Below are 280678 nucleotides of genomic sequence, written 5' to 3' on the forward strand. Positions count from 1 at the left end.
AGAGAATTTGATGCAGCATTGAGACGTGTAGGGAAATTAATCCAAAAGGACATGTAGTTAAACAAATAAGTTTTTTGAGGAAAAAACTATATAGTATTTATCTTTTTCTGTTTTGTTTTTTTAGCTTCATTTATTTATATGAAGCCAGACATATTTCACCAGAGAAGCAGCTACAATACTACAGTGCCCTAGAACTTGGATAACTAAATGAAATGTAACCATAATAATTAGTGTTATTAATTGCACCTGTGCTCTCCCTACTATGACATTTTGAAATATCTTGTGTGGAAAAGGCCTTTTACTTAGTAACAGAGAATGCCTTCCTAAAAAAGATGCATTAAATCTTGTGTAACAATCACTCTTGACAATTCTCTTAGATTTTTGTCGTATTTCAACCGTAGTCTAAATATATTTTTAATAATACTCCACATGCAATATGTCCGAAACGGCTTTTATTTTGAAAGGCTGTACAGGAAGTCGTGTGATTATTTTTGTATTCACTGACACTGAATGGATGCACAGTATTTGGGTTCCCAGCCAACTGACTGCTGCCGTGTATTGGAGGAGGTTCGGTTGAACCGGTTTACTTTTTAAAGCTACTGGCGACTCTCTGTACAGTGTAGAGGTACGTTGTTGTTTTGGAGCTAAACACATTCACACAAACAGACTGTCATGCTAACTTAGCTAGCTGTTTAGCTCGACAGCCTCACTGAGCAGGCTTGACAGCATCTGCAAGGTTAGCTGTGTTCGGTCAGTCGGCTAGCCTCTGCCTCGTTTCACTGACCTGCATCTTCGACTCGGGGACTGTCATGCTAACTTGAATATTTAACACTTGAATGTATTCGGAAAACGTAAATAAGTAACACAAATGTGGATAATTGGAAGTAAGTTTCTATTAAGAGTGAGTAACGCTATGTACAACAATATGTCACCAGAAACAGCCGTCAGTTTACAAGACTTGAAACGTAGTTTACGTTGTTTGAGTTGTATTTGAAATGTACACACTTAAGTTGTGTGTTTTAGTGACAGTACAGCTCTTCTAAAGATGTAGTTATAGTGTAGTAATAGCTTTACCATTACCTTAACGTTACAAACACCTAGGGCATTCATTTTCAGGAAGTAATATCAAGCACAGTGTAACTATACACAGTAAAGTAATTTGTTCTCAGTAATATTCTGCTGTAATTTAACATGTCCACTACATCACATGCACACATACCAACACACACATCCTCCCATTCTTCCATCAATCCATCCATCCACACACACACAAGCACACACACACACAGCCATGTCTCCATCAGTACCCCTCCAGGAGATGATCCGGGCCATCAGGTCAGCAAGGACACAGTGTGAGGAACGAGGTGTCATCCAAAGGGAGTGTGCAGCCATCCGGGCACAGTTCAGACAAGCTGACAATGGGGGGCGATCGCACAACCTGGCCAAGCTGCTCTATGTGCACATGTTGGGCTACCCCGCTCACTTTGGTCAGGTGAGAGGATTTTGCTAATGCCTGTCATGAGTTTGCTTGGGGTAAGAGTGAGAGGGTGGGCAGGGTGAGAAACCATCGTGCCGTTGGAGGATTGGATTCAATTCATCACTGAAATGTCCCCATGCAGCATAGTGGCCCAGGCCCAGTGTCCAACTATTAGGTCCTAAGCATCGATCCCACACAAACATTATTTGAGTGCTAAGCAAAAATGTGTGAGTGCACGATGGAGGTCGACATACACCGAGAAAGCACAGCACACTGTAGAATCACGTGCTGAAAATTGGAAGCTATGATGAGTTAGTAATATTGCTTCTATATAAACTTGTACTTCTTGCTCTTTCAGACTTCCCGTGTCGTTAGAACTCTTTGAAATGTGGTTAATTCCCTCGAGCTAAGTCTGCAGGAACATCACACACTCGTGTCAATAAAACTGGGCCAACTGAATCCCTCTCTGCTCCAGGGCTGCTGCTCTGAAGCTGAACTCCACTTCGAGTGGGCAAAGAGCAGAAAATTTCCCCAGGGGCATCAGTAGTTTCAGTATCTCAAGTAACTTCACATTTAAGGGAGTTGTTGCTCTTCCTACTAGATGGAGTGTGTTCGGATGATAGCCAGCCCTCGGTACAGCGAAAAGCGTGTGGGATATCTGGGAGCCATGATGCTGCTGGATGAGAAGCAGGATGCCAGTTTGCTCATCACCAACTCCATCAAGAAGTAAGGACAGCCACTGGAATTTGAAATCCAGATATTTTTGGGCACCCTTTATTTAACCCCCGTATTTAGCATTCATATACAATTAAAGGGGAACTCTATTTTTTGACTGATTTTACACCTCAAAGTGTGTTAACAGGTCTTGGGGAGCACTACTGCATTAAAAAAAAAAGTTGTGTAAAGCTTTTAGTGGCCCCAGAGGGAGCTTCAAAGTTATGCCACTTAAGTCAGCATCAGATGGGCCTGAAGATTTCAAGTTTGAAAATGACAATATCTGGAGGTGTGGAGTTAGAAAGGAGTGAGCTTATCAGGGCTTTGTAACCTGCTTTTCAACTCTACTAGAGGTTAGAGGCTACTTTAACTGCTACTAGCAAACCACAGCCGAATCTCCAACCAAACAATTTGTGGTTGAGTTGCATTGTGGGTAATGCAGGTTTTGACAAGAGAGAAGAATGCATGGAATTAAAAAGACAATATCTCTTGTGCTGCTGCATCTATTTTAATCCTTTACTTTAATCATGAATCATGAGTTCAACATTGTCATTAAAGTGCAGTACTAAATAATTGGTGTTGTTCTTGTTTAATAACAGTTAATAAATGGCTTAAAATGCATTATGATACAGATATTATTTATTATAAGGAAGTTGTTAAGTATTCATTAGCATGTCAATGATTCTTACTCTTTATACAAAACATCAACTGCAAGTGTAAAATTGTTAAATAAAATAGTATAATATAGCTGTAATCATATACAGTACAGGCCAAAAGTTTGGACACACCTTCTCATTCAATGCGTTTTCTTTATTTTCATGACTATTTACATTGTAGATTCTCACTGAAGGCATCAAAACTATGAATGAACACATGTGGAGTTATGTACTTAACAAAAAAGGTGAAATAACTGAAAACATGTTTTATATTCTAGTTTCTTCAAAATAGCCACCCTTTGCTCTGATTACTGCTTTGCACACTCTTGGCATTCTCTCCATGAGCTTCAAGAGGTAGTCACCTGAAATGGTTTTCCAACAGTCTTGAAGGAGTTCCCAGAGGTGTTTAGCACTTGTTGGCCCCTTTGCCTTCACTCTGCGGTCCAGCTCACCCCAAACCATCTCCATTGGGTTCAGGTCCGGTGACTGTGGAGGCCAGGTCATCTGCCGCAGCACTCCATCACTCTCCTTCTTGGTCAAATAGCTGTTACACAGCCTGGAGGTGTGTTTGGGGTCATTGTCCTGTTGAAAAATAAATGATCGTCCAACTAAACGCAAACCGGATGGGATGGCATGTCGCTGCAGGATGCTGTGGTAGCCATGCTGGTTCAGTGTGCCTTCAATTTTGAATAAATCCCCAACAGTGTCACCAGCAAAACACCCCACACCATCACACCTCCTCCTCCATGCTTCACAGTGGGAACCAGGCATGTGGAATCCATCCGTTCACCTTTCTCGTCTCACAAAGACACGGCGGTTGGAACCAAAGATCTCAAATTTGGACTCATCAGACCAAAGCACAGATTTCCACTGGTCTAATGTCCATTCCTTGTGTTTCTTGGCCCAAACAAATCTCTTCTGCTTGTTGCCTCTCCTTAGCAGTGGTTTCCTAGCAGCTATTTGACCATGAAGGCCTGATTCGCGCAGTCTCCTCTTAACAGTTGTTCTAGAGATGGGTCTGCTGCTAGAACTGTGTGGCATTCATCTGGTCTCTGATCTGAGCTGCTGTTAACTTGCGATTTCTGAGGCTGGTGACTCGGATGAACTTATCCTCAGAAGCAGAGGTGACTCTTGGTCTTCCTTTCCTGGGTCGGTCCTCATGTGTGCCAGTTTCGTTGTAGCGCTTGATGGTTTTTGCGACTCCACTTGGGGACACATTTAAAGTTTTTGCAATTTTCCGGACTGACTGACCTTCATTTCTTAAAGTAATGATGGCCACTCATTTTTCTTTAGTTAGCTGATTGGTTCTTGCCATAATATGAATTTTAACAGTTGTCCAATAGGGCTGTCGGCTGTGTATTAACCTGACTTCTGCACAACACAACTGATGGTCCCAACCCCATTGATAAAGCAAGAAATTCCACTAATTAACCCTGATAAGGCACACCTGTGAAGTGGAAACCATTTCAGGTGACTACCTCTTGAAGCTCATGGAGAGAATGCCAAGAGTGTGCAAAGCAGTAATCAGAGCAAAGGGTGGCTGATTTGAAGAAACTAGAATATAAAACATGTTTTCAGTTATTTCACCTTTTTTTGTTAAGTACATAACTCCACATGTGTTCATTCATAGTTTTGATGCCTTCAGTGAGAATCTACAATGTAAATAGTCATGAAAATAAAGAAAACGCATTGAATGAGAAGGTGTGTCCAAACTTTTGGCCTGTACTGTATATATATATAATGTGAGCTATGTATATATATATATTCATATATATATATATATATATATATATATATATATATATATATATATATATATGATTTAACACGTGTACATGCACAGTGTGTTATATGATAATATATAACAAAATATATGATTACAGCTATGCTAAAATTTGTTACCAAGCACTCATCTCTGTTTATACCAGTTATGGATGCTGCATATGAGGAGTTATGGTTGTTCACAACCAATTACTTAAAATGTCCTTGTATCTGCTTACCACTATATTAGAGTGTGTAGTAGCATATGTCATTTCTGTACAGCATATAAATGCTTACTGAGAGGGTTGAAATAAAACGTCACCGAGTTTTTTGTGGTATATGTTTAATTCTGAGAGACTACTTGTAAAAGATGGCTGTGGTATTTTCCCTCAAAATACAATCCACAGCTTTGGTGAAAATCATGATCATATGTCAGGCAATCAATGTTCAACGGTTCATTGTCATAACTGACGGTAGTACAGTTTCATGCAAATAGAATAATCACTGTAGACGAAATGGAGGAAAACAGTAGTGCACAGAATGGAGGATATTTTCGTGTGATTTCAGTAGAATTATAGTAAAACACTTTTGCACACAGATCTACACTGTGATTTGTGTATTTTTCTCGGTGTGTGTGTTTTCCAGTGACCTTTCTCACAGTAACCAGTATGTTCAGTCTCTGGCTCTGTGCACGCTGGCCTGTATGGGTTCAGCTGAGATGTGCAGAGATCTGGCACCAGAGATCGACAGGCTGCTCCGAGCCTCCAACTCCTACATAAAGAAGAAGGTGGGGACCTCCAGAGGGTTGTTTTGTCTTGTTTTTTTCTTCCCAGCAGTACTTAACAATATTAATATATCTACCACTGTGATCACTCTCTACAGAAGTAGTTCTGTACTAATTACACTGTGTGTGTACTGAAGAGAAATATACACTTTATTATCCCCATGGGGAAATTCATTTTTTTTCACTCTGTTGTCATAAACACACAGTCCAAAAATACACACATGCACAAACAGGACCTATACATGCATTTAATGGAGAGATGTTAGAGTGAGGGCCTGCCCGTGGAAGGGCAAGTGGTTTATGCTCTAGATAGCCATTTATGTCTGCGCTAATTTTATTAATCCAAGTACCCCAGTGTGAAAGATAAATTGTTTTTTTCTATCTCAGTATGATGTAGTCTTACTCATTAGTCTGTTTGTGACCTGTTTGAAACAGTCCTTTATCAGCAGTAAAACTATCAGCCAACATCCATCTGCTCAATGTAGTAACGATGTGACAGTGCTGATGACTTGCCTTGCTGTTCTTCCAGGCTGCTCTGTGTGCGGTTCACATTGTGAGAAAAGTCCATGATCTTGGGGAGCTTTTTGCTCCTGCCGCTCGCTCCCTACTTTCTGAGAAGAACCATGGTTAGTGGCTCTTAACAACTCATACCTGTTACATTTTCTCATACATAATATTTCCAGCTATTCACTGTATTTACTCCCCTAATCTCCAGGTGTGTTGCATGGTGCTGTGGTGCTCATCATTGAGCTGTGTGAGCGGAATCCAGAAACACTTGAGCGGTTCAGAAAGGTATGATGGACCTACGTACAGACAAATAATGACCTGATGAGTTCTCTACATGCATGATTATGTTATGTATTTGTGTCATGTGTATTGCAGACAGTGCCAGATCTGGTTCAGATCATGAAAGGTCTGGTCCTTTCAGGTTATTCTCCAGAGCATGACGTGGCAGGAATCAGTGATCCCTTCCTACAGGTCAGTCTGGACTTGTGGTATTACATTACAGTATCATATCTCAGTGAGTTAAAGGGATACTTTATCAGCATGGCACTGGAATTCTGCATTTCATAGCTTTGACTATAGAGCAGTAACACTAAATAATTTTGTTGTTATAAATCAGTGGTTTTGTTTTAAATTTTCCTGAATCAGTCAACAGATTTTACCTGATTATATTTTATCACAGTGTGAACCAGGTATATTAGAGCACCACTCGGGTGAAGATTTAAAATTGAAACATATCTGACTTGTTTTTTCTGGGAAAAAAAACACTCTTTTCTTCTATTAATGCTGCTAATAATATGTTCATGTTTTTCTTACATTCAGCTTGTTTTTTCTCACTAACGCAAACAGATTTATCCTCTCATCCTTCTTCTTATTTTTTTGCTGATTCTGTGCACCAAAATAACTTGTAGTCCATCTGTTCACTCTCTCCTGCCTCCATCATCAGGTACGCATCTTGAGGCTGCTGAGAATCCTCGGTCGCAACAACGAAGGAGCCAGTGACGCGATGAACGACCTACTAGCTCAGGTCTCATGTTCACTTTGAAAAATAATGATTAACTATAATACAAAAATTTAGGGTTTTTTTTGTTATTTGTATGTTTTTTGGTCTTTCTTTCAATTCAAAATAAAGAAGTTATCCAGCACTGTAACATAACATACATTAAGTAGTTCTTCATTCAGCCACCATGGGTATCACAGCTCATGCTTACTCCCCAGTTAGTCACGCAGTTTGTCTCATTCTAAACAAACTTACACGAGTAGAATGCATTACTTCCTGTGTGCCAGAGTATGTTCCTTTGAAAAGACTTATTTGAAACTAGGTGTTGAAAACAGCAACTGCAAAAGCTTGAATCACTTCTGTGAATGAAAGATAGAGAAGCAGGAATGATTCTTTATTGTAAAGATATGTTCAGTACTTCAATATCTGTTACAAAAAAATGAATGTATGTTGTTGTATGAGTAATGCACTGATGTATTTTTGACTTACCATACAGGTGGCAACCAACACTGACAGCACCAAGACTGTTGGCAATGCTGTGCTGTATGAGACTGTTCTCACTGTGCTAGACATCAAGTCAGAGAGCGGCCTCAGGGTGAGAGACTGGTCTAGCAGCACTTCTCACTCTGTTTAACTACATCAATACTTAGGGAATCAGGTCACCTATTTAATTAATAAAAACACACATGCTTCATTTCACTTGTGCTACAGGTTCTGGCTGTGAACATCCTGGGACGATTCCTCCTGAACAATGACAGGAACATTCGGTTAGTGTTGCTTCCTCCGCACATTCCTGTTTTATTTCCCCTATGTGTCTCTTCCCCTATCCTTCCCTCCTTCCTCTCTTATCTCTCAGGGTCATTTTACCTTTTCCATTCCGCAAGGCCAAAGGCAAACTCATTGCAGCCAGAGAGAGAAACCTCCCAACAGGCTGTTATCAGTCTGAGCTCACTAATCACTTTCCCTGGAGCCATTCCTCCAGAGCCACACCAGAAGGTCACTGTCTGTCTGTTAATGTTGATCTCTGAAATTTTTGGCCATGTCATTTTTCATCAGGCAGTGTAGAGACCTATAACAGAATCCTTGGGGTTTTGTTATGCTACTATTTTTTGGGTTTGTCTCCATAGGGTTTGTTTGCCCAGGCAGGCCTGTCTGGTTTTTACCTGCAGGGCCCCTGAATCTCTCTGTGGCTGTTTGACAGTAATAGGACTGGTTCATTCCTGTGAGACCTGACTGGATAGATAACATCTCCCCTGTGCATACATAAATACTTGAACAGTCCATGAGACATTTCCAGAGGAAAGATGAATTATTTATCTTGCCAAGTTGAGAAAGTTAAGTTAATACAGCGCTGTCAATAAATCATTGTTAGCTGATTGTTTTCAATTATTTTTTAAAAGCTAATTATTTGTCAGATACATTCTGCTACATGCTAAACACTCAGAATCTCACTGAGTTAAGATCCCTCGCAGCACCTCATCATAATGCAGTGTAAGGCTTAAAACATGACATTCTTATTTTTGGCTACTCTGTATTCATGTCCAGGTACATCGCCATGACCTCTCTTCAGAAGATCGTTGGGACAGACCACAATGCAGTGCAGCGCCACCGGGGAACCATAGTGGACTGCCTGAAGGACCAGGATGCGTCTGTCAAGCGGTAACTTTCACCTCTTCTCCGCTTGTCAGGCACAGCTGTTACTCCACAGATGTTCAGTTAAAGTCATGCCCTGTCAGGTCAGGCTTCTCCAATGATGCCACCTCCTAATGTGTGTTCTGGGAGTCTTCTAACATGTTTTTTTTTTTTTTTTTAAATGGTGAAGGGTCAGTTCATTTTGAGGATTTTCTAATACTTTGATGCTTTATGGATTTAAAACAGCATCACTTGGCCCCTCCTCTAAATACAACAAAGCCAGATGATATAAAAGGGTTGTGTAGAGGTGCTTTTGCACAGTGGCAGGTCGCTGCTGTGTCTGCCACCAGCCAACATCAATGTTCTGTATTTTGATAGGGCAACAGGAGGGCGCAGCTGGCTACCTCTGATCCCACCAACAATACCATACACTACTCAGTGCTGCCTACTTTCTCAGAACTCGTCACACAACTACACAGAGCACATTGTAGCTTATTGTAGAAGAAAGTGTTCGCAGTATGACCGGATTTGTAAAGCAAGTTTTGATAACTAATATCATCAACATTTATAGATCCAGACCAGATAATCAAACTTTAAAACCGGTCAGTGTTGACAAGTGTAGTTATTGAAAGCAATTATTTCCTCAGTGCTGTATTGAGCGAGAGCTGACTTCTTCTGCTTGCGGAGCTCTGACAGCAGGTCCTACATGTACCAGGATGCATTGTACGAAAGCTTCTGAGACATGGCTTTTCTTGCATGGCTAACATGAGCAGTTCTCTCTCTCTCTCTCTCTCTCTCTCTCTCTCTCTCTCTCTCTCTCTCTCTCTCTCTCTCTCTCTCTCTCTCTCTCTCTCTCTCCCTCTCTCTCTCTCTCTCTCTCTCTCTCTCTCTCTCTCTCTCTGCTTATGTGTGTGTACATCTGCTTACTGGATGGACAGATTATCAGTATGTTTTCTTGCCAGATTTGCTTGCAGCCCGCAGAGGCAATAGACCAGACGCCAAAACTAGCTGCGGAGCTACAACACTCCCTAGAGACTAGAGATCCGAGCTGAAATAGCTTGTAGTTTTTCCCTTTCCTCCAACTGTCAGTGTCATGTCAAATGATAGAGTTGGAAGAACAACAGATTTTGCAGCTGTGAACTCAGCTTTCTCGATCCGTATAGCACACACTGAGGAATTTATTTCTCCAATCGACTATATTTACCATGAACACTGATTGAAAGGGAAAAATTTGCCACCTTTCAAAGACCAGTGTGTAGGATTTAAGGGCATCTATTGGTAGGATATAATGTTCACTACATGTTTTCATTTGTTTATAATCATTTGAAATTAAGAATTGTCGTGTTTTTTTACCTTAGAATGAGCCGCTTAGATCTACACAGGGAGTGAGTCCTCTTCCACGAAGTCAGCCAGGTTGCTCTACAGAAGCCAGAATGAACAAATTAAACACTTGCTCTAGATAGAGCCATTCGCGTTTTTGCATCAGCCACCATAGCTCTCCTACAAGCTTGGCACACTGGAGAAGTTTCAGTTCTGCAACCTTACCCTACATGCCACTAAATCCTACACACTGAACCTTTAACTAATGGATTACAAAATAATGTTATAATACCAATATCACACCATGTTTCACCTCAGCTGCCTAGAAAACTGCTCTTCATGATGCAGTGAATACAAACACAAGCACAGGTTAGTTTAAAAAAAAAAGCCATTTTTTAAAACTATAGTTTTCTTCTCAGCTGTGCAGTTATCATAATATGTTATGGATCACTTTCATACGATTGTTGACTAAAAGTCATGATAGCATTATACTGGTTGTGAGCTACCTAGTGATTTTATTTCCAGCCCTACTAATAAGGATGATAATAAAGCAATACATAATTGATCCCTGTGGGTAGATTGTCTGCCCATGGCCCAGGTCCACAGAAAGGTCAAATACCAAACAGTACCTGTGGGCACTAACAGCTCAGTGTGTAGCCAAAGGGCACTTCAGCAGGGTGGATTTTATCGACGTGGGATTGTCTTCCTGCTGCAAAAGCACTTTGCCGAAATTGTGGTTGTTGATGGATGCAGATGGATGATACCGACTGACCTGCACCATTGCAGCTAGGTCCAGTCAGCTGCATCAACACAAAATGTAATACAGTTTTAATTTTAATTTTAAATCTGGTGAATTGAGGAGGAATTGAACCAGACGGCAGGGTCTCATTTTAAAGGACTGGTATGTACGTATACATACAAAATTAGCAACGTTAATCCCCCGTTTGTCTATCCAGCCGTGCTTTGGAGCTCTCTTTGGCGCTGGTGTCAGCCTCCAACATCCGCTCCATGATGAAGGAGCTGCTCCTCTTCCTCTCCTCCTGCCCCCCTGAACTCAGGGCTCATGCTGCCAGCGGCATATTCAATGCTGCTGAGAGGTGCGTGACACACTGCAGACACATAAATGTTCACATACATGATTGAAATACATACACATACTGTATTTATGCATGCACGCACATGTGCATTCACCTGCATGTAAATACACTGAATGTGATACAGCTGTTTAAGTGTTTAGGCTGTGACAAAAAGTCTCTGTGCTTATATATTATACTATATGTGGCTCCATGTCTCACTCTGTGTCTGTCTCCACTCTCAATGATACCCCTGTCTCTGTTAGTGGCACTGTGACGATGAATAGCCTTCTCTGTTTGTACTGTTTATCACTCTACCCCTTGATGCACTTTGTTTTTGTGGACGGATTTGCAGATAGACTTGTGTGTGTGTGTGACTCACCCTTGAGCACCACTGAGAGTGTGTGTCTCTGTCTCTGTCAGGTATGCACCCTCCCAGCGCTGGCACATTGACACCATCCTGCATGTCCTCACCACGGTAAATACAGACCGAGGCAGTCACACTACTGCCTCTTACATGGGTTTCTCACTCACAACTGTTTTTAAGTTGTCTACTGCCATCATTGATGCACTCTGCCTTCATGTAGACAGGAGCCACATGTGTGAAGGCTGTGTAGGAACTGAGGCACTCAATTTGCATTTTAGAAATAAAATATTTGATAAGAGATGGTTTGTTCCTTCTCTGTACAAACCTTCATATGTGCAGCCCCAGTTCCTGAAAAGGGCCATTTATCCTGGACTAATGCTTTCTTTTTGTTATAGCCCTACTTTTCATTTTGAGCTTCATCTAGGAAAGGGAATAAATGAGGTCCACATGATTGGTGTAAAAGCTAATGCTTATCTAATCCTTTGCACTGCTCTCTCAAAAGGATGGAGTGTACAGCGAGGACAAAGTGTGTAAAAAAGGCGATGGTGGAAATGTGGCATAAATTAAAGCTTGATCCATAGTGGTAAATGTCGTTTATAATGTATATGAACTGTGATGGAAGCGTCCCCAAAGTGAGGTCGTTGTGTGTGGGAGCAAATGTAGGGCGACCCAAATACTTGGGCCAGCTGTCTGGCTAATGGAGTTTGGTGTGTGTACTTTTGTTTTTACACCGATTTTCACTCTGCCAGGCAGGGGGCGATGTGAGAGATGAAACAGTGCCCAACTTGATCCAGCTCATCACCAATGCATCAGAGCTGCACTGTTACACCGTCCACAAGCTCTACAGGGCTCTGCTCACTGACATCTCTCAGGTGTGTGTATGTGTGTGTCTGTCTGGGCATTTCCTGCTCTTAAAGGAGCATTTTAAAGTTTTAGAACAATTGGCTTGTTGGTCAGCTCACTCATTCACTCAAGCTAGACAATAAAGTCTACAACATCTGTCTCTGGGTTGCTCCATGCTGATCTTTTATCAAACAGTAAATACTGACTGGTGATTAGATTCATGTAAGTGTTTGGGAAGTACTGAGCATACGACTTGGTGACACTTACAACTAGGTGAAACTTGGATTATACTGCATGAGTTGAGAGAGAGTTTGTCAACAGATGTTTTGATTTAGTTTTGCTGTGGTTAAACACGGAACCTGTTTACTTAAATTCGTCAACAATGTTTGCCATTTTTGGATTCTTCATTCACCAGAGGCGAGTTAGAAACATAGTTTTCTTCATGAATTCAAGGTAAAACAGCATGAATAACTGCTGTTATTATGGTCATTTTGTGGGAGTAGTATTCATGGAAGTCCTCAGTTGAAGTTAGAGTTATTTTTCATTTTACATCCCATTACAAATCAACACTTCAGTTTGTAAGTAGCATGAACATGTTAAAAATGACAACATATAATTATGCAATTTGGTTTGCAGGCATAACCAAACAGAATGAATCACAGGAAATATAACTGTGTGTTGGAATTACATACCTGACTTCACCTAACTTTGCCTGCCAACTCATACCAGCCAAAAGCTTTCAACAAAAATTAAAGGTCTAGTGTGTAGGATTTGGTGGCATCTAGTGGTTAGGTTTCAGAACTAAAACTTCTCCTGTGTGCTAAGGATGTAGAACTACGGTGGCTGGCGTGAAAACAGGAATGGCCCTTTCTAGAGCCAGTGTTTGTTTTTTCCTATTCTGGGCCACTGTAGAAAAACATGACAGACTCTGTGGGAGAGGACTCGCTCCATATGTAGATATAAATGGCTCATTCTAAGGTAAAGAAATCACAACAACCCTCAATTTTTTTATAAGCTAATGTAAACATTGTCATTAATATTATATACCATTTCTGCCAATATACCCCCCTAAATCCTGAACACTAGACCTTTAAATGTTGACAAAAAATCAACAGGACCCTTGCAAAAGATGTTGGGACAAAATTATTTAATCACAGGCTTTCACAAACACTCACACTTACTTAGCAAAGCAGACATATGGATCCACTCGTACACATGACTCTTTAAAATGTACAGAACCTAAACTCTTATATTTCCTGGCTTTCAACCCATCTTAGATCTTTAAGATATCTACTGTCATCTTTGGTCTGAAAAAGCAATTACTGTTTGAAATAGTCATGCTTCAAATGTGATGCTACAAGCAGTCTGAGATCAGAGCAAGATTTGAAACTTAAGTATTTCACAGTCAAGCCAACCTAACACGGGGAATGCTCATAATTTTACATCCCATCTTTTCATTGATTTGAATTTATCAGCGTAATAAAATCGACTAGAGTTTTGGATAGAACTCCCATTGATTAATATTCATTGTTATATAAATATCAGAAAGAAAAAACATGTAATTTTAATCAGAGATAATTTTACAGCACAACGTAATGTGCAACACTCAAGAGGTGTTTATTAGAAGAAAAGTCTGTGTCAGTCCTGATCCAGATAGAGCTGGTTTGGTTCCATGGCAGTGAGAATAGCTACGCTTTCAGTGAAATTGGCTGATGCAACCAGGTTTATTTTTGGAACCAAGTCAGATGAGCAGCCATGTACTCATCTGCAGTGTGGTGCAGTTTCCCATCTTCCACCACATTAACTTGCAGTCAATTCAGGGAAAAGTGGCTCTGATGTGTCAGACTGCTATGCAGACCAGCAAGCCAATCCCCCTAAATCGTAAAGGATTACTCTATGATTGTATTTTACCGTGAGTGTGACGTGTGTACACAGTTGTGTGAGTGTAACATTTGTGTGTGCAGCAATCCCTGGTGCAGGTCGCATGCTGGTGTATAGGAGAGTATGGAGACCTGCTGCTGAGAGGAGAGTGTCAGGAGACTGAGCCTGTTCAGGTACACGCAACACACAGACATATAATATAATACAAATTAATAGTAGCAGTAATAGTGATTCAACCAATAGTTAGATCATAACAAGTTTTATGTTTGCTAGTTCCAGCAGGACACAAGGAAACATTTCACCTTTTCTGCCCTAATGGCAGCTGGTTTGGAAATAATATGGGATCTGAGTAGCAAGCATGAGAAGTAATTACCTGTAGCAACTCGCATATTTCCTTGACAGGAAATCCAAGGGAGAAGTTTGATTAAGAATGTAGCGCACAGTGAAGTGGCTCACTGCAGCAACAAGTGCTTCAAAAACAGAAAAACTGAAGTACATGAAGTTAATGATTATTTATTTAATGATGTAAAAGTAAACCAGCAGTCCAGCTCCCTGAGGTGGGTAGTCCAAACAGTACAATATGGTATCATGTCTGGGAATTTACCCAATGCTAAAGACCAAATACTGACAGACTAAATTAATTCTCTAGTCCTCCCAGTTCCCAGTCCTCAACTCTGCCTTTATCATTCAGTAAATGTTAGGGATTATCAGCTAAATCAATACGAGAACATGAATTGTGCCATTCTTATCTCTTGTTTTATTATTATAAAAATGCAATGTCAGCTTTCAGACCCTGTATTGACACGTCTTCCAATCAGGTAACTGAAGACGATGTCCTGGACGCCTTGGAAACTGTTCTGCAGTCCCACATGTCGTCCCCAGGGACCAGAGGCTTTGCTCTCACGGCCACCATGAAACTAAGCACACGCATCACTGAAAATGTGGAGTAAGAAACATTTCTGTCACTCACAACAAACACTGACCAGATACAGTTAAAGCACAGCCACAGGCCACATTGGCGAGTTCAGAGTCTGCTCTATTGAGTAAAAAAAAAACATTTATTGGGGAACAAAATTTCCCCCACAGCAGCATTCCCAAATACTATCAACCTGCATTTGAGCACGACAACATTAGAACATTCTCAGCACTTCTGTTTGCTAACACACTTTGATCGAGGTTATGAAGTTTTTGATACCCATTTAGTTATAGTAGTCCCCTAACTGCTTGTCTTTCTCTTCATCACTTCCCCCCTGCCAGTCGCATCAGGAGCATCGTCAGCATCTATGGCAGCTGTATAGATGTGGAGCTCCAGCAGAGGGCAGTTGAATACAATGCTCTGTTCAAAAAATATGACCACATGAGGTATGCAACAACATGATAAAGAAGTCAAATTTTCCTGGTTTTTGTAAAGTCTTTTACATACTATGTTTCTGGGTTGTTTTTTTTTACCTAGAAAATTAAAAGTAGAACTACTTTTGTCTATAGTATGATTACAGCTTTAAGGATTTTTACAGTAGCTAGTACAAGCAAATCTTTTATTCTGGCCATAAAGAGCTGAGAGCTGAGATGTTCTCTCTCCACAGGGCAGCAGTGCTGGAGAGGATGCCTGTGATCGAAAAGAACTCCCCGGGTCATACCAACGGAGAGTCAACAGGGGAGGCCATCAAGGACACCCAAGCAGTCAAAGTAAAGCAGGGAGAGCCACTGTTGCTACAGCAACCCACTAGCCAGGTACATTACGTCGACACAGATTGATGTTATATGACAGCAACTTATGCCGGCCTTACATCGATTTAACTGTCACAGACAAATTTCCAATGTTGTAATGAATCATCAGAGTTTTACCTCAGTTAGTGTGTGTTTCCGTGATCCCAACCGTTTGGTGTAAGGTAGTCATAAACTCAGTTCAAGCTATCTTAAGTTGGTCTTTTTCTTGTCTTCACATTCTGACGTATTACCGTTAGTTCTTAGTCTTGGCTCATGTAAACAGAGTACAGTGACATGAACATTTTTAACAACCAGTGCTGCGCTCTCTTCAACACCAAACAGGAAGCAGCAAACCAGGTAGACAGTAAACATGGAGGGGCACCGGGGAGGTGCAAGAACATGAGCAAGTCTCAGTTCTCTTGGACTCTGAAAAAGGAGGAGAAACTGGTGGAGGTGTGGAGTGAACAAGAGTCAGTGTTTAATTCGGCATGCATGCATTTCCAGTGAGAAAAAAGGTTCGGCTCTCATTCCCACGGTCTCCTTCCTCTAAAATAGTGTAGTTAACCAATGGAGGTGACCACAAACAAAATGTAAAGTTTATACTTAAATGTAATTTATCCTTAGTGAAAATCTGTTGCCACATTGACTAGAACATTGTTCTTGCCTTTTATCTTGTGTTTCTAGAGTTGTGTGTTTTTGCTGACATGTATGGAATTGGTAATATGTCATATTTCTAAAAGGGAGTTTGGCATAATATTTTCCACCAGGAACAGGATGTGAAATAAACTCAGAAAGAATCTAGTTTTAGTCGTGCAAATAGTGACCCTGCAAGATCCCCAGTCTTTGCAATATCACAGTTTGTGACTCACATTGTCTTTAGTTGTGAAAGACTGTCAGACTTTAGTCTTTAAAAGTCTTTTCAGAGTCTTCTAGTGTTTGGCAGACATTAGTCAAGACTGAACTGATCTGTCTGTATTTTCCATTTTAATTTATATGTATTTAACCATATTTCGTTGGTGAACTATTGATTTTCAAGATTTTACTGCTGACTTTTTGAGCATCATCAGGTCAGGCTCAAGCTGTCTTATGACTCTGGAACATTATGAGCCAGTGCGTCAGCACAGGTCCTCAGGCAAAGCTGTAGTTAGCTAAGTGTAGGCTAACAACTAAAAGTAAGGGGGCTCTTGACACTGTAAATACCTGCCTGAGGCTAATAAGCTATTATCTATTTGTATGTGATGGGCTTTATTGTAAGTATTTCAGTGTTGTATCATCACAGTCTCTGCAGTGGGCTGTCTATAATAAATAGAGGTCATAAACTCAGGCACACATCAGTGCATGTGTTATGTAAATTATTTTCCTTTCCTGTAGTTCATGGGTAAGTTTGCCATCCTGTGTGTGCTTTTATGCAAATCAAATTGGAAAGAAGCCCAGCTAACCAGTTTAGCAACAATGTTCTGCTGAAATACACAAATATTAAAATACAGGGGTGAGGATACAGTTGTAGACTTAACTTAATGGCACACAAGTTTCAGTGGTGTCTTTTTTTCAAGCTTTTCTAGCTTGTTTGTTTTGTAGTTACTGTTCCCTTTTTGGTTAATTCAAATAACGTTTACACAGCCTTGCTGTGTTTGCTTTAAATGTGCAGAGCACCGTGTTCCTTTCATATTAAAGTTGAATCAGGCTTTTGTCCTTCTGTCTGTGTTTTCCTCAGGTGTGTGATCTCTTGGACCTGCTGGGAGGCTCTGAGGAGGCTCTACAGCCCAGCCCAGCACTAGCTGGTACAGCACCTGGCGTGCCCATCAACACAGCCAGTACTGCTGGAGGAGACCTCCTGGATCTGCTGGGAGGGTTAGAGCCTACACCCATTGCACCAGGTGTGACGCTCAGATACACACACACACACACACACTCACACTACTTTAAACAGAAAGAAACAAGACAGAGGAAATGATTGAGAACTTGAAACTACAGAATGCAAATTTTAGGGGACTGAAGCTTGACTCAGGCCATCAAACAATCTCCCTAAATCTCCCCCAGTGCTGATATTTTTTATTTGGTTTGTTTTGCTCAGTACTGGTTTTAAACTAATGCAACATTTTACCATATCTGTTCTCCACAGCTCCCACAGTACCAGTGTATGAGAAAGACGGTGTGGCTTTGACATTAAGTTGCGAGAAACAGTCAGACACAAGCCTGACAGTCACACTAACAGCCTCTAACTCCACTGACTCAGACATCAGCAGCTTCACCCTGCAGGCTGCAGTGCCCAAGGTTTGTCTCACTACCTGTGATAAAACACACCATGTTCTTTTACTAGCAAGCTTTCGCTGCTGCTGCTGCTGCTGCTGCTGCTGCTGCTGATTTTTGCTGCCAAGGTTCATGAGAAAATTGAGCAGCTTGTGGCACAATATACTCGTTGTACTTAATGTCTCTCTACATTTCACCACTCAGTGTTGCTTGCAGCCTATAGGTTTTAAACCCTATCATGTTCTCAGTGGTTGGCATCAGTGCTGTAAATCAACCAGAACAGCATGTATGCGTTTTGGTGCTTTAAACTTCAAAGTTCCATTTGATCTCTCCCCAGAGTGTCCAGTTACACATGAAGGCTCCCAGTGGGGACTCTCTTCCCGCACGGGGCACAGCTAAAGTGACCCAGATGGTCGTCCTCAACAACCCAAACAAGGTGAGTATGACACATAGACGCAAAGCCACAATTTGGATTTGTCAGTAAGAGCAAAAGAAGGGTCGATCAGGAGTGTGATCCATCTTTTATTTCAAGCTTTATCAGCAAGGGAGAACATAACCACCCGCAAACCAAACTCTCTGTATTCAAAGTTAGATCAGTGTTGAAGATTACAACATTAGAATTTTCACACGTTAGAATTTTCACACTTTATCTCCAAATGTTCACACAACTCCCACAAACCTGTTGTTCTATTTTGCAAGAACAATACATCATTGCCAAGTGTGCGTGCCATGTGCCAGTCCCAAACCTTGTTTTCTCACTCCGATCCCAGCAGAACCGCTTCCAGCTGCATCACATTATTAAATCCTTCTCCCTCCTCCAGGTGAACCTGAAGATGAGAGTCCGCATATCTTACACCAGCCAGGGCTCAGCCTTTCAGGATACAGTCCAGATCGACTCCTTCCCTGGACTCAATGCTGCCAGCCACTGACAGCGGCCACTCAGTGCAACAGGACTATGACAGCAGTCTGTGGATGAGTCAGCAGGTCTTGCCCCTCACTGACAGAAGGGGATTTTTTTGTCTGCCGTCACACCCTGTACACTACCGTCCAAGCTGCTGTTTCTGAAATTCCTGATTTTGTTGGTGTTTTTACGGCTGAAGAACACTGTTGTTTCACAGGAAATCACAGCCTCATACATGAACTCACATAGTTTATCCTCTCCTCTGGAACCCAAGTGTAAATGTGACTGACTACATTATTTGATATCGCACAAGCTTTGAAATATTCCCATATCATGAGGAAATACTAAAATCTGAATAGTTTTTCTGGGATTTTTGCAATGACCAATGTCCGTAGAAACTTTGTACCATCCAGGTTCTTTTTTTAAAGCTGACTGTAGTTGTTTCACTCCATAAATATGTACTTTGACGAGGCTCCTCTCAGTCAGTATGTGCCACCAGATGAGTTGTCCTCACATTGCACTTGTTTCTTCTCTTTGAAGTGGTTTGCTTTATGAAATATTTGCCTTTATTTAATCTTCACATTGTTTAAAAGCAGCTAAACACTAATGACCCACCACTATTATTATAAAATGCTCAATTCCAGTACACTTGATTTTACTGGGAAACATAAGGACATGAATTTGAGGTTGAAGGGTGAAGGATTTTAAACACAACCTCGTGTATTGTATATTTTTAAAGCTTCATTCAGCTCAGAGAATTCTCCTCCTAATTAATTCTCCTGTGCCTTTCATCCCCTCAAGAACTCATGTACATAAAAAAAAAATGCAATTATATTTGGTTTTGGAGGCCAAGAAATTGTTTTGAATGTTAAGTGGCGTAGTCCTATTAACATGTTTTTATCATTCCTATTTAAGCATGCTTTTCCTGACCAGTATCCCCTTGTCCACTGTTTACAGAGGCTCCTGAGTTTTTTTAATTTCTGAAGAGTGTGTATAGTGATACCAAAATAATGGACGTGATAGTGTATACAAGATGTATATTTTAGAGTTTAAGTCTATAAGCACAATAACAAGAGTTTTAAGTCTATGGAAAATCTCTAATACAACCCTTTGTTGTAGAAGGACAAAGCAGTGGGCTGTAAAACACCTTTTAGATGAAGCCGGTGTATCACCTCAGTAATTTGATGACTCATCTCATAATCATGGACCTCTATTAAAAACACTCTGGATACTGGATGTCAGCAATGGTGCTCTAAATGGATTTCCGTGCAATCTTTACCAGACTGTTTGAGATCTCTACCTTCACTAAACTGTAAAGAAAAGACCAGGACAAGTATTCTGTCAACTGTGTCTTTAAATCTTGTGTTTCATGTCATTTTCTAATAAAAATCAGTTTTCAGAATCCTCAGCAGTGGCTTAGCTTTGTGTCTGTGCTCTGTGTGGGTGTGTATTAGAGGACAACACTTCAAATCAACTTCAGCATTTATTCACAAGCAAAGAGACCACAGTGTTTCCAAACTGTCTTTTGTACTGCATGGGTGTCTGCATCAGCTGGTCAAACTCAGAAAGCCAATGTGGGTTTACAAAAAACATCTACAAAGAAATTAGAACGTCCTTTTTCCCTCTCTTTTTTTTGACGTTGCTGTTGTTGGTTGATTTTTTTTTTTTTGTTTGCGTCAGCCTGGGAGCGTGGGATTTCAGATCTCTGTGCTGAAACATGGTTAGACGGTGACAGACACCTAAAGCGTTGGCACTCAGCTGGCCCCACAACAACAGCAACTCAGGACAAGGAGGAGAGGTGTATGCAGGAACTGTGGAGTGTTGAACCGCCTCTTAGCGCCAACACAAGGTGGAGCACTGAGCCTCCCTGGATCTTGTAGTCTGCAGCTGTCTTCTCATCATTCCTGAGAGTAAATGAACACAGGAGACAAGTGGTTTAGAGAAGACTTGTGGAAAAATAAAAGCATCTTGCAGCTGCTCCAGAGCAGACAGTTATGATGGAGAAACTCACATCTGTTTTCCACTGTAGATGAGTCTCTGTTGCTGCGGGGGGATCCCTTCCTTCTCTTCCACCCTTTCTTTAATTCGCTCCACCTTCATTTACACAAAAACAAGACATTTACAAATAATGAGGCCCTGACAGTCAGTGGTACAAAGGTTAGTGTTTTGTTTTTCTGACTTGAAGATTATATTTCACCTTGTCTGTGGGCTCAATGTCGATCTCTATTTCTTTTCCAGTGAGTGTCTGAAACGGAACATTGACATGATCACATCAATACCAGCTTTGGTTTCTACAATTACACATACAGTCTGCATCACCACTTTTCCATCAACACAAGGCAGAATTCACAGATAAAGAGCTGTTCCTTTTTTGTGGGGTTCACCTGTGTTACAATAAATTCTGTGACTCAATAGATTTTGTTACCTGATCAGATATCTCAGCTATATTGCCAGTGCAAATGTTTTTAACAAATTAATCAATTAACAAGCCTATAAAACAGCTTATAATCTTGACAAAAGAGGAGATGGATTTAGAGTATTGATGGCATTTGTCTTAAGACAACCACAAATTACCGATCCATTATTTTTGTTTTAATCGATCAATTATCAGATTAGATAAAAGATTCACTGTCCCAGCCCTAGTGATGGCATAAACTGGGGGCCAGTAGGGTACAAACCCATCTCCTTTAGCGTCACAGAATCTCAGGGGTCACACAATTTGCTGTAACACCGGCCAAGCAATTAAATTAGCTGACCTGCTTTGGGGATTGCATTTAGGTTAGCAAGCTATCAAATAACAGCTTCTGAATGGCGACAAGCTTTGGCCAACTAGCAGCATGTTGATAGCTAGTTGGTAGCTCCACTTAATATATAGCCAAAAACCAGGCAGACCTTTAGACTGTAATAGCGCAGAATGAGATAGGTGTAAGTTGAAGTATACTAAGTGACTGTTCCCCGGCCCAAAAATAAATTAGCGAACCGGTCAGTGATGTTAGCGCGCTGCCCAACAACAGCAGCGTCGAGCCGGCGGAGAAGTGTGAGCGAGGATAACACAATGGTCTTACCTTTACTTTGATCAGCATCTTGAATAAGCAATATATTACAATTCGAAGTGATATGAAACGTTTACTGACCAAAACACCAAATACACTGGCGAATTACAACCCACTTGGTGTCTGGATGACTTGAATTTACTTCCTGTGTACAAGGCTAAACGCTCCGGACGGACGCGTCTAACCACACAGAGAGTGGTTCCGCTCTGATCATAAAACAGTATTATTTACTGAAAAAATGTTTAAGATCTCGCTGTAAAAAATACCCAGTTGAATGTAAAAATAAGCGTAATATTTTACTCAAGTAAAATTAGGAAAATACCATGAAGTAAAAAGCTACACCTACAGAGGGCTATTACATGATTGGTTCATCATAAAGGACTGTTCATTACTTAGCTATGAGAGAGGAGGGGTGGTGCAAAACGGGGGAGGGACATTCAGCTTCAAATGGTGGTATTTTGTGTCTATTTTGAATAGTGGGTTTGAAAGGCATGTTTTCTTCTCCAAAATCACACCATTTATCATGGCCAGGAACTATGAAATATGGTTATTTATGGTGGAGGGGGGGGTCATGCATTTTCCTAAGTCACTCAGAGGCTCAAGGGAAAATATCTGTAGCTCCAGGGAGGATCATGGTATTCATAAAGAAAAACAAAACAAAGTCACACCCCAGCCACCCCCTACTCTGATAAATGGTACAGTCCCTTTCTGATGCAGCAACATGTGAGCATTTAAATGTTGTGGTTGGTTAGGAGCTCATTTTAATTATTATTTTATCAGATCATGATTTTGTGTAAAATATGAGTAAAAAGAGTTGAGAAAAATCAATATTTGCCTCTTAAATGTTGCAAAGTTGGTGTGTTAAGCAAAATGAAAGCACAAACACATCAAAATCAATACTTGGTCAAATGTACTTAGTTACATTCCACCTCTTCATTTAGAAATTATCAAAAATTAACATCCTACAATGCATATGAAATTGGAAGAATGCACAAAAACGGCCCAAAACAAGCAGACACTGACCAAATGCTGCCCTGCCCTCACACACATGTTAATCATTCAGCTAATTTGGCAGGAAGTCTACAAATTGTGTCACCTCCAATGAGCTCTGGATCATTCAGTCATGGTGACTCATCTCTACCTTGGTGTGACAATCTTGGCTGTTTTTGCAACAACTGTTGCTAATGCAGGTATTCTTTACATATGCATATAGAAATGTGTCCTCCTTATGTATGTTTTTTTTAAGTGTTTCATGTACTGAAACTGTAATCATGAGAATTACTTTGCAGATATCAAAGTAGTCTGTGGAAAAGACTCAATAAAAATCACATGGAGGATCAATGCAGAGTTGGTGCCTTACGCGTCTCGTCTCTTCCTCGGAAGCTGCATGCCGTCTAAGTTAAATGTTCTGCCTACTGGAGAGGGGGAAGCACTGTTCAGCTACAAGTTTGCTGACTGCAAATTTAAAAGACTGGTAATGTAAACACTATATTTAACTAAAATCCCCTTCTGCCTCTTTAGCGTCTATAATGAGCTGTTTTTTAACAGATGAAAGGAAAACGTCTCCTCTTCCAAAATGAACTGACTTTCAGGCCCCAGCAAAAATCAAAACCCGCTGCCTTTCTGTATCCAATTGAGTGTGTTTATAAAAGGTAGGAGTATCGTTTTGAACTAAACTCCAGTTCAAAGCTGATAGGAGATGAGAAAACACTCCCATTATATTTCAGACCTGAGGGATGGGTTCCCCCTTTCCTCAACCCTGGGTCAGGTGTATCTGAGGGCCGAGGCGGGCTGGTCTTCCACATGGCACTCCTCAATGGTGAGTTCTCACACTACCAAATACAACACGAGAATACTCAAAACTTTTTCTAAGCCTTTTTACTCACCCCCACAGATCAACTAACAGGAGTAGCAAAGACAAATGTCATCCCAATGGGCTCATTCATGCCTATATGGGCGGCAGTGGAGCAGAAGTCCCATCAACCCTTGCTGTTGCTCATGGAGGAATGTGTGGCATCCACAACACCAGAGCTGCAGTCTGGCAGCCAGGTTTACCCCATCATTAACAATAAGGGGTAGGGTTCAGACCATGATTTTTGTCTTTCCAATGATTGTTTTCTGGTATTAAAGTCTTATTCCTAAATTGACATACATTTCTTCAGGTGTCTTTCGGAAAGCATGAGGGGAAACTCTGTGTTCCTCCCTCGGTACCACTTGTCTGCAATCATCCTTTACCTGCAGTCCTTCAAGTTTGGTCTCGGAGAGGAGGTGAGAGGGTAAATGGTAATGGGTGTTTGGAGTATTTTGTTCTTAACAAACTTATTTATTTTTTTTTTTTGTTAATATGCTCCTCAGGTGTACATTCACTGTAAACTGGTTGCATGGGATCCGGAGGTTTTTGATGAAAGCAAGAAAGCCTGCCACTATGTAAAGGATAATGGGAGGTAATCAAAAGGGGAAAAATTAGACATTTTGGGAAATACCTTTTATTCACTCTCTTGCTGAAGGTTCAATGAGAAGATCGATGCAACTGATGTAATGTGTGCCCCGCATGAATCTTGAGCCAGGAGGTGGTGATTGCAAAAGCAAAGAAGTAAATGTGTATCTCCTAAAATATCAAACTAATCACATACTTCAGTCAAATCCTTAAACTTTAACTACTGTATAGCCTTCTTTGACTGCGCTACATCTGAGATGAAAATATCATTTTGCTCTACCATATTTATCTGACATGAATTGTGAATTACTTGCACATGGTTTCCACAAAAGAAATAAAAGTTAAACTCAATATTACATTTTCAAAGGGATGCTTCACCCCAAAATAGAAAAGTATATATTTTTTCTCTTACTTGTGGTGTTATTTATCAATCTAGATTGTTTCGGTGTGAGTTGCTGAGTGTTTGAGGTAAAAGCCGTAGAGATGTCTGCTTTCTCTCAAACATAATGGAACTGGATGGCACTCAGCTTGTGGTGCTCCAAAGCGCCAAAAAATACATGTGAACAACTCAATAGTAATGTCCCTTTCCAAAAAATCATGACCTGGTTACTCAAGATAATTCACAGACACTGTTGTGAGCAGTTTCATGTCGGAACTGAACTACATCCACTAATCGTATTTCTGCACAGAAGAGAGTGCATCTACTCGTGAATGATGGCACGAGATGTAGTAATTATTGGCGTGATCCTCAGTGGAACTGTTAGCGAGCTCAATGGTGCACAATGAGCTAGCAATAGATGCAGACGTCCTTCTGCACAGTGATACAGTTGGTAGGTGTAGTTTGTTAGAAAGAAAACAGTTTCTGCAGGAAGCTACTCACATCAAGGTATGTGAATTTTCTTGATGAACCAGGTCATGATTTTTTGGAAAGAGACATTGCTGTTGAGTTTTCTGAATGTATTTTTTTGGGCACTTTGGGCAGCACAAACCGGTGCCATTTTATTCCATTATGTTGGAGAGAAGGCAGACATCTGTACGGCTGATATCTTTAACACTCAGCAACTCGCACTAAAGCAATCTAGGTTGATGAACAGTACTACAGATAAGAGGAGAACTGCTTTTGAGAATAAAACACCCCACCAGAATGTAGAGCAGCAAATTGTAATGGCTTCAACTGTATTTTTACCTGAATGCGTTTTTCACAGAAAAAATGTCATTATTCCTTTTATTCTGTATATATGGAAGTTGTTTTTTCTAATCAGCACCACGCTGATATAATGACCCTGCGCAATTGCTCCTTTCTCAGATGGGAACTACTAGATGACCCCTTTCAGAGCTCTGTCTGTAGCTGCTGCGATTCAACCTGCAAGTCCCGCTCCAAAAGAGGAGTTGAATTGGGTATCACTTTTCTGCCAGCTTGGATGTTTTAAATTTATTTTCAGTCCATGAAATCATAATCCTTTTTTTTTTTCCTCTCTTCCCTTTCAGAATCCCACAGCTTTAGTCACAATTCAGTTTTGGGGCCCCTTATTATAATGGATCCGTCTGACTCAAAGGCACACAATGTATCTGGGGTGTCTGTAACTACAGCTGACTCTCAGGTGTAATGAGTACCAATACTGTTTAAGGTCTTTGTCCTAAAACTGGAATTTTTTTTTTTAAACACTTGATATAAGTTTTAACATTTTTCAACATTTTCTCAACAGGAGGCCCAGTCTAAGATAATGGACTCTATGAACATGCACAACAGGGGGGCTGATACTAGATGACTTCAGACTCATGACTTGAAAGACATTGGAACATAAGATTTACGTGATCTCAATTTAAACTGTTAGCAGATTAATCCATCTTAAACCCTCTGTACAAATAAAGCTGGTGCAAACTCCTGTGAGGTTCTGTTATTGGATTTGACTTCAGTCATAAAATACAAGTATCCAGACTCAATATAAAGTCGTAGTCACAGTCTTGATGTAAGCTGTAACATACTACACCATTTCTGATGTCCATATTGTAAATGTCACAGCTAGTGAACTCATAATCTCTCTTAGTTTATCACAGTATTTTACATTTGTTAGCCGTTTCAAGGCAACTGACTCCAGATAACCTTCAAATGTTCGCTCTATAATTAAGAGTACTTATTTTAGTTGTCTCTGTGAGGCTAGACTGTCTCATTTACTATCAGTTATGTGGTCTTCAGACCCATCTTTATGGGCCTTGTAATTTAGAGGATCTAGCCCCTGAATTTGGACATAGCCATTTTTCTTATACTAAATACTCCCATTTTTTTTCTTGAGCCCAAGCTGCAAATCCCACCAAAAATTTTGATTACTTATTACATGCTGAGGTAGCATTTCTACAAATCATGTATGGGTCATTTTTCAACTCTGGTCCATTTTGGTCTGCAAGCTTACAAAACCTTACACATTTAGAGAAATGTATTTATACACTATTTCCAGTAATACAACACTGACATTGTCAATTCCATATGTCTTTTCCATCACAATAAACAAAGTGATGAAAAGGACTGTTGTAGAAATGACATTTTCTATATCTCATATGTTAACTTTCTATGTCTAAGTGTTAGCATTAAATATATTTCAAAAATTTCATGTAAAATGTTTTTATTTCTGCGTTAAAGAAAAAAAATTAGCTGTTTAGAAACATTAGCCAATAAACATTTCTGATTTAACAAAAACTGACCTTGATTTCTTCTTATTTCTGTTCCCTACATGGAGCCAACTGTCCTCCAGCCATGTGCTCTAATGTCAAATGACTATTGCTGTGGTCACAAACCCCAACAGCAATCTCCCTGAATTAACATTTTGCAGTGTGTGGTGGAAATAATAACACCAAGGGACAGGTTTTTTTTGTTTGGAAAAAAAAAAAAAAAATCTCCCCCCAAAAATGACCACACCTAACAGGCTCATTTTTTTATACAATGAAAACAATGATCAATCTATTGTGTAATCTTTGTGAGTGGTGTCAAGTAAGTGTGACAAAAGTGTGTTTTTCTTATTTCTGCCACAGACACAAAAATCACAATAGTTGAAGAATCACAGGTATTTGGATATAATACATATGAAAGTGATCTAACTATAAAAGTAGATTTTCTTACTTTCTGTCCATAAATATAAAATCAAAAGAGAGAGATCTGAGTGCAAGGTGTTTACAGAGTAAAAAGATGACTGCATAAAAAAGCAACTTCACACTGATGTAACTCATACTGAAACTCTTTGTACTGATATAGTTCCCTGCCTGCTGCATGGTTGCAAGGGAGGTTACTAGTAAAAAAAAAAAAAAATAGTTTGACGTTGATGTTGTCTGGTTACCATGCTTCCTCACCTTGCATATCAGTGGGATTCTAACATACTAACAACAGTTATATCATAAGGCTCAAACACATTTCAATGTGTTCCACAAAATGCGACATCTGTTAACATGCAGCTGATAAAGCTATGTCAAAGTGAAATGGGTCTAATGTGTGATGTAATGAGCGGCTCTCCAGGCTGCAATTTGTCTGACGGCAGCTGCACCTGAGACAGCTGACACACACCAGGTGAAAGAGGTTTTCTTGATTAATGCCTCCACAGTCACAACTAATAAAAGCACCCACAGTGTCAGTAGCAAATATTCAGTCATGATGGCTTTCTTTTGGCAAGGTGCACTGCTTTTGAGCCTGGCAGCCTCCATGTCAATATATGCAGGTAATATTGCAGCAAAATGCAGGACATTTCATGTTGTTTTAGTATCCTTACCTCAAACTGTTTGGGTAGCAACTTGAGGCCATTGCATTGTATCCCCTACAGACATGAAACTGGATTGTAGGCCAGATTTTATGACGGTGGTGTGGACAGAGAGCAGATCCCAAGCTGATCTTTCACTGTTTCGTCTGGGTAACTGTTTCCCCACCAGCATCTCAGCCAGGGAGGCTGTTTTCAGTGTGGATTTCAATGATTGCAACTTCAGGCGAATGGTGAGTAGCATATATGTACCTGCAGTCAGAGCCCAGTTCATTTGCTACAGCTTTGTCTCTCTCGTAGGTTACTGGGGATCAGCTGATCTACACCAATGATCTGACCTATATTTCCTCTCCTGATTCTCACATTCTCGCTTTCACACACCCAGTTGTCTGTGCATATGAGAGGTGGGTGTACCTCAACAGCAAGTAAAAATGAGCAGACCATACCTAAGGAGTTCTGTAGTTGCATGTGTGAGTACAGCAACTGCTGCCATTAATCTACTGTTTTTAATACAGGCCTAAAGACTGGTATCCTCTGATTTATGACCCAGTGTTTCAGACATATGGTCAAGGAGATCTAGTGTTCCACATTGGACTCATGAATGGTGGGTGTAAAGCATGACCTCACTGGAAATGTCTCACAGTGACTCCTGTAACTGAATGACTCATCTGTTTACTGCTGCAGATGACTTCTCAGGCCCCGCTGAATCTACTAGCTTTCCTCTGGGCTCCTTCATCCCCATCATGGCTAGTGTGGCGCAGAAGACCCATCAGCCCTTGCTGCTGCTTCTTGAGGAATGCGTCGCGGCTTCCACACCTGAGCTGCAGCCTGATAGCAGCATATACCCGATAATCACCAATAAGGGGTACTTATGTGACACTGGCAATAAGCACTGACTTGCTGAAGTTTTGGTCCAGACACTGGAAATGACAGATGCTTTTACCCACACAGATGTCTTGTGGACAGTATGATTTCACGCTCAAAATTCGAACCAAGGCAAAAATCATCAGAGATCCACCTGTCCCTTCAAGCCTTCAGGTTTGCTCTCGGAGAACAGGTAAACTAACATTCTATAAATTTGCAAGTTTGCTATAGATGCAGGGCTTTATTGTGGAAACTGTCTTGCAACCTTGCTTCTAAACTCCCATCAACAGGTGTTTATCCACTGCACACTTGTGGCTTGGGATCCCAGTGGTCTTGACAACACCAAGAAGGCCTGCCATTATGTCAAAGAGCAGGGGTAAAAATGTCACTTGTTCATTTTTCTTTTACATAAGGTCTGAGCTGTTCAGCATTGGTTAGTCTTCTGATGCTGCAGACAGATCCCAGCATTAAACACTTGCAACATGTTTGTTTGTAGATTAAAATCAGAGCTCTCATGTGAAACTGAACAATTTACTGTCTCTTTTCTCATCCAATCTCTGTGAACTCAGTTGGGAACTGCTAGACAACCCTTCATATAGCAACCTTTGTGACTGCTGTGAATCCAGCTGCAAGTCCAGGAGGACAAGGAGTATAGCAACAGGTATTTGTACAACTTCTGCTGTATTAAACTTCTCATTGTACTGTGCTAATTAGACCTTTGTTTTTATATAACAGGAAAGCATGGAATAGTACAAAAAGCAGTCCTTGGGCCGCTTACCATCACTGATGTGAATTCCTGAAGTATCACCAAGGTGAGCAAGTTTTTTTTTTTGTTTTTTTTTTTTAAATTTTACATTGCAATTTATCAACAGCCACTTTATTTCTTTTGTTCACCCAACAGGAATGGATCCATCTTGCAGACTGGTTCCTTCAATCTGAATTGGGTTTTTATCCTTGGTTAGGCATCAAGCTTTAGGAAGCTTGTCTCTTTGCATTTCAGATTGTAATGTGGCCATTAAAGATGTATCAACTAAACTTGGACATTCAATTTCTTAATATCTGAGTTGATTGCCATGGTCTTGACAAAGATTCATTATGCTCTAGTCCTTTTTGATCTTTGATTTCTAGGTAAAACTGCAGTGCTGCACACAACTGGTCAGCAACTTCATACAAGGACATAACACTAACTTATTTCAAGTAACTTAAGTGTAGAGCTGCCTAAAACATGATAAAGGTTATTCCCAAGGTGACCTAATGTATACTTTAGTTTCTGTCAGACATTTGTGGGATGGGCTGCAATCGAAGGAAACTATAGGTGGCATAATATGCCTTACCTACTACACAAACCTGCATTGATTCTCCTGTGTTTGTGTTTTTTTTTTTTTTTTTTTTTTTTAAAATACAGTTAATGATTCCTAACATCTTGATACTCCAGCAGGTCTATTCAAGGTTCTTAACCATCCGATGGTTTATAATTTATGATATGGAAACAACTGCTGTGAGGTTTACTCATGCCAACAATTGCTAGAAAGCAATGCTCGTTGCGGTTCCATTTTTAATGTGGCCCATTCAAGATACAACCACCACAGCAGGTTCAATAAACACTTGTCAGACAACCAACAAATGGATAACTCATTACAAAGCCTCAATCATAATCCACATTCCAGTGGGACTGGTCCTCCATACCTTCGCAAAGGTCCAGACGATATAAATCTAGTGAAATATTTAGTCCAAACACTATCACATTCATAGATATCCCCTGACTGCCACTGCATCATTTCGAAGTTCATATTTCTCCATGTGTTGTCCATTCTCCAGTTTGCATTTAAATATGGCAACATCTATCAAAATGGCAGCTGAACTTTGTCCTTTAACTGACACCTCACTTGAGCCAACAGGAGCTTCCATGTTCTCTCCACAGCCTACAATACCCAGCGAGAGCCTGCGTTGAGAGGAAGGGACTGCCTCCTGGGGTTCAGAGCTAGCCGATAGCTGGTCTGATAACTCGCAGGTCTTGTGGCCAAGACAATCATGGCCTTGAGTTTTGAACCTGTAACTTTTACTAGACTAATAAATGTACATAAATAGAAAGTAAATGACTCCTGTTGTGGTTTTTTTTTTTTTTTTTTTTTTAATCTAACATTTTTCTAGAAGCGTTTTTATATACACCTGTCGATTAAGTTATTTACTCATATTTACACGTTCAGTACATTGTTTTACCATCTTTTCAGAAGAACCTGAGGAAAAGTGTTATTTTCAGTGCTGATCTACTTTAAATTTGGACTATGTGAGGCATAATCTGTTTTCCAGCTAATAAGTTCCAGCAGCAGCATGCATCTTCAAGAAAACCTTCAGACAGAAATTTAAAAAAAAAAAAAAAAGAGGAAAAAAAAAGTAGTGTTACCTTTCAAGAGAACATAAAATAAGAGCAATTTTCAATTTATCTTGAAGTGAATTTTGTACAGTAAGAGGCCATACAACATTACGGGTAAAATGGGCTTTATTCAGAACTACAAAAATGTATAATGACACATTAAATTGCTTATTTAAACGCTTGCCCCAGTGTTGCAGTAGGTCGACCCCTTTCATTTTAATTTCATTGTTCCATCATGTTCAGCATACTCATTCTAAATTGCCAGCTGTTTCTAAGTATGTAATCTAGTCTCTTAACCTTATCCACACCAGCACTAATATAGTTGACGACTAAAGAGCAAAACATTAATGATTAAGCTGCATGGTGAAATTATCTAGAAATTGGAAACAGAATGAGCAGGGCACGGAGTGGTGCAACAGGTGGCCTGGTGCTGTTTGTTTTGGATGACCAGCATAAAAAAGATAAGCATTCAAAGAGTAAATACATTTCATGTCATACTTACTTACAGGTACATTCAGTATTACATTTTAAAAAATCCAAATATGATAGGTTACATGGTTCAAAATGTTTTTACAGCCACAATACACAGTTTCTTAACAATTTTAATTCACATGATGACCTAATGTGATTTATTGTCTAAATTAAAAAGCCAGCATATTTATGACACTGATAAAAGTTACCCCTTAATGTGATTGCAAGCCTACCATAGCCTACTGTTCCTTGCATATTGATATTTTGATTTCAACCATGATTTTAACAGACTGAAGGTCTTCGTCTCTTGGCCAATCAGAACAGAGAACGAGAGCCGCTCTTTATGCGCAGGGGCGGGACAGCCGAGCCTGCTAACTGAAACTGTAACATCTGTATAAGGAGAAAACTTCAACTATTTCTGAGCAGCCTTACAGGAAATATTAGCAAGGTAACAACAGTGAAAGGGCATATATCTTCAATTCAACATGTAATGAAAGTTTTGAGTCAGTTTCTTACCTTCTGTTTGTCAACAAATTAAGCTAACTAGCTAACGTTAGCTAGCAAACACTTTGTAGCTAACACAATATAACGTTACTGTTAGCATTGTGGATGGGTAGCCAACTTTGTCTTTACTTTAGGCTGTTCTGTTGTTCAGTGTGTGTGTGTGTGTGTGTGTGTGTGTGTGATCTGCCATTGCAGAATAGAGGGCCAATGTGGAAGTTAGCATTAAACTGGTTCACTTCTCAACAATAAAATGATTTTTGAAGTCTAAACGTAATTACTAGAGGTAAAAAGCTAATGTTGGGCTACAAACAAACTGTACTTCATTCACATAACCTAACGTCACCACCATAACAAGACTGTAAAGCAGCTTGGCTTGCCGATGTTCTGTTGTCTCATTTGGCCACTTGTTAGCAACCACCCTTTTTAAGACACATAGAGACTTCAAATTTCACATGGGGTATTTACTGACATATTTTATGTTCAAATCAATTAACCCATTAAAAAAACCCACTGACTTTGAGACTAAGGAACCATGAGTGGTAAATAAATAAACTCATTTCCAGGTTTTAGGACTAGTAATTCCTGGGGTACTCTGTTAGGCCTACCTAATGCTAAAATGGTTGAATTATATTAGTTTGATGATTTTACATTGTATTTCTTGTGGGCAAAAAAAAAAATCCAGTATTGTTAAGCCCCAATGTCATAAAAAAGTTTAATATTAACATTTATTTACATACTGGTGCACTACACAGCCAAAAATATGTTGACACCTGACACCATGTCATTTCAAAACCATGAGCATTACTATGCTGCCAGAAGTCTCCATTCATCTGGGCAGACTTTCAACAAGATTTTGTAACCTGGCTGGAGGGATTTGCGCCCAGTCAGCCAAGAGAGCGTTTGTGACACGGGCGACTGATGTTGGGTAATAAGGCCTGGCTTGCAGTTGGCGTTGTGCTTTGTCCCACAGGTGTTGTACGGGGATGAGGTCAAGTTCTTTCACACCAGACTGGGAAAACCATTTCTTGATAGACCTGGTTTTGTGCTTGGGATGTCATGTGTCTGGTCATGTTGAAATGGAAAAAAGGTCCAAGACAGGAAGTCCAAACCAGTAAAACAAACCATACTAAAAGTACAAAAAAGTATGTGACCAGGGGTGTCCACTTACTTATGGACACATTAGCATAACATTTATTGTTACATAGTCACATTTTTGTATTGTACTCTTGTGTTTGCAGAGGAGTGAAACCCAAGGGCTAAAAATGGACTGGTTCCACTGTAATCAGTGCTTCACAAAGAGAGGGTCGAAGTTTGCAGTGTCCAGCTGTGGCCACATCTGTTGTGAAGCATGCATTAAATCTAGTAAGACAATTGTACACACTACTTGAATCTGCCTCCAATTTTTAACAATAATTATTTAAAAGAATGGCTCAGATTAGACTGTTTCAGGCTGGTTATGCCTCTTGTAATTATGTTTTTCCCACAGAGCAGTGCACTGTATGTGGGGCCAGCTGCAGTTATCTGCCCATCACAGATGAGGTTAGTGAGTTTGACATCTTCAGGTTACTGTCTTATGCTGCCAACAGAGAATTACCTTATTTTACACTCCCAACTTATTTTGTCTGCACAAATTTTCTATTTCAGATGAAGCCACAGGAAAAGGTGTTCTTTAAGGACCCCGTGAAGCTCATCCAGTCACGGCTGGAGCATATTTCACAGGTCTGTCTCCACTGTGCAGCGGTCACCCAAGCTCCCACTATCCCACTGTCCTTTTTAATTGCTATGCAGGGGTGTTAAATGTCAAAGCAGCCAGTCAGTAACCAGTCAGTGAGTCATTCAGCAAGAGACTGCTTAATTTGTGACTTTGACAAGATTAAAAACATCCCAAATGGTCATCATCATCTGGGAATCCCTGAGCTACAATCCAGAGGCCAAAGTTGATTTACATAATGTTTTATTGTCACTCATGCTCCCCAGATTGCGCTTTTTCAGCAGACACAGAGGGAGAAAGTCATAGAGCACTTCAAGCGCAAGTCTGTTGAACTGGAAAGGCATCTCAAAGAAGTCACTGAGCAGGGCTACAGGTGATTTCAGTATCTGCTATTGTTCCCCTGTGGCTGTTGAAATAAAACACCCGATTGCAACACTGTTCTTCCCGAATCTGTCATCATTAGGCAACTCTCTGAGCTGAAAAGAGAGAACGCTGACTTAAAAAAGCAACTTTCAGAGCTAAAAAGACAGACTGATGATTTGAAAAGGCCACTTTCTCAGCGTAGGGTAAGTGTTCTAGACATCTAATAAAGAAAAATTTCATTTCAAAAATGCCTATGTTTGTGTAATAAATTACATATCTAATGTAGCTTGTGCACTTTGTGTTTGCCACAGGTTTCTCCAGGACAGTTTCCTGCAGATGGGTAAAACAAATTTACATTTCAAGACTATCCTGTTTAATAACAAACGTTCCAGGATTAAAGTTTTTAAAATAATTGAGAAATAACTATTTCCTCTCATATATAGTACCCAAAGGATGTCACTCCCTGTAGCTGTCACCTCCCCAGGTAAACCCAGTGATTTATGTTGAATTGTTACAGGAAATGTTTTTTGCATTGTTGGTCCATTTCAGATTTTTTGATTCAAGTTGATGAGGAGTGTGTGCATGTTTTCTTTTGCCAGTTACCCGTCATTCAAGAACTATGGGGTATGTATTGCATTGTCATGCTCTGGTGCACTTAATTTGGTATTTGCAACATTATTACATTTCTACACTCAGTGAAATGATTGCAAAATATTTTATGCTCAAACATGTTGTCTGGGTCTCAGTTACGTAGGCTCAGCAGAATTGCAGGGGTGGGCCAGAGACACAGGTCCCAGTCTGTCCGCCCTCAGAGTAAGTCTTGCTGTTACTGGCTCCATTTAAGGTTTTATAAACCTACTACACATTAGTGTTGTGAAAAAACTTAACTAAATAGCTTTTACCAGCTTTACTAAAGGTTTCATTTAATCATCTTGCTCAGCGGGAAGAATTTGTCCTGTAATAGACCAAATCATGTGCTGTGCTTATTTTATATACTATATCGCTTTGCCAGTGTCTTTGATCAACCAAATCTACCGGCATGGAAACTACGCAGTGTACTGCTGTGGATGGTGGCCGCAGCAAAACACATTTTTGCCAACTGGAAAAATTAATATAAGTTGAAGTTTACACTATATTTGGAATATTTTCACCACTTTACCTTAAAAACCGAGCAGCAATAGACCAGCAACTTCTATGTTCTGCAAAGTAAAATGACTGGTTTTGTCAGTTGAGTCTGGTGGCTTTGAGATAATGGCATCAGTTCCCACTGGAAAGGGCTGTCTGATGGCAAGGTAAAGCGGTGAAAACATTCTTAGGATAACACACACATAAACTGATATTTATTTGGGCCATATCTTCACTGGTTAAAAAGTTACCAGTTGGGGCAGCATTTGCTTAGTGCTGTTTCATTTTATGTACCTGATGTTGAGGTTCTATCCAAAAGTTATTGTTAACACACTTTGTGATACGGTCTAATAAGAAGATGCCGTCTCCAAGACAGCGCATTCAAAGATGAAGACTTAGATGTGCTTGAAACTTCTTTAGGAAGCTAGACTAAAATTAAGAAGGTCAAGAATAAATCCTCACACTCCGTAACAATTACACATACACAGACCAGGTACTCACTGGTACTTTTAAATATTCAACTGTAAACTTTTTATACAGCAGAGTGGAAATGTCATGTAGTTTTACCTTTTTTTACATAAAATAAACACTTGAAACTCTTTCCCTTATTTTTGTCAGACTCCTGGATCAGCTACCTCTGTTTCAAGCCACAGTTCTCTTCATGAACATGTACACAGTAAGTGTTGCTGCAAAGACACTTTTGTAGCCCAACCATAGGTTCTGTGATTAAACTGGATACACTATACTTAATCAAGTTAGAAATTAAATGCATTTTACAGTATATTTAATAAAAATCCTCTTACTTCTGTTTCATAAAGGAACACCGACATCCTTTAACACCCCTACAAGGTAAGAGATTCCCTCCAAGAAACTTTTACATCTTCTTAATGTAAAGATTTTTTTTTCATACAATGGCTGAGTCAGTCCATTTCTGTCTTCCTCAGAGCTCAGCATCGGACTCCTAATGTTTTCCAGTTACAGTTTATGAGTGGATTGTCAATACAGTCACCCAGGCATTAATGGACATGGCCCCTAACAATTCTGGGGACATTTTCAGGAGTCTTTGGCCACATATCTGTTCGACAGGATTGTCATATATGACAATTAAGTGTTTGCCCAGTTAACAGTTGGCACCAGTGACGAATGTTACAGATGTTGTATTGATGTTATTATATGGTTCCTCTGTTCATGAATTAATCTATCAAATTATCATATTATCTTACTTGTCTTTGGGTAACTAATGGTTGTTTTCTGGCAATATAATTTTTAGCATCACTTTATATGAGAGGCATTTCTTCAGATTGCTTTATGCTCACAACAGAGAATTTACATTGCCAAAAAAATAAATTTGATCAGTTTGAATCAGTCGGAATCATTACAACACACACGCAGAAAAACTTGTGCTAGCACACATGATTAGAAAGGCAAATCCTTTACTGGTTTCCAGTGACACATTTGTGCAAATGAGAAATGTTTCAAGCAGGAAAAAATACATCGAAAACATCTGTAAAGGAAGACGCTAAGCATTACGGACATGACAGCATGACACTCGCATTAACTTTTCATTACTAAGAGACTGACAAAACACATGATGTACAGTGATGGACACTGCTTTATAGCCACTCTGGTTATCTACCCTTTATCCAGACATTTCTAATTAACTAAGCTCCATTTAAAGCCCACTTCACCCCCTGCAAGGTCTACAAGTACTTTAGAGTGTGGAGTTTTTACTGAAATGATAACTTGAATGTATGCTTGTGCTATAATTCATAATCTGAGTGAACAGAAAGGTAATTTTTCTTTGGATTTAAAACCCTTTGCTACTTGTACAGTACGTGGAGTCCCATCCATTATCTTGTCTAGTTTGTCTAGATTATAAACCATCAAGTCACACCCTACATCTATTAAGACAAAAGATATATAAAAATACTGACTGACTTAATGAGTGCAAATCAGAACTGAAGCTAGCAATTCTGACATCTGTGTGATGTTGATGTGATTGCTGCTTTCTTTGTACTATTATCCTTTACTGTTAAAAAGGTGCAGTGAAATGCAAATGACAAAGTATTCAAATAAGTAAATTAACTTTTACAGCAGAGCATCTAAAGGAAAATCAGGGAATGTGTCTCAGAAATATGCTGTAGACATTAGTAGAATTAGATGTACCATGCTGTATTCAAAAGGCATGATATTAAGTTTCAGTGTTAAGGGTTCAAGAATGACACGGTTTAGTTAGAAACTAATATTGTGTGAAAGAATTGGATTTAAAGAATATGGCAGCAGGCTGTAAAACCAAAGTGCAAGATGTCAATTCAAAGTGTACATGTCCAGTGTGCTTTTCATGACAAGGAATTATTGGCTGTAAAGGAATGATTACACACAGTGATCAGTCAACAAATTCATCAACACTGACGTTTTTCTGGAGCAGTTTCTTATCTGCTTTAGTCAGGTACCAGAAGTACAACCAGTTTAAATTATATTGCTACAATAGCATACTGAAAGTTCTGTAGTAGTGATATCTAAACAAAAATATTAAGCTTAAAAAAAATATAGCAAACCAGTGTAGAAGTTACTGTCCTATTTACAGCAACACGGGCAGCACAATTATAATTCAAGTCCAAAATATATTAGGATAAGCAGGAAATGCAGCATATATAAAAACACAAGCCTCACTTTGAGCTTGTACTGGGAAGACCGGGTGTTACAAACCTGCTGAATTAAAGCAATTTAAACCAAAGTAATAACTATGCTTGTTGGTGCAAAGGATTTGAAGAGCACTCCACCAACTTTCTGAAATGTTCTTAAGTCTGGTTCCAGTGTCTTAATCAGCAACAATGGGTTCTTGGTCAGTCCCCCCAACATCCTGAGCTGCGAACCAATCTCGCACTTGCTGGTAGCTCATTCTTGATTTCTTGCATAGAGAGTCAAGGTCTTTTTCATGTAGTGAGCCTGTTGAAAGGTAATATGTTACCAATGGCTGGACATCCGGGTAATCTGCAGTTGTTGCATTTGCTTGAGATTTTCGTTTCCTGCTACCCCCAGGCCGAGATGATGTCCCACTTCCGTTAGTTAAACCACTGCTACTTTGCTGAGCTGCAAGTTCTGCCAAAAACTGGTCGCGGACCCCCTTCACCCAGCGCAGCTGGCCGTTTTTCACAGCATACCGTGTGTCCCCAAACCACTGAATAACATCTGCCCGGGGTAAACCTGTAAGCTTAACAAGTTCAGTGTAATCTTCACTCTTGGGCCACTGGCAGCGTAAGAAGTGCTGCTTCAACATATCTAACTGCTCCTTGGTCTTTCTTGGTCGCCCAGCTGGAGTGAGGGCAGGGGATGTGGATGAGGGAGCCCCTGCGATGTGCAAGGGTGTTTGTGAGGGACTGGCTTTGGCTGAGTGGGCTGACTTCTTTGATGTGCTGATGCTGTTTGAAAGTGGTTTATTGGGCGAGGCAGTCAGTGGTGGGCTGCCAGAGGGGGAAGAGTGGGGAGAGGACCTTGTTATACCCGATGGTTCCTGTGGAACATCTGGCTCAATCTTGCAGGTCTTGGTCAGTTGTAAGGGTTGCTCTTCACTTAAATCCTCGTCTTTAAAACTGTCCCCATCACCAGAAAGCTCCTCCATAACCTCATACCCTTCTGCTTCGTGGACCCTTTCCCCAAATGCTTCAAGGCTGTTTGACAAAAAGGTCTGAAAGAAATGTGAATTTCTAATCCCATTGCTACGGGCTCCCTCCTGACCCTTCACCCCGTTTAGTTGACTTATCTTCTGTGTGGTAAGTGGGAGAGGTTGAATTTGTTGATCATGTTTACCTCCAGCGTGCTGAGAGTAGTTCTGGGCTGCAGCCAGGCTTCCTCGGCCCACCCTAAGCTGGTAGCGGCTGTCACTGAACCATTTACGAATGTCATTGCGGCTCAGCCCTGTTTCTTCCTGCAAACGTCTGAGCTCTGCCTCCGCAGGCCAGTTCTCTCTCAGAAAGCTCTTCCGAAGGGCAGCGAGTTGAGCTTTAGACTTTTTGTAGCGCCCATGACGGTTCTGTCGTGACGATGACTCTGAAAGGTCAAGGGAGACATCAGCTCCTGTACTTGGTGGTGTGTCCGCTGGTGGGCGGTAGAAGTATGAATCCTGAGGAGGTGGGAGGGTGGAGCTGAAGCACGGGACAGAGGGTTTGGCTGGTTTGTAGGAATCTGGCGACTCACACTTTGGTTTCTTGTTCGGGGGGGTGGAGAGAGTACGCTCAACTTCATCGCTATCCTTATCCTCAATTATCAATTCCTCGCAACTTCCGCTCTTCGTTTTGGCTTCTTCATTTGTTTCAGTAGAGTCATCACAAAGCTCAGGTACTGCCAGCTTTTGTCGTGTCTCCTCTATCTCCTCTGAGGACCAGCTGATACCATATTTAATTCTCTGAACCATAAACCACACCTTAACTTTGTCCAGTGGCAAGGCACATACCCGGGCTAGGGTGTTAACCTCACGGGATGATGGGTATGGAAATAAGTTAAAGGCTTGGACAAGCTCGGGGATTGTGTCAAGTTCACGGGTTTGATCGGACTGTGTCCATACCAATTTCAGTCCCTCTGACACTAGAGGCAGGCACACAACAGAGTTGTGGTTAGTGGTGAAACTAGCCACACCACTCGCGTTGCTTTCAGCTGAGTTGGCAGAGTGGCGCAAATCCACGGAGGAGCGTTTAACTCCAAGTTTTCCTTCACATTCTGTCTTTGTTACTTTTCCTTCAAAAGGCCCCTTCATGCTCAGAAGTTGTCCATTTCTGCCGTTATGTTCACTGTAGGCTGCCATCTGGGGTATCAAAATAGGCTCTTGCACCTAGAAAAGAAAAAAACCCCCACCAATTTAGTTGTTGTTTTTAAGGTGTCTCAACTGCTAAACTGTTTTCACATCACAGATAACATCACTGTAGGGAGGGGGAAAAATTCTTCTGAGGAGTATGGACAGCAATACAGACTATGATGTTTTAAGAACTTTCAGTTCTCATTCATTCTCAAAGTCAATTATATGACAGCTGTTTCCCCTTCCCCCTCTACTTCGCACTCCTTATTCTGAACTCCCAGCGAAACTAGTCGTATACTCTGTCCAGACTGGGTTCCCCTCCCCCAACGAGTGGTGACTGACTTTTGTTTTGTGCGAGTGGGGGGACTGGGTCGCAAAGGGTGGGTGCGTGGGGAATGGGGATCTATATGAGAAATCCATCACAGTCTACTTTCTCACCCTTTCCCAGTCAGGCTTTGTTCCACTCCCAAGTTCTCAGTCCCAAAAGATGAGTGTAGCCTCTTCACAAAGGCAAATACCACAAGAGAAACCTGTGGAAGGAGAAAATGAGTGGCATTAGTCACACTCAAGTCCAAGGCTAGGCACTCTATGCACCTAAACAGTATTAAACAGCAAATTCATTCAGTCTTATCACTTCTGAAAAATGGTTTGAAAATATAATGAATATAAATGTAATTAAGCAACAGGTGATAAGCCAGCACTTAAACACACCATGATGGAAATGTCAGTTTGGTAATCAGAAGAGTAAATACAAGGAATTGTGATTCAGACATTGTTTTAGTTTTTTGTTTTTGTTTTTTTCTTTTTATATTTTTTACTCATTGTAGTCATTTACTAATTATACTATTTGGGTGTTTAAGACTACTTATTCAACAGTGCATTAAAAGTAACTGTGTACTCTCCATTTAGGTGTTGCTCTTTATTTGGGACAGCAGAGGGAATGTTTAGTTAGGTTACGCCATGGCCGACGATTAAGGTCGGTAGAGCCACGCAAGATTCTTTTAAGTGTAGCAAAAACATTAGCAAACAAATTATGAAACCACTGTATTAGTCATAGGTGACACATTAAAATCCAAGGGAAAGAGATCATGAGGTGGCCACCCCTGTGTTTGATGTCATACTTTAATGCGCTGTAAGAGTTTATAGGTAGTATCTTTGTTTTAGTGTGACAAAAAGCTATAAAAGTTGCTCTCGGTGCCAATCACAATAGCAGCCCAGTGTCTCCCCCCTTTATGGCGTACTAACTAAAACGCTTCACACTGCACAGGCGCACTTCGCCGTCAGACACGCTTCAGTGAAACATAAAAATAAACTTACCGAAAATGCCAAAATAACCCGCTATCCCCGAGGTCCGTTAGAGCGCGGAGAAAACAAAAGAAACCAAGAGTTACCCCTCTGTCGCTCAGCTTTTTATGGCCGAAGTTTAGGGAAAGACCAAGGAAACAATACCGTGTGTCTGTCGGTTTGACCCTTGTCTTATTTATCAAGCACCTCGACGGATTACGGTCGGGATACAAAGATGCGAGGCGACCAAGTTTGTCGCCTTTCGTATGAGTTCACTCGTCGGCTGAATCCTGCCGTAAAGGGTACAAATCTCTCAATCCGTGAGATTCAGGACTGAATTCGAGTCGCCGTTACTTCGTCCTCGTCGGTCCATCCGTTGTTGCTTTTGTTCTTTAACTGAGAAGTGTTTTCGCTGTCCGGCCAGATCGAGGCGAGGCGGAGCTGAGGACCAGGAAGCCCAGAAGGCCCAACTCTCCCACAGTGACGGTGGGGTGGGTGTGCCAGTCTGGGAGAGCAGGCCATGGATTGGAGGGAGGAGGCGCCTGTATAATAAATCCGTGGCAGTAGGCTAAACATTTTCACGTCAACCACCCACCAGTCCCCCCTCCCCACCCCAAATCAGGCCCACAAACATTTGATACTATTTTCAAGTAGAATCATCATCTTAAGTTTAAACACTGAATCCATCCAATTTCTACTGTTCTTATGTGAACCCCAGGAAGACTAGCTCTGCTTTAGGGCATAGCTAATGAGGATCCTTATAAATAAAAAAATACCACTAAATAACAGGATTTTAATCATTTCTAATTTACTTACAGACCCCCCCTTGTAGCCTCTTCTAAGATCCATCTTTTGAGTTATCACTCAATTTAAACCTTTGTGTTATCAATTACAACTTACAGAAAATAAAACCGAGCAGTTAATTGAGCATATAAAATATGGAAAATCCATACAGTTAAAAGCATTTTAAATTGCGCTGGGGGCTTGAACCCAGTTTTATAACATGATGGCTATGCCCCTGTAAAAGATTCCAAAGTATCACCAACATAAAGACCCAGAGAGCTTCAGACATACTGATATACCCATGTTCTTACAGCTTGTGAGATTTTGTACTGTAAACAAGATGGAAGCATACAATCAATAGTGTTATAGTGATACTGTGGGTCCTTGAGCAACATGTTGAATTCTTATCATCTTCAGACATGATGTCCCATCATTGAAAACAGGGCAGCTGTATTTTAGTAATATACTGTATATCTCAGGGTCAGAGACAACAATTGTAAGTCACTGTTAATGCTAAATAACAAGATAGATATGATTCATCTGCAAGGGATTCAACGCTGGTTATTTAAGACATTTTCTTTTTATCAGTTTGAAGATGCCGTCACTTTGTTATTTTGGCAGTTGTTACTGCAGTAGAAGTAGTGTTGTGTATATATAACAAACAAATGCAAAAATATGTAAAAAGAAATATACAAGCATCTATTTGTTTACATATCTATACCTATCTATCTATGCACACACACACACACACACACACACATACATAGACACATACATGCACTCAGTGGTTAAGGTTACTGACTTTGGCATGGAAGATCGAGGGTTCGATTCTGGGTAAAGGCGGGGTAACACATGTCCAGACTGGACCCTTAGACGAGGTCCTGCTAGTCTACCTCAGGATGAATGAATATATATGTGTGTGTGTGTGTGTGTGTGTGTGTGTGTGTGTGTGTGTGTAAATATACATGCAACAGCACTTCTGCTACTGCATAAAGGGGTGTGTGGTTACTTTTTAGTGTATTCCACAACAGATCACTAAATACTTGCCCTGAAATGTAATCTGTAATGTATTACATTACTTACTGAGACTAAATAGCCTATTCTGAATAATTTGGATTACTTTTGGAATAATTCAAAATCATTTTGCTCAGCTCATTTGTCTGGGTCTTATATTTCTATGACAAAAAACACATTCCTGACAGTGCCCTGGCTGTGCATCTCTTCTGCCAGACATGTGGCAGGTGCATCGCACACACTTTATTTAATCTTTATGCCAAATCTGTATCTCATATGAATTTTACACCATGTCCTAACAGCAAGCAATTGGTGCTCTCTGACCGCAATCAATCTGTTAAATATGCACTTTTGTTATCAAACCACAAATCTATCAGCTGTGTGCTTGACTGGAAAGGTAACCACTTACAGATGGCAGGGACTTGCTATCTTTCTATATTTATACACTTTAAAACAGAAAATACGCAACATGCAAGTAACCTGTTATTAGAGATGGTCATTTACAAGAAACTTTCAGCTCCCTGGCAATATCCCTCCAGCCAGCTGCCACCTTATTTTTCAGTGTATATATAGTGAAATGAAGATGTGATGTGTAGATAATTCCTCATTTTTAACTTCACAAACCAGTTGTTTCTAATTCATTGCAGAGCTTTAAAAGCAAGTGACAGGAATAAGTAGCTATGGATTGTTCAACAAAGTACAACTCAAAAGAGCACTGCTGCGTCACTCTTGGCCAGTTAGAATTATCTTCTAAAAAACAATGCAATCAAACTGATGCTTGCCTGCGTCGCATTCACTCAGCGGTGTTGGAGCGAATAAAACAAAAACAAATAATCCCTTCAAATAATCTATTTTTGAAGACAGTAACTGTATTCAGAATACCACCAATTTAAACTGTAACAGAATACACTTAATCATATGTTGTGTTTCACATACTGTCTCTTCAGTACTGATAAAGGGAAATGTTTAGAAGCGGCTATTAGCCAGGGTGAGCACAAAGCGTGGCACACGTAAGAACGAAGGGACAAAAGCCGACAGCCAGGAGAGGTATGGGACCTGAGTCAGGAGGAATTTTATGGAAGTGTAATCAGCTACGCTCCGTCCTGGAAATAAACACACGAATGAAATATTTTAATTACATGACTTTACTCAATAGTAAGTTGAAATCTGAAAAAACAAACAAACAAAACTTGAGACAGCTGATACAAACCTACCATCAACATCTTGTATCCCATAGCGCCTTGCCAGGTCACAAGTCAGGAGTACTTTCCCAGTCAGAGACATCAGATTTTTATCTTTCAGGCAGATAGAGAAACAAATATATGCTTAGTTTGCAATTGAACATTAATTTAACAAAACCTGTTAAACCTTCTTAGCAATAAAATCAGTTTGAAAGCATGAACAGCACATGCAGATCAAATATGTGCTCAAATGCTCACTTCCATGAGCTTTTTCTGACAATGAGGTAAATACCATCTAATACAGTACAGTCCTACCTGTTGCCAGGTTGACAATGCACATCCCACTCACTTCTGCAGATTCTGCATTGGCAAACATATCTCTTATAAACTAAACAAAAGAAAATCAAGAGATTTAGCAAAAAAACAAAAACCTGAAGTACTGTGGATGTGGATTTGCTGTTAACACAAGAGTCTACCTTGGAATCTGCACCCAGTGGTGTTTCTTTCTCGAAAATGAACTGAGACACCAACTCTGTTCGCACCGCTCCTGGCCACAGACTGACAGAAACCACTCCCCTACTTTTCAGCTCAACAGCCATGTCTGCTGCCAGCCTGTCACACTGGAAACAAACCACAAAACAAAACAGGTTATTCTTACACTGAAGTCTTTCTATAGCTCATGTACTTGTGTTAGTCAAGATTTGGGTCTTGATAATATCAACACAACATAAATCTAGAACTAAATGAGAGGAGAACTTACTGCAGCTTTACCAACACCATATGGTACATTGAGGATGTACTTCAGCCCCCCCAAAGATGAAATGGTGACTATCAAACCCCGACCTTGAGCCACCATCATCCGGGATGCATAAACTGAGAAGAAATAGTGGCCCCTGCCAGATAAATAAAAATAGAAATCAGTCAAATCACTTTTATACACTTATTTGTAAAATAAAGTGCAATTGAATACTGCATTAATTTACAGCAAATGTATCACTCTCCTGGTATCTTGTTTTGATCAATTTTCAAAAGAGCTACTATGAGGTGTTTTCAGACTGAACAGATCTTGGGAGTTCCCTGAGAACTACATACCTATAACAGCTTTTTTGCTGTTTATGTTTGCACCACCAATAGGAACACTGAAGTGATGTAAGCTGGCTGAAGGTTTGTTTAGCAACGTCACTTTTGCTTTGACAAGTATTTCTCCCATTACATATATGCACAGCCTGGCCTTCAATGTCGGTTCAATTGTGCATGTTCCTCCATTTTTGTCTTTACAAGCTGTTGTCTGTGTTTCATGCTGTCTGTTGTTTACACGGCTAACAGGTTTTTAAAAATGGTAGTTGCCAGTGCTGCATTGGCTTGTGTTTAACTAATCGGCTCACACTAACATCTGGAGCAATCACTGCTCACTTGAGTCACTTAATGTCTTAAAAAATATGGTCGCTAACAAGTAGCTATATGAGACTGCAGGGGTTGTAGGTGGCATTGAACTTCATCACGCTGAACCTGAACACTTAGTGGTAGTTATGCAGAAGTCATGCGACTGCATTGTAGTTTGTTTATAGCCTAAGATTAGCTTTTTACTTCTAGTGATTGCATTTATGCTTCAAAAATCACAAAAGTTATGTAAATCTGTGAAGACTATCAATGTAAAGGTCAAGTCAAAGTTTATTTTAGCCCACTATCAAAGCATGCCTTAATGAACATGTATCATAAACATGTGCAACAGAACTTATTTTCTGGAGTAATCAAGAATCCAATGGAAAAATCCCAATGGCTTTCTGTTGAGGGAACCAGGGTGACCCTAACTCCCAGGTTGGCCTCCAAAAAACATCACTGCTGCACCACTATATTGGAGCTAAAAATAAGTCCCTCAGAAAGACATTCTGAGAACTACAATCATTACTAGTTCTTGCAGTGTGGACACAGTTAAAAAAGGGGGTTCTTAGCACTATGTTCTAAGAACTAGGAAAAAGTTTTATCTGGTCCTCAAACACCTGCTGACAGAGTAAAGTCATGCTGGGCCCAAAACAAACAAAAAAAAGACATTGTGGCTTATCAGACATGACTAAACACAAAAGCATACCTGAGGCCTGCATTGTTGATGGAATCCCAAATGGACGGATCAGTTTCCCAGAACTTCTTCTCCATATTTTCGAAGATATCCTGGAATAACACATCATGTTTAGAGTTTAAGTGAAAAGGTCACCAGTGGGCAGTTAATGGTTGGTGCTCTTTAATGTTGTTCTATTTCATTCACACAGCTTTACTCCGTGTTTCATGTCAATGCAGTATACGTACCTGTACTCCAGCATAGGCATTGTTAACGAGGATATCCAGCCTGCCATTCTGTTCACGTTTGAGCTGTTCAAAAAGGTCTTCAATGTCTTTGTCTTTTGTAGAATCACAGACAACTGGTACACAGTTGCCACCCCTCTCCTTAACCTGTGTTGGGAAACCCAATTCTAAAAAAGGCTGGGACACTGTTTAAAATGTAAATTAAACAAAATGATTTGCATATCCTTTTTTTCAGTACAAAAATATTTCAAAAGATTGAATGTTCAAACTAATTATGATTTTGCTTGCACTTTTTTATACACCCATTCTGAACGTGATGCCTGTAACATGTTCCAAAAAAAGTTAGGACAGGGGCAACAAAGGACTGGGACAGTCGTGAAATGCTCAAAAAAATCTGAAACATTCCACAAGTGAATAGGTTAACTGGTAACAGATGATAGTATCATGACTGGGTATGAAAGGGGCATCCTTGAAATGCTCAGCTAGTCACAAGCAAGGGTAGCATGAGGTTCACCACTTGGTAAAAAAAACTGCACGGACAAATAGTCAAACAGTTTAAGAACAACAAGAAAATCAACACTGAATGCCCATGACCTTTGAAACCCCTCAGGCAGCACTGCATTAAAAACCAAAATGATAGTATAAAGAATATTACCACATGGGCTCAGGAACACTTTGGAAAACCATTGTCAGTAAACACAGTTTGCCTCTGTATGTACAAATGCAAGTTAAGACTCTGTCATGCAAAGTGAAAGCCATATATCAACAACAGCCAGAAGTACTGCAGACTTCTTTGGGCCTGTGCTCATCTGAGATGGACTGACACAGAGTGAGAAAGTGTGCTATAATCTGAGGAGTCCACATTTCAAATTGTTTTTGGAAATTGTGGATGTCATGTGTACTGGGCTAAAGAAGAAAAGGACCATCCAGACTGTTACCAGCACAAAGTTCAAAACTAGCATCTATGATTGTATGGGGGCATATTAGTGCCCATGGCATCATGGGTAATTTGCACATCTGTGAAGGCACCATGATGCTAAAAGGTACATACAGGTTTTGGAGTAACATATGCTGCCATCCAGATTACATCTTTTTGGGTGGATGTCCCTGAATTATTCCAACAAGACAATGCCGAGCCACATTCTGTAACTGTTCCAACAGCATGGGTTCTTAGTTAAAGACTGGCCTGCCTGCAGTCCAGACCTGACTCCCATTTAAAGTTTGAAAAACACTGTAAAGTGCAAAATATAAACGGAGACCCCGGAGAATGGGAAAGTATTTCATTTTCAAAACTTCAACAGCAAGTGCCCTCTTCCTGAGTGTTGTTTAAAGAGAAGGTGATGTAACACAGTGGTAAACATGCCCCTGTTCCTTGTTTTTTGGAACATGTTGCAGGCATGAAAATCAGAAAGAGTGTATATTTACAAGAAAACAATAAGGTTTAACAGTTTAAACATGACATATTTTGTCTTTGTAGTGTATTCAAGTGAATATAGGTCCAAAAGGATTTGCAAATCATCACATTGTTTTTATTCACATTTTTACACTGAGCCAAACTTTTTTGAAATAAAAGTTGTACATCAGCTGTGAACCATAGTGACATATCCTGACTGAAACACCACTACTATAGTCCAGAGACTGGTTAATGGACATTACTTTTGCCCCTCTAAAGAGCTGTCTGATGAAGTGCTTAGAAGAAACCTAATCTCAAAATGTCACCTGTGCAGCAGTTTGTTTCAGAGTCTTCTCCTGGCGCCCTGTGATGTAGACAGTGGCTCCTGCCTCAGACAGCTGGAGAGCTATGCCCCTGCCAATACCTCTGGAGGCACCTGTTACTACACACACCCAGCCAGACAAGGACATTTTTCCTGGAGGAGGAAACAACACCCCACACAATAAGTAGTGAGCTCAAATACACCATGTTAACAAAAAGTTTCATAATAAAGTTAAATATTGATTTTACTTGAGGGTCCGTCAGTTTAGTATGATAAGAGGTCAACTGGGAAGTTACTATGACGTGATTTAGATAAATTTTACATTCATAGTCATTAAATTAACAGATGATAGATTTAATAATATTACAGGAGGTCTGTCAAGTTGATTATTAACATTAGTAGGTAGGCCTATATCTGTTAAGTATGGTCAGAGATCAACAATATTTTACTTTGTTGGGTCAAAATTCTCGTTAAAATAACTTTAATGATGATAGAAAGTTTAGTCAAAGTCTAGAGACTTTTAGGAAAAAGTGACGTCTCCTTTAGCTAGACTTTTTATGAAATCGTAAATAAGGCTCACCACTCAGAGACTCTTGTTCGACACGGACTGTTAAATAAACTTTAAAGTCTATGCAACTCCCTCAGATGAATAGAAAACATTCATTCATACCTTATACAGAAAGCGCTGGATCTGGTCAAGTCCCGATAATAGTTTTTCAAGAAAACGTATCGGTAGAAATGTCACTGCTGGGGCGTGCTACTGTTAGAGTATCCGACAATAACAAAATTGTCAGGGCAATTTTCATAGGACATTTCAGATTACCATATCTAGCGTAAATATCGCGAGACGACGCCAGACGAGAGTGGAGTAAGATTGTGACGGAGCATTCACATAGGCTTAGTTCACTTGAACTCTGTTTTGAACATCAAATATGTATTGAAATGACTGAAAACCAGCTGCAGGTGCCGTCATTGACCCATACACTCTTGTCCAAGTTGTCTGCTGTCGTAGTGTAGTCCATAACATTTTACATAACGACAAAAGGCAGTGAACTATCTTACTTGTGAGTGTTGGAGGTAGTCTTTGGTTTGACTTCCAACATTTCACACACGATGGCGCTATAGTCTTCCTAAAAATATCTGAATCAGTTATGTCGTGTGTAAATGAGGACCTTTTTTAGCGATTGTTGGGCCAACCAGTATGGGTTATTCACAGTTCTGTGGAAGTTCAACTTACCAACTTACTGTGGTCCATGGTTGTGGTCAGTGTTATATTGATACTGTGGGCCCTTGCATAATATGCTGAATTAATATCATCTTCAGACATGATGTTCTGTCACAAGAAAACAGGGCAGCTGTATTTCAGTAATTTATTGTATATCTCGGAGTCAGAGGAAATAATTATAAGTCACTGTCAATGCTAAATAATAGAATAATATGGACAAGATAGATATAATTCTTTCTGCAAGGAATTCAACCCTAAAAAACATTTTTCCATCAGTTTAAAGATGTTATTACTTTCTTATTTTGCAAAAATGAATGAAAAGTGTAAACAGCAAAGAGTTAACAATTCTTTATTTAACCAGCTGTTACATAGCCGGTCAAATACCATAGTAATAGCAATAGTAGTAGTAGCAGCAGTAGAAGTGGTGTTGTGTGTATATATTTACAGTACATTTAGTAGAGATATAACAAACAAATACAAAAATAAGGGAAGAAATACACAAACATTTCTAAGTTTCTAAAATGTGTTGTCTTAAAGTAGTTGTGATTTTATGTACTGCGTAAGAAAATACATAACATGTAGTCATAAAAATACATTCCTGTTTTCACAATTTGTGGCTTCACCCACAGCTGACATTGGTGTAAATGTAAAATTTTAAAAATATATCAGAGCATCCTTCATGTTCACTTTTTTCCCTTAAACTTCATAGAACTGCAACTGCAACTGTGTGTGTGTGTGTGTGTGTGTGTGTGTATTTACAGTTGAAACCTCTTACAGTGATCACGTCTGTCCAAGTCAAATTGATCAGGATGAGCAGATAATTATTATTATAACTCATTTTTTCCTTTATTTTGCATGCACATTACCATCTAACTGGTGTTTCTATATTTATTACATTGATATGAAGTAATAAAACTGACAGCTTTGCAACCAAGAGCCCACTTAAGGGGGCATTATCAATCCACTTGACAAGGGCCGCCTCAACCACAGGTGATTTCCCTGTGCGTATTAATTTTCTGTCTCCATCACTAGCAGCCATGATGGGGTTTTTTATCGTTGTTTGAGTAGACTACAAAATGTTTTACTGCTGCACCTTGGCTTGATTTTCAGGTAGCCAGCTGGAAGCAGACAGGTTTCCACGAGGGAGTAAAGTATATATTTAAAAAAAAAAAAATAGATCTACTGTTTTTAATTTTATTTGCTTATGATGTACGGTGTCATGTATGAAAAGACCCAAAATGAACACAGTAAGCGGACTGCTGGATTAATATTAGCAAATAACTAAAACAGCATTAGTGTAGGAATGATTCTGCCCCAAACTTTTTGTTCCATATAAAAGGTTGAAGACTGTAGCCGTGATCAATATAAGCAGTTTCCACTGTATAGGCTGTATATAATAACCTGAACAATTCTCCTTCAAAAAATATTGTTGTGTTTGGCTTCTTGTCACCATTAACCTTGAGTAGTGGAATTCATCCACCACCACATGGCAACTATAGGTTTGGCTAGAATGTGGACCTTGCAGTTGAAACACAGTGTGGTACTGACACTTCAGTGTTGACATACAACTGTGGGAAATGTTTAGAACCGGCTATTAGCCAGGGTAAGCACAAAGCGTGGCACATGTAAGAACGAAGGGACAAAAGCCGACAGCCAGGAGAGGTATGGGACCTGAGTCAGGAGGAATTTTATGGAAGTGTAATCAGCTACGCTCCGTCCTGGAAATAAACAGATGAATAAAATATTCATATTACATGACTGTACTTAATAGTAAGTTGAAATCTTAAAAAAAGCAAACAAACAAACAAAACTTGAGACAGCTGATACAAACCTACCATCAACATCTTGTATCCCATAGCGCCGTGCCAGGTCACAAGTCAGGAGTACTTTCCCAGTCAGAGACATCAGATTTTTATCTGTCAGGCAGATAGAGATTAAATCACTTTCTGAAAGCATGTTACAACATTTGAAGATCACATAAATGCTTAGATGCTCACTTCTATTAAGTATATTCTGGCTTGCATTTAAGCCTCCATGTAACAATCTGACCATCTAATGCAGTACAATCCTACCTGTTGCCAGGTTGACGATGCACATCCCACTCACTTCTGTGGATTCTCCGTTGGCAAATACATCTTTAAACTGAACAAAAGAAAATCCAGGGATTTAGCAAAAAACTGAAGTAGCTACTGTGGATATGGATTTGCTATTAAATGAAGTGACTACCTTGGAATTTACACCCTGTGGCGTTTCCTTCTCCAAAACAAACTGAGACACCAACTCTGTTCGCACCGCTCCTGGCCACAGACTGACAGAAACCACTCCCCTACTTTTCAGCTCAACAGCCATGTCTGCTGCCAGCCTGTCACACTGGAAACAAACCACAAAACAAAACAGGTTATTACAATGACCTATTTTTATAGCACATGTACGTGTTTATCAAGGTATGGGTCTTTGTAATATCAACATAAATCTAGGACTAAATGAGAGGAGAACTTACTGCAGCTTTACCAACACCATATGGTACATTGAAGAGATACCGCAGCCCCCCCATAGATGAAATGGTGACTATCAAACCCCGACCTTGAGCCACCATCATCCTGGATGCATGAACTGAGAAGAAATAGTGGCCCCTGCCAGATAAATAAAAATGGAAATCAGTCAAATCACTTTTATCTCACTATGTTTCACTTCACTCCCCTGGTTTCTGCTTGTGTTATGTATTCTGACACAGCTAATACTGACAAAAAATTCTTGCTGAACTCGAAACTAAAAACAGACAATGACAAATTGAGTAACAGCTGTTGTCTGGAAAACTGTCATTAGACACGAGGAGATGACTCGGTTGACGTATCAGACATGACTAAACACAAAAGCATACCTGAGGCCTGTGTTGTTGATGGAATCCCAGATGGCCGGATCAGTCTCCCAGAACTTCTTTCCCATATTTTCGAAGATATCCTGATATAACACATCATGTTTAGACTTCAAGTAAAAAGGTCACACAGCAACTTAATGTTGTTCGATGTCATTCACACAGCTTTACTCCGTGTTTCATGTCAGTGCAGTATACGTACCTGTACTCCAGCATAGGCATTGTTAATGAGGATATCCAGCCTGCCATTCTGTTCACGTTTGATCTGTTTAAAAAGGTCTTCAATATCTTTGTCTTTTGTAGAATCACAGATAACTGGCACACAGTTGCCACCCCTCTCCTTAACCTGTGTTGGGAACAAATACATCAGCTGTGAACCATAGTGACAAAACCTGATAAACATTACTACTGCTACAATACTGTGGGCTCCATTTCATGTGCAACAGTTTCTAAGTCATCCACCAGACATGGACTGTAGGGAGGAATCGTCATTTTTGTGAGCTGAGGCTACGGATCACAAATTGATGGCACCATTGTCAGCAAGAGACTGCTTAAAGGACATTACTTTTGTCCCTCTAAAGAGCTGTCTGATGAAGTGCTTAGAAGAAACCTAATCTCAAAATGTCACCTGTGCAGCAGTTTGTTTCAGAGTCTTCTCCTGGCGCCCTGTGATGTAGACAGTGGCTCCTGCCTCAGACAGCTGGAGAGCTATGCCCCTGCCAATGCCTCTGGAGGCACCTGTTACTACACACACCCAGCCAGACAAGGACATTTTTCCTGGAGGAGGAAACAACACCCCACACAATAAGTAGTGAGCTCAAATACACCATGTTAACAAAAAGTTTCATAATAAGTTAAATATTGATTTTACTTGAGGGTCTGTCAGTTTAGTATGATAAGAGGTCAACTGGGAAGTTACTAAGATGTGATTTAGACAAATTAAATTCATAGTCATTAAATTAAAAGATGAATCATGATCACTTGGATCATTACAGTATATCAGTAGCCTATCAGCTATCGACTACACATGCACAATGCTGAGTAACAGTGACTGGATCAAATGTGATTGTGTAAGGCAAATCATAGCTCTAGATTTCAAGTGAACTATGGACCTCATATAAGGTCGCACTTTCTTGTTTTTATAATATATCAGCTCATTTATTTTTCAGCAACAACTTGAGTTTTTTTGTGTGTGTAACGGTATTTTTTTTTTTGTTAAGACTTAAGTCTTCTCGTTAAAATAAGATAGTATTCATACTAAAAAAAACTTCAGTCGCGTTTAAAGATTCAGTCAAAGCTTGAAGACTTAAGGGGAAACGGACGTGTCGTTTATCTAGAAGATTTAATGATATTCTGTATTATAGCTATATACCAATAATCATCATCGGAGAGACTTGTTATTTAACCCAGATTGTATAATCAAGTCAAAGTCTATACCATTAGCTCAAAATCATAAAATCATTCTTACCTTATAATACAGAAAGCGGTGGATCTGGTCTGTCAAGTCCCGGTAATAGTTCGTCGGAGGAAACCGACAAGGAAACGTATCAGTAGAAATATTACAGCTGGTTTGTGCTACTGCTGTGATATCCGACAGTTAAAGGCCCAATGTGTGTCAGGTCACTACATCTAGCCTAAATATCGCGAGAAGACGCGAGACGAAGCAGAGTGCAGTATTCAGACGGCTGAGCGGTCACTGGCGCTAACTTCCGGCTTCGCTTTACTTTGGTGAACACGTTTTGAGCAGCAACTATTTCGTAAAATGACTGAAAACCAACGGCAAATGTCGTGTTTGACCCATACAAACGAAAAAAAACCCTTTGGTCCAAGTTGCCTTTTGGGTGATATTCCGGTTTAACACAGTTGTAGGCTGTTGTGGTGATGTTTATACCATTTTATATACGACAAAAATCTCTGAATTATCTTGGTGGTCGGGGGTGGTCTTTGGTTTTTCTTCCAGTATACCACACACGATGGCGCTGTAGTCTTCCTAAAAATACCAGAATCCGTCTTGTGTGTGGGAAGGTCCAGTTTTTCACAGTAGAAACAGTAGAAGTAGTGCTTATATACAGGGAGTATACGGGGTATACCCATTTCTTTTTCTGGCCAGTTACAGTACACTCACCTATTAGTCAAATGGCCATTGGAATATAGTATACCAAGAGAAGGAGAGTATACCAATTTCCTCCTCTGTAACCTACCCATCTACACCCTCCATATCAACTACCCCTACACCACTGCTTGTAGTGATGTTTGTCTTTGACTGTTTCACAGAGTCATATTACAATAATGGAAATTCCACATTATTTCTAGTTTATACTTCACTTTGCTGCTGCATATGCAGTCATTTCAGTATTAACTTTACAGAGCTGACATAAAATAGTAATTCAGGAACATTGGTGTGATCTACAGGTATGTGCATTCTTTACTTTACTGTAATTCACAGCATGCATGTTTTTTCTGCCCTATAATGCTAAGCTAATTGTTCCCATGTTATTATTGCCAGTGGATCTGTTGGCCCTTAAGTGTGTGGCTCTATCGTCTTGGTTTGGCATCAATATTTCACGTAAATAGTAGGGCTACTGTTTTCTTCCTACTAAATAATTTGAATTTAGTCTATCAAGTGTACCAGAACACATGAAATGTCCTGTAGGCATACTTTGTATGCTGTTTCTTTTTTTTTTTTTTTTTTTTGGTAGCGCCAGTTAAATACATTGTAAAGTGATTAGTTAAGATAGGCCCTGAAAAAAAAGCTCTGCCCCCTCCTGCCAGTCTCTTCCTTATATCAGATCATTGGACAGTATTGCCACAAAATTTTTTGTTTGCATCCCCAAATAAAGCATTTTTACTATACTAAAAAAGTAATAGCTGACACACAGTACACTGTAGAGTGACTGTAGGTGCATCTTATTGATGGACTTCCCATTTGGAAATTAGTTTGTTTCAGTTAACAAGAGCTCTGTTTAGATTTTGCTTTTAATAAGACCTAGAGAAAAAAAAGCTGGTATGGGCTCACAGTCACATAGAATAAGTTTGCAATAGAGACAACTTATTAAACATACAGAGATCACCTGTTAGTTGAGAACTAATAGAACACAAATAAATTGTCACTAAGCATTCCTAATTTGCTGTTTTGATTAATATCAAGCCAGACTCTAAGTACTGTAATGCTGAATCCTGATAGTACGTAATATTTTGCATTGTGGTCAACAAGTTGCAGAATACTATATTTTTGCTCTGGTGAAAATTTTTGAATCACCTGACTTTTTTGTGGGGCTGCACGGTGGTGTAGTGGTTAGCACTGTCGCCTCACAGAAAGAGGGTTCCTGGTTCAGCCCTTCTGCGTGGAGTTTGCATGTTCTCCCCGTGTCAGCATGGGTTTTCTGCGGGTGCTCCAGCTTCCTCCCACAGTCCAAAGACATGCGGGTTAGGTTAATTGATGACTCTAAATAGTCTGTAGGTGTGAATGTGAGTGTGAATGGTTGTCTGTCTCTATGTGTCAGCCCTGGCGACTGTCCAGGGTGTACCCTGCCTCTCACCCAGTGTCAGCTGGGACAGGCTCCAGCCCCCCCTGCAACATTAAAGAGGATAAGCGGTTACGAAAATGGATGGGTGACTTTCTTGTCTGTTTTTTTTTTTTCCCCTTATCTTCTTTGTAGACTCACTCTGGTGATCTCATAATTCCCAGCATAGCTTCATCCAGTGCCAGTCTAAACAGAGATCTGATCAATAACTGGACACACTTGTATGTGTGCAGGGGCGTTTTGTTTTTCCTTTCTTTTTTTTCTGGGATTTTAGGATTTGTGACATAAAAAGTTAAGTGGGACAGAAGTCTTAAGTCTCATTTAATCCAATTACACTAAGATATTCTTTTTGTCTTATTGTATGGATATAGTCACAGGTTGGATAATTGTCATGATGTTTGTGATAGAGTATTCCATGGTGTTTCATTCAACTGCAGGCAAGCTTAGAATAAGTGGCTTGATATAATTTATGTTGTAGCTGTTGCCTTCTGAAACTTGCATACATATATATGGAGTGTAGCTTTATGATTCAATGACATGCTTTGTCATGGATGCACCTTTGTTATTGGAAATCCACGAAATGTTTGTTTAAGGACTGAAGTTGCACTTACAGTTTTCTGCATTTAAAACATGTCTACGATTAGTGGAGTGAACTGTGATTTGCGCAGTGTGATGTGTGTAAAGCTCCACAGTGCAGAGTCTTACATGTCAAGTTAAATTAAGGTTGATCTTAGCTTTGAAAATGTTAGGACTACATTAATGTCAGGGTTATGTGGGCATTAATGACAAAACAAAGTCAGCAACAGGGACAACTTGTTGAACTTAAACTATTTATCACCTGATAGTAGAGTATTAACTGGTTACTGGCATCTTATTGGGAAAAAGACCAGAATCGAAAACAATTTGTCAATCATTATCAACGCCTCCACAGGACATACTGTAAACATGGGGAGAAGCTCAGACCACAAGTCAAACAAAGCAAGTTATTCTATACAAGTAGGTTGACACAGCTCTTTTTAGGTTGCAAATACAAGCTTTTGCAAAGAGTTTATTTTCATTTGTCACTGTCTTGCTTTAAAAAAAAACAACAAAAAAAAAACAAAACAATTGAGTGCTGTTTAGAAGTCACCAAAAAAAAAACTTCAAAGACTCACAGTCAAACAGCATGTATCTCCAGGATGACACATATTTCATTGTGTTTCAAGAGCATTCCTTTTTTTAAGTTATTTATTAGAAAGTTGACAAGAGACCCATGTCAGAGAAACTAAGATATTGTGGTTACGTGGTGTATACAGTAATCTACTGTGCACTACATATAGATTGCCAGGCCAACAGAGGAGCACAAGAAAATATTTTTAAGCTAAATTCTTAGCTTCTTCTTTATGCATGCCACTATACAACTCTTGGACCCTTTTAATCATTAATCCAGTGTAAATAGATGTGTTTGTCAGTTGTGACCTGACACTTGCAGAATTTATCACTTTAATTTCAACTTGACTTGTCACCTAAACATTGTTTGATGTTTCCATTTACTTCAGTTTCCCATCTATATATTGAGGGTGCCATGTGAAGCTATGATAATGCTTAGATCTTACCCTTAAATTTGTTAAGGTTATATGTTCTTCATTACAAACAGTTTAGAGTCAGGACGGACTGTTGACATGGAGACATATAGATATATATATAGATAGATATACTGATATACTATAGATAGATGGACTGAATGGTGGCACACAAACAAAGCATTCTTCTCCACACTTTGTAAAAATGAACTACAGAGTGCAGTATTCATCAGCCTCATGCCTGGTATGCTTTGTGACTGATTTTTAAATATTGGTCCACTAGGACAGTAACCTTGATTGAGTGTTACCACAGTGTTTGTTGAGCACAAATAAAAAGTTTTGCAATATCTAACGCAACCTCTTCTTCTTTGGATGGACATAGATTTTAGCTTTTTGTCAACGTAGGCATTTGTCTGTTCCTCCTTATTTGGGAGACCATCAACATCTGCACATATTGATCATTCAGTGGCATATAAAAAGCATTAGGTTGAAGAGGGACATTTTAGACAAGCAGTACAATGGCTGGGGGTTCCCGCATCATTTGGATTCCCGTCCTTCTCTCCTGTGTCTTTCAGGCTTCTGACAACAGACATGGTAAGTCAAATCAATTTTATTTATCTAGCCAATATCACAAATATTCCTCAAGGGGCTTTACAGTTTGTATAGCATACAACACCCTCAGGAAGAGCAACCGAGGAGAGATCCCTCTCCTAGGATGGACATATAATAGATTTCGTTTGTACAGAAAAGATCAAAATAATAAAATGAGAGTATGGATGACAGTATTATGAAAACACTGTAAACATGGAACAGTAATCCATGTGTAGTTCTGTTAGTAAGCAGTGAATAATATGTAAATATTTTAAACTCCTAACAGCTACATTAAGTGTTTATGTTTAATGGTCTGTATTTCCCCAGTCCATCAGGACTATGTAATTAGCCGTACAGGAAACCCAGATGTGGACCAAATAATTTCAAAAATCCCAGTGAGTCCTCAAAACTGTTACTTATCATATGAAATAAATACATTTATGCAGCAATTTGGCCAATCCTTACAATGCTCTTTCTCTTTCAGATAACCCTTCCAGAGGGAATTGATCCCAGGAATATCAATGTAACTGTAAGTAACAACAACAAAAAAAAAAAATTCAAGAATGTTTTTTTAATCTATTTTTCATATTTATGTCAACTAATCCAATGTATTTCGTTCTCTCACAGTCAGTTGTTATCAAAACTTGTACTGGTGAGTCATTTATATGTAAAGTCTCCCATTTCAAATACAAACGATGGTTTAGCTTGATGTAGAGACCATATTGTAACACTTAATAAACGTATTGCAACGTACTGTCTCTATTATCTTCCTGAATTACCACAATGCCTTGTCAGGTGTGGAGGAACAGGTGGCGCAGCTTAACAGTCAGCTTCAGCAGACAGCTCTCCGCAACAGGCAGCTAGGTGAGTCTTCATCCAGAATCTGGGGTACACCACTATTTCAAACTATTGCTCTGATATAACCTGCACTCTTTCTGACAGATAATGAAGCCTTTGGGTTGAGGAGGGAGGTCAGACTGCTGAACCTGCAGCTTGCCACATGCAGCTCGACAGCCTCAGCTATTACTGGCTGTAAGCTTTAGACTGTAAATCATACTCTGCTTCTATGGCACACGTTTAGACGATATACATGGATAAAATGCTAAACTGTGTCTTTAATTCCTGGACAGCTTATCAAACCCAGTTACTCAACAAAATGAACCAGCTCCTGGAGACATTTGATAGTGATGCATTTCTGAGTAAGTTTGCCTGATTTGAGTTGAACCACTCATGTTTTGTTTATCGTTTTGCAGTACATGTCACTTTTCATTTCTTATGGCAATGCAAAGTTTCAGTTTGGTCAAATGAAAATGTTTGTTTTCTTTCTAGCCCTGAAAATCATTGCACTCACAAGGGAGGTAAGTGCATTACAAAGGAAGGTCAATAATGCTGCTAATTCTACGGAACCTATTGATATCAGAGGTGAGTGTTGCTTTGCTCTTTATCCACTGGAAAAGTCTGTGCAATTTAGCACCGTATCCTCCCTTTACCTCTGACACAATAAACATCAATATCATTTTCAACTATAAATATTTTAGCTTGGCTCCAACTGCTCGATATTTTCATCTGCACTGCTAGTTCTGCTTGGTGTGTCTGTGGGAATGGCTTTGTTAGATAAATCAGCTAAATGTCTTTGATTCCAAACCCGTGTGCCAGCAGTGCTGCAGAGAGAGCTGCAAGACAAGATGGATGAACTGAACGTGAAGACGCAGCAAATTAAAGGAAGCCACACAAACTCAACACTGAGTAAGAATGTTTTATTTTTAAGACATTTGTAGAACAGTTGTGAGCAGTGGTTAAGTCTCAAGATGCTGATATGTACAAACATATAGTCTGTATGAGCTGCACGGTAGGAAATGGCTTTGATTTAACTTGGTTTTTGTGTGTGTGTTTAGTTCTTCAGATCATCTCATTGCAAAATCAGATCTGGGACTTGGAGCGTGCAGAATCTAGAGGAGGAGTAACAAGTCTTCAGGCCAACAAGAGAATTCAGGGTAAATTCCTGCCCACGTGAATGAGATATCTGCACGTTATGATTTGAAAATTGCCCGTCTTTAATTCAGGACCAAGCGGCAACATCTTGGATTGAGAAATGAAGCCAATGCAGAAGCGCTAGAAACAGTTCCTCAAACAGCCACTTGAGGCTGGCTCCAAAAGCGAATCAATCAAGCCCATGTGAAAATGCCCAGCTTTACAGGAGAAATACATGTTAACAGCCTGGTACAGAAACAGTTTCAGACTTTGTAGCTAATTTAAACATCCATGGCAACTGTACAGGGGATGAATTTTTATATAAGTTACCCATTTACATTTTATTAAGGCTTTAAGTTACGTATAATTAAGGGCGAGTCCACTTGAGTGACAGCCTGTCTGTCACAGCATTCTATGAGTCAGATTTACCCCTCCCTCCTTAAAAGCTCCAACCCTCATCTGCATTTGGTCATTTCTGGCTCTAAAATACCAAGATGGCACGGCTGAAATGCCAAACTTGAGGCCTCAAACTGGCTGTCCACAAACCTGTGGGTGACATCACAGCAGCACATCCATTATTTTGTACAGTCTACATTATTTTATACAGTCTATGTTCAGGACGTATATCAGAAGTCAGGCTTTTGAGACAAGAACACCCAGTTAACAAGAACAAATTTTCCTTTTTCAAATTGAAAGTTGAATTCATGAATAAATGCACGTCAACCTTACTTGATCCGGTGTTACCAGTAGCTTATGCGGCTAATGGTAGCAAACTTTAGGTAAATATTCATAGGCGCCGACAAGGGGTGGCCAATGGGGGGGCATGGCAGTTTTGAGATGAACTTTCCCTTGTAGACTCTTCCCCATCTGTGAAACTATGAAGATTTGTCACAGTTAGTATAATAATAATTACATAAGTGTCATTGTTGCCCCTTTTTGTGAAAGTTACATAGTCCCTTACACCATGTCACTTTATATGTTCTTTCTGTTTTTTCAGTTTTGTTTTGCAGGAATTCATCTTTTAGCATTAAATGTTTCATGATTTGTTGTCTTCTTAATTCCACTTCATCAGCTCTACAACAACAGCTTGACAGGGAGCTCAGTGAGCTGCGAGGCAAAGGAGATGCAGACTCAACTAGTGAGTATATTTTCTCTATATTAAACAATGTCAAAGGTTTAGGGTGCAACTTTTCCTGATACAAATTCTCTGCTGGTGCTCCAGTGCTGGAGCTGATTTCTGTGCACAGTAAGATTGCAGCGGTGCAGAGGCTCATCAGTGTCCACATTGAGGAATCCAGGAATAATGCTGCTGGTGAGTCCCTGTACTTTGTGTCCTGTCTTTGTCTCGTAGTGTTGTAGTTTCTGTGTAATCTTGTACATGACAAACTTAATGTTACCAAAGCTTTATTTTTGTTTCTTTTTCAGATTACCAGAGGCAGTGGAGGCAAAGAATTGAGCTCCTTAAAAAGAAGATTTTACAGTTGAATCGTGAGGAGCATAACACAGAACTTAGTGAGTTTGCAACCCAAAAAAATGCAGTTTTTTTTGTTGTTATAGTAATTTTTACTACAGCAGGTATTTGACATTCCTTGTCTTTTTTCTCCAGCCAAGGAAATTTTAATACTGCAGGCCGAGGTGGAGCATTACAGACAGTTAATGATGAATGCCAAAAAGACAACTTATTCCCGACTTCAAGGTGAATGAGCCTACATAAAGTCACACTTGTACGTGCCTAATGTGGGATTATGAATTGATAAGCTGGAAAAGTTGTTGTTCTTGTTTTTCACCCTAGAGCTACGAGTTATTTTGGAGGAGGAGAAGAGAAAACAAGAAGACTTACAGAAGCAGCTGGAGGAATCAGAGTATGCCCAGGCACAACTAAGTATGAAAAAGAGGCAGGCTGACCCTTAAAAAATACCAGATTCTACTTCATGATTCTTCTATTTTCCAAAAACCTTTCTATTTTAAAGCTGTACTGTCTCCACTAGCAGAAAACAACAAAGCACACTACATCATAGATATATCAGAACCAAAAGTCAGTGCCTAAACATTGAAGTCTTTTCTTTTACTTTGACCAGTCATGAAAATCATCAGTATAATGAAAGAAGTGAGAGAGCTGAATGACGATGAGCAACACCAGACAACATCACCAAATCCAGCCACCAGTGAGTCCTCCTCTTCTGTTTCTACTATTAAAGTCAGGCTGAAAAGCAGCTGATAGTTAGTGGTGGAAAGTAACTAAGTACGTTAAGTACTGTACCTAAAGGGGCAGTGTGTATGATTTAGTGACATCTAGTGGTGAGGATTGCAGATTGCAACCAGTTGTAACTTGTCCCATGTGCCAAGCGTGAACTCCTGGTTAGAATTCCTTCAGTATTTATTGTTCAGGAGGTTTTTTACCAGGAGCCGAATTATCTACGGAAAACCTGTATAAACATTTAATAAAGCAGTTTCACGTTAAAAAAGAACTGTTTTTCTGATGCTCTCATCATGGAAGGGCTGTAAACTACAGTGGCTGATACAAAAATGCGATTGGTTTGTCAGTTCTTGGCTACACACTGGATCTTTTAAAGAGCAGTGTGTAGGATTTAGGGGGATGTTTCCAGTGTCATTCTTTATTAATCACCTGAAATTCAGACTTGTGTTCTCCTTACATAGGGGAACACAGAGCCTGCCATGTTGCAACTGCATGTTTCTACTGTAGCCCAGATTGGGCAAACTAAACACTGGCTCTGGAGTAGGGTTGGGTACCGAAACTCGGTACTTTTTGTACTTGGCACCGATTCACATCGGTACTACCCAGTACCGATTCACTTAAAATGAAACGGTGCCAAATTTCGGTACCTGAGGTGGAGGCGGAGCGAGAGCGCATGACTGGCACCTCAGACTCGGCAACAATGGCGACAAAAACAATGTGCAGACAAAAGTTAACGTGCAGCACTGTTCCTAAATGTTCTCAATAAAATGTTTTAACTAAGAAGTTTAGACTATGGGCCCGAACAACGCATAGTGCGTCCAAAGAAAGAGAAGCCACGCATATCAGTGGAAACAGCAGAATTGTAGCTTTACGACAAGGCCAAGCACTTGTCGGTAGTCCAATGTTTTCACAGCGAAAAATTACAATAAAATGATGTATAACAGAGCTTTCATACAGCTTTGCACACACATTACTCTTGGATGGATTACTCGCGAACGCAGGCTCGCACAGAAATGCCACGCATATCACATGAAAGCGCAGGACCACACACATCATTGTGCTGTCATCCCATCACGCTCTAAATACAGATCAATTGTCTACAAAATAAAAACTTCACGAATTTCTTTACAATCCATTTTACGGATCTTGTTGTCAGTCATTTTATATAGTGAGGAATATCGTATCTTACCACGTCTCAGGCTTGCATGTGTTTCTCCCTGTCTATCCACATTTGTAGTCCGGCTTTCAAGATGCAAATATCTCCATATTGTCCAGTTGACATTCCATCAAACTTTGTATGACAGGACCAGCCACTTCACCTTTGAGCACCCAGACAACTGCAGCCTAATTATGCATGCTGACAGGGCCGTAGTCACCATATACATTGAGGGGGACATGCCCCCCCCCACCAATGCCCAAAATGTCTCCCCAATATATAACTGAAACTGAAAAACAAATATTATCTTGGAGGAGATCATTGCACTTGGTTGACTATTTTTCTATGATCTTAGATGTAAATATTGCATGTTTCTTTCAGATAAAACACATTTTTGACTTGGAATGGAATTTCTTGCAATAATGAAAAAATACTGGCAATCATGTCCGCCTGGCACAAACCACATGTTTTGGACAACTGTGAAGTGACAGAATGTCCCAGTATCACAGTTCTTATATTGCCAGATTCCAGAGAGTCTCCCCTCTTCATATATGGTAGAATATGTCAACTTCCAACTTGCTATGCTGAGATACATGTAAAAATGTAAGAATTTAGTCACACAGATTTGTTTTTTTCATTGATATAAAAATTAATATAAAATACAGGCACATAGAAGAACAGAGATAGCATGATATAGCATGTGTAAGTAGCCTTTATAATGACTGTGATATGAGCTTAAAAGTTAAGGCAGTAAAAATACCCCAAAAAGGCCTAGGGCCCATAGGGTTAAAAAGTACCGAAATAAGGTACCGTTTGGTACCGTACCGAATTCCAGATACCAGTACCGGTACCGTATCGGTTCAATTATGAACGGTACCCAACCCTACTCTGGAGAGGGCCTTACATAATTTTACACTGATTACCTGAAGGCTGCTGTAGGTTGACTACATGCTTTGAAAAAGGAGGGGTAAGCAGTACAGTTTGGTGCAATCTGTAACCTCACTGCTAGATGTCACTAAAACCTTTATACTGCTCCTTTAAGTAAATTTTTACAACTTTTACTTGTAACAGTATTTCTGCACTGTGGTACTAAGGTTAAAGATCTGAGTTCTTCATCCACTGCTTCTGATAATTGACAAAAACAGATCCCATTAATATTTGGTAGCTTTGACTCACTTAGATTAAATTCTCTTAACATCCCATTGTTTCATATCAGCTCTTCAGACTCTGCTTCAAGCCAAAGAAAGGGAATTTGAAAAAGCTCAGGCCGAAATAAATGGTAAGTTCATTAACTCTGCACTGACATCTTCAAAGCGCAATATCAGTTGAGCATTGAGTTGACGTGACTTCATCTTTTTGTACAATAGAGCTGCAGAGGAAACTGAAATTAAAGAGTAAAGAATACTCTGGTCTTGAAGAAAGACACAAGGGTAAGTTGTAAATATAACTTCAGCTGAAGGCTCTGATCAGTCATGTTTTAGTTTCTAAGTGCTGATTTGAATCATGTGTGTGTTTCTATTAGAGGTAGAGACTAAATATAAACAGAAGATTGCAGAACTTAGCAAAACCGGAGACACCAAAGCCACACTCAGTGAGTAACGTTACACTGCAGTACTGACATCATCACACCAGCACAGTGTATTATTTACATTACAGAGGAAATCTCTTCCATTTTACATGAAAGCTGTCTATGCTCAGTTACTGCTGAGATGTGTATTGATGTCTGCTCTTTTTTATCTGAGTCAGTTTTGAAAGTGATAAACCTGCATGATGCTCTGAAAACTCTGAGGGATCAGATCTCCACCACAGCAGACCCACACAAAATCTCAGGTGAGTCACAGTGAATGTTTCACACTGGGAACTTGTATATGTCTCAGTGCAATATTGAGTCGGGTATTGAGAATATTTTGTTGTGTTCTTAATTCTTTAAAACATTCTTATTGTTTTTTTTTCCTTCCTGAAATGATCACTGACTCGCTTTCTCCTCACAGAGCTACAGAGGCAACTGGAGGAGAAGCAGGCCGAAATGAACTCCTACACTGCAGAAATAGAGAGACTGATTCACAACCCCGAAATCAGTGAGCTCAATAAGTGTTCTCTAAACTTTCAGCTGCAGCCAAACATTTCTTTAGCCCTGAGTGTTAATGTCATGTCACTGCACTCCATTGATGTAGATTTCAGGGTTGATGCAAAGGACACGTCCCAATCAATATTTAGTGCATTTGTCCCCACAATAAAAACATGAAAGGAGTATCAGTAACAGAGATTTAAGACATATAGACCATTAATTGAGACAGAAAAAAAAATCACTAAATTTACTAAAATGCAGGAAATTATGTGTTTGATGCTGAAAATTTGAGTCTAAGACTTCATCATGTTTAAATGACATGGTATATATAGAAGAATCAAGAGAGCATATGGCATTTACAAGTCAGAAGGACTGTCAACATAAAGGTCTAATGTAATTGATATTTCTCCTCTTATTTGGGCACTAATTGCTAAATGAAACAGGATGATTTTTATAGAATGACGCATCATCAGTTTAGAGGATCTTTAAGGTATTTTGTTGGTGGTGAACAAAACAAGTCAGTAGTTGCTTTTAACAGATTTAGTCAAACTCACTGTGTGTGTGTGTGTTTGTTTGTTTGTTTGTTTCAGTTTTAACAGTCATTGAGCTGCAGAATAAGATATGGGACATTCAGAGACAGGCTGCCAATGGGACCACTGATGACCGTATAGTAGGTTCGTCTTATTTAAAATGCCAGTTTAACAGTTCTCTGTGACATTATTTGACAGTCAAAATTTAAAAAATACAGACTAAAAACAGTTTTCTTTTTCTAGATTTGCAAGACAGAGTGCAAGGCCTTCTCGGTGAATTAGACAACAAAGACGATGCCAACATAAAACTAAGTGAGTTTGAAATAATTATGAGAAATTCTGCCTTATTACAGTATCTCTTGAATTAAACTATATGTTTTCCTCTCTGTCGTGATGTGCTTCAGTGCTGCGCATCCTGACCCTGGAGAGTCAGGTGGAGCATCTGCAGAGGCAGTTGTCAGACCACGAGAAGTTACGAACCACTGAGGTGACCCGTAAGTATGTCTAATGATTCGTTACTAATCCCCTGATCACCACAACATAAGCAGCATTATTCAGATCATATACAGCTGGTTGCACTGAAGAGAAGACTGTTAAAGTTAAGTGAGGGAAGCAAGCTAAAGGCCTACTGCTTACATTGATTGTAATATTATTATTATTGTGTCCTTATTTTCTGTATATAAATAATACGTATGTTTTCACTTCTTGAAATTTGTCTCAGAGCTCACAAATGATCTCAAAACCAAGAAGAAAGAGCTGCAGAAATATGCCAACGAGCTGAATGAGAAGAATCAGACAAACACCAGGCTGAGTAGGTAGAGGGGGAATATGGTGTTTTCATTCATTATTAAGAAACACTCTAAAATATATTTCTTTACAATATTTTATTTCTGTACCTCAGTACTTGAAATTACTGATCTGCACAACCAACTAAGAAACCTAGAAAAAGAAATGCACGATGACAAAGTGGAGTCATCTTTAACAGTTACTCGTAAGTATTTCATTTTCTTCAGATCACTGAATTCTAGAGCTGCAACGATTAAATGATTGGTTATCAAATATTTAATTAATCGGCAATTAATTTGACAATGGAGTCACTGGTTTGAGTAATTTTTTTAAGAAAAAAAAATCAAACCTCTGTGATTCCAGCTTCTTAAAAGTAAATATGTTGTGGTATCCTTACCCCTCTACATCAGTAAACCGAATATCTGGGTTGTGGACAAACTGAGACATTTGAGGATGGCATCTTGGCCTTTGGAAAAAAACATTTTCTGACATTTTATTGACCAAACAATTAGTTGATTAATTTAGGAAATAAATGACAGATTAATTGAGAATAAACATAATAGTTTGTTGCAGCCTTCATTTATTTATTTAATAAAAAATTGCTGTTTGGTAACATGAAGCAAAACTGACGTTTTTTAGAGCTGAGGGAAAAACTGAAGGCCAAAATGGCAGAGCACTCTCATGATAAAGCTGAGATCAAGGGTAAGTTGTGGAGTCTTGGTTTGAGTTTTTTGTGGTTAGTGCAGAAAAGCGTTGCCTGTCTGAACATTGTTTTCAAACAGTCCTTCAGACTCTGCTTCAAGCCAAAGAGAAGGAACTTGCCTCTGCTCAGGCTGCGGTCAAAGGTGAGCTGATTTCTTCTTAATAGGATTGTAACAAGTAAGTCTGCTGTGTGGGGAGAGCTCTGATGACCTGGTGTCCTCTTTTTATACAACAGAGCTGCAGAGGAAATTGAAATTAAAGGTTGAAGAATGCTCTGGTCTTGAGGAAAGATATGTGGGTAAGTTGTAAATATAACTTTAGTGAAAGGCTCTGACGAGTCACATTTTAATTTCAGTACTGATATGATTCATATGTATGTTTCTATCAGAGGTAAAGACTGAATTTGAACAGAAGATTGCAGAACTGAACAGAACTGGAGACTCCAAAGCGGCACTAAGTGAGTAACGTCACACTACAGCACTGCCATTATAGAGTCAGCAGTGCATTATTCACATATAGCTGAAATCTCAGCATTTTACATGAAAACGGTCTCTGCTCAGTTTGCTTCAGAAGTTTAAGCTGTGTAGTGATGTTTACTCTGTTTATCTGAGTCAGTTTTGAACGTGATAAACCTGCATGATGGTCTGAAGACTCTGAGGGATCAGATCAGAACAGCAGACCCAGACAAAATCTCAGGTGAGCCACAGTGAATGTTAAACACAGCGAATGTGTATCTGTATTAACAATTTAGTTTTGCATTGAAAATGTGTGTTCCTTAAAATTATTTTAAAAGATATACAAGTGGAATGAGATAGCAGACAGTATCTTGAATTAACAAGGCCAGATCACTCCATTAGCAGCCAGATGTTGCTTTAATTAATCTGCTTGTTTGAGCAAAATGTTCTGCTTTGGTTAAAAAAAAAAGTGAATTTATCTCATTACATGATCAGATGTTCTTTGTTTAAACCAAAGTTAGTTAGCTTTTTCAACAGTCATTTAGAAGATTAAATGACATTTAGATGTGCTTGTGTCACATTAACTCTTCCTGCCTCTACCACTTTGTGTCCTCACAGAGCTGCAGAGGCAGCTGGAGGAGAAACAAGAAGAACTGAACTCCAAGACTGCAGACATAGAGAGACTGATCCCCAACCCCAAAATAAGTAAGCACATTGATTTGATACGCTGTTATCATCTAGGTCAGTGTTTAACTCCAAATAATCTTTATGGGTGTAACTAAACACCTGTTGCCACCTGTTGCTATAGTGACCTTTTAGATAAAAGTTTGATCATGTATAAGGACTATGGCTCCACAGCTATCACTGAGAAGAAGAAATAATTTATGAAAGTCTTTTAAACACAGTCATGTCATCAAAAATGTGAATTTAATCGCTCTTTTTTTTTATGTAAACAACTAAATTTGTACTGTTCGTGTGATCACAGTTTGAGACTATAATTTGCAAAACATCTGGTAGTTGTATACTTAACTACTACCTTACTGAAAGTTTATTTAACTTAAAATATATAAGATAATATGTGTCAAATGTGTGTGAGGTTTAAAACTTAAAACCAGATATTTGCTAGCCGTTGTATTTATTTATCTTGAAAACAGAAATTTGTTGTACCATGACACAATAGAAATGAACAGAAATATATCAAAAAGTATTTTTAAATGTTTACAAATTGTCTGAAAAATGAACCAAACTTTGCAGCATCCCCATCATGTTGCGGGAAGAACTTTATCGAAAAACTGTGGGAGAAAAATCCCACAAGGTGGTGCAATTGCATCAACTATTATATGATAACAAAACAACAAAAAGCTTGGCTGGCTGAAATGACCCAGACCCTTTATAAGAGCTAATATACATTGGCTATAATCCATCATCTTTGGCCTGTAAAACAGACAAAACTAAATTTGGAAGAAGGTTTTACTTTGATTGTAAGAAATTCTATGTAATTCTATTTGTGCACTTTCTTATCCACACATGTAAAGAGTCCTTAGGTCTGTTAAAAAGCACTGTAAAAAAGCATTATTATTATTATTATTATTATTATTATTATTATTATTATTATCATCATTATTATAGTCATTTGCTCTTTTGTTCTTTGTACACCCCTAATCCACTGATGTTCCAAGTATTAGTTGAGCACTGGCAACACATTAATAATAATAAGCCCAGAGAAACTCATGGCATGTTTGCTTGTTTCAGTTTTAACAGTCATTGAGCTGCAGAATGAGATATGGGACCTTCAGGCTGCAAACAAGACCATTGATGGCAGTGTAAAAGGTTTGTCTATTTCAAATAATTCAGAGTCAAATTATTAAAAAAATGAAATCACAAATGACAAAATGTAATTGACAATAAAGACTACTTACACTCTCCTAGAATTACAAGACAGAGTGGATGGCCTTATCAGTCAAATTGAAGACAAAGGCGACGACAACACAAAACTGGGTGAGTTTGAAACAACTGTGACTGGAAATCTTTCTTCCATCGTCTCGCCGATGAGGGAATGTCTGCTATTCCTCTCAGATCCCCTCCTATATGATTCTGCTACAGTGTCTGTTGAATTAAACTACATTTTCCCTCTCTGTTGTGATGGGCTTCAGTGCTGCGCATCCTGACCCTGCAGAGTCAGGTGGAGCAGCTGCGGAGACAGTTGTCAGATCTCCAGAAGTTACGAACCACTGAGGTAACCAGTAAGTATCTCTAATATTTCTTTACAAATCCCCAAACAAGCAAATCATGACCTGCTGCTACTGTTGTTGTTATTTTGTATTCTGATCTTCTTCATCTAACCAATAAATGTGTTTTTACCTCTTTAAATTTTTCTCAGAGCTCACAAATGATCTTAAAACCAAGACGGAAGAGCTGCAGAAATATGTCAACGAGCTGAATGAGAAGAATCAGACAAACGCCAGGCTGAGTAAGTATAGGGGGAACATGTTGTCTTCGTTCATAACAGTGCCCAAGCATGAATGCGTATAAGTATTTTTTGTTACATTGCTATGGTTAATTTGAGCTAATAGTGTTACTGTAGAAATCAGAGAATCACTTTTTGTTGTTATATATTCTCAGGGAGATGATACAAGCTCTAAATCTGAAATACACACCACACACAAATGTGTATTTTCATCTAATTGTACTGTGCAACAGTTAGAATAAAGTTTTTGTATTTGTATGATTGCATTTGTGTTTATTATATGCTTGTTTAAGTATAGCAAGTATAATGAATATAATGTAGGAATCGGTAAGAGGAATCGGTAAGGAATCATTAAAATCCTAACGAGTCCCAACCCTATTCATAACTGAGCAAATAGTCTAAAATTTTCCATGTATCTTATCTTATTTCTTTCTTTCTCAGTTCTGACAACCACTGATCTGCACAACCAACTCAGAAACCTTGCATCAGAAAAGCAGAATGAGGAAAAAACAGCTTCTGCTGTAGTTACTAGTGAGTATTTCATTTCTTTTTTACCTTCTTGAGTTCATGTATTAGCAGTATAGCTCCTTCTTAAGGTAAAGCATACCTTATTGTTTCTAGAGCTCAGAGAACAACTGAAGGCAAAAGTGGAGGAGCACTCCCGAGATCAAGCTGACATCAAGGGTAAGTTCAGTACTAGCATGTGTAGGTTTCTGCAACAAGGAAAAAAGAAGATTAAGTTGAATATGAATATGGGTTTTTTTTTATCTAGCTCTGCAGAATAAACTGATCGAGACAGAAGCACAGTGTTCGGGTTTTGAGGAAAAACTTAAAGGTGAGTGTAGTCTCTTTTGACTTGTTACTGACTGTCTCTGCTGGCCAATAACGTCACACCCTTTTGACTCCGTTGTTGGAAATATATGGGTTTGATGTCTTTTTAAAGTTACTCTCTGGACATTGATTAAATCCCTAAAAACTCATCTTGGTTAATTAAAATACATATACATAAGTTTTTGAATGAAAAAAACTGCAGCTCAAATGTACCCTAATCATCAAACACAAACCTCTGCTTGTTTTCTGTTTTGCTAGCTACTAAAGAATATACAATGGTGTAAAAAAACTGAAGTGAAACTATGTGAAACCAAGCTTGCAAAATACTGATGTGTAGCTACGCATCCCGTGAGATTCCTTGTTTCACCCTAGTATTATGCTAACTACATGGAAAGCCCCACCCCACAAGTTGTTTGGTTGCTTAGGTATGTGACGTTTGAAACCCTGCCTGTGTGATCCATGTTTTGAGACTGTCATTGATAAGCTGCAGTTTCAAGGCAGAAAAGCACAGGGAATATTATGCAACATCTTGCAAATCAATCCCTCCAGATGAATTAATTATTGGGAAATGTGTGTGAACCTTAATGGATAGCCTTTACTGTCCAAACAAATTGAAGAACCACCAATTACTAACAGGGAGAGCTATAGGAATCATTTAATGTGAATTGTCTGCAGTAAACTACATTAGATATTCAGGAAATACAGTACAGGCCAAAAGTTTGGACACACCTTCTCATTCAATGCATTTTCTTTATTTTCATGACTATTTACATTGTAGATTCTCACTGAAGGCATCAAAACTATGAATGAACACATGTGGAGTTATGTACTTAACAAAAAAAGGTGAAATAACTGAAAACATGTTTTATATTCTAGTTTCTTCAAAATAGCCACCCTTTGCTCTGATTACTGCTTTGCACACTCTTGGCATTCTCTCCATGAGCTTCAAGAGGTAGTCACCTGAAATGGTTTCCACTTCACAGGTGTGCCTTATCAGGGTTAATTAGTGGAATTTCTTGCTTTATCAATGGGGTTGGGACCATCAGTTGTGTTGTGCAGAAGTCAGGTTAATACACAGCCGACAGCCCTATTGGACAACTGTTAAAATTCATATTATGGCAAGAACCAATCAGCTAACTAAAGAAAAACGAGTGGCCATCATTACTTTAAGAAATGAAGGTCAGTCAGTCCAGGAAAATTGCAAAAACTTTAAATGTGTCCCCAAGTGGAGTCGCAAAAACCATCAAGTGCTACAACGAAACTGGCACACATGAGGACCGACCCAGGAAAGGAAGACCAAGAGTCACCTCTGCTTCTGAGGATAAGTTCATCCGAGTCACCAGCCTCAGAAATCGCAAGTTAACAGCAGCTCAAATCAGAGACCAGATGAATGCCACACAGAGTTCTAGCAGCAGACCCATCTCTAGAGCAACTGTTAAGAGGAGACTGCGCGAATCAGGCCTTCATGGTCAAATAGCTGCTAGGAAACCACTGCTAAGGAGAGGCAACAAGCAGAAGAGATTTGTTTGGGCCAAGAAACACAAGGAATGGACATTAGACCAATGGAAATCTGTGCTTTGGTCTGATGAGTCCAAATTTGAGATCTTTGGTTCCAACCGCCGTGTCTTTGTGAGACGCAGAAAAGGTGAACGGATGGATTCCACATGCCTGGTTCCCACTGTGAAGCATGGAGGAGGAGGTGTGATGGTGTGGGGGCGTTTTGCTGGTGACACTGTTGGGGATTTATTCAAAACTGAAGGCACACTGAACCAGCATGGCTACCACAGCATCCTGCAGCGACATGCCATCCCATCCGGTTTGCGTTTAGTTGGACGATCATTTATTTTTCAACAGGACAATGACCCCAAACACACCTCCAGGCTGTGTAAGGGCTATTTGACCAAGAAGGAGAGTGATGGAGTGCTGCGGCAGATGACCTGGCCTCCACAGTCACCGGACCTGAACCCAATGGAGATGGTTTGGGGTGAGCTGGACCGCAGAGTGAAGGCAAAGGGGCCAACAAGTGCTAAACACCTCTGGGAACTCCTTCAAGACTGTTGGAAAACCATTTCAGGTGACTACCTCTTGAAGCTCATGGAGAGAATGCCAAGAGTGTGCAAAGCAGTAATCAGAGCAAAGGGTGGCTATTTTGAAGAAACTAGAATATAAAACATGTTTTCAGTTATTTCACCTTTTTTTGTTAAGTACATAACTCCACATGTGTTCATTCATAGTTTTGATGCCTTCAGTGAGAATCTACAATGTAAATAGTCATGAAAATAAAGAAAATGCATTGAATGAGAAGGTGTGTCCAAACTTTTGGCCTGTACTGTATGTTCAGATTTTACACCTTATGCCCTTCTAGTTTCATAATGGGTTTTTTTGGTTCCAAAGTCTTATTTTAAAAATATTATGGAAATGTTGTACCCCATGAAAATTGGGAAGATTAACAGAGTTCACTTAGGGGCACTAATACTTAACCCGTCAAATAGTTTAACATCTGGGCATCAAGTTAGAGTTTTTTTTTCTATGATCGATAGTATCATCTGCAAAAGGGGATATACAATTTTGTGTGTTATGGACAGTGTTTGCGTATGATCTTGTGATAGCCAGACAACCTCTACAAGTGGCTGGGAAGGTGAGGTGAACAGTAAACAGGAGAGAGGGCAACCATGGCAGATGTTGATGTTAAATAAAAAAGATGTTCAAAACCACAACTATTAGATTAGCATTCAGAAACTAGTATCTTAGAAATATATTGTTCACAGTCCTCAGATAACCAAATTTAAGGCATACAAATGTTATATCTTGTTCTGTCTGTTGGATCAGCAGTTGTGACTAATGTGTCCAAATGTGTGTTCAGGTCTGCAGAATGACCTGGATACTAAAATGAAGGAGCTGCAGTCCAAATCTGAGTCTATTACTTCACTTGGTGAGTGGTGGAGCCATGTTCCCCAACAGTGACTTGACTGATTAAGAAAATGAATGATTGTGTTGTGATGTTTGTGAGTTCTAAAGGGGAACTATTATGCTCATGTGCAGGTACATACTTCTATTTCAGGTTTCTACTAGAACATGTTTGCATGCTTAAATGTTCAAAAAAGCACTGTATTATCCTCATACCCTCTGTTCTGGAACATCTGTATTTGTCCTCTGTATTAGATGCTCCATTTAAGCGCCTGCCTCCCAAAAAACCCCAGTCTGCTGTGATTGGTCAGCCTTTCTGGGTCGTCTGTATCTCAGGGTCTCTGCATTGTCATTGCAGCAGGGGGAATGACTGTAATAGAGAATAGCAGCACTTTCTACCGTGAAAAATCACCAATAAAACATTCTCAACCACAATCTTCACAACTGGACATGTTCCAGCAGGAATATGTTCCGAAATCAGGGAGAAAACAACAACACTGGCGACCAAGATTACATGATTCCCTGATGGTAGCATGTAGCTACATGTAGTAGTGTGCTTGCAGCCCGGCAATGACTGTAAAAGAGTATAGTCTGACTTTACTGTAAAAAAAATCACCAGTAATAGAAAAAAGTTAAGACAATCTGAACACCTTTCTTTAATTTAACTGATTTAAAATCTGGTTCTTTCAGCTCTTCAAATTTCTACATTAACCCTGCAAGTGGAGGAGCTAAAGAGACAACTACAAAACACTGAATCTGAAACCAAAATAAAAGGTCAGTGTGTGTGTGTGTGTGTGTGTGTGTGCTTCAAAACAGTATACAATATTGCCTGTGTGTCAATACATTACATCCTTGCATGACATTAAGTATATACTGTTTCTGAGATATTCAGTTTTCATGTTGTTTAAATGAAGCTCTCCAATGAGTCCACAAAAATGGCAACTGTGCAGCTTAGTGACATATTGAAACAATAATGTGAGGTGTTATTCTCAAAAAAGGCATGAAAAAGGAAGGATATACAAGCTGAAAAAAAAAAAGACTTTGTTTTCTTCCGCAGAGCTTCAAAAAATTATCGAAGAGAAAAATAGCGAGCTAGCCCAAAAAAAAAAAGAGCTGAAAGAAAGAAGCACTCAACCACAAAGACGTGAGTAGAACATCTTCCATGCAGGGCAGAGAGATACAGAAGATCCTATATACCAACAGCCATCAGGCTTTATAATTCTTTGACATATAATAGATGAGCTGACAGATAATTGAATTTCCCCTTGGTGATGAATAAAGTTATTCTTATTCTTATTCTTATTCTTAATAAACAACCCACTGAAAGAGTCAAAAGCACTGAAATATATGTATAATAAAGGTGGGAAGTTATACATGCTAGAATATGATTATCAATGTTTAACCTTTTTTTCAGTTCTACAGATTATTGCAATACAAACACAGATTGAGAGGTTGGCGAATGTGGCATCAAATGACACAGATTATGCTAAGATTAGTGGTGAGTGGTGAGTCCTTAGTGTATGTTTTGAAGACATACACTAAGGACTCTAAAGCAATTACATCTCCAAATTTTTGGAATAAACAGTCTAAATGAAACATGCCCTCACGTGAAATAATGCCATTCTGTCTTTTCCGCAGCACTCCAAGACCATTTGAATTACTTAGTTGAAGGAATTCAAGATGAAAACAATGAAAATACTAAACTGAGTGAGTCATCATCAAAATGACAGTAAAAGTGAATTGTTCTATCGCTTCACTGAGTGTATCTAATCTAGACTTTCTTCTGTCAGTGTTTAAAATCTTGTCTCAACAAGATGAAATAGCAAGATTGGAGAAGCAAGCGAAGCGTCAGTCACAAGCAGCATCGGAGAGAATAAAAGGTGGAAAGCCGTGTACACAAGTCAAATTTATTCTGAATACTTTTTCATGCATTTTGAGGAAGTATAAGATCCATTCTGTCTTTCTTAAAGATCTGGAGAATGAACTGGAGGACATCAGAAATCAGATATCAGAAAAGACGCTGGTACTGGATTCAAGTGATACAAGGATTGCTAATTTGTGTAAGTGTTCCATTCAGCCTTAAGCAGAGAAAAACAACTTTTATCAAGTTATCAAGTAGCATCAGAATATTAAAAAAAAAATCCCTTGCTTGATCTTTAGCGGCTCAGATTATAGAACTTCACAAGAAAATCAAACCACTGGAAGAGGAGATATCAGAAATTAAAGAAACAAATGCTGAGAATCTTGCAGGTAAAGACAGAAATGCAATCATACCTTCTGTTAAGCCACATACACAGATTCTATGGTTTTGTATTTCATTGATCTCTAAATCATTTTCAGAGCTTCAAAAGAAACTGGATTTGTCAAAGAGGCAACTGCAAGACAGCGAAGTTCGACTCAATGAAGCAGATGCAAAGAACTTTCAACTGAGTATGAAAATCTCTTATTTGCTGTTGTTACATCTGCTGCCGGTTGTTTCCTTTCAGCACCAAATAACACTGTGGCTGTGTCTGTGTCTGTGTCTCTGCTAGTTATGGAGATTGCTGATCTGAGGACACAGCTGAAAAAGGCTCAGAAAAAGGCATCCAAGGCTGCCGAAAAAAATAGCATTGGTTTGTCAATCTGAGAATTTTATACCATCATGTCTGTGCTGTCATCCAACATATTATTTCTTACTGTGCATGCTAGAATAGATATTGGAAATTTTCCTAAGACTAACGTGATGACTAAATCATCTGTCATCATATACGTTTTTCATGCAGTTGTGTTTTTTGTGTCTTCTCTCAGAATTGGAACAACAACTGCAAACACAACAAAAAGAGAACAGACGACTTGAAAACACAAATAAAGGTATGTATATTACATTGCAGTGGCTTAAGGGGATAATTTGACAATGGGAAATATGCTTATTTGCTTTTTTCAGAGAGTTAGATGAGAGGGTCGTTACCACTCCTACGTCTGCTTGCTATGAGGCTACAGCCCAGAGCTAGCATAGCATAGCATAGCACAAAGACTGCAAATGGGTGGGGAGGGGACCACTAGCATGGCTCTGTCCAAAGATTAAGTTCCTAACTGAGTAAAATGATGTGTAAATAGCAGTGATGATAAGAGGTGAATGAATTCTCTAAATGCTAAGGAAAGATGTTTAAATGCTTTCTTTCTTATCTCCTTTAGCATAGGGTACAATGGACCATTCTTTACGCAAAGACAGGAGGTAATGCTGTCCCACAGTTCCTCGTGGCAGCACCATTTAAAGTGCCGTACCATTCGGCTGTTTACAAAAACCCATTTTGCGCATCTTGCATAAATTCACACAGCAGACCCATGTCAATAACATCTGCCATTGGATAACTATGTGTCCTAGTGTAGGTGCAGTTGGATTCTCTTAGCACCGCGGTTGTCTTTTCCTAAGTCCTCATGAATTCTCCCTTATATCTTTTCTTGGCCTCATGACGTTTTCCATCAAAGTCAAGAAAAAGCATTAAGGAGAAGACAAAGGACGTTGTTTGTACTTTGACAGACACTACCTAAAGTCTCTTGGTGTTTGATACATAGCGTTTCCACCTCCTTCCTCTGTCAGACTTAAAGGAAGAGATCAAGGAACTGCAAATGTGCTGCACTGATGTCAACACCCAGTGTGATGGTGAGATCCTCAATATGACCTCATTCTCACTCCATGCATGTAGTTGTCCTTCACATCCACTACATCATTCATAGTTTTTTTTAAGTAAATGTTTCATCAAACAGATTTACAAAGACAACTGCAACAAAGCCAGGAGGATGCAGATCGCCTGCAGCAGCAGCTGCATGACAAGGATGCCAACCTCAAACAGCTGCAGCAGGAGCTGGAACAACAAAACATGGAGAATATCACGCTGCAGCACGAATACAATAGTGAGTTCCATAGAGAAAAACAGTACATTCAGTCAGTATATATTAGAGCAGGGGTGTCGAACATACCTCACACGCGCTGTATTCAGTCCAGCACACCAGATGACTTTGCACATTTAACAAGGATGCGGTTGTGAAGGCAAAGAGGTGCTATGTTTCAGGTACAAGTTAAACAGTGCATAGCCTATTTCATGTAAAATACCAGCCCGTTGTCATTCTCAGGTTGTTAAATACCAACACTTTATCACGGCAACAACAAAAGTGTCCTTTAGCGTGTTTTTGAGACGTACTGGGCCTTCAGCTAACTCCACTGTAAACCCATCCATGGCAATACTGCGGAGAGCAACTATAAGTCTGTGTAAGGGGAGAGGGTGGGGAGGTAGACAGGTCAAACAAAACAAGACTTTCACCCAGGAGACTGCAGTGAAACCAAAAGTCAATGTTGTGATATATTCCTGTCGAGTTACGTTATTATAATGCAAAAAACATTCTTGTTTAATGTTATTTAAAAATGATTTTCTTTCTTTATAACCAAATATATATAACCAAAGTTTTGTTGCCTCAATCTAACTGCCGCCATTACACAACATTTACTGTACCTTGCATTACAATGTGGTTCAGCTGTGTTTCACATAGAAATGCCCTATGCGTCGCTATGAGAAGCAGAGGGGTGTGACAAAGCATTGGTGCTTGATGGCTTGGGAATGGGAACGGTATAAAAAAAGGCTGTTTAAGAGTTTTTCCTACCAAGGAGAATACAGTTCTGTAAAAAAACAACTCATTGTGGACATATTCAAAGAAACTGGACACTGTACAGAATACTGTCAATCAGCAGCTTCGGTGAAATGGCATCTGTATTAGACTCCTATCATGAAACAATATTGATGAAAGCTTATTGTCAAGCCACTGCCAAAACATTTGATTTGTAAATGGTTTGTCAAGCAGGGGATAACTTAACCTGTTTACTTAATAGCCTCCACTTTAGTTTGGCTTTTTGATACCAGCATTATAATACAAGGAGGCATTTGATGTCATTTTTTAACTATACATTTCACCAAACAGACTTAGAGAGACAACTGGAGCAGGCCCGGGAAAACGCTGACTACCTACAGCAGCTGCTGTCTGAGAAGGACGCCACGCTTAAGCAGCTGCAGCAGGAGTTAGAAGAACAGACCAGGGAGAATAACAAGCTGCAGAGCGATTACGACAGTATGTTCAACTCTCTTGCAATAAGCAGATTCATTTAATGTAACAGGGACAAAAACGTAGCAGTTGCTCTCATGATTCCTGATAAAATGTACAAATCTCGATGTCTTTTCTGTCTCAATGCCAGACCTGCAAAATGAGAAGACACAACTTGAGGATACTGTACAAGGTAGCAATTAGTTCTGGTCTACAAATTGCAGAGAACGCACTGTGATATTACCCCCACCCAAAAAAAATGTGCTGTTCTCTCTCTCTCCTCAGAACTTCAAAGCAAACTGACTGATGAGGAAGATAAGACGATCCATACCAGTGAGTCACACACAAGCTTAAATTTAATTTCTTGGAAATATTCAGCCTGCAGTTTCTTTGATATTTCTGTTTAGTGTTAATATTTAAATCCTGCATGTAAAATGCTCATAAATGTCATGATAAAAATATATAACCCTTCAGATCCCAGGCAGATCCATCTAGCCCAAGTTCACCGACATAAACACACCTGACGTCATAGCAACAGGGCAGCACACACAGTGAACCAAGCAGAATGATCTTTTCATTAATTATGTCACTCTATGTGGTGTTTGTGTTGTTAAACATGCTGTAACAATATTGCAGCTGCCATTTCCTCTCCATTCAGTTGATTTTTGCTTGAGAGGAGTTTTTGCAACATGCCCATCTGCATCAACGAATAATGCACAACAACTTAATGCTATTAGCTGCGATGGTTCACACTAGTACTCTTGGCACCTGTTTTCACAATTTGGAGCTGTCTTACATTATTTTAATGAGCAAACACAAGCAAGTTAACTTATTTTATACGCTGTTTCTCTTTGCTAATGGTGCTGTGGTCGTCTGTAGATGTTTTCAAAGCTCAGAGACAGACATGACATAAACATCAGTTTGCTGTGGGTACCCATAATTTCCCGAGCAGATGCAGTAGGAGGCATTTAGATCCTAAGTTGGGAGTCAGAATTATTGTCTTCCAACATGCAATGCATTTCAGGGGAAGATCAAGCCCCCAGGAACAGCACCAGGCTTTGAAGCCAATCTTATAAAGAGTGCTCCAGGAATGAGTCCTAAAACCCAGAAATTAGTCAGCATTTTTGCACTCTCGGATCCTCATCTCAAATTCAGTGAGTTTTTTGAATGGGTTTTTGGTTAGATGCCTGATAAGGTCTGTGGTAAACATAAGCTGAAGAGACTTTCACATTTTCTTCTTTAACAGAAAATACATCAGTAAATACCCCACTTGTGAACTTTAAAGCTTTTTTGTATTAATAAAGGCAGTTGTTAACTGGTGGCTAAGTGAGACTATAGAACGTTATTCTGCCGAATATGGCTTTACAGCCTCACTGTGATGGGGATGTTAAATTAAGCGACGGTACTAGTACTAGTACTAGTACTAGTTTATAGCCTAACATTAGCTTTTTACTTGTGATTGCATTAGGCTTTAAATCATTAAAGTTGTTTTTATCTGTGAAGATCATCTTGCTGAACAAAGCCTGTAAGTATTGGAAATATCTGTTTGCCACAGTGCAATAATCCCATTGAAAAAATCCCATTGGCTTTTTGATGAGGAAACCAGGGTGAAGCTCTGTTTCGTGTTGGCTATAGAAAAACATCATCCCAGGAACACTCTATACTGGCAAAACACGGAATTTTAAAGTCTGAATCCTTCACATGATGCCATGGGGCCCAAAAAAACCCAACCTCTTCCCATAGATTTACATTGTGAAAATGACGTGTTTAATGATCAAGATTTGATCCAGGAGGGATAAACTGGAGGTTGGCCTCTCAGCCACCAAGAGTCTTTCGTTAGCTTGCTCTATCAACCTTACGATGTGGAAGATATGGCTAATTTCTTACTGCAGAAACCAAGGTTTTTGGCTTCATGCACCACTGCGCACTTTTCAGAGCAATGAATGGGCCCCACCTCCAATGCTGTATCCAGCTCTCTCTATACATCCACGGGTAAGACATGGGCGTTTACCACACAGGCAGGGTCTAATGAAAGATGCCAGTCAGTTGCATCATGGGAAATGTAGGGTCCAGTTATTTTGGAGCTTGACCCATGCCAAAGCACCAAAGTTAGGATATCTCAGCCTCTGCTGCTTTAATTTTGATAATTTTTTTACCTAAACTTTATGGAAGTGACACCCCTCACTGGAGTAGTGTTTTAAACTTCTGAATATCAGTTTTCTTTCAAAATGTGATGTAAAGATACACGAGTAACTACATTTCTCGGTTTACAGAGAAGATGACCTTGGACCCAAACACAGCCCATCCCAGAATAGCTCTGTCGGCAGATAACACCGAGATGTCCACAAGTGAGGAAATACAAAATGTCCCAGACCATCCAGGCCGGTATGATTCAGTTCTCGCTGTCCTGGGCACGACTGGGTTCTCAAGTGGCAAACAATACTGGGAGGTTTCTGTTGCTGGGAAGCATTGTTTCCACATCGGGATGGCCAGTGAATCTGCTCCAAGAAAGGGACACATATCATTCAGTCCGAGAAATGGTTTCTGGACTCTTGTCTTGAACAAACAAGGTCAATACAGAGCTATCGATAGGACATCTGTTACAATTCCACTTCAGACGCAACCTATTACACTGGGAATTCTACTGGACTACAAAAAGGGAGAGGTTGTTTTTTACGATGCTGGTGCCAGAACTCATATATACTCATTTGTAGGTCAAAGCTTTACAGACAAAATTCATCCATTTATCAATTTTTGTGTTGAGGATACTGAAAGTCAGGTACCAATAGTTTTACTTTCACCTGGATCAGTTGACTGGATATACAGCAATAGTAAATAGGGCAAGTTGTGTTTTGTCCTATGTGTCAGATCTCATTTATGGTCCTCTCAGTAGGTAATGAAACAGTCCCTGTGACAGCAGAATATTTCTCAGGCATAGTACTGTTATTACTGCTGCTGATTGTTTCAGAAAATAAAACACCAACAAATAAACAATAATGCTTTTTGTTTATTATTCTGTGTTTGAAAAAGAACATGTCTCCTTGTCCATGTCATTCCAGGTGTGTCACTCTCTAGGCCCTCTACAGAAATATTAAGCATGTAAGTTTAATTATGTTACAGCCAGATGTTAAACCTGTTTATTTTACATCCGCACCATTAGTCACTAAATGGCAGAGTATCACTCATGATGAAAGCATTAGGCAAAAAGTTCTGAACTTAAAAAGAGAAGTGAAGTGAAGCCCTGGAGAATCCAGTGTAGGAAACGGGATAAAAAGAGCTTATACTGAATGAACACCTCTGTTCTTAATGGAATGGTTTCACCTTCACAAATCCCATCAAAGTTACACAAGCAATTCTCTGAGGAGAAGGTCTAATACAAGTTTCCCAACACGTCACCTCTCTAACACATTTCACTTGCTTTTCTATCACAACGCAAACATTGCTCAGTCTCTTCCTGCTGTACCAGCAACACTCCTGTAAAAGTGGGCGACAAAAACTGGGTCCCGCTCTTCCAGTATGTGCAGGAAATGATTCCTCTCCTCTTCTCCCCATGACTCAAACCACTGGGTCCACAGGCGCAGCTGGCATTCAAAGATGTTTGGTAGTCTGTCTTTAACCTTTTAGGTGTGCAAAAAGATATATGTTAGAAATGACATAACATCACTATCTAGATCATCTGTTAATAGGTTACAGTGTGTATAGTACCTGAAGAGTACTGAGTGAATCTAGGAGGGTGCACACTTTCCCAGGTACAGCTTTCCCCAGAAGGTCCTGCAAGAAGCGCTCCCTCTGACTGGCGTTCCAGCCCTGGAACCAGCTCAGGACGCACCGCTGCTCCTGGAGGCTCACATAGGAGATGGGCTCCGGCTCTCTCACCCTACCTGCACCCGGAGAAGCGCAGGACAGGTTTTCAAGGCTCGGAGGGCTGACTACACCCTGTGGAGCTGATGGAAAGTCCTCCGGGGTGGGAGTGGAGCAGCCGGTCCAGTGTTGTGTTGCCATGGTCGGTGATCCCTCTGTCGGACCCCTGAGCCTGGAGTTGTGTGTGCTACACAGCATGTCTGCGAGTCTGTGGCTGTCAGCGGGCTGCTGCTGTTGCTGCTGATGTGAGCCCTGACTGACATGATTGAACCACGACATCTTTGGAAAGGCAGGTTTGTTTCAACCTGAGAAAAGCCAGCTATTCCCCTGCTGTGAGTTAATCAGCTATGCCAGCTGCACAGAGACTCCTCCGGTCTGGGTAGCGTTAACATGTAGCTTAGCTTCTGTCTAAGCAATACTACCGTCGGAGTCCGAATTAGGAACTAACCTCACAATGAACTGCTCTTATTGCGAGTACCCATCTTTTAAATAAACTTAAATCACCTTATTGTCGGCATATTTGAAGCGTATCGATGTTGAACGAGAGTCGCCTTCATCGTTCGTACTAACAGGAAGGGTGAGCTGTTAGCCTATTAGCCTTGTGATGTAGGAAATCAAGCTTGCGCATATTTTGCGCAGTTTGTCGTTGGCGAAATAAATGATAATGGGTAATTTGTGTATTCGATATAAAACATATTCGATAGTAGTGGAAATGAATTTCAGCGTGTTCTGGGTTTCAAACATTGAGAAACATTTCATATTTTTCGATATTTGATTAGGGGGAAGTCGTCGCCGATGACGCCCGGTGGAGGAAGGCGTTGCTCGTCGCTCTCGCTAGGAACCGACCAGAGGAACGGAAAATGGCGGACCTCGAAGACGTTACGCTGGACGGGAGACCGCTCCAGTCCCTTCGAGTAGCGGATTTGAAAGCTGCTCTTGAGGAGAGAGGACTCTCTAAAAGCGGGCAGAAGAATGCTCTCATCAAAAGACTCAAAGGGGTGAGTTCTGCTGCGGAATACGGGACCACGGGCAGCTTCGAGCTAACGTTAACGATGAGACGGGCTGATGTTCTCTCGAGGGCCGACAACTGAGTATCGTTACTGCCGAGCAGCGTAGTAGAGTTATTGAGGCTAACCAATATCAAGCAGCTGAGAGATGCATCTATAAGCACCATGCTGCAGTTGAGCAGTGTTTGTGCCGTGCAGAATTATACCAACCCCAGCAACACGGGGAGTTAAATCAACTTGGTGGCTAATTTCAAAGTGTGTGTCGGTGTAATGTTGTCCTGTTAGCTCCCCCGGCTAACGCTGTGACTTGAGCGGTGGCCTGGTTTGCTGCTATCAATGTTACCGTTCACGGTGTCTGCCCCAAGCAGTGTTGGTGTACACGAGTTTAGCCGGGAGGTTGACGTTAAACAAGTTATTTAGTAGCTCGACAACTATCTCTGAATGTCTATTTAACGCTAACGCTGAGTTTTTAAATGGAGAAACTTCTCTGTTTTCCGCCAAATTTAGCAGTAGTTGTGCTCTAAAATGTATGACCCGTGAGTTGCATGGGTCCTGTGTGAGCCAGTTTGTTTACATTGCGCGCAGATATTCAACGTTATCTAACTACCTCACCATTAAAGTTAGGGGACTGTTTTCGTTTTGAAACGGGTAATCCGTTTAACTACCATTTTCCGCTGAATTTCGCCATGAAAGCAGCAAGTGGTGTTTACATTTGCGTTTCCATGTTAACATTTATTATCCCAATGGAGTGTTATGTCACCCTTATTTCACATGTGGGATCTGGACACTGTTATTTAGTTATAACATGTAAGAAATGTTCTGTCATGACTGTTACCAGTGTAGGTACTTTGAAAACCCCTCATAAAATACGGAAGCTTTGGTAACATATTTGTCTATGATTTAGCCCTGTTAGAATCAAAAGCAAGCCACTGATCTCAAATGGTTAAATTGTATTTGTTGTAATATGTATCACGTGTTGTTTTCTATGCTGCATACCTTAAGATTATACCATTATATAACATTACACTTCACAAGTGTTTTTTGTTTACATCCTTGAGTGTTCTTGCAGGGGTAAATAACAAGCAAGCAACAGAGTGGGAGGGATTCTGCATGGCTCACTGTCAGGACGGAGATAGATGGGAACAACAAAGTGTTTAATTAAAGATGTGTTAAGTTTAGGTTGAGTAATTCAAGTTAGGTCCTACAGCTTTTGCGTGCAACTCAGGCCACACTATTCTCAGTCTGGTCTGTGTTCCTCCATCATCAACGAGTTGCCCTGCCTTGTCTGACTGATCCTTATCACTCTTACCATTTTACTTGTTTGCTTCTTACCAGGGATTTCTGTTGTATATCACCCTCCTGTGTTTCTCCACATATTTTCCATTGCCCTCTACTGTATGCTGTACAAAAGGCAAATTTTTCCCAACTAAAAATGGTTAAGAAAGAGAGGCATTGATCTAGCATGTGTCTCATCGTTGTTGATGGCATGCTGAAGCACACAGAGACTCATAACAGATTGTAAAGGACAGAAATTTTGACAGTCATAATGGAAATCATTACTCAATACAATACACAGTAACTAGGTTGTCATTAATTAAAGTATATAAATATTTATGTTCAAAAGCACCGGTGCCAACTCTAAGCACTCTGGAAGAATACCTGGCCGTTATTTATGTCAAGTGAATAAAGTCTCTTGTCTTGATAACAGGCTCTCATGCTGGAGAATCTGCAGAGGACCTCCACCGCTCACATCGGACTGCAGCCAAACTCACAGGTAAGTGTCTGCTTTAATTTTCATTTCAACAGCTGAAGCCTTTTCACATGTAATGACCTCTTAAGTATAAATGATAAAATGTGCATTAGTATAATTATCATAAATGTCTGCAAAAAGGTTTGTGCAAGTGGCCTTGAAGGCTTGCATCTATCTTTAATGGTTTCTGTCTTTAGATTGGGGAGGAAATGAGCCAGAACAGCTTTATCAAGCAGTATCTGGCTAAACAACAGGAGCTCTTGAGGCAGCGGTTGGAGAGAGAGGCTCGTGAAGCATATGACACAAATGGTAATTCTCCACTGCAACTAACTAACTTTCTGTATACATCTCAGGTCTTTATGGAAAACATGTTTGTGATTTCATTTGTTTCTCTTGTCAACAGAGGAAGAGGACCACACAGAAGTTAACAACAGTACCTCATGTCCTCCTCAAGCCCAGGTCAGACATCATTTTCTATGCTTTTTGTTTTAAAAATTTTCTGTGCTCCAAAATATTTTGCAGATATGAAAGGAACTCGCTGGTAAAAATTGTGCCAGATTATTTCCATGATAGAAAATTGACAAAGTACCATCACAAATTAAGCCCCACCTCTCTTTCTGTCATTATCAGGATGCCACAGCAGCACTGGCTGAGCAGCACAAGCCGCCTGGACCCTCAGGTGGAGAGGGATTCTTTGGTGCAGTGAATGAGGGAGAGGGTAACAGGAGCCAAGATGCTGACATGTCCGGCCCTCCTGCTTCTGGCTCTGTGGCCATGCGTGTTCCTGGTAGTGAGTACCGGCCAGAGAGGGGGTCTGCCTCCAATGAAGTTGCAGACAGCGACGACGATGATAGTGAGGATGGTGAGGAGGATGGTGACGATGATGACTGGGAAAACGGTGCCCGTAGGAGAAGCCACAGAGAGCCAGCCAGAGTGCCCACGACCAGAGAGAGGTCTGGAGCATCCTGTCAACCTCCCCAGCAACACATGCCTTCCCTTTTGTCCCCTCAACTCCGGCAGCCAACACCTCCCCCCTCCCCACCTCCAGAGTTATCATTTCCCTTGCCTGACACCCCTAAACAGAGTCCCCCTAGTCCAGATGTAGCCCCAGCAAGGCGCTCACCCAGTTCCTCGAGCTCTGGTTCCTCCAGCAGCGGCAGCCGCAGTAGCAGCCCAGAGCCACAGAGGAGTGGACATGCCGAACGCAAGCCAGGCCCACTGACCCTTCTGGCGCGTAAAATGGAGTCAGAAGGTGCTTTCTCGGGAGCAGGTTGGCACCGCAGCGGTGGGGAAGGTGATAGGCAGGACAACAGTTCTCCGGCTACATCATTTCCTGGCAGAGGGCCTCCAGAGGGTCTGGTATCTGCCATCACTCACACAGCCAATACTGCAGGCCATGTGTCATTTCCCATGATTCCAGGCGCCAACCAGGGTATCACGGGAGCACATTCAGCCCATATTCAAGTACCTGTGAGTGTGCTCAAAGCCACTGCAACAGAAGAGAGGGACAGAGAGAGGGACTCTGAGATAGAAAGAGAAAAGGCCCTTGAGCTGGAAAGGCAAGAGAAGCAGAGAAAACTTGAGCAAGAGAGAGCAATGGAGGAAGAGCGAAAAAGAGCTCTTGCACTAGAGAGAGAGGAAAGAGAGAGAGCTCTGGAGAAAGAGAGAATTGAACGACAGCAGGCTTTAGAAAGAGAAGAGCGAGAAAGGGCTTTGCAGCGGGAGAGAGAACTTGCTCTAGAACGCGAGAGGCAGGAGAGGGAACTAGCTTTGGCTAAAGAGAGGGAAGAGCGAGAGCAAGCCTTAGCACGAGAGAGGGCCCTGGAGTTGGAGAGGCAGAAGGAGCTTGAAAGACAGAGGGCCCTGGAGCAAGAACGTCTGCAGAGAGAAAAAGAGGAGAAGGAGAAGCGTGAGAGAGAAGAATTGGAGAGAGCAATGGAGCTAGAAAGAGCCAAGGCTTTGGAGCAGGAAAGGAAGGAGAGAGAAAGGGCTCTGGAGCAAGAGAGACTGGAGAGGGAAAGGGTTCTGGAGCAGGAGAAACTAGAGAGGGAACGGGCTCTGGAGCAAGAGAGACTAGAGAGGGAACAGGCTCTGGAGCAAGAGAGACTAGAGAGGGAAAGGGCTCTGGAGCAAGAGAGAAAAGAGAAGGAGAGGATTGAGAGAGAGAAGGCCTTGGAGCAGGAAAGGTTGGAAAGGGAAAGGTTAGAGAGAGAGAAAGCTTTAGAGCAAGAGAGACTAGAGAGGGAGAGACTAGAGAGAGAAAAAGCCTTAGAGCAAGAGAGACTCAAGAGAGAAAAGGCCTTAGAGCAAGAGAGAATAGAAAGAGAGAAAGCTTTAGAGCAAGAAAGATTAGAAAGGGAGAGAGCTCTGGAACAAGAGCGACTAGAGAGAGAGAAAGCCTTAGAGCGAGAGAGAATCGAGAGAGAGAAAGCCTTGGAGCAAGAGCGACTAGAACGAGAGAAGGTCTTGGAACAAGAGCGACTAGAGCGAGAGAGAATTGAGAAAGAGAAAGCTTTAGAGCGGGAGAGAATAGAAAGAGCTTTAGAGCAAGAAAGGCTGGAGCGGGAAAAAGCCCTAGAACAGCAGAGGTTAGAACTTGAGAGGAAGGAAAAGGAGAGAATTGAGAGGGAGAAGGCATTGGAGCAAGAGAGGATAGAGAGGGAAAAAGCCTTGGAACGAGAGAGGGAGGAAAAAGAGAGATTGGAGAGAGAGGCTGCTCTTGAACAGGAGAGGAAGGAGAAGGAAAGAGCAGAAAAGGAGAGGAAAGAAAGACTGGAGAGAGAGAAAGCTCAAGAGCAGGAGAAGCTGGAAAGAGAGAGAGCCTTGGAAAAGGAGCGAAAGGAGAAGGAGAGGGCTCTTGAACTTGAAAGGTTAGAGAAGGAGAAGGCTATGCAGAAAGAAAAGGAGGACCAGGAGAGGGCCCTGGAGCAGGAGAAAGAGAGAGCTAGGGTGGCTGAAAAGGAGAGGGAGAGTCACCTCCCTCCATCCAAACGTGGCCGTGAGATTGGTCTCACCCCCCTGCCCACTCCTCCTCCCCTCTCCACAGGACCAGGTAGAAAGTCATCGACAGAGGCAGGAGAGCAGGAAGATGTCCATGCTCCATTGCCCCGGAGTGAAGCAGCAGCAGAATCCGTTGCACCCATGTCATCAACACCTCTGTCGCCTCAGTCCTCCTTCAAGAAGTTCCGGTTCTTTAGAGACTCCCCAATTCAGCCCCAGTCTTCTGCCACTTCTATGGTCATCAAGCGGCCCCGAAACTTCTCTGATACCCCCCAGCCTCGGGCATCACCTGTCTCGTCCCTCACTGATGGTGGGGAACGACAGCAGGAAGTACTTAAATCCACCGCTGAACAGGAAGATCCACAGATGCAGCCTAAACAGGAGGTTGTTGCCAGGGCGTTGGGATCGGAAAAGGAGACCACTGTTAGTACCGCACTAGTCCCGAGTCCCAAAAAAGAAGGGGCCACACACCTCATATCGGATGACAAAGAAAAGGATTTGGTGAAGACAGAACAAGCCGCCGAGGAATCCACCGAAAAAGCGGAAGTGGATGAAAGCAAGGGCCCCACAAGCCAAGTGGATACTACACAGCAGAGGGGAAGAGATACAAACAAAGAGGAAAAACAAGCAAGACGAAGATCATCGTCTAATGATTCCTCTTCATCAGAATCGGACTCTGGGTCCTCATCATCTGGGTCCTCTGGCTCATCCACGTCCTCTCGAGAGAAAACCTGCTCCACATCAAGAGGTAGAAGGGTAAGTGGTCTAAGCAGAACCTCTCCCATAGAACAGGAATAGCCCCTGTCTCTGAAGGTTTAAGAGCCAGCAGTCAGCTATTCATAATATATTGCCTTATTTACCAATAGTCACTCTGTCACTCAGATGGCCATATCCCAGCAGGTATTCCACTGCAGTCTGCTACTTTTATTTGCGAGGATATGTTGTGTGTGCATAACTGTGCATTAAGGCATACGAATACAAAGAGGCAGTCTGTGGCTTTCAGGTGTTTTTAGCACTCAGCAGAGCATTCAGCTCTGATTGGGCAAATGTTTCTGACTACAGGTCTATCAGGAAATAGGGTAGGGGTGTAAATTAAGTTTCATCATGTTATGATATATTGATGCTTTTGACAGTGATACGACACAAAGTCTGCCACAATGTTTATCAATGTTTTCACTTTGCATTGATAATATTGACTTGTTGATGACTGAATCAATATATTGATCCAGATATATCATTACACCCCATTACAAGAAGAGACTTATCACTGTTTACTGGTGCTTGACAATTTGGTACATTTAAACTTTCATGTCTTATAGATTTACCTTGGAATATTTAAGGTTACTGAAATTGTTAAGTACAACAATATGGCTGAAATCGGCAAGATAAACTGGCCTATTTGTTTCTATTTGGCCCCTGAGTGTGTATAAGTGGTGTTGTGCTTCTTGTATCTGTATGTCTGAATGTACCATAAAACTACCTTTGATGCATACTAAACACTTCTTGGCTTTTAGTGTCAAGATGCCTCTGACTGTGTGTTGACAGTGAGAGTTTTAAAACGTAAGGATGAAATAAAGAGGCACTAAAGCAAAGAGTGGCTAAGAAAACAACAAAGACTAAAGTTACATATTATGAACAACAAGGAGGGTTTAGCAGTTAAGTGTTGGGTGTGTGACCAGAATATAGAATAACATAGAGCAATGTGCATGTGAAGTGGCCAGGTGAAGAGTTGCCCCAGTGTTTTATAGTTTATACAGCTGAGGTGTTTGTAATGCACAACACTAGTAAACCTACAAGAAGAGCGGTGCTTGGTACATGCAAAAGACAAGTCAGATGTGACTATGTCTATGCCCTCAGATCAGACTAAGGGAAAATATTTTACTAAAAAGCAGGTGTTTTCAGTAGGTCTTTTCTCTAAGCTCTGTTTATATGTTGTATGGTTATAGCAAGTTTTTAATTTTTTTAAGTGTATAAAATGTTGTCTCTGTGTTTTTAGGAAGAGAGACCTGAAAGAGATTCCTCACCAAAGCACAGGGGGACACTAGAGGCTCAGGCTGAGGGTTTAAAGGAAACTCCAAAAGCCTCCCCTTGCAAAAGGGAGATGTCTGAAGAGAAAAGTAACACTACTGTTGATGGAGACAGTCACACCAAGGTCAGATTCTTCTTCTTCTTCGTCTTCGTCTTCGTCTTCATCTTCTTCTTCTTCTTTTTTCTTAACATCTATTCCAACTATTTGCATTCACAGCTTACCTAATAGTCTCGATGTTCACATGTGGAACTTGAAGTACAATCTTCAAATTCTGATGGCAAAAACTGCAATGTTTGTCCACAGATGTATTGATGCTACACTATCACAGCTCACTTTATCTCTGCACTTTGTTGTCTGTTGTCCATCGCTCAGTGCTACTTCACGTGTCCCTGCTTCGATAACCTGTAGGTCTATACAATTGTATTCAAAAGAATTTTAATCTGTGGCCATTTATGATGCCCTCGGAAATCAAAAGTGAATTGAGAGGATTAAGACCTGACAAGTATTTGCAATTTGGTCCAGCGATGTCAGGCTAGGTGTAATCTTAAGTAATTAAAAAACTTTGACATTCATTATATTATTTCACATCTTATTCCATGTCCTACTGTTTTTTTAAATCCCAGAAACCCTTTACTGAAGCACCAACCAGAGTGGAGACGAAAAAGAAGAGAAAGGACAGCGACGGAGAGGAGGAAACAGACAAACAAAGGTCTGCTTTTGTGTCTTGGTCTTATTTTAAACACATTCGATATAGTGTGTGTGTGTGTGTGTGTGTGTGTGTGTGTGTGTGTGTGTGTTGGATTTACACACACAGGTGCAGTAATCCATATCCTTAAGTCTGTAGGCTGTGAACAGGGTGTCTAGTGATGGTTAGTCGGGCATCTGTATAGTCAACAATAAACCCCTCAATTCAGCTGTCCATCAGCTAGTCATGACACATCAGTACTACAAAAGATAAAAGCCGGCAGGGGTTTCTACTTTTTTAATGAATTTCATAATTACTTCATGTTTGTGAAACTGTTTGACAAAAGGTGGTTTGGTTTTGTCAAGAGTAATTTGGTTCACACCCATCCTGGGTAGTCTGCATCTGACTGCACAGCGTCGTTGGTCTGACCCCTTCCCTCAACAGACCATATTTAAAGTCCGTATCTAGCAATATACAACCTGGTTTAATCCCTGTTTGATAAAAAAAAGATATACTAGTTATGGTTATTTATTTCCAGTGTGATATCACACGCAAAGGCTATTCTGAATGGTTTCTAGCTAAGGGAATTAATCATTTCACTTCGCTCTGCTGTGATTGTTAAATGAATTTCAGTATTGTGTCTTGTTAGTAAAGGATTCCTGTATACTCCTCAAGCTTATTTGCACAATTTTCACCTAAAAGTCACCCTGTAAATGTCAACAAAAGGCAAAATAGGCTTTGCTGAAATGTTGCTGATAAACATTGACATTGCAGGACCTGCCTCTGCTTCTACTTTTCAAGATGCAGCATTGCTACATACTTGCACTCCGCCAGAAATACCACAAGCACAATGAGTCAAATAACAGTTATTGGTGCTCTAAATATGATTTTTTTTGTGGCACTCTCTTGACAATATTAAAGCACTAGTTGATTGAAAGACATGCTGAGTGACATGAAAACATAACCACGTGTATTTGAGGTTAATGCAGCTCTACATGAAGCCCACAGTGAAAAAGTATTTTGCATAAATACACAGTTGCAGGAATATCTTTTCCACATTGACCACTCTTTTCTGCATACGTTATTGCTTGTGACATTAAATAGTGACTCTATGCATGAACACTATGCCAGGCTGACTACTTTGGCTTCCCTTTAGTAGTAACCAGACCTTACCTCAATCTGAACATCTCCAGTGCTCCCAAAAGATGCAGGTGTGATATGGTAAAAATTGCTATTGAATATTGTTATGAAACAATATGAATATTGTTTTAAAATCTTCTGACTGAAGACATATTTTACATTATGTCACGAATAATGGACATCATGTGGCCTTTGTTTGTACATTGACAAATGATGCTCTATAAGATCACTTGATCATTGTCATCCGATCATATAATCCCACTCAATTAGAGAATCTATGGTTATGAATGAATTTTGTCGATGTCATAAGAGATGCCGGGTATTGACATTCCTATCAGGCGATTGATGAGACTGCCTTTAAGCCGGTGTGGCTGAGAAGATGCGGGTCCTTTTCATACACGATCTTTTTTTTTTTTTTTTTTTTTTTTTTTTCATTCGTTGCAACATGGCTGTGCTCCGACGAGGGCTTTAGCTGCCGATGCCGGCCTATGGTTTTTCATGCAGCGGCTCAGCTAAACAGCAGGCGAGGGTTTGTCCGCCGCAGGTTTCGGTTGCCAGCCGGTACGGACATGAATGCGTTCAGAGGCAGAGGAGGGTAGTCTCTGGTGAGAGGGAGGTAGGAGGGAGGGAGGGAGAGAGCTGGCTCGCTGCGACGCAGTCTTTTTAGCAACAGTCGCAGCCCGTGTGCTGCGTTTTAACCGAGCTCAGTTTGTGTGTCAAGGCTGTGAAGTTTTCCCAAGTTAATTGAAGTCGGAATGAGTGGACGTGTTCTCGTGTGCGCGCACGAGGACGAGACGAGAACGTGAGGTGCGCGCTCATTAGTCAGGTATTGTGTTGCTGTCGGTGACCGTTTAGTTCTGTCTGGACGGACTCGGCAGGTCTAAAGGAGGACTGCGGTGGCTCTGCATTCCTTGACTCCTCTCTCGGCTCAGTCCTCTGACCCCCATTGAAGAATTAAGAGCAACGTATTTGTGAAAGTGACTGTGTGTGAGAGGCGTTCAGGCGCCGTTATTCTAGCATCACCAGGTTGCTGTTTGTGTATGTCAGTGGAGATGGTTCAACTGCTGAGATTCTGTAATACGTTTTCTTAAAGCTGCTCTTCAAAGGGAAAGTAATATCTATGTTTATGGCTCAATGATTTATGTTAAATGTAGTTTTAAATACAGATTATGTGTACTTTATATACCAAGGCAGTCCATAATGACTAATGACTGAGGGCTTATGCAATGACATTCCTACATTTTTTAAATTGTATCGCATTCTCACTTTTTTTTTTTAAAGTAATATTGTTTTAGTAAACTTTTATATGCTGTGTTTTTTCTTAAATGTATGCTGGTGCATTTGTTTAGCCTTGATGGGAAAAAAAAAACATGTTTTATAATTGATTTGAAAAAGATTTTTCCTCATCTGTTCCCTCTTTTCCTGTTGATATGTATCTTTCACACTATGCAGGCAGGTGAAGGACACTGCCATGGCAGAGCCAGAGAAGCTTCCAGAGACCAGCGAGGAGGTAAGGCACCTGAAGATCCACAAATCATCCTGGTCCTCAAAGCTGCTGGTAGCTGAGGACTTAGATGGACGGACCCTATTGAGCCTTTACAGTTATATTTTTATAGTTTCATTAATCTGGATACATTGCCATCTAGGTCATTTGATAATATGTCTATATTCTTTGTTGAAAATCTTTCCTTTACATTTAAAATATATTTCCACTAGATTAGTTAATGAGCCCTTTTCACAAGTGATAGAATGTGTGTAGGAAATTACATTTTTTAATATGGCTGTTTGTAAAACCTTTGTTGGCACTGTCATAAGCAGAAACAGCAAGGGTATTTTCTCACTGTGGCTGATGTTTAAACCCCAAATGATTGCTTTGTTATAAAGGTGCTCATGCCTCTTCCATTGCCCCTATTGGTACCTGCATACTACCTCTGCCACTACTACTACTTCTACTACTACTACCACTACTACTGCTACTGCTGCACCTGTTCCACTGTCCCCAAGAATCCAGAGTTGACCACAGATAAGCCCCCAAGGCTGCACTGCAGAGGGACACCCCTGGCAACAAAGGCTGTCTCATTTTCATGGATATGGCTGGCAAGAGCTATTGATTGGACCTGAAGATTCAAAGAAGGGGTTGGCTAGTCAATGTGGCCCACCTCTCTTAGCCTTTAATCCACCAATCAGGCCTTGTACCCGTAAAATCAACATGGAGAAGAGACGAGCAAGGATGTGTGCTCACATCAAATCAAGGCTGCTCTGAAACCCTCTCAACAACTGGGTAGATTTCATATTGTTTCACTTTGAGACATTTTAAACCCACTGCAAAAAAATGTGGGGCTTTGAGGACATGCCGTATACTGTCGTTGATGAACTGTAACATGCTTGGCAAAGGACATTTTGGATTTTGCTATTCTCTGGAAATGAGATTCAAAATTCTCCAGCAAACACCCTTCCTGGATATATAAATCAGTTTCAGAGAGGCCAAAGCTTCTACCTGGACCCAGTGGGCTTGACAGTTTTTGTGTGAACTGGAAAAAGGACTTAATGTTTGGGTCCCTCTCTACGACAGCCGTCTCCAGATTTTTGCCACTTTGTGACTTTCAGTATGAACTTACTGCTCCTCAAACTCAACTGAACACTAACATCAGAATTTGGGATTTGTGTGCACGGTGACTGATGACAACATTGAACATCTGGTCTCCAAGTCAGTGGACTCATGGTTTTCTACTGTTATACCAGCCTGCCACATTTTTAAAGGACTAATGCCAAAACACCCGAGGATTACGGCTTTGGCCAAAAGCATTTCAAAGCCCCTACCCAAATGAACTATTGATCCCATCCTGCCAGCCTACACGCTTTCAGATATCCATCCAAACATCTCAGCCACCTTTGATTGGACCCTTGTTGCCTAGATACAGTACATGCAGTCGTGATTGGGCCATATCCAAACCAGTAAGGATCAGGTGTCAGTGGTACCAGGGAATAAGTAGACATTTACTCAATGTTATATTTTATACAGTTATCTTGAAAGTACTTAGTTTCCAGTCATACTCTGTGTAGTCTTTGCTGGGAGAAGCAGCATTTAAAAAAAGTTAATCTTATTTGTGGCCACTGCAGTTTAATCAAAATAGTTCTAAACTTCTCTTTTTTAAAAATTTAATCTTCATTGATTTTCACCTTTGTGAAACTAATTGGAGTTGACATGTCTATTTAAACACAGTTTTAAAATTAGAGGAATTAAACTGCAGTATTTCCACCAGATCGTTGTTTGTATGATAGAGACTGCAACTACAGCTTATTTCTCTAAAGCAAGTGATGTTAAAGAATCTCTAGGTGTAGATTGTCAAATAGTTTTGAACTTAATTAGATTTATGCCATCCATTAGACTTGAATTTTAAAAAGACTTTGCACGGCAGTTTCTATCATTCACTCTTAGCCCCTTCTTGTCCCCCTTCCTGTTATTGTTCCACCTTTCCTCCAAACTGTCATTGACCACTTGGTGTCTGCCTCTCACCTCTCCCATGTATCGGGTTGTTTTTATCTTCTTGTGTTTCAGACACCAAAGGCCTTCTCAGCTCGTAAGATCTCTATTAGCAGTAAGTACACCCTCCAACTTGCCCTTTTCTTTATTCGCATTTACAACTGATCATTATTTTTGATTTTGTGTGCCCCTCATTATAATGTATGTATTAATGGCATTATTAGTCTGTGGTTTTGGAATGCAATATAAATAAATCTTTAATGTGGATTGGATAATCATCCATATTTTAAAAATACATAGCCAGACGTCTGTGGTGTGTGCATAGATTGGTGATGTCATGTCATGCATGCTTATGTTGTATATGCCGTGTGCCAGAGGATTCACTGAGTTTATTTTTCTTGACTTGTCAGGCAGTAAATCGTCCCCAGGCACTGGTAGTGCAGAGGGCGAGCAGGATTCTGGGGCCACGGCCGGTCGCAAGAGGAGGTGGGGCTCCAGCACAGCTGTCACTGCCAAGAAACCTTCCATCAGCATCACCACAGATTCACTGAAGGTATTTGTAGCATAGTAACACTGATATTACGATTGTCGATGCTAGTATTGCTCTTGTGATTGTATAGATGCAGTGTGAGGCACCAGCCCTGCCTCTGTGTTGAATATAACAGGTCCATTAACCTTGTGTATCATCACTATTCTTTGCCCTCAGTCTCTGATCCCAGACATCCGTCCATGTCTCGGGCAGGAGGCAATAGTGGACCTCCACCCAGAGGAAGCTGTCCTCTCCGGGGCTGAGGATGAAGAGAGGGAACGCTCTGACCAGGACCTTCAGATCCGACGCACTGTCACACAGGTTAGTCTTAGGTGTTTTACATGACTGACAGGTTAGGACCTGTCTTAAATATAAAACATAAAATGCCCCTTACTAAAGTCCAACATACCATGAATCCCTTTTGATCAAGAATTGCCTTCCCTCTATTGCAGGTGGTGCACTCAGAGAGCCAGGAGAATGGACAGAAAGAGGCAAAGAGGAGCAGACATGAGGAGATGGTGGAGGATGACCCACAGGGAGACAGAGAGAGGACAAGGGCGCATGGAGAGCAGATGGACACCTCATTTCCTGGAGAGACGGAAACCCATTCTCCTTCACATACCAGCCATGATGTAGAAATCAACACTGGTAAATGGATTCATCACAAGAATTTTTCATCTAGCAATGAATTCATTGAAATAATTTCCAGTATTTGATTTAGAAATAAATTTAACTTGAAGCTAATTTAAACCATTTTTTCCATGTAACAACACAACAATATACAATTCATAGTCAACACAATGTAATCTACATGCTGCATTGACATCTAGATATGCAGGTGAAGGTAACAGATTGGACCTGTTTTCTGTTATGTTGTGATTTACTTATTTTTTATACTGAGCAATTTTTTTATAGGGACAGTGTCAGTGTAGTAATGGAGACAGTATGTTGATTGTTTTTCCTTCTTTATCCCAGTGACCCCCAGCGACACCCTCATTCGTCGCTCCATCAGCCAGCAGAAAACTGGTGTTTCCATCACAATTGATGACCCTGTTCGCACGGCCCGGCAACCCTCACCACCTCGCGGCAAAGTCTCCAACATTGTTCACATCTGTAACCTGGTGAGAGAACACTGTCCAAATTGCCGCCACATGCTCCGTTTTACTATTAGCATTTATTAATAATGGTTTGCACAGATGGAAAAAAACTAACAAATGTTGTCACCGATGGTACTGTTGTGCTTGCAGACATGTTAATATAAGGTAGTGCTATGACTAAGCCCAAAAAAACAGACCCGACCCAACATGAACCTGCGTAGTTTATGTCCAAGCCTGACCTGAGTCCGAAGATGGGTTGATGGCAGCATAGCCCATACATTTTTCCTGACAATACACAGACTATAAGGTCTGCAAAAAAGTTGAAGCCAACCCGACCTCAAGCCTGGGGGAAACCTGGGTGGTCGTGCCCAATTGAGTTTGGGCTGAGAATCAAAGCTCTACTATAAACGGACCCAGCCTCTTGTTTTGCCTCAATATACTGGTTTTATTTAGCCCAGAATGCTGCAGCCAGGTTCCTTTATACTGAAGCAGCTCATTGGCCTCCTTATAAGAAGAAACAAGGATATTTTATATAAAGGATTACATTGCTGTTATTTTATCTTTTTATTATTTACCACGGAAAGACCAAAACCAACCACAAAGTTTTAATTTTAGTCGCACTCATGCATGAAGAGCCATATAGGTTGATCAGTGGACGTACTCCGTCAACATGATTAACGTAACTACACAACCACTTCCCCAAGCATGTATAGTGATGTCTGCACTACAGAGCTGCTCTCAGAGATTAAGGATGTTGTTGCAGAATTGATTCAGAATAAACAACACTGCCCATGTTAATGGCATGTCAACAGTTTGGCTTGTATCTGAATCGTTCATAGTTTTTGGATAGCAGTGGAGTTCTGTGGCATAGAGGTGTGTGCTGACATAGACAATGCTGGTTGTGAGGTTTCTGGATATTAGTTGTTGATAAAAATCTGAAGTGATGCTAGGATTATCCTCAACACCAGTGCAGTTCAATATTGATTTAGATTTCTCTAGCTCACCTGTTAGACACTTATTATAACCTCATTATGTATGTTAATTTACACACTTCCATGAACCACAGTGCATCTGTCAGAGGCCTTTCCACTTTTGTCACTTTCTAAAGAAAAAATATGTCTAGAAATATTTTTGTAGTCATTACTTAATGCACAATTTTTCTTTTTGTTCATCTTTATGATGTATACAGTGTATTTTAACATATGTTGTTTTAATGTATGTATGCTTGGTATTTTCACTCACGCTGTCATTAATTGTGTAAAGCAGTCTTGATAAGTGCTGTGTGATATTTTGTTTAGGTGAGGCCATTCACTCTGGGGCAGCTTAAGGAACTGCTCAGCAGAACTGGCACCTTGGTGGAGGAGGGCTTCTGGATTGACAAAATCAAGTCTCACTGCTACGTCACTGTGAGTTATTACAAGCATGTGTTTCCTCTGATAGAGCACTGTAGCTCTGAGCCAGACTACTTTTAGCATATCGAAGGCTCCTCTGTGTCTTATGGCGCTATCCTCTTCATTCTGTGTTTAGTACTGTAGCTCAGAGGAGGCAGTTGCTACACGGGCAGCTCTTCATGGAGTGAAATGGCCGCAGAGCAACCCAAAAGTCCTTAGCGTAGACTTCTGCCAACAAGATGAGGTAAGACTTTATTGTTATCAGTCTGTTTTTCTCTTACGCCCACAATACTTAGCCATCTGTTGTCTGAGAATATCTCTGCTTTGTAGCTGGACTTTCACAAAGGCTTAGGTGCAGCCGAAAGACCCGGAGCAGAAGAGCAGGGGCCTGCCTCAGGCCGTGGTCGAACATCGGGGCTGCCCTCTCTGCTCCCAGAGCGAGACCAGTGGGCGGAGCGTGAGCGTGAGATGGAGCGTCGGGAGAGGGCTAGAGCAGAGCGAGAGTGGGACCGCGACAAAGTCAGAGAGTTTGGGAAACCTGGTGAGGAGAAGGAGGGAGGTCCCAGGAGGTCACGTTCCAGAGAGAGACGACGCAAGGAGAGGGGGAAGAGCAAGGAGAAGAAGACTGAGAAGAAAGGTAAGAGATGCAGGCTTGAGATTAGACTGTATTTATATTAGCAAAAATAGACTTTTGGTCTACAGTAGTACAGTAATCTTTGAACCGAGTTAAAACAATTCATGGACTAGTCAATCAACAGAAAATTAATCTGCAGTTATTTTGATAATTGATTGATAAGTTAATGATAGGTTCATTTCATTTGCTCAGCCCTAATATTGTATGTTTTTGACAGAGAAAACAGCAGAGGATCCTCCTGCAAAGCTGCTTGATGATCTGTTCCTCAAAACTAAAGCAGCTCCCTGCATATACTGGCTTCCACTTACAGAAGAGCAGGTGAGACACATAATAGTGCTATTTGCTTGCTGCCTGTAATGCATAACTTTGAAGTACATGGCCTAGATATCTAATTCAAGTCTTAACTGAAAGTATTGTGTAACTGTGCATTATCTTCACTGTAGTTTGTTCAACGGGAAGCTGCCAGAGCAGAACGGATGAAGGAGCGCGAGAAACGGAGGAAGGAGCAAGACGAGGAGGAGGAGAAAAAAAAGGAAGAGGAGCGCAAAGAGAGGATGAAAGCTGGAGGCGGCCCAACCGGAGAGCGGAGTGAGGGTGAGAAGGAAAGGGACAGGGACAGGGACAGGGAGAGGGACAGAGACAGAGACCGGGGTAGAGATAGAGACAGGGAGAGGGAGAGGGAGAACGACAAACGCAGGGATGGCTACCGTAGGCCAGAGGGCCGCGGGGCAGGCGGGGGCCGACGCTCACGCAGCCGCAGTGACCCGCGAGAAAGGCGACGTTAATGGCCAATCAACTGATGGAACTGTCCTAGAGACCACCCTCTTCCATTTGCCTTTCACTACATGTACTTTGTTACAACTAAGACCCAACAGAGGACCAACTGATGTCGTCACCATCTCTCAAATTGTCACCTTTTTTAAAGCACATCTACACCTACACGCAGTCATGCTTAAAGGGGACCATGATTTTTTGCAGTGTTGTTTCCCAGAGTGCTGTACGTCTCGCTTCTGTCAAGGTTTGATATATTTTCTTTAAATGTTTGCCTCTCTTTTTCTTAAGTTTTTGTCTTGACAGTTCAGCAGTATGGCACGCTGGGTAATTTTAATAATTTCCCCCAATGTTCCCCATTTGCCCCCCAAGTGTAGGTGCCAATTATGATTTGCAATCAATTGTCGTCGCCTCAGTGTTTTAACAGCTCTGAAATCTGGATGAGGAATCCTTTTGTTGCTGCATGTAGTCCAAGGCTCTCCTTGCCAGTCCTGCCTAAAGAGAAAACTGCCCTCTGTGCAGAGGCTTGCATAAATCTGAAAATATTGGAATAGGTGTGTTTGGCATTTTGTACAGACATATAAGATTACTCAAAAACAAGTCTTTAAATAAGGCAGCTCTGGGGTATTTTGGACAGATGTGGAATAACTACTAAGGCAATGCAGTGTTCCTCTCTCCCTCTATTTAGTTAAGAGATGAGACGATTCTCTGGTGGGGGAGAATCCATGTCTGTCACACCTGACACAAGCTATAATTATGTCCTTATCATTGATTCTCTTCTTCCTCCCTCCTTTCCTCCTCTTCCTCCAGTTCTCTTACCCTGTAGTGTCAATACAGGCCCAAGAGGGGAGGTTGCATTATGACTTTTCTCACCAATGGTTTTAATATTGTTTTTTAATCTTTATTTTATCATTTTAGTACAAAGGTTTGTTTTTGTTTTTTAATTTCTTCTTTGAGTACGCCTATCAGTGGTGAATGTACAAATAATAAAAACTGAAATTTCTGTGATGTTTCTTTTCCATTTTCCCTGCTGATGGGTTTTTAGGGTAATTTGTTTATTGGACCTGGGACACAAAAATGTAACTTCTTACTAGTTACTGGGATCACTTAATTTAAGCTAAGTGCACATTGTTCAAGTTAAATCTGTGGTTACACTAAGAATCCACAAGGTGTCAGTCATACCACATTGTGGCTTAGGTCGGTCGTGGCATTTGACACAAGGGGAATGACTTTGTGCAGTTGAGTTAAAACTAAGAATATAAAAGAAGAAAATGTTGTACAGAAACACCAATTTGCTTGCAGCTCATGCTATCTTTATATTGGAAAATTTCCCTTTCCGTCAGTGCCATGTCTAGGTAATGACCAAAGGCATTTTATTTCATTTAACATCTATCTTAATCTTGTGGTTTCCGCCATGGTGGGAGCGTTTACTCTCTGTATCATCTATCGCTGTGTAACCCACCCTTCTCTCAGTCTGCTCTAAATCATGTATTTGCCCTCTTCACTCTTCTGTTCCCCTGTTCCATCTCTCCGGTCTTGACGTTCATCCTGCAGAGCTCAGCAGTGCTCCTATGTAATTACAGCCCTATGGTCGCTGAGCAGAACATTTTTCTGCCCTGATGCAACACAGTGTGTCTGGACCCTGTGAGGACCAGTGAATCCTTCACCCTGGCATCTCTCTGGCAACCCAAGGACAAATTTCTAACTGAGGCAGCCTAGTTGGAATGAGAGCATTGGAGAGATATTTTGTCTTTGATCTCTAATGACTGTTTTATTGAGCAAACAGGAGGAGAAAAGCATGAATGTGTGTCAGAGTGTCGATTTGTGCCAGGCAGTTGGAGGTTTTGAAGATAAGTTGAAGTTTAGGGCAGAGTGATGATGTGTTTGCCAAACAAAAATTAGACATTGTTTCAGTTGAGTCTGAGAACTGGGTGTGTAAAAATAAACAATAGGACTGGTGCAGAAGAAGGAAGGCAAGTCAGTGGCACTTTAAGTAAGTCCTTTTGACCTTTTAAAGGTCCAAAAGCCTGTTACAGCCTTACTCATTACAGCCAACCACACCTTAAAGGACTTGTGTGTAGAATTTAGGGGGATATTTTGGCAGAAATGGGTTATAACAATTAGTATATTTTCTTCAATGTATAATCACCTGAAAGTAAGAATTGTTGCGTTTTTGTTACTTTATTATGAGCCGTTTATATCTACATAAGGAGTGGGTCCTTGTCAAGAGAGATCGCCATATTTCTATTGTAGCCCGGAATGGACAAATCAAACACTGGCTCTGGATAGGGCCGTTTGCATTTTCATGTTGGCCAGCGTAGCTCTCAGCCCCTCCACAACGAGAGCATCGGAAAAACAGATTTTTTAACATGAAACTGCTTTATTCAGTGTCTTTACCAGTTTAAATCACTGGGTGTGTATGTTTCAAACAAGAAGAGACCTGTGGATAATTTGGCTCCCTGTGAAAACCACTTGAATGTCTGTATCTTAAGTTATCAGAGAACAAACATGAGCACACATTTGCAGGTCCGAGACTAGCAGAACGTCTCCAACATGCTAAACAGCGTGGGAGAATTACTGATTCGTAACCTGAAAGTGTTCTGTTTAGTGTTTTACCAGTTTTATTCACCAGGGCCGTTTGTTTTGGAGAAGAGGAGACATCTGGGGATAATTCGGCTTTCAGTAAAAACCTTCTGAACGTTTGGATTGGAAGTAAAGGGAACACACATTAAGTTAGAGAAAATAGATGAGCACGCATTAACAGGTGCTGAGTGAGCTGTCCATCTGTGACATGCCAAACAGTATAGGGGAAATACTGATTTGTAAGAGACTTCTGCAGATAATTTGACTCCTGGTAAAAACTTCCTGAACAATGAACATTGAGGAAATTCTAACCTGGAGAAGTGTCAGCAGGTTGCAGTCCTCACTGATGGGTGCCACTAAATCCCCCTAAATCTTTCTCACTGTACCTTTAAAGGTATACTATGCGGGATTGTTAGTTACTTTTTGTAAAAACTTACGTCACTGAAAGTTAAAGTGAAAGCCATCCCCAGATTCGATCTTGTTTGGCGTTTCGCCTTGCTTTATTTGCGATGGTCTGCCAGCTGGTCGCAACCTTTTTATAAAGCCCCAACCTCACCTCACCTCCCAGTACTGTGGGAGTACATGCTCATAAACGCCCTAGACATGGAACATAAGAAAAAAAATACAGGATTTTAGGGAAAAATACACCACCACACATTGCTAGTGGGTCATAGATGATGACTGAAAGGGATTTCTCCTGTATGAGTCTATAAGCTGTTCATAGGAAAATATTGCATAGTAAATCTTTAAATGTTGGTAAGTTTTTTTGTTTTGTTTTGTTTTCTTTGTTCGCCACTTGGGAGCAGTTAAACAAGCTGAAAACATTTACATATATTAAGCTATTATGGCAAATATCAACAAATAGTTGCTTGTTTACACATCCAGCAGACACTGAACAACTTCAGCATTCTTTGGAATCAATCCTAGTACAGTATTCTCTCTTCTTTTGGGCCTGGTACACAGCTCTTGAGAACATCTGGCTCTTTAGCTGCTTATCATTCCAATCATTTCTCTAACTAGTTACTTTGCCATTGAGTGCTAAGCAGGTAGCGTAGAGTGGCTTTATCTGAGCCTTTTTGCCAAAAACAGCTGCCTGCTGCAACTGGAAATGATACTGTAAGAGTGCTGTTCATTAAACAGCAGAGGTTTATGATTGCTCTTGGTAAACACACTGTAGGAAGTATTGTCCACTAAAGCTTGGGACAAATCTGAAGACTAGCTGGCACAAAGACTAGACGACCCACACATAAAGATTGTGTCCACTAACTTGCACAGATTTTTTCTCGTCTTTGACAGTCAGGAAGAAGCTTTAATCTTGTGACTTCGTAAATACACGAGACAATACACTTAACGACTGGTCAGTAACAACTGGACGGAGGCGGGTGACGTCTTTGAAAATCTGGTGAGATCGCGTATTAAGATTGTCTCACCTTAAAGCCTGCGGCGGAAGTAGGCAACAGTGCCCAGTCCTGCGTGAAAGGAACAACTGGCAGGATGGGACCATAGACAGGATAGGTGTGACATTTTGACTCTGTGTTATGTGTTGGACTCACGCCTGGGAGATTTTAAAAGCAGTTGGTAGCAATTAGCAGTTAACTCAAATAAGAAGAAAAGCAACTGAAAATGCTTATGAAATGGGGAGACACTGAGGTCCGAGAGCTCCTCGCCCTCCAGGCAGAGGACAGCATTCATTGCCATATAAGAGGGACATTAAGTGATTGTTTTGCCATTGTTATTGTTCAGAAAACCCTGCCCGACACTTAAGTTATATGTCACACTAGGGACAGGGGCTGTTTTGTTACACACCTGCCTCTTTTGCTTCTGGAATGTCAGTATGCTATCTGAAATCACACACTGGAGTGGCATTATGCTAGCGTTCTTTGGTTCTATTGAAAAAGCAAAGCCGCTGTAATGAAGGATCTGCGTTGTGGCCATATTGCAGGATCTTTCTGTAGAAAGGACCATAGTCTCCTTCGAGCAGCAATACCTGAGCAGTCTATCCATGGAAAACTGACCCCTCTGAAGACAACCCCAACTTCAAGCACTACTAAGAAGAATTTTAGTTAACCAATTCCACATTGTGAACACCAAAGTCCTAACGTTTCGACATACAAAACTGCCTACTGCAGCTTTAACCAAGGGTTCTCTCAGTTCAGCTTGTACCCAGAAAAGCTAGTCCTGTACCTGCCCAGTCAGATTTGGTGAAACTCCTTCTAGCAAATCTAAAGTTGAACAGCTGGACAGCGCTGTGTCCACACATGAAGAGATGACTCAAAACAATGTTTCTACAGTTGTGGTACTTTTGTAGAACCACTAGTGACAGCCAGAGAACTACAGCAGACCACCTGTGTCTGATGTAGAGCACAAGTCAATGGTAAAAGCCTCCATGACCAACCAGTCAGCTGAGCAAGGCCACTCTCATGCTGATGAGTGGGCAGTAAAAACAATATGTTTTTCGCTCTGTAAGCAGTCCCCCCTGCCTCCTCCTCTCCTTCCCTCCTCTCAGCCCTCCCCTCCTCAGTGTAACCACATAGGTCTTTGTGTCCAGCACTGTTAGGAACTCAGCATAGAGGCCCATGGGCTCCTCTTTCAAAGGCAATCTCTGATGTGGCCTTTCTGATCTCTGCATGTCTCACTGACTTTCCTCTTACTCTCCTCTGACTTGGAGTTTTTCTTTCTCTGGTTTACCTCACTTTCTCTCACACATGCACACTTGCTTTTACAGATTTCTTTTTATATTTTGACTGAAGAGAAACTGGCCTGTGTCATGAAAACACGTGAGAAGGGTTTGGAGAGATGATGAAAGTGAGCGATATCTTGTCAGTCAGTCTTACCACTCCTTGAAGTTTAAACTTCCCTTGATACATACACACCCTTCCCCCTCCCCTTTCAGTCCTCCGCTCTTTTCTCCTCCCTCCTCCTCATTGTGATGACATATATATGTGCTTATGGAAACCAGATGTGCCTTGTTGCAAAGGAGGAGGCAAGAAAGAGAGAGACCAAGCATGAGGTTGTATGATACTTCATTAACAGACTGCAGGAAATGTGGGGTTGGTGGGGGTGAGGATGGGTCTTGCTGCTTCTCTCTTGTGGTCTTGAGAGTTCAGACAGTGACTGTATGTAGATGCCAAATGAAATGCGCCCTCTATCCTGACCAGGCCCTGAGCAAAGCAGGGGGGGTTTCCTTGCGGATATGGCTGGGTCACGACGAGGGTAGCTGGGCTTGGAGAACCTGAATCAGCATCTCCTATGATGGAAGTGTTTTCTGCAGGGCTTGGGAAACCATGCCATATGAGACTGGTTTGAAAAAAAGCAACCTAAAGAAGTTGAAATGTTGATTGTTCAACTTCCTTGCACCTGTATTTTTTTTGCCCACACAATACCTCCCTCTGACATTTAAAAGAGACTGCTCCCGCAGCACCACACCCAATTCAAAGTGCAGACATTGTGTTAAGTGTAACAAAAGGAGGCAAATAGCTTTAAACTGATAGCTTTAAGCAGATTCAGCACTGAGGGGGCAGATGCTGGTAAAACTACATGGTGAAGAAAACAAAGATCACAAACCTAACAGTTGGTAATATATTCAATGAAACACAGAAAACTTAGATTGGGACATCTGGGGCACACAAAAACAGTTATGTTTAACTAATGGGGGAAGTTATTTTCCATGCATAGCTCCGTGTGTAGCTAAATGGAATAATAAGATGCAGACCAAACGGAAAAAGTATTAGGTATTGATCCCTCTCTTTCACTGGCGGTGTACACCACAAATAAACCGTGTGTGTGTGCATGTGTGCGATTACAGCAGCTCTACTCTAAGAGCTACTCTTGCACCCTTCCAGAGTTTGTTGTACCTTGTTTAAAGGTCAACATTTTTTCTATTTTAAAACAATGAATGAACCAGAAAGCACTTACAGGGCAAACCTCCACTGAGACACGACGGACCTTTTCATAGCATTCTGACGTCTCACTGTCTCAGAACCTATCAGCTTTCAGTCTGATGACGATATCTGGATATCTGAGCCAAGACTTCCTCTTCTGAGCCCTGGTCATGTTGGCTAAACTGTATAAACACATGTTAGAATATGAATGCAGATACATTTCAAAAAGCTAATGTAAAGGCTAAAAACTAAACATCATAGCCAATAGATTCCTAGACGCATTTCATCTAATGCGTTCCGCCTCTCCACAAAGACTGTTTACTAGAGGTTCAAACATGATTGGTCAACACTGTTTGGACTACACACTAACTACAAATGGAAAACAGAACATTTCCAGTACCCATCTTCTATGCAAAATCTGTTCATAGAGTTTAGACGCCTCATAGTAGGGAATGCAGAGGTGTAACTAGTAACCTTGGCCATGGTCATTTATGTCAGCCAGATTCAAGGCCCTGGTATTGTGTGTCCTGGCTCACAGGCATGACTTCCTGGTGAACATAAATGGAATGGAGTGATTGTAGTTACACCTGTGCTTTTCCTGCTATGACACAAATATTTTCTGTAAAAGAGGTTAGTCATTGTGTATTCATTACTGTGTTGGGTCATCCTATAAAAAACACATGTTAAGAAACATAAGGTATGTGTACTTAAATATATATGGATCATTCCATTTATGCAGCAACATTTCTGTCCCCATGAATTGCCTCTAATGCTTTACTGGCCTTTTTTAGTACATGTGCTTGATTTTACAATGTCCCCAGTGTAAAGTAATTAACCTCTACAAGATCTACAAGTCATAGAATGATAAAATACTCAAAAATATTCTTTGATTGATTTTTAGGCCCTGTTAAACTCTCTCTCTGATAATTGTCATATTGTTTTTTTGCCAATTTCATCATTTACTGTGTGCCCCTGAAGTCAGTTCATTACAATTTTATTAAACCCAGTTTTGACCCAGTGACATACATTTTTTAGAGGAAACTGAAAGAAGTTAAGTAGGGTAAGCATTACTTTAACTTATGTCTTTCTTTCCTGTGTTTCGTGATGGTAATCAGTTCATCAAACTGTTAAAGTTCCACCCTGTTAGGCTACATAATGATGAAGTTGGTCTGATTGAAACAAAACAAAACAAAAAAAGCCCATCTGATTTAACTAAAAAAAAAGTTCTGTTCATGTGTAGAAGGTTAGCCAGCTAAATCTGGATCAAATTTTTCCACTGTGCTGTAAACCAATATGAACCAGTCCACCCACACGGATTATTATTTGAGTGCCTGAGTTTGGCCAATATGTTTTTCTCACTGTTAAACATATCACTGTTCTTATATAATGCAAAAAAACAACAACATGAAAAACCCATTTTTTCCCCAAAAGTTTTGAGGCCAAAATGTTGCTGCATAATAGGATTGACCCATGTATTATAATGTATAATAAGTCAAAGTTTCCAGTTAGTTAGTACATTTAGTTAAAGGCTTTATTGTACTCCAGTTCCTATTTCTGCTGAGATCAGGCAAAAAACAAGAGTCTATAGCCATGTTACAGCTCTGAGTGGCTGTACTTGGGCAAAAACATGCTTTTAGCTTAATGCTGTTGTCAGCATGCTAACATGCTCACAATGACAAAGCTAACATGCAGATATTTACCAGGTATAATGCTCATCGTTTAGCAGGTTAGTATGCTAACATTGTTATTAAGCATCAGACACAGGCTACAGCTGAGACTACTGACTGACACTAGTTTTGCAATTATGATGATGATAATTGGCACTAGATGAAAAGTTAAGATTATTACAGTTCATCCTGAGGACGGGGTTGCTTGAGTGGCAGGCTGTGTGCGAGGTGTCAGCGCAGTATATGAGGCAGCTCCACCCCTCGCTCCCCACAGCCCCACTCTGCCATCCAAATGTGATCACTTCGGTCGCCAAAAAAACAAGATGGTGATGGCTTTGATGACATCACCAAACATGCCATTTCTTTCTCTGCGTGAGCTTGCAAAGCAGTTTTCTTTTTGGTCGTTTCATTTGTTCCGGAAACATTGTGGTTACAAACAAAAGGCAATCACGTCACCTCCGCTCTTTGGTGGAGGAAATGAACACTGTTGGAAGCTTAAACTCTTTACATCCTATCGTGTGTGGTTGATTGTTTGTGTTAGAGTAAGAGACAGAGACTGGAGAGAGAAACCCCCTGTTCCTGTTTGTTGTATTAGTGCTTGGTGCAGGATGTGGCAGAGCTTTAACTGATGCAAATGAGAACCATGTGTAACCTATATAGCCACTCACCAGTTCCCTTAAGAAATGCCCCTTTCCACCATCCCAAATCCTTGTTGCCAGGCAGAGTGCAACACCAACCAGTCTCTGTTAATCATTCGGTCTCATTTAATGGGAAAGTTACTCAGTCCCCTCTCTGAGGTTGGTCCTGCAATTAGTGTGATGTTCGGGTTGGCTATTACGAGACACAATGGCCAAGAGCGGGACTTCCCCTATTTGTAAGTTTCCATTCATCAGCCCAGAGGCTATGCACATGCCAACTGAAACAGGCGCAGGAAGTGTCCAGCACAGAGACAGAATCATAAAAGGAGCTTGTTAATGACGTCTGCTGAGAAGGGTTCAATGTAGACAAAGAGATGAGCTTTTGAGATTAGAGAATGTGATGTGAGGCACTTGGCATGATGGAGTTTGTAAGTCAGCTTTTTGTGAAAGCTGGATGCACTCACTGGAATCGGGGCTAGAAATTACCTTTTCATTTATCTGGGTGAAATGTAAGAGCCGGCAGAGTGGAGGTGGCTGGAAGAGGCCAGAGCAGTGTGGTGTGGTCTTTTGTTGGGCTTTGTGAAAAAGGAGTGAGTCATTTTGCAGACAGTGAAGAAAAGCTCTCCAGTTACAAAGAGAGGAGAGAAAGGAGAGGACTGTGGGGAAGAATTATGCTGAGGCAAATGTTTTCTTCACTCTGCAGAATCAGCTGGGGAAGACAGAAAACATCAAATAGTGACCCACAGCTAAATGTCTGGCTTGTGTGCAGGCCACGGAGATGATTTGAGCAAGGAAAACATCATGCACAAATTTAAGACGCATACTGAATCCTGCTGAGGAGAAAGTAAATTCCCAAAACACACAATCTTTTCTTTACATACCCTTTATTGTGACCTTGATGTTGTCAAAAGTTAATTAAACAGGTCCAAACCAATACCCATCCCCCATCCCCTCATTGCTGTGTCCCGCTGCGTGTCTGGCCTACATGATGCAGTTGGAATTCCAGATGTTGCTCATGGAATTCTGCTCCATCTCTGGCATCCAAATGTGACTTAACCCTCCTCACTCCTCCTTCATCTCCTCCTCCTCCCTCCTCTCTCCCCCCACAAAAAGCCTCGTGACTTCTCTCCCCGGCCCCAGCTCTTCAAAACACTGCAGCAAAGTGGAGACAAATGGGCGCCCTAAATCTTTTCGGCACAATAGGAAAATACCTCATCATTTTCACTGCATAAAGCCCCATTGCTGTAATCATAACATATCATAGAGACACTGACCCCCACCCACTCTGTCTCCTGCAGTCAGTCATCTTTACAGTCAGTCTAATGGCTGTATGGCAGTTGTTCATTAGTGGGATCATTAACGAGTGGGGAGACGCCTAAGTTTGCTGTTTGAGCTTTTATTGGCTCATGGTGGATGGGAGTGTACATATACACATGGCATAATGCACAAATAAAGGCATTTATAGCTGTGCAAAACATGCATGAGAGCAGATTTGTTTTTAGCTGTACTTGTGAGGACCTGCATTGATATTGACATTCACTCACTGAGCTCATCATAAAGAATTAAACTTCTTCCACTGCTTATCAGACCCTAAATAAAAACTTTAAGCACTGAAGAAAAGAACATGTGCTCCACTTTTCTCATCCTCCTGCTCTTGTGAAGGCTTTTTGGTCCTCATAAGTGTAGAAACAAGAACACACACACACACACACCTTCTCTCTCTAACTGTATAGCTGAGATATGTTTTCCTGCTGTGCAGCAACAGCTTTACACAATCCTCTTCATCCCTGTTTCTACTTAAGCTTTGGATCCAGTCCGCGTTTTCCGACCCAGTTTCTGGCCTGCCAGTTTCCGAGCCCCAGTAACGCAGAGTGGTGCAGTCGGGGAGCAAGAAACCTGGAGGTCCAGGAAGATTGGGGAAGACCAGGCGGATGAGTAATGTGATCGACATGAGCGGTAAAAGTGAGGAGTCCAGGTAAGAGCTGGATTATATGAAAGCGGTTAGGCCTATGTGAAAATATGACTGCAATGAAGGAGGTGAGTGGCTTCAGTTCATCTCAAAGCAGTTGACAGATAGATGTCATAAAGAGACAAGATATTAAGTAAATGCTTTACTAAGTGAAAATCAAAGCACAGAAAGCCTTTTGAAATTACTTTATTTTGTAAGAAAAGCTTTGAAATATAAGTAAGAACACAAACACAGTCTCATTGAGAAAACTAGATCATTATCAGAATCAGTATCACTAGTATCATTATCATTGTCGTTTAACTATTTTTAACCCTTCACTAGTAATGTAGCACCATGATTTGAAAACTGTAAACAAGTACAATGACAAAAAGGAGTCATTTTCAGTTCTTCAATTTATTTTCATTTGAGATGGATTCAAGATTAAAAAAAAAACAATCAAGTTTCAAGAATACATAACCCCCATCCCCATTCACTGTCCCCACACATATAAAATTAAGGCCACTTTCAAAACTGTATGTCACTGTCCAGCAGGACTTTTTAATGACAATGTACAAAAACACATTCTTTACACAGAGGACAACAACAATAATAGTAATAGTCATAATAATAATGACAACATCATTTATAATAATAATCAGCACTAAAGACATTGATATAAAAAAAAGGAAAAGACACAGTCATATTTATTGCTTTACTCTGATATGAGAGTATCTCATGCTTCATAGGGACTTAAGCTAATGTTTTGTTTGCCTTTTATGGCCCATACTGGCTCTGACATGTTTCTCTTTGGAAGATTAAGAAACACAATGACTACGCCACTGTGGTTTCCAAATGTGTGTACTAATGTGAGTGTGTGCAAGTTAACAAGGGGGAGGAATGAACGATCAGACACGCTCTTTGCTTACTCGAAGGAACATGCTAGAATGGGCGTCGTGGAGATGCAGGTTCAAAGCGGAAATTCACAAGGACACAAACACTGACCACTGACAAAAACTAAAAATAAGACATTGAAAAAGGCTAAAACAAACAGCAAAGAGCTGGCGTCAGTAACCACGAGGAGAGAGGCAGAGACAGAAGGGAGAGAAAAAAAATGGAAGGATGGAGTGGTTGAGAGATAGAGCAAAAGGAATCTGGCAGTGGTACGAATATTTTAAAATGCAAGTTTGGTGCTTTTCCTTCTGCTCTTTCTCCAGTTTTATCTCTTCTGCCCTGTTCAACATTTCCTTCCACTTTTTTTTCTCTTTCTCTCCTTGTCTTTCCCTCCTCTCTCCCGCCCCTTCTCCTCCGTCTACACCTTGTCAAGTAAAGATCGTTGGCAGTAGAGGAGTCGGCGTGGGGTACCGTACCGACGGAAAAACACCAAGGCAGCCAGCGTTGCAATCACACACACTAACAAGAACAGTGGCACCACCACTGCCGCTGCTCCACTGCCACCCCCTACCCCTTCCTGCTCATCCACTTCAATAATGATCACCTCCGTATCCTCTTCCTTCTCTGTCTCTGTCTCCCTCTCCCTCTCTCTTTCCCTCTCTCTATCTCTAGTTCTGTCCTTATCCTCCCGTTCCTTTTCCTTCTCCCTCTCCTTGTCCTTGTCGTGTCCGCCTCCGCCTCTTCCTCCGTCCGTCTTGGGGTCTTCATTGGGACAGCCCATCCAGTCACGAAGGGCCGATTTGGGGTATCCTGGCTCCACACGCATCATCTGGTTGTTGAACTTCCAGTACTTGTTGGCTTTGTAGAAGTAGGTGTATGCTGAGGGATGGAGGAGAGAAATGTGAGAAACAAACCTGAAGTGAAACAAAAAGCAACTTCTACAAGTATCAGTTTACACTAAGATGTGAGAAAATAATCTAGGTAATATTATACATGCCATTCTTACCTTGATCTTTGCTCATAAAGGCTGCCTTGATGTTGTCAGGCACTCCTTGCCACACACTAATAGCTTTTGGATAGCCATTATCAACAGTACGTGAGTCTTCGTTGAAGCGGTAATATCTAAACAAAGAATGAGAGGGGAAAGATAAAGAGAGGAAGAGCTATGGTGAGTTAATGGTCTCACTCACAGCCCTACAAGACTTGAGACTTGAACTTGTTTTGAATTCCTCAATACTTGATTTGGACTTGCCCTAATGGACTTAAGACTTGTTCTAACAGACTCGAGACTTGACTTGGACTTGCCCTATCAGATCTGACTTGGACTTAGTGTGAATAATTGAACTTGTCCATTAGGATTTGACACTTGATTTGCCCAAAAGAATTTGACACTTTACTTGCAGCTTGTTTGACACAACTGAGAACTAACTTAGACTAGAAGTCTAAAGACTTGGCTTGGACCTGTCATGAATTACTGGAGAATTGACCTTTTTTTTAACCTAAAGAACTCTAAAACTGACTTTTCTTTAGCCTACAGGACTTGAGGCTTGACTTAGACTTGCTCTTAAGGACCTGTGACATGACTCAAAACTTGATATGGAGCTGGCTTGAATGACTTAAGACCTGGAGATGCCCTATGCCCTATAGAACTAGATTTGACTTGGCAAAACTGAGTTAGTAGTTGGGAGACTTGACTTACTCTTGACCCTCGAAACATGATGTTTGTGTGTTTCTGCTGAACTAAACCACCAGGCAGACTACAAAATGAGTGATGCAAGTTTTCTGCAGAATTATGGCAGATGGATTGGAGTTAATGCTTCTGACAGCCAGACTAGACCTGAAAAGACTAGACAGGGAATAAAGGTGTTGTCTGGCTTTTGGGCATATACAATCTCAATTATTTGAAAAAGAAAATAAATAAAAGCTTACCCTTGTCATGGGCTCTGTTTATGTAGGTGGCTGTTTGCACTGTAATCACTGATTGCCACATTTTACTCAGCTGTTTTATAACGATGACTATGTTGTAAATATGGGAAGGCTTAGCAAGCTTTAAAGTTCCACAAGGTTTGTGTAAATGAGAAGCAGGTTTGTAATTCAGGATAAGTGACTGACTTCAAGTGTTTTGACCTTATATGGTCATTACTGAAAGGTATTTTTCTGTGGTGGTGGTGATACAAATGGATTTTCCTTGGAATCAGTGGTTTCTAAACTTCAGTACAGTTTCGCTGTGGGATATGACACACACACACACACACACACACACACACACACACGGAAGATGACTGACTTGTTTGCTCTGAAGTAAAATGTCTGTCCAGTGGGAGTGTAGTAGAGAGCAGCATCTATGCGATCTTTGGGAAGCCCAGTGCCCATTTCCTTTAGAGTCCTGGGGAAACCAGGATCCAGAATTGATTCAGTGAACACCCAATACCTGTCCCCTGGAGAGAAAAAAAGGTGTTGCCTGTTTGGTTAAGACTGTTTTTAAGAGGGAAAATCTTGTACATGTTTGTTAACATAGTGAAGCCAAATTACCTTTAAAGAAAGCAAATTTCCCATCTTCCCTTTCAAAAGCGGCAGTGACATGAGTAGGCAATCCCCTCCAAAAGTGACCAATCGGCATGGGATATCCATCCAGAACATGGTTGTTACGTACCCTCCAGAACCATTTATCCTGAAAGAAAAGAGAGATTTATTTAACAGCATGCAAGAAAAGTGTCGTATCAAAAGCCCAACAAGGTTGTGTGAGTTTACCTTGAACACAAACATTTCTCCTCTGAGAATAGCGATGGTGTCAAAGTGTCCATCACAGATGTTAGGGCCAAAGCGAGGCTTGTCTGGTGAGTATGTGGGCTCAGGATTGTGGTTTGGAGTACGGGGTGTTACAGGCGGAGGCTGAGGGCCTGATCCAGATCCTATGTGAACAAGCACAAATAAGAATGATTTTTATAGACCCATTCTTAACCTTACGCATCATCTAATGCTGGTCCTGTCAGACCAAATGAAACTTAACAATCCCCCTGGGGAAAAAAGATTGCTGTGATAACAGATGACGGAGAGAAAACAAGTACCAAGGACTAGACAAACAAAAAGTTAGTAAAAACAGAAAGGGTCCCATACATCTTCAGAAAGATACAACATTTTACATCTATCTGTCCACAGATTTCTCACTTGCCACTTAAGTTGGTAAAATAAAGATAGAACTCTATCTGATATTGACTTGGATAGCGAACTGTCAATAACGCACCATAAAGTTGCTGTATGCCTCTGCGATCATCCTCAGGAAGTTGGAAGGTCTCGGTGTCCATCCACTGGTAGAAAGGAGCCATGATGGCTGAGGGGTCATTGGAGTGCTCCAGACCCAGAGCATGGCCCAGTTCATGGACCGCAACCAGGAATATATCATTACCTGAAACAGTAATGACACCAAAACACTGTTTTTCAAACAACTGAAAGTACTGTAAGAGACGTGAAATAGGGGAGGTTGACCTTATGCTGACAATGAGTACTGAAGGAGAGGGGGTAAGCTAAATGTTGCTGTTTCCTCATTTTTGAATGACTCAAACGCACACATACTTATCACATCAGTAAAGCAAAAATAAAATGATCTACAGATCACGAGAAGATGTGTCACACTCAACAGCTGGTGGTGCAAAGCTGTACTCCAGAAATAAACACTTCTCCATTCTGTGGTATCAACATAGCCCAGGGCATTACCTCCCTAAAATGTACTGACACAAGACTGGACCTGTTGCTGCTTGTATTTTGCCCACAACAGCAAAATTAAGAGTCCCGACTACCAACATTTGTGTCATCAGGTTTAGGGTGATTACTAAAGAAAAAAATACTCCTCATTAAAATGTTAGTTCTATCTCAACATAGATTCAACAAAGCCTCACCTAACAGATCCTTGTTTCCAATAGTCCATGGCTCAGCTGCATCAAAGTGGGTGTCCCCACCAATGCCATTGCCAGGGAAATAGGCATGTGCCAGGAAGCCTCCCTCGCCATCAAATGGGCTGCTGTCGCCGTGGAAACCCTCAGCGAAGAAGAGCATAATGTCTGCAAATTCTTCCACCTTATCCCGTATGTAGTTGTAGGGGATTTCCCGGAAACGAAGTGGGGTGACGCTCTCCCACACCTTAAAGGCCTTCCTGATGGCCTCATGGGTTTCATACTCACCGACCTTAGGGGTATAGTTCTGTATACTGAAAAGTGTGTATAGGTGTGTGTGGGGGGAGGGTGAGAAAGGTAAGACATGGAGTTATTTCCTCTTCATAGGAAAACCATTTCAGTTGCTCAATAGTCACCTCAACAGTTTGAGTTTTCTTACAAGTTAAAATCAGGCAATAGTGAAAAATAGCTTGAGGTAGTGTTCCATCTTGCTCCTGCAGATTCAGCACTTTGCTCACTTACGAGAAAGTGATGTCGTTCTTGTTCCACTTCAGGCCCTGGATGGCGTATCGCTTCCTCCTCAGGTTGCTCTTCAGCTCGGCACCAAACTTGTCTGGCACGCCACAGCGCGGTCGCTTCATTGCCCTGCCAAAGACAAGACATAGTCCACTCAGAGAGAAAGAAATATTCTTACTTTGAATACTGAACTACAGGTGACCCTGTTTGAAGCCTGTATTTTTAGTACATGTAGAATAAAGCTGAAGGTGCTCACTCGACGGTGTTGGTGTCAAAGGTACCGGTGACAGTGAGGCCATAGAACCTCTGCATGGCGCTGATGGCTGAGGAGATGGAGTGAGGGGAGCGGAGGGCGTGGGTCCTCAGGTCCCCTGGTGGCAGGTAACCGTACTGCTGCAGCCATGACTTAAAAGCAAAACAAAAAGGATGTAACAGTGTGAGTCATGAGAAACATATTGCAAAACCTAGGGAACTCCAGTCTCATAGAAACAGACTTATAAACAAGTCATATGTCACCTGATTTTTGTTGTTTAAAAAGCTGAACCAGGGTAAGGGAACTATTTTGTCTGATGTTGATTCTGAGTTACAGGGACTACAAGTTCAGGATGTTTTTAGGCGACTGCAGGAAAAACACATTCCTCACTGACAGCGAAAATAAGCTCTTGAGTAACATCTTTCTGTGTTTTCGTATCGGGATATTTGGACAGTAGGAGCAACGTAATTTCAAGCACCGGGCATGTCTCCATTTAATGACTAAATACAAAAGCTATTCAACCATCAACATTCAACTCTCCAATGAGGACCATATTTAACTGAAACTAAGGTCAACATGAGAGAAGCCAAGCTTAAGCCCCCACAAAAAGCTTCCAACAAAGACTGTTAAGGTTTAAACAAAATACCCTGCGAGACAGAAACTGAGCAGGGAAATCCCCCTCAGAGAGTTAAAGATTAACTTCAGTTTCTATACTAGTTACTCTGTAACTACTGAAGCTACTTGTTTGTGTTTCAGTGTAGATTTTGACAGTTATAAATGAAGCAAGTTTTGGTTTGAAGCCATTCAGGCACATATTCTGATGGTCACTGAGTTCTTCAGGCCACCAGATCCCTCAGTCTCAGCTTAGCTTGACCTTACTTTCCCCTAAAAAACCCATTTCACTGCGGTGCTGGTTTGACATCTGGACCAGTGCCAGCGGCTTCGCTCCGCACTTCTCCCACACAGCTTCTCCTAAACTCTTTCCCTCTCAAGCTAGAGCCGAAAAATAACACTGGCACTATTGTGAGTGCAGTGAAAAATGAGACCACTTTGATATCCTGCTGTAGTCACTTTGTGAGCTTGTAATGCACTTTTAGGATGTGTTTGATTGTTCCTTGCACGCTAAGGCTTAATGTGACGTAAGTTCATGTGATCTGTTTTGCGTGGATCTGATTAAAAACCATAGGCGTAGTGAGTGTTTGTGCAGTGTAGGGCGTTGAAAAGAGGGAAGAGAGAAAGATAGGGAGTGTCCCAGGGTGAGACTCAGGCCTTGGGCAACCTCAGCCGATGTCTCCAGTCGAGCAGCAGCGTCAGTCAGTAATTTAAGTGGGAATTTCTTCCTCTGCGCATCCAAACCTCAAAGTCAAACTCTTCCCCCACGTCCATGTCTCTGTCTTCGCCTTGTCACTCCACCCCTTTTCCTCTCTTCTCCCTCATCCCTCTCTTATGGAAAACCCAGAGAGTTGAGGGTAAATACTTATGAACAACCACACCCAAAGCCACCCAATTATTGCTGTATAGCTCATCTGCTGTTAATAGTTGCTTAATACAGTGAAGGCAAAACATGTTTAAATGGCTTGTTTCAGCAATTTTCCACTGATGATGTACAGTGCAAAGCAAACGTGTACAAGTAGCGCAGACATAGATTATATGAATATGCGCTCAGGTCTGTAGGTGTATATCCACGCATGACTATACTTGTGCAAGTTTGTGTAGGAGTAAATGACAAAATGGCATGTTGGAGGCCCTTGAAGGTCTAATCTCTCCCTCTCCGTCTGTCCTTGAGAGACATGGAGGTCTCAGTGTTTAGACTTCATCCCTGAATGAGCCCTTTCTGGTTCTGACTCACCCATGGAGCTCCAGTGGATACATAAAGACGCACTGTTTTCCACTGTTCCAGCACATCCACATGAGCGGGAAAGTCAAACACAAACTTTAGCGTCTCAGAATGTATTTCACTGTAAATATAAGAAAAGGTTTGATTTGAATGTGCTTGAACCCTTTTTCTTCTCCTTTACACATCCACTATGTTTTATTTTATACAAAATCCCAACTTTTCTCTCAGCTCAGTCAAAAGACTGCTGTTGAGTGACACTGAACACTTGTTTTAACTTTAAGGCTACCACACCTCTTTCATGGGTCCCTCAGGTGACTTGACAAAGTCTTATTCACTGTCGCACTCTGCTATTTTTGACCATGCTAATGGGCTGAGTAAGTAAAGCAGTAGCAGAAAGAGGAAATGGTCACTATTTACTGTGGCATAGGAGATGACAGCCCACGCTAATACAGTCTTTTGATGCAGAGCGGTGGTTCCCAACCTCGTTTGTCAGTTGTACTCTCACAGCCTTGTCTGATGAACTCAAATCCCCTTTCTTTGACAACCTATAATTTCAATTATTTATCCATTAGCCTACATTAAGCTAACTATTTAAACTGTTTATCCATTACTACAAGCTCGCTGCTTCTTTTTTCTTTCACATATTAAAGTGGACTCAATATGAGTGTATATTTTTTTATTCAAATCACAAGTCAGTTGAGCTACTCCACAATGTTTCCACATAGGCCACCCCTTGGCGACTGCTGAAGTACCCCTTCGGGTGCAGTACCCCATGGCTGAGATTCACTGATGTAGAACACAGGGCTGCCAACTTTTCAGATTAGTTTGGAGTGAGATAGTGCAATTACTTCAGATTTTACATGTTCATAGTAAGAGAGAGTTTAAACATGGGGACTTTTCCTAAGTCTTGCAATGTATTTTGAGTTGATTTTACCTTTAGGAAAGAGAATTAGATGAAAACTTTCAGCAAACCTCTGATGAAAAAAATATGACAATCAAATATGAGGGAACTGTCAAAGTGTTGAACTTATGCTTTTCCTTTAATCTGCTAAAACTGTACAGTAAAACAACTTCATGGTCATTTTGATTACTTTAAAAATGTCAGCCAACCTCCGAAGGAAAACATTTAAGTATTTAATTTATGTGGGTTCAAAATAAGTACAGTACAGTACAAAATAAGTACAGTACAGTAGTAAGTATTTTCAATGTGTTACAGTATCATTCAAGCCGTAACCCTGTCCAGAAATGTGCAGAGGAACTACTTCAGGTTATATATGGACATAGTCAGGGATATTTTGAGCAGAAATCCATTGCGCTTAGCAACAAACCTATTATGGAAACAGTTTTATCAAATTAGCTGACGGTTTTATTTGGTATATAAAATGTGAAAAATTATTCCTGTAATGCAAGTCTTTCTTTTTCCATTTTGGCTGCTCCAAGTAGCAGTACTGTAACAGCATAAATAGATATGCATCAAAATCCAAGTGGTGACCGGCTTGACTGAAGTGTTTTATGGTGCTAGTCTATCCATGTGCCATGGTCATTGTCCTCTTTTTGCACCAGGATGTTATCACTTATAATTTGTTTTCATTGTGTGAGGAAATGGATGTGTGAGTGTCATGGTCAACATGTGAGATTTGGCAGCCCTGTCTCTGAGCACTTGAAACTGCTGCATAAAAACACCTAAGTGTTATAATCACTCTTGATTTGTTGACTTCCAACAATCTACAGACATAAAGAAGCACAGAGCTAAGGTACTTTTAGGAGGCCAAATCCAGGATCTTGAGGTAAAGGGCGCAGCTTGCTCATATGCAGTGATGTGAGTTTATTGTTTAATGGAAGATCCACAAGAATCAAGCAACGGTTGCTATGTCAAAAGGCAAAGTGCTCATTTTGCATAGGATGACAGAGGGAGGAGGGATTGTGTTTCAGAAAAGAGAGAGAGAGAGTCAGTTGTTCCGTTTGGTGAAGGCCAATGGAAAGAAACTTTGGTCAACAGCGATGGGAGTCCAACTGAGGCATGCTGGGTATACAGCACACACACAGCTCCTCATTACACATGCACTCAGTCTGTCCTGAGAGCTGCAGTATTATGTCAGATGTCATAAACGTTTTTCCCACTACACTTGCAACAGCTCGTTATTGGCTTGTGATCGTGTGTGTGGGGGGGAGTTTGTTTGAAAGTATATTCAGCGCAACACTTTAAAGATCAAACATTTAAAATTCTTTTTAAACATTTGCCCAGAGCTAATGCTATTCCATTAGGAAGATATTTACAATGTTGCTGACCCATCTGGCCAGGAGCTCCTCAACACATGTAGAAAGGTCTTTAAGTGTGTGTGTGTGTGTGTGTGTGTGTGTGTGTGTGTGTGTGTGTGTGTGTAAATCCACCAGCTGCTGTCTATTAAAACAATCATTTTCCAGCCAACAACAATACAACCTGGTGTCACAAGAGCTGGAAAACACTCATCTCTGCCAATGTCATTTGAGCAATAAGTCAATCCCACTCAAATCTCAATGGCAGAAACAAGCTTCCCTGAAATTTGGCTCATTGCTTACTTCCTTTATGGACAGGAAATGAGGTAATGACTTTGGGTATTACCTTATTTCCTGTAACACCTCCTATCTTTCCTCAGGGACGATGCCCTCTGGCCACCCACTGGTGATCTTTAGGATGTGGCTTTGTCTGAAAACGACGCACCCTTCCTTCCCCCATCCCTTCCTTTCTTCCTCTAAATGACTACTAAGACATGAAGATGGGAATTGCGTCAAGTTACCAGTTTAACCCAGTGCTGCTAACTATTTTCGTTAGCAGCACAAAGAAAGAGACATATATTCATACAGGATATGTGCATGACATCTATGATTTACATCCTGACCCTATTAAACTGGATAATAGCTCCATCTTCCAGCTGTATTTTTCCCAGATTGCATCACTCCCATCACCACAATGCCCCCCTTTCTCGTCATCAACAGCCTCCCCACTGTCTTCCATGCTTTGCTTTCATCATCTCATTTCATGTCCATTTATCTTCCTCTGTAGTGAATGACCTCAGCTTGTAGCCATGTCTGCGTGTGTGCGCATAAGAATAAGATCTGTGCAAAAATGAAAGGAGATGTGTGTGTGTGTGTGTGTGTGTGTCACAGACAGGTGGTTGCTGACACACCAAGGTGTTTTTAGCGGTGAAACAAAAACCCGCTGCCCACTTCCTGTCTCTGCTACAAACCACAGGAAACAACCTCTGCATCCTTGCAACTTCTAACTATATATCTCACCAACACAGACTGACTGACCAACCACTCACTTAATGACTTAATGTTAATTAAAACACAAGCATCCTACTCAATAACGGAACTGTGCCCCGATACTGGTGACTTGTGGGTTTGCGGAGGCAACATGTAAGATGGCAAACATCCCCTGTTTGACTGAAGTATATATAGACACAGGAAGCGGTTTAAGAAAAACGTCTTAAAAACAGAGGAGGTGAATCACTAAATGAACATAAACTTATTGAACCAACACACTTTCCAGAGCTTTTAATGCCAAGCCCGCCACTGCAAATTTCCAACCATTTTTTGACCTTAAAAATCACTTGTATTCATATATTGAAACTTAAAGTTCTGCTTTCTCTTATGCAGGCATTAGACATGTTCATTGTGCTCTGATTGTTGGATTATTGGCTGTTGAATGTCGATGTTGCGTGTCTTTTTTGGTTTATTTTTGATCAGCTCAAAATGAAGGGACTCTTTGTGTTATATATCTGTATGACTAAACCTATTTCCAAAGTAACATCTTCTTAATTTAATTCATACATTTAATTAAAGGATGATTACTATGACACTCCTGTTGTCTTCCACCCACAACTACAGGCAAAAAAACATGTGTGAATACCTTTTTTACTCAGACTTTTCCAGCAGCTTTTTGCTGATACAAGAAAAATGGCATAGACATTGCTAAGAAAATAGCTCGATCTGCCTAGCATGTTCAGCCTCAACTTACTTACAGTATGTCCTTTATTGAAGCCTAGAGGTTGGTTAGCATTACTTGCTACAATAAATGATTAAAAAAACTTGTTTGATCAGTTGTTGACTAGCCTCAAAAAGTGATTTGAAGCACCTTAAATTTAAGTGAAAGCATTGTTTAGAAATGCTGTTGTTGTGGAAAAACATGCTCTCTGCATTGCGTCAACTTTTGACAATTTACCAACTATTGGTTGTTAACTCATCTAATAATTGATAAAGTAAATTCCTTGAAATTTGCCTCCCTATAGCTACCGAGTCAGCCACTAGCTACAAGCTAAATATATGCTGCTGTGAACATGACTCATACAAATATAATTTAATTTATAGAGAAAAAATATATATATTATTTTGTGTTTCTTAATTGGTCATGATTGGAGAATAAAGGCCTATTTTGCCTTCTTGTTATAAATATTACTGATGGAAACACCCCTGTAACAGCATCAGAAGACAATAATAACTTAGATTTAACTGTTGTTGATTTAAATAACAAAATTTAAAAGTGGTTCCAGTCCTGAGTTTTGAGTTGCAGTGGTGGGCCAGCTTGTCAGTTTACATCTGAATTATGGATTGTGCCTTTAGGTTGACAGTTTTATGTAGGTCAGTGGAGTTTTCTTCCACTAGTGCAGCTGGAATTATAATTCCATAGGCAGGGGACAATGATTAGAGAGACGTTTGGCGCCACTGTATGACCTACCAGAGTCATTTGGGCCTCTCTGGTCTTATGCATGTACACAAACTATCACACACACACACATAAACACAAAGTATTTACTCATGATACTAAAGGAAGCAGGTGTGTGGGGGTATCGTAACAATGTCACTTCCTGCAACACAGACAGGACAGAACAGAACAGATCTAATCTGAGTAAAAAAACCAGAACAGAAAAGAACAGGAAACTCTCAGTCCTCCCTGATCTACATCACTCCTTAGAGCTGATACCTCAGCTCAGTGGGTTATTGGAAGTCTTTAATGTGCAGAACCAGAGTTCAAAGTGTGGGTGTTTTTCCACAACTGACCATGGCTAAGATGCTGCAGAACCTCTCAGACTGTAAAACCCACCTCCCCCCAGTCCGCTGAGCCGTAACTCGGGACAGATGTCAACAATTACATCTCCCCATCCCTCTGAATATAACTGTACCCACAACTATCAATCCCCCCCTCCATTCCCACAAAAATTGCCTCTGTCTCTGCCCTGACCACAATACAAGCTCATGCATTTCTCCTCATTTGCTTTTTCTCTTGCTCTCCTGCTTTTGCCCTCTCAGCATTTCTCAGTGTTTTCACGAGCGCTATCATCATTATAGGCTGCTTCCTCTAACCCAGGGTCAAAGCCCTTCCCATATCCCTGCGCCAACTACAGGCAACTGTTGATATCACTATCCAGCAGGATGCAGAGTTTAAACAAAGACTTTATGGTAGTCATAAACAAAACCAGGATATGTGTGGGTCAGTGAAATATAGAAAATCTGTGATTAAAATTAGTAACAGAAAAGATCCTTTAATCCTACATATTGGGGTTAATTGTATTTCTCAGTAACCCATAATTTAAACCTTTCTTTAACCTTTCTGAGCCCTTAATGTATTTCCTTAACCTCAATCTCATAATAATTGGCTTTATTCTTCAACTCTAGATTCATTTATCAGGTTTTAATGATGTATTTTGGAAATATATATCTGATTTATTCCTCTATTCTGCATTTATTTATTTTGTTTTATCTAGTCTGCATTTATTTATGTATTAATCTCTGCTTTTATTTTTCTGACTTTACTACAAATCTGTAGATTTATTTATCTGGCTTTATTCTTTAATTCTAGATATATATAGCTGACTTTCTTGAGTTTGAATGTATTGATTTAGCTTTATTCCGTGATCCTGGGTTTATTTATCTAACTTTACTGTTTGATCATGGATTTGTTACGTTATCTTGCTTTATTCCTCCATTGTGGATTTTTTTCTCCACTCCTTCCTCTACTGCTCACCTCTGGATTGACTTGTCGCTCCGTCGCTCCCTGGGCGCTCAGCTCCCACACCACCGCCAGCAGCAGCAGTCGGACAAGCGATTTGAGCTCTGGTGCCATCACTTGACTCTCCCGAAAACAATACAAAAATGGACAGGTCTTCCCGTGACACTTTGCGCAATCTTAACTTTGCTATATGTCAGAACATTGTTTGCGAAATCCCATAAACGAAAACGGTGCAACCAAGGTCGACTTGGCGCAAAGCACAAAAAAAAGTTTCCAAAAGATATGCGTCTCTGCAACTTATTAGCCTACTTGAGTTACCTAAACCACGAGAGGTATTTGTCCAGCTTGTGCATTCTTCTCGCGTTTTGGTGAATTTTAACCAGATTATCAGACGTTACTGGAAGCAGGAAGTCTGGAGGGGGGCTTTGGAGCTGCAGGCTGTGCGTATTTTATGTCCAAAGTCAGCTTGCGCTTTGCTCCAGATGTTGCAGCCGAGTTTGTTTTCATGAAGCAGTCCTGACTCTTCGCTGTCCTCTCTTCTCTGTCCTCCAGTCGGCTTATTTTGATCCCCTCTCCTCTTCCCCTCTCTCCCCGCTGCAGACGTGGTAGTTTGATACTCCCTGGAGACCTTAGCTGGAAAGTAGAGGATTGTAAACCTCCCCCTCCGAAATCAGCCCGCCCCTCTGACATGGAGGGCTGGAATCAACTTGGTGACCTTCGCATTAGACTTGGCATAGTTTGATTTTACCCTTAGGTTGTGATTAAATGCCTTGATGCTCCATAAAATGCACGAAGCTGTTATTATTTATAGAGAAGAGTGCGCAAACACAATAGATAGAGTCGTTAACAAATTACGCGGCTAAAAACTATTTGGAAAACAATTAATTTATTTCGAAAATGTGTTAAATTTCAGGGTGTTTTATTAATAAGCCTACAGTAAGAAAATATATATATATATATATTATCATACAATTAATCAGTTTGTTAAGCCATCCTGCCAGCTTAAAATCTGTTTTCCCCTCAGCCTTTTATAAGACCAATGACCAAATTTTGTTAAACTAATTCTTTCACGCTGTTAGGTCTTAAACATGAGAAACTCATTATCAGTTTATTACAGTCTGTCATGTAATGAAATGTTTTTAACACTAACAGATGTTTACTATCTCACACTGATTGTTCATGAGTGCTGCTCAAAAGGCCTCAAACATACTATGTACATACATTATGCAGCATCAAACTGTATTAAAAAGGGAAATAGCGCCCCCTAACGCATACATTGCACATACATTTATACACTGACATGTCAACTGAGGTAGCCTGTATAACCTCCTGCTACATCCGTGTATCACACTGACCTCGGAATATTTTCTGTTGTGTGCCACTTTTTACTTAAAAGGGAAAATCGTTGTTCTCTACCTTTGTAAAGACAATGTTGCTTTGGTCCCAGACCATAAATGCCTTAGGTGGGATGCGTTATTATCTGCTATGTGTGCACATGCATACAGAGACAAAGTTATAAATATATACACACTTTGAGTTAAATTTCTAAGACTTGAGACATGTTTCCTGTCACCAGCCTTATGTGCACACATACTGGAGCTCAGCTGCTGCGCTGGCCATAGCTAAGGAAAGACAGCTGGCCTCCTCCACTCCCCTTAGTTGATGAGACACAAGAGAGGGGAGCTTTGATTGTCTTGGCAGAGCAGAGATCCATGATGTGTAACTGTGAGGGATCATGGACGTTATAATTGGACATGCAAATGCCTATGTGCATGTATACCTGCTGTGTTTATGGAAAATAATAAGTCAGTAGACCACTTAATACACATTTTGTGATGTCAAATTCTCTCAAGACAGAGCAAGATATTTTTTGTCCAAACTGGTTTTTAATATGGAGATACTGAAAGTACAGCTTACAACAAACAGACATAGACTTCTGATATATATATATTGCAACTTAAAGTTTTAGTAACTGAAAAAGTGTTACAGATATTACATTTGGACCAAACAACAATCATAATATACACAAAGCTAAAGGTCAAAGGTCACACACAAGACCATGTCCTCACTGGGTTCACAAACACTGCAGCTGTGCTTCTGGTTCGACAGGACAATATAGTGAAAAGTGAATCACAATGACATCAGTGAGTAGTTTATCTGAACCACAAGATGGGGGACAAAAGACTTAATATTCCCCACAGAAACACATTCAGTTTGTTGGCCTTGTGTGCTCTCGCAAAGCAAAACTTAGCTTACCTAATTTCCTCATTTTTGTCAGTTCCCTCTGTGACTAAAAGGAAATAATCTTTTAGATATGAAACAGACCTAGGTTGGGAGCATTGGCAAAGAAATTAATTTTGGTTAGCTTGAGCCTCCTTTGGTGTCAGTGGATCAAATTTGGTACATGGCACAACACAATGAGTACCGCATTGTTTACATACTGACATTCATGTTATTTGAAACAGATCTTTAAGTGTACTATCCTATGACTCACACATTAGCTAATAATATCAAATTAGTTCAAATGTGGTAAATCTTATCCATCTGTGCCTGTTGCTGAAAAGAGCAAAAACTCAAAATTATTTTACCCAGGTCTGATATGATACATTGATACAACGGGGATACTTTTTTTTTTATAGAAGGTGCATCAAACTATTAACAACTTCAGCCAAACAAAGGTAGTGTCACTTTATCATCAAATCCAGCAAAAACTGGACTATGTTACTTCTTGATTATTTTCATTTTATTTGTACATTAGCTGTCTCCTTTTTTTAACACAACAAGACCAAGCTGATTGACTCACAACTTTCACATACAAACATATTACTCTGACTATCAAACTGACAGGCTACTGGAAATGTATTAAGGAAGCAGTACTACGCAAATGTTCATACAGTTTCACCAAAAGGTAAACATTGATTGAAAACACCAGAATGTTAACCAGCTGATTCCTCTTAGTCGAGTTATGACCCCTCACTAGACTCTTCCCCAGCTTCCTCTGGGGCTCTTGGATCCATCTGAGATCTCTTGGGTGATTTTGTCGACTGTGCTGACTCATTCTCTCCTTGGCTGCCAGCTGTTGGGTCATCAGTTGGCTCGTTACTGGTGTTGAGGAAGGCTTGGTACTGGTTCCAGAAGCCTGCTGAGCTCCTGGTGGCAGGAATGTTCAAGGAAGTCATAGATGTAGAAGAAGGAAGTTGGTCAGCAGAGGAACGGCTACTCCTGGCAGGTGGGCGTGTTGTTTTGGTTAGCACACCATGGTGCTTCATGTGCCCCTGGAACATAAAGCATTCTTTAGCAATTCTTTATACATAAAGAATTTTATATTTTAGATCTTTAGTTCTGCACTAAAGCTTTAAAATATTGTTTCAGTCTTCTAAAAAAGCATTGTACTACAGTTACTGTGCCAATATATCCATACATCTCGTCAGTATAGTTATTTTTATACAATTTTCATACAATTTTTTTCTTCACCTTCAGTCCACTGCGACTGGCATACTCTTTTCCACACTCAGCACAGCAATAGGTCTTCTTCTCTGGACGAGACATTGGAGATGGAAGGGTTGGGGCAAGGTTGATGGGGACAGAACCATCCAGTGCTTCAACTGAAGCCAGTCCACTAATCTTAACACCTTCCACCCGGTCCTCCCTTCCAAACGAACCAAAGTGAAAGCTCTGACGTGTCTCCCTCACAAAAGTGGCAGCTCTCTGTGATGCACCCCTTACTTCAACAGTAATAGTGTCAGCAGTCTCCGAAGTGGACGTCATGTTGGAGTCATCATCAGGCACAGTTGCTTGGTCTTGCTTTGGTGTTGCTGGTGTGGAGGACTGATCTTTGTCTTCTTCCATGGGTTCTGGTGATTGGGGCCTTGGGGAGACTGACTCTGATTCCAAGGTTGGTGTTGCATTTACATTAGAAACATCTTGACTTGGGATGGGGTCAGAGGAGGTACTGGGACAGGTGTAAGCAAAGGGGTCACCAAGGGCAGGTGTGCTTTGTAAGTCCTCCAGGTTTGATCTGGAGCCAAGGAAGGCATCGGAGGAGGTAGGTGCTTCATCCTCTCTGCAGTCCAATACCATAGCATTAGATAACACCGTGGTTTTGGTGACAGAGGAGGACATTGGTGAGGGGGTGGATTTAGGAAGATGGACGTCAGCAGTGGCTTGTTCAGCTTGGTTGTCTTTGCCAACTGGGGAAGCTTGAGCTGTCTGCTGGGAGGCTGGCAAGGGGGCACTGACACAAAGAACAGGGGGTTCTACACTGCCTGGTGGTGGAGTTTGTGTGGTGGGATTCATGAAGGGGTCAGGGCTAAGGTCAGCAGGGGGGATGAGGTCTGGGCTGGAGGACCCAGATTTACTGGGGTTTTTGGTAAACTCAACCGATTTCGTACTGCCAGATACAGGGACTGAACCAACTGCTGGAGTTTGAAATGGTGAGCTTGGAGTTGGGCTCTTAGATTGGCCTGCTAGAGGAGGTGTTTTACTTGAGACAGTATTTGGGTCAGTGGGCTGGGATTGTGATTGTGACAAGGGTTTGGCATTAGATTCAGCTTGCATCTCATGTGCAGAATCATCTGTGCCATCTGTGGGCAACTGTCCACCAAGGTGCATACGGATGTGGTGCTGGAGCACTAGGGCATTAGTGAACTTTCGCTGGCACAGTGGGCAAGAGTTCTGGACACGTGCATTAGGTGGTCGAGCATGATGGGTGGCCAAATGTGATCGCAAGCTGCCTTTGGTTGAGAAGGATCTGCCACATATCTTACATGGAAAAGGGCGTTCTCCAAGGTGCGTAGCCTGGTGCAGACGCAGTGCTCTAGGACAGCTCAGAACTCGTAGACACACTCCACACTGATTGGTTGTCAGGTTACCAGCTGGACCTGTGATGCTTAGTGATGGTAGCAAGCTCCCCGCCATTGCACTTGCTCCATTGGCACTCATGCCCAGGGCAGCAACCATCTCATGGGTGAAGTTTGAAACAGAAGTGGAAGCGAGAGTTGAAGCTGGTGGGGACGCCATGACGTACGTGGTCGAAGTGCTGGCATTTGTGAAACGACTGTTGGCTGAACTTGAAGAGGTAGTGGCACTGCTAGATAACATCTCAAGCATGGAGGAGGAAGGAGAGGATGATGTCCAAGGAGAAGAGGAGCAGGGTGCCTTCTCCAGCTTCTCCACCAGCCTCTGCAGCTTGGAGGTTTCAGATGTAGGAGTGGAGGTAGCCATGGAGGAGGGCAGAGAGGATGGAGTGGTGGTGGTTGGACCTGGGACTTTAGGAAATGAAGAGAAGGGGAAAGAAAGCTGAGAATGGCTGGAAGAAGCAAGTTGGTGGGAGCCTGGAGTAGAGGGTAGTGGGGTGCGTAGCAAGCCCAAGGCTGGATGGTTGTAGAGGGATGGGTGTGCTGCAGGGGTAGATGAGGAAGTAGAGACAGATGGGAAAAGGAGCTTAGGTAGGTGGGCTAGCTGGGAGTATGCAGCAGGAGAAAGCATTGGGACGTGAGGGGGAGTGTTCTCATCAAAGTGCTGTTGTTTGGCACCCTTGAATAACCCTGTGATGGTGGAAGACGAAGACAAGGAAGGGTTGGAGAGGAGGGAGGTAGCCAGAGAAGACGTGGAAGTTGAGGAGGAGGATGAGTGGGATGAGCCAGAGGTGATAGAGGCTGCAGCAGCTACAGCTGCAGCCCTATTGAGCTGCAGGAGAGAGTGGGAAATCAAAGCCAGGTCAACACTAGGGGGCAGGGGTAGGGTGGAAGGGGTAGATCCTCCAGAGGCTCCCAGAGAAAAACCAGTGTTAGTACCACTGGCCTCAACATTATCTCCACATGTTTCATCCTCAGGCCTGCATTTTGGCTTCTTTTGTATCATATTCATGCCACTAGTACTGCTACCACTGCTCATGGTCTGTCCCATTTCTGATCCCCCAGTGGCCCCCAATGCTACCCCAAATAAAGAAGGTGGCAGGAGTGAAAGTGAGAGCTCCGGGTTTTGCTCACGGTGGCGTAGGAAGTGCACCTTGAGGTTGCCTCGTGTGGTGAAGCGGCTGAGACACACTGGACACTGGTAGGGTCGTTCCCCTGTGTGTGAGCGTAGATGTATCTGTAGGGAAGAGTCACTGCTGAACATTTTTCCACAGAAGCGGCAGGCATGTTGGAGGCGGCCAGAAGTGGTGGAGCTGGAGACAGAGGAAGAGTCTGTTCCTCCAGAGAAAGACTGCAGAGCATTTGGGGAGTTTGGCACCATAGATACTGTTGTGGGGAGGGATGAGTTTAGGAACCCACTCACTGAAGTGGTATTTGGAGATTTCTCATGAAGGTAGCGGTTGGGCAGTGCTAAGGACAAGGCTAGAGGATAGGCAGAGGAAGCCATAGAGATGGCAGTAGAAGAAGAGGTGGAGGGAGCTGAGGATCGAGAACTCACCCTCAGATAACCATGAGGCCCTGCAGTCCCTCCTGTCCCTTCCATCTGGGGCTTGTGGGGCTGCAGGATTTGAGACAAGGAACTGCTTGGCTTTGTGGGTTTGTTAGCTCCCTGAGATGGGAGCAGGGAGGAGAAACATGCCAGGAGAGGCGCAACAGAGGTGGATGGCTGGGGTGCAGTTGGCTGGGTAGTTGGGCTGGCTGCCCTTTTGCTACCTTCCAGGCAGAGCTGTGGCAGGGGAGGGAGAAGATGCTGGGAGGGTGTATCTATGGTATAGGAGGCTCCTCCAAGGCGTAGCACCTGTCTACAGATCTCCTCTGTTATTTGCATCTGATGGATTTGCCTTTGCTGTAGCACCCGGAGCTCCTCCAGGATTAGGGCAATGCTCAGTTGGGCCCTAGAGGGTGCAGCTGAGGCAGATGTCACTCCTGGGCTGGGAGTGGGGGTAACAGGACTTGGGGGGCCCTCAGGAACACGGCTGGGGCTTCCAGGGTGTGGTGGAGGACACAGGGAGGCCGAGGAGGATGAGGAGGAAGAAGAGGTGGTGGTGGTGGCTGACAGCCCCAACTTGGGAGAGGCCATGTGTGCACTTCGGGAAGGGTGGATGAGGGCACTTGCAGAAGATGTAGCAATGCAGCCAGACAGTTGGAGGGCAGGAAGATGCTGATTTTGAGAAGAGAGGGATGAGTCAGGAAAGTCAGGAGAGAGGGAGGGTTTTGGGTCTTTGAGCTGCTGGCTCGGTGAGCAGGATATCGGTGGATCTTCAGTGGGTAAAGGGGGGGTCTGAGAGCCCTTGAAAGATGAATGGAGAGTGATGGGCAGCTGGGAACTTTGAAGAGAGGACGATGGAGAGCACAAGGGAGAATCCAGCATCAACTGAAAGGAGTGTGACTTCACTGCCAAGTTGTCATCTACGAAAATTGAAAGAAGAAAATCTACATGTAATTTTTATCATTGTTAATGGTAAAAAAAATAATTAAGGTTTACATAATAGTCTACAGTCTTTTTTCTATAATATAGATTTTTAAAAAGACGATTTTGCTACTTTTACTATATTAATCCACATTTCAGGACACTTAGAAACAACTTAAAAAAAAGAGTAGTAAGATGTAAAGGATGCTATTATAGAGGGCTACTTGATGCCTAGGAAAGGAAATAATTCAGTTGTCTGAGAACAATTGGAACCTCTAGGCTTCATTTCCACCTCCTTATCATCCACCACTGCTTACCTTCCCTCTTTGTCCTGTCTATCCTCATCAACTGCAGCCTCCCGACCACTGTCACCACCACATACACACAAAGTCATGTAACACATGCACACACACACACACACACACACACACACACACAGATTCCACTGATCTGCAAGAATACACTGCTCACCCGTGGAGGAGCCTACCTTGTTTCCAGGGCAACACGCACAAGACAATGGACTTAACCCCCCACCCAATAAAAAGAAGCCACATCCACACTAAGACACTCTTCCATCCCTGCCCCTCTTTCTTCATTTCTTCCCCCATTCAATCTGTCTTTCTTTCATCTCCTTAAGAGCCCTTCCCCCAGTAGCCCTATGGGGTGCGAAGAGTTGGGTCCTGGTTGGGTACTGGACACTGTACTGGATGCCTGATTGGCTGGCAGACTTGACCTTAAACACTCTGAGGTCGCATTCCTGATACGGTTTAGGGCCAGGCAGAGGAAGAGAGGTGGCGTGCAAAGAAAACAAACAGCCCCGCAGACAGACATAATGACTCACAGACCATCAACAAGCTAACTTAGCCCCAAAAATCATAGAGAGACAGATGTGAAAGCACTACACTCAGTATACCTGTCAATGCACAACACACAGATACAAAAGAGCAAACACTTTGTATGCACAGGGCTGCTCGTGCACTTGCTAACACATACAGAACTTCTGTTTGCTGGAAAGCTACAGTTTTATGACACAATGTGGGCCCTACTCCTGTAACTGGAGTGAACAGACAGACACAAATACACACACTTACGTGCACACCCACACACACACTTCTTCATGGGTATGTTCATGCTTCAGTGCCCAGCAACAAAGCTGAAAGGGGACAATGGGGTCTAATGCTATTGCAGTTTGAACACCTTATACAGTGCCTCAAAAAGTTTCTTTTCCCCAACCTTCTCATGCTCATCTCTTTGCTTCTACCAAACCTGTACCTTGCTTCTCATAACACATTTTCAAATTCAATGTATTTTATTTTTCTCCAATTATTTCTCTGGGGATTAACTGTATATCCCACCATTCTGGGTGGTCTGTTTCTTTGAACCTGGCAGTGATGAAGAGTGAAGACATTTGAGTTTTACAGGGCAAAGAAAGCAGCAAATGGCTGCAACCACACAGAATGAATTAAAGACTGTCTGTGAGCCAATTATTCCAACAAGCCTTGCTTTTCTTAGCGTTCAAGTATTACATAATGCAAATTAAATAGATTCAACTGTTTAACAAGTAAGGTAAGAAACCATTTTAAAATAATAATGGAGATGAAATGATTACTTTCTAATCAACAACATTAAAAACAAGTTTTAAGCACCCATAATGACATTTCGGTATATGATTTTTACCATATGAGGTTGGACAAGTTATCCTAGGTCACAAGTGCAAAAAAGCATCAGTTAAAAGGCCCGCATTAGAATGATACACAAGACATATCATAACATAATAAACTGTCAGTATTAGCTGTTAACTGGCACAATCTCTGTAATGTTGAGAAAAAGTGAATTATTTGAACTCTAAACATCCCATTTAATGTAAATCCAATCCCACTGAATTCCCAGCATTCTTTTGATATGTAGACTATTTCTCACCATGCTCAAGTATCCGACAGGCACCGAGGGTCAGGTTCATAAGCTGCTGGGGTCGTTTCTGTTTCCGACGGGACATGCTTCAGCAGGATGGGACCGACGCAGGGGCGCATTGGCCAACACACAACTTTTATTCTGTCTCCCTGCACACTGAAAAAAGTAGGTATCTAAATTACTTAGAGGAAAAAAAGGAAGAAGAACTAAGGTATCATCTCCAAAACTGTGACAGTGGATCCTCTGGATTGTTTAGTCTCAATGAAGCGCGTCCACGTTGGTGGCATTGTGGTGCAAAGAAAAACAGAGGTGCCAAAGAGGCATGTGTGACAGTTTCTCTCAACATGTCTCCCTTTTCTCAAAACTCACCGTTGGCCCTCCTTCTCCACACACACACACACACACACACACACACACACAGCTCACTTGTTCATCCACTACTTTGCATTCAAATGGCGAGTGAACACCCCTTCTTTTGAGCCAAGAGTCCACTGCCTCTCTTTAGTAAACCCTCATACATTGACGCTCAAGTTCATCACATAAAGGCCTTTCCCTGAGCTTTCGATTACTCATATAAGCATATAAAATCTGAACCTCACTGTGTGTTTTCCTGTGCCGAACAGAAGGAAACTCTATGCACAGGTGGGCGCAAAAGCCAAAGCAGGCTCGGTTAAATGATATCTGTTTTTTTCTTGACATTAACCCAAACATATTGTGCCAGAGGCCACCTTGTCACACGCATATCTAAGTCTATTCAAGGTGAGTGAGGTTTCATGGTGCTTCCGCCACCTCTGAAACAGGCTCCTGTGTGAGCTCAGTAAACAGAGCGGCTGAAATGAGGTGGAATTTGCAACAATGGCGTAGAGGGAGCACAGCTGAGTGAACATCACCCTCTCAGAGCCTCTCCAACACATAAGGCCACTGACTGGAGGCACAATGCTCCCTTTTCACCCTCATCCCGACTGCTTACCACGTGGAGAGAGGTAGTGAAAGAAAGACACAGCCAGAGTGAGGAGGGAAATAATTTTTCACCCGGGCCCTGTGACACCCCACCCCCCAACACCCTCCCACGTCCTCTCTGTCTCTATGAGACTTGGACAGAATAATAAAATGCATCCGAGGTTTGATATAAAGTCGGAATGTTATAGGTCCTGAAAAGGTAGCCTACCAGTCAGATCTGGTAATGATTTGTGTCTGAAATATTTAAAATAGGTCTTCCTTTGTTGGACAGTGGAAGACCCATTCATTTAATATGATAGTTAAACTCCGGACTTTTATCATATCTGTAGTGGAACTGGATACTCTTCTATGCAAATCGAGCAGTGGTTTCCGTACAATAGGCTATAAAATGATTAAAAAGCGAACAATTAGGCTATAAACATGCGCGTCATCGCGTCATCGATAATATTTTGTCAAAGAGAAAGAAGTGATAACTCTCATAGTTATCAAACAGTCAAAAGAGATGGACTAATATCGTTGCTTTTATAAAGCAGAACTCCATTGTGCCAACAACGCACTCGTATTTTTCGTGCCATCTTGCCAATATGTTCGCGTATACGACGGTCGCACGTTTTTACACCAATGTTTTGAAACAAGCGCAAAATACGGCGGTGAGATGCGCGTCCCCGCTACTGTACGGCGACCTGTTGCACGCCACGCGCGCTCCCACATCATAACAAGTTATGATTCATAAAATATTATGACTTCTCGAAAAAATACAGTCCCGGATGTGCATTTCCCCCACAGGCCGCTCGTCGCCGACATAATCGCAATAAATATAACACAAAAACAACTTACCATGTTTGAAACGATGATTTTTGGCAGCGATATTGTGTAATGACACGGGGGAAAGAGCTCAGGAGCTTATGTTGGGTAAGATCGGCTCCGTCTCTCAGCCGGGACACTGGCGCAGCAATTCCCTATTCACTCCCAGGGATGCGCAGTCGGACAGCCGCATTTTTTTCAATTATTTATCTCCGTCGTAAAACGCGTTTCTTTCTCTTATGACAAAGGGTTATTATGCCTGAATGTATTTACTCATAGTCCACTGGCAGGAGGAGAAGCAGGGGCGGTGCAGATAGCTGTACTCGCTACACGGGGAGGATTATTTTTCTTGGCCGTGCGTGCTGCTCTTCCTCCTCTCTTTGTATTTGTCGGGGCCTGCTCTTGTCAGGCCTGTCTGCGCTCTCTGCGGTACTGTCTGTCTTTCTGTCTGTCTGGTTAGCTGGCTAGCTGTCTGTCTCCCTGTCTCTTATAATTAATGGCCCTCGCCGCCAGACGGTCCTCTGGGAAACAGTGACCACGGTTACCTCCACATTGGCTCTCAGTGTGCATCTCACATAGGAGTGCAGGCCCGGGCACACACACCTCTAATGCAGGGCTGAATCAATCTGACGGTGATTTAGGATTTAGACAGATGTGCATGATTGCCCCCCACCCCCACCCCGTTGTCATAAAATAACCAGAATTAATATTTTGATTTTTAAAATCACATTTAGTCTCAGTGATGACAAAAATTGTTTCAAATGTTAAGTTATTGGCATTGTACGTGGTATAAGGATGCAGTGGGTTCTCATGCCAGTCTTTAATTAGCTATTTTGTGTCTAATTTAACAGCCAGAATTACTCTGATTGTCATCTAGTGCAACCATCTTCACAGTCAAAAGCAGGTACTTGGACCTCTTCCCATCACATTTTGGTCAACTGGAGACAATATACAGCAACTTAATAGAAATGAATAAAGCCAAAAAATAGGTCTGAAGGGTGTATACATTCCAATGAATAGCTATAGCATCCCACCTGGGTTTGTTATGGATCACTGCAAAAATATATGCATTTTTAAATCAGTAAGATAATCACATTTAAAATCTAGTCTGACTTGTATGGAAGCTCATAGAGGACTTTATTAAAATGATCATTTAAACTTTTAAGTGAAAATGTGGTTTCATATGTGTTATTTCAGTAAAAATGAAAATGCAATAATCCATTTTGTATTTTTATTTTCACATACTTGCATGGGCGTTCTATGACCATAATGAAATAAACATGGAAAAACTGTTTGATATTTAATTTTCAAATTCATACCCCGTTTTAAAGTGGGCAATATTCAAATGTTAATTCAAATTTGAACATAAAAATGCAGTATAAACCTGACTTTCCATTTGTGCAAAGTAATATTTAACTTAAAACAAAAATGCCATTTTATAACAGTTTGAAAATGATAACGGGATTTCACATTTCCTTTTTAAGGACTTAAGCCTCAGTTGTGCTTTCCACGTGAAGAAACATTTGGATCTTTTATACTCCGTGCAAGTTTTTCTTCACTGCAAACTGATATTCTCCCAAATAGTAGGATGCATTGTATCAAAAACCTGCGTTAACATGCGTCCAGGTTGTTAGAAAATTTTGGATGTGCATGGACAGGCGAAAACACACTGTACAAGACCCCCACAAAGGATGTACTTGATTCTGTGACATCTCTTTGGCCATGAAAACACTTGTGAATGCACTAGGCATGAATCAAGCTTTAGTCTGCTGTACAGTTGACAATATTCAATGTGATAAGGTAAAAAGCGCCCCAGTCTATTGCATTTTCTTTAACATGTCAGCATGTCGTTTTGGTGTCAAAATGAAAATGCAGTTTGTCAGTATTCTCATCGAGTTAGGTCTTCAGGTAGGATATTAGTTCTTTGTTCACCTACCTCTCTGTAGGTGGACTATGGTGTCCCATCTACAGAGAATGATTGACATCTGTTAGGGAAAAAGTCACAGGATCGCTAAAGCCATCGGGATTCATCCTCTGGGGATCAGGAATATCTGCACCAAATTTCATGTCAATCCATTCTATAGGTGGCGGAACATTTCACCCAAAACCAAAAAAGTCCTAAATCTGTTAGGGCATTTTTACAGTGATCACTCATTCATTTACTCAGCCCACTGTATCTGTTGCTGAAAGGCGACCAACTGTGGTGATGGCATATCAGTGTCTACAACTTAATTATCTTGGTTAAGATAAGTCACCCACTTCCTCCTCTGCAGTTCAGCTGCACCACATGAGTCTGCTTGAGAGTGTTACAGTCTTTTGTGCAGGGTACATCAGTAGCCTGCAGTGTCACAGGAGCAGCCCACTATGGTATCTGTCAGCTAAAGATGGAGCTGTGGCAGGACCGGCAGCCTGGTTAAAGAACATCTTGTTGCTTGGACAATTTTCCAACTTGACAATCTTTTGTTTTTGTTGATTGGACGCATTGTCTTATCAATTCACCACCACGTCTCCTGGCACACCATGGCTGACGGGTGCTGTGGTTTTACATCAGTAAAGCCACTAGGTGTCTCCCAAAGACAGAAATTGTTGCAATTAGCTTGAGTACCTTATATTTAAATAGGGCAAATTTCCACTCGATCATTTTAATAATTACTTTAACCGCAGATGTAGATAAAGTACATGTTGTTTTTTAAACAATCAAGTAAAAGTAAAAATCAACTAACAGTAAAAACATGTAACAAGCAAAGACATTTATATTAATTCACAAGTCGGCTAATGTCTCCCTAGAAAACTTCAGCTTGTGCTCAAAGACATCTTCAATTGTTCAGACAATGTGATTGTGTGTGTTCACAAATATCTTGAAATAAGAAACTTGTGGAGCATGATTATAGTGGTTTGGGTTTTACAGCTGACTTAATTTTCCTACTTTGTGAGATAGGACTTTATGTATGTAGGACACCTCTGGTTCATGAGGCAGTTCAGAAATGCAATGCAGTTAGGCATAACTTGCGAGAAGGAGATGATTCAGTCTAAGTCACCATGCAAGGGGTGTGATGAAAAACTCCCCCAGAGATGCAGTTCCCTTTTTAAACCACTTATCAAATTAATTATAAAGCTGTCTCTGCCTGGGAAGTGTCTGTTAGCTTGTCCTGAAACTCTCTGAGCTTTGTCAGAGGCTTTTTGCAGCAGGGAAATGCTTCCACTGTGTCCCTTATGTCCCTCCTGATGAAAATATAGATTAAAGCATCTATCAGAGGACTAAGATAGACCAGAGCACTGGTCAAAACACTGGAAAAATCCCTGAAAGTGTCCTCCTTGTCTGAGGCATTATCACCTTTGAGAGCATAGTAGAGGTTTCTGAAACAGAAGGGGAAGAACAAAACTATATATGTCCCCAATACCAGGCTCAGAACCCCCAAAACTCTCCTCCTGTTCTTCTTCTCATGTCTCATGGCTGTGCTCTTGTTGAGGGCTTTCCACGTGGCTATGAAGAAACCCAGAAGAAATGGGGCAGGGAGGAGGCAGATGATGGAAAACAGCAACAAGGAGAATCTGGTGTGAATCAAGAAGATATAATCCAAAGAGGAGTAGGCCAGTGAAAAGATCCACGTGCAAACTGAGATCAGGATGGATAACTTTGCAGTGTTCATAGTGCGGTACCACACTGGACAGGACACCAATAAATACCTCTCTGCAGAAATCAGCAGCATGAAACCCAAACTGGAGGTCAGTCCCAGGCGGACAAACAGTCGTGCGATGCAGCGGGCCCTGACGAAGGGGTGGAAGGTGGCATCAAAAAAACGACTTATGATAAAGACGACTGTGATCCCAATCTGAATGAGATCTGACAGGAGCAGGTTTATGGCAAAGACTGGAGCGGCTTTGTCCTTCTTGAGTAGACACAGAAGAGCGTAGCAGGCTAGGCAGACTTCAGGTAGTCCCACGAAGAATATCACCCAGTCCACCACAATACCCATGGTATTTGTATAATACACAGGGTCATTTCCACAGAGAAGTGAAGTATTTCCATGTATCCCAGTCATCTGGCTGTTGTTGGACATCCTTAGCGTATCAACCTTGATGCTTGCAGCAGTTTTTCACAGTGAGTTATTTTTTTGCGGTTTCCCATTTATCGTGTCTACTCATATTGAAAGCGTGTGACTAGTTTCAGTGAACACCATGATAAATATCGTCTCATCAGATAGCATACTGTGTCACGTCCTGTGAACATCCTAGCACACAGACAGACACAAAAAATAATTACCCTTAACCACACGCCATGTACACAGAAGAGGCTTCCAAGTTAAATATTTGTATCTTTTATATTTGCAAGTACTTACCTTTGCATCTTCGCTTTTTGCATTATTTCCACCTCTGTGTCCTGCTAGATTCAGTCGAGCAGTCAGAGGTTTTTAGTAACCTTTGATCCACCCTTTTCATGGGAGAGAAATTATGCAAACCAGAATGGTACCTCTGTTGGAGAATATGACTTTATGAATGTTCTGGGGAAGTCAAGTCTGTATTTTGTTACATGTTAAACAACCACTGGAGTCATGACAACTATCCTAAGGTGATAATATACAAAACAGGTTAGCGGGTGATGCAGAAAGACAGACTGGACGTTTGAATGACCTCATCTATTTATACCTCAACTGGAAATACAGAAGAAAATTTTATTTTTATTTTGCCAGACCAGTCAAGGGTTGAACCCACACACATATGATATAGACAGTATACACACAAACAATGAATGTTACCATATACAGACATACAAATATACTAGCACAATGTACCTTATAGGTACCCAGTACTTACAAAAATACTTGCAGTGTAAGTTATTTCCCCCTTTGCCTAAAATACCCTTTAAGTACCCAGTAAAATATTTAGACTACAGTATGTCATTTCACCATTCCAAATACCATGTAAACTGTAAATCACAGGCTGTATTATAGTATCACTGCACAATACATTAAAGTGAGACTATGCAACTTTGACTGAACACCATTCTTTCAAACTTTACATAGTCTCACTTAAAATTGATTTAGACATCCTAACATCGCACTGTAGAGCATAATGCGATTCAACTCGACCTTATAAAAATCTCAACTGACAGACTAACAACTAGATGACATAATTTTATTGTTCAATATAACATGTCTAAACCTTAGGAGGGGGGTCAGGTCTTTTCCAGGTGCTTGACAAATAAATCTCATGTTACACACAAATGTGTTTCTTTGTTAGATTATCTAAAATATGCTTCTGGCTCATCGTATAATTTCATTAGTCAATTTTTTTAACATTTAAAATTCCAGAGGATGATTAGCCTGGCCTGATATGAAGACTGGAAGCAGTGGGAAACAGCTTGTCCAAGTCCGTCCAAGTACTGCCTATGTGAACCTTCTAAGCCCACTAATTAACAGGTTATCTTGTTTGTATTACCAGTACAAATACCAAACTGTAAAAATGACAAGTTGTGATTTTACTGGGAGTTATGTGCAGGACTGATTCTGGCTAGATGGATTTTTGGACATTTCTTCCTGCTTCCAGTCTTTATGCTTAGATGAGCAAAAAGGGAGCTTCATATTAAACAGGCAGACATGTGGCATCGAGCTGTTCACCTAATCCTGAGTAGTAAGTACATTTTTCAAAATGTCTCACTATTTGTTTCAGCAGTCTTCCTTAGTTACCCTAATTTGAGAAAAGTCAGATTGTCAATTATTAAAATTCATCCTGAGGGGGACATGAATGTCTGTACAAAATGTCTTGACAATCCATCCAACAGTTGCTCAGATATTTCACTGAAAGCTACAAAATTCAGCCTCACGGGGGCACTAGAGGAAAAGTTAAACAATCTCCAGAGTTAACAGGATACATTATCTCTACTTGTACAGTGTATTCTTTTTTTATTCAGTCCCTTCACATGCAGTGGATATCCTGTACTTCCTTTTTATCTTGTTGCCTTCAACCTGGAGCATTTGTTAATCTATGCTTACAGTATCAGCCTGAAATAGTTTTTAAGGCCTATGGAAAAAAAGACTGGTTTCTCAAGTATGTGAGACTCATCTTGCAAGTTTGATAGCTTGGAAATTCACAGTTAAATCCTCAAGGTAGTGAAAGTAAACCAGGGCTCCTGTGTGCGGCTGCAGTTAAAGATGTACATGCCCATGTCAGGAAAGACCTGCACCACAGACAGAGGGAAAATGATTTTTTCCACACTCACAGTGTCTTATAATATGTATTGAGTAGGACCACTGCCATACAGTTTAAAAAGATGAGGTAGAAAGAAAATGATTCATTTGATAACATAAAAACAACTGAGCTGATGTCATAGTGGTTTAATGTGAACAAACAGTATTCACTAAAAATAAATGAGACAAGTCTTCTGAGAAGAGTTTACTTCAAAGTTACCTAATAATTTTCCCCACACCCCCCTCCCATCCCAGGGTCATGTGACCTCCCTGAGTCCAGTGGAGACACCCCGGGAGGTGAATCTGTTGGGATTAGCCTCCGCAGTCAACAAACGGACGCACAACACACACGCTCTCCAATGGCCACAGCCTGCACACACCAGGGCTCCAACAGGTAAGAAATCCCACTTTTGTTCTAGACATTTATTTTAAATTCTCATTTAATTCAATTGCGATGAACGTATAGTATGTGAGTTGGTGGTTAAACATGTAAAAGCAGAGCACATGTAGAGAATAAATCAGGCCAACAAGCTGTCAAGGATGATCTCCTGATCCCCTGTGCTTGGGTCTGAGTCGAGTTAACGTTCATCTGGGGTCATCTGCCACCATTTACCCTCACTGTGATAGCAAGCAAGTCTTTTTTTGTTTTTACATATTGATTGCCTGCTTCCTTCCCTATAGTTATGAGGTGTTATTTTTGTCCAACCTCCACACATTTTCCCAGTAATAGTGGATGTTAAGTGTTCTATTCATAGAGCACGGTAGGCAGAAGCCCAGTAGACAGGATTACTGTCTGTGTGCACAGTTGGAGTGAAACAAGGACTTCCCCCTTGTCACCAGCTCAATACTAGCTGTCTTATTACTCATTATCGCATTCTTACATATAACAGCAGCATGTAACTTGTGGCAGCATCTTTCATTTGGTGTTTGTGAAGGCCAACAACATGATGTCTGGTTACATTTTCTCAGCAGGTACAATCACTGACAGCAAACCAAATCATCAGCATGTTTTTGATTTTATCTCGTGTGTATCCAGTGTTTAGTTTTTAGACTTGTGTGACACACACAAACACACCAGGGACCCCCCATCTGCTCACCATGGCATCCCTAGATGAAGAGCTGACCTGCTCTGTGTGCCGAGACTTCTTCAGCCAAGCTCACCCCCTGCCCTGTGGTCATAGCTTCTGCCCGGCCTGCATCCGCGAGGCCTGGAGCGTCCAGGATGAGGGCAAGAGTCGCTTTACCTGCCCCCAGTGTCAGGAGGAGCATGGAGAAGTGCTGTGTGACTGCTGCCCACCCGAGGCATCAGAGGGGCAGCCGGCGTTGGCTGTCAAGACCTGCCTGAGATGTGAAGTGTCGCTTTGTGCCGAACACCTTCAACCCCATCTGGAGAGACCTGCGTTCAGCACCCACCTGTTGGTGGATCCACTTGGGGACCTCTCCCAGCGAAGGTGCCCAACACACACAGAGATACTGCGCTACTACTGTGCTGACGAGAGGGTGTACGTGTGTGGTGACTGTCTGCTGGATGGAGGGCATGCTCAGCACAAAGTGAAAGCCCTGAAACAAGTAGAAGAGGATCTGAAGGTCAGCTGGACAACCATGTGTATGTTTATTTTTGTTTGTGTATGAGTGTGTGTCTGCTCATACATGTGTGATTCTACAGGTTATTCTCCAAACACTGCTCAGCAAAGCAGAGGAGAAGCTGAAAGATGGAGAGCGAATCCTCAAAGAGCATGAGAGTATTGATTCAACCATGGCTGTGAGTGAAAATACATAATGCAATGTAGTGACTCTCCCAGTAAATGATCTGTACACCCTGTACTGCTTAATTTATGACCCACAAGGGATCCCAAATTGAAATCCTTTCCATGCATAACCCTCTGACCGGCCTCAATCTACAGATCAATTTTTCAATTGGATCAGATGTTTTGATTATGTCTCAATCACTGAACTGGCACCAACCATCAATCTTTGTTTTCAGGACTCTCTGAAGCAGGATGAAACCCAGGTGGAGCGGCTGGGCTCAGACCTGCAGGTCCAGGTGAGGAAGCTGGTGACTGATCTAAAGGAGATCACCAAGAGGGAGAGACAGCAGGTCATACAGCGTGTGCATGAAGATTGCTCCAAGGTGAAAGGGGACATGAACCAGGTACTGAACATCCAGCGTTACCTGGCCTTGCTGCTGGCAGAGACTGACCCCTTCCTGCTCATCTGGGTAAGACTTGCTGCTGAACAGATACTCTGCTATACATAGCCACTGCAAATAATATGATACAGTGATGTTAGTTGTGGAAATAAATGTTTTAACCCAGCTGAATCAGTTCTCCTTCAACTAACCACACTAGTGGCAAGATTAGATGGACGATCCACCACTTTGGTCCAACCTTGAATATCTCAATAACTATTGGATGGGTTGGTATGACATTTTGTAGAGACATTTGAGCTTTGCAGAGCATGAGTTCTACTAACTTTGGCTGGTCTGACTTTTCCTCTAGCACCACCATGAGGTTGACATTTTTGGTTTTGAGTGAAATGTGTTGACAGGCATTCATAAACCCTTCAGGATTTCCCCCAAGCGCCATCATCTGGTCAAGTTTTAGATTTGCCCATAACTTTGAGTTATGATTAAATGCACCCAAAACCAACATTCCCATCAGCCTCAGCTGTACTCTGCACTTGGTGCTTATTAACAAATGTTAGCTTGATAAAATGCCAAACTGAACATGGTAACCATTACTTTTGCTAAAAAACATTGAAATTGTTATTGTGGGCATGTTGCCAAGTACAGAGCCACTTGTCTGGCTGTAGATTTTATAGTCTTGTTTGTTAAAGCTCTAGTTTCCCACCTGTGTCTTGGTAAGTACCAAATAAAAACAACTTGCTGGTATTTACTATATTGTCCTACGTGGCATATCTCACCTCATCTGACACTGAACAGGCGACCATTTTCATAAGTTCTTCACTTTGCTGTGAACAAAGGGGACAAATTCAAAGCCCCTGAAAACTTATTTTTCATTACTTCTCTGTAACATTAAATATGGATGAAAGTTTAAAGGAATACTTCACCCACGAAGGATCATTTGTGTGTCAGTTATTCACACAGTGTTAGCTTGAATTTGTGAAGAAAACTGTTTTTCACATGCCTCCACAGTGAATAAAGAAACCAAAAATAGAGAAAATTCTCCATGAGTCGGAGTAAAAGGGGAACTTACTATGTAAAACACTTCTGCATACAAGTGGCACACATCGGCAAACACATATGGTCAAACTCTGCTCATGCATTCCATTGAGCAGAGCTCAAATGAACACGGCTGCCCAGATTTGCAACTGGTCCGTGCATGAGACTGAGTGTTTTAAATATTCACGTTTTAGTAAATACGCATGTGTTTCGGAAGTACTGAGCATACGACTGGATAAATAACATCTGGATTATGCTGCATGAGTTGTGTGAGAGTGTGTTAACAGATGTTGTGATGCAGTTTGTCTGTTGTTAAATTCGGACCCCCTGTACTCCAGTTTCTCAATATTTTTCTCTGTTTATTGATTCTTCATTCACTGTGGAGGCATGCAACAAAACAAACAGACTTTTCTTCCTGAATTCAATGTGGCACAGGGATTATTTGATGTATATAGGTGTGGTTAGTGATGTCACCACTTTCAAACTGAGTCCAACCTAGTGAGAAGAAAACAAGCAAAACAGCACAGACAGTGTATCTTGTGGGAAATAACCAGAACTGTTTAACTTTGACAATTATAAGGTGTTGATATAGGACACTATCACTAATGGTAAAACGTTGATGGGCTCCATTAAAGGCTCATCAGAAGATGCTGTCGTCCAACAGTTTTAGCTTATTATAGTATATTTTTATATAATATGTAGCAAAACCACAAATATGTTTACTACAAATATTGTGATTATTGTTGTATAAGCTCATATATCGTGGAAAAAAGATGGTACGTATCTACCTAATAAAATGTACAGGGCTACAGAAGTGGTTAATTGTATGTTTGAGTGAGATTTTAAATTTGTGTTTATTTACATTCTAATGCAGCCGGACAGATACACAGTGACATTGTTATATTTTCAGTAAATTAATTGTCCTATGTCCTTACTCTTCTCTCCACAGGCCTTTCAATCAGATGACACAAAGTAAGTCCAGAACAAGTTAGTGGAGCTAGGTGTGTTGGTGTGTGTGTATATGTAGGCAGTCTTTGTATGTATGTTATGTTATGAGATAGAAAAGACAATGAGACATAAAACCAGGAAGAAAATAAGCCTTTAAACAAGATAGTTTTCAGTATATGTTGTGCTCTTGTATTCTAGGTTATTAGCTGACCTGAACACCCCACTTTTCATCCCTGATGCCATAAATTTGGACAGAAAACACATCTTGGAGGACATAGAGAGCAAATATCGAGGATTCATCACCGGCACCCTCCGCTGCCTCAGTGAACTCAAGAGGGAGCTCTGTAAGTTGCAGATGGGTGACACACACCCACCCCATTTATTGAACTTTCTTAAAGGAGCCGTGTGTAGGATTTAGTGGCATCTAGCTGTGGGGTTGTAGATTGTAACCAAGTGAAATCCCTTACCTTCACCCCTCATCATCCAAGCATGTTGACAGCCTACGGTAGCCCTCAGGCAACATATCTTCTCCATGGAAGAGGACTTGCTCCCTATATAGATATAAAGGGCTCATTCTAGGCAAATGAAAACACAACATTTCTTGGTTTCTGGTGACTGTACACCAATGAAAGGATAGTTATGATTACTGTATTCCATTTCTGTTGATAGATTCCCCTAAATCCTTTATTTAAGACTTTTAAATAAATGGTTTCATATTTTTGAAAGTGTGCTTTTTAGCTTTCTTAGTTCGATGCCAAGATTGATTCCACTTTCATACTCGTTCATTAAATATGAAGCTACAGCAAGCAGCGGGTTAGCTTAGCTTAGCATTAAGACTGCAAACAGGGAAACAGCTAGCCTGGCTCTGATGGTCTCCTGGCTTTGCTCCATATTTGTAGGCTCTGTTTTATCCACCAATGTCAGTTAGAAGACAACTATGTGTATTTGTTTTGGGTTTTTTTTGTTTTTTTTACTTCATTTTATATTTCTCACACAGTAACCAGTCCCTTGTCTCTGGACACTAACACGGCCCATCCTTTGTTGAGCATCTCTGACGACCTTCGCTCAGTGACACGGGTCAAAAACCGCCTGCCCTGCGCCGCTCACCCTGAACGTTTCGACCACTGGCCGCAGGTCCTCGCCGCCCAGACCTTCAGCTCTGGGACACACTACTGGGAGCTGAAGGCTGAGGGATTCTGGGATATTGGTGTCTGCTATAGAAGTATTGGACGGAAGGGGAAAGAGGGCAATGCCTTTGGGAACAACAAGGTATATATGCCACCTACAGTAGCTGTTAAGTTGACAACACCTAACCATTTAAATATGATGCATATGTCACAGTTAATTGTTTGGTCTATAGGATATCAGAAAATAGTTGAAAATGATTCCCAATACAATTTCCCAAAATGCAATTCTGATTGCTTTTTTTGTCTGACCAGCAGTCTCAAACCTAAACATAACCTGGTCTACTATCCAAGACAACAGAGAAAGACAGCAAATCTTTACATCTTGATTTTTTGTTATTTTGCTTTAGGAAACGACTGACCCATTGTTTTAGTTCTGGTTTGAACCCAAAGGAAAACATGTTCCATGATGAAAATGTCTTTGTTAAATTCCCAGTTATCATGGAGCTTGACACAGCAGCATGACAAGAAGCTGGCTGCCTGGCACAACCGCAGGAAGACCCGCCTCACGTACCAAATGACTGGCAACCGAGTTGCTGTTGCCGTGGACTACGGCGCAGGCACCATCACCTTTTCTGAATTGGGACCATCAAACAATCTGACCCACCTCCACACTTTCACCACCACGTTCACTGAGCCGGTTTGCCTGGGCTTTGGACTCTACAAAGCTGAGCTCAACAGTCATATTACTATCATCAAAGTCTGAGGTGGAGAAAATCCCACCGACGGGCACCATGCTGGTTTAACTTTGACAAAGTCATGCAAAGACAAAGGGGTGTTGGTTTACTTCCTCACCTCTGGAGCCACACAACATGGAACTTTGAGCAACTCTGATGTTTCTCTCCCCTCAGATATCAGCCTCAGGTCATCTGTCCTCATTAAAGAGACAAAACCATACTTTATAAAACTGTGATCAACTGATATCCACATGGAAGTATCACAGATAACTGAAAATGGAGCGTTCAGTGAGTGAACATGAAGGGATCCTATGGTGGGACAGCAAATGAAGAGGTTCCTTTTAAGAGGGGCAAAAAATAGTCCTTGGTGACAAAATTGCACTGTTAATATGTGTTTTTCATTCCCCTGAAATCATACTGTAGATGACTGATTTTAAGATATTACAATTATGTTAAAGAAGGTTGTAAATGTTGTTTTGATGTCAGAAATAATTTTGTCAGATGTTTTTGAAACTAGACATTAACTCATCCCATCCTTTGTTAAGCATCTCTGATGGTCTGCCCCTGTTTGACTGAAAGCTGAATTTTGTAAAAACATATTCATGTGTGTATTAGTTGTATCTTTATCAGGTTGGTTTATGTAGTCATACACTCAAAAAAACACTAAAATATTGTCCCCACAGAGAAACTGATGCTGTATCGTGTGAATCCAGTCTGATTAGTCTGATCTTTTTTGATAGGAGCTACCTTGCTTTATAAAGCATTGGTGGAGTTTCCCATGAAGGTGCATTTGATCCTTTTTAAACTCAGCTTGAAGACACAAAAAGGAATGACTGATTTGATTGGGTATTAAAGAAAAAAGGGAAAACAACTGCCACTCACTCGCTAACTTTGCTCTTTGAAGCAGCTCAGATACCCAATTATTTTCCCATTTTCTTTATTTCAGTATAAAGGTGAGTGGGTGGATGGTACATAGAGGGTGAGAAAGAAGCAGAAGGAAAGGGGGGTGGCACAGAGAGAGAGAGCGGGAGAGGGAAAAGCGAGAGAGAGAGAAAGATCAGAGCATACTCTGGCTTGGCTACGATCAGACTGACTACCTTGCTGTGAAATAATGTGATAGGGTAGCAAGAGAACGGGGATTTATTTTTGACCACACAACAGTACTCCAACCGTGAGGAAGCAATTGTTTTCACCTGATATGGAATACAAGATTGTTCAGAAGGAAACAGGTGATCATCAGTTTTTTTTATTGACTTAAAATGCTAGGATTGTACTGTACATTGAAAATAGGGTGATTTTAGAGCACTTGTTTTAAGAAGAATAGTTGGTTTGCAATAGTGTGAATCCTTCTCCAACCAGAAAGCAGCTGTATTTGTGTGCAATTAAATAAGTTTCATCAAAGCTAAGAAAAGGATGTTTTCACACACGCTGTTGCTCATCTCAGTCAGAGATATGTGAATGGTGTCTTAAGATGTACTGTTCCAAACCTACTGGCATCACATGAGGTCAAAAATGACTCTAATCCCCAATTAAACATTTAATTTTTATGAGTTAAACACAGAAAGGCTGTTAAACATGGAGAGAAAATAAAAGAAAAATGCAGAAAGCAAAGGTGACATTTTTTTATGTATAGCTACTAATATTTGTGTCCGTAAGTGTGAAACAAAAGCACAAGTGAGAGAGTGTATGTGTGTGTGTATGTGTTTGTGTGAGGGAATTCGTGTCGAGCAACGTTGGGAGGGAGGGGGGTAAGTGTAGGAGACAGATGGTCACTCAGTGGAGTTGTTCCCCCACACCCTCTCTCTTTCTCACTCCCTTCTGGGTCCTACATCCTTTCCCTGTCACCTCTCCAGAATCTTACCTCATCTGTTTTTTTGTTTCCTCACCTCTCATCAGCATCTTTTATCACCCCATCCTTCCCTCCATCTGCATCAGCTATAGTCTAAACTCGGATCTTCGCACACTTCACTGCACCTTGTCTTTGAAAACCTTTCTTCCCTTTTGCCAGCTAACTTCTCCTCTGCCTTCTTGTCAGGTTTTTTGCTGAAGAAATCAACTTGAAAATACCAAGGGATTTTTTTTTTTTTGTGATTGTCATTCTGGCCCCTGCTGACACAGCACGTAGGACACTGAAGAGATTTGGGATTTGTGGGGGCAAACAAGAAAAATACAAACAGAAAGGGAATGATTGACAGCTATGGCCAATGAAGAATTCTGAATATTTTCTGAATATTATCCCATCTGCTGGTTCTTTCGCTGCCTGGGTGCATATTAATATCCTTCAGCTGGTACCAACCAAAACTACATAGAGGTTAATAAAGTTTGAAACATTTTCACAAAGACCATTTGTTTCTCTGTAGCATGTTTGTTTACATTTCAAGTTGTCCAAAGTGACACTTCTCTACATCAAAATCAATCAGAGATAATCAACTAAACATCCCAGGTTCAGTCATGCACCCCAGGTTTGTCACCGTCGACCTCTCCATACTGTTGGGTGTGCTCCTGTTGTGGGGGCTTGTGGAGTCTCAGGGCCAGAATGACACAGAGCCTATCATCCTTGAGGGGAAATGTTTGGTCGTGTGTGACTCCACTCCTTCATCCGAGCCTGCTGGTAACGCCCTGGGCATGTCGGTCCGCTCTGGCTCTGGACGGGTGGCCTTTTCTGCCAGCCGCCAGACCAACCACGAGCCCACGGACATGAGCAACCGCACCATGATCATCTACTTTGATAATGTAAGTATGCTTATGTGTCTTTGAAGGAAATACGCCCTTTTCCAAAATTCATACACATTACTCCTATGGTTTAACAGTCCAAAAATATTGGTAAACATGAACAACTCTCTCCCACATCTAAATACTGGAATGCTAAAACTCAAATTTGTGAGGTCATCAAGAATAAAGTCCGAAGCTGCTCCATAGACAGAGAACGGTGAGAGGTGTTCTAGATGACACAGAGAGCACCCAGGGGAATGATCTGAGTATATGGGTACATTTTCTGCTTCACAACTGAGAACACTACAAAATAATAAAGCTAATTTGGGTATAAAAAAGAAAATAAACTTTCTGTAGGTCCACAAAATTACTTTTCGTTTATCGTCTATGGAGCAGCTCCAGACTTTATACTTGATGACATCACAAGTTTGAGGCATGCTTTTCCGGTTTATCTGGCTTTGAGAGAGAGTAGCTCATGTTCACAAAAATTGATTGAACTTCCCTAGGCAATGGAAATACCATACTGGAGATCCCTAATTTAGGTGGTGTTCTCCTTTAAGTTACAGTAAATAGTTTTGAAGTTCAAATAAAACCTGTAAGGATATTTTTACAGTGTTATTATAAAATAAAGTTGATAAGTTTTCCCCTCCTGAAAGCTGTATTCCAGTATTTTGTAGTCAGTCTTCTGCCAATGAGATGCATATAGAATTAGAATTCTGACAGCGAGGAAAAATGCTAATAAGGTAAACACTGAACTTTTAGACTCACAGTGTAGTCGTGCCGCATTTTCATGGAAGTTATGTGCTTTTTTTGGAAATGTCATAAAGATGACTCAGTACTTTGGATCTGAGCTCAGACTGCATGGACAAAAAGAATGACCCAAGTGCTGTACTCCTTTTTCTCCCTCCCTTGGTGTTGCATCAGATTTTGGTGAATGTTGGCACTCATTTTGACCAAGAAAGCAGTGTCTTCCTGGCGCCAAGAAGAGGCGTGTATAGCTTCAACTTCCATGTTGTAAAGGCCTACAATAGACAAACTATTCAGGTACCACACCTCAGTTATGACACTAATAGTTTTTTTTTTGCAGTCGAGTGACTTGCATTCTCTAATCCCTTTGTTTGCTCTCTCTTAGGTCAGCTTGATGTTGAACGGCTGGCCAATGATTTCAGCTTTTGCTGGGGACCAGGATGTGACCAGGGAAGCTGCAACAAACGCCGGCCTGGTGATAATGGAGAAGGGGGACAAGGCCTACCTCAGACTGGAGAGAGGCAACCTGATGGGAGGCTGGAAGTACTCCACCTTCTCTGGGTTCTTGGTCTTCCCCCTGTGACTAAGGTGGTTGAGGTGTTGGAAGCGTGATAGGAGAATTGGTTAGAGCAGTAGTGAGAATGAGGTGGAGAAAAATTAAAGTTGTTGGAAAGGAAAGGAACTGTAACTCTTTAAACAGTGCACTGAGGGATGTGATTTATGCAAAAATGAGATGAAGATTGTGCAGATCAAAAATCATTCTGACTCAAGACCAAAAAACAGGAGTGGAAAAACATACAGTAAAAATGATTTACCTGTGGATTTAATTTGCTCTGTTTCTGTGAATAAATATTTGTTTGGTTTGTATAAGAGATACTTTAAATGTGACAAAATTATGAAGTAGCCATGTGCAATGTGGGCTTCTGTGCAAAGATTTTTTTTTTTCATTCTAAGTGTTGGAAACATTGCTGTGCTCCACATGGCACCCTGTCTAGCTAACAGACTTGCCAAACTTGCCCTTTACTCTGCAGTGTCGTATGACTGATGCTCCTCTATATGCCTGTTAATCTCCTGCAACAAATGTTTATTTACACAGAAATTTCTATTGAGGAGAAAATATTGAAATTAAATAAAGTTGGCTCAGTATTTAAGGCTTTTATGTGTGCATTGTCAAATATTTCTCTCCACAAACATTCTCAGACACATTATTTTATGAGTCAATGCTAGACGAACATACAGAAATAATTGAGTTGATAGTGTAATATTCCAGGGACGTGACGCAAAACAATATTTCTCCCTCCTCTTGTGGTCTGCGTACCCAGTGCCACAGCAGCTGTTTGTAAATATAGCTCCCACCAGCAGAGTTAGCGTTGGCGTGGACCAAGCAGACCAGCATGGGGCAGAGTGTAAGTGTGGTGAATAGCGGATACTCCTCGCCGGGCCGCAGACAGATGGAGGCCTTGGCAAGCAAGCAGGCTCTTCTCTACAGGGCTGCCATGGATGAAGTGTGGTGTACTGTCACATGTTGTCACTTACGCTTCCCTGGTTTATAACCATCTCTCTCTTTCTCCATCTCTGTCTGTCGCCCTTGTATCAGACTCACACTTGACCTTTGTTCCTGTTCAGAAAATTAAGGCCTTTCCCAAAATTTTTGATTTTTCGACTAGGTAATTTCAAAGCTCATACATCTTTGTAACATTTAAGTTGAGGAGAACAGAAATAGTAAATATGATATAAAAATCAAAGCTAGATTACCAGCCATGCAAGACTGACAAATTGTTCTGGGACCCCAGACCCAGACCTGCAAAAGCTGCAGGACCCTGTGCAACAATTAGTTTGTAGTTATGTCATTAATATTCAATATATCAATATTATTACCTGATCTTGTGGCGCTGTTCCTAAGAGAGGTCCTGTATCAAATCTAGTTGTGACTTTATTATTTCATCTTATTTTTTGCCTACGTAGTGCATATTATTAAATGCATAAATTCATTTAATGTAGGAGCTAATTTCTGCCCAGGTACCCCCTAGCTTGATAACCTGGTCATCCTTTAAATAAAAAATGACAGGCTAGGTTAAGATAGCAAGTGCCACCTATATAAAAACAAAAATGGGAGAGAGAAACTAACTGCTGTATCCCAGAAGAAGTTTAGATGGAATATTGTGAATTTCAGTGGAAGATATCATGTTAGACTGTTTGGAGAGCGTTTGGCTGGAAGAGTCTTAGTAGATATTTTATTACACCTGCTCAGAGGTGTCACCACTCAGGTGTCACCACCCAACTGCAAGAGGAATTGTGGCTCCCAGAGGGCCACCTATTTTGACCCTGTCCAAAAGTAAATGCTTTTTGGAGTGAGATTTATAGAGAATTAGTGACTATATTTAGAATGACAATTATATTTAAGTGGGATGAACTACATTTTGGACTTTACTTTCAGCACCTACAAATATTAAAACAAAATATTTATTTGGATACTGGGTGTTGCTGCTAGAAAAACAATTACAGAGAAATTGCTTCAGCCAGATGCCCCATCCATAGACAACTGGTATGATATCATTTATGAAATCTTTGTAATGGAAAGACTCACCTTTTCAATGAGGCTTCAGGAGATTAAATTTAAAGACATCTGGAAGAAGTGGATAATTTATATTTCCCAAAAATACCCTTCTTTTATTTAAATTTTGTGAACCACTATTTGAAATAGTGGTTCACTGTGTAAAACTACCTCACTAAAGACGAATATGTGACTGTTATTAAGTGAAACCACATAAAGGGGAAAAAAGCCAAATAAAATAAAATAAAATAAAATAAAATAAAATAAAGGAGCCAAAACGGCTAATAATCATATTTCAGTGCGCGGTCAGTAGAGGGCGCCAAAACCCCAATCACACATAGCTGTATCACTAATGGAAGCACACAAATCATCACATCGGTGCCTAAAAGAAAGCTGTGGTTGATACCTCAGAATATAACAGTTATGAATAAAGATCCATCGATGTGCTCTCGGGGTCTGGATGTATATTTTATTAAGTAATAAAGAAATATCACAGGATGAGGATAATTCCAATGAGGAAGATAATGTAATAAAACCCTGAAAAAACCTGACTGTGTCATTTACAAACGGGCCTGTTTGGTAATGCAGCCCATGAACGCTTTGATATGATTAAAACACCGACTATTTTTCTCCAGTCAGCTCTAAAAGGCCTGCGCTTTCTAACGTGAGCATCCATGGCAGTTAAACAGCAATGTTGAAGATCACTCAGTCAAATGATCCCAGCTAGGCCGCATTTATTGTTTTCTCTATCAAACTATGGCTCTCATCCCGCCCAAAAGCGGCCGTATATATGACGGATAGCTCGTCCAGCCAATGAAATAGCCGGATGCTGCCGGCTCGGGAGAAAACGGACCAATCACGTTTTGATAGCATTCGAGGGGCACGCGCTCTACGCTTTCTCTGGCAAGAATGTTAGTTCCTGCTCTTCCCTGGCCGTTTCCTGTAATCGTACAGTGTTGTGAGACGGAGAAAGCCATGTGTGTCGATGCAAAGGTAAATTTAGCACCCCGAAATTATTACAGTGAGAGTTAGAGCAGTGGATATGATGGTTATTTTCATGTATTTTTGCCGAAAAATAGACGCAGACCAACCGAAACAGTATTGCGGCCTAACCTGTGTCTGAACGTTGACGGGCAATGGTTATTGTGGCACGTTGCTTTGGTTTGGTCCGGTTTGTTGATGAGATTGAAGGAGTCCGGTAGACTGAATGGTTGGTAGTAAATGACCGAGAAGCGAGGAAAAGGTTGGAAACATACAATACATCATGTTTAGTAAGCCTGAGTATGTTTTCGGTGCCACGCACGCTTTTGTAATAGGCACATCTTGGTCGCGGTACAAGCTAATGCTAGCCGACGGTTTTGTAAGAAGGACTGCAATACGACCGGAGAGGAAAGCATCCTACCTCTCCAGCATCAGTACCCTCCTCGTCTTACTTCACTACCAACTATTTTCATTCGTACAATGTTCCCTGGGTAGCGTAACTTTGTAAATTACGATTGAAACTGTCTATATTTGCTTGTTTTATCCTTTAATACCACATTGAAACCGGTTTCTGGACAAGGTGGCCACGAGTTGGATGTTATTTTAAAAAACAGTATTTTTTTTACAAGTCAATGAAAGTAATTTGTTTATTGGGTGTTATATATCATTATTTTATATTTTAACTAAATAATTATTAAATAAATTAGTGGTGTATTGCACTAAACTCACAGTATCATAAACTTGATTATTTTAGTCACAGCTCTGAGGAGATAAAGGTAAGCGTGTTCCTATGTAAGTTGTATTTGATTTAGTAAACACTGAGTTCTTTATGTGTGTTAGCAACCAAACCTTAATGTGTGTTGAATGATAGGCATCAAAAAACTGCAGCTGAAAAGCAACCAAGGACAAGAAGTTACAGGATTGTCATTTGCCATATAGGTCCACATTTGCCAAACTTTTTTTCTTTGTATGCTTAAACATACATGTGGCAACCATCATATGAGGCACATCAAATTTCAGCTGTTGTAAACAGATTTGAGCTTTATAATCATCAGTATAGCATTTGTTTAAATAACTTCAAAGTCATTCATTTGTGCTTCATTGACACCAGTGTCTCTCTTCCTTTCCCAGCTCTTTTCTTCAAAGTTGTGAAGAACTGGACTGTGATTATTTAGCTTCCAACTCGGAGTCTTCTTAACGTTGTGCCCGTCTCCCTGTGTGGAGTGGGCAAGATGGCAGACCCCATCATGGACCTCTTTGAGGACACACCCCTGTTTAACCTGGATGCCCTCCCGGATGATTCCTTCTCTCAGGGTTCCTCAGACCCTGTGGAGGAGGCCCTTAAGCTGGCGTTGGGCCAAGTGGACCCACCAACTGAGCCTGAACTCACAGTCAACGCAGGCCTTGGTGTATCTGTAGCAGCTCCCACCATCCCGGACCCTGCTCCCGTTCAAGTCCCCACACAGCAGTCAGTGCCGGTGGCGACTGCTCAGACTGTTTCCATAGCTGCAGCTCCTGCTGTAGCCCCAGTACCCGCTCCTGTCCCGGTTGACACTGTACCTCAGATCCAGGCCCAGACCACCATACCCATTGTCAGCAGCACCAGCGTGGCCACCAGTAGCACTGTCCTGCTGAGCTCACCTCTGACTGTTTCCAGCTCCCCAGTCACCACCACCGCCACCACACAGCAACAGCTCACACAGATAACTCACCAGATAACTCCACAGCAGTTAGCTGCCATCACACAGCAGGCTGGTGGCAAAATTGTCATTCTCAAAGGTCCCCAGGGTCAAGCCCAGGTGCTGCAGACTGTATCAGGAGCCACAGGCCAGACCAGTGGAAAGGTAATCCGTGTGTTGTCTGGCACTCCTCTTAAACCTGGCATGTCCATACTGCAGGGGGGGACAGTCTTGAATCAGGCAAGCCCAGGGCAAGCCCAAGTCAAGGTGGGTGCTGCAGGGGTGCAGAGGCTGCTGCAGTCTCCCAATGGGCCAGTGAAACAGATGCTGCTGACCTCCGTGCCCCAGCAGGTGCAGCAGACGCAAGGCCAGACAGTCCAGGTGCAGATTCCTGCCCAAGCACAGATGGCTCAAGGGCAGACTCAAGTCCAAGTCCAGCCCCAGGCTCAAGCTGCTCAGATCCAAGTCCAGACCCAAGGTCAGGTGCAGCTCCAGCCAGCAATGCAGGCCCAAACTCAGGTAAGAATTATCTCCTCTGCTACGGCAGGCAAACCACAAGGAGGGTTTGCCATCGGGATCATTGCTCAGGTTTACCAGCTATATTTTTAGGTCAGTCTTTTCATAATGAGTCTCATTCTTTGTATCTGACTCTAGGGTGGCGAAGCAAAGCGGATCACCCTGGTTCTCCAGCAGCCCTCCCAGGCTGGCTCTGCTGCGCCAGCGGGTCAAGCCCAGCAGCAGGTCACACAAGTCCAGCAGGTTCAGACAGCCCAAGGGGGGCAGCAGCAGCAGCAGCAGCAGCAGCAGCAGGCCCCAGCTAGACTAGTGCTGGGGCAGCTCCCTGGAGGCAAACTGGTGCTTCAGGGAAGCCAGCTAGCAGCCCTGACCCAGGCTCGGGCTGCAGGCCAGGCTGGAGGGCAGCCCAAAGTCCTCACGATTCAGCTGCAGGTGCAGCAGCAGCCGAACCAACAAGGAGGTATTAAGGTGAGAAAGAAGTGTTTTAGAGTTTGGCAGTATTTGTTTGTTTAATCATAGTAGTGTTTTTCTAAGGTGGATGTATGTTCTTTTGGCTCATGTTTTTATTCTTCTCTTGTTTGTGACAAACTACTTTGAGCTCTGATGTTATCTAATGTGACAGTGTGAAGTTCTGTCTTCATGCAAGCTGCTAGTTTTTTTTCTATTGATGCAGTTGAAAGTGGGTGTTGGAGGTCTTGAATTTCACTGAAAAAACAGACCCAAAAATTATTCCCAGTACACTCGATATCGACATTTGTCTGCTTACAGTCATTTTTTCAACCATTCCCCAGTAGTCAGTTATTTCAAGTGATGTATTCTAAAATCTGATCCCAGTTGACATGTGGCTGCCCAGCAAAATGCCCCCAGCTTCCACAATAAATGTTATTCTTTGTGACTGATATTTTATTTATCTTGCTAACATCTGTATTGGACTGAAATAGTTGGTTTTAGACAAGCAAACTTAATATTGCATGTGCTGTTACAGTACAGTATCACAATGCCACATCAATGGCTACTTTGGTGTAGCTGGGACGGATCAGTCCAAATGATGAACATTCCCTCATTGGCTCTGCTAACTAGTATCTAATGCAGTTCATGTTAATGCTAGTTGATTTTATTTGCCATATAAGGACGTTAATTGTATTGAATGTATTAACTGTAGCCAGTGACTATCTGATGTAGTGGGTTCTAGGAAAATTTGGAGATAAAGACAATGGTAGAAATTTTATAGATTTATTTGTTACATACAAGTGAATGGTTTCATGTTAAGAATCACCAATGTGGCTCTTTATATCTAGCATTACAGTCACATTGATTGTTGGCTGTTAAAACGTACATATCCTCCAGATAGAGTTCCACATAACCGTTAATCATAATGAAGTTTCTAAATGATCATAACATCATAAATGGTAGCGATATACATTTGAAGTATACTTCTGTTTAGTTTATTGTGGCTTTATGCTATTATGGCTGTATTTGCACCCACCTTAAAGCACCATGGCAACATTAGGTGAAGTGTTTTTTGATATGAAAGGATTAACACCAGTTTCATATTTGTGTATTTATAACATGCATTGGTCCTGAGGGCTGGACTGCAAAGCAAGTTCAACATAGCTAGGCTTTCTTTGTATGAGTTGGCTCATCAAAGCCTAAAGTCACTGTCAGAATAAGTGGTGGAAGGTGAAGGTGGATATCAACTGTCTTCGTTCATCTAGGCTTTCCTCTTTAGGCTCTGTGCACGTTCCCATAAAAGGGGGCGTTAGGTGTGTCTTTTGATTCTATTCTATAGCGTGCAATGTAATATGAATAAATGATTACAGCAAAAAGCCACACTGTTGCTGGCAAGAGATGAATGCTGGCAGAAATTACTAATTGTAAATTCGTAAGGTAATATATTTATTTTACCACTCAGTGCACTCTAAACGCTTACCATTTATTTATAACTTGACAGCAGCACATTCTACAGCTCTTAGACTCTAAACTTGATGCAGCAGATTCAAACCCTATACTCAAGAACTGCCTTCATGTTTGACACTGTCACATAATGGAGACATTGAAATCAATTTAGTTTTATTTATTGAATATTATCTGTGATAAATATCAATTGACTAATCAATTTTCTAATCAGTTTTCTAACAGCTGTAATATACCATGTTTAAAATGGACTTCAGCAAATCAGGACCAAGCATAAAAACATAATCCAAAGTGGTAATGCTATAACATTTCATGTAAGTAAGCATTATCCTAATTGATAATATAGTGGACTGTATAAAGCTACCTGCAAATTTTCAAACATATTCAGTAGTTCAGTGAAAGCAAGAACAACCTTACAATAAAATAAAACAATATTGTTGCTCAGATTTTCTTCATAACTAATATGCTATAGGTTCCCGCGGTGGGGGGAAAATGCACTGTGTTACTATAATTGCACGGCTTCATTCAGTGGCTTTACTAATGTAACATTACTGCTCAACAAGTTTGCATATCAAATGTATTCTCCAGCTGAGGATCTGTATCGTTCATAGATTGACTGTTGACTGTAGAGTGACGCTATTTCCAAAGGAGTTTATCCGTGAAGCGCACCTTTTAGCTAATTTTAATCCAAAACTCTGAACACATCCTGGTCCGGACCAGGTTAGGTCTACAGCATAAGTTACCATGGTGATTTAGCCAGGTTAAGACAGAGCCATTTTCATAATGCGGAAGACCTACCTTGCTAACCCACTAGTTTCTCTTCGTAGTACACCCCTCAGGATGTGTTTAGCCTAGCTTAGTGTTAAGAAGCTGAAGGAAACCATTAGCTTAGCTCTGTCATAGGTGTCTTTCACAACTGCTAAACTGTCTGGCCTGAAAACACCCCGGACCAATATCTCTAATTGAGTACAAAGTTGAAATTGATATTGCTCTTATCTGACTGTTGATAACAAACAGATTTCACAAAATTTCTGAGTGTTCTTTAAAATCCTGCCAATTCTCTCAGATCATATACAGTAACTGTTTTATGTGTCACATCTAACCTGACACAGGATTTTTTTTAGTTTTTGCATTCTACTTCTTGGTCATTTTTGAGGGTGACTGTGACTTGACATCTCTGTCCTTTCACTCTTGCAGTACCAGCTCGTCTCTGGAGCTGGCAATACTGGCAGTCCACAGGTGTTGCAAATCTCACAGGGCCAAGGAGGACAGAGAGTTGCAGTGCCACTCAAAATGCTTCTGCAGCCACAGGTAGACCCCAAGATGACATTTCCTTATTTTTTTTATGCATGAGTACTGTTATATAGAGTGGAGAAAGGTTTCTGTGTGGCAGGAAGTTTTCTTCACTCTCAAACGTTCTCCTTTACACAGACAAGCTCAGCATCCTCGGCTGGTGGCACAGTCTCTGTGGTGAAGGTCATCAACACGTCGACTGCAGGCCCCTCCACCACAACCACCACTCCGTCCCAGGCTATCCGCATCACCAAGGCCCCTGGCGAGCCTGCCTCTGTGCGACGCGTGGAGATCCTCTGCAAGCAGGAGAAAGCAAACCGTATTGTGGCTGAAGCTATAGCTCGGGCTAAGGCACGTGGTGAGAAGAACCTGCCTAGAGTCCTGAACCAGGATGAACTTCCAGCCACACAGACCTCCCCAGAATTGGGGGGCACTGTGACTGTGGTGTCTGCTGCTAAGAAAAAGACCAGTGGAGGAGGAAGCAAGAAGAAAAGCCCCATAGCTGGAGCAACGACACCCAAAACCACTGGAGGGGCCGACAAAAAGGGCAAAGTGAAGACACCAGGAGGAACAACTGGAGTAGCTGGAGGCACAATAATACCTGGGGCTGGGAACAAGAGCAAAAGCAAGACTAAGACAAAGTGAGTTACATGTATAAGAGGGATGGAATCATTTGAATGCAACTTATCTCTGTATGTTGGAAGTATAGTCTTGTAGACAACAACAATATTCAGTACCTTCTGTTGCTGCTACTTCATTCTGTCTTTGTCTTTCCTCTCTCCCTCCACCTTCCAACAGCACTATTACTCTAGTGGGAGCTAAGAAAAGAAAGAGAAACGCATCTTCAGACCACTCTGATGGGGAGTTGAGCCCTGCCTCACCTGCTGCACTGGACGATGACATGATTATGGTACAAACACATGCATGGTCACATAAATAAGATCAGTGCACTTTTTGACATTAGATTGGATTTATGGTCACGTAACGTAAAACTGACCCGAGGAACCTACATTTTGTGGTACCTGGCTTGCACAGGGTACTTCGGTGGCTTTTGAGGGAGACTGCCAAAATTCAAATGTGACTGTAATTGTAAACGTTGTGCATGCTCTAAAGAATAATATCATCTCAAATGACAAAACTGATTTGGAGTGAAACCTGTTTTAGCTGGGGCAGACTACTGACACAATATGCAAAGCATACTTCTGTATTATCATGTTTCTGTGTGGATTTCTGTTTTCATTTGCTTAAAAATTTTACTTGACCTTTTAAAAACACACGGAACTTATATTTATGTCTTCTGACCAGAAGAGACGCTCCAATCGTGTGGTGAAGAGGAAGAAGTACACAGAGGACCTGGACATCAAGATCACGGACGACGAGGATGAACAGGAAGATGTAGATGTTACTACAACCGCAGCAGCTGTGGCCTCCATCAGTGGCGGGACAGCAGCGCAGCTGAAACAGGAATTAGAGCTGGATGTTGATGGACAGCCCAGCATGCAGTTCTTTGTGGTGAGTGTTGAAATATTGTGAAAGTTTTTTTGTTGTTGGTGAAATTGAAAGGATTGTCTAAAGAGATGGATGCTGGTTGAATTGGGGAGGGTTTGTTGATTTATACATGATGCGTAATTGCATTTTGTAGTGTTGGATTCCAAGCAATGAGGATTGAAGGTGTGAAGGTCGACACTCTAAAGTGTATTACTTTATGTTTTCAGGAAAACCCAAGTGAGGAAGACGCTGCTATTGTAGACAAAGTTCTGTCTTTGAGGCTAACCAAGAAAGAAGTATGTTTGTTATTTAAAATTAATTCATTCTAACACAATTTTTAAATCAGTTCAGTTTAATCTAATTTTGAGACTCAAATGAAAAAAAATCTGTTCTTGTCTTCAAGGTGTCTCCGGGCCAGTATACCAATGTTGAGGAATTCTTTGTAAAATACAAGAACTAGTAAGTTTCAGTTTGTCAGTGAATAAGTTTGGCCTTGACACTGACAATTTGTGTTTCTTGAGGAGATATCTAAATAAGTAAGACTTGACTCTCTCTTGTTCTCAGTTCATATTTACACTGTGAGTGGGCCAGTTTGGAGCAGCTGGAGAAAGATAAAAGGATCCATCAAAAGATCAAGAGGTTCAAGACCAAGCACGCCCAGATGAGGCACATCTTTCAGGAGGTAAGAGGAGAGCAGATCCTGAAACCTCTTATTTTAGGATGTAGTTCAGCTGCCTAACTAAAACTGTTAGGGGTGTTGTGGTATGCAAAATTCATGGTTCAGTATGTAACCATTCAGCAGTGGCTCATTGGCCATAAATCTGTCATATTTTCAATAAACAAAAATAAATAACAAAAGTGTCAGTAATGTAATATAAATGTAATTTGTAATCATAAAACTCTTTTTGACCTTTTGATAATTCCTGAACTTAAGCTTATGTATGTTTATACAAAGCAGCCATAACGGACTGAATAAAATGCTCAAGTGAAGGCACATCATAGCAGGGCTCAAGCACTTTGACCATATGCTGTATGTCAGTATTCTCTACGAAGTTAGTTACAGTATGTGCGAGTGTGGTCACATATAAGTAGCAAAAAAACACACTATAGCACCACTTATTTCTTCGGCACAGTATGAATCTGCAGTGGGAGGCTGCCTTAATGTTGTTGGGAGAAGGACTTGCTTTCCAGGCTGTTTTTGTCCTATTCTGCTAAGTGACACATTCGGGTGATGCCATTATAAATGAAATGTTTGGAGTGTATCCACAGATATACCCAACCTCAGTTGAACAATGTTGGACTACATTTAGATACAAATCATTCCCTGTTGAGCTTGACTAACCTGGCTAACAAGGGTAAGCCAACTAGCATGCCACAGCTGATGGACAGAAACTAGTGTGCTAGTTTGTGTACTAGTGTGTCAAGTAGTACACATAAATAGGCTATTTTGACATTTGAGTCACATGGCGGACCAAATTTGTGTTTCATACTGAACCAAACATCCTGTACTGAATGGTTCAGGAAGAATATACATAACGTTACACCCCACATAGTTGTACATATTTCTACTGCCTCTGACTCTGTGGTTTTGTTCAGGATGAGGAGCCTTTTAATCCAGACTATGTAGAGGTGGACAGGATCCTGGATGTTTCCCACAGTGTGGACAAGGATAATGGCGAGGTGAGAGAAGAAGAAATCACTTTTGAAACCGGACAAAAGATCTGTGCTGTTTAGTTTTGTTTTTCTTTCAGAAATATGACTCATCTTTTGTGAAGTAGCATGTTTGCAATAGTTAAATACTTGCTTTTACTCTTTTCTCTCTAGCCTGTTATCTACTACTTGGTCAAGTGGTGCTCTCTGCCTTATGAAGACGCCACTTGGGAACTGAAAGAGGACGTAGACGAGGGCAAGGTCGAAGAATTTAGCAAAATCCAAAACCGACAACCTCGCCTAAAGAGAACGGTGAGCAGTCAAGTGGATGATGGCCAGGAGCAGTTTCATAACCTCCTCTCTTCTTTTCATGCATTTTTTCGTTGTCTTTTCTCAGCCACGGCCGTCTGCCAGTTCATGGAAGAAGTTGGAGGAGACCAGAGAGTACAAGAATGGCAACACACTCAGAGAGTACCAGCTGGAAGGAGTCAACTGGCTGCTCTTCAACTGGTACAACAGGTATTTATCACACACAAGCACACACACTACACTCCCTGGTCACCTGTAGCCAAGTGCATTTTAAGGCCACATTCAAACTGGATTAGTTTATTGGGTGAGGTGCTGTAATTAAATTAGTAGCACAATTAGTAGCAACTTTAGAATTAGGATTGTAGTAGAGCATAACATAAAAGGACAACATGAAGGAGGCATAGTGCTGTCTATAATCTGGAAATTGTTTGTTTGTTTGGAATATTGCCTATTGATTGCTTCTCCCAAGGCTTCACTAATAACTCTGCTTCCTGTCCTTCAGGCAGAACTGTATCCTGGCAGATGAGATGGGTCTGGGGAAGACCATCCAGTCTATCGCGCTGTTGTCTGAGGTGTACGCTGCTGGCATCCAAGGCCCTTTCCTTGTCATTGCTCCCCTCTCCACCATCACTAACTGGGAGAGGGAGTTCTCCACATGGACCAACATGAACGCAATCGTCTACCATGGCAGCCTGGCCAGCCGACAGATGATCCAGCAGTATGAGATGTACTGCAAGGATGACAAGGTGGAGTTATTGATTATAATTGTTGATTGATTGTCGATAATTCTACTGATATTAAACATATCTCATGAAAGTTGTCACTCTGTCTACAGGAGCACTTGATCCCAGGTGCGTACAAGTTTGACGCCCTCATCACAACCTTTGAGATGGTGTTATCTGACTGCCCAGAGCTGAGGGAGATTTCCTGGCGTTGTGTGATCATTGATGAGGCTCACCGTCTTAAGAATCGCAACTGCAAGCTGTTGGACAGCTTGAAGATGCTGGATCTGGTGAGTGGATCCAAGTGTGGATTTTGGAATAGGATGCTGGTCGTTTAGTTGTTGCATTTAAGAAATGCATACAGTTTGAATTTGATTAAGATTTTAGGTCGTAATTTGAACCTTTTCCTCGTCTGTTGTGTTCTTTTTCCTCTTCCATCTTATTTCCTGCTTCTTTCTCCTGTTTCTTGTGTATTGCCCACTGCTTTCATACATTTTTTCATTCTCTCTCTGTCTGATGAATATTTGGTCCTACCTCCCACTTCATCCTCCACTGCATCTCCTCCCTCTGTCCTTCTCAATCTTGTATTTGTGTTCCATGGTTTCTCCCAGGAACACAAGGTGTTGTTGACCGGCACTCCTCTCCAGAACACTGTGGAGGAACTTTTCAGTCTGCTTCATTTCCTGGAGCCTGCTCAGTTCCCTTCTGAGACTGAATTCCTCAGAGACTTTGGAGACCTCAAAACAGAGGAACAGGTGTGAAATAGACACTCATGTTCATTCACAAAGATCTTCATCTTGTGCATCTGCACATTTTACTTGTATTATATAGCTACCAATAAGCAAATCTTTTTTTTCCCTTGGGTCCACAGGTTCAGAAGCTGCAGGCCATCTTGAAACCTATGATGTTACGAAGGCTCAAGGAGGATGTTGAGAAGAACTTGGCACCCAAACAAGAGACCATCATTGAGGTTAGTCAAAATAGTGCGCATTCAATTTATGTACTTTGGGTTGTGTTTGAAGATCTGAATGACACAAATAAGGCAACAATTTGTTTCTTTGACTGTGTTTTCTCTCAGGTTGAGTTGACGGATGTCCAGAAGAAGTACTACCGGGCCATCCTGGAGAGGAACTTTAGTTTCCTTAGTTTAGGGGCAAACAGTAACAGCAATGTCCCCAACCTGCTCAACACTATGATGGAGCTACGCAAGTGCTGCAACCACCCCTACCTCATCAATGGTATTGCATCTCAGTATTAGGTTTTTGTACTGGACAGCTTTCTGTTATATTAAGGGACGGAATTGTCTATTTATAATAATGACTGACCTGAATTGTGTCATTATGTCCATAGAATAATTTGAAGGGCAATTCCTAATAGTATAAACATTGCTTGGGTGAAATACACTTGTCATTGTAGTACGCATTTATTTGGTGCCATTTTGGAGTGTGAGCTGATATTAAATCAGAGGTGGAACGATTGTCCATAGCTGCGTGCAGATGATACAGTCTGAGCTACATTTGCTTGTAAAAATTTTGCATAGCTTTGTAGCATAATACAGTTGTGCCTCTGCCTTCTCCTTTGTCCAGGCGCGGAAGAGAAGATTGTAGCGGAATTGCGGGAGGTGTATGACCCCATGGCTCCCGACTTCCATTTGCAGGCCCTGATTCGGTCAGCCGGCAAGCTGGTGCTACTGGACAAACTGCTGCCTCGCCTCAAGGCTGGTGGCCACAAAGTGCTCATCTTCTCCCAGATGGTGCGCTGCTTAGACATTCTGGAGGACTACCTCATCAACAAGAGGTAAGAGAGCCAAGGTTTATTTTAATGCAACCAATTTTTTTTTTTTTTTTTTAAATTAATAAATATTGCCACAACTGTTGAAAGTGTAATGATGACTTATATAATGTGTTAATGTAGAGGATATTCACTTATTTTTTACAGATACCTTTATGAGCGAATTGATGGCAGAGTGCGTGGGAACTTACGACAAGCTGCTATCGATCGCTTCAGCAAGCCCGACTCTGACCGCTTTGTCTTCCTGCTGTGTACCCGTGCTGGTGGCCTGGGTATTAACCTCACTGCTGCGGACACTTGTGTCATATTTGACTCTGACTGGAACCCTCAGAATGACCTGCAGGTACGAGATTGTGCTGCTAACAACAAGATTGCAAGAACAACAAACAATCTTTACATTTATTCTTTGTTTGCTCTTTTACTGTATGTTTTGACATTTTGTTGGAATCATTCTCATTTTTTATGTCTGCAGCTGCATATGATGCTCTTTTGACCCTTCTTTTTTTTCTTATATCAGGCCCAAGCACGGTGTCATCGTATTGGCCAGTCTAAGGCGGTAAAGGTCTACCGTCTGATTACTAGGAACTCGTATGAGAGGGAGATGCTGGATAAAGCAAGCCTTAAGCTTGGCCTGGACCGTGCTGTCCTGCAGAGCATGAGTGGCAACAAAGAAAGCAACGTCAATGGGGTGAGAACTTAGCGTTCATTAACTCAAACTGCCAGTCCATTTTTGGGATGGTCAGTTAATACATCTTCTTTATTTTGACTTTAATTAATCCAGTTTGGGCTGCTTCTGTAAATGTTTTTTTACATTGCCTTATGCAGATTCAGCAGTTCTCCAAGAAGGAGATTGAGGACCTGCTGAGGAAGGGTGCCTATGCTGCCATCATGGATGAGAACGATGAAGGAAGTCGCTTCTGCGAGGAGGACATTGACCAGATCCTTCAACGAAGAGCCACTACCATCACCATTGAGAGTGAGGGCAAGGGCTCCACATTCTCCAAGGCCAGCTTTGTTGCCTCTGAGAACCGCAATGACATTGCCCTTGATGACCCTGAATTCTGGCAGAAATGGGCCAAGAAAGCTGACATAGACATGGACTCCATGAACAGAAAGGTAAGTGCAAAATATTTTTTTAGTGTAGATCTTCTAGATCTTAAAATGTAGATTGCATCTTAAATACTGTGGATTGTGTGGGCTCATATATTGAATGTTTTTATATTGTTTGGAGTAATATGTAACTAAAGGTTACTTCTTCACCCCGCAGAACACCCTTGTGATCGACACTCCCAGAGTCCGCAAGCAGACCCGTCAGTTCTCCAGTTTACGAGGCGAAGGTGGAGATCTGTCTGATCTAGACAGCGATGATGAGTATCCACCTGCCAATTCCAGACAGTCGCGTGCCTCCCGGCGCTCTGACCGCCACAGTGGAGGGGGTTACGGCCGAACTGACTGTTTCCGGGTGGAGAAACACCTGCTTGTCTATGGGTACAAAGACTTTGCTGCTCAGTTTCTCAGTGTATACTCTTTACTCTTGTATCTTTTTCTTACTCTAGTGCCTGTTTTCTTCTTCTCTAGTTGGGGTCGCTGGCGGGACATCTTATCCCATGCAAGATGTAAACGTCGTCTTAGTGAACGTGACGTGGAGACCATCTGCCGTGTCATCCTGGTCTTTTGTCTGCTCCACTATCGTGGGGATGAGAACATCAAGAGTTTCATCTGGGAGCTCATCACACCGCCTGAGAATGGGCGTGAACCTCAAACACTACTTAACCACTCTGGTAGGAGCTGCACACAGAGTCTCTTAAGATATTTTTAAATGGGGATGTTAACTTTTCAAACTGAAAAAGAGGAAGGATTAGTGTATTCCAACTTAATCCATTACCTTTCACATATAGTCAGTGCTGGTGACCTTTCTTTGTTATCTGTCAAAATGTTTGAGATTAACACCATATTTTTTTTCTCTGCCTAGGCCTGTCTATCCCTGTTCCAAGAGGCAGAAAGGGTAAGAGAGTAAAGGCCCAAAGCACATTTGATGTTCAGAAGGTAGAGTGGATCCGCAAGTACAACCCTGACACCCTGCTTCTGGACGACAGCTACCGCAAACACCTCAAGCACCAGTGCAACAAGTCAGTGAAGCCCAGTCAGCTTTGTGTTTGTATGTGCGTGTACATGTGAAAGCATTGTCATCTATTTAACACTGAAACCTCTCCTCTCCTTCAGGGTGTTGCTGAGGGTGCGAATGCTCTACTACCTGAAACAGGAGGTGATTGGTGAACATGCCGAATCTGTTCTGAAAGGGGCGGACATCAGGTATCAAATACTGACGTTTGTACAGTAAACCAAATGCAGATAGAACACAGGCTCAGTTACTCAAGGTCACTGCGATCACTTCACTCAGTATGCCATGCATTTTTTCATTTTACTGTTTTGTTTTTTTTTAGGGATGTTGATATCTGGATGCCTGAGATGGAGCAGCAGGAAGTCCCCGCAGGATGGTGGGATACTGAGGCAGACCGCTCACTGCTTGCTGGCGTATTCAAACATGGTAGTTTTTTTCCCTCTCTCTGTCAGCTGAAAACAATCATGAAAATAGGGTGAGGATTTGTTACGGCTTAAAAACAAAGTTGTTTCTTGCTTTGTGGTGGACACGTTCTCTGCTATTGTTAAACGTGTCAAGCTGCTGCAGTTGCCTCAGATCCGAAACTTGTCATTGCACAATGTGCGGTGCATTTATTTTTGTCATTTAACAGCTTTGACTCTCTCTGTTACCAGGTTATGAGATGTACACCACTATGCGTGCTGATCCCTGCCTCTGCTTCCTGGAGAGAGCTGGTCGGCCCGATGACAAGGCCATTGATGCCGAGCAGCACACTGGTGATGCCGAGCTTGGAGATGAGTGAGTAATCCTGGCTGACTGGGCTAGTTACAACTTAATTTGCTTATAGATTTATAGCAGGCTTACAAGTCAACTGGACATTGTAATTTGTTGACATTTTTACATTTGTGTCAGTTTCAAAGTTTTATCATAAATTGAATTTAAATGGTCAGAGTCTTAAATTTTACTCCATAAAACATAATGGAAAGTGGTGCCCCTCTGTTGGACAGGTCTCGCCCTTTTCCTGTCTAATGATGCTTTATTGTTTGTGTTGTGAAGTGCTGACTATGATAAGTACTCAGAGGACCCAGAGTTCAAGCCTGCATCAAGACACGCCAAAGATCTTTTTGAGGAGGTACGAATCCTGGCCATCAGAGTGAAGTTGTTCCGTCTGCACTACTCAATTTGCTGAGACCCTGTTGAATATTTTGGAACAAAGCAATAGTTATAAACAGCTTAATGAGTCTTTATTTGACCTTGTCCTCCAGCCTGACTCCATGAACGTGGATGATGAGATTTCTGTAGAAGACAAAGTGGGGCCAGTGATAACAGAAAGCTTTTCCAGCCAGAGTGGTGCATGTGATTGGCCATCGAGCTCATCACTCACAGCGCGGTTGCGGCGGCTGATTACAGCTTACCAGCGCAGCTACAGGCAGGAGCAGTTGAAGATCGAAGCAGAGGCAAAGGGTGACCGCAGGCGCAGGCGGTGCGAACAGGCCAGCAAGCTGAAGGAGATTGCACGGCAGGAGCGCCAGCAGAGGTACACCAGTGTTACAGTATTATTTTCTCTCCTATTAACTCGAGTGGCTTAGGAAAATTATGATTTTATGTTAGCATATACTTCAGTTTTCCACAGACAAGTTTTAGCCTCAATTAAAGGCTTTTACCATTGAAAGAGTGTCATGCTGTGAATTCAGGCTCGTTCCTTTCTTTGTATGAGTGGACCTGTGGAGTTTTCTGGAAAACAAATGTTATAAGTTATGTTTACTTAGTGTTGCACAACAAAACCCATTACTTAAGGCTTTAAAAATGTGATTACTGCATTTCTTTCTTCATAAAACAGATTTTTTTTCCCACATTCATTAATTACCATTGCTGTGTACAAGGGGGTTGTCTCTGGGTCTGAAACATACACTCAATGCTCAAGTGGATTAAACCCACGTTCTTTCTATTGGCCAGTAGGGGGCAACTCCACTGGTTGCGAAAAGAAGTCTGAGAGAAAATGACACTACTTCTTATTTGATTTATTACCTCAGTTAACAGTTTCCTAATGAGTTTATGGTCTCAGTCGCTATTTTCAAGTCTTACTCAACACAGCATGATGTTCAGTTTGTAAATTATGATCAAATTTAGAGTGAAATAGACAATAAAGCAGGGGATGAGGACATGGGTACCTTGTGATTGACAAGTCAGTATCACAGCAGTGTCCTTGATTCTCAGTCAGTCACCCCTCACTCCTCCACGGCTACACTCTCTCATTCAGATGCGGTCACCACCAAAAACAGGGACCTTTGTGCACATGTAGAGGCATTAATTTCAAGACTTTAAAAGGAAGTTTGGACAATTAAGTCAAGTAATTAACATGCCAAGTGTCAGTGAAGACTAAGAACATAATCTTTAGGGAGGTTCTAGTATTTTATTTTAGGCGGATACAAGTATTCAATATTTTCCTTGTCATTCTTCGCCTCACTTGCCTCTCTGTCTTTCTCCCAGGTGGACACGTAGGGAAGAATGTGACTTCTACCGTGTGGTATCGACTTTTGGTGTGGAAAAGATAAAGAAGGAGCTTGGGGTTCCTGAGGGAGGAGATCCTGAATTTGACTGGAACCGCTTCCGTACCTTTGCTCGTCTGGACAAAAAAACTGATGAGAGCCTCAGCCGATACTTCCGCTCTTTTGTCGCAATGTGCCGGAGAGTTTGCCACCTGCGCCCGGGCCGTGGTGAAGGTAACTACTGAAACACGTGCTGTCAGAATAGGTTGACGTAGCTGTCTGAGCAGCAGTTAAAGCGTTGGATGCTTGCTTTTTTTGGCGGCTCACAATGTTAAACACCATGTGCTCTCAAGTCTTCCTTTGGCTTAAATTACATTTACGCAGGTCTTTTGATAAGTCCAATTTACTATACAGTAAATATCTCTTCTCTCAATCCTGCTTAGATCCATCAGAGCTTTCCCAAACTGTGGCCCCCATCACTGAGGAGCGTGCTTCCCGTACCCTTTACCGTATAAGCCTCCTGCGTCGCCTCCGTGAGAGAGTCCTGCCCCACCCATCCCTAGAGGAGCGTCTGCCTCTGGCTCCTACCAGCTCCGAGCTGCCAGCTTGGTGGAATATTCCAGAACATGATCGTCAGCTGATGCTGGGTGCTGCACTGCATGGTGTCAGCCGCACTGAGCTCTCCATCTACTCAGACCCACAGTTCACTTTCAGTCAGGCACGAGAAGAGTTCATCCAGAACCAGCAGGCTCCACCACCTCCACCTCCGCCTCAGGCACTGCCCATCATGCCCCTCAGCCAGCCGAAGATTGAGCAGGACATGCCAGGTGTGAGGGACGAGGTAGGGGAAGAGGACGCACGGTTGCTTGGAGGTGAAATCAGTGCTGACCTGCAGAATACACCCTTGAGTCACCATGACGGCAAGGCACGAGGGCAGGGCTGGAGCCTCAAGAGGAGCAGGGGCAGGGTCGGGAAAACGGGAAGGAAGGGAGAGGGAGGCTCAGATTCGGATTCGGATTCTGATTCAGGCTCATCGTCATCCGAGCGATCAGGCAGCAGTGACGACAGTGGAGAGAGTGAGGAAGAGGTGGAAAGAGGTAAGTTGATAGTAAAAGACAAAAATGTTGAATGCTGTATGAATAAACACCAAAAAATGTAAATATTTTCCTATTTTTGTTTTAGCGGGCATGAAGCTGTGTGACGTGGATGAGGACAACAGTTTACTCTCTATGACTACGTCTCAGGATGGCATTCCTCCTCCTGATCCTCTCAGAGTGGATTGGCCCAAGGTAATTAATGTACATTTACAAAATGTATGTCTAAATTTAATTACATTTTCAAAGCATTTCTGTTAAAGGAATAAACAACATGTCTATTGTTGTGAATAACTAATACATGGGGCTCCTTTGTCTCAGGATCGTGTGTTGATCAACCGTCTGGACAGTTTGTGTACGCTGGTGTTGACTGGTCAGTGGCCCTCAGGGCGGCGCTACCTGCCTGAGGCTCAACTGAATCCTAGCTCAGAGCTGGTGGGAGACGAGATGGCCTACACAAGGGTGATCCGTAAACCCAGCAGCACGCCTGGTGGCCCTGGGGAAGATGGAGAAGATGGAGAGTTCACTGTCAAGCTCCTTAAGGTGATAAAACAGTGGAGGATGAAATAATGTCATTAGAGTCGTATGCAAGCAATTGAAAATATACCCAAACTAAGATTATGTTGCTTTTTGGTAATAAAATCATTTCACCTTTTGGAATCTGAGAGGTTTAGGGTAAGGTAAATTTCAGTCAGTGTTTAAGTCACAAAACAGACTGCATGGTGTAACTGATCTGTAAGTCATGGCTAAATCAGAGGTCTCTTTGTCACCTTGTCAGGAGGAGGGACTGAAGCTGACCTTCTCTAAGCAGGCCCTGATGCCCAATGGGTCAGGGGGAGAGAGCAGTAGCCGCAAGCGGCGCAAGGACCAAGAGGTACGTGTATTAGATCTACGTGTACAGTACAGGTCAGACACAAAAATAAAACTATCAGGATTTAGTTTGGTAACTTTCCTCTTTTGTCTGTCTCTCTCTTTTAGTTATCAGACCCAGATGGACTCGGTGATCCACTGGAGCGTACTCCTCGGCGCAGGGACCCTCCCACCTGGTTGAAGGAGAACCCAGATTATGAGGTGGAGGGAGACATGCTAGAGGTAAGTTTAGAGCTGTCACAATCATGACGTTTAACTGACAACAAATCATTGTGATTAATTGTGTATTCCTGTTTATTTTAAGCCACACAGTAATGCTGTTGTGTTTGGATTTGCAACTAGACCTAAGTCAAGTTTATTTGAATGGCTGCTCATTAAAAGGATGCAGTCATTGGCAAAGGAGTGTCAATCATCAAACTGTTTCTGAATTAAATTTTCTCTCGGTCGGCTGAGCATAATTTATTTTAATAACTTGTTCTAAACCTGTTGTGTAGACAGACCTAATGTATCAAGAACAAGGCTCCAGTTAATTAATGCAGGAGGAAGGTTGTTTTTATTTCCAAAAGTTAATTTGCAACAGGGAAACACAAAATCAGTGTTAACCATTCCTGCTCCAGCTTCATGACTGTAGCCAGAAAGTAAGAACAGGTGGAGTGATACTACTGAATAGATACTTACTTGTTTCTCATTTGGTATCAATGCCCTTAAAAATATCTATACTAAAAATATGATTAAATACAAAACAGGGTTGCTGTATCACTTCCAACATTTCAGAACTTTTGCATAATGTTTGTACCAAAGCAGCCCTGGCATATTTAGGTGGCCTGTGTTACATGACTGTGGGAACCAATGTGACATCAAAAGCTAGTGTGCAGTCTTTCAAACATGTGAGAGAATGGCAGAAAGGAAACACAGCATGGAGTGGTGCTACAGTCGCTATGCTCACACTACACACAGAGCTATTTCTGAAAGGACTCACGCTGTTCTCACAACACCATGTTTTCATCCAGATGTTAGGTGAATGATCTCATTAGAAAAGCTAGACTGAAGCGTCAACTCCATAACCTTCTCTGGAGATGTCAAACACACTGATGCACCCGGAGGGAAACTTGTTATTTGCAGCTCTTTGTCTCTGTCTTGTTTCATGAGTAACAAATACAGTCTCATATGAGCTTAAACTGAAGAACCTGCTCAACAGCAGCAAGATCTACAGCATCCTTTTTCTTTTTTTTCCCCTGACATCGAAACCTTGTGCTCTGGTAGACACTTCATTTACCAAGCAGATGAATACGCACATATTACACTATATATTTCTTGCCACTCTGGTAATGTTGGTTCTAAATTCTCTTGATTACAGAATCCAGTGGTTTGAATGATTTGAGGTCAGCTCAAATAATCATGGTCAGGTGATTCTGCAATAAATGCGATAGGCATATCATAAAGTTCTCAGGCTCATAAGGAAACTAAATGTCTTACGTTTCTGTTTCATTATGTAACATGTCTTGTTCATTCAGCTTCTTGTGAACCGGAGCAAGAGGAAGAGGAGGAGGAGGGCAGACAAAGCCCTGACAGGCAGCGAGAAGGTCAAAGTCATTAACATGAGGACAGGAAGGAAGGTGAGACATACAATGATTGGTATCATACACTTGATTTGTTGGCTTTGTGTTATCTCTAACTAACAGACAAAAATCCAAATGCTTCTCCTCCGTAGGTTGGAGCTGCTTTATGTCCGATGCTGCAAGACCTGAGGGAATATCTGGAGGAGAATCCTGATAACGCTGTAGCACCCGACTGGTCTGAAACTGTTCGGAACTCTGTACGTACTCAAGATGTTATGTTATGATAAGGCTTTGCTGTGCACTAGAGGTCTTCACGGGTCTTAAATGAGGGACCCGAACCCTAATGGATCTGGGAAATTTGTTCTGGGATCTGATTGAACCAGATCATTTTTGAAAATACTTTTTCAGAATCTCAAGTCAGCTGAATCATCACACAAGTTACACACACACACAGAGCTTACACATTTCTCTCGTGATCAGCTTTCATCACGGTTCTTCTTGGATCTAATCAGGTATTACATATGATGATAAACAGGACCAGGACCTGTGGTAATGGTATGGGACCCAACCCAGTTCCGATTCACCATAATAAAACTAAACCTGAACTCATAGGGGTCTCAGATCATGTCTTGGTTCTAGGGTCTGGATTAACTCATGAAGACCTCTACTGTGTAATGTCTTTTAGAAATGTGGCTTTCTGAACCTCTCTTAAGTGGGAAAAACTGCTGCCTGTATTACATTATGCACTGAATGGATGTTGCTTTAAGACAGACACTATGTTTCCATGCAGACTGTTTCTCCCTGATTGGTAAATCTGGCTCATTAAGACTGGAACTGTAGTTACCACAGCATCAAAGATGGGAGATGCTGTGAAAACACATCCTGACCTCTCCTGTTTCTTTTTTGTTTTCATAAGACTGTCCAATGTTTCTAATGATATTTGTTCTCCTCACAGGGCTTTCTGCCCGAGACCTTCTTCCACCGACTGCTGACGGAGCATTCAGAGATCCCGAAGAAAAGCCGACGCCGCCATCACCATCACCACCATCATCACCACGCTCCAGAGCCCACCCCTGAAGACCCCAACTTGGACGGAGTTGAAGAGGAGACACTGGTGTCAGATGGAGCCTACATGATGGACGAGGAGGACCTGGAGACCTCCCATCACTTCCTCACCAGTCCAGACTTTGACGTTAAAATAGAGGGTGGCGACAGCCTTTCCCAAGGTGACTATGACAGCTCGGATCAGGAGGCGCTATTGGACGATGTCATCATAGCACAGAAGGACTCTGACTCCTCATCAAGCTCAGAGGATTGACTGAACCCCTCTCCCCAAACACATCTGACTTAGTCCCCTTCTCAACATTGAATCATGTTATTCCTCATTTATTTTTACCATATTGTGTATCAAATCATGGACGAATGTGTTTTTGTTGCTACTTTTATTCTTTTATTTTATATAGGGATTTTTTTTCCATGAAATGAGCAGGTTTGCACCCATCTGTTTTCTTTTTTATCATCACAATTATGTCCATCTTTCTCTCCTTGATCCTCCTCTCTGACCTCTGACAAAATGGCAAAAAGCTGAGCTTTCTTACTTCACAACTCGTCATTCACCTCCTCTTCTTCCAATCCTGTTCTTTCCCATCACATTCCTGGCCATGACCAAAAGGGGACCCCTGCTGTACAGATACCCTTTTCTTATCAAATAACCTCAATGCTGGTCCTCTAGCGCTACATGAAACTGGACATGTGTACTGAGCAGAGCCTGGATCCAGATCCCACAATCCCCCAATCTCGTTTGGTCATATCTCCTGTGTCCAGACGTGTCTGTGAACTAAAAGGGGGTCCAGTGCGTGGATGTACTGTTATTGTTTTCACTCTATGGGAGGGGTGGGGGTTGAGAGGGAGGGAGAGGGAAAGTGGCGTATTAGTTACTGAAGCAGTGCTAGGAGGATGGGTGTATTGTACAATGTAGAGCTGGTCAGTTGTGTACTATGGTGCAAAGATGACAGCAATGAGTTACTATTCTTGTTTTATGATCTGAGTGTATCTGTGAAATGAATAACAGCAATCTACAGTGAAAGCAGGTTCATGTGTATCATTGTGACTTTCATCCAGCAGAAGCAAAGAGGTTTACTGTTTGTGTACAAGAGTAGTTACGCCCATTTCTGCACAGTGTTTAATTATGGTGTCCTATTTACATCAGTTGATAATGCATAGGAGCTGAAATGATTTCCATTCATTATTAACTTAGTTATTAATGTCCTTATGCACATATATACACAATATTATTGAGACCTATAAATACTTAATAGTACCAGATAGGAACAGTACTACATAAAGATATTTAGAGGTAAGTTAGAGAGCAGATGCCTTACATAGCCACTGCTCAACTATGTATGTCATCCCTTTTTTTTTTTATTCTTTCTGAAACGTGGTAGCTCAGATATGTTAAAGGGTTATTTGGCTGTATTCAGCTTAATGCTACACTTGCTTTCTGACAGTATGACTGGTATATATTAAGGACTCAAGTGTTTTAAGTGGAAATGATGCACACATTTTTTTTCGTGCAATTGATACCCAATGAGCTCAGAGTATGTGAAAACTGCTTTATTACCAACATTGAAAATGTAGGCACATGGGATACAGGAGAAAAAAAAATTATCTTGAATGACAGAAATATACAAAGATCAATTCCTGTCCACCAAAGGATGAACCATGAATGGGAGTTGTATAATGAGGCTTTGTTTGAGCACTATACATCCTGAGAGGAGGTTCAGCTGCCTCTGAACTGTGCTGAATCCTGACAGTGGAGGTAAGATGGACTGATGTGCCTGTTACATTGTCCTCAATCTTGTCAGGCAGTCACACTGATACTCAATTTACTCACTTCATTTATGCAGTGTACAACAGTTGCAAATGGTAATATAGGTTTAAGAGTTTACCTTACTGTGGTCATAAGGACACACACACATAAGGTCAAAAGGAAAAACAAAACGGACCACTGAAGTTTCTAACAGTGAAAAAAGTGACAAACTTTTCTTCAGTGGCCATGCTGAAGCCTTCACAAAGTAAACTTCCAAGTTAAAAAAACAACAAAAAAACTTCAGTGTTTGGCAGATGTGTATAAATATACACAAAATATGATTATGAAAAAACATACTGTTTGAACCATCAGGGACTCCTTTCTTTACCCTTCTGCATGAGGAGTTGAAGAGGTTAAGAGGTCAAATCTGGTTAGGGGGGAGCTGGGAGAACCAGGTGGTATGCACCACAATAATGCAAATCTTGTTGGATTTGACTTCAAGGTCTTTTAAACCATTTTTCCTTCACCACATCTCAGAGGGGAATGATATACTTCTACTGCTACATTAGCGTCAGTTTCTTTAAATTGATCAATTATAGGCAAATTAAATGAAATAATAAACAACACAATTAAAGCCTCTATATAGTATTTACATAAATATATAAAATAAACAAATGTAATATTTTTCAAATTTAATGTTTATGTGAAAAATAAAAGTAAGGTATTATGTATTTAAAAACTATTAAAATAATCTATTAAAAAGATTAAAATGAAAGGATTTAGTTTTTAAAAATAAATGCATTAAATCTAATAAAGAAGAGCTGGGTCGGCGTATTAGATAGCTACTGTTTAATGAAAAAATAAAAAAAAATTAGAGGGGAAAAACTAAACGTTAATCTGTGTTGAGTCTGGAACTCTGCTTGTAGTTCCTACAGTTGTCCACGAGAGGGCGCCATTACACCAGAAACCAGCAGCTGACCGGTAAAACTCACTCAGTGAACTTTTAAATTTATTTTATGAATTATTGAACCATTCTCCATTTACCAAATCGCATAGAGGAATATTAGATTTTTAAATAAATGAATGAAATAAAAGCGAGGAGAAGAATTTAAAACAACACAATCATGGCCTATGTAAGTATTTACATAGGCTAGATATATCAAATAAACAAAATAATATAATGTTTTTATATTTACTAACCATTCAACGGCTTGTGTATGGTTTATCAGATGACTATGGTATGTAACAGCTGCTGCTATTACATTATTATCTTCAATATATTTCTGTACATACTTTTTTAGGCTATAATTGTATTGTTTATTAATTATTATCCGCACTTTTATTTCATTTACTGTGCCTATAATCGATACATTTAAAGATATTAACTAATACTAATGGTGAAAGTATAATATTCCTCTCTGAGATGTGGTGAGGGAAAAATTGTTTAGTAATCAATAAAATAAAACGTTAGTGAGTTTCATCTGTCAGCTGCTGGTTTCTGGTGTATAGGCGCCCTCGGGTGGACAACAGCGGAACTACAAGCAGAGCTGCAGACACAACACAAATTAAAGCATGTTTATATGTTTTTGCCATAATTTTATTATTCATCTTATATGTGTTTATCTGATATACCAGCCCAAACCTTTCTGATGTTATTCTAATACATTTTTGTCAACACTGACCTCTGCAACATCTTGAAGATGCTCAGAAACAGTGAGGAGGGTGGAGAAGATGGGGGAACTAACTTACAGCTACGGAGTTTTGGAGCAGTAGAGAAAAGGAAAACTACAGTGATAAACCCTACCAAGTCCAGGAGAAAAATCGATTACCAAGTCAGAGAGAGAAAGCAGCTGAAGAAGCAATGGAGGAAGGCCAGAGAGGAGGAGAATGAGGGCATATACCTGTTGCAATCAGCCATCTGTGATAGCTTTGTGACACTGAGGAGGGCTGAGAACCTAAAAAAAAAACACAGGGAGATAGAATGGACAAGAGCAAGCTTCTACAAAGATCCCTTTTTGAAGGGTTTCTTCACAAAGGAGAAGAGGGAGAGTCAAAGGCGAACTTGAAAAGCATCTGGAGATGTCCTGCACTGACAACCAATCCCAGGAAGACATCACCCTCCCACCTGGAATTCCACCAGTCCTGCCACCAGAACAACAACTGGACATCAGCCTGCTATGATGGAGGAAGAGTGGGCCTCATCAGCTCCAGAACCCAGCAGAATCTCATACAGGCTCTACAAAAATGCACCACATGTCCTGTGTTTCCTCTGGTGGCTCATGATGATGGGATGGCGTAAGCAGGAGATACCAACATCATGGCAGAGAGCAGGAACTATCCTTATCTCAAAGAAAAAGAACTCACCAGAAATTAGCCATTTCCACCAGATCATCCTCCTAAATGTGAAAGGGAAAAATCTTCTTAAGTGTGGTTGCTCAAAGGCTGTCAGGATACCTGGAAAGAAACCATCTGATCGACACATCAGTCCAAAAAGCAGGGAACCCCAGCTTCTCTGGCCGTCTGGAACATACTAGTACCATCTGGCATCAGATGCAGGAGGTCAAGAAGGAGGGCTCAGACCTTGGTGTGTTCTCCTCTGGATCTCGCCAACGCCTTTGGCACAATCCCTCACAACCTCCTCTCCATATTGCCCAGCCCTAGGTATGATACACAACTCTGCCAAGGCTGCACAATACTAACAGTTAATTTAATAAATGGGGTTTTTAGTCAAACCTTTTATTTATCCTGTGAAATATGTGCATTTCAATCTGTCCTGTATGTGTTGGGATAGTTCAGATATTTCACATACACTTGCATACAAGCATTAACAGAAAGGAGATACTGGAGCTCTGCAGTCCAGTTTGGAGACACGGCAGGCAGAAGGTCAAGAAGAAACACTGCTGAAAATGTGTCTGTTTTATAAACTTACTGTCGTCATTTCTTTGTGTCTTTGAATCTAATAAATAATATATTATATTACATTTGTATTTACATAATTTGGTAGCATTTTGACTCTTTCTCTTGTAATTAAATACCACTTAAAGTTTTGTTTTCAGCATTTTTCACAATGTCTTATGTAATATTTGACATTTTGTCACCTACCACTTACAGCTTTTTTGTCTCCTCCCTCTTCTTTATCCCATCAAATCATTATGTCCTTCAACTCCTCATCCTCTTCTAATGCTTTGCTTCTTCTTCCTTACATACATGTTTAGTCAATATTAAACAAATAAATAATTATTTATTTCAGGGAACTTCTATTTCATCATTTCATCATGCCATTTTATTTATTTTATGGGACTTTTATTTCATCATGCCACATGTATTTATTTCAGGGAAGTGTTAGCAGCACCAGAGCTATTTATTAGCTACAGTAAGCTAAGGTATATTCTCTGATCTGGTGGTGAGTTTAAATAAATTAGCTGCATAAATGATTAACTGACGTTATCCGCTAGGATGGCGAAGGCAACCCTGAGCAAACTCCCGCCTCTTGCCTAAATCTAACCAATCAAACCAACGAAGGTAAAGACACTAGCCAATCAGAGGGAGAGTAGGACGGGTCATGCGCTCGCCATCCTAGGAAAGACAAATTTGCGTACTATTCAGATGGTTCATGAAGCAATTTTCCCCCACAGCCCCTGAATGCAGCGTTAGCAGTTCGGTTCGGATGGTAGTAGCATCACATCAGGACATGAATGGGTGTGTTTTGGGCCTCCTCAAAGATTTACCCACCGGGGAACTAATGCGTAATACTTTGGTAACATTTTGATTATTTGGCTGCTATCAACCTCGAATAAAACCAATTAAACCAGTTTTCCTCAAGGCTTCAAAGCTAATGTAGCTTAGCATCATCCCCTCGACTGTAACGTTATGCTAACCTATGGAGTTTAGCTAGTTAGCCGCTAGCAGCTTGAGTTAATGCTGGGATAGTTGACCTACATGGGTAGGAAAGTCAGAAATTCCAGTTACCAAGAAACTACACTACGTATGAGATAGTTTGTTTCGATAAGTCATCTCAAAATGGACCTTAATTTTTACTCTGACCTGTCGGACGGCTGTGCTCAAAATGTTGACCCGGAGTTTTTGGACACTCAAGCCTATGGTGGATACTCTGAGGAAAATAAGGTAACTCATTATTCCCAGTATTTCAGTGGAGAGGTTGGCTTTGACTAATGGCAATGCCTAAGTTTCACATTAGTCAGTTAGATGCTAAACGTTCTGTTTCAGTTTCCAGAAGGCGGTGACAGTTATCTCACCATTAGTGGAGCGGGCCACCCTTTTTTGTCCGCGGAGGTGAGTTAACACATCATGGCAGTGCAGTGTACTATGTCTTCATTGTACTGATCTTTACACGTGTTCTAGTTCATGAGGACTGACCCATTACTCTGTCTCTTTCTCCACATACAGCAGACATTCCATACTCCCAGTCTCGGGGATGAGGTTTTTGAGATCCCCCCTATCTCCCTTGATCCAGACCCGACTCTGAGTATCAGTGATGAAGTGTCCCATTTTGAGTTGACAGATGGGTCAGAGGGCACCGGGGGACCTTCAGGTTCCCGCAGCCTTGTTAGCAACCTGGTGGTGGAGGCCAATGACCCTTCCTTTGCTTCAACGTTTGTAAACTCGGGGTCTCAGGGACTGGAGCAGCTGAACCTTGGGGCAATGAGCCAGGCTGGAGGGGGAGCCCTGCTGAGCTCTTCTGCTCTGGTGAGTGCTTTAACTGTGCACTTTCACACAGACAGGATGCTGTTAGAGGTGTTTAGATGTTGCTTGTTTGCTAATATTTGTGTTAAAATCCCTGCAGGAGCTGGGGAATTCCAGTGGTTCACATTTCAGCAGTTCGTCCCCCATGACCATCGATGTCCAACTAGGTGACATCAGTCATGGTCTTTTGGGAAGCAGCCAACTGAGCACTATTAACCCATCTGAGCTGGCACTGGGTCTTGGGGGGGATAACATTGGGCATCATTCAGAGACACCTGAGCAGCCACTGTCAGCAACACCATCACCAGCGGGCTCCTTGCAGGATGAGGACATGGATGACTTCAAGGTGAGGAGTTAAACCTGTAAAAGCTTACATTGTTGTTAGCTTGCATGCTTTCTGGAAGTTTTGTATAAATGTATTTTGGATTCCACGCCATGTTTTAGCTCCTGCAGCTAACATGTCCTTTCCTCTCTTTTACACTTTTCCTCTCCCTGCTCAGAGGAGTGTGCTGGTAGACTCCCCGATGTGTCTCTCCTCCTCCGCCCTCTCCCACATGTCCTCCCATCCAGCCCCTACATCTTTATCTCCAGCTACGGCCAAAAGGGGTGGAGGGAAGCCGGCCACATTGGCCTCAGTGACTGGGGCACTGGGTACTAAAAAAGGAAGGAAGAAGAAAGACCCAAATGAACCACAGAAGCCCGTTTCAGCGTACGCCCTGTTCTTCAGAGACACCCAGGCAGCCATTAAGGGTCAGAACCCCAATGCTTCTTTTGGGGAGGTGTCAAAGATTGTCGCCTCCATGTGGGACAGCCTGGCTGAGGAACAGAAACAGGTAGAAGAACACGCTATATTGATGCCCTTTGTCAGTTTTGCGGTTTGAAAAGTGATTGTTGGTGGTAACGTACAGTCAAATGATACGTATTTACAAAAGTGGTACTTGTCTTGTCTCCATTAGGTTTATAAGAGAAAAACAGAAGCAGCCAAAAAGGAGTATTTGAAAGCACTGGCAGCGTATAAAGCCAACCAGCTCACACAGGTAAGATCATGTTGTTGTCCAAAGGAAAACCAGTTGATTGTTGTATTTATGGTCTGTCTAATTTTTTTTAATCTTTCCTCATCATAGTCTGCCACTGAAGAGATGGAGACTGCCCCCTCACCACCTCCACCGGTAGTCAGTCTGACACCTGCTGCCCTTCCTTTGGCTGGTCACCAGGCCATCCGCTCGGTTAACAACAACCTGGAAGAGAACACCATCACCAACATTTGTGCCTCCAACATTATCCTGGACGTCCCAGAGATGACCACACGTTCCCGCACGGGAGCAAACAAAACCTTGGCTCCAGCAACCGCAGCACCCCCGGCCCAGACCATCACCAAGATCATAATTCCAAAACACATGTTGCAGGCGGGGGGCCAGGTGGTGACTGTGTTGCCCGGAGGGGTCCATGCTCTGCAGCCCACCCTGGTAGTGTCTGGTGCCTCTCGTCAGCCACCACCGCTGCAGCAGATGCAGAACGCACCACCTCCGCCACGGCTCCAGCAAATGGCGCCAGCACCTCCACCCTTGCAGGCCAAGCCCCGTGAGGGGAGCAACATGCCGGGTGTCCCTGTGTCCATCACGGCTACACCTCCGCCTCCACTCCAGATAAAAATAGTTCCTGCGTCTTTGCAGGGCAAAGAGTCCCTGCCAATTATCGTCCCTAATACAGTGGCTGTGTCATCTTCTGCGACTACATCTGCCCAGTCTGCACCTGTTGTGTCAGTGCAGGTGGTGAATTCTACAGACACATCCGGCAATACAGATGAGGATGTAGTTACAGAAGTGCTGCACTCAGAAGAGGTAAAGGCCCTTAATTCATTGCTATTGTTTGTATTGGGTTTATTTTGTGTGAGGCAGGGACCTTTGTTATTCTCAAAATTTGATTGATTGTTAAAAATTTCAAGATATTTCAGATCTCTGAAGCTTGTTTATAATTTATCCTCAGACAGCGCCAAGCTGTTGTCATAGAAACCCTTTCCTAATTTTCAGAAGTGCACAGTATTATTCAAATTTAACTTGATCACAGTTGTTACTGCCAAATCTTTGCCATTTTCTGCCTCACAAGTCAGAGGATGTGAAATACTATCCCTCCTACTCACTGATACAAGAGTGCAGATAAATCTTGTTTGTCTAGAGCATTGAATAAGAGAGCCTGTTTACACCCAGTATTAACATGTGTGTCTGTGATTGGAACACAAGTTAACAGCTGAGACACATCGCCGTTCACACCTGGGTCTATCATGTGGTTGACCACTTGTGTTCCCAAGTTGTGTTTCATTGCTGCCGTTGTGTCAGCAGCAGAATTTAACTTGTCTCCCCCCATAAGGCAACACGATGATCACCCAACACTTTATTCAACTCGTTGCAAAGTGGCCAAGTCATAGAATGTTAGCGCACTGTCGCCAAAACAACCCCACGTCCTGCACTGGTGACATATGTTCCTGTTATGTGCTTGTTGGGGACGCATCAGTGTTTACACTACAAAAGATATGTCGTCAAACGCGTCCCAAACCACCTTGCGGTTTGAGCGATCAGATCACAATACATCTTGGTGGTCATCTACACTTGTATTTAGCGCTGTCCACTTGTGATTGGATCACCCAAGGTGCATGTTAATACTAGGTATAAACAGGCTTAGAGTGGATGTAATTTAGACTTTTTGTCACTTATTTAGAGTAAAAACGAATCCACAAATGGATCTAAATGAGTTACAAATACAAATCAAAAAAGTTTAATAAGTTGGAAGAAATTCCAAGGCACTGCATATTATCAGAGTAGGGTCAGGTTATTAGAAATTCAATAGAATATGGCACAGGCTGTGTGAGAGGAGCTGGACCTCTAAGAGGCTTACAACTGCAGCCTTGAGGTAGCTACATGTTTCCATGGCTGAGAAGACAGAAGCTGTGCCTGAGTATTTTACGAGTTTTAGAGTGGCAGAGTGGCAAAGAGACGGCCACAGTTTAAAACATGACATCAGGAGGTAGTGAAGATCGCTGTTCACTCACCCAGCAACCCATGCAAATTGAGACAGCTGGAGGAGTTTCACAGACGATTGTGCAAAAATGCACTTTCCAGATGTACTTAGGCAATATAGGCCCAAAGCTGTAACTGCTGTCAAATGTGCCTCAACTGAACACTGACTTGAAGAGGATGGTCACTTATGCAATCAGTTATTTTGTATTTTCTATCTGTCTGTCAGATCTTATTATCTTGGTTAGTGCAAACAAAATCTCTTTTCTATTCACTATGATTTAAAGTTTAAACACAGTAGCACATTCAAAAAAAGTCCAAGAGGTTGAATATTAATAAAGTCGTCATATTTATTCTCACTTTTGCTTTCAGTGTCGTAGGGCTTTGTGGAAAAAATGACACTGGTGTAACAATATCGCCCACTATGACAAGCCCAGATCAGTGTACAGGAAATACTGGGTACCCATATTAATAACACTCTCCAAATATGCCCTACTTTTTCAGGAGGAGATGGAGGTGAATGGGTCCAGTGACGCCACAACTATGAGAAGTGTGTGTGTGAGGACAGGCTGTAACAACCCAGCCGTAGAGAGTGACGACTGGGACAAAGAATACTGCAGCAATGAATGTGTGGCCACTCACTGCAGGTGTGTAGAGGCTTGAAACACGCACTTGTTTAAATTTATGGTTCCAGCAGATGTAACTTTTCACTTTGCTGAACTTAATATTCTTTTGTTTTTCAGAGATGTTTTCAAGGCGTGGTGCTCGATCAGGAATCAGACCATGGGAGTGGTGAAATAAAGAGCAGCTGCTACAGATCACATGGGGATCACATCTCAGTGAGACAAATGCAGCACTGGTGCCGCACTGAAATGTCAAAAGTGCATTTCACCGCAGTTCTTAAACCGTTGTGTGCATGTACTGTAGGTGTGACAGTTGCTGTTGAGGACAATAAACGTGTAGTATTGCAAAATGAGGACAGCAGATCCATGTTAGTGTTTTTGCCACAGAGACTATTCTAATAAAGGTAGGATAATAGTGTAGTGTTATGTTTGACGTTGTATACAGCTTTTAGTCAGGCATCAAGGGAATTCAAGGCAGCTAGAGGAAAGATCAGTACGATGAAGTATAACAGTCGATCAAGATAATGGTATTCTTTTAGATTTTTTTCTACTAAAGCCCGCACAGGTCAGTTTATACTTGTTTACTGTAAACTGTTGGAAACGCTCCAACAAAGAACATTTCAGCCTTCTTACAGCAGTTTGAGACATGATTGCACACTGCTCACGGATTTGAACTTTGTGCCCTGAAGTGTTTTAGTGTTTCATGTCTCAAAGCTAATGAAACATTTCCAATTCTTTTACTACAAACTAAGGCTAAAATATACCTCAGTTTGAGTGGACCAGCAGTTTGTATCACTGTATACCTTGTTATTGTATGGAAAATAGTGGCCTTTCTAGGTTTGATATTGCCTTCATGTTTTTGTATCACATTCTGTTGAGTTCATTGTTGTTAAAAAAGGCTTGACTCATGTTTTCTTAATAAATGAGCAACTTTGCTACAGTTAGTGTTTTCTCTTTTGAATATGCAACTAAAAGATGCCTTTGCTCAGTTAAACACACTGCTACAGCCTGACTTGCTTATGGTGACTCATGATAGCAACCTTTAGATGGATATAATAATAATATTTTCATAGACATTATGGAAAAGTCACAAATATAGAAAGAAAACCTTAAAGTGAAACACAAGCACACAGTTTGCTGTGTAACTCGAGTTAATAAGTAAGTCAGTTTGCTGACTTTCAGACTCCCTCTCCACTGTTAATATAAAAATTAAATTTTGGCATTTTCTATTATTCTGTACTATCTGGCACTTGTGGCCAGAGTGGCTGGTAATTCAGCAAACTTTACATAAATTCAGATTTGTTTTTAGTTCCTCCTCTACCACTTAGACGAGGAGACAGAGGCTGGGATGCTATTAACTCTACACTAAGGTCAACCATTAAACACAGACTCAAGAAGCTGAGTGTCCTCTCCACAATAGAGAATGACTCCTGTGTGTAGAAGATACAATGGTAGTCAGTGTAGTCTTAACATTGCTTTCAGCTGATACAGCAGCAACAATAATATCTTTGTTGAATTTAATTATATTACAAGGATATAGATTTCTGTTTTTGAAATATGAGCTCAAGGTTGAAGAGCTCATTTCTTTTCAGTGCACAAGTTGTATGACTGATTTTTGTCTATTTAAAAGCCATCGATATTAATACAATGTAATAAAACCTTTTTGTCTTACAGTATATCATAGCTAGTCACATTTGTACTGAAATCAAGATCCACACTGAAAGGAAACATCTTTTAATCACATATGATTTAAGTACTTTTACAACTTGAAATACAAAAACATATTCCTGAGGCAAAGGTTTCATTTTTTGGCAGTGACATATTCAGGTCTTTCCTTTCAGACCCCTCCACTTTTTAGTGCAAGTCAAGTTAGTTCTCCTTGATTACCAGCTACATATAAGGCAGTCTGGATGCTGTGTTAGCTGATTATTGTGACAGTTTGTAGGATTTTCATGTAGCTTTGACAATAGAGGCTCTGCTAGGTGGATCCTCACGGTGAAGCCCCAATCCCAGGCACACCGGCTGAGCCAGTTCAGCCTTGAACTCATGTAGCTGTGTGATTGTAGGCTCCACAGCACTAAACGTGATGTTGCCCTTCTCAAAATTAACCATCACTGCTATTCGACTGCTTTGCAAGGGTCCAGGGAGAACAGTTTTTATTTTATTATGATGAGCAAACAGCTCGCCTTTGCCATTGTGTGTAAGGCTCCAGGACTCTGCATTATTTCCGAAGGTGCTGCTGTCCTTGCTTTTGCGTTGGATGTTCTTGTAGGACACAGCGATATCCCAGTGTCCCTCAGCCTCCACCTCCCAGACGTGGATACCAGTGGAGAAGCACCGCGTGGAGAGGACCTGCGGAGCTTCATCAAAGCGGCTGTCACTGTCGGAATAGACCACCTGAATTTTCATTCTCTCAACTGTTCGGAGGTCGGCTGAGACTCCAAGGAAAGGACTGACTGTGTCCAGATCCCACATGAGGATTCCTAAGAGACAGACAGACAGTCTGGGTTTAAATACACAATTTTGATGGTGACCTTATTTACAATACAGGCACATGGAAATTACAGTGGTCATTAGGGAAAAGGACTTGTCTCTGTACTTGTTTTATTAGATCTTAGTGCAGCGTTTGACACTATTGACCATCAAATTCTACTGCAGAGACTGGATCACTTAATTGGCCTAAAAGGTTCTGCACTAAGCTGGTTTAAATCTTATTTATCTGATCGTTTTCAGTTTGTTGACGTTCATAATGAATCATCCTCACGTACCAAAGTTTGTTTTGGAGTTCTGCAAGGTTCTGTGCTCGGACCAATCCTATTTACTCTATATATGCTTCCTTTAAGTAACATCATTAGAAATCACTCTATAAATTTCCATTGTTATGCGGATGATACTCAGTTGTATTTATCGAAGAAGCCAGAAGAAACTAATCAATTAACTAAACTCCATAACTGCCTTAAAGACATAAAAACTTGGATGAGCACCAATTTCCTGATGTTAAATTCAGACAAAACTGAAGTTATTGTTCTTGGCCCCAAACAACTCAGAGACTCTTTATCTGATGACATAGTTTCTCTAGATGGCATTGCTCTGGCCTCTAGCACTACCGCAAGAAACCTCGGAGTGATATTTGATCAAGATTTGTCTTTTAATTCTCATTTAAAACAAACCTCACGGACTGCATTTTTTCATCTGCGTAATATTGCGAAAATTAGGCCTATCCTGACCCGAAAAGATGCAGAAAAATTGGTCCACGCTTTTGTTACCTCTAGGCTGGATTACTGTAACTCTCTATTATCAGGTAGCTCTAGTAAGTCCTTAAAAACTCTCCAGCTAATTCAGAATGCAGCAGCACGTGTACTAACAGGAACTAAGAAACGTGATCATATTTCTCCTGTTTTAGCTTCTCTGCACTGGCTCCCTGTAAAATCCAGAATTGAATTTAAAATCCTACTGTTAACTTATAAAGCTCTAAATGGTCAAGCTCCATCATATCTTAGAGAGCTCATAGTGTCTTATTATTCCACAAGAACACTGCGCTCTGAGAACGCAGGGTTACTCGTGGTCCCTAAAGTCTCCAAAAGTAGATCAGGAGCCAGAGCCTTTAGCTATCAGGCTCCTCTCCTGTGGAATCATCTTCCTGTTACGGTCCGGGAGGCAGACACCGTCTCCACATTTAAGACTAGACTTAAGACTTTCCTCTTTGATAAAGCTTATAGTTACGGCTGGCTCAGGCTTGTCCTGTACCAGCCCCTAGTTAGGCTGACTTAGGCCTAGTCTGCCGGAGGACCCCCCTATAATACACCGGGCACCTTCTCTCCTTCTCTCTCTCTCGTATTCTATTACTGCATCTTCCTAACTCGGCCAATCTGGATGTCACTAACTCGGCTTCTTCTCCGGAGCCTTTGTGCTCCACTGTCTCTCAGATTAACTCATATCGCAGCGGTGCCTGGACAGCGTGACGTGTGTGGTTGTGCTGCTGCCGTGGTCCTGCCTGATGCCTCCTGCTGCTGCTGCCATCATTAGTCATTAGTCATACTTCTTCTGTTATTATACACATATGACTATTGTCACACATGTATACTGCCAGATATTAATACATACTTTCAACATATTGTACCACAGTAGCCAGAACTATAACTATAATATTATTACTTTCAACAATGTTGTTGTAAGCTACTGTCATTACCTGTATCTCTCTCTCTCTCTCTCTCTCTGTGTCTCATTGTGTCATGTGGATTACTGTTAATTTGTTACGCTGATATGTTCTGTACGACATCTATTGCACGTCTGTCCGTCCTGGAAGAGGGATCCCTCCTCAGTTGCTCTTCCTGAGGTTTCTACCGTTTTTTTTCCCCGTTAAAGGGTTTTTTTGGAGGGAGTTTTTCCTTATCCGCTGCGAGGGTCATAAGGACAGAGGGATGTCGTATGCTGTAAAGCCCTGTGAGGCAAATTGTGATTTGTGATATTGGGCTTTATAAATAAAATTGATTGACTGATTGATTGATTATCAAGACTATTACTTTTTTGGAATTAAAGGAATTCCGTAACTGCTGTGCTGTCTCTGCACTGCACTTCCCTGAAATCCCATGTGTTATTTTATGTCTTTGTGCTTAACTTTTGGGTTGATCTGAATTGTTTTGCTGGTCAGATTAAACTCACAATGCTCAGTATTTGTAAGGGCTGCAATGAACAGCTATTCTATCAATTAATCTGCCCATTATTTTCTTGATTAATCAATTAATGATTTTGTAATCGGAATGTCGGAAAATAGTGAAACATGCCCTGTGACATTTCCCAGAGCCCAAGGTGATGTCTTCAAATGGTATGTTTTATCAGACTTACAGTCCAAAAATCAAAAGCTATTAAGTTTATAATCTTGTATGACTAAGAAAACATTAAATTCTTACATTCAAGAAGCACGAAACCAGCACGTTTGGCCTTTTTGCTTAAAAATTATTAGCAAAACAGTTGAGTTGTTTCACTACAGTAAATTTTTGACACATTGCTTTTATTTTGAAGTGCTGTAGAGTGAGTTACTACTTGAAAACAGCAAACTAGCTCAACAACATGGCCACGCACAAGTGTGATGCTGAATATATTAAAATGTGTGAACCTTGAACAAATGACAAAGACGCAATCTGGACCCTGTGGCTGGACCAGTTGGGAACCACCGCTGTAACACAAACACACAGTGGTTTTCCCTTTTCCTTGCCTTTAACTAACATTTCCATTCTAATGTTTCAACAGATCAGCTCTTTGTACCTTGATCATCTGTCTCTGGAGGTTTGTGGCTCTTCATTGGATGACCGACTAAAAGTTCTATGGATAAAGAAAAAGACAAGAGAAAGAAAAGAAAGTATAATACGAGTTGGCTGAGTTCGTAAGGAGGTTCCAGTGTAAGTGGAGCATCAGATGAGACAACAATTGACTTCAGCTTATGTCCTTGAGAAAGTGTCGTTGGTGTATTTGTATATCTGTGATTTACACATTTTGGCTCAGCACTGAGATGGAGAATTTCCCCAGCATGTACTAACATCAGGCCACTTGGGGAATAGTCTGACATTTCTGTCATCTGTCTTCTCAAGAGTAAGATGAAAGTGATGATCCCACTCTTACACTGTGTACAATACTGTAAATATGAAGGTACAGCCATCTTGTTAGCTCAACCAGCAAAGACTGCAGGAAGGAACTCATTGTTTCTGACCAAGAGACAGTCCTACTTATAACCCCCTATGAAAATACAACTTTTTGTTTCAAAACTTAAGTTGTAATTCAGATTAAACAAAATGTGTATTGATCAGTGAGCTTTGAAGGGGCTGGTAGGTTGATGTTGTTACCTTCAGACAAAACTAGGTTAGCCATTTCCCGCTGCTCCCACTCTTCATGCTAACCTAAGCTAACCACCTGCCAGTAGATATGAAAGAGATATTACTCCTTTAAACTAACAAGCAAATAGGTTTACTTCCCCAAATCAACCTAACTCCATACACACCCACTACCAAACGTCAGACTGCATGTATTAATATGGAAGTTGAGATGTGCTGAGCAAAGCAGGCAGAGACTGTGAGACAAAATGTTATCATTAAATCTAGTTACTAAATTCCATATTTTTGCAGTTTTCATGTAAGCTTGCAGGAATGTGGATGTAAAGCCTGCCTTCTTACCTGCAATGGTGGAATAAATGTGATGCACGCGGTTCTGCTGCTTGTCCAGTGCTTCTGTCAGCATCTGGTTTTCCACAGAGTAGTTGTAGGCTGGTTGGAAACAAACACAGACATCAGTGAGCGCATGTTCACATTAAGAAGACAAACATGATACTAGGGCTTGCCATTCTCTTACCATAATACAGAACAATGAACCACAGACAGAGCAGCACCACTGTGACACTGTTGAGGGTTGAGTCGGCAGGGTTCACTTTCTGTTTCTGTCGGGAGGAAAATCCATATTAAATCAGAAAGTTTTGAAAACAAACTATAACCCCTTTAACATCACTTTTACAGAGGATTTAGTTAACAGAGCTTACTTCACGTTGGATGTTTTCTTGCAGTTTTTTTACTGATTGATTGGATTCTCCAATTTGCTTGCTGAGCATGTTGAAGCGTTGGTCCATGTACTCCTGTTGAAAGCCAATACACACAGTTCTGTTTTAAACCTCTTAACATCCATTTGTCCTTTTATTTTCCCTCAAGCTTTAAGTTGAAAAATAAAATCTTATCCACACTGCCTGACCGTATCATGTATACTCTGCATCAGCCCTTTCCATCTTTTCATGTACCATAAGCTATATGTTTTCAGTGAGTGAAATATGTGAACCCTACATATTTGATATCTTTTGAAACTCTGTGCTCCCCACTACAATTTAAAATACAGTTCTATAGGACTGCACAAAGTTTTCCTGTACAGCACAGTATGTAACGACTCATCCGTGGGGTTTAAGTGATCAAGGGTTGAATGAATGAGGTGGAGTGTGTAGGTGAAAGTTAGACTTTTAGAATCTAAAAGGACCAGTAAATCCTGTTTTTTTTCACCACATGCAGCAACATGAGTTCCCTCCTCAGTGTTGTTAATACCACCTTGTTTATAACAAACTGTTGCTACTACTAATTTCCTTTGTAAATCCAACCTGGTGTTTTATTATTAAAATACAGATGATACAATTTTCTCTGTTTTATAGCGTAAAAGTGTTATTTAAAACTCACAGTCAGCTGTCTCCGCAGGACAGTGGAGGCCTCAGTGGCCAGGGTGTGCTGCTTGCTCTCCAGGGAACACACGTTGCAGATGTAGCGCCTGGATGTGTTGCAGTAGTACCTCAGCACCTCGTCCTCATGCTGTGGGCATTTCCTCTCTTGGAGGTCACCCAGAGGTCTGACCAAAGGGTGTCCTGTGAACACCGGCAGCTCCAGGTGGTCGTTGACATGCTCTTGGCACATGGACACTTCACACTTTAGACACATTTTGATGGCCAGAGTTTTCTTCTCCAAGCAGTAGTCGCAGTACACACTTTTTGACTGCTCTGCCTGCTTACAAAAATCAGATACATGTGGGAAAAGGTGTGTTAGACATTTGTCCACTTTGAAGATTAGCTTTAACATTCCACAACTTTTAACTTATTCTCTACATGTTCGAAGTGTCATGATTAAAGACACTGTAGGTAAAAAAAAAAAAAAAAAAGATAAAAGCAGATAGCCTACCCTCCGCTTCCTGTTTGCCCTGAAGTCATCTACGATGTTGGCAAGCGCATAGTTCTTTTGTAACCCGACAACTGTGCCAAAATGTGCCCTACAGTCTGGACAGCGGAAGGGAACATCCAAGGAGTGATCCATTATGTTTTCCAGACAGCTCATACACATGCTGTGTCCACAGGGCAGCTGCCGGGGATCCTTAAAGACATCCTGACACACTGGGCACATCAGCATCTCCTCAAGCTTTGATTTCTCTGTATCTTCCATTCTTGGTTTCTCTTCTTTGATGACTGCCAGTGAGCACGAAAAGAGCAGTCAGGAAGGAGTTAACTGCAGAGAACCCATGAGCTGTAGCACAAGATCATGAGAGGTAATCTGTAAAATGATAAACACCCTCAGTACTGTGCGTCTTCTATCTTCCGTAAAGACATTGCTAAAAGTGAAACTGCTGAGTTTGTTTTTGCATTTCCTGGTGAGGCGGGGCCTAAGAGGAGGAGGCTCAGAGTAACTGGGCCTCTAAATATGAGATATCAATGGAAAACTTAAATACAGGACTACATAATCAGAGTACAATTATTGGATGAAACAGACATAAGACAATAATTGTGAGAAATATTTTTTTAATTCATTTAAAGAGTATAAACAGATGTGTTTTGTTGATTAGACTTTGGTTGTAGCTAGATGGGGATTTTGTTGACGTCACTGACCTCTGTACAGTCCTGGCTGTACAGAGGTCCTGGCTAAATTAAATGGCACAGAGCTATCATTAATGTTATTGGCTACACCTGCGGGTTCCTTCAGTCCAGTTAAAGAAACAGAGAACACCTGTCTGCGTGGTGATGTAATGCAACCAACAGACTTCTAGCAAACTGTTTATATATCTTAAATAAAACCAGCTATTAATATTTTTCTTTTAAGCCCAACTAAAGACCCTGGCGACATTTTAAACCTTTACTGAGTGATAACATTTACGTCAGAAGTCGCACCTCCATCTCGAGCCGTGACTTTGCCCAAATAACGTTTACTTACCTAAGTTATTCTTTCCGTCTCTCCCTTATCCAGCACATTACTCAGCTACACGTTTACCATCAGTTATATCTGTCAACGTTAGCTTTGTATGAAGTCACGGTTGTTAATGTGTCCACTCACTGTCTGTAATTTACAACCACGGTGCAAACAAAACAAAAGTGCTAGCTAACTTAGCATGACTTCGTGGTGTAAATTAACTAAAATGTAAATATTAAATAAAAAACGCGCTGGTATGGCCATGAATGTATTATACACTGTTATATACTGTATCAATCATAGTATTTAATCATTTTTCATATAACGCAAAGCTCTCGACTGACTTCATGCTCCCAACTCCATGGTAAAATTACACTTCCTGTTTATATCACCCAAGGCATGATGGGAAACCTGGTTTCAAAGACTTGAAATTTACCTTTGTATTTCTATTTTATGCTACTTTATACTTTTACTCTGCTACATTTTTTGACAGCTTGTTACTAGTTACTTTGCAGATTTAGAAATATTAATACAAAGGATAATTCAACTAAAATATTATATTACAGATTAAACTACCTGGCAGAATGTAGGCACTCAAAATTAGCCCTACCTTTACCAGCTACAAAATGGGCCATTCTGACTACAACTACTTTACTTTTAGTTCTTTAAGTTTATTTTGATCTTAATACTTTTGTAGTTTGACTTAAGAATTTAAATGCAGGATTTTTTTTTTTTTTTTTTTAACTTGTAACAGATTATTTTTACACTGTGGTATTGTAACAGATCTGAATACTTCACCTGCAGCTGTTTATTGGTCTTATTCTGAAGAGAAAAAAAAAGCTAATTTCCTGCTAAGACAAGCAGTGACTTTCCCATTAGTCTAGAAGTGCTTTATGACTTATCATATAGCATTAGTCATTTATTTATTAACTATCAACTAAGTCATAAGTTACCATGTATAAACCTCTTCTAACGGGGGATTTAGTTGACTGCCTTTCCTCCATACTGCATGTAGTGTGTTGAGCGCTCACACAATGAAATAAAATATCTATGTGCAAAAAAGTATTTTTATTAATACACATGAAAAAATGTTGTTTAGCATCAGAAGTTTAAAAAGATGAAAGCAAACATTTGTTAAGTATTTGTTTCGAGGAATATAAAAACTTTTTAAACAGTATTTAAAAAGAGAACATGACATCACATATGAACACTTAGTATAGTACTTTTGTCTTTGCAAAGGGTTTTAAAATTTAAACCAGATTTCTTATAAAGTCAGCACAGATGGTCTTCGATATATAGGCCATCAGAGGAAAGAAGTCTACATACATTCAGTAATCAAAACAATGAATACAAAACCAAGATACTGAGAGACAGTGGTGTTAATTAAAAAAGCACAACATTGAAAGAGCATCAACACAAAAACAAACATCAGTGGAAGTACTTTATACAGAACCACAACACAGAAAGGTTGGCACGTGAGGATCTGTATTTTTCCCAACCAAACAATCCCCAAATATCTTCTGTCTTTACCCAAAAGAGCGTAAAATGTCACTGATGCATTCCAACCCATTTACAAAACAATCTCCAAGGAGCAGTACATACATGTATGTAGTATAGCTGAATAACTGTGCAAAGTGGAGGGGAATGCTAAAAAATGCCAAGTAGTTGTATTCTGTTCCCACTCCTGGTATTGGTCCACAAGAGGAAAAAACATGGCGAGGAATAAGAAACAAAGGAAATCAAGACAAAACCATCAGTAGTATAGGTTTGTAAAAAATGCCCCAATCATGCTGCATCCTGTTCTTATTTGTTGTAAAAAAAAATAATAATAATAATATTAATTAAAAAAAAAAAAAAAATCTAACCTTTCTCGAATGTCTGAGTGTCAGGAATGATCTGGATCATGGTTTCTGTTTCTCTCATAGATTTAACTTTCTTATCTAGATGTTTCAAGACGGCTGTCTACAAAAGCCATACAGTGTTTTCAGTCTGAGGTAGAAAGTGGAACAACCAACACAACCATCCACTGACATCTGTTTGACCACTGCTACAAGCCAGCAATTGTCCTGAATGAAGGAACAAAGTATCCGCACTGGCTCAGTTTGTGTTTCTCCAGATTCCTCTCAATCCTGAACGTCTTGCCACAAGTGGTGCAGTTGAAAGGCTTCTCCCCAGTGTGAAACCTCAGGTGTGCTTTCAGATTGTCACGCAGACGGAAGCTTTTGCCGCACTGCATGCAGGTATGTGGCTTCTGCCCCGTGTGGAACCTCAAGTGGCGGCGGAGGCTCTTCCTCAGTGCGAACGTCTTCGAGCACGTGGAACACGAGTACGGTCTTTCTCCAGAATGAAAGCGCTCATGCCGCCGGAGAATCTTCCTCCGCTTGAACGTCTTGCCACAGATGCTGCAAGGGTATCCATCACGAGAATGGGTGACCACCTTCTGAAGCCGCCATATGCCATCTCCACAGGGGGTGAAGCAGCAGAGGCGGTGACCAGTGTGAAGACCTTGGTGGCGGCGGAGGTCTTTGGGCAGAGGCCTGCCTGTTTTGTGGGTAGCATCATGACTTTTGGCGATAGCATTCTGAAGCTTCATCTCTGACTCAGGCATCATGAGCACATCCACCAGTTGTACTACACAAGGACGCTTCAGCTTTTGGTCTGGAGAAGTCAGTTTCAGTTTCATGTGGAGGTTGTTCTTCTCCTTCGGTGTGTGGATCCGTTCCCAAACCCCAACTTGGGCAGGGGTCACTGCTCCATCAGACAGGGATGGACTGTAGGCAGTGCCCTTGGCGGTGCTACCACAGACTTGCTGTGGCTCAGTTTGAACAGGCTTCTCTGAACTGTCAGGTTTAGGGGTTGAAGACTCGGGCTTTAGGATCAACGGGCAAACAAACTTAATCTTCTCCCCAGAAATGACGTCACGTGTATCTGGTTGGATCACAAGAGGCTTCTGTTTAGTCGGAGACCCTTGCATAGATCCATGTCTTACTGTCTCCGTCCATGTCTCTGCAGAGACTGAAAAAGATTAAGATACATTTTTAAATTATATTGTACATTTCCATTCACCTTCAACATCCCTCCACCCTTTCTCCAGAAACTTCTTGTTTCTTGCTGGATTCATTTATCTGTTACAGTGACTACTTTTTGTCATTCAGACATGACAGCACATTAACATAAGGATACAATGCTTGTGCGGTATTTAGCACCTGGTTTGTGAGGGAGCAGAAAGGTTGTGTGAGAGAGAACAGCTGAGAGTTGATAGTTTTACAACAAGGTAGAAGAAAGTTTTTGGCTCTCTCACAGGCTGCATGGATTGGATGGATTTTAAAACTTATTTTAAAAGGACAAATAAAATGTACAGCATTGATCTTGGAAGTTGGTACGAGATACGCACTTCTCCCTCTTTGCACATTTCACCTTTTGCAGCATTTACATCAATCCAATGGTATTCAGACCTAGTGAGACTGCCACCATGGATTTTAAATAAAGTGACAGCATTTCTTATTCAGACACGAGACCAAGGTGTTTAACTGCCTTCTGATCAGTAACAAACAGGGCTAAGGTTCTGGATAAGTCGTGCAGCGCTGAGGTGAAAAGTCTAAGTAGCACCGAGGGGTATTGCTGCCACAGTGTTGATATTTTCTATCTGGAGCTTCAGGACATTTTAAAACCAGTGTAAAGTGAGCATAAGCCAAAATAAACCGTATAGACTTAAAGTGTTTGTTTGTGAGGTGTGGCAAATGTCCGATATTCTCACTGTGCCTTGTCTCACCATCTGCTAACCTGCTATCAGTTTATACAGAACGTAAAATCTATGTGGGCAAAACATTTAATGTGACTGCACATTTTATTGTAGGCTTGGGCAGTGAATTACTCTGTGGATACTTAATAATGAAATGTAATAGAATGAAATGAAATAGATGCATATTCTGTCACTTAATGCTACATTTGTTATTTCTGAGAAAGACCTGTGTAGATTTGCTTTTGATGAACATCAGGGTTTGTGGGGGCAGACACGCTTGTCCATGTTGTAGTTTCCCAGAGCTGCCACTAGGTGTTAGTATAAAGACATATTTCACTGAAGGCTCCTTTGAGAGGGACAATTTCTTACATGTGTCTGTGCAATCACTTGACTTCTGGGTTTTTGTTTTAATACTTTTTTTTATGTTATCTAACATAAGCCCCTCTATATTTCATACTTATCCTGTTCAGGGTCACTGGGGTGGAGCCTATGCCAGCATTCATTGTGTCACTTGCCAGCTAATGACAGGGAGAGGTTACCTATGCTTTTCTTCAACAGCACAATTAACATTTGAATAAAAAGCTTTACACAAAATAGAATTCAGATGATGTCTAGAAAAATATTAACAGGATTTAATCCACAGGTTACACTGAGGTAATACAATAAAAAAAATTGAATGTCTGAATGTCTCACATCCCCTTCTCATTTGCAACTCCCTCTTGTAATGTGTGCTTGGTGTAATGGAAACATATTACCTACAGCTGCAGTACTATATGTTTAATCCATACATGGAACATCAAATCCTCTGCAGACAAAAGCCATCTCAGTCTGATTAACATCCTAACATTTGTCTCTCTCTGTCAGTGTGTTTGAGCCTTGGATTTCAGCTCACGGTCACTGTGCTTTTCCTTACCATGCAAAACAACTTCAGTTTGTGAATTACTGTCAGTCGGAGACTCTGCTTGACACCCGCTCAACTCCACCATATCTACAGTCTCTGCCAGAACCTGTTTAAGAAGAAACATGAGAAATTTGCATGTCTGAAGTACAATGGGTGGAATGACAAGTTCAACTTTGGGGCAAAGCATGCCATTAAAAAGCAAACACAACAAGATGTCTTAATGTATCAAAGCTGCTCACAGTTTCACTCGCCTGTTCCTCCCCAATCCAGGGGTTAATTACACCCCAGTAACTTCTCACTGACCTGTTCCTTCAGAGGCGACCACTCGGGGTCAGCGTGGCCATTATCCTCAGCTAGGAGGATTTCTGATGGAATGAGACTCCCCTCCACTACCTCAAACTCCTCCTCTCTGCACTCCCTCAAACAATCACCATCTGAGAAGAAAGGGGGGGCTGTGGAGAAAAGGGGGGATGGGTTAAGTGAGAGACACACATAGCCTACATTCCTTTACATTGGGTTTGCAATGTGGCTGCACCATGCAGGAGTTAAGTGCAACAGCAACAAATGAGCAAAGTGTGTGCAAGAACTAAATGCACATATGCATAAAGCGAAATGCGACTGCACACAAAAATCTGCTGGTTTCTTATTTTATAATGCAATTAAAGCAGCGTGTATTAATTATTGCAGCCTAGCCGTGGACGTAAACAGGAAGTCAATGCATTTAACGCTCCAAAGATCCAAAACGTTACCAGAAAGCTCCAACAGCGGATACATGTCTTCGTCCACTTGCACTCCGATGCTGCGTGTTGTGTCCCCACTGTCCAGTGTATTTTTTTGCTCTTTGTCCTCAGTGCGGCCCACCTCCACATCAAGCACCGAGGCTCGGTATCTGCTCTCGAACAGTTTGGTTAACTCCACCGTGGCAGCTTTGACCAGCTCCCCCAGCACCGACTCCACCTGCGCCTGCAGGTTCACGACGCCCGCGGACATTTTGGCTGCTCGGACTGTGCAAAAGTCAGCGTTTGTATGCAAAAATTTAGAGTAAATGGAAGTTCAAGATTAGCTATAAGCTTTATTTACCAACGACAGCCACATGGCTTCGTGAATCGCAGAAAGAAGAAGAGGCGTGTCTCGTGTGTTGGCGCACGCGCGCTGAATACTGAAGGGGGTTTTACATCACGGGATTAGAGGGAGGAGAAAAAAGATGAGAAGCTCACAGTGTAAACTGTGTGTGTGTGTGTGTGTGTGTGTGTGTGTGTGTGTGTGTGTGTGTGTGTGTGTGTGTTTTAGAATAAAAATCCCGTGTTTCTGTCATTTTTTAGGCCCAAATTTCTTTCAAATCATGAAAATGTTCTTCAACCTAATACAAAATGAAAGTCTGGCATAATAGTGAATTTTTGTCCATTTTAGAGGACACAATGATAAGCTGCTGTTTGTACATTTATTTGAAATGTACAATTATACACCAATAATCAGTAGAAGTTACAGTGGAACATTAAAACCACGGTTTTCCGGTGCAATGTGTAGAAGATGATGTTTAAAAGTGGATCAGACTAAAGAAACATTCCACTAAAAAGATTAATTAATTCCATCTTTGCTTGGAAAGACACTTTGTGCACCAGTTTATTTTAAGGCTGTCAGAATATTGTAAGGATAATTTGACTGTGATGTTTACACATTGACGTAATGGCACTGATAATAAAATGCATCTTTTGTCCTCACCCTCCCTGACTTTAGGTCTTCCAGCTGGTGTGGACAGTGTCCACAAACAGACCTTGGGCTCAGTTTATGAGTAGGATAGACTGGGGTTGGCTGTCACACTTTTTACTCTTGTGTGAATTGCTCATCATCAAATCATCTTTCAATAGTCATTCCTACATTTAAAGAAAGCTTAAGGTCTTGGTTTGAAATGGGTATCCCTCTCAATTTTTACAACTTAATGTAACAAGAAGTTATTAACCACTCTGACATATGATGACACATTGTGACATCACTGGGTTGGTTGTCACAATGTATGGGGTTGGTTGTCCATAGTTATCAGGAGGAAAAATGAAAAATGTGTAACTTTTTCGTTTTTTAAGATAAAAACACCAAATAAGTCATTAAATGAATACCACCTCTACGATGGTAGCCTACTTATCAATGCCCCTTGTGTTACCATGAATTTGAACTAGGTGATTGTTTGTTTGTTTGAATTAGCTATTCTCTTGTATGTGTTCCACAAAATGACCAGTGAGAAATGAACAGGATGCCCGGCCAATTGTTTGTAATAAGCAGTGTGACAACCAGTGGTGTAGTGGTAGTTGATGAGGTGGGTGTACTACTAGGTAGATAGGTAGGTTACCAATGAGGAAGTGAGCATACTCTCCTATGTATTACAATTGCTTTTTAGCTGATAGGTGGGTATACTGTAACTGGATAGAAAAAGAAATGGGTATACCCCGTATACCTGAATATACCCTCCACTACACCACTGGTGACAACCAACCTATGTGACAACCAACCCCAGTCTCCCCTAATTCCATATCGACAGCCCTGTGTACACCATTTACAAGAAGTGATTGCTAGACATTATAGATGTATGCTGTTTGAGGAAGAGCTCCAAGCTTTAAATGTGTTGCTACCTGAGTTGCTGCCAGTCGAAGTGTCCATTTGTGCATGAATGAAGCAGATTGAAGAGTAACTCAACACCAGTGTCTCTCTGCCCTCTCTGGTTGAAGTCTGTCTCGAAAGTCTAATTTCCCATGGTTTCTGTTTGGATCATTGAAAGATATTGAAAGTACACTACTTTCCACATAAGCACTGGATTTCTATAGTGAATTTTGTGGGAAATTCTCCAGGATAAACTCAGACTCTTTTGGCAGTATGTATGATGCTACCATAATTAGCTTTATCAAGTCCAACATATGTTAAAATACTAATACTAGTACTAAACTAATACTAACACTAATATTTAGTTTGACAAGGTTTTCCCATGCAATTGTTAAAAAAGAAAACAGCTTATCTATTCTGTCTCCCTGATTGAGAAATTCCCCTAGGTAACTTTTGCTTTTCACTTCGTCTAGCACTGCTCACACCAGGTTGACTGGTGAAAAAGCAGTGCATAAAATAAGATGGCTGGCGATAAAGGAAACATCTGAACCATTGAGCCAAACAGGTTTGAGCCTCAGTCACACCCAGACTCAGTTGTTTGTTATTATCACCCATGGTGCTTGGTGTTTGTTTGAATCTTACATTGTCCGGAAATGCACAGATATGAATGTGAAAACACCTCTCTAGTGACAAACTTTGCACTGATACGTCAATAGAGTCAAGGTCATTTATTTCAAGGGGTTGCTCCTTATAATTCAGGGAGGAAAAAACATGATTGACATGTCTGTGTTTAAGCCTTTGTGTTTCTTCACATTGATTCATATCATTGTGGATAATCGTGTTTGTACAAGACTTTGTTTTCACCAACTAGTTGTTTTATTTACTACACATTATTGAAAAGCTATTGCTATAGTTGCCCCACACAGCAGTGAGCAGGCTGAGAGGTGACAGTTCCAGTATGAGCAGGTCAGGGAGTTTTAATACCACATCCACCAACTTATTAAACGCCCACTTAAAGGATTGCAGTGGCAGAATTGTCAGGACTTAGGACTGAGACAAGGACAGAGACAGAGGATTGAGCACTGGTGCTCTCCAAGTTGTGTGTAAATTATTAATAACTCATTTGGAATACTGATTTGTCATTTTTTGACTTGCCTGAACCTGTGATATTTTCTTTCAAACCCACAATGGACCCGCAGGTGAGTCAACTGCAGCGTGCATCACTTGTTTCCAGCTATCACTCAGGGAGACCAGGGAGAAGTGAGACAAAAAGCCTGGTGTGGCAACTTGATGTCTTTCAAACCCCTGCAAAATGAAGCTTAAAACCTGTACTTTTAAGCTATAGTCTGTTAATCTTAATTAATTAATCTTATTAAAAAACATTTAAAATAATAAACACAAATGCATCTGAATTTAGATTATTCTCTATAACTGATGGATACATGGTTTTATTCATGTTTACTGTAAATAGATTCTCTTAACAATGTAAAATAGAATCTTCCAATTCACAGAACTTTTTTTTCAGTCCGATGGATCGATGTTCCCCGGTTTAAGAGGTGGTGGGGTTTCAGACAGCACCTATGTTCAGGTTAAAATAAAACTAAAGAGAGAGAATGCCTGCAGTTTTGCAGCAAACAGTTACCTTTGGCCCAAAAAGCTTTTTCTCTGTGGACCACCATTATAGAAGAGACGTCTGTAAAACTGTTGACAGGACACCTCAAACTGCAAACAAGGTCAATTATGACTCTTTCTATTATGAATTTATGATCAATAGAGATTTTATATTTGTAAAACTTTCCTTGAGCCAAAAAAAAGAGAGAAATTGGTAACATCTTCACAATATAAAGTCTGTGAGCCGAACAGGAACTTGCAGGCGGAGCCAGTGGGAGAAACACTTCAGCTTACATACAGTGGGCCCATACACCACAAGCTTGAACCTTTTTTGGTGTATGCACCAGGCCAGCATTTCCATTGGACTGTATGTGTGCCAGCTTGGCGTCCAATATCTAGTTATTATTATACATCTACAATTCCAGAAGATACAACATTTGCCTGATATACTGTGACTTCCAGTATTAGGCACATCCACTTCCGGTCTTCCTTCTGAATACACGCACAGAGACAGACAGATACAGAAGATGATGACATCTCTGTACAACTCTAGTACATAAAGGTACTACGCTGTAATAAAATACAAATAATTATGTCATCAAAATCATTATGTATTTCTATTACTTAGAGTTCACACACATGCACACACCTGAAAAAACTATACAATAATGGTGTTTCTGTCCAAGCTGTCATTTATTTAAGACTTTACAGTAAGTTAAATTTCTCTTGTTACAAAAATAGAATATGGCTGTTGTCATATTTCATCATTGTAGAAAACATCCATATGGTGTACAGCACTTTCAGTGTACAGCGTTACATTGATTTCACAGAGTAGGCTGGTGATACTTAAGACCCATAAGAAAAGCCTGCTAGCACCCTTGGATCTTACCTCAGTTGTTTCGATACTGGGGCAAACAAGAAAATAAGTGAACAGATAAAACACATTCAGACTGCAACAGACTCCACAGATGGACTCAGACATAATGCATACAATATTGCAACCCCTCCAGTACTTTGGAAAAAAAAAAACTTTAATCATATAAAAATCAATAGCAGTAGATGACAAGGTTTTTAGAGAATTTCTTTTTTTATTGTACCAGACAGTGTTACATGTGTGAATAAAGGTACTGTGGGTTCTTATCTTTGTTACATGGAGGATTAGTGAATATGTAGGGGACAGGGATAAACGAGGAGTGGAATATTGTTCAGGTGAGATGCAGAGAGAGGATGATGAAAAGATGAGATATCAAAATGGACTGACGAGTTCAACATGAGAACTAGTTACAAAAGAAGATGTTACTGATGATTTAATGATGTTGACTCTTAAAACTGCATTGGTCAGACTTAGATAGTAAATCATGACTTAATGATTTAATAATCATCATCGTCATCATCGTCGTCGTCATCATCATCATCATCATCATCATCGTCATCATCATCGTCATCGTCATCGTCATCATCATCATCATCATCGTCGTCGTCGTCATCGTCATCATCGTCATCATCATCATCATCGTCGTCGTCATCATCATCATCATCGTCATCGTCATCGTCATCATCATCGTCATCATCATCATCATCATCGTCATCATCATCATCATCATCATCATCAGGATCGATTTCACCCGACAGAACATCCTCAATCCAGTCCTCCAGCTCATCTACAGTTGGCAAGTCCTCACCGTCATCCATGTCCATCCAAATGCTGTCAGCCTGCAGAGTGAAGAAAAACAAAAACAGCTCAGCTCCTAGTTCTGAGGATCTTTCACCCACTGGTGTTGTATTCATCCGCAAAAGCTCCGCTCTCTGCCTGTATTTTCATAATTGCTTCTTATTTTGCTGTGGTTGCCATGGCACATATGTGTTCAGGACTTTATAAGATGTAATAACCAGATAGTAGCCTGCACATTCAAAAGAAGGCTATGAAAACTGAGGCCACAGTATCAAAAAAAAAGCAAATGTAGCGAAATGTAACGCCAAGTGGACAAAGCTCATTACAAAAAGAGAGTAAATCTAGGGTTGGCTTTCATTTTCACTGGCGGGAGGAGAGGATGAGGAGCAATGCAAAGTCGGTCTGTTTTCTGTTGGACAGATAGGTCCCAGCAGTCAGCAAATTTAGTTTTCAACTCATTTTCCTAAAATAGTAGATTGCATTGTACATACAAGAAGGAGGTTTTAATGTTGTGTTTGAAAACAGCAACTGACAATTCCTACACAGTTTACCTTCAAGGATATGCGCCAAGTAAGCATAACATCAACTGAAATATTACATTTATTAAAAGTTTATTTTAACATGAGCTCCCCATTGAGGCAAAGGAAACAAATACTGTAGTGCATATGTGTTTTGATTGTGCACTAGTGCAATGCCCTTTCCAAACATGCCTGTTTGGAAAGGGCGGATGGCTTGGCTTCTGGTATTGCTGCTTGCAGCTTTCTCGAGAATCGCTCATCCAAACAACTTCACTTTGGACGCTGTAGTCCCTTGGGTACTGAGCAATACACCTGCCATGACATGGTTGTGTCCTGTAGCAATGCTGGAGTATATGTGTCATTTGCTAACATTTCAGACCGGGATATTTACAGAACTAAAGCATTCATTCCAAAAATAACATTGCTAAAGGTTGCCATGTTTGAGTTTGCTACAATGAAATATTTCCAGTCTGTCCAGTCTTTCTTTCCTTATCTGTTCTTGAATATACTGTAGCGAGCGACAAAGACTGAACTGTGCCCAGCATGCCCTTTGGTGGCGTAAGAGTTAATAGGGGTCCCCTCTCAGTACACTACACACTGTGTAGATAGCACATTACATAATAAATATACACCCAAAGTGCAAAGTACAAAGTCAATTGGGTGGACAGTTTTTGAAGGACAGACAGAGACTGACATTTTAGTTATATTTTGCCCACACACAAATAATCAAATGACCACAAATGAATCTAGCCTTGTTTATAACAGAGTCTGGCAAACACACAAATGCACAGGCATTCTATGACTCAAGTACCAAAATATTACTCACATCATCAGTATCGACAACACCAATCTGTGGGGAGGACAGGTCAATTCCAAAAATCTTCTCCCAGTGTGGCAGAAGCTGCAGGGAAAATTAGAAATAAAATTTAGACCAATTCAACTTTTATCAGCCAGTGTCAGTCAAATTAATGTGCCATTTATGAAGAATATGTTTCAGTGTGTTTAGTGTTCAGTTAACTGTGAGTGAAGGAGCACCCAAAGGAGCTTCTCTGATTTCCTGTATGCTTTATTGCACTGTTTTATATTCATACCAGCGGGAAGTCATCAGGGTCAATCCAGACAATGCTGAGGTGAGGGTGCTCTGTGTTATCCTCTGCAACTTCTTTTAGGATCTCAAGGAACTCATAACCATCTAAAGAGTGGAGAGGACAACAATGACACGAAGTCTCAATTATTATAAGGGTCAATTGACAGTGGGGCAAAATGGTGGTTTTGTTAATTACTCATCCTTCATTCACCTGTAGAAACACTTATAATTGCAAGGGACAGTCTATTTAAATTTGTCTTGACACCATGTCTCAACACCATGCAAAAACCTCCTCCGACTCCTTTGCTGACCCATATAATACTTTCTATACATTTGCTATTGGTTATGATTTTAACATAATCTGGCGGTGTTTCTGTCAGTAATATTTACAATTCAGGGTTCCTTTACCTGGGTCAGACTCCTCTGCAAAAGCAATGATATGTTCATCATCAATATCGTCATCCTGTGGAAAGAGTAAAGACAAACTGAGTCTACTGGGGTTAACGTGTTGAAGTTACAAGAAGGCCTCTTCAGTTGTACAAAAAAAGACCTTCAGGCAAGTTTGTTTTAAAGTTCTTACCCAGATCTCGTACATGTTGTGTGGCTGCAGCTTCCTCAAGGTTGGTCTTGAAAATCAAAGAGGAATAAGATGTTATGTTTTCCATTATGGAGGGCTAAGCTTTTACTTCATGATCATTGTAGCAAAGCATTAATGGGACTCACCTGTCATTATCTTCAATGAATTTCACCAGCTCATCCTCAGTGTAAGGTTTTCCTGGGATGACCACTGGATCATCATGGAAGGGTTCATAGAAGTCCACCTCATTGAGCTTCATATCCAGAGCCTTGGCAATCTGTAACACACGACCAAAGGATTATAACCAACAAACTGACCATAAAGGACCTGGGAACAATGATGAAGTGGTTTCATTTACACAACCACATTCATTTTACCAGTTTAGTTGGTATGAATAAATGCAAATTATTGGTCATATTGACTGTTTGATGACAAAACCTATGTTTAGTATAGTATAGTAGTTTTGAATGACAGCTGTTGTGAAGATACTGTATGCATTTTCAGTGTGTTAATTAAGAGAATGAGTAATAAATGATCATTGAGAACATCTGGGAAGCTGTCTGACAACCTTTTCCCATCTAAGTGTTTTAAAGGGCAACATTTCTAATCTCGAACATGATAGTTACCTATTCCCGATCAAAAGCCTCAGCAAACTATTATGTAATACTGACTTATTATTACTGATTCCCGCAGCCATAGCTGCTCTGAACAACAGGCGCCGTTGATTGTGTCTTGTTTATATGCTGTATATATGTCGTTGCTTTTTGTGTGCTGCTCGCCAGTGTGATGTGTTCTGATGGTGTCGGTGTTTGTGTTTGTGTGTCATTGTTTTTCATGCTGAGTCCAACAAGTACCGTGCTGTGGAATAGAATTTCTCCTTGGGGACAATAAAACCTAACCTAACCTAACCTGATATAGGACATATATTTTTTAGTAAAAGTTTTTCCTACATGGAATTAAGGATGTTGTTCTTAAATGTTGTGTTAGATGCATAATACACAAAGAGCAATATGTTTTTTTCAATGATCAAATATCAAAGAGAGCTGAGTCTCCCTTTGGAGTTCCTCAAGGCTCAATATTTGGCCCGTCGCTTTTCAAAAATGTGTATGTTGTACTTAATTATGCTAAATCAATATTTAATCATTTTTATATCAAGAATGGATCAAATTGCTATAGGCTATATGTAATGTGGACTACTCGGCAGAGTATAATGCCCCAATTCCGACACTTCTCATCTCTATGGAACTTTTAGCATCTTTTAGCTATTGATTTGGCTCTCTGACCCATACACTATTCTCTCATCAACCTCATTTCAGCAGCTGAAAAAAAAGCTTTGGTAAACCCATTATGCACTACCTGCCCAGTGCCAAATGAAAGACAGACAAAAGCCTATGACTGGCTAATTGTAGAAATTTTGTTTTAATACTCTCAGATTTTTAAGTTAGCATATTTCTGAGTTTTAATTAGTTTTAGATCAATTTTCAAACATCCATTCATACTCTACCTAGTCCTATTACAGTGTTTTAAATGTGTCTAATCAAACTTATGATAATAATTATTGTTACTCACCTTGGGACTGAATGTAGCATAGAACTTGATGTGAGGATGGAACTCTTCAGCAGCATCGACAAAAGCCTCGAAATCTGCAATTTTACAGGCATTTATCAAGTTGTTTCAGTTTCAAGTTTTTCAGCTCCTGTATGAAATATCTAAGAATAGACTTGTTGTTTTCATCATTAATGCAGCTCCTAGTGTGCTCACTTGAAAACCACTTTAAAAATCAAATCAATCTTAGCCTGGTCTCTGTTGCACTTGCTTGATATGCAATTTAGAGCAATTATGTTGGAAAGCAACTATAAAAAAGCAAATTGAGACAGGTTATCATGCCATCACAGTACAGATTCTTACGTTCTGACTTGTGACTCTTAAAGTAGCCCACCAGTTTGATGTCCTCCTCCTCGTTTTCAAAGCCTTTCAGTTCTCTACTATTGTCAATAATTTCCACTGGGTCCTCAAGAACCTATGGATGAAAAGGAGGGTCATGGAAGAGGAAGGAGGGGAGACAATGGAGTTGAAGGCAACAGAGAAAAGAAGCAAGTGTCAGATTTTCATCTTCGAAGAAAGCAAACTGTGATTTAGAGACTTTTTTTTGCTAAAATAAAGCAGGCTATTAACTGGGAGATTATATCCTCACGAACATCATAGATGAACTCCACAATAGTGTCTGCTGCAAACTCGCCATCATATTCTATGACTTCATCATCTGAGAAGATGAAGACACTGTCGGACTCCTCAAGGCCTGGGGAAAAGAGAAGAAGCCCCAGTCAGAGCAAAGGTCAGATATGCTTATTAGACGATTTGGCCTCATACTTCCCACATATTTACGGTTATGTTTAGTAAGAGAACAGAAAATATTAAAGTAGGCCACATCCCACTGAGAGATACACATTATCTCTATAGACAGGTTAGTTAAAATCATTAGCCATTATCGTAGGTGCAGGGGGCAAATCCCCCTCATTATTTAGAACATATGCATTTGTACCCTCCTAATAAAACATTCAAGTAACAGAAGACTTTTATTTTGACACAATAAAACACATTTACATCATAAATTGATGTGGAAAAGTCACAAATTGGTGCATGAAAAATCACCAGTATGCAGGAAATTAAGTGTTTGATGGTCAATATTTTCTGGTGGTGGACCGCCAAACCTCCTTTTTTATATGTGTCCCTCCCCACCAATCCCCCACTCTTGTAACAAAACCTATGCCTTTTGCCATTATAGATGAAGACTTTGACAAATGACTGAGATGCTGTACTGGCTGGTCTCATTTTGCATATTGGCGTATGTTACAGGTCTCTGCAGCTATATTAGTTTTGCTGAGTGTTTACCTAATTTCTTTGCAACAGCTTTGTCTAGCTTTGCATCAATGAGGCCGACTCCGATATCTTCATCATCAAACTCATCCAGGACCTGGGCTACAAGCTGTAAAACAAAGACATCATATAATTGAGGACATGATATGTCACTTTAGTGTAAGTCAATAAAACATGGGAATACAAGCCTGCCTGAGTGTGCAGTAAAATGTCTGTATCTTATGCACATTTATACCTTTTTGATAAAGCTGTTTCACTCAGTAGTTTCATTACCATAAAAGCCTGCTTTTCAGAGCGCTGCTTATGCACTTTCTAAATCTGTATGAAACTTGAACCTTGTGACTGACAGTTGGTTCCACCAATGGCAGCGCCACATTCACAGCCTGACTGCATTGAGGAAGTGGTTTGAGGGTTGTCTCAGTGTGTTTGGAGGGTAAAAAGTGTGCACGTACAACACACACACACACACACACACACACACACACACACACACACACACACACACACACATGGGTGCACACTGGTGTCAGAGATCTTGAGCAGCTGCTTTTACTGGCATAAATAGTTTGACTAAGTAGGCTGTCCTGCAGGTTGTTGTGCAGATAATTCCTAGCATTTCTTTTAATTTGATTGCAGTTGCACATGGGTGGGGTACAGTGAAACAGTTTAGAATTTGGTATGTCAGAATATATGCAAATTATATCTTTGAAGTTACAGTGCAAAAGTATATACACTTAAAAGTATTTCCATTTTATGAAAGCAGTTTGAATCTTTCAGTCCAGTATTTTGGTTGTACTGTGACTTCAGCTTTTTTGCATTGCATTATATTTTGTTGCAGACCCCAACCTTTTGGCATTTAAGTAGGCTAAAATAATCTTTTGAAGGGCAAGTGATTGAGGTGAAAAAGGTTTTATACTATCCAAGCAACTTCAATATACATTTGAGGATAAATTGTAATAAACAGATGTGGGGAAAAGCACTGGTTAATTATACTGGTAATTTCCTATTTCTTCTTCATTTTCTTATGAACACTTTGATAAAACCAATAAATTACAAATTTGCAAGTGAGAGGTACATTTGAGATAATTACATGTATTTGCATGGATATACTGGAGGTTGTTTATCTTGATTTACATATGTAAAATAAATAGATATAATTATCCAATCATCTGGACATCTTTTTTTCTGCTGTTTTTTTTATAGAAGCAACATGAAAATTGTTTACATGCAAAGTTGTCTTTAGACCTTGGTGTATCTGAATTAATCTGGCTGATATAATTTCTTCAGAGTAACCGATCCTCCCTGACTGCATGTAAAGTTAAACCAACAACTTCAGCATCTGGGATGGGATTTCATAGCTAGATCTACATGTTTTCCAGCTTGGCAATATGCAAATTACACTGCAGCTGTACCCAATTTTATCTTTAAATACCATTAATTTGTAGATGTACACTGAGACATACATACTGTATATATGTCAAAAAATGCTGGCAGCATCTGATAAAATGTAATTTCCTGTTCCTGTTGTGGATTGAAAATTATTTCTCCTCTTGTTAGTGCAGAGCCATCCCATTTTAATATCCTTAGCACCTAAAGAGGACAGATATACATCCATGTGTACTATATTATCTGTAATCTGTTTATATGGACAGTGAGCAATTTAATAGCGTGGTGCATTTAGTCCGGAGGATACAAGCCCTCTGATTTACATGGAAACAAAATTATTAAGCATGAACACATAGGCCTCAGTCACAGTGTCAGGCCACATTTACAATCTTGTTTTTGACCAAGAGAGAAAACACTTAATTATGACTTCCTCACTCTCATCATGTCATATATCATTTTACTTTCACCAACAGAGAGCCTTGACCTCTGAAAATTTGAGCCCTTTGCTGCTGTATGTTACTAATAATAAATCCTCATCAAATGTAAATCATAATACATTCATAAGGAGAAACACAAGCCTTCAAGGAGCTTGACGCACCACAAAAGCAGCTTGGGACAAATATAGCGCCAGAAGCCACACCAGCCCAGGGACTATTTTGGTGAGGTGGCAGTGATGCCCAGTGCTCTGGGATCCGCTGACAAGTACAGTACTGCAAGTGTCAATCACAGCGCAGAGCTGAGCCGGCACTACCCGAGCCAGAACCTCCAGTGCTGGCCTTCAGCCCTGAGGCCGAGCCCTAACGCTCCCATACAGAGACAGAGGCTGTCAAGAGGATGTGATATGCTAAGAGAAGCAGTGTGTATTAATGTTTTCCCTTCCATAATTATCTATTTCTATTTTTTCCTCCCCATTTCATGTATTTTTTTTCAGTGTTTTTTTTGTGTCTGTTTTGCATGTCAGTTTTAAAGGGAACCAGCTGCAATGCTTGCAGTTCTCCTAAAAAATAACAGTTCATCAAGAACATAAGGAAGCCACCTTTCATGTAGACTGTGTGGTTGGTCATGCCAGGTGCCAGAAAATATGGTTGCCACATGATCCAGTGTATATATTCCACAAAACTCCTATTATTTTTTTTATAGAAGTGCAGTGCAGTGTGTCTTGAAACAGTATCAAAAATGCTGTTTGAGAACCAGTCAGATCTGTATTGTGCGAGACTCTAATTTCGCTCTCTGTCTTTGGTCCAATTTAAAACGACTGCTATTTCTGGGTGGCTGTGAACATGGAATCAACTTGATATATTGAAATTGATGAGGACAAGAAATGCAACTACAACTTTTCCTGGAAATGCGGTGCATGAGTATGTCACATTTGATATTGTGTTTTTTGTTTTTTTTTTCCAGGTAACCAGAGAACCAACCCAGGTCAGCTGTGGTTTGATGCTGTTTGTGAGCTGATACTGAAAGCTTGCTATATGATGATGTAATGTTTCTGTGAGGAATGTGATAAAATTGCTGAGTACTCAGGCTGACAGGAGGCCTGAGGTATACTGATAGAGGTGTGTTAAGCACATCAACTACCACACACACACACACACACACACACACACACACACACACACACACAGAAGCACACAATGTACACAAGTTCAACCTTTGCCAGAATAAATGATATCTTGGGTCCTCACAGCTCAGCTCTTTGCCTTGGGTGGACAACACTGACGACACACAGCAGGCTTGTGACACATTTTTGGGACTTCACCAATCAGCATTTCTGAATCCAGCAAAGCTATTTTCCTCCTTGTAGCATCACTTTCCCATGATAACTATCCCTGTGTTCAAATTCACATTTCAAATCTACGTCAACAAATATGAAGAGAAATATGTATTTCCTCTCCTTGTAACCAAACAGTTACATCTTTACTATGAATCTCTTTTTATGTTTTTCATTTGTTTCTTAAACCAGCAGTATACTGCCACAAACTTCACACAGCGGGATTCAAATCCTGTGCAACTGGAATAAATTAAGCTAGATCAAAATACAGCATTGACTAGAACTTTCAACTTAACTTGTCAAAGCAACTTTAAGTTCAAGGCTGTGTAATGTTTCTGTGTGCTTTGCATTATTAAGCCTTGCATTATGAAGCTTTCTCATTAGCAAGCTATCCTCCCTATGCTACCCATAGTCCCCATCTCAACCCACCTCAAGGGCCAACTCCTCAATCTCAAATTGTTTCTGGGCGACGCGGCTGGATCCAGGATGGTCATGGTAGTACACCACCATAACATCGTACTTCTTCATCACAGACTTATAGTTCTTGAGGTTGAGGTCGTGGACACGGTCCTTGCCATCATACTCTGGAAAGTCCAAGCTATCCTTGCCCAGTGATAGCCCTCCAAAGGACAGCAAGACGGTCACAAAAACCCAGGTCCACTTCATGGCTCCTCTCTAAGATTTTGTAGGTGTCTTCACAGATTCAGAAAGTAAAAGAAGGGGCACCAAAAACCACAAAAAACAAAATAGTTTGTTAAAAGTATGGAGAACCCCTTCCAATCCGCGTCACCCAGAAGAGAGCAAGACCAACTCTTGCATCCACCTTATTAAAAAACCTCACATGGGCAACTAGCAGTGGGGCACAGGGTACAAGAGGGGTTGGGCTAGGCTTGACATAGGTGCGAGTGTATGTCTATGTGGGGTGTAATCAGGGAAGATGAGGTGGGGGCCACTGTGGTTGCTGGGGTGACAACTTTGTGTGTTTGCATGTGTGTGTGTGTGTGTGTGTGTGTGTGTGTGTGTGTGTGCTTGAGTGTGTTTTGCAGACCTGTAAAAGTGGGTGGAGTGAAGAGATGAAAACCATCCTGCTCTCTTTCTCTCTCTACCCAACAGGAGATGACACTGATAGAGGCAGAGAGAGATGGTGCAAAAGCAAGGAATAAAGAGAGAAAGACGGATGGGACATGTGTGCGTCTACGTGTGTGTGTGTGTTTGTATGTGTATGTGTCTTATGTCTGTGTGTCTTGAGCCCGTCTGCTTTGCGGCAACTGAAAAAAACTTGTTATGATGGATTTAGAGGTGGCTGCAAATATGAGGGACTCTTTTCCCTTATTAAGTGTAGATGGAGGCTTGGATCCCAGCTAAAAATAATGGATGCAGGACAGAGAAGTACATATCAGGAGGGGGTGCCGGTGTCTAGTTTGCTTCTGCTGGCACTGGCGCAGCGCTAGAATGTGGTGGTGGGTCACTCTGGGACATGGAGAGAGGAGAGGGCGGTGCACCTGCTGAAGATTCAGTGCATAGGTGTCACTTAGCCCTGACTCAAGAAGAAAGTGAAACATAGAGTTTTACGGGGGGGGGGGGCATGTGCCAGTTTTTTGGATCTTTTTGAGTCTGATCCATCTGTACATACAGTACACGTGTGTCCAGTGCAATGCGTGCATGTGCTTGAGATGATCGCATGTGATATTACTTTACAGATTGAAAGGGAAGAGGTAGGCTATAAATAAACACAGGCGACATGGTACCGTACTCCATCAGAGCCCCAAAACACACGTACACAACGCATCCCTCTTTTCTGTAGCAGGATGTGCAGCCTACAGTATTAAAATAGAAAGATTTTGTTTGAAGGGAGTCAGTCAAAGATGCTCCAACTGTATGTGTGTGGTAGTTATGGTCCAGGGCAGGGCAGGGGCACATCCCTCAAAATGGGATGATGATTTGCAAGTGCTAATCAATCAACCATCAGTAATGTTAGCTATTTTAGCTAAGTTACCTGCAGTTAATTTGCCACACACTCATCCAGTGACCAACAATCTGCAAAAGAATCCGTACAAAAATACCACATACGCAATAGTGCTCACAGATGAATTCAACTTATGTTAAATGTTAATGGCACAGTAGTAGCTTTCACTTACAGTATTGCATATAGTATATTGTATAGATATACTTGCTTATAATAAATCATATAATATAGTTAGGAAATGAGTTTTCAAATTTAAAATTCTTTCTCAGTCCCCCTAAATGCTGACTCCATAGCTAGCCTTAGTAGACGGGTGGTATGCAGTAATGTGGCTCACTGTGTTACTGTAAACATGTAATAAAAGGATATGAGATAGTGATAGTGAGTGTCATTTACATCCCATGCTGTCACATGACACCCTCCAGAACATCCCTTCGCCTACATAATCATTTTCTGTTCCTATGACTTGAGGGGAAATTTATAAATGACAAAATATTTCCCTCACTTTGTATGTGTGGTTTAACTATGAGGAGTGAGCCATACAATTTGTTTGTTCAGACACAACAACAACAACAACAACAACAACAACAACATACCTACATTAATGACTGCTGAATTTCATGTAGCTGCCTCAGTTTCAGAGTCCTTATGTGCACACTGGTTCACTGTCACATTGTCATGGGACATGGGACAATAAAATGGCTCCATTGTTACTGTTATTAGTGCTTTGCTATAAAAAGTCAGCATGGTTGCTGCGAAAAGGGGCCTCTGTAGAGTTTTCACCTTTTTGTGTGACGTTTTAGAAAATCCCCTTAACACCTTCATAGTATTTTTTAGTAGCTCTCAGGCTCTCCAAGTATGCTGATACGATGTGGAAAATTTGCTCCCCAAAAATCAAAATAGTCCTTTAATCTTTAAGGGTCATGTTTGTCCCACTAGGCCTATAAAGAATCATGAATGTGTTTGTTATCATGAGTCGACACAAGTGCATAGGTGGAGAGTCCTCTTTGTAATGGTTTGTCCACAGGAGGGAGCTTTCATTTCTGTTCACTCATGTCTACAGCAGTTGCCTCCGCTGGTCAGTAGATGACACTCTCTGCTTAAATTTTAACTGTGACTATAATCCTAATCCAGTTGGGTCTCTGAGTTGAGCTGAGCCCTGTGTGACTTTACTATCAGTTTAGATGCTGCAAATTTTAAGAATTTTTAATGTACAGTTAAAATTAAAATATAGCACGGTATGCTTTACAGACATTTTTCTTTACATATTTTATTTTATTGTCAGTAAGTCAGTGTTTGAGGTGTTTAATATGTGTATGAAATATTAATACAACTGTATTTAATTGAAGCCTATCTTTAATACATGTAAAGGACATGAATTAATTTCATTTTAACAGTAGTGAGTATTTGTGTTTTATATGACAGCTCTGACAATGTCTATAAAATCTATACTTCAGTGAATGTTGGTCAGTGTGTTCAAAGGATGACCAGAAGGGGGCGGGGTGATATTGTTACTGCCCTGTGGGCGGTGCTAAAGAACAATAATATTTCATAACATGTTGAAGGAACACTCCTAAAGATTGTCTTCATTTTATGGATGAGTGAAACCGAAACTGTTCCTTAAGGTAGGTGCCGCGGGTTAAAACTAACTACAGTACAGACTGGGTGTCAGTATTAGTTTGTATACTTTCAACGGAGTTAAAGGCAAGACCCTCTTATGTGGCTAAGAACATTAGCGGACGTTAGCTGGTAGTCTGCAGTGTTTGAGAGTACGTTACCGCTTTCTCCACAGCTGCTTCACAGTGTATTGCTGCAGTTAGGAATTATAGAGGGATAAACAATGATGCATTCACGGTCTTGAAGGTACTGCTGAGAGATGCTTCACACCGAGCTAATATCTGTTAAACAATTACCATTAGCTTTAGTAGTGAAGCTGTACACAGTCTGTTAGATAATTCAGGAAAAGAAGTAGAGTGCAGATAAGCCTTAAACAACTATGAGACAATGCCCCAGTCGATTATAGATCACTTCAGGTCAGGTTTATGGTCATTACACATGTATGTAATCTAACAGTTAACGGTCAGAGGGCTGGAATTTATCGATGAATCTATTGATTATTATTTTGGTTTATCGATGACTCCTTATTGTGTGAGTTGTAGAATAGTAAAGATGCCTTACTCAGTGTACAGCAAACTTAGATCTACAAATGTCTTGTTCAGTTCAAAACCCAAAGCTATTCAGTTTACTATGATATTAAAATAAGTGGCATATCCTAACACTGGAGAAGATAGAGTTTGGTGTTTCTGCTTGATAACTGACCTGAATGATTATGAAGATTGCTGCCAATTGATTTATGTTGACAACTTTAACTATTCATTTATGAACCATTCTCCTAAATTCCAATGATGCTGTGACTATTTTTACAGATGGCTGCAGCTCTGGCTGACAGAGCAATAGGAGCTATCATAGGTTCAGCTGTTGCAGATGCAGCAGGTAATAATAGTTTAAGTCTATTATACTGCAGTATTGTTTTGTATGTTATGTAGTCAGTAAAATGTATTACGGTAAATTAGTTTCTTGGTCCCACCCTCTGTTTTGATACTCACTTTTTTTCACTAAAATTTGACCATCCTGACAGCAGGAACTTTTCTGCAGATGTTCCCTTAAAGATAGTACCAGTGGTTTGGCATGTTGTAGCACCCTTTCTATACTCAGCTTGACCTGATGACTTGTCCCCTACAGCGCAGCCACTCCACTGGGTGTACGACCTCCAGAAGCTGAAAGGGATTCTGGCTAAGGATCCAAACCCTGAGTTCCACTCTGAGTCAGCCAATCCCTTTTACAGGAGGCAGACAGGCCAGCAGAGCTGCTATGGAGACCAGGCCTTTGTCCTCCTGGAGTCCTTGTCTGAATGTGGAGGTTGGCTTGCTGTTTCATCTTATCGACCCAATGGACTACCTGATGGTCACTTCAGACTTTTACATTAGTTGAAACTTTGTTATTTAAGAAAAAAATAAATCCTCAACTGCATGCTGACAGAAAAGTGATGTTGACAGTAGGTTTTGTCATTAAGTGTGCACCCCCACCATTGCTGATACTATAATTAGTCCTGTGACACTTCTAGATGGCTCATGAGCAGGATATTGAGCTCCACGTCTGTTCTGAACATGAAGTGTACTCATCCTCACCACACCTGAATCATCCCAACATTACACCCCGACTGTAGAGAATGGTTAAAAGATATGAGATGATAGTTTATATGTATTTGGCCCCTTGCCACGCCAATGTAAAGGTCCTGATAGGTTCTGCAATATGATGATTGTGTGACTTTACAGTATGCTTGCCTTGTTCAAGTTGTTTAACCTACATTGCCAGGTCTAAATGTTGACGATCTGAAGCAGCGCACACTGAAATTCTTTGGGCCAGGATCAGAGTATGCTACGCCTGTCAATGATCCTTACAGAGAGAAAGGAGGTAGGAAAACTGCCCAATAAAAGTGGAGAAGTATTTTATGTTGTTGCAGAGAATGAATACAACTATTTTCACCTAGTAGGGAATACTGATGATGTTGTGTGACCTTGTGTATACCAGGGCCAAGACCTCAGCTGCCAATCGAGGGACCATGGAGACACGCGAGTTTAAAGGGCTTCCTGAAGAATATGGATGCAGGCAAAGAGGAGACAGGTAATTCTGCAGTAATTGCAATACATTAAGTCAAACTAAGACATAACCAAGGTCCTGTAACATATACTTCTTGGGTGATGGCATCACAAGTGGACAGCTCTAAATACAAGGGTTAATGCACAAAATGCACCCTCAATGCATCTTGAGATCTAATTGTTCAGACCACATTTGGAAATGGTCTTGACTGCATGGCGGCATTCTCTCAGCAGTATCTATGCTAATGTGTCCCAAGGCCACATTGAAAGGCTGTCTACGCAGATGATATCTTTCCTCTGTCAACTCTCTGCCAGTAGACACAGAGCTGTGGTCAGTTTAATATCTGCTTGGTTCACACAAGCTAACACAGAAGCAACTATTTAACAGTCCCAGCAAACTCACCTTGATGCAGAAATGGCTTGACTTTGTCGTTACACCCATTAATAAACATTAGGTAACAGTTGTATGATGCTAACAGTTAGCCCTGTCACACCTGTCGGTTAAAACGATGCATTTGGCCTTTGCAAACGGAAATAATATATGTGTTCACTTGCAAAAAGAGTGGGGAAGTGATATCCAATCACAAGTGGGCCCTCAAGACCCATTTGGAGATGCTTTCAGAGACACCAGGTGTGAACCGACAGACATAGAGCCGCTTGTTTGTGATAGGATCACCTAAGATGCATGCTAACACCAGGTGTAATCAGGCTCTAAGAAAAACAGCTCAGACTAATGTGTTGTATTTTTGACAGGCTGTGAGAACGACTGTCAGATTGATGGAGTAGCCAAATTGGCTCCTATAGTGGCTTTTTATGCAGGAAAGCCTGACATGCTGGAAAAGGTTGAGCAGGCAGTCCGTGTCACTCAGAACAATGACGCATGTGTGGCAGAGACTCTAGCAGCAGCAAGGTTGGTATGTTTTCCATGTTTTCCATATGCATTAGTTTGCTCTAACTTTACTATCTTTTATTTCTGTTACTTATGAAAATATTTAATTTTTAAGTTGGAAAGCAGTGCTGTAGAAATCCTCAAACTCTACACATCTAAAGATCAGATTTGCAGAAGCAGATACAGTGATTGAATTAATTCACTCTGTTTATTAAAAAGAAAGAGGAAAAAACAAATAGGAGATGGTGGCCAAACTGAAATTGAAATACTGTTTATAATGGATTACACACCGATTTATTTTCCAGGTTCCTTGAGCATTTCATCCTGAATGGTCCTGACCCAAAAGCCTTGGACACGGTGGTCGATCAGCTCAGTGACCCGAACAGAAAGCAGCCCCAGGATCTGGATAAAGCAGTCACTGGTATGTGAGACCTGCATGTCATGGGACTGAGTCATGGGATTAAAGGGTTTACACTTCCTCATTTTGTGCTTGTTTAATATACTGAATAGTTACTATGCTTGTAATGTTGTGGGCAGACTTTAACATGACCTGTGACTACATTCCTCAATTAAAAAATAAAGTATCATCCAAAAATGTATGTTTTATGTGTTTTTAAATTTTTAAATATGAGATGTTTTTTAAATTTGAGTGACCACGAGTTGACTGTCTTTTCTGATTGATTCCAGGGCACCTTCGTCAGGTGAAGGAGAATTTATCAAAGACTCCTCAGGAGCTAATCCCTGCTGTGTTTCCAAATACCTGAGGTATTCATTTAAAGCTCATTTTATCCTCTGTCATCAGTTGGCCCGTATATTAACTAGCAGAGCTCAGTAATCGAGTACTACTTGTGACTCAGGCAGCTGTCATTTACTGTACTAGACAATATTGAGACAACCCTGTAAAATGCCTTCATGTCATTCACACCTGCTGCTGATGTTCTTTCAGGTTTGCCAGGTGCGTTCCAAGCAGCGCTGCATGGAGTCCTGACAGCCAAGCACTACGAGCAGGCTATCAGAGATACCATGAGCTGTGGGGGATGCACCTGTAGCAGAGGGTCCTTCATCGGAGCCTGTCTTGGGGCTCAGGTATGACTATGTGCTAATCTTACCTCTATTATATTAATATTTTGCCAGTGTTGGGTGTTTGATATAAACTTTTTTATTCTCACAGATTGGACTTGAGGGAATTCCAGCCTCCTGGACGTCCAAAACCCTGCGTTATGAGTCAGTGTTGGAGCATGCCAAGAAGATAACCAAACACCACCAATACTAACTCTTTTTTTAAGCAGTGTAATGTGTTTTTCAGTCTGAGGTGGCTGAGAACAAATGAAAAACTGTTCAGCTTTCACAGAACGGTGAATGAAGGTTCTTGTCTAAACTGTTGGATGGCAGGAGCCAGATGTTTTTGTCTCTGTTAAAGTTAAACATGTTTGTTCAGGTGTTCAGTGACTGAGTTTTTCTGCAATAAAGTACTTCTGAAAAAAACAAAACAAAACATATACAACATTTTGTGCAACTTGTGTCAACCAGTGATGGTAAAGCTCATTATTATGAAGATACTTAATTAAAAATAAAGCACTAACATATTCATTCAAATAATATTCATATCCCGAGTCCCTGAAAGACTGGAGAGAGATGTACTGTGCTGCCATAGCTATACTGATATTGGATATTAACTCCTGTGTGTTTAGTCATGGATTGATGGATTTAAGTTAAGGGGATTCTAATAATAGAGGACAACTTAAAAATTTTGTTGCCTTTTTTCAAATAGGGTTCTCAAATATGTTTTCATTAGATGTCACTATTATGTTGACTGACAGTAATTTACAATTTGTACTTATTACTTGTAGGGGCCAAAGACCAGTCAAGACCACCTCAAAAATGAGTCTTTGTGGTATTTGAAAGACATGATGAGACATGGATTGTAGTGGTGATTTGGGGGGGTTAGTCAAAAAAACTATGTTCCAATTATATTTCTCTGCAAGTAAACTTGTAGATATATATTTAATGGACATTAAGTACTGTTGTGGGTACTTTTTCCGTGTTTTATTGTGTACACAATACAATAGGTAAAATTATCTTATTTGTAATGATTGATTTTTTGCTTGGACAGTAGGTCAAATTCCAAGCCCATTTTTTTACTTGTATGTTTTTATACATTTATTCAAATTTTACAGCAATTTTTTTTACTCTACCATGCTCCAATCCAGTACTTGGTTTGACCCTTTTTAGGCCAACAACAAACAAAACACACATTTTTTCACAACAGTTTGATTCCAGGCAGTACAAGGGATGCTTTAAAACAAGATTTTGATACTGGAAAAAATGAATGTATAATAAATTTGAACAGGTAACATACACATGAAAAGTCATTTTAGAGACTTCATTTTTTTGGTATGAAAGCTTCCTGGAAATCATTAAATGCATCTCTGTCACTTAAAAGAAGTGATTAAAAATTCACTAATTAAATTCGCGACTCTATTATTTTCTAGGAAATAAAACAAGGTAAACGCTAACAGTCCTTTTACATTCTACTTGCTAACACCTGTTTCATTACAAGCACGAAGATTGTCCCACCGCAGCTACCGTAACTGTGTCTGACGACAGGGTTGGTTAGCACTTGGGAGTCAAACATGGCCGGTAGAGGAGGAAAACAGAGTCGTTCTGGCTCTGGCCTTCCAGGTAGAAAAGGTGGAAATGAGCAGGAGGAAGAGGAGCAGCCGCTGCAGGCCGTTTTAGTCGCTGACAGCTTCAACCGGAGGTTTTTCCCGGTGACCAAAGACCAGCCGAGGGTAGGTAGCGAGCTAAGCTAACGGTTCTGCTAATGGTAGCTAACTGCTGTCCATGCTGAAAACAGTGACAGAGCTGCTCTGACACTGATGAAACATTTTCAGCAGAGCTAAACACGTTCCTTCTAAGTCCCTATTTGACCGGTTGTGTATGTTTTACTTTATAGTGCTTTGGGACTTACTTCCATCATGACGCTTTATTTCACTCATGACATCTGTCACATTTTAATTGATGACAGGCTTTGCTGCCGCTGGGTAATGTTGCCATGATCGACTACACCCTGGAGTTCCTCACTTCCACTGGGGTGCAGGAAACATTTGTCTTTTGCTGCTGGATGGCCAGTAAAATCAAGGAGCACTTGTTGTAAGTTTCACTCAGGCTGTGTAGTTATCCACATCTGTGCAAACTGATCTCAGCTAAAGATTTTGACTTGTCACTGTGTCTGACAGGAAGTCAAAGTGGTGTCGACCCACCTCTCCAAACACAGTCCACATCATCACCTCAGAGCTGTACCGCTCCCTAGGGGATGTGCTCAGGGATGTTGATGCAAAGTCCCTCGTGCGCTCTGACTTTGTGTTGGTCTATGGAGATGTGGTATCGAATATTGACATCAGTCAGGCACTGCAAGAGCACAGGTAAGAGATTAGTTAAGTCTTTTTTTATAGTCTGAAGAAACTACAATAGTAGTGGTCCTTATGACTGTGGTGCTCTAATACTATGTGTCTTTTGCTTGTATACAGGCATCGTCGAAAGATGGAGAAGAACATCTCAGTGATGACAATGATCTTCAAGGAATCATCACCAGGTCACAGGTCCCGCTGTGATGAAGATGATGTCATAGTTGCAATGGACAGGAAGACCCAGCGGATTTTACACTACCAGAAGACACAAGGGCTGAAGAGGCTACAGTTCCCCATGGTAGGAGTTTCATGTTTTATCACATCTTTAACTTACTTGGGCTTTGGACAGATGATTGACAGTTGCTCTTGTTGGTTTTGCAGAACATTTTCCACAGTGGAAGTGATGAGTTTGAAATCAGACACGACCTCCTGGACTGTCATATCAGTATCTGCTCCCCACAGGTTAGTTTTCAAACAGAGACAGGAGCTATTGAACTCATCATTGGTGATTGAGGTAACAAGGGTTTTTCTAATTTTTCAGGTTGCTGAGCTCTTCACCGACAATTTTGACTACCAGACAAGGAATGACTTTGTCAGAGGGATACTGGTCAATGAAGAGGTGCTGTATTGTTTTTTTAATTTGGATCATGTAATGCCACAGATGCAATTCACTGCATAATTTATTTTATTTCTGTTTAGATTCTGGGCAACCAGATACACATGCATACCACCAAAGATGGTTACGGCGTCCGAGTGTCCAACCTTCTCATGTATGATTCGGTGTCATCGGACCTCGTGCGGCGATGGGTCTACCCACTCACCCCCGAGGCTAACTTTATTGACCAGAAGGGACAGAGCTGTACGTATTCTCGCCACAACGTTTACCGAGGGTCCGGTGTCAGCCTGGGCCACGGCAGCCAGATGGAGGAGAATGTGCTTATCGGCTGTGGCACTAGCATCGGTGCTAACTGTTACATTTCTAACAGTGTCATTGGTAACAATTGCACCATAGGTGAGCATCTAAAAACTATCAGCATACAAAGCCAAAAGTGCTAATTTGTGTGTCTTTGAAAGTAGAGATTTTATACAAGTACGCAATAAAAGTGGTATTAACTGTCTGTTTTTTTATCACACCAGATGACAATGTCACTCTGGACCATGCCTACATCTGGAATAATGTTCACATTGCCAGCAAGGTGAAGATCAGCCAGTCTGTGGTCTGCGACAAGGCTGAGGTTAAAGAAGGTGTGACACTGAATAAACAGTGTGTCCTGGCGTATAACGTAAGCAATGCATGTATTTTCATCATTTAATCTTTACTATAATTAGCTAAAAGCTGATCGATCACATTTATGAGTTTGCAGAACTACTCTCCATGTTAAAGATCAATGAAAATCTTTGCATGCACACACTAGACATGTCTCCAGTGCCTCCACTGAGATTACACCTAATGTGACCTCTTAACCATCAGCTGCTTTCACTTCTTACTTCTTACTTTCTTATTTTCACTTTTTCCATCCTGTATCTACAAATTAAAGCTCAACAGTTAACAGTTCAGTTGTTTTTTTCAGCACTTTCACTTCAACTGAAAGTCGGCTCATTGTAGTGATTAACCTTTAATTGACTGTGTACTGCTTTCAGTCCTTACATTTTAGCTGATACTTCAAATCCTTTCAGTGCCTCACTTAACTCCTTAAAGGTATACATTGCAGGAATTATTCTGTCACCGTTTGTAACCACAACATTCCAACTTGGCTTACATTTGTTGTATTGAAAAACCAGCACTTAAGCAAGCTAACAGAAAAAGGGCCAACTCTGCATTGCTCTTTATCCTCTCCTTCAGTGTTGGCCAGAAAAAGTGTCAGTGAAAGTCAATCCAGACTCACTATCGTTTTGGAGCTTTGCTGTGCTTGGCATTTGGTATGCTGTATATGCATTTTTCTGCACTGTGCTCACAGTTTTCATAGTTTCCTCTTTGTTGTGTGCTGCCCCCAACTGGTAGCTACCTTTTTAAAGTCCAGACCTTACCTCTGTGCTGTTATTGGCTGGGGGCTTCACACCCTAGGACGTCCTGAACACAGCAGAATTAGAAGAACTAAAAAGTACAGGTAGAGGGCAGAGTCTATGCAGATTAATACACTGCTACACACTTCTAATGACACATAAGTGATTATTGAAATTAATGCTGCACTAAAGAACTTTGCATGATAATTAAGTTCGTGCAAAGAGCTAATAGAAGACATTTTGAGGACTGTACATGTTAACAGTCATGTAACACTGTGCAGATTTGACCATCGCTGCTGAGTCCTGCAGTTTTTTGGTACAGCACATATACGTTTTACTCTGTCGGAGAAAGATTTTTTTTAATCCACTGCTTTCTATGTGCCATTTGGTGGAATCTATTACTGTCTCTATCTCATTGCCTAATTTTCTGGGAACTTTTTTTCAAGGTGGTGATTGGACCAAACATCTCTCTACCTGAGGGCACTGTGGTGTCCATGCACCATCCAGATGAGGAGGAAGAGGAGGACGATGATGAATTCCTGAGTGACGATGCTGAGGTTGGTCAAAGCAAAGACAAAACCAAATTGAAAGGTGTGTATTGCCTGTGTACTGACATATATATGATTGGACAAAATGCTTAAATGTTTGTGGTAATGAGCTGTTGTCTTCTGCCCTCCAGTGTTTAACCCAGAAGAGGTTGGAGCAGAAGGAAAAGGCTACATCTGGAAGGCCAACAGTCTGGATGACACAGAGGATGAAGAGCTGTCGCAGTGTCTCTGGGGTAGGACAGCAGTGTGGCTGGCTTGTTGAGTTCATCATCGTAAAACTACCATTTCCCATGATGCTGTGGTCTATGTCCCAACAGCCTGGCTTTGTGTCCTGTGAAACAGGTTTGGTGCTGAACCCTGACCCCGAGAGTGAAAGTGAGGACAGCGAGCCCGATGATCCTGATGATCCAGTGATCCCCTCCCCCGAGATGGACGATGTCAAAGGTGAGAGTTGTTAATGTCACCTGTCTTTTGAACAATTTGACTTCTGCCTACTGGCCAAAGCAAAATGCCAACAGCAAAACCAGTACTGATTGTCATCCTCCTGTCATCCTTAATCTGATTACACTCACAAAGTTGACATGTGTCTTTCAGACGGAACATCTGAAATTTGATAACGTCAAACGTCAGTGTTCTACAAATATATTACAAACCAGAGCGGAATGTATTAATCACTTAAAGGCTGCAAATAATTATAATTTGCATCACAGACTAGTCTGGTGACTATTTTGTATGTCCTAATTGTTTATAAAATGTCAAAATAAAGTGTACGGACTTTACCCTCCCTGTTGTGTCTTTGGGGTGAGACGTCCTCCTTCCTGACTCTTGTTCTTTGGTCTGTTCTTGTGTAGTCTTCCAGATGGAGGTGCTTGGGACTCTTCAGAGAGGTTTGGAGGAAAACATCAGCTTTGACAATCTTGTACTCGAAATCAACTCTCTCAAGTAAGGAGGAACTTAAGAACCGCAGTTCTGTTGCTCTTTGTCAGATTGTTTTTGCGCATTCAATTGGACACACTCTTTCTCTTCAGGTATGCCTACAACATCACTCTGAAGGAGGTGATGCAGATTTTAACAAGAGTGGTGCTGGAGTATCCTTTCCAGCAGCAGGGCCCACAGCTTACCACATCACAATATGTCGCTCTGCTCCTACCGGTAAATATGTTTTACACATTTACGTATGTGTAGACATGATAGAATTAAAGATCCTCACTTTTAGTTCACATTTTTGTCTTTGTCTTCTTCTTAGTTGCTGAAGAAATGGGCGCCTGTATTTAAGAATTATGTGAAGAGAGCTCAGGACCAACTAGACTGTCTGTCTGCCTTTGAGGAACACTTCCTGGACCAGGAGAGTCATTGGGCTGCTATGGTCAAGGTCAGGGTCAATCCACACTACTATGTATGCTCAATAATCTGCTGACTCATTCAAAGGTTGATTGGAAAGATGGTGGGAATCGAACATCAGGAACCATGTAATTCTGGTTGGTTCTGTGTTCATCAAGCCTTGACTGTACCTGATACTGACAATGCTGTGGTTTTTTTCCTTCATCCAGGTCCTGATGAATATGTACCAGCTGGAGATCCTGGAGGAGGAGATGATACTGCGCTGGTTCTCCCAGGGAGCCACCACCGACAAAAGCAGACAGCTCCGCAAGAATCAGGGGGTAGGTACAGGGATATTTGGGTCTCATAAGACACTATTTATGACATGATTTCACAATTACACGTTAAAGGGTCGAAGTTTGGATGATGGGTAATATGAGTGCTAGATGTGCTACCATGACAACAGAAGTAAAACATTTGAATATGGAGAGCAGTAAGTTATAAGAGTTCATTAAACACAATCTGGCTTATGGTTCATCCTTCTTTGAATGCTAAGAAATACATTATTTAGATATAGAATAAAATGCATTAAAAAAATGAACGGCCCCTCTGCAACAAGAGCTTTGGAAAAACACAGATCTTTTTTAACGTGAAATTGCTTTATTCAGTGTTTTTACTGGTTTCAATCATCTGGTTCCTTTGTTTTGGAGAGCAGCAGATTTCTGCAGCTAATTCAGCTTCAGGCAAATACCTCCTGAACAACAAACACTGAAGGAATTCTAACCTGGAAGTTTAAGCTGGTTGCAATCTTCAATCCTCAAACTAGATGCCACTAAATCCTGCGAAATCTTACATACTGGACCTTTAAAATAAAAGAAAAGAAAAATAAAGACATCATTAATGTGGGTGGGTTTCTCAAATGATAATTCCCTTTTTCTACAATATCTAAATACTATAGGGAATAACATTGTAACACTGATGTAATGATAGTTATTGTTTTGACTAGAGGAGTGTATTCAGTCATCTGGCCTCTCAGCAGTTGTGTATACTGCAGTAAATAAAATCCTTGACGCCCCCAAATTTTACATATTTTATGTAAATACATTACATCACAACTCAGTTTGCAATTAAGAAAGGTCTCAATTAACTTTTTTCCTTTCATTCATGTATTTGTGTTTTTTTCCCCTATACCTATGAGCACTTTTGTCACTTCTCCGAATAATGGATTTCTCACAGCCCTGTCCCTTATGTTTATCCTCAACAGCTTCAGAAGTTCATCCAGTGGTTGGAGGAGGCTGAGGAGTCTTCAGAAGAAGAAGGGGAATAATGACTAGCACTTCAAAAAGGACAAAGAAAAACTTGAAATCTGTTGTGTGAATAAACAAATTCAGGCAGTTGATTTTACCCTCTGCAGCAGCTTTCTGCCACTAATATCCACCTCCTCTGTACAGTTCAAGCTGACATATACATTATATCACACAGTGCCAGATTTTGTAAGGACTGTGTGCTATGAATGTCAAAATAAATAATGACCCTCAGACTGCCTGGAAATCATCATCTGTCTCACTCTTCTGACAACACAAAATATTTCAATCATAGTTAAACAGTTGCTTCAAGGTTTGAAAAGAGGTTTTATTAAATACAAACACCACATCCCTTTAAAAACATTAGGTGCCACAGTGTTAAGTGTCCTTTTTTGTCTACACATTGAACAGTAAACAAACAATACAGCAAGAACATAAAAATCTAAGAGGTAGATGATTATATCCGCTAAATAGATTCAGTCCAAATCACCTTATTGGATTTTAATTCCATCCTGTGTGGACATGGTGACTGGAAACTTGGACTGACACTGATGACATGTAAGTAGTTTCTTTGATCAGGCTCACAGTTAGAATCTTGCAATCAAAAGTAAAAGTAAAAGATTGTGAAAATAAAAGATGGCTAACACCACATACCTCCTTAAACTAATGATTTTATCGTAAATTATAAAAAATACACTTTCATTACAAAAATAAAACGTCCCCATGATAAAGTAGCTTTGAATTGTTTAAATTCTAAAGTTAATAAATCTAATAAAGTCAAATATCCTGCATTACATGCATGATCCTCTGAGGTGTTAATCACTTGTCACATACTTTTTAGAATAATTATGGCCTAATGACTGCAGAAGAAGTTGGAGATGGAGGCCACATGATCAGGTGTTAAGCAAATGTGTAGTTGTCATAGCTTGACGTGTGACTGTACACCGTTAGACCTACAAGGAATTTATCTTGTAGCAAGGCTTCATTCATCCCTCCAACACAGAAAGTTTTAGGCGCAAATACCTTCTAAAAAAATCCCCAGACTAAACTGCTACACTCCGCCTTTGCTCACATCATCAGGTGCAGGATTTGAGTACACAGAATTCTTGTACAATAGAGGAAAATTATTGACAAAACGGCTTAACATCCTTTGAGTGGTCCATTAAGTGCGGTAGCCCTGAGGGGCAAAACAGAACATTGAAAATAATACTTTAAATTTAAACTAAACATTTCAGAAAACAAAAACATTTTAGAACCCACAACAGTTTATAAAATACATAATTGACTTGAGTGCTGTCTATCTTAACAAAAATTGTTGTCACTGCCTTTTCTGTTTCATAAAATATCCTTTTTTTTATTTGTTCATGTATTTTCTGACATTTATGCATTTTCATTTGTGTTATCTAATTTGTCAATGTGTTCCTCTGAATTGCTGTGCTTTCTTTTTTCCCTAATCAGTTTTGTCCAATTATGCAATTTGCCCCTCATGGCCACCGTAGTCTTTGATGTATGTTGCAATGTGACAAGATAATACCTGTCATCAATGAATTGAGATATATTAGCATCAGGACGGTGCTATGGAATTTAGAATAAAACACCCGAGGCAGTACTGGGACTCCCAAACAGCATTTTAAGCTGTTAAACCTGCAGTATCTTCAATCCTACTTTGATTTGTCATCCTGTTTTCCCACCAAACCATAGATCACCTTGGCTAAAAGAGAAGCCCCTGTGATGCCAGTCACAGCAGTCAGCGCCTTCCACATGCTGGCTGTTTTCTCGTGCCTGTCCATGAAGCTCCTGTAGTCAGTGGGCACCAGGATGAACTTGCGGCCGTCCTGCGGGGCTTGCAGCCTCATCACTTGCCCCCCCTCCAGTACCACCTCACCAAAACCAGTCAGGGTGCTCCCCACCCGCAGCAGCTCCTCACTCTCCTCCATCGCCACTGGTTTCTCCCCACTGATGCCCTGCATCATCACATTCACCAAGCCCTCCTCAGCACGCCTTACTTTGAAATAAACCCTTTCCAAGTCGCACCCAGAGGCCTCCAGAGGGTTTTGAACCTTCACGTACAAGTCAGTGATGTAGGCTCCAGGGCTGACCAGACTGAAGGGCACTGTGTTGTTGGTTTCTTTCCTGTTCATTGTCCGTGAATTCCTGGGAAAATAATCAAACTGTTATGAACAGGCTAGGAGATTGATAAAGAGACACTTAATGTTTTAGTCTGTAGGCTAATGTACCATGTCTTGGTGAGGGAGTTCCAGTATTTCCAGTGCTCCTCCACTGCTATCTTCTGAATCACACCAAAGCATCGTGGGACAAACTGACTGGCCAGTGGCTCCCCATCCGCCTGGACCAGACCTCCAAACAGATACAAAAGAAACAGTAAAATATCTGTGACTGATCCCATTTAAAACTGCATTGACTAAAATGCACATTGGCATGTTTGTACCTTCGACAGCAACATACTGAAGTCGCTTGTGGGGAGATGCTCTCAGGATTTTGACCAGATGTTGGTCTGGCTTGAAAATGGGTATTTCCTGTAATATAAAGATGTAAATAAAACTTGCACGAGCATTTTTTTTAAGACTAGAGCTGTGTGAATACCGTAACAGCACTCAAGCAATACAGTACTTGCCTTTAGCTTTTTCAACTCTTCTTTCTTTTCTTTGTATAACTTATAGAAAAGGCCAGAGAAGGCAAAGCTGGACCCGATGCCAATCAAAACCAGCGGGTTTACAGGAAGGTCACTCATATCTGTGTCTATGAAAGGAAAGCATACACAACATATGGTCAACACAGATCAAAGTAAACTACTGTATACACAGGAATTATCATTGTACGTCGTATGCTTTTGACGAATAATTAGACAAGGGTCACATAAGTGGAGTAAGACTTACCAGTTAAACTAGCAGGTAAAAGACTGGCAAACCTGCAGTGTGGTCATAAACTGAAAATAAAAGCTTAAACTACGTTGGTTTCATTTCCTTGTTTGCTCACGTTGCGTCATGTTTCATCAGCCAATAGGAAATAAGCAGCATTTTTCTATTAAGATTTATCACCACCAGGTGACAGCAGTGTCCTGCTGAGACGTTTTACGTACCTGCACTCCAAAATGTGCATGGTTCATTTTAATATTTAGTACAACAGTAGTAATTTATTTGAAACTATTTGCATTTGCCATTAAGTCAGCACTCACATAAAACCAATAGTGGAAGATATTTTAAAATCATTTACTCCACAAAAGTAACAATACCACTCAATATAGTCTGTACAAGTAGAAGCTCATAATTCTGAATTTTACTTGAGTAAAATAACACAAGTATTGGCAACAAAAGTACAAGAGTGAAAGTTTATTACGCAGGTTGACTGCTTTCACTTTTGTGTTATCTTTGATGCGTTCACATGTCAGTGTTTAATGTTGTTGGTTGATGTGGCACTAATTTTACAATATTTTACAAACACATCATATGTTTTGTCTGTAAAATCTTAATCTGAAAAGTGACTGTCAAACAAATGTGGTGAAGTAAAATGTTCTCTAAAATGTAGCCGAGTAGACATAAAAAGTAGCATAGCATACCTCAAAAAATAATTAATGGAATACCTAGAGATCAAAAGATGATAACTAAGAAAAATAAAACAATCTGACCCTTTTAAAGGTTATTTCTTGTGAAATACTGTATAGTTTTACCTCTTCATATCAAACTTTTTGAGCAGGGAAAATCAATCTTTAATTTAACTAGTCACAGCTTCCCTGCTTTGTAGTAAGGGGTCAAACACCCAGCAGTGAAATCAAATTAAGTACATTTACTTAAGTATTCTACTGAAGTAGAGTTTTGATGTACTTGTAATTTACTGGAGTATTTCCATGTTTTGCTGCCATACACTTCTTCTCCACAACATTTCAGAGGGAAATATTGTACGACTAATTCTACTAAATTAATTTGACACTTACAGTTATTTCCCCCTGCAGGCCCACCACCCGCAGAGGGATCCAGAAGGGTTCGGTGCAATGTGGATTGGGCAGCAGACCAAGGCGGGGGCCTTGGCGGTCCGATCCTTGGTTACAGAAGTTGGCTCTTGGGACATGGAATGTCACCTCTCTGGCGGGGAAGGAGCCGTAGCTTGTGGAAGAGGTTGAGCGCTACCGGCTAGATATAGTCGGCCTCACCTCGACACATAGTTCCGGGTCTGGAACCCTAGTCCTTGAGAGGGGTTGGACTCTCTCCTTCACTGGAGCTGCTCCGGGTGAGAGGCGTAGGGCCGGGGTGGGCTTTCTGATAGCCCCCAGACTCTCTGCCTGTACGTTGGGGTTTACCCCGGTAGACGAAAGGGCTGCTTCCCTGCGCCTTCGGGTCGGGGAACGTGTTCTGACTGTTGTCTGTGCTTATGCACCGAACAACAGTTCAGAGTACCCACCCTTTTTGGAGTCCCTGGGACGGGTGCTGGACAGTGCCCCGACCGGGGACTCCATTGTTCTGCTGGGGGACTTCAACGCTCACGTGGGCAATGACAGCAGGACCTGGAGGGGCGTGATTGGGAGGAACGGCCTGCCCGATCTGAACCCGAGTGGTGTTCAGTTATTGGACTTCTGTGCGGGTCACAGTTTGGCCATAACTAACACCATGTTCAAACATAAGGATGTCCATCGGTGCATGTGGCACCAGGACAGCCTCGCAGGTCAATGATTGACTTTGTAGTTGTATCATTTGACCTGCGGTCATATGTTCTGTACACTCGGGTGAAGAGAGGAGCAGAGCTGTCAACTGATCACCACCTGGTGGTGAGTTGGATCAGATGGTGGGGGAAGACGCCACGCGCAGACCTGGCAGGCCCAAACGAACAGTGAGGGTCTGCTGGGAACGCCTGGCGGAAGAACCTGTCCAGATGATCTTCAACTCCCACCTCCGGGAGAGCTTCGACTGCGTCCCGAGGGCAGAGGGGGACATTGAATCCGAATGGGCCTTGTTCCGCTCTGCCATTGTCGAGGCGGCGGTTGCGAGCTGTGGCCGCAAGGCCGCTGGGGCCAGTCGCGGCTGAAGAAGGAGGCCTACAGGGCATGGTTGGTCTGTGGGTCTCTGGAAGCAGCTGACGGGTACCGGCAGGCCAAGCGGAACGCAGCGGCGGCAGTCATTGAGGCAAAAACTCGGCCATGGGAGGAGTTCGGTGAGGCCATGGAGGAAGACTATCGATCGGCTCCAAAGAGGTTCTGGCAAACCGTCCGGCGCCTCAGGGGGGGAAGGCGGCAACTTGCTCACACTGTTTACAGTGGGGGCGGGGAGCTGCTGACGTCAACTGGGGACATTGTCGGGCAGTGGAAGGAACACATTGAGGAGCTCCTCAATCCCACCAACACGTATTCCAGTAAGGAAACAGAGACGGGGGTCTCGGGGGCGGGTCGTCCAATTTCTGGGGCAGAAGTTGCTGAGGTAGTGAAACAACTCCGAGGCGGTGGAGCCCCGGGGGTGGATGAGATTCGTCCTGGATATCTCAAGGCTCTGGATGTTGTAGGGCTGTCCTGGCTGACACGCCTCTGCAACATTGCGTGGACATCGGGGGCAGTGTCTCTGGAGTGGCAGACCAGGGTGGTGGTCCCCATTTTCAAGAAAGGGGACCAGAGGGTGTGTTCCAACTACAGGGGGATCACACTCCTCAGCCTACCCGGTAAGGTCTACTCCAGGGTCCTGGAGAAGAGGGTCCAGTCGATAGCTGAACCTCGGATTGAGGAGGAGCAATGTGGTTTTCGTCCCGGACGCGGAACCGTGGACCAGCTCTTTACCCTCGCCAGGGTGCTGGAGGGGGCATGGGAGTTTGCCCAACCAGTCCACATGTGTTTTGTGGATTTGGAGAAGGCTTACGACCGTGTCCCCAGGGGCATCCTGTGGGGGGTGCTCCGGGAGTATGGGGTTGGTGGCCCCTTGCTAAGGGCCATCCAGTCCCTGTACCGAAGGAGCATGAGTCTGGTTCGCGTGGCTGGCAGTAAGTCGGACCTGTTCCCGGTGAGGGTTGGACTCCGCCAGGGCTGCCCTTTGTCACCGGTTCTGTTCATAACTTTTATGGACAGAATTTCTAGGCGCAGCCGAATGGTGGAGGGTGTCAGGTTCGGTGACGGGAGGATCTCGTCCCTGCTTTTTGCGGATGACGTGGTCCTTCTAGCTCCATCGGACAGTGACCTCCAGCTCTGGCTGGGGCGGTTCACAGCCGAGTGTGAAGTGGCTGGGATGAGAATCAGCACCTCCAAGTCTGAGGCCATGGTCCTCAGCCGGAAAAGGGTGGATTGCCCACTCCAGGTCAGGGGGGAGGTCCTTCCTCAGGTGGAGGAGTTTAAGTATCTCGGGATCTTGTTCACGAGTGAGGGTAGGATGGAGCGGGAGATTGACAGGCAGATTGGGGCGGTGTCAGCAGTGATGCAGGCGCTTAACCAGTCCGTTGTGGTGAAGAGGGAACTTAGCCAGAAAGCAAAGCTCTCAATTTACCGGTCGATCTACATTCCAACCCTCACCTATGGTCACGAGCTTTGGGTAGTGACCGAAAGAATGAGATCGCGAGTACAAGCGGCCGAAATGAGTTTCCTCCGCAGGGTGGCTGGGCTCAGCCTTAGGGATAGGATGAGGAGCTCAGACATCCAGGAGGGACTCGGAGTAGAGCTGCTGCTCCTCCACATCAAGAGGAGCCAGTTGAGGTGGTTCGGGCATCTGGTAAGGATGCCTTCCGGACGCCTCCCTGGGGAGGTGTTTCGGGCATGTCCAACCGGGAGGAGACCTCGGGGCCGCCCCAGAACACGCTGGAGGGATTACATCACCCGGCTGGCCTGGGAACGCCTTGGGATTCCCGCGGAAGAGCTTACGGAAGTGGCTGGGGAGAGGACTTTCTGGGCTTCTTTGCTGAGGCTGCTGCCCCCGCGACCCGGACCCGGATAAGCGGAGGACGACGAGTATGAGTACGAGTATGACTTACAGTTATTTTGCTAATAAAAGGCTCTGCAAACAGAGGTTTTCAGTATGGCAGATTGGACCTCTAGTTAGGTGTGACACATGGTGGAGCTATGCTGGAAGTCATGTGATGCCATAGACTCTTCACACTGATGGTGCTGTGAACAGTGTTACATGTCCCGCCCTCACAGCTACAACTAAATGGCATGCTGCATTCATGTGCTCCTCTGATGGTACCATCTTTGTGAAGCTGTTCTTCCAACTATGGTTTATTCATGAGCTTTAAGTGGTAGTGTGGAAAAAACATGGACCCTACAAAGAAGATGTTTGTATTTTATTGCTTAGAATGGACAAAACCACATGCTGATAACAGTTTGAAGTTTTATATCACAAAAGGATATTGTCCCAGACTTGCTGTTGCATCAGTATACATCCCCCAAAACTACTAAAATGTTGCTTCAATTGACTAATGCAAATAAATAACATTTATAACTAATCAAGGTCACCCTACATGGATAATACCTGATCACAAATTACATGTGAGCAAAAAATGGACATGCAATATGTGAATTAATAAATGTTTGTTGCCATCAACTGAGTATTTACTTTGATCGCCCATGTTTCTGAATTTATGACGCCAACTCGTCAACTCTCAAGTTATTGTTCCAACCTTAAGGGGCGTTCATGTGAATCTTCCTTGTCGGCACCTCATTTTTCCAATTACTCCGACACCCCATGAATGCATGGTCCTGTCTACACACAGACAGATATTTTTGTAAACAGATATTTTTCCCCTCCGGTTTAAAAAATGATTCTGTCCACACAACCTTCATTTTACAAAGTATTTCTGTCCACACAGAAACTAATAATACCTTTGTTAGAACACCAACTTAAGAGGTCATCATCATTTATTCCCCTTTGACATAAGAATCAAGGAGCTCACTCAAAACATACAAGTAACACTCTGGACATACTAAACTTCTCTTTCCATTCCTCAGTGACAACAATCAGACTCTGTCCCACCATCTGCTGGTTCGACCAGAAGCTACGGATGCTGAGGTGGGGCAAAAACATTGCGTGCAGCAGAGGTCTCCATTCATCCACGAAGTGGTGTAAAGTAGTCATTAGATCAACCAGTGCCAACAAAACGTTAGCAAACCAGTAGTCCGCTATTGTTGCTGTTGTTTCGAGCATTTGCTCTCTACACAAATCAAGAATGGGCATGCATGTATTGAGGAGATGACATCATTGTTCCCAAATGCTGCGTTTAACACATCCATACAGATGAACTGTAACCATAGTTTTGATAAATCTTCACCTCAGAAGGCATTTTTAGAAAAATCTCTGTTTCAGTGACCCAAAACTTGAGTGAGTTTGAGTGTGGACGAGGGGCCTGTTTAAAAAAAGATCTGTATACATATAGACAGGGCCTCGAGCATAGTATGTACAGTACAGACCCGCACAGTCCTGAAAAGAGGTCTGATTAGGCAACAAGTGAAAACACCTGTGTGGGTGGACTATGGGTGTGCAGGTGCTCCAAGATGTTACCTATGAGGTATATGATCACTTCATGAAATATAATGCATTGTTATTGATTAAACTACCAAACAGAATAAGTTACAATTTGCTCCACTTCGACCATCTGTTTTAAAATGCAGCTTATTTAATGCATCAATTGCAGAAAATCAATAATATCTGTTATTAAGACTGTCAGGGCCCATTCTGCATATTGAGTGGTTCTACTTTTGATACTTAAAAGACATTTAAAGTATCAGCAGTATCCAAACCAATATTCTTGCAGGACTTCTACTTGCAGCAGTGCATTTCTATGTTGTGGTGTTACCTTTTCTGTTTAGACCACTTCTCCCACCACTGCAAAGACACTAATGAATGGTTCCTGAGTTGGCCCTGTCTCTTCATCTCTTACTTTAATTTCTAAACAAAGTAGGTTTACTTCTTTGTTATCATGGTGTGATGCTGATTCCTCTTGCCAATCAGAATGATACAGTCATGAATGAGATATGGCTTCAGGCTGAGTTATGCTGCATTTATAGAGACTGTGACAAGATTTCCCATTCTCTTTTATTATAATGACTACTGGCCTGATGATGTCGGTCTATTCAGCTTTCACAAGATGGGCGAAAAGTCACAAAAAAAGTAAAACAGTTTTGTATGGCACTGCCTTTCTCCTCCTGATAATCATCTCATGACCTGTCAGATTCAGGTCCAGATCACCTGACGACACTCAACACTGAAGCAGTTAATCCTCTGATTACGTCTTTACAAAAAGTTGCCAGCGTTAACCAACGTAATACACCCATGCATCATAAAGTAAAGCGTCACAGACTTTGCCAGCTTCCTTTTTCTCTGCCTCTCCCTCTGTGTACTGAATAGATGACTATGCTCTCTTGGCAAACAGTGTTTGACTATGAATACACATCTGTTTTACATGTGTGGTCATATTTTCACCTGTCAGTTAGATACTGTCTTCCTCTCGTTTCCAGCTCCTTTCCCCAGACTGTGAAAAGAATTGCTGGAACTGAAAATGTGTCTGTATCTGGAGTAAATACTGGAAATTTGAGTAGAATTCTTTTGGTCTTTTTTTCCACGAATAGTAGTGAATCTTCAGGGGCATCTCTGACACCACGACATTAGAGTTCAATTCAACACCTGATGCCTAGAAAAGAAAAGAGAAGAGATGAGTCATGCCATTGAAGAATGCATTTATTTATAGCTGCTTCTGTGCCTTAGTTACTTAATGCTCATCCTGATTCAGACGTTGCTTTATTCCTCTTTAATATGTCTGTCCTTGACTGCTCACTAAAAGCAAGTCTGCATTCAGTTCACAATAATGACGTCAGTTTTTCTTATTGTTGGAACTCTTTTCACTCAAACATGTGCAACCTTGGTGCAGCGTCTCCAAACCTGCATGGAACAAACCCCACTGATGACACTGACAACACAGACAGTCTCATATTTCTGTGAAGATATACAGTGGCTTCACAACTGAATTAATGCAAAACAGAGTAATACATCAGGACAAAATGAAAAGTCTCGCAGGCATAAAACCTTTGTCTAAAAAACATTCTGGCTAATGAATGGTTGTTATTCTTATTTCATCAGCAGTAAAAATCCCGGAATCCTCCTTACTGACTTTCACCGCTCTAAATTGTATTTGTTTTAAGGATGCACACACCCTTTGGCCCTTTGTCTCACTGATGAGTGAGAGTGGACAAAAGACACCCTGCTTTAGAGCAGCTGGTCTGTATGTTCATGCCAAAGTACTCGTCTGTACTATTTCAGTGCAGAATTGGTGGCACAATAGCTATAGATGGTTATGCTAAAAAAAAGGATGGTTAACACAAATGTCTGTACATCAGAGGCCCTTGATGCAAGAAGATTTTGCAGCCTTGAAAATACATGGTCTACGTGTCAGTAACATAGGCGAAGTGGTTTAAATGTGACCACAGAGTCTGAACTGAGAGTTTACAACAATGCTAGCTGCTCTGTGAGGCTGCACTTTATACACAGTTGAGCTAAATACTATTGCATGCTATCATTCTTACACTGACGATGCTGATATGTTGACGTTTGACAGACATAATGTTTACCATGGTCACCATCTTTATTAAGCATGTTAGCATGCTAACAATGGCTAATTAGCACTAAAAACAAAGAAGGTACGGATGAGGCTGGTGGCAATGTCCTTTGTTTTGATGCTGCTTTCCCATCACATTGGAGGGATGATAGAAACTGGTTGTATATTTACAAAGATGGATGTATGAGCACTGAAACACTATCTTCTCTGGAAACTTAGTGGCCTCAGTGTTAGTCAGCAGATTTTAGAACTAGTGTCCAAAACCATGGTTGAGAGTGTTTTAACTTTTTACCCCCCTGCCTGTTACGGTCAAACTGTACATCTAGGAGTAAACTTTCTAGGATTGTGACAGTGTGCCAACATAGTTGGCAAGCCACAAAAGCGTTTGACCCAACTCTTTACGGAAATAACAAGGAAGAGACGAAGGGTATCTTGGCACATAGCTCCCATCCTCACATCCTCAGTCCCATCGGCAACTAAACATGTATTCAAGAAGCCCTTCATCCCAAGTGCCATCAGTATTCCTAACTCAACAAAGTGACTGATGAGTTTTAGACAGACAATGATATGAGCTGTTTTAATGTGTTAAGTGTTTGTAATGACCTGAGTTTGCTTGTTCTACTGACTGCTTGTCTGATTTTTATTATGTTGTCTCTTGGGTCTGGTGGAACAAAGATACATTTCCACACTGGACAATAAAAATATATTTTGTTCTATTATTTTCTGTACTGTGCATTGACAATACAACACCATATTCATAAAATATGGGTGTAATCACACTGAACGACGACTTCAGCTGATGTGAGGCATCCATATTTGTTTGTTTATCAGGCACTTCTGTACTATTAAGAGCCAGATACATTGTAATTATGACTTGGATGTAGATGAATGTACAAAACTTCATCCAATAATTGCTGAGATGTTTCATTCTGGATCAAAGTGTTGACCAGCCAACACACAGATGTTGCCGTCCCAAGAGCACCTTAAAATGAACTGAATGACAAAACCACTGAGTGCAGGTGGCAAATCCACAGGGGGCTGTTACTAAAACACATCATCACTGTCAGGTGTGAGATGCTTACATGCAGTTTTGGTGACTTTCATGTTTCCATTTTAAAAGATGGATGACGTGCTTGAGAAGACTTTAAAATGGTTTATAGTGCAACTTCAACACCCACAAGATTATAACAAAAAACATGTTTTTTAACAAAGCACAGAGCTGGGTTTTTTTTTTTGGCTCCTTAACAGATTATATTTTTGTGATTACAAGCTTGACAAAATTAAATAGTATTCCTTGTCTCATTGTTTTACCTGATTTATGAACACTCTCATCTGGCATCAAATCAAACATCCAAATAGAGATTAACATTTCTTTTGGTTTCCCTGCTGGGAAGATAATTTCACTCTCTGATCTTCAATTTAGTATGATGGGTTTGATACACCTTCATAACTACCATCATTGCCTCCATTAAAATATGTAATATGTTGACTGACAGCGAGCAGGTCGATTCTGACATTCATATCAGCACGTCAATGTACCCCACAGGTAGCTTGTGAGGGGGCAGACTTTTGTTTCAGCTTGTGTGTCAAGAATTGATGCAGCAATTACCATCAATAAACGATTCCCATATTGAGCAGTTTATGTGTTCATTATTGTAAATGAGATCCTTATGATTGGCACCGTATTTCATTTGTTATTATGATCAGCTTTTCCAGTAAGTGTTATGTGATTGCTTTATGGAACAAAACAGGAAGATGTCACTGATCTTGCAGTGCAAACAAAAGCTTCCACAGTTTTAACAGAAAGAGAAAGACGAAAAGCTGAAAAATGTAAATATGCTGATCCTCTTTGGAAGCAAAGATCACACCACTGCCAAAGTTATGTGAGAATGGCACTGGTGGTGTCAAATGTTTGCTGTAATGACACCTAACTGACACTTTTTGACTGAGATTTTACTTCTTTCTGACATTGCTAACGAATTAACTGACTCTGGAATTAAATGTGATTGTGCACCATAAACAATGTTAGAAATTAGAAGTAAAGAAGTGTGCATACAGATCTGGCTTTAGAAAGCAACATAAGAAGAAAGTTTATAGAGAGCTTTTTGTCATGAAATTCCACAAGACACATCCAACAGAGCACAAAAGCTCAAACATTTGACTTTCTTCCCAGACGAAGGTTATTCTGTCATCCATCAAAGCTTTCATAAGCCTCAGTGAGTCACCCACTCGCTAATAGTAAAAACCAGAGCAGTAAAACAAAAGGTAAAGCAAATGCTGCCACTGGAGTGTAGTGCATGGAAACAAGGACCGGTTCTGTGCATTGTTTTCAGTAACATGTATTCTGAAGTAAATGACATACTCCTCATCTCTTCACACTGTGCACACGGATGGTGACTGTGCAACCATCTGACCAGAGACAAACAGGCACACACTGCATGTTTTTCACATTGCAGAACCTCTAGAGGAAGCAGACATATTTTCCAGTCTTCCCACACTGTTTTTAAATGAATTATGAGCTTTATAGCTCTCTATATTCTGCATCAGATAGCTGTAGCCACTTCACATTCAGTACATATGTGCACCATGCATCATTCTCAGAGCAATATAGCATTATCTTATCTGGGAGCAGTGTGTCAGCTATGACCGGCTCCATATCTGGAAGCCAAGTGAGAGAGTCTGATTTTTATTGCATGTAACTACACAGTTCATGTGAATATGGATGGTCTTCTGAACCGATGATAAAAGAAGACGTCGTAATGCTGCTTGTGTGTATTTTTGTTGGACTGTGGATGTTAAGTCACAGTGAAGAGAAACTGATGACCCAATCTATACATGCAGTAAGGTTTGTGTTGCCTACCTTTTTTAGCTGTTGCACTATATGCACAGATGGATGACAAATTACAGAAAGAAACAACATAAATTATCTTCGAAAGGTGCCAATTCTTATCATTTTCATCCTTAGCAAGCCATTTAGTGACCCTTATGCTTCTCTACACATTTATTTAAGGCATTTCCTTTCAATTTGTCACCTGTTTGTAAGCTAGTAGACTCATATTTTGGTGTCATAATCCTTTTACTCAATAATTTTATGTATCTTCACTTATAGCTGCAAAGGAGGACATACTTAGAGCTGTTACTTAAGCAATAGTAACAATACAACAACTCCTTTCCAAATAGAGGTCCCACAGTTGAAATTTTTCAAATGTTTTATCAGGAAAATATAGTTAAAGTATTAAAGTAAAAGTGCTGGTTCTGCAAAAACTGCCCCCTGAGGCTGATATTATTGTATATGACACTGCTGATGGTTGATACTGATGCATCATGCATAAGTTGAGTTTTACTGTTGTAGCTGATTGAGGTGTGTCTAGTTTGAAGACTGGTCATTCCAGTGGTTCCCACTCCCACACACGATTCATCTTTTAGACTTTAAAGTGAGATTTGGGTGTTTTGAAGTGGGGTTCTATAAGGGACTTATCCATGGACTGTGTATCACCTACAGTGGATTATGATCATCACAACCTCAGGTTTGGAGAAGTAGGCAGGAGTAGCCCTTTTTTTTTTTTTTTTAAAGATTTTTTTTTTGGGGGCCATTTTGCCTTTAATCGATAGGACAGTTAAGCGTGAAAGGGCGAGAGAGAGAGAGGGAGTGACATGCAGCAAAGAGCCACAGGCTGGAGTTGAGCCCGGGCCGCTGCAGCAACAGCCTTGTATATGTGGCGCCTGCTCTACCACTAAGCCACCGACGCCCCAGGAGTAGCCCTTTCTGATGGGGAACTGAAGCCGTTATATCCAACACATTCTCATCTCAGTTTGTCAGATACTGCCGCTTTGTCAGTGGACCTAAACGTCAAGTATGACACGCTAGGTACTGCTTCAGCTTTGGGGGTTATTACATGTATTGTGACTTTTCAAAATACACTTCTGTTTTCACAGGAAATGTACACTTTCTGCTCATTACATGCATACAATCTTTTCAAAATAAACCTACAACATATGTAAAATACCTCATTTTTATGTTCATTTCCTTAAGTATAGGCAGGAAAAGTCAGTGGTTGGGTTTAGGAAAAACATCATGGCTTGGCTTAAAATAAGTATGTTTTTTTACAAGCATTATGTGACATCACGTGACATGTCATGTCGCATACCTCACCTCTGCAGCATGCTACACATATTAGCACAATGTGTTGTTCTTAAAATAACTTCACTGACTTTTGGTTTCACATGGGAAACAAACAGCTGCATCCCAGGTATAAGTCTAGAGTCTGTATGACCCATCCACCGCCCCTCCAGCCCACCCTATACAGGCTCTTTATACTACGGTAGTTGCCGGCAGTGTTACAACCTGCTGCCACCTGGTGTGGATCATACCGCTGCAAAAGGTGCCTCTGTGCATCAGTATCTGATGCCAAGATCACTGACAAAGCTGCAGTATTTGATGAGTTGGGAATGAGAATGGGCTGTTATATTGCCCTGTTCAAAACTACCAGACTCTATTGACAAAAACAGTAATTTTACCTCACTGAACACAGGAATTGCAGGTCTACCGCTGCCTCAATCTGTTAGTTAGTTTGTGTTATTGTGTGACTTTGGTGTTTTAAAGGGCTAGTTTGGTTTCACCACAGTCCGACAATAACACAAACTACTAATTGAGTCAATGGTAGACCATCAACTCCTGTGTTCAGTGAGGTAAAATCACTGTTTTTGTCAATTAAGAGGGCGGCATAACGGCTTCAGTTTTCCATCAGAAAGGGATGTGCGACAGGTAAAGCAGTGAAAATATTCTAAATATAGCAAACATTTCAACTGATATTTATTTTTGAAGGTGGGCCTTTTTGTTTTCACACCAGCCTGCTAAAGTACATTTTGCTGCTGACCCACATCCACTGCAGTACATTGCTTAGCTTCTGTGGCAGTACTCCTGCCTGCTTCTCCAAACTGGTAAGGTAGTACACTGTCTATGGATGAGTAACACATACAATCCCACTTCAAAAAAAATCTGGACTCTCCCTTTAACCTTGTCTTTTTTTTTTAAATGTATAAAGCATTGGATACTTTTTCTTCTGCTTGGGCCAAACTTATTCTTTATAGAAATCTTTTGAAAGAGGAAATATCTCTCAGTGGAACTGCTAACAACTCGTGGACATCTGAAACACAACAAAGGGCCCCATTAATCACTTTGGTTTTTTTTCTAAGTGATGTACTAAAAAAAATGGAAACCGCTGGTTTAATCTTAAAACTGTGTTTTATGAGTTTAACTTGTATTTTTTAAACTATATTTCCTAATCTGTATCTAAATATTCTAGTCAAATAAATGTAATCAAGTCAAAATGTACAACATTTGCCTCTGAACTGTAGTGTAAAATAGGGTAAAATGAAAATGCTCAGATAAAGAACACGTTCCTCAAAATCTTAAGTAGACTACTATATAGAACTTGAGTAAATGTACTTAGTTACTTTCCACCTCTGCCCTTGTCAGACTCAGAGAACAGGAATCCCCTTTTTACAGGGTTATAGAATGCAACGAGGTATGATAAAACATATTATTTCAGCCAGAGTTATGAAATAAATACGTATATGGCATTACAAAAGAGTTTTGTGACATAGCCTGCACGATAACATTTCTGCTTATCACAAAAAGGCTATAGAAAACCAAACAATTGAGTCAGACATGTTCTTATTTGAATTTACGTATACAGTAGTCCCCCTCTTTCTTTGTAACAGTGTGTTTACGTGCTTATGTATTGACGTTCACAGATGATCTTTCATTGGTTACTTGTTGGTTGTTCAAGGTAAAGCTCGAGTGGGAGGAGGAGGAAGAGGAGGAGGATTTCAGGAGCGGAACAATTCTCTTCACTCAGAGCGCAATAACGCACAGAGTCAGCAAGGAGACCCAAACCAACCTGCGGCGGATTATCACGACACTCTCAATTCTTTCACTTATTTAACCTATTATTATTATTATTATTATTATTATTATTATTATTATTATTATTATTTTACCATTTAGCCCACAATCTGTCATTTTTAAAGGATCAGCTGCTGTAAACGATATGTTGGAAGTTTCAAAGAGCATATTCATCCTTCTCTCCTGCGTGTTGCTGGAACCTGTAAGTATATTTAAACACTTTTGACTTCTCTCATGACTTGAACTTGCACTCGTTTTCACCTTTGCGTTAGTTCCTTGCCTAATTTGGCAACGTGAGGTTGACTACGTAGATCTTTCAAGTAGAGCGTTGCCTTCAAGTAGCTATAGGCCAAAGTTGCTGCGCTCATCGGCGCGCTTGTAAAGTAGTTTTGGGTCAGTGCGCACCGATTTGCCTCATTGAAAAGCATAGATTTGGCTATAAAGGGTGCGGTATGTAGCCTACCGGTTTGGTTCTCATCATCATCATGGCTTTTGTTATTAAAGACAATTTAAAATACATATTTCAACTTTTTTTTGTTTAGGTTTTTAAAATCAAGAATGAGTTCCCCTCCCATCATCACATCACCAGTCTTCTCACTTCAGTTTCACAGTCCGCTTTGTGTCTTAGTGCCTTTTAAAATGACATTTGGCACCAAACAGTTGGGCCAGACTGTGATTGTTTTTCAGTGACATTCATGTGTTTTTATGTCTTACCTGATCTTTTTTCATGACTAAGGTCAAGGTGAATTACCAGGAGAAGTTAAAAGGTGCGTGTTGGTCTACCAACAAAGCACCGTGGCAATGACCTCTTTTGTTAGTCTCTATAATCTCTGCTCTCCAGCATCCTTATCCATCACTGTCTCCCACAGAGAAGAATGTATGATTCATGTTGGTCAAAGCTTATTGAATTGCATGCTAGTTTTTGTATCTGCATTGAACTCATTCACAGACTGTCTCAGTGCCTCAGTGTTGAAAATGAACTAAAGGAAAAGATAGGTTGTTATTGCTGCTGGGGAAGGTAAGAAAATAATGATCACGATGATGGAGAGCAGGAAGTTTTCTCCTGATACTTTAATGCACACTGCTTAAGGCAGCACTGATCCATCACTGACAACATATTCCCCAATCAAAGTCCAGGGGTGCACTCTGGGTGAAGTAGCACAGGAGGTGCTGCGTACCCTGAGGCCTGAGATAAATCAAAACTTAAATGAAGGAGTCACCTTGTGTGGCAGGGAGAGGCTGGAGTCATGTGGCTAACAATAGCCACATAGTACCAGTCTGATTAATGCCCACAGAGAGGAGACTCATTCACCTAAGTGACGGCAATAAATCTTGTAGTCCTGCAGAGGGTGTGCATATTCTGTGGTGGTGAACCCTCATGGATTTAGCTTCATGATGAAGATTTACTCCACGTCTTCCAAACACGCACATGCAAATCTGAGGAATACGATGGTTGAATCACAGCCAAAAGATTGATTTTGTGTCAGCCATGTGTGTCGGGGTGGAGAGATGAATGGTAGCCCAGGTCAGCTCATCTCAGGAAGATCCCAGTGGAGACAATAGATGTGTTTTCCTTGACATGTGAAGCACTGTTGAGAGAGCGCATGCTGCATAACTCATGCAGTCTTCTACGCTTAAAAGACAAATAATCTGCAGTTGACACTTTCAAATGTCACTGTAGCCTGAGAGATATACAGAAAATGTGCAAAATGTTCTCTTTGCAGGTGTTTTCAGTGCAGAGTCAGATGTGTGACATGGTGAAGGAGATAGACAAGGAAAGGGACCTGTGTGAGGCTCAGCTCAAGAACAGAACAACAGGTATGTAGTTTTTATTTGTGTTTGACATGCCTTTATTCTGCTTTATCATTTGCTTAATCCACTGTTCTGATCGAAGTGACACAACAAGCTCCAAAGACAACAAAAGCTGTTCAACCCTCCTCTCTGGCTTTTCATTTCACTTTGCATGGCTGAACACTGTTTTTCACCTTATGCCAGCCTCTTGTCACGTGTGCCTGTGTTCAATTTCAGAGTAAGCTGTCTAATTGATCACTTTTTGCCTCACACGTTCATCAAATGCCACTAAGAAAAATGCAACAGTGAGTGTGCAACAATGAAACTCACTTAGATGATTTGTTGTTTCAATTTATTGTTGATGAAGCTGGAATTACGTGTTGCTAAGTGGGGTGTTGCATCCACACAGCATGCAGCACGTAATTATTTTCTACAGAGAGATAATCGTGCTTCATTGAGCCATTACCTCTGTGTGTAACCAAAACCTCATTCATCCTAACTACATGTATCAGGAGTCTCTGTTTACTTTCACACGATGAAAAAGTCATTAAACACTCATTATGTTTTTTTTGTTTTTTTTTTTTAAATTTAGATATCCTTTTGCTCCCTATAGATTCCAGCAAATCTAAATGCTGCCTAATCCTCAGGGTGATGATGCAAATATCACCTGGTTAACTGATTTTTCATAGCGATGAAATGAGAAACAGGTGTGGATGTAAAAGTGCCGTGGCCTCATTCCGCATCCTGAGACCAAGTGAACAGTCACAGTGGTCTGCTGAATTCAAATAACAGTGTGTAAGGAAAAGGACGGGGACCTGTTTTATTAGTCATGGTGGCAGGGTGTTAACTCAGGTCATCTGCTGTTATGAACCCAGGGCTGTAACGACAGCCAACTGGAGCCAACACATTTTGGCTGCCATGGGAACGCCAGTGTGCCACCTTCACCTGTAGCAGGTTGCTGTTTGTCACTGTGTTGGAGTCATCTCGCAACAGCTGAACACATACACTGTTCAGAAGAACAGTTATATTGTCACCTTGGTGCATGCGATGTATCCATGTTTGACAAATTACGAACACACCATTGTTGGCCTCTCTCTCTCTCTCGCTCAGGTTGCAATGGGACATGGGACAAGATCACCTGCTGGCCCAGTGCCGATGTTGGAGAGATGGTCACCATTCCTTGTCCCAAATATCTCTTCTACTTCTCCAGGGATGTTCCCATACGTAAGAATCTGGTTTTTAAAGAAGGTTGTGTGTGTGTGTCTGTGTAAGAGAGAGAGGATGTAGATGGGAGGGCAAGCAAGTGACTATAAAGATTTCTTTGTGTGATAGCCAACAATCACATATGCTTTTGGGGTCTTTGTCAGAAAGTAGTCATGCATCAGTCAGTGGTCTCATGGCCCTTCAAGATGGTATACAAATGCAAGAACGAAAAACAAATTTAAGTAAATCTACAGCAACACCTGTCACACAGTGGTTGAAATAAAAAACAGAAAGATAAATGTTTCGTCAATAAATATACCAATGAGCAGACTGTGGCAAATGCTCAATAGCTACTTAAACATATCTCTTATTCTTTTAAATACCTTAGTTAAAGATGTTTTAATCAATATTTTTTTTTGACAAAGAATCAAATAACTATATGTAATGTGAAAAAGGGGTCACTCAGAGAGACAGACCCACAGAGAATTTTCACTCAGTTTTGCAGATCCTTCTCAGTTCTGTGGAACGCTTTAGCGTCTTTTAGCTCTTTGTTTTGGTTAATGGCCCACAGCTTTACTATTTTGGTTTACTTTAATGCTCTCATTAGGTTGTTTCCAGCTGCAGGCATATGTTTTCAGTAAAAATAGATATCTGTGCACTACATGCTCAAACAGACACAGACAAACAAAGTTAGCACCTACTCACTGAAGATCAAAACTGAGATTAAAAGAGAGTTGATCTTTACGTTGTTCCATGTCTATTTGATGTTTAAGTAAGCAACGGTTCGCTACATGAACATTATAAGTTGATATCTCCATGATCACATCTAGTACGAAGTCCTGAAACATAATCGTGTATATATGTTCTTTGAAAATGTCAGATTATAATTACCTCACAGATTAGTTCTTAAACAGCCTATACATATTACACCAAATATTATACTCATTATGCCATTCCTGTTGATCTAAATACTTCTTTTATCTAAAGGGTGCATATTCACAGAGGAAGGAGTAACCTATAGGATATTTAAAAGAATGACAAAGAGTTTCCAAACATACCGTGTCGTTGAGTCTTTGGAGTATAATCATGCTCAATATTTGAGACCAGAAATAGGAACTACAAAGTACACTGAGCATTTTAGTTGCCATGATGTCACTCTGCCCAATGATCACCTGTTGTTTCTATCTTTCCTGACACCCCATCTCATATATCACAAAGAACACAGCAAAACTGAAAACACATGGCACAGCTGAGTCATAAAAAGACAAACAACTTCTCATTCCGGCACTGTCCACACATCAAAGACGCATTCTGTTTATTTGTCCTACTTTTGATCTATGAGAAGCCTCGCAGGGAAGCTGTAGTGCTAGTAGTAATTATGCATAAGGGGAACCACTCCCTTGAGGATTTATTGGATGAATTGCAGTGTGTTTGTACAGAGCTTTCCCGTATATCTCCATTTGTTACTAATTAGTACACCGAGGCTCCTCATTGTGATTATGCTGGAAGAATTGATTAAGTTGTTTGTTTGTATTCGGCTGGCAGACAGGCCTCAATTTCACCTTGATGTCTTGAGAAATGTTCCTTTATTGGAGTTGAAGCAATCTGAAATTAGCCTGTAAAAACCCAGGTCCCTAAAGCTGTTCTTGTCAAAATTGTATTTTATAATAACAATGGATCCGATGGCTGTATGACCCATATGTCAGTTAGTGACATACCCACAAGAAGTATGCAACCTTGCAGATATTCTGCTCTATGGCACTTTTTAGCCTTTTCAGCATATTATTTCGGTTTTCCTACTGACAAACTTTCACCTTGTTTCAAGATGCAGCTGATAGCTTTTTCCAGCAGAAAAGTTATGATAAACTAAGTGTATGCTACCTGCCCAGCACCAAAAGACAAACAGACAACTATAGAAACTAGCTACAGCAGCACAATAGCATTTACCACGGTGTAGCGTTCAGCAAGTTATTTTTTGTCAATGATTGACGGAGGCCTAAACAGAGCTTGAAGGTTCTGTATGCGATATTCAAAGCATTAATACAGCAGCAAACCACTATTTGCTATGTAAAGATCTAGTGGAGTAATGACTTCCCGAGCAGACAATGAAGTCACGCTACCTCTATGTGTTGTAATCTGAGTTTTTCTGTGGTTTGTTGTGGTAAGCTGGTCCGTTGGCTAGTTCATTGCTGCTGCTCTGCACTGCGCTCATACAGCTGTTAACGCTGATATCAAGACGGTGTCATAGTGGAAGCGTAGCGCCAATCCTGATTGGTTAATAACATTAGTTCTGTCAGCACTGTTGCTGTTGTTTGCCGCTGTTTAGGGGGTTAGCACTGTCAGTGGTTGGCCATCAGCTCAGCCACCCACATGTTGAGAACAGTGTCAAGACAACTCATATGCACAGCCTAAAGTTCCTTCAAAGAGGAATTAATTTTGGACTCACATTCACCAGATGGCCAGAAACATGACTGCAAATTTTGCTTTGTGTTAGCTGAATGCATAAGTATACAACTGTTTGCCTATATGTTTATTTATGTTATATGTTGGATTGCATGTAATGTGGTCTGTCATATTGTACCTGTCCTTGGTTGTGTGTATGACACCTGACAACTGGTAAAAACTAAACCCAGAGACGTGCTGTGCTTTGAACAAGTATAAAGTTGCTGGTTTCAGTTGTAAGTGATTGCAGTGCGTTTATACACCTGAGTGCCTCTGCACACACGATGAGGGGGTCCCTGCCCCTGTAATCTGGCCTATATTTTCCCCCATAATACTCAGGACATGAGAGGAACTCAAACCGAGGATTTATCATCAACATGTGAAGGCTCAGTGTGGAGAAGGGTTTTCTGGGAAGCTGTGATGTGACCCAGATGGGAGGTAGTCTGACCTGAGAGAGGAGAGCACTCCAGGGAAAAGAGCGAGGGGACACATGAAGAATCGCCAGATTTGTGGGGTTGAAGGCAGGAGAGGTATATTTCACTGGCATGTCACAGTGAGTTCACAGAATCAAGGGACCAGGATGAATCAAAGGGGCCTTTAAAGAAAGAGATGGGATAAGAAGAGGCCTGTGCTGCACCGATGTGCTTGATATCAATTATGCAGTAAATCAACAAATCAGTGCAGGTCTCTGCTGGTTTAACCTGCTCTGCTCTTAGGTCAAGTAAGGAGGACATAATTAAGGGATGATGATGAACGGTCTGAGAATCAGTGCATTGTAAATTACTGCTGTAGTTGGGTAAGAACCTTTTGCTTACAAATTTGAGCATTACAGAAACTAAGAAAAACAACCTTGTTTGTGTGGCTTGACCCGCTGGGCATTTGAAAGATTATTCATTTTATTTTAAAAAGGTTTCAGAACTCTGAGAGGTTGGAGACGGAGATGTATGATATATACTTTTGTAGAAGTTGCCCTTTTTGTGCATGGAGTCAAGGTGTAGGTTTCATTTCAACATTGGGGGTACGTGTATGAAGCAAGGGGTTTGGGGCTCTTCCACTAGGAAATTCTTAGGAAGTCTTAATTTCCTACATTCCTGTTTTTTTTGTTTGTTTGTTTTTTTCACCACAAAGTGCCTTCTCTATTCATTTTTGGTGGAAACTTATTTCTTTTTCTCCATCAAAATAAAAGTCATCTGGTACTTTCATGTTCTAAATACTGAAGGAAACGTGTCCCCTGCATCCCTTCCCAAAATCTACACTATATTTTGCTTATTATCAACTTATTCACTGTCAGTCACTTGTGAAAGACTCAAGTTATTGGCACATCCCGAGCCATTCATTTTACAAGCCTCACACACAAAAAAACAAGCATTACGAAACATGGCGCCACACAGATTCAGGGCCAAGTCATAAATTTAGTTGAGATAGAGTTTGCCATTCTCATGAACTCTTTACCTAGTAGGTCTAACACAAACACAAAGTCATTCATCTCTTTCAATAACACAGGCGACTCAACCGCTCTGCAAGCTCAGAGTGCCTGGCTGTCAGTGCCATAATATTCAGCTCAGCTGATGCTAATCATTGTATGCTAATATGAATCTTCCTCCAAGATATCATTACTGTAGGAAGGATAAAGTATTTCACTATACAATGCTGAAAGAAAAGCCAGGTTAAAAAAAGCCTCGGAATTAATACAGTGATGGGGTGATTAACTCGTTTGAGCTCTCCTCGTTGTCATGCATGACACTGAAAATCCTTGCAGTCATGTTTTGGGGGGATGATGAAAGCATTCTTCTGGCAATCCCTCAAACAAGCCAAATCCAGTGGTGGCATGGGCTGAAACAGCAGGGGCTTATCATCGCCTTTGTGTCTTGTCATGTTGTTTGAGGAAGCTAAGCCTCCGTCTTCTCTGCAATACGCCACTCAGGTATTTGTGAGCTGACCATATTTTGATGCCAAATACATTCTAAGATTTTGGATTGTTGGTCATTTCCCAACTCGGTCTTGATTTGATAGTGGCTGTGCAGCGATACGGTTGGGAAATGTGAGGAATGTCCTACATTTAGATTTCTACAGCAGCATTCAGTACAAGGATACATTTGACGTCAACACACGCAGCTTCCTTTCTTCATTGACAGGAAAGGAGGTGAGGAAATGCTACGAATAAATATTACTCAATAAGAGACTGAGATGTCAATCTGTGCTTCTTACTGCTGGTTACAGTTTCAGATATGCCTCATGAACATTATAAGAAGGGGGTTCAGTCTAATTAATGAATAGTGTCTCATCTGAACTTGATACATTTTCTTTTATTTGGAAAACATTCTATCTGAAAAAGCCAAACTACTAATTATTGCTCTATGTTCTGCCCAACATCTGCACATGTAGCACTTTTTAAAAAAGGCATATGATCCAATGGTAAAAATGCTTTTACAAAGGATTCCTATATGCATCCTAATTTCTTAGATTTGTTATTTGGCATTTTAGCCTCTTTTCACAAATGTTAGCGACAGACAGGGAACATGGAGATGAAATGTAACAAAAGCCCCTGATCTTAACCTTCAGGCCATCACAAAGTAGCTTTTAACTGCTTAAGTGATGCACACTTACTGAAATAGCTCATTGAGCCTTTACCTTGGTCAATTTCTTTAAAAAGTCTGCCACAGAGTACAAAAAGAGCATTAATCTGATTTTGCTGTTCCTTTGCTAACATAAATAATACATCATTTTTCTTTTTGGTAAATGTACTTATTGTGCAGCTGTCATTTACTGAGAGGTAGCTGTGCATATAATGCAAGGAAGGGAGAAGGACAAGACCTGAACACACAATCCGATTCACTTTTTAATTTGTTTTTTGTATCCATTCATTCAATCTGTACTATTTGTTCTTCTCTACTCTACAGAGCTCAAGCCAGCTATACAGAACATTAGCAACCTTTAGCCTCAAAGCTCTACTCTACTAAAAAAATTAAATTAAATTACTTTAGAGTTCCACTAGTCTACTGAGGTCCAATAGTACTGTACTAATAGAAAAATAGAATTCTATTTCTGTGGCTGCATTCTGCAGAACTATACTCTAACCTCTAGTGTACGGCTTAACTCTTTGAAGCTCTATTCCACTGAGCTCTAATCTACTGAGGCTTAGTCTACCCTACTGAGCTGCACCTTACTGAATTCTATAGAGCTCTACCCTGCTCTACTGAGCTGTACCCTACTGAGCTCTGCTGTAGTGTAACCTACTGAGTTTGAGTACACTGTACTATACTGAGCTGTAATCCACTGAGTAGACTAAAGTAGCTCTACTATACTGTAGAGTTGGTCTCTGTAGAGCTCTACACGGCCTGCTGAGCTATGCTCAACTAACCTCTTGTCCAGTGGTTCCCAGGTGGTGGTTCACCGGCCCATTCTGAATAGACTGCAATTCACTTGTAAATGTGTCAAGTTTGTAAAAAAACACACTTTGTTTTGAAGTACAGTGAATTTCCGGCACAAAGCTTTTGTTTTGAAGTGCCGTTTCCTGCTATAGAGTGCGTGACAGATACTTGACGAGGACAGCAAACTTGCTCGATGACATGGCTAAACACAAGTATGAATATATTTATCTGTATGGAGCTCTAACCTACCTAAGCCCTGAACTCTTCTCTACCAATCTACTGAGCTCTAATTTACTAAGCCCTTGTCTACTGAGCTCCAATTTACAGAGCCCTCCTCTACTTAGGTCAAACCCACTGAGCCCTAGTCTACTGAGCTCTGATCTACTAAACCCTTGTCTACTGAGCTCTACTCTTCTGAGCCCTAGTCTACTCAGCTCGAATACACTGAGCCCTGAGCTCTGCTCTACTGAGTGATAATCTACTGATCTCTAGTGAACTCTAGTCTACTATTCACCTTATTCCTTAGGGCACTACTGTAGAAATGATTATGTGCACAACTTCCAGTGAGATAGCGGAAGTAGCAGTAAGCTAGTTAGTCCCATAGACTGTCTGTGGTTAGTCCCAGTGGCTACTCTTGGTGGCTAACCTTGGTGGTATCATGGGGGCTAGGAATAAGGTGGATGCTGTACTGTATTTTACTGTTCTCTAGTACGCTGTAGTCTACTGTACTATACTGTATGCTAGTAAGCTTTTGTGTACTGAACTCTACAAAGCTATACAGAGCTCTATTCTTTTGCTCAAGTATACTGTACTGTACTCTAGTGAGCTTTACTCTAGTGTACTGCACTGTATACTCCAGTAAGCTCTAATCTACTGTACTCTACAAAGTTATACAGAGACCTACTCTTTTCTACTGAGCTCAAGTGCAGTGTGCTATACTGTACAGAGCTCTACTCTAATCTCCTCTCAGTTTAAAAATGCCCTCATCTCTCTTAATGGTCACTCTAATGCACTTGGACCTTTCACTTCTGCCCCCGTTGGGCAGGCCAGAGCAAAAATATCTCTCTGTTCAACTGCTGGCCTCCCGCTGTGTGTATATTTGCAGTCTGAGGGTAATTAAGAAACAGATGCAAATACACAAGGGAACGGTCCTGGCATGTCTGAGCTGGTGGGACTACTGATCTCCTTTAGACATTCTCTCCATTTTCTTTTAGTATTTGGAAGTATTCCAGTGAGACACATACACCTCGGTGTGACATAATTAAGTGTGAGTAAATGTAGGAGAAGTTTTGCCTTGTGGCTCATACAGCCCCCCCCCCCAACACACACATATACACAATATTATAATTGTGATTATAGAAATAATGAATTCTAATTGATACTTGAGTTGTATTCTTGCAAGAGTAATTGTACTTTTTAATTAATTCTGATGGGCGGCACGGTGGTGTGGTGGTTAGCACTCTCGCCTCACAGCAAGAGGCTTGCCGGTTCGATCCCGGGCGTGGGAGCCCTTCTGTGCAGAGTTTGCATGTTCTCCCCGTGTCAGCGTGGGTTCTCTCCGGGCACTCCGGCTTCCTCCCACAGTCCAAAGACATGCAGATTGGGGACTAGATTAATTGGTGACTCTAAATTGTCCATAGGTGTGAATGTGAGTGTGAATGGTTGTTTGTCTCTATGTGTCAGCCCTGCGATAGTCTGGCGACCTGTCCAGGGTGTACCCTGCCTCTCGCCCAATGTCAGCTGGGATAGGCTCCAGCCCCCTCGCAACCCTCAAGAGGATGAAGCGGTTAGAAGATGAATGAATGAATGAATTAATTAATTCTGATTATTCCCTCTGCCTCACTGCTCATTAGGTAACCTGTCGAAGATCTGCACTGAGGACGGCTGGACCCCAATTAGCATAGACTCATACATAATGGACTGTGGATACAACCCCAACAACACCATGGATGATAATTCCTCGGTATGGCAACCAGAGATCAAAACTTCTCCAGCCCCATGTTGTAACTGCTTCATTTCAGTGTCAATCTCAGTCCAGATGAACTGTTTTCAGTAAGCATAACTGAATGTGTTTTTGCAGGGAGAATTCTTCGATGCCATAAAAGTGGGTTACACCATTGGTCACAGCGTGTCCCTCATTTCTCTGACAATCGCCATCATCATACTGTGTCTCTTTCGGTAAGCAGATCCATCAAAATGCCACCTAATGTCCCTCTGTAAAGACAATCAAACACCTTTTCCCATCATTTAGAGTGATAAAACCCTGTTGATCTCTCATTTCACGTCATGCTTCCTGCATTTTATAGAGGCTTTACAGTGTTTTTCACACAGTAATGTGACTTCACCAGATTTTGTGGGACAAGTCGTCCAAATTTTACATTATCTGCTGTTGCAACATTTCTCAAACAAAGCGGTCAAGTGCAAGCAGCCATAAAGTCAAACCACTTAGACAGGCTGCTATTATTCACAGCATGCTTCCTTTTGACCTTCAGTCCTGGGGTTGCAGAGAAAAAGCGTGTGTGTGCATGTTGGCATGACACAGCACTTATCATTAGAACACACTTAGGTGGCTGGTGTGTGTGTAGCTTCTAATAAACAGCCCTCTCTGTTCAGTTGGGTGTGTTTGCAGGAGTGTTTATGTGTTGCGGGCCAAACAACAAGGGATGTGTTTACTTCTCGAGGTTATAGAATGCCAATGGTTTGGACTCTAGAGCAGTGACACAGGATGTAAACAGCATTTGCTGCTAATGTTCAGCTGCAGACGCTGTGTTCAGGCAGCTGGTTGATGCTGTGTGTCATCGCACCCGTCCTGCTGGGATCACTCGCCTGATGGGTTTACACAATTCACCCCCAATCATAAGCTCACTGGGAAGGCATTTGTTTAAGAACACCCAGGAGAGAGAGAGATAATTTATGTTAGTGACATTTTCTCTGCAAAAACTCCTGATTTGTTCTTGTTTACCTCTGTGCTGAATATCAGCGGTGTTTCTGCCTGATAAATGTATCTTTTACTGGGAAACTACATCCAAGTATGAAACACACACATAGCCTTCCTTGAAAATTATATGTAGCTTGACATTTAAAAAACAGCACAGTACAGTAGGAGAACATTACAAGTCAATATCTGTGTTCAGTAAGTGCTTATAATGACTACCCTTCTCAGCTAAAATACACATGCTTTCTGTGAATGTTTGCCCCTTAAGTCTGTGGAGTTTCTGGTGGATATTTTGCATGCTTTGGTGCCATGAGCACAGATGGTTTTCAGGATAGGTCATGTAAACAGCTCATATTACATCTTTAATCAGATGGAATTCATTAAGACAATAATGCTTTTCCTTTTTTTAATTTAGATCATCTGTTGATCTATCCTTCTTTGCAGGAAGCTGCACTGCACAAGAAACTACATCCACATGCATCTGTTTGTGTCTTTCATACTGAAAGCTGTGGCTGTTTTCATCAAGGATGTGGTTCTGTATGATGTCGGGGAGACGGACAATTGCCAGTCGCCTGTGAGTAGGCTGTACACTCTCCTTATATCATCTCACTCGCCAACATGTCCATTTTATTAGCAAAGCCATACATTTTATTGATCTTCTCCCCTGCAGAAACAAAATTCCTGCATCATAGATGAAGTTAACTCGTCCACCTGATGTTCTGTCCTTAGCTGAGGCAAACTGTCTGTTTAATTACTCACTCAGACTTTACTGACTTTAATGCTTTGTCTCGGAGTTTACCCAACGTGTAAGCGCTCAAGTGCTTGTGGGTGTAGCAGTGTTTGCCAAGTCCCTTCCACTCCTGAGAAGACGTTTCCTCATTAATCTGTCCAGCAGGATGTTGTGAGAGGTCCTGTTTGCTGAACATTAAACCTGAACCACAGAGAGCTTTGTCAATAAGTCACATTCAGAGTTTTGATATCTAGTTTAAATCACTTTGTCTTGACAGCATGACCATAGTAATATTATCAAAACACCATAAGTGCAGAGTTAAGATAAGGAGTTAGATAAAGCTACTGGGTTACAGTTTCATATAATAAGGCTATTTTATTTTAGATTTGATTGATCATGTCGCCAACGTCAGTGGTGTTTTGTTGGGTCTTGCTCCAGCTGAATCAACGGCTTTATTACCTGAGAGGATTAGATCTGCTGTAAATCACCTGCTTTACAATCTCCGAGTGCTGATTGTTAATGCCTGAGTTTATAGATTCCTCTTCAGGGTGCATTGACTGTTCTGGTAACGAACACAGCTGTGAACCCTCTCAACTGTTTTTAAACATAGCATTTGAAAAAAAAAGAAAAGAAAAAGTTTTGTTGAAAGTACCGTATTAAAGGGGGACTCCACCTATTTTACACATCATGATAATTACATCATCATAAAAAGCACTACTCAGCCCTGGAAAGATACTTGTATGAACCCTGTTTCCCATAAGTCCTAGACACCATTGGTTTAATGTCTTCAGCTCAACAGAACAGAGAGTGCAGAACATTCAAGACATTTTTATATGGCAGAAATACCACAAAGAAGTTCATGGATATGGAAGAAACCAAGTTACGATGAAACAAGCTAGAGTGCAGCAATAGTGGTAAGTTTCCAGGGGGATTGAGGCTGTTTATATTAATAAATTAGTCATGGCTTATTAGTCAAGATCACAGAGGTTTTCAGGCCGGGGCTGTGGAGTTTAAAAGTCATCAATCAAAGATGCTTTCCATTTGCATCATAGGAAGCATAAGACCCCCAGTGTCTTTTGGGCTTGATGCTTGTTATTGACTAAAAGTCTAGATATCTTAGTGAGTTTCTTCAATTTTAATCACTCTTCTTTTTTTTGTCTCTTAAATGAGTCCCCTTACTTTAACACACGATTCACTGAAGTGCCCCTTTAAAGTGAGCCTATATGTAACATCTGAAAGACGATACAACACAAGTTTCTTCTTACAAATAAAGAGGTGAATGTATCAACACTAAAAGCAATGCAAGCATGCAATCGTGTTTTACCTCTGCAGCTTTACTTGGTCTGATAGGAACATGCAATGGTAGCTAATGGTAGCAAAATGAAGCTAGATATTTCTTCATGAGCTAATTTGCTTACTTTAGAATCTTCTCTTCATGTGTTACTGTTATACTACGTTTTATAGATTACCCTTACCATATGATTGTCTCAGGGGCCGTTATTCAGGAATAGTTATACGTCTTTAAGCTGTTCAGTAACTGTTTTTTATCTGTAATGTTACATTCAGCCACCAAAAACAGTTATCTTCCTAATGCACCCTGAGAGGCTTTAGATATAAACATTAACATGAACCTTAAATATACTTTGATTGCAGATTTAATCAGTCTAGGAGTCATAATTATTATAATCAACACCAGCACCAGGTAACCCCTGTAGAATTGTGTCAAATTATATTATGCTCATATTAATTGTGATAATGACTGTCTCCTCACTGCTGCTTTTGATAAGTGACTTGCCAAGTCAACAGAATTGTTTTCATATAAGTGAGTTATTAATTCTAATTTTAGAGTAATTTGCTAAAAACATTCTCAGTGTAGCTGCGTCCACTGGAGACCAAATTTGTCTTCATCATCTGAATTGTAATAGAATTGCATTTATTTACATTCACTTGTAATGCAATAAGCCACTGATGCCCTGGTTCTCCTGTAGGTGAGCTGCAAAGCAGTGGTGGTCTTCTTCCAGTATGGGGTCATGGCGAGTTACTTCTGGCTGCTGGTGGAAGGCTTCTATCTCCACACTCTGTTGGCAGTTTCCTTCTTCTCTGAAAGGAAGTACTTCTGGTGGTATATCCTGATTGGTTGGGGTAAGTGCCAGCCTGTGTGCCATATGTTGATGAATACAGATAGCTCATTTCTGAAGAGATTTGATGCATCCATTTATCTGAAGTGGTAGCCAGAAGTCGTCAAAAGCCCATCAAGTGACAATCGTCAGGCAACCTGAATGTCTGTTTTGTCTTTACTACAACAGCCACAACATACATGATAATATGTAAATTAATTTATAAGTGAGGTTTTATACATGCATGGGAAAGTGCTATGCCTTTCCATCTGCATATGAATAAGTCTTGCTGCCAGTTTTAGATTAGCAGCGGCAGGCAGCTGCCACTCTGCTCCACTGTTATAATTCAACCTAAGCGACCTGCCATGCTTTCGATGCTCTTGATAGAAGAATTCCACCCCAAACTAAGACATCACAAAATGTAGACTTGAACTTAATATTTTTAATGGATAGCTAGATTTGGCAACAAGGATTTTCTTTTGACAGGAAAGAGTATATCAAAATACTTATAAAAGTTTCATCTTAAAAACATGTTGATCCTATATTTTCATCTTCCAAGCACTTACTTTGGCCTTTTGGTCCTTAATTTCCAGTTTCACTTGGCTTTGAAATGTATATTCAACAACCATTCCCCAAATTTCTGATGGTCTTTTTCCCATCACAGCAATAAAGTAGCTCTATAAATAGGCCTGAAATGTTGTGTCTGCCAGCAGGAAAATGGAAACAAGCCTGTGACTTTCCTGCAGATACCCAGGATGAGCCAATATTGGCACAGAGCACATATGAGTCCAGTTAGAAATGATAAGCATTCCCAAAAGGCATTATTACTTAAGCTATAAAACCATCCAAAAGATTAACAGTGTACACATGCTCAAGGCTCACCGTCATATTTGGTGGTGTTGAGTCAGTGTGGCGTTTGTTTGAACACAGTGGACATAATTAATAGTTTCTCTCTGTGTCATAGAGATCATTTTAATGTTGAAATGACTTACAACAAATTCTGTTTATGTTTCTTGTTTGCAGGGGCTCCAACTATCTTTATCTCAGCATGGGTGATTACAAAGGCTTATTTAAATGATCCTGGGTGAGTTATCATTCGTGTTTGCTTTAATCTTGTTGATTAGTGTTACTTATCAGTACAACTGGTTTGAATGATATACATTTACACACTCAAAATATAATGATAATAGCTGGTCTCAGTGGAGTGCTGAGGTGAACAATTAATCTGCAGCAGGCAAAGTAGGCTAAACACTAAGACAAGAGCTGAACATTTCATGGCTACACTACCTTACAAAGTCAAAATGCAGTAAATACATATTTGTTCAAAACTGGGTCACCCCTATGTTCCCAGCATCCTATGTCCCAAGGGCATGTGCCTCTTGGTATAAACCAGCATAGTGAGAGATTGGTAAGGGCCACCTTCACAGTTCAAATGGCAAAAAATTAAGGGAGATGTGTCAAATGTGGCTTGAATATTAGAATTCTATACAGCCACTGTGAAGATATCAGTGTCTAAAGTCAAGAAAACTGTCTTGCCTTCAAATCTGAGGGTGTAGGTTTCCAAGGGTATAACATCAGTATGGCCATAAGCTGTAAAAAATTGACCAAGGAAACATACATTGAGTATTTGACCTTCGGCAAAACATTGCTGAGACCAAAATAGTATATTAAGCTAGAGCCCTGGGAACTGAAATGTGCTCAACCATACAGTTTGGCTAGTGGGCTAATGTATAATTTCTTAAAAAGAAAAAATAACAAATTCATTGTCATAGCAAGAGAGCTATGTTAAGTTTAAGCTAGTTAGTGAGGCACAGCTAGCCTTAGCCAAATCTACCAAGCCCCCTGGAACAGCACTGGGTTTTGAAGCCAACATAGTGGTCAAATGTGGAACAACAGCCAGGTCCATCACATGATGCCATGGGACCTAAAAAGACTTTTTTTCAGTAGACTTACCTGGTGAAAGACACAAATCATAATAAATAGGTGGATACATTTTTTAAGTGTCACAATTTGTATTTTTTCGTCAATGGTCAGCACCTCTCCAACCCTGGTGTGCGCTCCTCCTCTCTCTTCAACCTTAAGTGTCACAACCCCCACAAAATGACAGTTGAGATTTAATCTATTCAGTACGATAACATTTTGAAAGTCTAAAAGAGCCGCACGACTAAAGGCCCAGACACACCAAACTGACACATCGCCTGCATCACCGCAAAGACTACAGCCAACAGCCAACCGGCACATACGTTTTGCACCTGCATATGAGGAAATAACTCTTCACAGCAGCAGCAGCAGATGGCAGTAGTCTGTAATCATCATTTAAAAGAGAATCCAGAACGGGAACTGCCCACTGGTTCGACATCCCATTGTTCTGACCATATTAAACTCATTGTTCCAAAGTCCGTTCTGAAATCATCATGATGCCCTGTGGTTAAGGTCTGGTTAGGTTTAGGCATAAAAACCACTTGGTTAGGGTCAGGAAAAGATCATGGTGTGGGTTAAAATGAAAAAGAAAGTGACAAACACATAAGCCGTGAGCCTGCTCCGCCTCAAGCCGGTCGCGGCGCACCATACGCCCGCTGTGAGCCGTTCAGCACCGTGGACAGTCGGACTAATGGGATGTCGAACCGATGGGCTGTCGAACCAATGACATGGACCCATCTAGAACACCGTCTTGACGCTAGTTAGCCTGTTAGCACATTAACAATGCAAACCAATGTTGAACAAAGAAAGCATATTCTGTGCACCAGTTAACAATACCACAAGCCATCACGAAATGTTTCTGCTAAAGAGCTCAGTGGTTTTGAGAAAAATAATCTTGACTTATGTAACAAGTTTGTTTTTTGGTCTCACTCCCTCTTGACTTTAGCTGTTTGTTTATGTTCCTCAGTTCCATAAAAAAAAGCCAGAGAGCCAGAAAAAAAGCTGACAAGGGCCACCTCCCTCCAAAGTCCTATCCTCCTCCTCCTGCAACTCCACCTCCCTCCATTACGTCCTCATTATAGACGTAGTTGTTGGCAAGGTAACGTTAGATACACGGAAAAGGAGAGCGAGTGTAATGTTACAACAAAGACAGTCAAACGCAACCCCAGAGTTTTAAAACTCAACAGAGTCAGTGATGACTGATGAGTTTTAGAATAAGGTTACAGTGCTAACGTTAGATAGTAGCGTTAACGTTACTAGTAAGTGGAAACGCACAAGGAAGATAACGTTTATGTTTGAGAGGCTACGCTACAGTAGGCTAACGTTAGTCATTAGCAACTGGATGCTGTGTTGTCATAATGTTATGAACTGAACTGAACCAGCACAAAAACAAAATGACATTTTGCATACCCCAAGCAAACAGAAACAAAACATATAAAAACAATTTGTGCAACATATAAGAAATAACATATAGAGCAATAGTAAGATGAAAAGGATCGACATTTCACAGTCAAAAACTCCACATCCTGAGAACAGTACTGGGAGCTCCTCTTCACATCACAGCACCATGAACTGTTTGTGTATACACCATGGAGCTTACCAGATGATGCTGCTGTCCTGTCTGCTCTGTGTAGTGTTAGCCCCGTTAGCTCAACACTGGAGTCTGATATGTTACCATTCATCCATGTCTCAGTGAACACAAGGACACAGCAGTCCCTCACTCCTTGGTGAGTGGATCTCCATAGTCGGATGTAATCCATTTTCGTGTCCAGTTAGCGGACATTTGCCAGAAGGACACTGGGAACAGCTGGTTTGATGGGGTTAGCTCTTAGCCCAGCTAACCTCTCTGCGCTTCCCCCACTCCCGCGTCCTGTCACAGTGCTGCCGGCATCTCCCCATCGGGACAGCTCCCGGCGAAACCACGGTCATCTCAGGGCTAGCTCGACATAGCAGGCCAAGCTTGCTACACATCCTGAGCTCTCTTGGTTGTAGCATTAGATCTCTGCAGCAGTTTCTAATGTCTGTTAGAAACTTGCGACTGTATTGCACTGATGAATTTACTTCTTGTTGCATCGTTTCTTTCTTTTGCCAACTGATTTCCCTGTTGGAGCGACTGGAGGTGGAAGCGGTGGTCCGCATTTGTTTGCTTTTGTTACAGAGAAAAGTTTATATCCACAAGGGTCCCTGTCACTAGTTTATATCCACAAGCCTCCCTGTTACTACCTGTTTGTTGTCTCAGACTCAGGGGTGGAGGGTGTGGGGGGTGGTTACGCGAGCGGTTACGTCAGTCAGAGGCCTCCACGTGGGGAAGACAGACAGGACAGGAGAAAACTCCGACCAATCATTGCATTCGGTCCGAATGCAATGATTGGTCGGAATTTTCTTAGAGCCATATGAGAATGGTATAATGATGAGTTTTCATCTCTGGTGGAATTCACTTACATTTTAGTGTGCCATCAGCGTATTAATAGCATTTTAAACAAAGAAAAGTGTAAAATTTCCAGAAAGGTAAGGGTTGCTTTAAAATCTAGATTAATTCATTATACTACTTAATTAGTTAGAATGGACAACAACAGTTGAAAGAGCACATTTTGTTTGTTAATACTGTGATTTTCCTGTGTCATTTAGATTGGCCTAAAGTAGCCTCCAGTTTGGCTGACTAGCCTCAAAACTTCATATCTTTTCTCTCATCTTCAGTGTGTCTGTAGTTACTGTTTTCTGCCTTTGTAACAAAGTTCAAGAGGTTGTTCTATCTTAATTTATTCTTTGATTGCTTTGAGAATTTGTTTGTATTTACTTTGTTCTGACAGATGTTGGGAGATAATAGATGACCGTCCTTGGTGGATCATTAAAACACCCATTTTAGTTACCATACTTGTGAGTCACGGCAAGTTACATTTCATTAACAGCTGAGCTCTTCATGATGCAATCACAATAATCAGTCTTTTACTATTTCTGCAGGTGAACTTTTTCCTCTTCATCTGTATTATCCGGATTTTGCGGCAGAAGATGAATTGCCCTGACATCGGGAGAAAGGAATCCAATCAGTACTCGTAGGTTTTCAGTGCAGAATGGCAACATCTCTATCACAGCATGGGTTACAGTCATTTCTTATCAGGTGACACTGAATAAATTATTTTTCTGCCGATATGTTGTTGGCGGTGAGCAGTCGTAGCTCTTGCATAGTGACAAGTACAGCCTTGACTCTAGCTTTTGTGGGTTTTAACAAGGCTGAACACAAACCTTATTTTTGCTTTTTCTACTTTTACAGGAGACTGGCCAAATCCACTCTGCTGCTAATACCGCTCTTTGGCATAAACTACATCATTTTTGCCTTCATCCCTGACGACATCCACCCCCAAGTCAGGATGGTGTTTGATCTTATTCTTGGGTCATTTCAGGTAATGTCACGTAACAGCATGCAAGGTGTTAGCTAACAGTCTGTATGCAACCTTGTAACTTTCCAAATGTCAGACAGAAGCAACACTACTGATGAATTGAGGGATTTAATGTACCCAATCTGTATCTTGGCTTCTACAGGATTGCCACAAATATGGCACCAGATAGAAAATCGACATGATCTTTTGATTCCGTAAAGTTAGATGAAAACAGCTTGGTCACATGAAAACAGTTTGTCTGATTAAGCAAGTGAATGGTTTGTTTAGTAGACATGTTTAATTTTTTATGCCTGAATAATGAGGTTGTTGATTTACTGAGTATTAAATTGAATGTGAATGCTGAGAGCCAAGTGCAATGATGGAAACCTAGTGACGGAAAGTATTCTTAATTTATAACCATTTTAGCTGAGAATGATATCTCCTGGGAACATTTCCCAGAGATCTAAATGATGAACCTCCTGTCTAAGGCTGAAGTTGGTCATAATCTTACTGTCATTATTCATACACAAGCATTTTGAGTGTTTCCCCAGCTGTACTATCAGACTTGTATTTCTTTTCAACAACAGCTCTAACTGGGCAGTACATTTTATCTACTTTTCTCTTCTTTAGGGTTTTGTTGTTGCAGTTTTGTACTGCTTTCTGAACGGAGAGGTAAGTAAATTCAAACAGAACAGCTCTCTAAGATGTTTACTTTCCTTTTACGTCATTATTTCTCATTTTTCAGTACCCCTTTCGGCGTTTCATGCCCTCTTAACGCCCCCTCTTCACCCTGTTTGTCTACCTCCTCATCTCTCCTGCAGGTACAGGCTGAGATTAAGCGCAAGTGGCGTAGATGGATGCTACAGCGGTTCCTGGGTGCTGACACTAAGTACCAGCAGCCCTCCATAGGCAGCAACGGCAACAACTTCAGCACCCAGATCACCATGTTGGCAAAATGCAGCCCCACAACACGCAGGGTGTCTGAGTGTCAGGAGAACCTCTCTGCCATCTGAGACCCATGTACAGTTAACTCACCTCTCTATTCCTATCATTGGGTACTGAATTGTACACTCATGCACTGTTGCAATGCAGTTTAGTTGGTTACTGAAGGGTCAATATGACATTTTAGTACTGAAGCTAATATTTGTTCATTGTAACTTTATCCATCACCTATCAAATAATGATCAGCTGTGAACAGATGTGATCCGTGTTTTTCTTGCCAGGGTGCAGAGACATCTGAAACTACTTACAAAAACGTAGCACCCGTTAAGTAAAATGGGTATATTATTATCTTTACATGAAGAATTAATTTAAAAACAAAATTTTGACAGACTTTTGTAATGTAGCTTTGATCAGGAAGGAACTGTTGGTTGAAAACTCTGACTGGCACATATCTGACATATGAGCTAGTCTCACACTGATAGATAGGCGAACAGATTAGTAAAGCTTTGGTGAGATCACATGATCTGTCAGTTGTTAAAAAATCAACTCTCAGAATGACATAAACAAAGTCTCCTATAATGAATGCACTCCATAATACTGCAGGAAGAGGGATCTTCATGGCCACTCTGAAATAAAGGGAAATGGAGCTCTTGGCTAGAGTTTTCCATCTGATGTTAAGCAATAGATGGACAGAGCCAGAGATGAGCTGTGTCCTATAAGAAGCAAGATGTTTATTAAAAGGGTGTGTTACACAAGAGGACTCCAAGCACTTAACCTAATAGCCCATGTTGCTTAGGGGACCGATGGTATCAACATTAATGACAGTGTCAGGCTGTCATGAACAGTAGTCACAGAGGAGGAATCTATAGCATAACCAACATACTGGATGTTCCTATCCTGTCTATGACAGTTTTATACGGGGCATACTCTCTGCTGAATTACTGCCGGATAACATTCCAGAGAAGACGATAAAGCTCCCGCTTGTGAAATTTATCTCAGATTACAAAGGCTTTTAGTTTTGTCTGAGTGCACAGACACTTTGCAGACCGTCGGTTTTACTGTTTCTGCAACTAATGGACCAGATGTATTCCATTATTAGTCCACAACACACAACATTGTGAATAAATATGTGGCAACACTGATTAACTTCCATTAACTGGACTGCATGGACAATTCATTTCATTGCATTGATTGTTAGCTTTCTATTCTCTTTTGGTCTATTCTGCTCTATATTTACAGATTAAATAGATATTATTATTGTTATTGTACCATATTGTTTTTTAGTCATGCCAGCACCATGACCATTGGCCGCTCGGCCCACCACTTTGGTCAAGATGGAAATATCTTGAAAGTGATAGGATGGTTTGCCATGATATTTTGTACAGACATTCAATGTCCCCAGAGGATGAATTTTAATAACTCTGATGATTATCTGACTTTTTATCTTGCACCATCAGCAGGTCAAAGTTTCCACTTATCAGTGAAATATGACACTATCTACTGCATGGGTTTGGACAACCTACATTCATTATTCCCTTTATTCATTCAAATTACTTTGGTGATCCCTAACTTTTCCTCCACTGCCATCATTAGGTCAACATTTGTGGTTTGGAATGACATGTCTCAACAATTATTGGGTGGACTGGTGTGAAATTTAGTTCAAACATTCATGTTTTAAACCTGGATGAATTGTAAAAAAAAAAAAACCTATGCTTTAACTTTTAATTTAGCATCCTCATTAATAGTGACAATATCATTTATGATCAATGACTGCTGAACTAATGACATTCTCAACAGCTTCAACTATACTTTGAGTATAGCACTAATTAACAAATGCTGGCATGCCAACAAACTGAACTAGGATGGCAAACATGATGAACATAGACCCTTTAGACATCAGCGTGTTAACATGTTGTCATTGTGAACATGTTAGCATGCTGGCATTAAACTCAAAGCACTGCCTCACACAGATGTTAGCTTGGCTGTAGATTGTTAGTCTCATTTGGTGTAATAGGATTTATTGAGTTCAATGACACCCTGCATAGTATATGTTATCCTCTCTGTTTAATAATGCTGTCAAACATTAATTTGAGGCCACCTCCTGCACAAAAAAATGACATTTTCAGACATTAATTTGTACAGTGACAGTGTCACATTTCATGTGGGAGTCATGTTTGAGTTTGATGTTTACTTTAGTCCCCTTTCTTCTTGTACCAGTGCGTGCAAAACTGAAACTAACTGAAAGTACCTCAGACACAGCTGTTATGTACCATGTGAAACTGTAAATACGGCTAAAGAATTGGTTTATGATGTATTTTGTGGTGATGACTTAATAGTACTCAGGTGTCAACTGGAAATCGATGTTTACATTTAAACGTTCCTCACTCATGCCATGTGGTAACGTCACTAAACTGTCTCTTATTTGTTGCCATGTATATTTTGTGTACATATGGTGTACTGTATAGTATGTGGAATCAGCTGTAAAGATGTTATTGAACAATATGTCAGATGAAGATTAATTAAACCATTTGCACTGTGGAGAGGCCCTCTGTGTCGTTCCAACTAAAAGTGAGACACGTCACGATAAGCAGTACAATCAGCCATTCATATCTTTATTTCTGCTTTAAACAAATAAAACAGGTACATTAAAGAAACATTATGAAATAATATAAAGAAAACACAGACATACAAATCAATATTTTAGCTTTTTATAAAATAAATTTGGTGTGATACTCTAACTCATGTCCTTCACTGCTACCCCCACGTCGATTTAACATGTATCTGTCTCCCCCTGCTGTAAAACATGAGATAAAACAATTTGATGCTGACCTTGTACCTCTTCTCCATCTTCAGAGACCAAATTAATTTGCTACCACCAAACGTTATTTACCCCAAGCCAATTTTGGGCCAATGTTCATAATGAATACACTCATTTAGTTCAGTGCTAATGTGCAGCATTAACCTTAATGGCACCACCAACAGTTCAGTGAAGTTATAACTTGGTGAGGCGCAGAGTGTTAAGTCGCACTGGAAGAATAGTGGATCCCTCTGCATAGGTAATCTCTCGCAAAATCCCATTCCAGCACTTGTCCAACTCATCATATCTGTGGAAAACATAAATATATCAATATTTAGTGCCCTCATACCATCATAAGACAGCATATAGTAATAACATGCTATTTCAGTGCTTTTCATCATCTACAGAGAATGATTTGACATTTGTCAGTCCATTATTAATAGTGTATGGAAAGAAATTAAAAGTATAGGGAGTTCGTTTTTGGAGATTTCTCTCTCTATTTTAGACCCTAATGAACTATATTTCTATGTAAAGAAAATAGACTATGGCATAAATTTTGAATTGAGTTAGCAGGAAAAGCACATTAATATTGATGGTTCAGTACCATTTGGGTATGGCAGTATGGTGTAAGAGTAAGCCAGCATGCACAACACCAGGACCCTCAAACTGGGTCGCTTAACTGGAGTGCAGCCATTGTTATAAAATATTATAAATTATTGGTGTTATTCTATATTTATCTCTGTGTCAACAGATGTCATTAGAAGACCCAAATCAACAATGCATTTGTCAGTCTCCCAGTACTTTAACTCTTCTGTGGCGCTCAGCCTCGAGCCCATTTGTTCCCACTAAAGATGTAAATCTTTAAACACTTTCTAAAACGACTCAGTAATGTCCTAAAACAGATGGGCACTGTTGTTTTTTTAAAGATTCAACAGGAGATAATAATGCATTTGAGGTGTCTATTTTCAGCTGCGGATTAATACATATTTGGTGCTCAAGCAAGTATGAAAGGAGCTTCTTCTTTGAAGCTCTATGGCACAGAGGCTTTGGTTGACAAGTAGTACTTGTTAGTATCAATTAATTGTTGGTTTTGGTTTTTGATATGATTTCTTAACAATTAGAAAAACGTAGCACATAACCTGAGTTATCCTCGAGTTATCCTTGTCCTGTTTTGGAGTCTGCAAGATGACTATAATCATGTTCATTTCAAAAATATGTAATCAGCCAAATCAGATGTGATCATGTAGGTTAATTTACAGGATGTAATCTCTGAGTAAAGCTTTTTTTTTTTACTTCAGCCACTGTGATCACATTCTAGTCACTCATGTGTACTGAGCAAGTAAAGGGGGCTCTCACCTCCAGATGTCTGTCATCTCTGTTGGGACAGGCTCCTCACTGGTCTCACTGGGCATCATGGCAAAGCCCCCCACAGCGTACAGGAAACCTCCCATCGAGATCAGATTGAGAGAGCTGCGCTCCTGAGGGAACTCAGTGAACTCAGACCACCTGGAGCACAACATGACAATAATGATGGTGTTAAATCTGCTGCTATATTACTGTATGACACCCGTAGCAGTGCAATGAGTGCTATTTTATGACCTAATGATCTGCTATTCACATTTGATGAGTCATTTCACTACTGTGGACAGATGCCTCATCATAACGATGAGATAAAGTGGGTCTGAAACTGTTGTCTCACATGTTGGTTGCAATGTCGTAGACTTCCACAGAGCTGGTGAGGCCTGTGTCTGTGACGCCCGTCACCACGTAGATCTTGTCTTTGTGGACAGTGATACCAAACAGGGAGCGGGCAGTCTTCAGCGGAGCCAAGTCCTTCCACTCAAATTTAGTGGGGTTGTAGACACACACTCTCCTCATGCATTTCCTGCATGAAGCATAAATACGGTGTGTTACTGACTTATACATGACGTTCAGTTTACTTGTCACAAGTAGTATTACTCAGCCTGTAAACACAGTTCTGTAATGTTTTCTTATCTTCTGTGAGAGTCCAAGGACAGAGGGTGATGAATGTTGCACAGATTGTAAAGTCCCCTGAGGCAAACTATGATTTGTGATATTGAGCTATATAAATAAAACTGAAAAACTGATTTGTGGAAAAAAATTACCTTGATGATGTCATCATCATCATCATCATCATCATTTTTTAAACAGAAAGCCTGCATTCTAAACTATTCTGAAGTAAAAAGGAAGAGGGTACTTAGATGGCAGGGAGAATCTAATACAAGATGCTGTTCAGTTGCATCATGACAAATGTAAGATCCAGCATTTTCCAACACTTTACTTATATTAGACATTAAAAATCAGGATAATTTGGCCTCTACTGCCTCGATTTTCACCATTGCTTATTATAATCTGTCTCTTGTGAGTCCATCAATATTACAAAAGTGTCATACTAAATAACTAGAGCACCAATCTAAATACACATTAGTATAGTTCTTAAATGTCAAACTCTCTGTAATATCCAAAGTTCACCTAATGTTACAAAATGAGTGATAGAGCAACACAGAAGAAAGTACCTTAAGGTTTTTGTTGGCACTATGGTGGCACTGTCACAACAGACCCACAGTGTACAAATACAATCCTGAGGTATCATCAGAATAAGAATCAGCTTTATAGGCCAAGTATGTGTACACATAAATGAAATTTGACTCCGGTCTTGCTCTCAAAGTACATGCACAGATTAGACATACAGCGGAAAAGGAAAGCTGAACAGGGTAAACACAAATCAAATGATAACATATCAAACAGGTTACAGAGTGCCACGTACTTGCTTTCAGACTTTCCTCCGATGACATACACAAGACCTTTGTGTGATACGGTTCCATGGCCATACACTTCATAAGGCAGAGGGTCAGACTCTCCCCATTTGAATGACCTTTGGACAGAAAAGAAAAGAAGATCATGAATTGAACCTTTATATAACATTACATCCAAAGATGCATACAGCAATAATTTTGATACAAATTTTGATGATGGAGATGCGCAGGAATTCAAGAAGTGACGTTGTGGTCCAGAATTGGTGATTTTGAAACTCTCAGATGAACTGAATGTTTAAGTGAAAAAAATAAGAAAATTCTCTTTTTAGACAAAATAAACTTGTGAATAAGATGTAAACTGTGGTTTTCAGCTTGGTTTTCACAGGATGGTGATAAATACTCATTTCATATGTCATTTTATATCATTTGCTATATTTATGGAAATTCATGCTATGTCCTCCATATGACTATGAGAGTGTTGATTTTACTCTTTATTGAAGTGGATGTGAATTTCTGACAATTTGAAGTATTAAAGTAATGCTTTATTAGTGATCAATAGGATTTATTTCTAGAAAAGACTTCCAAAAAGTTCCATATTAAATTTGATATCCACACTTACTGTCTGTCATAGATGATGACTGAGTCCAGTGCGTGCTCGCCATCCTTCAGTTCCTTTCCTCCAACAACAAAGATGGAATTTTCAGCTTCAGCCAGGCCGAACAGACAGCGAGGACTGGGTTGTGAGGGCATCCCTAACCATTCTGAACTTACTGGGTCAAACTGGGGATGAAAACAATGGTATGTGAGGAATGAGAGACACAAGGAAGAAAAACCAAGAGTAAAGCAATTTATTTCTCAGGTTATAAAGAGCTATAGATTGACTTCATGATTAACACACTACCTGCAGGAAGTAAGAGCTGAGTGGATCGTCTTTGTCCTCCTCGTTGTAAAGAAGTCCCCCGACAACGAACACCTGGTTCTGCTCGGTCACCAAGCTGCAGTGGTTCTTGGGAATTTCTGAAGACTCCGCAACCACAAAGCATTCATTTCCTACTGGATCATATGCCACAGTCCCTGTGTCACTGATCATAAGTATCAGGTCCAGCTCAAACATCCCAAAGCGAGGGTTATTATTGAGTATACCGGGCAAGTACCCTTCCTCGTCATCGTCCTCATCCTCCTCCTCCTCACTTCCCTCTCCCCCCTTTGCCCCATCCCTGCTGGGCTTCATGGGCTTTGGGAGACGCCCTTTGTAAGCATCCTTGACAAGATCCAGCTCCTTCTTGATCTCCTGGCTGAACCGGAGGTACTGGTGACGCTCTACTTTCTCTCTGAAGTAATCCTGAGGTATAAGCCTGAAACGGACGCAGTGCAACAGCTCTGGCAGGTCTTTTGTGCGGTTTGTCTCATCATATCTGACCCAGTCCATCAGTGATTCAAACACCAGCTCCTCCCGCTCAACATTGAGAGCGTCTGAGGTGATGATGATGCCCAGCTCACTTGGGCCCAGCTGCAGGAAGTCCTGGTCCCTGACAACAACCTGGTAGCGTTCACAGATGAAGTCTCTCGCAGCCAGAGCAAGCCTGGGACAATCCAGCAGTAGTCCAAGTCTGAAGATAGCCAAGCAGTTTCCTAGCACCAGCTTCTCTTGGAGGTAGGACATACATACAGAAAAGATGGAGGGGATCTGGTACATGTTAGCAACCATGAAGATATCCTGGACATTCTGTTCTGTCAGATTAATGTCAGAGGTGTATAAGTAGCGCAGGATCATCCCCATAACACCTGGCTCTACATCTTTGAGGACAATCTCACGCTTCTTGCTCTCCTCGAGGTCGGATAGGAACATGGCCTTGAAGAAGGGGCTGCTGGCTGCCAAAACCAAGCGGTGGCAGGGGAACTTCTTGTCCTGGATTTTGAGGATACAGTCCACGAACTTATCATTCTCCAAGAGGTCACACAATCCGTCCTGAAGCAGAGTCTGTTGGTACATTCGAGGCTGCTCCACCGGGTCTATAGTCATGGCAGCCATTTTGTTCTGTCTCCTTCTCCCGGTTTAGTTTCGTGGGCACCCTACTCACTCCCCACGACACAGCAGGACTGTCAGCGTGCACAGGGCTGCTCAGATTGCTGTAGATAGTCTCCACGGGTTGGTTGGCTGGTGGCTGCAGCTGTCTGTAGCTTTCAGTCATTCTGTCAGGGGTATTTATAGAGAGTACCCTCACAAAGCTGAGGAATCCATTTTGGTGGACAGGGAGGGGGACCTACCCACTCCTGCACCACACAGCCCCCCACAAACAGCTGAATGACTAAGCACAGGGTGACCGCATGTTAAATCCAGCAGAACATCTCAGCAGACAGTGTGACGGGCTATTATTACTTTGATATTGTCACACACAACATTTGTGAGTTGTTTTTCTCTGTAATCAAATGTTGACTTGAATAGAAACAGTGAAACTCTAGACAGGTATGAAGAACGGCAGCTTCAAGACATCTAAAGAAAAACAGCATCAGCCAATCAGCAAATAATATATCATTAAGATCAGTACTGGCTTTGACACTGTTTACACATCAGTGATTCATGCACTGAGCTGTACAGTACTTAACTGTGCTTTACTAAACTGAAAATAACTCTTAATCATGCGTTTGCCTCGTCATTCAAATATTCACTGAGTCGATGAGCCACTAAATCAGTTAGGTTAGTTAAAGAAATAAACATTCTTCAATATACTAAGGGGTGGAAGAGGTTTTAAGACCTTGGTAACTAAAAGGACCAAAACCATATTTAAGAATACTCTTAATTAATCTTAACTAAGAAAAATTACATGATTATAATTAGAAAAATGCACCTGAAGAATAAAAGTGAAAGTATTTACTATGCAGGCAAATGGGCTCTGTCACTGTTACTTATTATATGTTATATCATTATTATTATTATTGATGCAATATCATGTCAATTGCATTTTAGCGATGTAAGCTGGTGCTGTGGCTGTGGCAGAGCTACTTTATATACTGGTTTACAATACTGCTGGGTGGTGTTATTTACCAAATCACAATAGGTCTTTATATTATTCTAATTATATCTTTTTAAGATACAGTTCTGCCAACAGCCAAATACAGCTGCCAAATAGATGAGTAAAAAGTACAATACATCCCTTTTGAATGTGGAGTAGCAGTATAAGGTACCTTAAAATCAAAATACTTGAGTAAAGTACAGTAACTCAGAACTTTATATAAGTAAATGTAACTCCTTAGTTACTTTCCACTATATACTTAATTTAATGTAAGTTAAGATTATTATGTGTTAAAGAGTAACTTCTGCATTTGTCAACCTGGAGAGCCGTAGCGGTGGCCAGAGGCATTATGTTTTCGGGTTGTCAGTCTGTCCGCCCGTCCCATTCTAGTGAGCATGATTTCTCAATAATTTCTCAAGAACACCAAAGATTTATCTCCAATTTGGCCAGCTGTCCACTTGGATTCAAGGATGAACTTTTAAGATTTTGATGGCCAAAGGTTAAAGCCACTGTGACCTTGCATCCATCTCATTCTCATGAACTTGATATCTCAACAACACCTGAAAGGAATTTCGTCAAATTTAGCACAAACGTCCACATAGATTCAGCGATGAGCTGATTAGAATTTGGTGGTTGAAGGTCAATGGTCAAGGTCACTGTGACCTCACAAAGCATGATGAATTCATCAAGAATTCATAGACTAATTAACTTAACTTAACTTAACTTAATTAACAGAAATATGTAATAATCATGATAAAATCATTTACAAACTGTGACATTATAATGTTCTGCAAGAACGCTTTTTTGGCCATTATTCAACATCATAACTCAAGAACAGAAGAGGTTACACTTAGCCAGATACTGAGTTTGTGACACTAATGTTGGGTGCCCACCTTGAAGCTGTGTTGATCGTATACATCTTCTGTGCTGTAGCTGCAGTTGCAACTTAACTGGTGCGCCGAGAAAAGCTAGTTTTCTGTGTTTTTGTGTCTAAGTGACTGATGTGAACAGCTATTTGTGAAATTAGTCCAGTACTGAGAGAGAGGGCTGCAACTGGCAGCTCTGCAACACCTGCAGTTTAACTATAAAGGGCAATTGTGCATCATCAGTGTACATCAATTTAACAGTGGTTATTTTTGCCACAGACAGGCTCGGATTGATATTATAAGTGTCTGAAGTGTCTTTTTACCTTTCACTCTGATTCAGTCTGTTTGTCATTGTGTCTAAGTCTCTTCCAAGGAGAAGTCTCATTCTGAAAACAAGATGTGATGTCATCTGCTGAAAAGAGTGAATCAGTCTGTATAGATTTTTCTATACAATATATAAATGAACAGACCTTGAGCTGTTAGAGGCCCCCAGCCTCTGTTAGTATAATTTCCCCCAAACAGCACCAGTATGTTCACACATAAAGTCTACCATCAACCTATAATTCAACGACAATCTGATCACTCCAGGTTTCCGTTATCAGTAACGCAGATATACCTCATAGGGTGGAATTTTTTTTGTTTAAAGCAGAGTGACTTTCAGCTTTCTGCTGTAATTAAGATCCTTTCGATCAACCTCGTTCTATACACTAGCTGCTCATTGGAAGATATCTTATCAAAATGTCTGCCAGGAGGTGATAGGGAAAAATATTAATTTTAGTGCCAGCTGTACTGTTGAGCATATAATGAAGTCACTAAGCTTCAACAAAGCTAAAGCTCAAAATGTAGATAGAGTCTAACACACAAAAGGTTTCATTCTAATGATTTAAGTTCTTAAAATGTTCATAACATAGCTGCAAACCAAATAGTTCTTCAGAGGACATTAAAGTGTCTGTCCTTCTGGTGGTCTGTAGAAATATTTGCCATATCTACTGTGTGTTGATACATCTGCCTCTGATGAAAGCTACGAGTGTGAGGGGAAACCTGACTTAAACACAGGAGACAGCAAATACAAATTTAACAGTGAAATCAGTGGTCTCTTACCATCACCAGGGCTCTTGTCAAGACAAAGTTTTCAGATTTCTGGTCTCATCCCTTTGGTTTAAAGTATTTATAAAACCAGTTGAATTGTTAATATGTAAGTGTACTGTGCCCAGTTTAAAAACATTATAATGATGACTATGCCCTAAATGGACATTATTATCATTCCAACAGAGGGTGTCATGCAAGCTAGTGTTTTTCAATTTGCATCAGTGGTTGTTTATATCACAACATATCTGTATCCAATTTCTATTTCTGATATACAGTACAGGCCAAAAGTTTGGACACACCTTCTCATTCAATGCATTTTCTTTATTTTCATGACTATTTACATTGTAGATTCTCACTGAAGGCATCAAAACTATGAATGAACACATGTGGAGTTATGTACTTAACAAAAAAAGGTGAAATAACTGAAAACATGTTTTATATTCTAGTTTCTTCAAAATAGCCACCCTTTGCTCTGATTACTGCTTTGCACACTCTTGGCATTCTCTCCATGAGCTTCAAGAGGTAGTCACCTGAAATGGTTTCCACTTCACAGGTGTGCCTTATCAGGGTTAATTAGTGGAATTTCTTGCTTTATCAATGGGGTTGGGACCATCAGTTGTGTTGTGCAGAAGTCAGGTTAATACACAGCCGACAGCCCTATTGGACAACTGTTAAAATTCATATTATGGCAAGAAGCAATCAGCTAACTAAAGAAAAACGAGTGGCCATCATTACTTTAAGAAATGAAGGTCAGTCAGTCCGGAAAATTGCAAAAACTTTAAATGTGTCCCCAAGTGGAGTCGCAAAAACCATCAAGCGCTACAACGAAACTGGCACACATGAGGACCAACCCAGGAAAGGAAGACCAAGAGTCACCTCTGCTTCTGAGGATAAGTTCATCCGAGTCACCAGCCTCAGAAATCGCAAGTTAACAGCAGCTCAGATCAGAGACCAGATGAATGCCACACAGAGTTCTAGCAGCAGACCCATCTCTAGAACAACTGTTAAGAGGAGACTGCGCGAATCAGGCCTTCATGGTCAAATAGCTGCTAGGAAACCACTGCTAAGGAGAGGCAACAAGCAGAAGAGATTTGTTTGGGCCAAGAAACACAAGGAATGGACATTAGACCAGTGGAAATCTGTGCTTTGGTCTGATGAGTCCAAATTTGAGATCTTTGGTTCCAACCACACCGTGTCTTTGTGAGACGCAGAAAAGGTGAACGGATGGATTCCACATGCCTGGTTCCCACTGTGAAGCATGGAGGAGGAGGTGTGATGGTGTGGGGGTGTTTTGCTGGTGACACTGTTGGGGATTTATTCAAAATTGAAGGCACACTGAACCAGCATGGCTACCACAGCATCCTGCAGCGACATGCCATCCCATCCGGTTTGCGTTTAGTTGGACGATCATTTATTTTTCAACAGGACAATGACCCCAAACACACCTCCAGGCTGTGTAAGGGCTATTTGACCAAGAAGGAGAGTGATGGAGTGCTGCGGCAGATGACCTGGCCTCCACAGTCACTGGACCTGAACCCAATCCAGATGGTTTGCGGTGAGCTGGACCGCAGAGTGAAGGCAAAGGGGCCAACAAGTGCTAAACACCTCTGGGAACTCCTTCAAGACTGTTGGAAAACCATTTCAGGTGACTACCTCTTGAAGCTCATGGAGAGAATGCCAAGAGTGTGCAAAGCAGTAATCAGAGCAAAGGGTGGCTATTTTGAAGAAACTAGAATATAAAACATGTTTTCAGTTATTTCACCTTTTTTTGTTAAGTACATAACTCCACATGTGTTCATTCATAGTTTTGATGCCTTCAGTGAGAATCTACAATGTAAATAGTCATGAAAATAAAGAAAATGCATTGAATGAGAAGGTGTGTCCAAACTTTTGGCCTGTACTGTATATGTATACTGTATATGGCAGTAAGTTTATCTGCTATCTAAATATACAAAAAATAGAACCCTCACTTTTTCAGGTGACAATGAATGGTGTAAAATAGAGCAGGTGGTTTTAAAGATAGTCCCATCAGCTGTCCAGACACAAAGGTGTCAGGCTGCAGTATCAGCTCATGAGGTAGAAATGACATTTGAGCAACATCAGGCTGTTGCAAAAAAATCAGATGCTGTTCATATATGTATGTGTGCATCCCTAATTCCTAGAACATTTTAAGAACAACACACAGTTACCTCTGGCTGCCACTTGGAGCCGCCAGTGTTCCATGTCTTCTATGATGCAGCTCTAAGGGGTTTGTCAAGGTGAACTCAGCAATGCAAGGGTCATCCCCAAAAAGTAAAGAGTCAAAGCTGAACTCACAGACATGATACACATTTAGACTGAGTGTGACTAACACTTTCCAAGGATAGTACCATTCAGTATTTCAGTCAGTACCATTTTACTGATGTTGAATAAATCCAGCCAGGAAAAAAGATGTTCCTTATAACTGTAGGACTTAGAGAATAAGTAAGTTTTCTTCAGTAACAAAATAATCTAGTGATAGTTGTCTCTACAACAACAGGTACACTGCAAACAGGAACTAGTAATGGCTACTTCGGCATATTTTTAATGTGTAAATTTGGCACTATGTAAACTAATACTGGCAAGAAAAAAAAACATGTGCCTAACAATTATACTTCCTCTTTACATATCCCAATGCATAATGGGAACTGTAGTTCCAAAACTTTATTCCCAAAATCCAAGTAAGACAAATCCCATTAGTATTAACATTTTCATGTTACACTATAAATATTTTTTTGACATGTGGCAATTGGTAGTTTTTCATCAGATTTTACACAAAACAACATGTGATGAGGTTTTAAAACACAATGCACTGATGAAAACAACCATTCCCAAATTTACAAAAAAGGCAGTTTCTTGTCATGTTTCAGATATCTAATAGTTATTAGCAGTTCCACCAAAGATACAGTTTCACCTCTAAACTATACAGTTTCATTAAGCAATTGTTTTTGGTCCAAATAGATGAAATAATCCGCTGTTCCACAACAGAAGCCAAGATTAGATAAAAGACAAAGTAAAGTAACAGAACTTGTTTTTTCTTCTTCCTCTTCGTATTAATCATCTCATGACCTGGACTAAACTCCCAAGCTGTACATAAAGCAGTTCATATTGGTTCCACCACAATAAAATGCTGCTTATACATTAATGTGTGAGTATTAACAATCAGTATTAATGCAATACACAATGATATATCAGTTACAGGGGGTATTTTTCTCCAGAACAAGATTTTTACTGCACATATACGTTTCAGATGATTTTGAATGCAGGACTTATATTTACAATGTAACACCTTTATGTGGTTGTTTTGGCACTTTTACTTAAGTAAGGGATGTGAGTACTTCTTCCACACATATTGTTAAATGAATAAAACATCAGCTAGCATCAGTAGTTCAGTAGAGTATTTGTAATGTTTGCACATTTTTATTGTCATTATAATCCACAATAGATACACCATCCCATGTAAACAGCTACCTGACTTAAACTAAATGTTATTGAAACTGACAATAATAAACCTGATTAACACATAATTACAGTTATATGATATTATAGTGGAGTGCTAAGACATAAAGACTTTCCAGTACAGTACAGTCAGTCATTTGGGAGATGCGATATGATCTCCAAGTCTGTCAGGAAGGAAACCACCAGTAAATATTTAATCAGCAATTTGGTTCGCCTTTCAAATATTCATGAAATCTAATCAACTTAATCACGGTGTGATCGTTATTTCACAGCGTAATGAAACTCCCCGCCACTTCACTCAACCGTGACCAGGGTGGCTGACTTCACGGCGTCGCTCTCAAAAACAATAAAACTAACGCACCCCTCATCCACGCACACACACACACACACACACACACCCACACCCACCCACACACACACACACACACACACACACACACGATGACAAGGTAGCTGAAAGAGACTGAAAGGGAAGAAAGAAAGCCAACAGGGAAAAGAGGAAGAGAGAAAAAGAAGGAAATCGAGAATATTAAATGTGCAAAGTCTCAATACACTTCAAAGAAAGCAACATGGACATACAGTGCATCAACACAAGAAAAAAGATATGAAATAAAAAGAAAGGGAGAAAGGGTGGAAAGATAAATGGAAGGAGGCTTGGGAAAGAAACAGTTGCTCTTGTTCTTAAAAATAATAATATGCATCATCATAGAAACAAAATGTTGTACAGCACTTTTATCTGTAAGTGTAAAGATCTCTTGAAAATAAATGAACAAAACTGTTGAACGTTTCTGCACAAGATAAAAAACAAGATCAAGACCATGCTAGTGGCCAAATGAGGTCTGTAGGTACAGCGGTGCTGTAAAATATTTATTGTACACATTATTCATTTTTTCGTCCAATTATCTTGAGATAAAAACATAATTGCTTTCTTGGATTATATTCAGAGGCAAACTTTTGGGTGAAGAAAGCATTGCATTTATGTACCACATAGGATCACAGGACTGGGAAGCGGTCAGGGTGGTTGAGGGGATGGTGGGTATAGAAAAGGCAAGACTTAAGCACCAGGGTTCACATCCTAAGTAAGGTGTGTGTTTAGGTTTAGACAG

At 41.0% G+C, this 280678-nt stretch overlaps 26 protein-coding genes across 36 annotated transcripts; 13 read left to right on the forward strand and 13 right to left on the reverse strand.

The window, feature by feature from the left end:
• Positions 1-474: 474 nt before the first annotated feature.
• Positions 475-20278, forward strand: ap1g2 (adaptor related protein complex 1 subunit gamma 2). Its single transcript, XM_049597670.1, has 22 exons — positions 475-625; positions 1275-1492; positions 2079-2203; positions 5254-5395; positions 5922-6018; positions 6108-6184; positions 6275-6370; positions 6843-6923; positions 7393-7491; positions 7608-7663; positions 8442-8555; positions 10805-10945; positions 11345-11399; positions 12038-12160; positions 14096-14185; positions 14831-14958; positions 15270-15374; positions 15596-15743; positions 17434-17596; positions 17842-17993; positions 18307-18405; positions 18791-20278. The coding sequence occupies exons 2-22, from the start codon at positions 1292-1294 to the stop codon at positions 18896-18898; spliced, it is 2400 nt and encodes a 799-aa protein (XP_049453627.1). The 5' UTR covers positions 475-625; positions 1275-1291; the 3' UTR covers positions 18899-20278.
• A 62-nt stretch (positions 20279-20340) lies between these two features.
• Positions 20341-22092, reverse strand: nedd8l (NEDD8 ubiquitin like modifier, like). Its single transcript, XM_049597672.1, has 4 exons — positions 21936-22092; positions 21068-21115; positions 20882-20964; positions 20341-20774 (listed from the first exon to the last, which is right to left on the reverse strand). Exons 1-4 carry the CDS (start codon positions 21951-21953, stop codon positions 20651-20653), a joined length of 273 nt encoding a protein of 90 aa, XP_049453629.1. The 5' UTR covers positions 21954-22092; the 3' UTR covers positions 20341-20650.
• A 906-nt stretch (positions 22093-22998) lies between these two features.
• On the forward strand, positions 22999-26446 carry zp3f.2 (zona pellucida glycoprotein 3f, tandem duplicate 2). Of its 2 annotated transcripts, none has more exons than XM_049598153.1 (10): positions 22999-23113; positions 23213-23397; positions 23472-23575; positions 23651-23742; positions 23818-23998; positions 24086-24191; positions 24279-24367; positions 25667-25758; positions 25849-25961; positions 26067-26446. In XM_049598153.1, exons 1-10 carry the CDS (start codon positions 23047-23049, stop codon positions 26127-26129), a joined length of 1092 nt encoding a protein of 363 aa, XP_049454110.1. In that variant the 5' UTR covers positions 22999-23046; the 3' UTR covers positions 26130-26446. The 2 variants fall into 2 exon arrangements, with proteins under 2 accessions (XP_049454110.1, XP_049454111.1); XM_049598154.1 differs by having other exon boundaries at positions 25849-25988; positions 26067-26091.
• A 1509-nt stretch (positions 26447-27955) lies between these two features.
• On the forward strand, positions 27956-30903 carry LOC125902045 (zona pellucida sperm-binding protein 3-like). Of its 2 annotated transcripts, none has more exons than XM_049598139.1 (10): positions 27956-28064; positions 28167-28333; positions 28401-28504; positions 28616-28704; positions 28785-28965; positions 29052-29157; positions 29255-29340; positions 29534-29625; positions 29700-29776; positions 30886-30903. In XM_049598139.1, the coding sequence occupies exons 1-9, from the start codon at positions 27998-28000 to the stop codon at positions 29762-29764; spliced, it is 957 nt and encodes a 318-aa protein (XP_049454096.1). In that variant the 5' UTR covers positions 27956-27997; the 3' UTR covers positions 29765-29776; positions 30886-30903. The 2 variants fall into 2 exon arrangements, with proteins under 2 accessions (XP_049454096.1, XP_049454095.1); XM_049598138.1 differs by lacking the exon at positions 30886-30903 and adding an exon at positions 29866-29931.
• A 1277-nt stretch (positions 30904-32180) lies between these two features.
• Positions 32181-36794, forward strand: LOC125901792 (RING finger protein 212B-like). Its single transcript, XM_049597707.1, has 13 exons — positions 32181-32257; positions 33552-33675; positions 33800-33852; positions 33958-34032; positions 34291-34397; positions 34488-34590; positions 34699-34727; positions 34831-34871; positions 34987-35011; positions 35134-35200; positions 36131-36188; positions 36331-36361; positions 36457-36794. Exons 2-13 carry the CDS (start codon positions 33576-33578, stop codon positions 36530-36532), a joined length of 765 nt encoding a protein of 254 aa, XP_049453664.1. The 5' UTR covers positions 32181-32257; positions 33552-33575; the 3' UTR covers positions 36533-36794.
• Positions 36795-37891: 1097 nt separating this feature from the next.
• On the reverse strand, positions 37892-44461 carry homeza (homeobox and leucine zipper encoding a). Of its 2 annotated transcripts, none has more exons than XM_049597703.1 (3): positions 44442-44461; positions 40743-40834; positions 37892-40340 (listed from the first exon to the last, which is right to left on the reverse strand). In XM_049597703.1, the coding sequence occupies exon 3, from the start codon at positions 40311-40313 to the stop codon at positions 38334-38336; it is 1980 nt and encodes a 659-aa protein (XP_049453660.1). In that variant the 5' UTR covers positions 40314-40340; positions 40743-40834; positions 44442-44461; the 3' UTR covers positions 37892-38333. The 2 variants fall into 2 exon arrangements, with proteins under 2 accessions (XP_049453660.1, XP_049453659.1); XM_049597702.1 differs by lacking the exon at positions 44442-44461 and adding an exon at positions 41622-42072.
• Positions 43579-49409, reverse strand: LOC125901790 (dehydrogenase/reductase SDR family member 1-like). Its single transcript, XM_049597704.1, has 9 exons — positions 49253-49409; positions 48587-48735; positions 46871-47014; positions 46656-46735; positions 45327-45459; positions 45043-45186; positions 44882-44954; positions 44600-44680; positions 43579-44488 (listed from the first exon to the last, which is right to left on the reverse strand). The coding sequence occupies exons 2-9, from the start codon at positions 48728-48730 to the stop codon at positions 44352-44354; spliced, it is 936 nt and encodes a 311-aa protein (XP_049453661.1). The 5' UTR covers positions 48731-48735; positions 49253-49409; the 3' UTR covers positions 43579-44351.
• A 1107-nt stretch (positions 49410-50516) lies between these two features.
• Positions 50517-54324, reverse strand: LOC125901791 (dehydrogenase/reductase SDR family member 1-like). The gene is made up of 9 exons (XM_049597706.1): positions 54151-54324; positions 53311-53459; positions 52885-53028; positions 52689-52768; positions 52308-52440; positions 52034-52177; positions 51880-51949; positions 51643-51723; positions 50517-51525 (listed from the first exon to the last, which is right to left on the reverse strand). Exons 2-9 carry the CDS (start codon positions 53452-53454, stop codon positions 51389-51391), a joined length of 933 nt encoding a protein of 310 aa, XP_049453663.1. The 5' UTR covers positions 53455-53459; positions 54151-54324; the 3' UTR covers positions 50517-51388.
• Positions 54325-58231: 3907 nt separating this feature from the next.
• Positions 58232-82785, forward strand: si:ch211-14a17.10 (putative leucine-rich repeat-containing protein DDB_G0290503). Of its 2 annotated transcripts, none has more exons than XM_049599502.1 (56): positions 58232-58362; positions 58687-58754; positions 58844-58888; positions 58987-59011; positions 59155-59223; positions 59302-59391; positions 59490-59558; positions 59689-59781; positions 60016-60105; positions 60255-60353; positions 61403-61468; positions 61553-61642; positions 61756-61842; positions 61937-62026; positions 62123-62212; positions 62409-62495; positions 64900-64962; positions 65051-65113; positions 65206-65274; positions 65430-65513; positions 65675-65761; positions 66342-66425; positions 66525-66593; positions 66686-66775; positions 67003-67092; positions 67183-67272; positions 67707-67769; positions 67850-67912; positions 68005-68067; positions 68158-68226; positions 68385-68465; positions 68843-68929; positions 69977-70054; positions 70154-70222; positions 70378-70467; positions 70605-70694; positions 71133-71222; positions 71313-71375; positions 71464-71526; positions 74386-74454; positions 75120-75203; positions 75487-75573; positions 75844-75927; positions 76068-76136; positions 76220-76309; positions 76400-76489; positions 76590-76679; positions 76770-76859; positions 76961-77041; positions 77217-77279; positions 78010-78072; positions 78177-78323; positions 79383-79529; positions 79654-79695; positions 79788-79835; positions 81776-82785. In XM_049599502.1, exons 1-56 carry the CDS (start codon positions 58287-58289, stop codon positions 82339-82341), a joined length of 4902 nt encoding a protein of 1633 aa, XP_049455459.1. In that variant the 5' UTR covers positions 58232-58286; the 3' UTR covers positions 82342-82785. The 2 variants fall into 2 exon arrangements, with proteins under 2 accessions (XP_049455459.1, XP_049455460.1); XM_049599503.1 differs by having other exon boundaries at positions 58234-58362; positions 60019-60105.
• lg15h14orf119 (linkage group 15 C14orf119 homolog) lies at positions 82528-84051 on the reverse strand. Its single transcript, XM_049599504.1, has 2 exons — positions 83208-84051; positions 82528-83119 (listed from the first exon to the last, which is right to left on the reverse strand). The coding sequence occupies exons 1-2, from the start codon at positions 83640-83642 to the stop codon at positions 82946-82948; spliced, it is 609 nt and encodes a 202-aa protein (XP_049455461.1). The 5' UTR covers positions 83643-84051; the 3' UTR covers positions 82528-82945.
• A 132-nt stretch (positions 84052-84183) lies between these two features.
• acin1a (apoptotic chromatin condensation inducer 1a) lies at positions 84184-101883 on the forward strand. 2 transcript variants are annotated; one of them, XM_049599501.1, is made up of 19 exons: positions 84184-84361; positions 86079-86144; positions 86318-86429; positions 86524-86579; positions 86751-88175; positions 88209-89876; positions 91117-91272; positions 91773-91858; positions 94427-94484; positions 96534-96573; positions 96869-97011; positions 97165-97308; positions 97440-97635; positions 97963-98108; positions 99383-99490; positions 99612-99719; positions 99806-100112; positions 100327-100427; positions 100553-101883. In XM_049599501.1, the coding sequence occupies exons 1-19, from the start codon at positions 84224-84226 to the stop codon at positions 100892-100894; spliced, it is 5400 nt and encodes a 1799-aa protein (XP_049455458.1). In that variant the 5' UTR covers positions 84184-84223; the 3' UTR covers positions 100895-101883. The 2 variants fall into 2 exon arrangements, with proteins under 2 accessions (XP_049455458.1, XP_049455457.1); XM_049599500.1 differs by having other exon boundaries at positions 86751-89876.
• Positions 101884-111992: 10109 nt separating this feature from the next.
• mmp14b (matrix metallopeptidase 14b (membrane-inserted)) lies at positions 111993-125604 on the reverse strand. Its single transcript, XM_049597356.1, has 10 exons — positions 124989-125604; positions 117151-117299; positions 116901-117023; positions 116385-116692; positions 115733-115894; positions 115240-115400; positions 115021-115159; positions 114776-114926; positions 113495-113610; positions 111993-113367 (listed from the first exon to the last, which is right to left on the reverse strand). The coding sequence occupies exons 1-10, from the start codon at positions 125085-125087 to the stop codon at positions 112907-112909; spliced, it is 1869 nt and encodes a 622-aa protein (XP_049453313.1). The 5' UTR covers positions 125088-125604; the 3' UTR covers positions 111993-112906.
• Positions 125605-126851: 1247 nt separating this feature from the next.
• Positions 126852-136571, reverse strand: sall2 (spalt-like transcription factor 2). 2 transcript variants are annotated; one of them, XM_049597354.1, is made up of 4 exons: positions 136008-136571; positions 134220-134366; positions 128448-132298; positions 126852-128248 (listed from the first exon to the last, which is right to left on the reverse strand). In XM_049597354.1, the coding sequence occupies exons 2-4, from the start codon at positions 134293-134295 to the stop codon at positions 127937-127939; spliced, it is 4239 nt and encodes a 1412-aa protein (XP_049453311.1). In that variant the 5' UTR covers positions 134296-134366; positions 136008-136571; the 3' UTR covers positions 126852-127936. The 2 variants fall into 2 exon arrangements, with proteins under 2 accessions (XP_049453311.1, XP_049453312.1); XM_049597355.1 differs by lacking the exon at positions 134220-134366.
• Positions 136572-136745: 174 nt separating this feature from the next.
• On the reverse strand, positions 136746-140445 carry LOC125901620 (formyl peptide receptor-related sequence 4-like). Its single transcript, XM_049597357.1, has 2 exons — positions 140315-140445; positions 136746-140206 (listed from the first exon to the last, which is right to left on the reverse strand). Exon 2 carries the CDS (start codon positions 140033-140035, stop codon positions 139082-139084), a length of 954 nt encoding a protein of 317 aa, XP_049453314.1. The 5' UTR covers positions 140036-140206; positions 140315-140445; the 3' UTR covers positions 136746-139081.
• Positions 140446-142465: 2020 nt separating this feature from the next.
• trim110 (tripartite motif containing 110) lies at positions 142466-144247 on the forward strand. The gene is made up of 3 exons (XM_049597360.1): positions 142466-142556; positions 143199-143768; positions 144147-144247. Coding segments are annotated over exons 2-3 (510 nt in total). The 5' UTR covers positions 142466-142556; positions 143199-143260; the 3' UTR covers positions 144149-144247.
• Positions 144248-148246: 3999 nt separating this feature from the next.
• cbln12 (cerebellin 12) lies at positions 148247-152757 on the forward strand. The gene is made up of 4 exons (XM_049597358.1): positions 148247-149381; positions 150188-150885; positions 151789-151908; positions 151997-152757. Exons 2-4 carry the CDS (start codon positions 150604-150606, stop codon positions 152192-152194), a joined length of 600 nt encoding a protein of 199 aa, XP_049453315.1. The 5' UTR covers positions 148247-149381; positions 150188-150603; the 3' UTR covers positions 152195-152757.
• A 2291-nt stretch (positions 152758-155048) lies between these two features.
• On the forward strand, positions 155049-176710 carry chd8 (chromodomain helicase DNA binding protein 8). 2 transcript variants are annotated; one of them, XM_049597737.1, is made up of 39 exons: positions 155049-155158; positions 156278-157344; positions 157480-157809; positions 160453-160566; positions 160687-161189; positions 161347-161458; positions 161854-162060; positions 162264-162332; positions 162440-162495; positions 162601-162718; positions 163633-163716; positions 163861-163998; positions 164084-164205; positions 164498-164741; positions 164831-165007; positions 165329-165472; positions 165589-165687; positions 165796-165955; positions 166304-166514; positions 166656-166851; positions 167026-167196; positions 167334-167624; positions 167776-167996; positions 168087-168289; positions 168481-168637; positions 168732-168821; positions 168953-169056; positions 169284-169407; positions 169666-169741; positions 169875-170146; positions 171100-171332; positions 171542-172195; positions 172281-172387; positions 172514-172735; positions 172971-173066; positions 173171-173284; positions 174577-174678; positions 174774-174878; positions 175577-176710. In XM_049597737.1, the coding sequence occupies exons 2-39, from the start codon at positions 156379-156381 to the stop codon at positions 175937-175939; spliced, it is 7755 nt and encodes a 2584-aa protein (XP_049453694.1). In that variant the 5' UTR covers positions 155049-155158; positions 156278-156378; the 3' UTR covers positions 175940-176710. The 2 variants fall into 2 exon arrangements, with proteins under 2 accessions (XP_049453694.1, XP_049453695.1); XM_049597738.1 differs by having other exon boundaries at positions 161857-162060.
• A 4324-nt stretch (positions 176711-181034) lies between these two features.
• tox4a (TOX high mobility group box family member 4 a) lies at positions 181035-186708 on the forward strand. The gene is made up of 9 exons (XM_049597739.1): positions 181035-181555; positions 181658-181723; positions 181838-182137; positions 182235-182480; positions 182635-182967; positions 183091-183171; positions 183259-183975; positions 185650-185792; positions 185889-186708. Exons 1-9 carry the CDS (start codon positions 181451-181453, stop codon positions 185944-185946), a joined length of 2049 nt encoding a protein of 682 aa, XP_049453696.1. The 5' UTR covers positions 181035-181450; the 3' UTR covers positions 185947-186708.
• An 826-nt stretch (positions 186709-187534) lies between these two features.
• Positions 187535-194839, reverse strand: LOC125902614 (E3 ubiquitin/ISG15 ligase TRIM25-like). Of its 3 annotated transcripts, none has more exons than XM_049599098.1 (8): positions 194483-194839; positions 193463-193743; positions 192971-193288; positions 192295-192387; positions 192111-192195; positions 191936-192025; positions 191034-191090; positions 187535-188251 (listed from the first exon to the last, which is right to left on the reverse strand). In XM_049599098.1, exons 2-8 carry the CDS (start codon positions 193718-193720, stop codon positions 187719-187721), a joined length of 1434 nt encoding a protein of 477 aa, XP_049455055.1. In that variant the 5' UTR covers positions 193721-193743; positions 194483-194839; the 3' UTR covers positions 187535-187718. The 3 variants fall into 3 exon arrangements, with proteins under 3 accessions (XP_049455055.1, XP_049455056.1, XP_049455054.1); XM_049599099.1 differs by having other exon boundaries at positions 193463-193801; XM_049599097.1 differs by having other exon boundaries at positions 193463-193828.
• A 720-nt stretch (positions 194840-195559) lies between these two features.
• si:rp71-1g18.1 (uncharacterized protein LOC559922 homolog) lies at positions 195560-200236 on the reverse strand. The gene is made up of 4 exons (XM_049599203.1): positions 199851-200236; positions 199405-199553; positions 199114-199207; positions 195560-197473 (listed from the first exon to the last, which is right to left on the reverse strand). Exons 1-4 carry the CDS (start codon positions 200089-200091, stop codon positions 196506-196508), a joined length of 1452 nt encoding a protein of 483 aa, XP_049455160.1. The 5' UTR covers positions 200092-200236; the 3' UTR covers positions 195560-196505.
• Positions 200237-203973: 3737 nt separating this feature from the next.
• On the reverse strand, positions 203974-214057 carry casq1a (calsequestrin 1a). The gene is made up of 11 exons (XM_049598226.1): positions 213622-214057; positions 210051-210144; positions 209357-209457; positions 209067-209178; positions 208728-208801; positions 207305-207435; positions 207162-207207; positions 206990-207044; positions 206586-206686; positions 206321-206395; positions 203974-205017 (listed from the first exon to the last, which is right to left on the reverse strand). Exons 1-11 carry the CDS (start codon positions 213856-213858, stop codon positions 204676-204678), a joined length of 1368 nt encoding a protein of 455 aa, XP_049454183.1. The 5' UTR covers positions 213859-214057; the 3' UTR covers positions 203974-204675.
• A 2606-nt stretch (positions 214058-216663) lies between these two features.
• LOC125902557 (crystallin J1A-like) lies at positions 216664-221225 on the forward strand. The gene is made up of 10 exons (XM_049599007.1): positions 216664-216780; positions 217582-217648; positions 217898-218074; positions 218531-218629; positions 218747-218839; positions 219568-219724; positions 220009-220124; positions 220391-220468; positions 220650-220789; positions 220875-221225. The coding sequence occupies exons 2-10, from the start codon at positions 217582-217584 to the stop codon at positions 220974-220976; spliced, it is 1029 nt and encodes a 342-aa protein (XP_049454964.1). The 5' UTR covers positions 216664-216780; the 3' UTR covers positions 220977-221225.
• Positions 221226-222295: 1070 nt separating this feature from the next.
• On the forward strand, positions 222296-228523 carry eif2b5 (eukaryotic translation initiation factor 2B, subunit 5 epsilon). The gene is made up of 16 exons (XM_049598378.1): positions 222296-222495; positions 222732-222856; positions 222943-223128; positions 223234-223411; positions 223495-223575; positions 223655-223732; positions 223813-224125; positions 224251-224396; positions 225564-225708; positions 225797-225898; positions 226008-226109; positions 226517-226607; positions 226694-226817; positions 226912-227037; positions 227216-227326; positions 228250-228523. The coding sequence occupies exons 1-16, from the start codon at positions 222337-222339 to the stop codon at positions 228310-228312; spliced, it is 2130 nt and encodes a 709-aa protein (XP_049454335.1). The 5' UTR covers positions 222296-222336; the 3' UTR covers positions 228313-228523.
• A 73-nt stretch (positions 228524-228596) lies between these two features.
• LOC125902203 (mitochondrial ubiquitin ligase activator of nfkb 1-A) lies at positions 228597-231281 on the reverse strand. The gene is made up of 5 exons (XM_049598379.1): positions 231187-231281; positions 230925-231049; positions 230739-230826; positions 230527-230647; positions 228597-230443 (listed from the first exon to the last, which is right to left on the reverse strand). The coding sequence occupies exons 2-5, from the start codon at positions 231039-231041 to the stop codon at positions 229951-229953; spliced, it is 819 nt and encodes a 272-aa protein (XP_049454336.1). The 5' UTR covers positions 231042-231049; positions 231187-231281; the 3' UTR covers positions 228597-229950.
• A 13382-nt stretch (positions 231282-244663) lies between these two features.
• Positions 244664-268057, forward strand: LOC125902113 (vasoactive intestinal polypeptide receptor-like). 2 transcript variants are annotated; one of them, XM_049598256.1, is made up of 14 exons: positions 244682-244766; positions 244797-244926; positions 246449-246542; positions 247626-247739; positions 255385-255494; positions 255612-255709; positions 256911-257040; positions 259185-259338; positions 260337-260397; positions 264044-264110; positions 264195-264286; positions 264505-264634; positions 265241-265282; positions 265432-268057. In XM_049598256.1, exons 2-14 carry the CDS (start codon positions 244870-244872, stop codon positions 265621-265623), a joined length of 1341 nt encoding a protein of 446 aa, XP_049454213.1. In that variant the 5' UTR covers positions 244682-244766; positions 244797-244869; the 3' UTR covers positions 265624-268057. The 2 variants fall into 2 exon arrangements, with proteins under 2 accessions (XP_049454212.1, XP_049454213.1); XM_049598255.1 differs by having other exon boundaries at positions 244664-244926.
• An 81-nt stretch (positions 268058-268138) lies between these two features.
• On the reverse strand, positions 268139-273326 carry LOC125902112 (kelch-like protein 40a). Its single transcript, XM_049598254.1, has 6 exons — positions 272028-273326; positions 271746-271906; positions 271138-271245; positions 270049-270234; positions 269706-269855; positions 268139-268656 (listed from the first exon to the last, which is right to left on the reverse strand). Exons 1-6 carry the CDS (start codon positions 273156-273158, stop codon positions 268545-268547), a joined length of 1848 nt encoding a protein of 615 aa, XP_049454211.1. The 5' UTR covers positions 273159-273326; the 3' UTR covers positions 268139-268544.
• Positions 273327-280678: the final 7352 nt, after the last annotated feature.

Source organism: Epinephelus fuscoguttatus, linkage group LG15 (genome assembly GCF_011397635.1).
Source record: "Epinephelus fuscoguttatus linkage group LG15, E.fuscoguttatus.final_Chr_v1".
In the NCBI taxonomy this organism is placed as follows: Eukaryota; Metazoa; Chordata; class Actinopteri; order Perciformes; family Serranidae; genus Epinephelus; species Epinephelus fuscoguttatus.

Bases quoted from the DNA above. Each gene is read 5' to 3' on its own strand.
- LOC125901620 (XM_049597357.1), bottom strand. From the start codon at position 140,035: ATGTCCAACAACAGCCAGATGACTGGGATACATGGAAATACTTCACTT.
- si:rp71-1g18.1 (XM_049599203.1), bottom strand. From the start codon at position 200,091: ATGTCCGCGGGCGTCGTGAACCTGCAGGCGCAGGTGGAGTCGGTGCTG. The intron at 199,554-199,850 runs GTAACGTTTTGG...TTTTCTCCACAG, and splicing joins TCCGCTGTTGGAGCTTTCTG to CCCCCCCTTTCTTCTCAGAT. The intron at 197,474-199,113 runs GTAAGGAAAAGC...AATCTTTTTCAG, and splicing joins AACTGAAGTTGTTTTGCATG to TCTCTGCAGAGACATGGACG.
- LOC125902614 (XM_049599098.1), bottom strand. From the start codon at position 193,720: ATGGAAGATACAGAGAAATCAAAGCTTGAGGAGATGCTGATGTGCCCA. The intron at 192,388-192,970 runs GTGAGTTTTAAA...GGCTTTCAACAG, and splicing joins TCCTGCGGAGACAGCTGACT to GAGTACATGGACCAACGCTT. The intron at 192,196-192,294 runs GTAAGCTCTGTT...TCCTCCCGACAG, and splicing joins AAGAAAACATCCAACGTGAA to AAACAGAAAGTGAACCCTGC.
- acin1a (XM_049599500.1), top strand. From the start codon at position 84,224: ATGGCGGACCTCGAAGACGTTACGCTGGACGGGAGACCGCTCCAGTCC. The intron at 86,430-86,523 runs GTAATTCTCCAC...TCTTGTCAACAG, and splicing joins TGAAGCATATGACACAAATG to AGGAAGAGGACCACACAGAA. The intron at 98,109-99,382 runs GTGAGAGAACAC...TATTTTGTTTAG, and splicing joins TTGTTCACATCTGTAACCTG to GTGAGGCCATTCACTCTGGG.
- nedd8l (XM_049597672.1), bottom strand. The intron at 20,965-21,067 runs GTGAAATATAAT...GTGTAAATGAAG, and splicing joins ACATTGAGCCCACAGACAAG to GTGGAGCGAATTAAAGAAAG. The intron at 20,775-20,881 runs GTGAGTTTCTCC...ATTTACTCTCAG, and splicing joins ATCTACAGTGGAAAACAGAT to GAATGATGAGAAGACAGCTG.
- LOC125901792 (XM_049597707.1), top strand. From the start codon at position 33,576: ATGGACTGGTTCCACTGTAATCAGTGCTTCACAAAGAGAGGGTCGAAG. The intron at 34,033-34,290 runs GTCTGTCTCCAC...CATGCTCCCCAG, and splicing joins GGCTGGAGCATATTTCACAG to ATTGCGCTTTTTCAGCAGAC. The intron at 35,012-35,133 runs GTATGTATTGCA...TCTGGGTCTCAG, and splicing joins CGTCATTCAAGAACTATGGG to TTACGTAGGCTCAGCAGAAT.
- zp3f.2 (XM_049598153.1), top strand. From the start codon at position 23,047: ATGGTGACTCATCTCTACCTTGGTGTGACAATCTTGGCTGTTTTTGCA. The intron at 24,192-24,278 runs GTGAGAGGGTAA...TATGCTCCTCAG, and splicing joins AGTTTGGTCTCGGAGAGGAG to GTGTACATTCACTGTAAACT. The intron at 25,962-26,066 runs GTGTAATGAGTA...TTTTCTCAACAG, and splicing joins TAACTACAGCTGACTCTCAG to GAGGCCCAGTCTAAGATAAT.
- LOC125901791 (XM_049597706.1), bottom strand. From the start codon at position 53,454: ATGTCCTTGTCTGGCTGGGTGTGTGTAGTAACAGGTGCCTCCAGAGGC. The intron at 52,769-52,884 runs GTACGTATACTG...GTGTTATATCAG, and splicing joins ATGCCTATGCTGGAGTACAG to GATATCTTCGAAAATATGGG. The intron at 51,724-51,879 runs GTAGGATTGTAC...TCTGCCTGACAG, and splicing joins CATCGTCAACCTGGCAACAG to ATAAAAATCTGATGTCTCTG.
- casq1a (XM_049598226.1), bottom strand. From the start codon at position 213,858: ATGAAGTGGACCTGGGTTTTTGTGACCGTCTTGCTGTCCTTTGGAGGG. The intron at 207,045-207,161 runs GTAAGAACTTTA...CTCTTTCCACAG, and splicing joins ACAACATGTACGAGATCTGG to GATGACGATATTGATGATGA. The intron at 206,687-206,989 runs GTAAAGGAACCC...TCCACTCTTTAG, and splicing joins TGCAGAGGAGTCTGACCCAG to ATGGTTATGAGTTCCTTGAG.
- homeza (XM_049597703.1), bottom strand. From the start codon at position 40,313: ATGGCAGCCTACAGTGAACATAACGGCAGAAATGGACAACTTCTGAGC.
- LOC125902045 (XM_049598139.1), top strand. From the start codon at position 27,998: ATGATGGCTTTCTTTTGGCAAGGTGCACTGCTTTTGAGCCTGGCAGCC. The intron at 28,065-28,166 runs GTAATATTGCAG...TATCCCCTACAG, and splicing joins CTCCATGTCAATATATGCAG to ACATGAAACTGGATTGTAGG. The intron at 28,505-28,615 runs GTGGGTGTACCT...TTTTTAATACAG, and splicing joins GTTGTCTGTGCATATGAGAG to GCCTAAAGACTGGTATCCTC.
- cbln12 (XM_049597358.1), top strand. From the start codon at position 150,604: ATGCACCCCAGGTTTGTCACCGTCGACCTCTCCATACTGTTGGGTGTG. The intron at 150,886-151,788 runs GTAAGTATGCTT...GTGTTGCATCAG, and splicing joins TGATCATCTACTTTGATAAT to ATTTTGGTGAATGTTGGCAC. The intron at 151,909-151,996 runs GTACCACACCTC...GCTCTCTCTTAG, and splicing joins ACAATAGACAAACTATTCAG to GTCAGCTTGATGTTGAACGG.
- LOC125902113 (XM_049598255.1), top strand. From the start codon at position 244,870: ATGTTGGAAGTTTCAAAGAGCATATTCATCCTTCTCTCCTGCGTGTTG. The intron at 260,398-264,043 runs GTGAGTTATCAT...TTGTTCTGACAG, and splicing joins GCTTATTTAAATGATCCTGG to ATGTTGGGAGATAATAGATG. The intron at 264,111-264,194 runs GTGAGTCACGGC...CTATTTCTGCAG, and splicing joins CCATTTTAGTTACCATACTT to GTGAACTTTTTCCTCTTCAT.
- chd8 (XM_049597737.1), top strand. From the start codon at position 156,379: ATGGCAGACCCCATCATGGACCTCTTTGAGGACACACCCCTGTTTAAC. The intron at 162,061-162,263 runs GTGAGTGTTGAA...TTATGTTTTCAG, and splicing joins CCAGCATGCAGTTCTTTGTG to GAAAACCCAAGTGAGGAAGA. The intron at 172,736-172,970 runs GTGATAAAACAG...TCACCTTGTCAG, and splicing joins TCACTGTCAAGCTCCTTAAG to GAGGAGGGACTGAAGCTGAC.
- eif2b5 (XM_049598378.1), top strand. From the start codon at position 222,337: ATGGCCGGTAGAGGAGGAAAACAGAGTCGTTCTGGCTCTGGCCTTCCA. The intron at 225,899-226,007 runs GTAGGACAGCAG...CCTGTGAAACAG, and splicing joins GCTGTCGCAGTGTCTCTGGG to GTTTGGTGCTGAACCCTGAC. The intron at 226,608-226,693 runs GTAAGGAGGAAC...CTTTCTCTTCAG, and splicing joins CTCGAAATCAACTCTCTCAA to GTATGCCTACAACATCACTC.
- LOC125902112 (XM_049598254.1), bottom strand. From the start codon at position 273,158: ATGGCTGCCATGACTATAGACCCGGTGGAGCAGCCTCGAATGTACCAA. The intron at 270,235-271,137 runs GTACGTGGCACT...TGCTTCATGCAG, and splicing joins GGAGGAAAGTCTGAAAGCAA to GAAATGCATGAGGAGAGTGT. The intron at 269,856-270,048 runs GTGAGACAACAG...GTTGTGCTCCAG, and splicing joins TACGACATTGCAACCAACAT to GTGGTCTGAGTTCACTGAGT.
- lg15h14orf119 (XM_049599504.1), bottom strand. From the start codon at position 83,642: ATGTCGTGGTTCAATCATGTCAGTCAGGGCTCACATCAGCAGCAACAG. The intron at 83,120-83,207 runs GTACTATACACA...CACACCTAAAAG, and splicing joins ATTCACTCAGTACTCTTCAG to GTTAAAGACAGACTACCAAA.
- trim110 (XM_049597360.1), top strand. From the start codon at position 143,261: ATGGCATCCCTAGATGAAGAGCTGACCTGCTCTGTGTGCCGAGACTTC.
- mmp14b (XM_049597356.1), bottom strand. From the start codon at position 125,087: ATGGCACCAGAGCTCAAATCGCTTGTCCGACTGCTGCTGCTGGCGGTG. The intron at 115,895-116,384 runs GTGAGGCTTTGT...TTACTGTTTCAG, and splicing joins TGGAAACAAGGATCTGTTAG to GTAATGATATATTCCTGGTT. The intron at 113,368-113,494 runs GTAAGAATGGCA...TCCATCCCTCAG, and splicing joins CTTTATGAGCAAAGATCAAG to CATACACCTACTTCTACAAA.
- ap1g2 (XM_049597670.1), top strand. From the start codon at position 1,292: ATGTCTCCATCAGTACCCCTCCAGGAGATGATCCGGGCCATCAGGTCA. The intron at 1,493-2,078 runs GTGAGAGGATTT...TCTTCCTACTAG, and splicing joins ACCCCGCTCACTTTGGTCAG to ATGGAGTGTGTTCGGATGAT. The intron at 15,375-15,595 runs GTATGCAACAAC...CTCTCTCCACAG, and splicing joins AAAAAATATGACCACATGAG to GGCAGCAGTGCTGGAGAGGA.
- LOC125901790 (XM_049597704.1), bottom strand. From the start codon at position 48,730: ATGTCCTTGTCTGGCTGGGTGTGTGTAGTAACAGGTGCCTCCAGAGGT. The intron at 45,460-46,655 runs GTATGCTTTTGT...TTTATCTGGCAG, and splicing joins ATCAACAATGCAGGCCTCAG to GGGCCACTATTTCTTCTCAG. The intron at 44,489-44,599 runs GTAGGTTTGTAT...GTTTATTTCCAG, and splicing joins TGGGATACAAGATGTTGATG to GACGGAGCGTAGCTGATTAC.
- sall2 (XM_049597354.1), bottom strand. From the start codon at position 134,295: ATGTCCCGTCGGAAACAGAAACGACCCCAGCAGCTTATGAACCTGACC. The intron at 132,299-134,219 runs GTGAGAAATAGT...CAATTTTCGTAG, and splicing joins CTGTCGGATACTTGAGCATG to ATGACAACTTGGCAGTGAAG. The intron at 128,249-128,447 runs GTGAAGAAAAAA...TTTATGTTCCAG, and splicing joins CCAGTCGCAGTGGACTGAAG to GGGCACATGAAGCACCATGG.
- LOC125902203 (XM_049598379.1), bottom strand. From the start codon at position 231,041: ATGAGTGACCTTCCTGTAAACCCGCTGGTTTTGATTGGCATCGGGTCC. The intron at 230,827-230,924 runs GCAAGTACTGTA...TTTATATTACAG, and splicing joins AAGAGTTGAAAAAGCTAAAG to GAAATACCCATTTTCAAGCC. The intron at 230,648-230,738 runs GTACAAACATGC...ATCTGTTTGGAG, and splicing joins TCAGTATGTTGCTGTCGAAG to GTCTGGTCCAGGCGGATGGG.
- tox4a (XM_049597739.1), top strand. From the start codon at position 181,451: ATGGACCTTAATTTTTACTCTGACCTGTCGGACGGCTGTGCTCAAAAT. The intron at 182,481-182,634 runs GTGAGGAGTTAA...CTCCCTGCTCAG, and splicing joins AGGACATGGATGACTTCAAG to AGGAGTGTGCTGGTAGACTC. The intron at 182,968-183,090 runs GTAGAAGAACAC...TGTCTCCATTAG, and splicing joins TGGCTGAGGAACAGAAACAG to GTTTATAAGAGAAAAACAGA.
- si:ch211-14a17.10 (XM_049599502.1), top strand. From the start codon at position 58,287: ATGGCTGGGGGTTCCCGCATCATTTGGATTCCCGTCCTTCTCTCCTGT. The intron at 70,055-70,153 runs GTTTGTCTATTT...ACACTCTCCTAG, and splicing joins CATTGATGGCAGTGTAAAAG to AATTACAAGACAGAGTGGAT. The intron at 70,695-71,132 runs GTAAGTATAGGG...TTTCTTTCTCAG, and splicing joins TCAGACAAACGCCAGGCTGA to TTCTGACAACCACTGATCTG.